The sequence below is a fragment of the Pinus tabuliformis genome, chromosome 6, assembly GCF_031772625.1.
Source record: "Pinus tabuliformis cultivar Carrire ecotype Pingquan chromosome 6, CPIR1, whole genome shotgun sequence".
Taxonomy (NCBI): domain Eukaryota; kingdom Viridiplantae; phylum Streptophyta; class Pinopsida; order Pinales; family Pinaceae; genus Pinus; species Pinus tabuliformis.
Genome location: NC_142292.1, coordinates 350,816,318 through 351,104,675, shown reverse-complemented (window position 1 = coordinate 351,104,675; position 288,358 = coordinate 350,816,318).

The window sequence follows — 288,358 nt, the reverse complement described above, 5'->3', positions numbered from 1 at the left end:
CATTTGTGTTTTAATTGTTTCCATTAACTAATTTAGATAACATCAAATGCAAACTTTGTGTAGGTAAGGTGCCAACTCGATAGATACGTTAACCAACACAAATCACACAGGCATACCTTACGAGTGTTGACAAATTCTCCAATCGAAATTTTAAGGCAAATCAGATATTGAATTCTTCATGCCACAAGGGAGGAGGTTGATTGACGTAATGTTGTCTTGCAATAGTGGTGAAACTCAAATTCAAAGTTTGCAGGGGAGGAAGGAGATCAAGGCGAGGATCCAAGAGGAGGTTGTGAGGTAGTTTGAACCATTAATGCATTTGATGCGCAACACTAATATGTGATCGTACGTGGGTTGGCTTGTCAATAGTTTAAACAAGGAATCACAAATGGGAAGGAAAGTTGATACATTATGCGGAGTGCATAGGTGAGGAAGAGATCTTTCTCTACATAAAGTATCCATTTTTGCACTCCAAAAATCTCTAATTAGAGTGAATGCGATAAATTTTATCGGTAACAAATGAGCCATACTCGAGAACTTTCCACCATGAACCCAATTTGTAAGAACTAGAGCCGACGTTCATTATTATTGTTCATTATTATTATCCAATTTTAAGGTGATCAGCAATCTAGACATCAAATTGGTGTATGAGACCTCCTTGTTTTTGGGACAAGAGACCTACCTTTGTGCAGTGATTTGACTACCAAGTCTAAGAAGGCATACATACTCTACTCCCTATTATTTTGAACCTATGACCTCTTAAGAAAAAACACATACTCTTAACCATTAAACCTACTCACGCTATAAGCTTTGCTCCCAGCGAAAAATAATTCTTGAACTTAACCTATATTTGACGAACCACATTTTTACGTCGTTTGTGGATTTCAAGTAAAACATTTCCATGATTATGATGGGTCCACACTAGGTATCAGATCACAATTGCTAAACAATATTTTACATCACTATCCTGAATTAATATGTTTTGTCCTAGTCTATTTTTGTCCTTTGAGTTGGTGGCCAATTAGGAGAGACGGGGCCACTTGAACACTATCGCGCACATATGGAGTAATGGATTCAGAGCCTGTGACAAGCACAGGAACGATGGTAGCCACATCTAAAGCACTACTCGCACTGCTAGAATCTTGGAAACCTCATATTCTTGTACCATAAAATAAATTATGTCTATTGAGTCTTAGAAATAAGAATTTAGAGATATATAGCCTTGTAGTTACTACTTTACAATTTTTTTATCAGGTATGAATCTACGCACCCAGGTAGGGGCTTTTTAGTGTGAAGGGATTCAACATATGTCCAGTCCAACAAGATTCCTCAATGTAATAATTCTGCTCCGCTGACTTGTTGGTCATAAACGTAACCACAAGCGATGTAACCACCACATGCTTCATGGTTTGGGCCTTCACACCTAACATTCCATCAATGGCCATCATCAGAGGGCGATTCTTATTTCCACCATAGTTTTTTAATTAATGCTCCCTAACATGCCGAGGCGATAGGGAAATATATGGGAAAATGGAATAAGAAAATAGCAGGAACAAACACCGAACCTTATATTTCCCTATCGGCCCCGCATTTCTGGGGTATTAATTAAAAAACTGTGGTGAAAATAGAAATCGCCATCATCAGAGATGCAGAAGAGAGAATCTCCATACAATTCAAACCACCTCGACAACCCGCACAACGATTCCGATCCATCCCACAACCAACAAAGTCATTATTTATGGTGTTGGAGTGAATGTTTCTGCTTTCAAGTCTTTTCCATGACGACGCACATGTCACCCACTGAGACACCTCATCAATGGTGTTGTTACTATCATTGCTGGCTGACAGGGAGTATTTAACGGTGACTATAAAAGTGTTATGCAGGCCCAAGAGAGGCATCATCGATCCTCCCATGTTCTTTATGTGGACTCCTGTCTCTAGGCATTCTTTTTCGAGGTATTGAATTTACTGTGATCACATCGGATGATGCTCCATTAAGTTTCAGGACACTGGCCAACATCGTTATTTCCTAAAGAATTAGAGAGGAATATGATGTGAAGTGGAATCGTAATTGGGATATGCCAATGCAATAAATATTTTGAGGGGCCAATTATTGTAATGTTTTAACTCGTTAAAATTAACTAACAAGTTGATAAAAATGCGATAGGAGTTGTTATTTGTAATGCTTGTGTTATTTAGGTACATCTTGAAGTTAAAGAGCGTGAAGAGAGAATACCCCCAGATCTAATGTATGCTCTAACTCTGGATTTTTTTAAACAAATTCCTAATGAGAATTTTGAATTATAATGGATAATTCTTGACTTCCTTGAGCGGTCACCCTGTTTTATAATTTATTTACTTGAGCATTTAGTTTCTCATTAGAATCGACTAATTCATGCACTAATTGTTGAACTACAACATGTCAATCATCAATTTTGGTAGGAATATTAATATTGAGTTTTTTTACTGTTTAATGTAAATTTTTCATCAATTATTCTAGGTTGCAATTATTACTTCAACAATATCTAATAGCACCCAATTTAACAATTTCTACTTCTTCAATTAACTAGTAACAATAGAGCAATAATAGATAGAACAATTATACAAATGCACATTGAAAGACAACTAAGAGATAAGAGACACAATATTTGGTCAATGACCAGGGAAAAACCCCACAAAAGGGAAAACCCTTTGCAAATCTTCTTCTATTAGATTGTCTTGAAATGATCAACAAAGACAGTACATCATCCAAGACTCAAAGTCAACCTTTGACTAATATCCAACATCCAATATCCAATCAACTCAAAATGGTAAGAAATTTATCCAAGATAGAGGCAAAAGAGAGAAAGAGTAAATAAAAGGCAACTGTAGTGCAAATCTGTCCCAGTCAACAACAACAATGTTTGCCCTAACTAGTCAACAATCAAGGGTCAAAACAATCATCTAGTAGCTCGATCAAAGGGATTCCAACTTGTTACACAACATTTTTTCACATAGGTAAATGATTATCAATTTGGATCAATTATTATCCACACGTGTTCCAGAGCATTACCTTGCAGAGTTTGAAACTAAATTATCCCAAAGAAAGTGGAATTTCTAGATCCTATGGTACAAAACCATGATTTTGGCTATGTTCGCAATTACCTAGTTGATTCCTGCACATTCGAAGGGGAGACCATTATTATATGTGCAGAAGTACGCATTATCTTCCACTATGACCTGCGCACATGACTTGAAGTATGTAAAAATAAAAAGTAAACCCTAGAAGCTTTGTTGGTAGCATTTATCCCAACCAACAAGCTTCGAATGAGTGCCTATGCAGTGTTTATCCCTCTCATTATGGAGTAACTCCCCTTCTTTTATGGTACCTCTCTCCCATTAATAGTGCATTTCATCCGTTGAAGGATGGATCCATAACTTCTCATCCTTGGCCTATAAATCCATTACAATTCTAAGGTTTGAGGGAGGATGGTTGGAAGTAGGTTTATGCCATTGAGATTAGGTTGGAAGGCTTGTCTTGCAAGGGAGAGGATCGGAGATTGCAGAAAGGGCTTGCTACATCAAGGCATGGTTGTAAGGCTTTTCTCTATAGTTTTATGAATATAAGCAATTGTTCTTTCTCAGCTATATCTCCATTGATTTAGATTGTAGGATTCCTTGATCACCTACATGTGTTTTGGTTGTATAATTGATCAGTTCACATGTTTAATTGGTTAATTAATTCATTTCTCTCTTTAATTATATCTTGTATGCTTTGATCTCTTGTTTGTCTTTGTCTTTGCAAATCTCTTCCAGAACATCTTAGAGAAGTTGTTAGGAGTGACAAGAGGACATTTGGAGCATCAAAGGGTGAGTGATCGAAAGATTTAAGGGACTTCATCAATCAATTCACTAAACTGGTAAGAGGTCTCTTTCATTCTATTTTATTTCAAATGATTAGAACTTAGAGAAAGGTAGAAATTATTGTGTGTTTGTTACTAGGTCTTCTTAGAAGTTTAGGGAGATCACTCTTGTTTGTAAGAGGGATTTGTCCACATAAAAAAATGACAACTTGGCTAGGGAGCGTTTCAATCTCTATCTTTGTCCTTGTTTGATGTTTTCAATCTCCTGCATAAACCTTACTTGAGTGCCTGAAAAGTTTAGAAATCTGGATTTTGAGTTAAATTTGATTTGATTTTTATTTTTTCTTGAGTTTCCTCACTGTGCTCACTTTTACTTTAGGCACAGTACACATATCTTCACACTTAACCTTTAGCAACAGAGCGCATGTGCACTGGTTTACTCCAGAAACTGCGTATATGCTTGGAACTTTTGAAAAACTTACTTGCTTCCTCTTCAAATCCAAGATTTTTGTTTTTTCTTGTTGATCCGCACCTGTTAGAACCTGCTGTGAGTTCTTTTTAGTTTGATTGAATGTTTTTGGGGTCTTTTTCTTGTGTCTGGTCTTGTTTTACAAATTAGGGTTGAGTCTTTCCTTATGAACGGTTGACCTATCAAGAGAAAGATTTGTTAATCATGTCGAATTGAATGTCTATCTTTCTTCTAATAATTAAATCAGGTTTTAGGCTCAACTTACTCTTTTTCAAAAATTTATTTTGAATTCCAAAGTGAACAATTTACAAGATTAGGTTTAGTTTGTGAAAATACTTCGTATACTAGTTTTGGAATGAAAAATCATGTTTCGTCTATTTGTTGGAAGTGTTCATGAACTGAATTAGTGACTACAAGAAAAGTTATAGAATTTGATTGGGAAAAGTTTATTTTTAGTTATCATTGGTTTCTTGTTGTATTGTTTGAATTTTTGAGTGATTGTATGAAAAGAAAGATTTTGTGTTTACTTGTATTATTGGGCAAAGTAAACATTAGAAATTGTTTTCAATATTTGGGTGACTTGAAGTTGATTAGTTGCATTTTAAAGAAAATGTTGTAATGGGATTTTTAGTTTCTATTTATATTTCAGTTGAAAAAGTTAAAAATACTTTCCCTACTTTAGATATATTTTCATCGAAACAAAAAGATCATACCATCATTTTCAATTGCATTAGGATTGCGTCAGGTCATAATTTCATCAAGTTTCACATCCATTACCTTTGCATACAACTAAAACCATTAAAAGAAACACTAATTAAAATCAATTTAGAAAGTTTTATTTTTAGGGATCTTTACCACCTATAGTAGATTAAGTGTAGGGCTTTGGAATAGGAAAGTGAGTAAACTTCCCAAAGCTATAAACAAACACTAGAATCTTGCAATAGAGAGATCAATCCAGTTAATTTAGTTTTGCTCAATGTTTAATTGCTACATCAAGGCATGGTTGTAAGGATTTTCTCTAGCAAAAAAAAAAATCTCAGTTATATCTCCATTGATTTAGCTTGTAGGATTCCTTGATGCCCTACATGAGTTTTGGTTGTATAATTGATCAGTTGACATGTTTAATTGATTATTTAATTCGTTTGTCTCTTTGATTATATCCTGTATGCTTTGATCTCTTGTTTGTCTCTGTCTTTGCAGATCTCTTCTAGAACATTGTAGAGAATTTGTTGGGAGTGACGAGAGGACATTTGGAGCATCAAAGGGTGAGTGATTGAAAGATTTGAGGGACTTCATCAATCAGTTCGCTAAACTGGTAAGAGGCCTCTTTCATTAGTTTGCTTTCAAATGATTAGAACTTAGAGAATTGTAGCAATTACTGTGTGTTTGTTACTGGGTCTTCTTAGAAGTCTAGGGAGATCACTCTTTTCCATAAGAGGTATTTGTCCACATAACACAACTCGGCCTCCTTTGATGGTTAAAACTCAATCAAAACAGTGCCAATATGAGTAGTCAAACTTAGTCAATGCATAGAAGAATCCTGTAGTCAAAGGTCGGTAATAAGTTTGTGATCAAAATGCCTAGACTTCTCTTTGTGCCCTCTAATACAACCTAGAGAAACATGGATAATCCTAAGAAAAACATAGTAAAAAATAGTTAAATAGCCTTTGGTTAACGCTAGTAAATGTCCTGAAACATTCCTTAAATTGGACCAAATGAGAAAATGACACTTGTGAAAGATCCCTGTAATTCTTGAGTTGTACGAGCCAATCAGATGAGGAGAGATAACAAAGTGTTGAGTTGATGAGGTGCCAAATGAGGAGAAATCAACTTGTATTTATATGAGATGAAGGGATTCTAATTTTTCTTCTAGGCCGACATGAACAAATGTGCCAATGTGGGCCTTCCATCAAAAATATATTTTTCCTTGTCCAAATTGAGTGCTTCAAAAGTCAATTTTGGTCCTCTCGGAAAGACGAATTTAATGCAATGGTTGGAATTTGTCACTGGGCTGCTAAATTAACATTTCCTCTTAGCTAGGGAGAAATTCCAACCACATCATATGATCATCACACTAGTAGAAAATGAGCAATTAGTGACTAGGTGACTAAAAAAGTTAGTCACCATAGCGTTTCCAAGTGAAATACTACCAAAAATGAGCAATATTAAGTGACCAAACTAGAAACGACTAACATAAATCACTAATTTAGTCATGGGTTAGAATATGTGACTAGCTAATAAGTAATATAACTAAAAATGACTGACATGAATGACTAATTTAGTCTAAGAACAAAAATACAACTACCTAACAAGTACTACAATAATATGAATCAGTTTTTTATGTTAATCATCTTAATTGTGTCAAGCAATCTAAACTTACAAGTGATAGGGGATTGAAAGGTTGTTAAAGATTGGTTGAAAGGTTATCCTTCCTTAAACACTTCTTCATCCTCACATGGTGTATAGGTGAGCCAACTTTGTACTATGTATCTCTAATAATTTGTAATTTTAAAAATATATTTTTAATAAAAAAAATTATTTTATGTATTTTTTAAAAATCTTTTCATTGAATCTAATTAGATCTAGTTCTAATTTGAAATTAATTTAAAGGGAAATTTTAATTTTTAAGACTATAATATCAAATAAAACCTACTTTAATTTCATATTAACCGACCTACATCCATCTTAACCACAAATCTATTAAGCTTTGAGAGGGGTCCAATCTCTCGAGGTGCAAACTTTATTTTCTAGTGAAAAACTTGAGGAAATGGTGTCACCTCAAGGGATTGGATCCCTCGTGGCACTTGATAGTTATAGGGTTTATATGGATCTAGGTTGGTTATATAATACTATATAATACCTATATTTGTATTTGTATCTCTTTGTTATTCCCTCTCTCTATCTCACCCCCAAACATACACAATCTCTCTCCCTCTCTTCCCTTTCTATGTCTATCTCTCTCTTCCCCTTCTATACCTCTCTATCTATGATCTAAGTGGCTCCAAGGACACACACAGGACAAAGAGGGCTTATGGAAGCTCGAAAATCAAAGTGGTCGGAATGCTTTCGAACTAGAACTAGAGCATAGATCTCATTGTCGTAATTGCAATGGTGTGAACGGTTCGTCAATCTGAGCTCGTATGAGGGAGAATGAGCCAGTCAAAGTTTTGGTCAAAGTTGGGATGTGGGCCAAGTTTAAGTGTCCTACAATTTGACCGACCCCGAGGCATGAAATCTAGCTCCTGAAAGTGGGCGAAATTGTTGCCTCTTTAATTTGTCTAATAACCCTTATGTTAGACAAAATTTTAAAATGCCTTATCATAAATAAAAAAAAAAAAAATATTATAAATGAGGTGGCGGGCTACCACCCCCGCCACCCCCAAACGACATAACAAACTTTTAAATTAATTTGGCTTGGCGGCCATTACCCTGTTGAGCCCTCCAACCAAACCCTCGCGGCTCGCCACCCCCAAACGACATAACAAACTTTTAAATTAATTTGGCTTGGCGGTCATTACCCTGTTGAGCCCTCCAACCAAACCCTCGCATATCAGGTTAACCAAGTATTAAAGGGGTGGGCGGGCCACCTCTAGTGGACATGGCCTACACCCCAACGACCCACTCCATATGCGATACGTTAAAGGGAGGCCGGCGGGTATCGAGCCCACGCCAGCCACTTGGGCTGGCCCGCCACCATGCAGTGGCCCCATGTTAAACAAACCAACTAATTAATACAACCAACAAAAACAACGTGCCAACCTTTAAATCAACAACGGATCTACGGAGGTTATGGGGTGGGCCACCCAATGTGGACCCGAACCCCAACAAAGAAATATTTTATGGTTTTTTTAAAAACAAAAGGCGTATTAAAATGGAGGGGTTTGGGTTTGACCACCCGACCTCCTCCTTATTATTCAAAGTTTATACCAATCCACCTAAACGAATTCATTGTTTTATCCACTTGAAATTTCATATAAACCCAGCATTTGCCTAGTGTGCCCAAGCATGGAGGAACTAGGAGCGCCTCCGTAAACCAAGGCATGAATTTTTAATTAATTTTTGCAGGTGGAACCATGATCCTGAAAAGGGGTAGGCAGAACCATGATTGGGCGAAATTCTCAGGAGGGTGAAATTTTTGCAGTGTCTAAATTGGACAAATTTTATGTCGATCTTACACCTCTGAGCGAGACGAACTTGATGGCGCAGTCAGAATTTTGATCTAAGCAACAGATTTGCAGAGGGCCCAGAGGAGGGAATATTTGAGGAATCTAGGGGTAATCTAAAATATTCCTTGAGCCCCATATTTCCATTTCCTTAGAATTAAGAAATTTGACAATCGAATATGCACTATTCGACGCCACAAATCTAATGGTGCGTTCAAATTTTCCATTTGCTCATTTCATTTTTTGGCCACTTTTCAAAGTGGAGTGGAGGTGTCAACATTCATGTGCGAGCAGTGATTTCCATGCGATTTGATGCTGTGATATCAATGGTACGAACAACTTTAGCAGTTTGACATCCTTTTCTTCAGATGGCCCCTCGATGTGAGGTATATGTAGTGTGTTCATGTACTTCCTTTTTGATGTATTGTACTACACATATCCCTGCTTGATGTTTGATGTGGGATCTTGTTTTCTTCCTTGATTCATGATTCTTGCTTGATGTGACACAGAATGATCTGTGTGATGTACTTTTTTTCATGATTCATCATGTTTTATTTGAGATCATTTTGTCTTCATGTGGATGTGATACTCATGTTGTCGCCATGTATGTTTACATTGAGATCCCTTTTATGCCATGTTGGCAGGATGCTCACTATCATCATGCATGATTTTATGTCATATTGATAGGAGTCATTTTGACTGGGAGTTCCTGTAGTGGAACATCTCTTGGTGCCACTCTTGTGTGGGGGCATTTTCCTTGTATGATAGCGAAATCACCTCTTATGTACATTATGACTATTGAAAGCACTTAATGCAACGACCTACACCATCTTGATATCGGGGCCTGAAGACGTAGTCCCTCCTGAACGATCTCCGTTATCAACGACTTATGTTTTTATGTTGCTAATGATTGTCATGTTCCTCTTCTTTACAATATGCAGATGTATTCATTTATGTTCTTTTAAAAATACAATTTAACACATCACCAAAGTAAAAGGTCTTGGAAGGGTCATTTGTCACACCCAGACCCAGATCAAGTGGTATCAGAGCGATCTTTGTGTGGATGTGAATTGCAAGCGTAAATAATGGAATGTGTAGCGAAAGAGGATGAAAAAGCGATGTACGAGGCCATGCTAAAAATTTCCCAAAGGGTGGAAATAATGTATGAAACTCTACAGAAAGATAAAGAGGAAAATGAGCGATGTAGTATTAGTTTCAAGCCACGAAAGAGGCTCTGGAAGAACTAAAGCACAAGAACCAAAGTCTTCAAATAGATAATGTTGAATTGAAGATGCTTCTACATGAAGAGATAGAGGAGAAAAGGACAAGGCCTTGGAAAAGTTGTAGTGTGACCCATGTGAGGTAAAAATTAATTCTTTGAATTCATGTATGAATTCTGATGATGATTTCGTTGTTTTTGAAAATCATACCACGGGAATTGGCACCAAATTGTTAAAGAGAATGGGGTATGAAGGAAAATTCTTGGGCATTAATGGCCAAGGAATTATCAACCCCATCAGAGTAGAAGAATTACCCTGTTAGGCAAAGCTTGGGTATGTTAGAAAGGAAGTTGGGGAATGCGCTGAGATAGCTAGCGAACCACCGACAACAGATGATGAGAAGCCCTCATCAGTTCTTTCCAAATCGACATAGGAGGTAAAAGATGTTGATTTACTTTCAATTTCATCTTCACATAGTATGATTTCTGTTGGAGATTTGGAGATCCCAATTACAGGGAAAAACATGAGGCTTCTTACCAAGGCGAGGCACAAGGAGGAAGAAGGACCTGGTGTTAATAACCAAGGCAGTGATAATGTGTTTTTCATCACTTGTTGAAGCAACAATGATATGTTGGCCTTGTTTTCATAGCTGGGGTATTGTTTCCATCCTAATGTAAACTTGACCACCAAGTATGTGTTATAAACTCGTGGCAAGTGTGGGATGCTTGGGTCATTATTTGGTCATGAAAGTCAAGATGTAATTTGCAAAATAATGTACTACAGGTTGTAGAGGTTGTAGGTGTTGGCTCATTGCTTAAGGATCCGAAGAACAAAGGTGAAGGAGAAGGAAGCGAGGCCTTTCAGGATGCTTGTTATGTAGACGAGGTACAAAGAAGTTGCTGGTTATTTTTTTATGCTTTTGGAGGACCAAAAGCTCCTCAGTGGGGAGGATTGATCCAGGTGGCTCCAGGGACACACCCAAGACAAAGAGGGCTTATGGAAGCTCGAAAATCAAAGTGGTCAGAATGCTTTCGAACCAGAACCAGAGTGTAGATCTCATCGTCTTGATCGCAATGGTGCAAACGGTTTGTCAATCTAAGATCGTATGAGGGAGAAAGAGCCAATCAAATTTTGGTCAAAGTTGGGCTGTGGGCCAGGTTTAAGTGTCCTACAATTTAACCGACCTCGAGGCATGAAATCTAGCTCCCAAAAGTGGGTGAAATTGTTGCCTCTTTAATTTATATAATAACCCTTATATTAGACAAAATTTAGAAAATGCCCTATTATAACAATAAATAAATAAATAAATAATTATAAATGAGGTGGCGGGCCACCACCCCCAAAAAACATAACAAAATTTTAAATTAATTTGCCTTGGCAACGATTACCTCCGAGCCCTCCAACCAAACCTCCACATATCATGTTAACCAAGTATTAAAGGGGTGGGTGGGCCACCTCCGATGGACCTAGCCCACCCCCAATGACCGACTCCATATGCGATACATTAAAGGGAGGCTGGCGGGTACCGAGCTCGCGCCAGCCATGTGGGCTATCCCACCACCATGCGGCGGCCCCATGTCAAACAAACCAACCAATTAATACAACCAACAAAAACAATGTGCCAACCTTTAAATCAGCAACGAACCTGCAGAGGTTATGGGGTGGGCCGCCCAATGTGGGCCCGACCCCCACCAAAGAAATATTTTACAGTTTTTTAAAAACAAAAGGCGTATTAAAATGTAGGGGTCGAGGTTTAACCACCCAACCTCCTCCTTATTATTTGAAGTTTATACCAATCCACCTAAATGATTTCATTGTTTTATCCGCCTGAAATTTCATTGAAACCCAACATTTGCCCAGTGCACCCAAGCATGGAGGAACTAGGAGCACGCACAGAAACTGAGGCATGAATTTTTAATTAATTTTTGCAGGTGGAACCATGATCCTGAAAAAGGGTAGGCGAAACCATGATTGGGTGAAATTCTCAGGAGGGTGAAATTTTTGCAGTGTCCAAATTGGACAAATTTTATGTCGATCTTACACTTCGCAGTGACACAAACTTGATGGTGTAGTAAGAATTTCGATCTAAACTGCAGTTTTGCAGAAGACTAGGAGGAGGGAATCTTTGAGGAATTTGGGGGGAATCGAAAAGATTCCTTGAGCCCCAGATTTCCATTTTCTCAGAATTCAGATTTGACAATGGAATTTGTACTATTCGATGCCACAAATCTGATGATGCATTCAGATTTTCCATTTTCTCATTTCATTTTTCAGCCACTTTTCAAAGTGGAGTGCAGGTGTCAGCATTCATGTGCGAGCATTCATTTCCATGCGATTCGACATTGTAAGATCAAACAACTTCAGCAGTTTGACATCCTTTTCTTCAGATGACCTCTGGATGTGAGGTATATGCAATGTGTTCATGTACTTTATTTTTGCTATGTATTGTGCTGCACAGATCCCTATTTGATGTTTGATGTGGGATCCTATTTTCTTCCTTGCTTTATGATTCCTGCTTGATGTGACGCGGAATCATCTGTGTGATGCACTTGTTGTCATGATTCACCATGTTTTATTTGAGATCCCTTTATCGTCATTTGGATGGGATACTCATGATGTCACCATGTATGTTTGCATTGAGATCCCTTTTATGCCATGTTGGCGGGATGCTCACTATCATCATGCATGAGTTTATGTCATACTAATAGGAGTCCTTTTGACTGAGGGTTCCTATAGTGGAACATCTCTTGGCGCCACTCTTGTGTGAGGGAATTTTCCTTGTATAATAGCGACATCACCTCTTATGTACATCATCACTATTGACAACACTTAATGCAGCGGCCTACACCATCTTGACATTACGGCCTGGAGACGTAGTCCCTCGTGGACGAACTTCGTTATCAACAGCTTATGTTTTTATGTTATTGATGATTGTCATGTTCCTCTTCTTTATAGTATGCAGATGTATTCATTCATGTTCTTTTAAAAATGCAATTTAACACATCACCAAAGTAAAAGGTCTTGGAAAGGTCCTTTGTCACACCTGGACCCAGATCAATCTATATCCTTTTCTCTATTCCCTCCCACTCTCCTCTCTCCCTCACTCTCTCTCCATGACTCCCTTGTTACCCCCTATCTCTCTCCACCTTTCTCCCTCTATGTTTTTCTTGTTCCCTCCCTCTCCTACCCCCTCCAATTCTATCTCTCTCTCCTCATATCTATCTTCCTTCCTCTCTATCCCTTATCTCCCACCTCCCACTATATCTCCCCCAAAATCACTCTCCCTCCCTCTCTCTCTCTTCCATCCAACTCTATCACTATCTCCCCCCCTCCCTGTCCTTCTCCATCTCTATGTCTCCATCTCTCTCCCTTCCCCTTATCTCCCTATCTCTATCCTCTCCTCTTCTTTCGCTTCCCTCCTCTCTTCTCTCCCTCACTCTCTCTCCATCTCTCCTTTCTCACTCCTCTCTCTCTCCACCTCTCTCTCTATATGTATTTTTTCTTTCCTCCCTCTCTCTCCCACTACAAATCCATCTCTCTCTCTCTCTCTCCCCCCTCTCTTCCTTCCTCTCACTCCCTCTCTCCCACCTCACTCTCTCTCCCTCCCATCACTCTCTCTTTCTCTCTCTCTATCCTCCAACTTTTTCACCGTCTTGCTCCCTTTCTCCACCCCCTCCCTAACTCTCTCTTAAATTTGATCACATTGTATTGTGTTTATGAAATTATCTAAATTAGAAAAACTTAATTGGTTGTAAAATATTAAAGCTATATTTTGGATCAATCATGTCAAAGAAAATAAAATAATAAAAAACTTTAAAAAATCACGCACTATATTTAATCTATTATAATTAGTCAACTTTCTTGGTCTCATCCCTTGGATCCTTAACTATGATTGATCGATGTTGGTTCTATATATATATATATATATATATATATATATATATATATATATATATATATATATATATATATATATATATATATATATATATATATATATATATATATATAAAGAACTGGCAGAGATTCATCTTAGATTAATTTTATTAAAACCTTATTTTAATTTCTATAGGAATATTTTTAGCAGTGATGAGGATAGAGGGTTTAGACATATCTCAAATTGTAACATTTTCCCTTTTAGATTCAATTAAAAAATGTTGTAAAATTAAATTAAATTAAAATATTTTTACTATGAAATAAGTTATGGTTTTTTGGTATGTGGTATTGATAAGCCATGGTATTGTAACAAAGCGAATTTGCAAGTTAATATCCATGGTAAAGTGAGGCTGAATATCCATGGTTAAAAATCTTGCCATATTGTTATAAAATATTTGATTGTGAAATAATTTATGTTTTTTGGGCATGTGGTATTGTTATAAAATATTTTGATTGTGAAATAATTTATGTGTTTTGGGCATGTGCTATTGATAAACCATGGTATGTACTCATGGTATTACAACAAAGACTATTTTTTACAAGTTAATAATACCTACCTTAATGTGGGGGTGAATATCTATGGTTAAGAATCTTGTCATATTGTTGTAAAATATTTTAGTTATGAAATAAGTTATGGTTTTTGGACTTGTAGTATTGATAAGCCATAGTATTGGACCATGATATTGATTGTAAAATATTAAATCTATATTTTGGATCAATCATGTCAAAGAAAATAAAATAATGAAAAACTTTAAAAAAATCATACACTATCTTTAATCTATTATAATTTGTCAATTTGCTTGCTCTCATCCCTTGGATCCTTATATATATATATATATATATATATAAAGAACTAACATAGATCCATCTTAGCTTAATTTTATTAAAACTTTAATTTAATTTCTATGGGAATATTTTTAGTACTCGTGAGTATAGAGGGTTTAGATATATCTCAAATTGTAACATTTTCCCTTTTAGATTCAATTAAAAAAATGGTTGTAAAATTAAATTAAAATAAAATATTCTAACTATGAAATAAGTTATGGTTTTTTGACATGTGGCATTGATAAGCCATGATATTGGCCCATGGTATTGCAACAAAGCCGATTTACAAGTTAATATCCATGGTAAAGTGAGGGTGAATATCAATGGTTAACAATCTTGTCATATTGTTATAAAATATTTGATTGTGAAATAATTTATGTTTTTTGGGCATGTGGTATTGATAATCCATGGTATTGACCCATGGTATTGTAACAAAGGCTATTTTTATAAGTTAATAATATCTACCGTAATGTGGGGGTGAATATCCACACTTAAGAATCTTGTCATATTGTTGTAAAATATTTTGGTTGTGAAATAAGTTATGTTTTTGGACTTGTAGTATTGATAAGCCATGGTATTGGCCCATGGTATTGTAACAAATTCTATTCACAAGTTAATAACAAAATCAAAATATAACAAATTAAATTTTATTATTTTTATTAATTTAACTTTTTATTATTAATTGAGGTCATATTTAAATGTTTACACTCATCCCAATATCATTTTTAACTTCTTCTTCTTTTTAATTTAGCGTCTTAGGAAAAAATAACAAATTCTTATTAAAAATAAATCATTTAACCCAATTGCAATTTATATATTTTATTTTATATTATAAATATTTATTTTATTTTTTCTATTATAAATATTTTTTTTATTTTTCATTTCCTGGGTTCACATAAAATATTCACAGATTAGAACATCACATTGTAGCACTGTATTTTTCTCTACCTTATTTATATTTGGGTGGAAATTCCAGAAGAAGGAAGACCATCAACGTGATTTATGGGTTTCATGGGATTCGAACACCAGATGGAGTTTGCATGGGAAACACCTTAGGAGAGCATCAACGATTAGATGAGGCAAGAGAAAGGTCACTTGGGTGGATATTTTGATAATTTGTACATGGGTATGAATTTGGACTTTGTTCTTTCTTTTTACTAAAGAGGATTTTTGTTTGTATGGGTAAATAATTTCTGGGTAAATAATTTCGAGGGTTTATATGATCAAAGCATAAATTTTATCTAGAGTTGAGGGTTTAATGATTATGATAAGGTCAAGATCATTGGGCATGGATATTTTGGTAATTTGTACATGAGTATGAATTTGGACTATGTTCTTCCTTTTTAATAAAGAGGATTTTTGTTCTTATGGGTAAATTCAAAGCATAAATTTTATCTAGAGTTGAGGGTTTAATGATTATGGTAAGGGCAAGGTCATTGGGCGTGGATATTTTGGTAAGTTGTACATGGTATGAATTTGGACTCTATTCTTCCTTTTTACTAAAAAGGATTTTTGTTCTTATGGATAAATAATTTCGAGGGTTTATATGATCAAAACATAAATTTTATTTAGAGTTGAGGGTTTAATGATTATGATATTTTTTTAATTTGTGCATGGGTATGAATTTGGACTCTGTTCTTCCTTTTTACTAAAGAGGATTTTTGTTCTTATGGGTAAATAATTTTGAGGTTTTATGTGATCAAATCATAAATTTTATCTAGAGTTGAGAGTTTAATGATTATGACAATGCAAATCTTGATTGCGGCCAATAATTCATCAAAAGACAATGCACAAGTAAGCATTTTTCATGTCCTTATTGTACAAAGGATTTAATGATTATGATAAACAATTCATAAGTAAGAATTTTTCATGTCCTTTTTGTACAAAGGGTTTAATGATTATGATAATGCAAATCTTGATTGCGGCCAACAATTCATCAAAAGACAATGGACAAGTAAGATTTTTTCATGTCCTTATTATATAGATCAGTTCACTCCTCCCTAACTTTTCTAGGGTCAGAATGCATGAGATTCTATTTTTTCTTTTCACCTTTTTTTAGTGGTTGATTGTTTGTGTAGTGGACTCTACCATGCCCAAATTAAAAGGGCTCAATGATGTAAGAAAATTTTCTGGTAGGATGCAAATGCTAGACCTTCCTTAAACTTTGTTACATGAAATCAAAATTTCTTGTAATAATGAACATAAATTCTTTTCTATTTAATCCTTAGATTATGATCTCAATGCCTACAATTTTAAACCATGTTACCATATTTTAAGTAGAATATACTTAGATCCATTAAACCTTACAACTCTCCAAATCTTAGGTTAATTTCAGCTAAAAAGAAGGTACTTGAACAACTTTTTCAATTTAGATTCAATTCTTACAAACAATGATTAAAAATGGAAGAACTGAATGGTCTGATAACTTTTACCCACCCATCAATTTCGAAGACCTTTGGTATAATTCTGAACCTAAACAGAGAGAGTAGAAGAAGAAGAGGAGCTTGGATGAGGTGGCCCCTGGCCTACTTGATACTTTTCAAAAGTTAGGCATGCCCTTGACTAGAAGAAGAGATTGACCAATGTTGTTGCAGATACAGTTGTTTTTGGCAGTGTTTTCATTGCTACCATGCATAGGTAGACTATGTAGGTAGTTGAGGTTATCTTTTGTTCGTTATAAGAGGTAATTGAGGAGCATCTTTATCTAGTTAGGAAGTAGCTTGGCAGGTTTTTGCTCCTGCTAATAACTATTATGCTACATTGTATTTTTATTTTTTTAGTGATAGCAATCATACTTTGTCACCCATGGAAATATCCACTTATTTCAGGATGAATGAGATGGAGACCAAGAATTTTGAGAGGACTCTTATTTTTGTAGATGAGAGGAGTTTTGTGAGGTGAGAGGAGTTCTATGACATATATTGAAGGATGAAATATACCATTTTATGACACCAATCATCTCCATGCCACAGTAGTGGATCTCTATTGCACCAAGGGAGAAATGATAAAGTATTCCACTTTAAATAATTGGTATGTCAGGGACGAGGAATGCAGAGGTGGGATTTATAATTTTATTACGAAAATAGGTTTTTGCGATGGGGAAAAATCAAGGGTTTGATGGCCCTGAGTAGAGACTGGTTCAACAACCACCTGGATATACTCAAGCATTGTTTTGAAAGGAAATGATGCAATTGGACAGTTCTATTCCGTTGCCTTGAAAAATAACTATCAATATGGGGGGACAAAGATGACCCGTATAGGGAAGAATTGCAGGAGTAGGCTTCTTTCTAAAATTATATCTATAGGAAAGTCAAGGGACTACTACAGAGGATTAGTGCAGGTGCAACCAAATTGTCATAATGCAAGGAATTTTTCATAGTGTGATTTGATGCTCATCGATGACCAGGAAGCTGCAAATACTTATCGTACATTTAGGTACAATTGAGTTGCATTTTAAAGTCTCTTATTTCATTTATTGATAGTCCTTGTTGTGTCCTTGTCTCTCTTAATTTCATTGTGGTAGGATTGGAATGGGTTAAAAAATCAAGCATATCATTGAGTCAAATGGACACCCACATGTCACTTCATGTCATTGTGCATACTCTTTGTTTTTGATACAATTATAAGTGAGCAATATGAAGTGTGCACACAAAAAATCCTAGCATGCATGATGAATCCCCCTCCAATTCCATTTTCTATGGTGAAATTTTATTTGCTTTGTTTATATAGGTCATCTAGCCACATAGTAGCCACTATCGAATGTTGAGGTATATGTCATATAAATCTTTTATAGTCTACTTTATTTTATATTCAAGTATTCATTGTCTTTCATGTCTTATACACTGCATTGTATCTTCTTTCATTTTCAGGAGAGGAATTCAATATTTATGGTAAGAAGCAACAATTGAAGAAAGAGGAGAACAATAACATTGGAGCGACAAATGCAAAATGAGAGAGAGAAGAGAATCTATCTAGTGATACCCTTAGAGCCAATATCTTGCATAAGACATACCCATAGAGACTGATGGTCAAGCCTTCAGAGTTGGTGAATTCACTTGAAATGCTTTGGCAACACATTGATAATGTTTTGAAATGATGAAACAATATTTCATGTGTAAATTGTATTCCAACCCATATTAAGTTGGAAATTCATATTGTAATACTTGATATTTATATAATAAAATTTATATGGTTGAAATTATTTTTATTTGCACTTGATATTATTTAGTCTTGTAATTAACATATGTAACTTTGCGTTATCATATTATATAAACATGTATATTGTATGTCATTTTCTTAAAATTTAGTCGTAAAATCATACTAATTAATTTATGGTGATTAATAATAAACACATAAATCAATATAAAACTACTAAATTACTATTTTATATTAATTAATGATGAACATGGACAAATGAAATGAATAGAAACTACTAAATCAGTCATTTATATATTGAATATGAAAATATGAAGAAAAGATAAATGACTACTACAAATGATAAATTTTTTATCATTAAATGATGATTAATTTTTCATATATACGACTATTAGTAGCTAATTTACAACTTCTTATAACACGAATAAAATTTAGTCATATTTCTTTGGTCATTAATTGGTTTTAAATGATGACTAAAATTTGCATATATATGACTATTAGTAGCTAATTTACAGTATCTTATAACACGACCAATGTTTTGGTCATATTTCTTTGGTCATTAATTGGTTTTCTCGATGATTCATATAGTAATATATTTTGTTATATATTTGGTCATTAATTGCGACAATTAATGACTAAACCAATGAAACATTTATGACCAAATTTATGACTAAATATACTATTAGATGGTACAATTGAGGAAACCAATTAATGATTAAGCTAAAAATGACTAAAAGTTGGTCGCGTTATAAGATACTGTAAATTAGCTACTATTGGTCACCGACTGAAAAATGGTCGTTTATATGCAAATTTTAGTTTTTTTTTAGTAACTAATTAGTCATTTTGTACTAATGTCATAAGTATTACATCATCACGTCATATACATCCCTGCTCATCTCTGTTCATCTCATGCTGAACACTCTTGAATCTAAATAAGAGGAATTGTTGTAGGGGAGGTCTAAGTACCACCCTGTATCTATCACCATTGGGGAGACTCTACTACCACCCAGAATCATCATCATCATCATCATAGGGTAGCCATAACCGCCACATGGAACCAAAGACAATGGGCGAGATCAACCTACCCTAGACCGTAGGGATCACACTCTATCCCACATTCATTGGAAATAGGTGATCAAGGGAAATGTTAAGGATGGAAGTTTATCTTAAAGTTTAGCAACCTTGGAAAATCCTACTAGTCCCTAATACTAAATTTTAAAATGTTAAATGATAATTTTGTAAAAATGTTTAGATTTATAATTATTTTATATTAGATAATATACAATATTGGTGATTTTTAAGGTAAAATAATTTTATACTATAAATTTAGGGCAAATTAATTTTTATAAAAATGGAAATTGGTGAACTTTTTTTTTGGAAAAAACATGGAATATTATCCCACTTGCGAATATTAGCCTCTAAAATTTTCCATGTAGGTGATATCAACATACCAAAGGTAAGGATCACACTCTACCCTATTGTCCATGATCATCCATTTTAAACCCAAATAATTAGATGGTAGAACGCTTGCTGCAAGGGGTAGATATCACACTCTATCCCAAGTCCCTCATCCCATTAGCTAGATGGGGAGGTTATCCCATAGGGTGAGAAAGATGCTAACTGGGGCATAATCTGAATAGGGAGATCCCAGGTCTCTGAATACTATCGTTCAGATATCTCTCATCCCTAGGAGAATTATAGCTCCATTCCTCACCCTGGGAGCTCAACCAAGGGGCAAGAGAATTGCTCAGTGTTCTTGATCAACCAGGACCCTTATTTGAAAGGGTCATCTCAACCAATCTAAGTTTCTCTCTGAAGACCAAGAACTTCCCTTTTAGCAAAGCCTTGGTGAGGATATCAACTATCTATTCATTTGTTAAAATGTGAAGAAGCCTCATGACTCCTCTCTGCACCATGTCTCAGAAGTAATGATATTTGATCTCTATATGCTTGGACTTGTCGTGGAACACATGAATATTTGATAAATGAATACCACTCTTGTTGTCGCAATGAGTGATTGTCATGTCCAAAACCTGCTCAAATAATTCTCCAAATAGCTTCCTCAACCAAACTACTTCTCAAATCGCAAGGCTAGCTGCAATTTACTCGGCCCCAACAGTCCTAAGGGCTACAAATTTCTGCTTCCTGGTCGTCCACAATATCGTGGTAGCTCCTACACTAAAACAACATCTAGAGGTACTCTTCCTGTCGATAACAATACCAACCCAATCTGCATTTGTATATCCATTTAGTCTAAAATCTCCAGTGACATATCTCAGTCCAAGGTTAATATTATCATGTATATATCCGAATACATGTTTGGTAGTGACCCAATGTACATGGTGATGCTCAGTCATAAACTGGCTCAAATTGTTAACTGCAAAACATATGTTAGGGCGAGTGTTCATAGGGAACATCATAGTACTAACCAGTTGTCTATAATCATAAGGGTTTCTTAGATCCGATCCAACAACCTCTTCGAATAGGTTCTTGAAATTCATCTCCATAGGTGTAAGAAAGGACTTGCATTCAAACATGCCAAATATCTCTAACAATTTCACAACATATTTTCCTTGTGAAAGGAAAATCTTGCTCGGTCTTTTCCATACCTCTAGTCCCAGGAAATAGTGCATCAAACCAAGATCTTTCATTTTGAATTTGGAAGCCAACTTCCTCTTACATTCTAGAATGACAGGGTTGCACCTATTAAGAATAATTCATCAACATATAATACCAAAATGAGAGGCATACTTTGGATCATTTTGAAGTACAAGTTTGGATCAACACTGCTCCTTGTAAATCCTAGCTTCATTAAGTAACTATCGATGTGGACATACCAAGCACGAGGGGATTACTTCAATCCATAGAGATATTTCTTCAATCAACACATGGGTTTTCCTGTAATGAATTTCAAATCTTGGAGGTTGTTCAACATACACCTCTTCTTGATGAAAGCCATGTAATAAAGCAGTCTTCACATTCATTTTATGAAGAGTCCATCCCTGACTTGCAGTAAGGGGAAATATTGAATGAATGGTTGTATATCAGGCTACAAGAGAAAATATATCATCGTAATCTTCTCCCTCTTTTTGGGAGAACCCACGGACTATGAACCTTGCCTTGTATTTTTTGATGCTTCCATCAACCCCATGCTTGATCTTGTAGAGCCATTTGGAGGTCACCATTGATATTCCCTTTGGTCTTGATACAACATCCCATACATCATTTTTCGTAGTAGATTCATATTATTCGGCCATAGAATCCTTCTAAACTTGTTCCTTCACGACTTGTTCAAAGATGTGAGGTTAAAATTGAATCATATTACTCATAGCTATAATATATGCTTGGAACCTTCATGGCTTCATGATTTCGCTAAATGTCCCATGAGCAACAACATGTTTCTCGACATCTTGAAGTGTGTCACGAAGCCATAATGGCTTCTTCCTGGTAGTAGGATCACTTGGAGGAGGATCCAAGGGGTCCATAGGCTCCATGGGATCATAAAAAATATCTCTCTCGAATTCTGGGACAAAAGTACCTTCTAGAATATCCATATAATCACACTTCTTCTCAGGAGGAGGAGGTAGAGGAAGGTCCCTTTCTTTTCCAAGGGTAGCATCTTCATTAAACATTACATCCATGCTAATTTAAACCTTCCTTAGACCAAGAATATATATTCTAAATGCTTTGGAATATTCACTATATCTAACAAACACACCTTTTCTCCCATATACTTCTAGCTTATTTCTTTTGTCCTTCGACACATGGAAATATATTGGGAAACCAAAAATCTCGAGATGACCAATATCAGGCTTGACTCCTGTGAATACTTCCTCAGGGGTCTTGTTGTCCAAATCTTATTGAGGTAACCTATTTTGAACATATACATGTATTTTTATTGCTTCACCCCAAAGGAATTTTGGCAGCTTTTAATCATGGGGCATGGCTAAGGAAACTTCCACAATTAGCCTATTATTTCTTTCATCCACTCCATTTTGTTCGAGATTGTAGGGCACAATAGTATCCTTCCTTATTCCTTCCTTCTTGAAAATTCTTTGAATCCATTTGATATATGTTCCCCACCATTGCCATACCCGAAGACCTTTATTTTCTTCCCTGTATGATTTTCTACTAAATCCATAAAATCCTTTAACATTTCAAAGGCCTCATCCTTGTGCTTCAAATAGTCTATCCATGTCTTTCTTGAGAAATCAACGATGAAGGTAATGTAATAGAGATGGCCACTAAATGAATGTATGTTTCAGGCCAGGCAGTAACTCCACCAAATCAATTCGTATTTTATTCTTTCAGGTTGGTTTTTATTATATACATGAGGGAGAGACTATTCACTTCATCTCCCGATGACTGTTCATATTTCTTATTATTTATTTACATTAATTACATTCACCCAATCCTGATGATTAGGTGTCAACATTCCCCCCCTTAATCTGAAGGGATGTTGGTGAGTCCAAGCATCATTCTGAATCGTTCAAGCTTTTCTCTTCCAAGCGCTTTGGTGAAGATGTCTGCAATTTTCTCATTAGTGGAACAATGATGGAGATGGATTGTTTTGGCCTCAACATGATGTCGAATAAGATGATATTTAGTATTGATGTGCTTCATTCGATCATGGAACTTTGGGTTCTTGGCCAAATTTATTGTAGAGGTATTGTCAATCATGAGTGGAGTTGATTTTACTTGTTTTACCTACAAATCTTCAAGAATTTTCCTGTGCCACACAATTTATTTTGTTGCTTCAACTGCTGCCACGTATTTTGCTTCTGTTGTGGAATTTGCTGGAACTGATTGTTTGCGTGATCTCTAGGAGACATCTCCTGATCCAAGACTCATAGCATATCCTGAAGTAGATACCCCAATTTCTTTTTCTCCATCAAGTCTAAATCAGAGTATCCAATTAAGCTGAAGTCATCCACCTGTGTATACTTGATTCCAAAGTCTTGAGTTCCCTTCAAGTACCTTAGAACTCTTTTTTCAGCGGACCAATGTATGTTGAGTCTTGAAAATGTCATTCCTTTCCATTACACTTTCACTATTATGTCCATTATATCACCTCCATTTCACCTCCATTTCACTACTATGTCACCACATTCATCCCACTCTCATTATCATTGGGCCACATTTATGTTTTTCCAATCTTTATTAATTCTAAGCCTTTTAAGTGAATTTGTGGTTAAAAATTAGAAAATAATGTGCATATGCTTATACCTAACAAATGGTTTGAGATTGTTGACATGTGTAGGTTGAAAGGAGGCTTCTAGAAGACCCTTATGTGGCACTCTAAGGCCAAATTCGAATTTGAGTGGAAAGAATCATGGGATCATGAGGATATGTGTCACATCTCCTAATTATATTGTAACTCTAAGAAGACATGTGTCTTATCAGTTCCTATTTTGATTAGGACTCTAGAGGTAGAGGGAGAGATTCATGGACTCTCATTAATGAGATGGCTTCTCATCTTTTTGTATAAATAGGAGATCTCTCTCCTTCATTTGTTAGCTTGGCTTGGCTTTTAGTTATTTAGCTTGGAGTTTGTAGTTCTTCCTTGATGGCTTTTGAAAGCTTTGGAGAGCTTTGTTGTACTTTGTAATTTTGAAGAATTTGAATAAAGCTTTGATGTTCTCAACATGGAAGGAGATGTGAAGTAGATGTCATGGAGCATATTAGAATGTAAGGTAGAGTAGATTTCATTTTGTAATTTTGCTTTGATTTCATTATGTCATTTGATTGCTTTCAAGTTTGATAGATTAGATTTTTCATTCATGCAATTTTAATTCATGCAAGTGTGTTCAACCGGTTGATTGTAGATTAGTTTTTCTTTACATGTTTTTGCATCAAATGGTGACATGAGATTTGCCTCTCTGCTGACTTTGTTTTTTTAGCTTTTCAATTTCAGTTATGCTTTGATTTCAGTCTTGTTCATTTGCTTTGTTAAGTTAGTTTAGAAATCAACTCACTCATGTCATTGACGGTTACCTCCGAAAGCCATAGCGGGACTAATGGTGAGGGATCAGACTATGAATTGATGTGATTTGATTTTAAGTTTACTTTTCTGCAATTAGATATCAGATTGCTCAAGTTGTTGATGATTACCTCCGAAAGCCATAACAGGACTAATGGCGAGGGATCAGACTATGAATTGATGTGATTTGATTTTAAGTTTACTTTTCTGCAATTAGATATCAGATTGCTCAAGTTGTTGATGATTGCCTCCGAAAGCCATAGCGGGGCTAATGGTGAGGGATCAAACTATGAATTGATGTGATTTGATTTTAAGTTTACTTTTCTGTAATTAGATATCAGATTGCTCAAGTTGTTGATGATTACCTCCGAAAGCCATAGTGGGACTAATGGCGAGGGGTCAGACTATGAATTGATGTGATCTGATTTTAGTTTTACTTTTCTACAATTAGATATTAAATTGCTCATATCATTTACGGTTACCTTCGAAAGCCATAGCGGGACTAATGGCAAGGGATTGAATTATGAATGTGTAATTTTATTTTAGTTTTATTTTCCTTGTAATTTTTTATTTCTTTGAGTGCAATAGCTTAACTTTTATTTCCGTATTTAGACCAACAGCAGAGACAATGATTTTATGATCAGTATTTCATTTTGTTTGATTGAATTAGCTGCATACTTACACTTTTTTTTAAGTACTAATTCCATCAATAACATGTTTTAAGATCTTTTGAATTGCTAAGTTTTGGAAGTTACCATTAGGGACATAGACCTTGTCTTGAAATATACATCCATACTTGACCTTTAAAAGTATTCTTAAGACCTTAGAATAGGATTTCCATTTGCATTAATACTTTAGGAGATCAACAAGAACAAAACCCCAAAACAAAACAAAAACTATAAAACAACGAAGTAAGAAAAAGGTTAACTAAGCACATATGGTGCACCACACTTCATCAGTTTACGATACCCGGATTGATACTTTATCTAAAGAAATTTAAGACGTTAAATTGACTAAACATTTTTGGCGCCATTGCCGGGGAAGTGTAATTAGGAAACCTTATTTCTTACATCTAAAAAAAATAAAAATACTTTTTGAGTATGCCCTCCTCCTGCACTTTGTGTGATCTCGAGGATCAGAAAAAGATTGTTTTGTGAAAAAAATAATAATTCTTGAGTATGCCCTCCTCCTGCACTTTGTGTGATTTGGAGGATTAGAAAAAGAATTGTTATGTAAAAAAAGAAAAAAAAAAAGAAAAAAGAAAAAAAAGGGAGACAAAATAAACTTCATCATTTCAATTGATTCAATAATAAAAACAAAAAAATGATGTTTGGTCAATTTAGTGTGTCCTAAATTGCTATATAAATTGTCAATCCGGGAGTCGTAAACTGCTGAAGTGAGGTGCACTATATATGCAAGATAACCGATTTCTTACTTCTTTGTCCTTTTTTATTTTTGGTTTGTTTTTGGGATTATCTTTTGTTGATTCCCTAATGTGAGATGGAAAAATTCAAAGTCAAGTATGGATATAAGTGTTCAAGGCAATGGTGACCTTTAAAATGATTTCCAACTTCAAAGTTTTCAAAAAGATTTAAAACTTGCAATGATGAAATCATTCCTAAGAGAAAATAAAGATGTACCTATATTCTAATTAAACCAAACAGTGAGCTAGTGACTAGGAAACCCAGTATCCTTGCTGCTGTATAAAAAGAAACTGAACTCAAAGAAATTCAAAACTGAAAACAAAGTAAACTAAATCATATTACATCAACTCATATTCTGACCCCTCACCATTCGACTCGCTCTGGCTATAGGAGGTAATCATAAACAAATTGAGCAATCTGATATCTAATTTGCATAAAATGAAACTAAGATCAAACTACGCATTCATACTTCAATCCCTCACCATTTGACTCGCTCTAGCTATAGGAGGTAACTGAAAATGACATGAGCAATTCAATAACTAACTTGCAAAAAAATAAACTAATATCAAACTACGCATTCATACTTCAATCCCTCACCATTTGACTCGCTCTGGCTATAGGAGGTAACTGAAAATGACATGAGTAATCTAATATCTATCTTGCAAAAAAGTAAATGAACAAAACAAAACTGAAAGAAATAAACAGTGCTGGAATTAGAACTAAGAAAATAAATCAGCAGAAGGACAAGATAATTCCATGTCATTAGTCATTAAAAGCTATGTGAAATTTCCCGGCTATCTATTAGAACCTAAAATAAAGACACTGATCAATAACAGTCATTAGAAAGCATAAAAAAAACTATGGACAACAATCAACATGAATACCAAAAGTAGTGTAATATATACAAACAAACAATTATGGCATCAGGAACGTAAAGGAAGAAAGCATGAAACTATACAGTAATTACAGAACCTTGGTTTGTACATGCGCCCTCTGCATAACCTCGGCCAATCAACAATCAACCACGAATTGAGCTTAAAAACACTGTCTTCTCATGTATTAAAATGTAGTCATAACATAAGGAGCAAGTCACGGCACAGTGGGTTCGTAAACAATCAATATTACATTCAAAAAGCTAGCTAATATCCATATGAGAATGCTTTATTTATAATAGAGGATGACACAACTACTTTCCTAAAATCTGTGCTGATAAACAGACACGTGAATAACCACGTCCAGAAATCTAGCATGATGGTAGCCGTGAAAATTAAATCCAAGGAGGGTGGCTGTTAGATTCGGTTCATGGAGCAGTCCATAGGTGTTAGCACACCTCCTAAGATTTAGGAATTTTCCACGCAAGTCTTCACGTGGTGAAAAACAGAGTTCTGCCACCGTAAAACTCTTAGGTTGACCACCGCTTGACTGTCTTTGACCTCGGCCTTCTGTGAGGGATTCGGCTGAACCAAGAGGACATGTTCCATGTCCACATCATTTGCAACTTGCCCATGTGGCCGAATTCTCCTGTAGACACATGTAACATAGACTTCAACAAAAAGGCTATGGAAAGTTGAGCTGGCTGCGGAAAGTGACAAGATTCGCAGCTGACTGAGCAAAAATCTAGATCAAACAGTAGTCACAAGACATAGTTAGGAAACCATTTTATATGCTCTTTTTAAACTAATATGCAATGATTTGACAGCTTAGGAGGTCCAGGTAAATGGGAAAAAGGCTAAAAAGGTGTATAGGAAAGATGCAAGTTTGGGACTCAACATACCCCCATTGTGAAGGTGTTGCATGTCCTCATGCAACCAAATTTTAGTCATCCCCCTTTAGTCCATGTGTTCTGAAGCCTCTGCTAGTACATCCAGTCCTCTTCTTTTCTTTCTTGGTGCTACTACCATCCTGGGCTTCCTTATCGAACATTTGAATTTGAGATTGATTAATTCCCTGCTCAACTTCCTGCACTTTTTCTTTAATTTCTTGTTCTTTTTCTGCCACAGTCCCAAATGTAACATAGTATTATCATGAATGATTTTATCCACTTTGCTTTGCTCCTTTAATGCTTCATTTTCTTATTTAATGTGCCTGTTTAAAACCTCCAATTCAAACACTTCTTGTTTCAAGGATTGGACTTGTGCATCTTGTGTTATGTGAGGCAGAGTGGATGATGTGCTCGAGCCTGCAGCTGTCTTCTCTAAGGATTCGAGATAGTCATACACCTCTTGCTTATTTGGATCTATTTTGGGTGTTTTCCTTGGGCTGACCTCAAAGTCTTGTTGAGGAGGAGGACAGATTTCTAGTTCTGGCCAAGAAGGACTTACATCAACATCTGGAGGACTGGTTTCAATATTTGGCTGAGGATGAGGTGGGCTACGGCCAGCTGGAGGTTTCTCGGGCGTTTCCCCACCCAAGTCAATGAAGTGGGGTCCTTTTACTTGTGTTTTCCTCCACCTTCCTCTAAGCCTGCTGCTTCTTCTTAAATACTGTGGGCTAGTACTCTCTTCTTTCATGTTCTGTTTTCCTTTTTCTTTCTTCTTAGCTGTAGCAGCTTGTTTTCGAAGATGCACTAGTCTCTCAGACAAAACTTGATAGTCTTCCTCTACAGATGGTTCTGGTGATTGGTAGACATCTTCGATGTTCCTTTTTCCTTTCAATTTCCTCTGTTTTCTGTCCTTAGTTCTTTCCTCCTTCTCTTTTTGACCAACTTCTTTAGTTTTGCTAATAGGAGAGTCTTGGATTATTGCACTTTTTTCTTTTCTCCTACTCCTTCTTGGTGTTTTTGGTGTACTACTTTCAGGTGCCTTAGATGGCTCTTGAAATTAGTTTCTTACTAAAAACCGTTCCCAGGTATCTTTGTTTTTCTTCAATTGGTCTTCAATTAGAATCCTCACAAGCCCATGATGATATAGATGAGGTTCTATGTCTTCTATGTTCTTTTGGATTGTTGTGCTCATCTTTTTCAAGCTCAACAATAAGAAATAGGGCAGATTAAGGGTTTGGTTCTCTAAGAAGTTCATCAATAACCTAGTATGATACATGTACATTGCTCCAAAACGGCCTTCACAAGTGATGAACTTTTGAATGATTAACAGTAAGCTGGCCCACTCTTCTTTTAATGCATGAACAGGAATTCCTTTTGTGAATACAGTAACGTCCATACCTGGGTTACGTAATATGATTCTCCATGCCTGCTCGTCCAAACTTTTGTTTTTAAACCAACGTTCACCTTCCTGGGGCAGGTCTGTGGCAGCTGCTATGGATGCTTCAGTGACCATGAACTTAAGGTCTCCAATTTCCACCACCTGGCCGTTGAAAGACCTTGCAAAAGCTTTTGTTATCTCCTTATTGTGGCCCTTAAATTTTTGAATGAAACGTAGCCATTTTGCCTTCTTTAGCAAGTCTTTTACTTGAGGGTATCCTTCTAAGAACTTAGGCCCTTCTGGTTCTGCCCTCAATAACCATCCCATCCTTTCCTCTGTTTGAAATTCAACTGCGTGTGAGGGTTTAACAGAGGTAAGACAGCTAGGTTGCAGGGTTTATGGAGAAAAAAATAGTGGCTGAAAATGGAAGATGGAGAACAGGTAGCAGGAGTGTTCAGGAACTGTAAGTGGAAACAGAGGATGAGTAGCTGAGGTGAGTTCACAAAATGGAGTGGAGACGTATGTGAATGAGGTGGTAATGTAGCCATGGCTTTAACAAAATGGCAGGGTAGTGAAGTGAAGTCGGAATTTTTGAACTGAACGGCTGCGTAGGAGATGTTACACATTTATGAAATGGCTGCGAAAAGTGCGGTGGAGAGGAGCCGTAATTAAATGGGTCACATCTCATGATTACAAGTGGAGTGTGAAAGTGCAGTCAACTACGAGTTAAACTCGAAAATTAATCATGAGACCGTTTAGGGAATAAATGCATGGTTCATGGAGGAATGTCGTGGAATGGTAATGGAGCTATCGTGATAATCATTGCATATAGTGGAGCTTTAAGGTTTAATAACTATGCAAAATTATGCCTTTGATTACTATTTGAAAGAAATTTTTACTCATACCTTGGAATCCTTGTCATTTGTTGTCCATTAGCCCTTAATCAACTGCTCCTTATTGATGTTTGTAGATGCTCCATGTCTTCATAGCATATGCTAAGTCATACCTGCATTTTGATGATTATTGAACTAACATCTTGACTGTTAATTTGAAAAACAGAGTGGTGGCTGTGGAAACTGCTTCTGGCTGCGGAAACTGATTCCAGCTGCGGAAACTGACACAGCAACCACTTGGCTAAATAAAGATAGTTAGATAATAACTAACTGAATGGAAATGGTCATGAAAGAGACTTTTCTTGATGAAATGGATGAAATGGAGTGGAGTGAAATGAAAATGAAATGGAGTGGGATGGAAATGAAGTGAAGTGGAAATGGGAAAGAAAGAGAGATATTTTTTTTTGTTGAAAATATAGAGTGTCAGGTGTTCCTGATTTTCACTCTACATTTTCTGTATAAGACTACCAATCAGTGATTGGTTTTCAGGCTTATACAATTTTTTTTTTTTTTTAACAGAAAGGAACAAAGGCTAGGCTGGTGGAGAAGAAGGATTCTTCTTCACCAGCCTTATTGCAGAATTCTCTTGAAACATTTTGACAAATTCCTCTTTTGAGAGTGGCTTATGATAAATCTTTAATCTGTGGCCATTCACAATAAGAGGAGTTTGAAATTCATCAATGGTCTTGATTCTTACCGCTCCATTGCTAAAGACTTTGTCAATCTCATATGGCCCAAGCCAATGGGTCTGAAATTTACCTTTGAAGTCTTTAAACTTGGAATCAAATAGTAATGCCCAATCTCCCTCTTGAAACTTTTTCTCTTTGATGTATCTGTCATGCCACTTAGCTCTTTGATGTTGAACTAGATTAGTTCTTAGGATTGCTTCTTGTCTGATCTCATCCAACTCATTCAACTGCTTCATTCTGTCCTTTTGGGCTTCTGATAGATCCATCCCCAACTGAACTGCCATCTTGAAAGTTTTGACTTGAAACTCAATGGGGAGCAGGACTTCTTTCCCATAAACAAGTTCATAGGGAGAATGTCCTGTTGTATTCTTCCATGTAGTTCTATAGGCCCATAAGGCTTCAGGAAGCCTTTCTGCCCAATCTCTTCTGTGTAGATGAACAATTTTGGTGATGATGCTTTCAATAACTTTGTTTGTAGACTCCACTTGGCCATTTGCTTGCGGATGGTAAGGAGTAGATTTTCTGTGCTTGATTTTGTATTCTTCCATCAGCTTCTCCATCATGTTGGATGTAAATTGACTTCCCTGATCTATCACAATTTCTCTTGGGACACCAAAGCAAGTAAAAATATCCTCATAAAGAAAACTAACAACTGAATTTTCAGTAGTAGAAAGTAATGCTTTGGCTTCTACCCATTTAGTGACATAATCAGTGCATACCAATATATACTTCTTTTGTTTAGATGGTGGATTAATGGGTCCAATGAAATCTAAAGCCCATTTTTCAAAGGGTTCGATGAGTACCTGTGGTTGTAATGGCATTTCATTTGAAAGAGTCGGTTTCCCTACTCTTTGGCAGCTGTCACACCTTTTGACATATTCTTTTGTATCTTTGAAGAGGGAAGGCCAATAATATCCTAAAGAAAGGATTTTATAGGCCGTCCTTTTGTTAGCAAAGTTTCCACCACATGGTTCATCATGAAATGCATTGAAGATGTCAGGCATTTCATCTTCCCTAACACATCTTCTGATCACACAATCTGGCCCTGTTTTAAACAATTCATTAGAAATCTATGAATATTTTGAACTCTCCTAAATAATTCTTCTTTTTTCACTAGGAAATAGATGTGGAGGTAGTTTCCCTATAACCAAATAGTTAGCAATATCTGCATACCAAGGAGTCTTAGTAGTTATTGCAAATAAATATTCATCTGGGAACTTATCCTCTACAGGAGAATCTTCTTTAGTATTTTGGATCCTAGACTAGAAATCAACTACTGTATTTTGTTTCCCTGGTCTATCCAACACAGTAATATTGAATTCCTATAAAAGTAAGAGCCATCTTGTAACTCTTCCATTAGTAACAGGTTTGTTCATTAGATATCTAATTGCAGAATGATCAGTATGGACAAAAGTTTCATAGCCTGTTATATAATGTCTAAACTTATTTATTGCATAAACAACAACTAAGAACTCTTTTTCAATCACAGTATAATTCAACTCAGTGGGAGTCAAAATTTTACTGGTATAGTAAATAGCATAAGGAACTAAATACTTTTGACCCAACACAGCTCCTAGAGCTGTATCTGAAGCATCTGTAGAAATATGGAAAGGAAGTTTCCAATTTGGCCCTCTTAAGATGGGTGCTTCAGATATTCTTGTTTTCAAAGTTTCAAATGTTGATTGACAATCAGGATCCCATTTGAATTCACAGTCTTTTGTAAGCAATTTGAAGAGTGGAGATGCTATTTTGGTGAAGTTTTCTATAAATCTTCTATAGTACCCAGTAAATCCCAGAAAACTTCTAACATCGTTTTGACAATTTTGAATAGGCAACTTGGAGATGACTTCAACTTTTGATCTATCAACTTTAATCCCATCCCCTAAAATATGATGTCCCAAAACAATACCTTCAGTAAACATCATAAAGCATTTTTCATGACTCAATGAAAGGTTTGTTTCTTTACATCTTATAAGGACTTTTTCCAAATTATCTAATGCTTCTTCAAATGAATCACCATAAACTGTAAAATCATCCATATAGACCTCTACACAATCATGGATTAGATCAGAAAAGATTCCTAGTATTGCCCTTTGAAATGTTGCGGGTGCATTACATAATCCAAAAGGAAGCACTCGGTAAGAAAAAGTTCCCCATGGACAGGTAAATGTGGTCTTATCTTGATCTCAGGTGCTACCTGAATTTGATTATAGCCACTAAAACCATCCAAAAATGAAAAGTAATTTTTGCTTGCTAGAGTATCTAATACCTGATCGATAGAGGGTAAAGGAAAGTGATCCTTCAAAGTTGCTTTATTCAATTCCCTGTAATCAATGCATACCCTCCATTTACCATTCTTTTTAGGTACTATAACCAAAGGAGAAACCCATCGGCTATTTGAAATTGGATAAATGAAGTTTACATTAAGTAGTTTTTGGAGCTCTTCTTTCACTATCTCCCTAAGGTTTGGATTCATCATTCTCTGAGGTTGTTTTATTGGTCTACTATTTTCCTCGGTGTAGATGTGATGAATACAAGTCTTAGGGTCAATACCTTTCATATCAGTATACTCCCATGCAAATGCAGTAGAATGTTTCTGCAAGATTTTGGTTAGCTCTCCCTGTTGTGATTTTTCCAAGTTTTTGTTGATATTCAATGTTTTACCTGGAAAGATCTCAATGGCAGAAATACCAAACTCTTCCATAGAGTAAAGAGACATTTGTCTAGATGATAGATACTCAATGTCAGAATCTAACTAAAATTGTGTGTGGTCATATTCTGAAGATGTTTCAAAGTTTTCTAATGTGTTCAGAATTTGACTATTTTCACTGATTTCAGAAATGGTAAAGACAGGTTGTATAGTGTCCTCATCATCGACCCATTCATTATCTCCTACTTCTGTAATTGCTTTTGTTGGAGGATCCAAATTGAATTTCTTTGTCGAATTACCATCAGAAATATACATATCCCCAGATCTACAACTGATAAAAGCATCAGCTGTGGCTAGCCAAGGTATTCCTAAGATGAGTGGGTGCCCTCCTAGATTACTCTTGGGAGTTAAAATCATGAAATCTATTGGATATTCCCAAGAATCTAAGGAGACCAAAATGTCTTCTAATACACAATCTAGTTTGATAATTGATCGATCTGCAAGTTGCAGCAGAGTAGGTGTAAAAAGAAGGTTAGGAAGTTTTAGCTGTTCCATAGTCTAGCTACTCATAATGTTGATAGCAGCACCTAAATCAATCAATGTATTTGGAATTTCTACCCCATTGATATGTGTTTTTAAAATTGGACTACCGGGATCTACATACTTCTGCATGGTAATTTTTCCCATCATGATATCTGTAATTTTTCCTACGAGGTGGATTCTTCTTGTATCTCTTGGTTTCCTTCCTGGTCTTTTGAGACTCAACTCCTTTATTGTTTTTGCTAGAATAGGAATCTCTCTAATGGCTTGTAACAAGGGAATCTTGATACAGACATTCTTTAATTCATCTAGAAAATCATAGTCAGGCAACAAGATTTGTTTTTCCACTCCTTTGTCAATTTGTAATCTTTCAGGAAAAGGAGGTGTGGATGAAGATGCAGATTTCTCAACTATAGGAGTTGTGGGGGTTGACTCTTTTTCTTTTTCTTTTTGAGTGCTTGGGTTTTGAAGAGATGCTTCAGAACCTTTATTGGCTTCAAGAGAATCTTCCTCAGAAATGCTTTTCTTTTGAGCATCTATAGAAGGCTTTTCTAAAACTCTACCAGTTCTGAGTTGTACATCATTGAGAGGAACAATCATATAGGTAGGAAATTGTTGTTCTTCTACCATGTATGCATTTTGAGGGTTTTTATTATTGGGATTTGGCAATGGATGGGAAGGTAGTTGATTTGTCTTTTGTTGGAATGGAAGCAAGAGTTGGGAATTTGGATTTTGTTGAGATGGTTGTTGTTGTTGTGGAAATGGCAATAAAAGTTGTGGATTTTGATTTGGAAGTTGTGGAGCTTGTTGATTTTGAAAAGATGGAGGATATTGATAAAATTGAGAAAATCTCCCATAAGGATTTTGCATACCTTGTACCCATGATTGAAATGGATTTTGAGGTTGGGACCAAGGTTGTTGCCAAAGATTCCAATTTGGTGGGGGTTGAAAGTTCGTGGGGTTGTTAAACCCTTGATTTTGTTGCCCCTGCCAAGGTCTCCTTGAAACAAAACAGAGAGACTCAATTGAATTTGGGTCTTCTTGAAAGACAACTTTGAGCCCCGGAATTGAAGGACAATCCTTGGTCTCATGGCTTTCTGAACAAATTACACATGTTTCTACAACTTTTGCATCCAAGGGGCATTCCCTTAGAGCATGTTTCTTCCTACATTTTGGACAAAAGATGGCCAAAGCTTCAGCTTCTGCTTTCTGCTTGTTTTGTATCTTAAGGGTGTATAGTTGCTCACTAAGGCTCCTTAAAATATCAGTTTTGAACTCATCAAGCATGTTGCCAATCTCGGCTCTACTTACTGATCCAATTGCAGATTTGTTTGCTCTAATGAGAGAAGGATCTCTAGGCCCTTTTCCAGTTTTAGATTTTCCCCTTGAGAGATGGACACATAGCTCTGCTATATCATGAAGTGGAAGTTGAGATATATCTCCTTTTCCCATCATGTTCAAAATATCTATCCATTCATCTCTAATGGCTTTTAATAGAAGGGCTTTCAAGGTTTCCTCATCTAGGTTATTCATTTTTGCTCTTTTCAGGTTGTATTGAAATCTTTCAAGTAAATCCTCCAATTTTTCATCTTCTTTTTGCACCATTTTGAATACCTCATCCTTATGATTGGTGGGCATACAATAGTCCATGTATCTATCCAAAAATGTTTTTTTCATATCATTCCAAGTCCTAATAGATTGAGTGACTAATCCCATGAACCATTTTAGAGCAGCTTCCTTCAATGTTGAATGAAACAATTTGAGTTTTTGAGAGTCTTCCATATAATCATAAGTTCGGCACACGACTTCAAACTCAAATAGAAATGTTTCAGGATCCTTACTTCGCAACCCATAAAAGTTTGGGAGGACAGATGGTGAGATGTTTTTCATTGTTGTTTGAGATTCCTCATCAACTATAGGAAATCCAAATGAGTTATCTCCATCCCTATTTCCCCCGTTGTTACCTCTACCTCCTCCATTGTTTCCTCCTCCTCTACCTCTACCTATACCTCCTCTAAATCCGTTTACTACTTCCTCTGTCATGATAGTTTCCTCAGAGATTTCAGAGTCCTCTGGTTCTTCTACTAATGGCGAACGAGGAGGAATTTCTCCCTCTTCTTCTTCAGGTAATTCTACTTCCTTGATTACAATGTGTTTTCCTGTAGAAGTAAAGAAAGGGTCTTTCCCTAACTCAGATTCGGTGGATAGTGTGGGAGAGTCTCCTAATTCAGCTGCTACCCCTTGAATTCCAAGAATCCTAAGGCTAGAAGTGTGAGTTGGGGATGATGGAGGTGTATCTTGTCTATACCTTGAAGTAGATGGAGTTGTAAAAATCAAACTCTTGGCCCTAGCTATAAACCTTCCCCTAGAATCTCTTGCTCTATGCATGTCATTTTTTTTTTTTCAAGTCGGGCTAATAATTCTCTTTCTGATCTTCCAAATCAATCTAGGTGTAAGAAGAGAGCATACTGAAGAAATTATTGAACCAATAACTCTCTTTTCTGATCCTCCAGGTCACACTAGGTGAAAGAGGAGAGCATACTTTGAGAAGTTATCAATTTTTACCTTCTTTGAAATTTTATTGTTTTTTTTTAAGAAATTGGCTACCTAGTTTCACTTCCCCAGCAATGGCGCCAAAATGTTTGGTCAATTTAGTGTGTCCTAAATTGCTATATAAATTTTCAATCCAGGAGTCGTAAACTGCTGAAGTGAGGTGCACTATATATGCAAGATAACCGATTTCTTACTTCTTTGTCGTTTTTGATTTTTGGTTTGTTTTTGGGTTTATCTTTTGTTGATTCCCTAATGTGAGATGGCAAAATTCAAAGTCAAGTATGGATATAAGTGTTCAAGGCAATGGTTACCTTTAAAATGATTTCCAACTTCAAAGTTTTCAAAAAGGTTTTAAAACTTGCAATGATGAAATCAATTCCTAAGAGAAAATAAAGATGTACCTATATTCTAATTAAACCAAACAGTGAGCTAGTGACTATGAAACCCAGTATCCTTGCTGTTGTATAAAAAGACACTGAACTCAAAGAAATTCAAAACTGCAAACAAAGTAAAATAAATCATATTACATCAACTCATATTATGACCCCTCACCATTCGACTCGCTCTGGCTATAGGAGGTAATCATAAACAAATTGAGAAATCTAATATCTAATTTGCATAAAATGAAACTAAGATCAAACTACGCATTCATACTTCAATCCCTCACCATTTGACTTGCTCTAGCTATAGGAGGTAACTGAAAATGACATGAGCAATTCAATAACTAACTTGTAGAAAAATAAAATAATATCAAACTACGCATTCATCCTTCAATCACTCACCATTTGACTCACTCTGGCTATAGGAGGTAACTGAAAATGACATGAGTAATCTAATATCTATCTTGCAGAAAAGTAAATGAACAAAACAAAACTGAAAGAAATAAACAGTGCTGGAATTAGAACTAAGAAAATAAATCAGCAGAAGGACAAGATAATTCCATGTCATTAGTCATTAAAAGCTATGTGCAATTGCCTGGGCTGTCTATTAGAACCTGAAATAAAGACACTGATCAGTTAACAGTCATTAGAAAGCATAAAAAAACTATGGACAACAATCAACATGAATACCAAAAGCAGTGTAATATATACAAACAAACAATTATGGCATCAGGAACGTAAAGGAAGAAAGCATGAAACTATACAGCAATTACAGAACCTTGGTGTGTACAGGGGCCCTTTGCACAACCTTGGCCAATCAACAATCAACCATGAATTGAGCTTAAAAACAGTGTCTTCTCATGTATTAAAATGCAGTCATAACATAAGGAACAAGTCACGGCACAGTGGGTTTGTAAACATTCAATATTACATTCAAAAATCTAGTTAATATGTGTATGGGAATGCTTTATTTATAACAGAGGAAGACACAACTAATTTCCTAAAATCTGCACTGATAAACAGACACGTGAATAACCATGTCGAGAAATCTAGCATGATGGTAGTCGTGAAAATAAAATCCAAGGAGGGTGGCTGTTAGATTCGGTTCATGGAGTAGTCCACAGGTGTTAGCATGCCTCCTGAGATTTAGGAATTTTCCACGCAAGTCTTCACGTGGTGAAAAACAGAGTTCTGCCACTGTAAAACTCTTAGGTTGACCACCGCTTGGCTGTCTTTGACCTCGGCCTTCTGTGAGGGATTCGGCTGAACCAAGAGGACACGTTCCATGTCCACATCATTTGCAACTTGCCCATTTGGCCGAATTCTCCTGTAGACACGTATAACATAGACTTCAACAAAAAGGCTGCGGAAAGTTGAGCTGGCTGCGGAAAATGACAAGATTCCGCAGCTAACTGAGCAAAAATATAGATCAAACAGCAGTCACAAGACATAGTTAGGAAACCATTTTATATACTCTTTTTAAACTAATATGCAATGATTTGATAGCTTAGGAAGTCCAGGTAAATGGGAAAAAGGCTAAAAAGGTGTATAGGGAAGATGCAAGTTTGGGACTCAACACTTGAGTTCCCTTCAAGTACCTTAGAACTCTTTTTTCAGCAGAACAATGTCCCTCACAAGGCTTTTGCATAAACCTGGAGAGGATTCCAATAGCAAACGAAATGTCTGGTCTGGTAGTAGTTAGGTAGTTGAGACTTCCTACAAGCCGTCTATACTTTGTTGCATCCTAAAATTCTTTTCCTTCAATAGATGTGAGCTTTAAGTTTTGTTCCATTGGAGTAGTAAGAGGATTGCATTCTATCATGCCAAATCTGTTCAACAGATCTCCAATGTACTTCTTTCGAGAAAGAAATATGGACTTTGGACATTGAGTTACTTCAATACGAAGATAGCAATGAACATAGCCCAAATCAGTCATTTCAAAACTTTTCCCCAATTCCTTCTTTATGGATGCAATGTAGATTTCATTGTTCCTTGTCATCAACAGATCATCTACATATACCACAAGGTATACAACTGTTTTTCCAACTTTCTTGACAAATAAAGTTGCATCATCAAGATCATAATGTTTGAAATTGAGTTTCAAAAGATGCTCAGTTAGTTTTTCATACCAGGCTTGCAGTGCTTGTTTGAGGCCATATAAGGACTTCACAAGTTTGCATACTTTATGTTCATGTCCTTTCACAGCAAATCCTTCAGGCTGGAACATAAAAACATTCTCTTTTAGATCTCCATTCAAGAAAGCAATTTTTACATCCATTTGATGGACTTTCCAATCGTTCTGAACTGCTAGGGCAAAGAGTGTTTGGATGGTAGCCCATTTTTCTGTGGGGGAAGGAGTATCCTCATAATCGACCCCTTCCTTTTGTGCAAAACCTTTTGCCACAAGTCTAGCTTTGTGCTTGTCAAGTGAGCCATCGGCTTTATACTTGTTCTTGTAGACCCACTTGTAGCCAATTGGTTTGGTTCCTAATGGAGGATCAACCAACTTCCAAGTGCCATTCTTTGTGAGGGCATCATACTCCTTTTTCATTGCTTCTTTCCATTCATCATGAGAAGCATCTTCTTTGAAGGAAGTTGGTTCAAAATATGTAGAAAAATTCAATTCACAATCATAAGAAACATCCATATCAATAGGTGAATTAGAGTCATCTACATCATCTCCATTTTGCCGGTTTGAATTTCTAGTTCCTATCTTTCCAACCTCATCAGGATGAACAATTTCAAGTGTCTTTATCAGCCACTTTGGAGGACTTTTCTCAGATGGTCCAGACTGCTCTGTTGATTGAGTTAGGACTGAATCAATATTGAGTCTCCCAATTCTATCAATCACATCACTTAAAGCATCATCTGTTGTTGGAGTTTCATGCAGGGGAGAGGGTTCTTCAGAAGAAGATTCCACATGTTGATCTAGTATAGGAATCCCCCCTTCAATATGTGGAATCTGATTATCAAATTATTGAAATGATTTTTCATTTGTGAATCTATCCAAGCGATCAAGTTTCCGCTCAACAACATTGTCAGTTTTGGATGATTCAAGAAAATTGCATCTCTAGATACAACAAACTTTTTATTGACTTCATCATAGAGATGGTATGCTTTGGAGATGTTTGAATACCCCAAGAAGATACACTTACAACTTCTTGCACCAAGTTTATTTCTATGTACCTTTGGTATCAAGGCATAACAGGTGGAACCAAAGACCCTAAGATGTTTTACCAAAGGAATGTGCCCATACCACATTTCATAGGGAGTCTTGTTTTTTATAGCATTAGATGGACGTCTATTCTTTATATATGCAGCACATAGAACAACATCAACCCAAAACATTATTTTTACATTTTTGAAGAAGAACATGGAGTGTACCATATTTAAGATTGTTGTATTCATTCTTTCAGCTACACCATTCTGTTGGGGATTATAAGGTACAGTCGTTTGATGTTTGATCCCATGTTGGCGAAGATAGTTTTCAAATTCATTTGATATGTATTCTTTTCCATTATCAGTGCGAATAGACCCAATATGAGATTGTGCATCATTTTCAATCCATTTATGAAAGTTCTTGAATGTTTGAAAAGCATCAGATTTGTTCTTCAATAAGTAAACCCAACACATTCTGGTGTAGTCATCAATAAATGTAATCATATATTTATTTCCATTTGCAGAAGGAACGGGCATTGGACCACATAAATCTGAATGAATGAGTTCAAGTTTTCTATGTGCTCTTGAATGTGAATCATGAAAAGATTGTTTGCTATGCTTATCTAGAATGCAAGCATCACATTGCTTAAATTTCCTAGGAATTGTAGGTAAACCAGCAACACCATTTTTCTTCAACAAGCAGAGGTTGTCATAGTTCAAATGTCCAAATATAGCATGCCATAATAAACTTGATGGAAGTGTACCTTCTTCATAATGAGAATTGTATGAGAAATGTTGTGCATGAGCAAAGGTACCTTGCAGCTTGAGAAGCCTTTCTTCTTCTATTTTGTTAGGGTCCCACCCTAACCCCCTTATTTATGTAATGGGATCACGTCATAGTCAAGAGTCAATAAAGCCCATATTAATATTTGTAAGTGGTTAACCCGCAATTAATGACGGGACCACAGTTAGTTGCAAATGGGCCGTAGTATTAGATAGATGGTATTAATAAAACCCACGGTATTGATCCGTGGTATTGCATGTATGAGTCATATATAAAGGATAGAGACTCTCTGCGAGGAGCATCATGTCTTATTTTGTAAGCGAGCTCTGCTCTATTGGAGGTTGCCCTCTCAAAGAGGCAAGTGAACATTACTCTCTGAATAATAAAATCATTGTTGTTCTGTGTTCTAGGTATCATTTCTTCGCATATTCTGTATTTGGGTATCATTTTGCAGGTTAAGAGCATAACAAGTGGTATCAGAGCACTTTCCAGGGCCGGTGGGATCTCCATTTCTTAGCAAATTTTTTTTTTGGCTAGAGACGTGTTCCGGCGTCTTTAAACCACGGGATCTGTCGTTGAGCGCATAAACCTGCGGATTAGGGGAGGCATGCACGCAGGAAATACAAGAGGTGGTCACATCTGTTGGACTCCCTTGTAACCCCTGTGAGTACCCCTTCGAGTAGTAGCGCATTAGACAGAACCGTGCACGGACTATCTTCCACGTACCCTCTGGGTATATCGGAAGCCCGCTAGGCTCCCTTGAAACCTTGCCATAGATAAACCGTCGGCCGTCTTGCGGCTACAGTACACCGAGAACAACACTCGGAGAGATTACTCGCCCGTATGATAGGGTAGTCGGGTTGTACGGCTAAGGGTACGGTTGATCCTCCTTAGTTAGAGCCCTGAAACATTGGGCCGAGTACTACTGCCAGACCCTTATGTATATTGCGATCTGTAGCACCTGACAGTCCTCAAGACCATAGTTCCCTTTTCTGTCGAGGGATCACGCATCATCTCTTCCAGATCCGCTTGTGAAAAAGGGGTGCAACAGCAGCAGACATCAGTCCCGCAGTCTCGAGTTCGCAGATCAATCATTCCGATCTATTAGATCCATCAGAGCCGCAGAGCCATCAGATCCGCCATTCAAATCACTCAGATCCACCAGATCTGAGTAGTGTGTGGGGTTCCTATACCGGGGCATAATTTTCGCAAGACTTTTTTCAGCATTGATATTTAGAAGATTTGGTGATCTAGCCCATCAGAATCAGGACGACGAGCTATGCAAGGTGGTACCATTCAATTCTTACTGAATTTTTTTTTTGGCGGTCCCAAATCTCAAGAACATCTGATTGGTGCATGGTAGAAACTAGAGCTCAAGCTATGGCCAATGAAAGGATGGACAACCTTGAAACAACCTTGAAATCCATCCAAAATCAAATTGAAAGCCTATCGAAACTAATCTTGAAGGGCAAGGAGGAAGCCCACGAGGAGGCGTATAATGGCAAGGGACACAGTGAGGGTGAGTCTAGCCACTCTCCTCACGCCTGGGGCACCCACCAATAATCTCATGAGCAACGTCCCAAGTTGGATATGCATAAATTTGATGGGTCTCAGCCAAAAACATGGATAGCACAAATGGAGCAGTACTTCAATGTGAATAACATCTTAGTTGATGATACTCAGCTTATGGTGGCGATCATGTACTTGGACAATGAAAGGTGGCAATGGTGGGAATGGCATCAACGTTGCAGTGGACCTTTTCGGACTTGGACCACCTTCAAAAAAGCTCTTCAAGACCGTTTTGACCAAGAATCTTCTTTTTTGGGTCATCTTACTAAGCTCCGACAAACTGGCACAGTGGACGAATATATTACAGCCTTCAAAGCCTTAGCCTTACGCACCTGGGATCTCTCAAATGAATTCTACACGAAATGTTTTATTAGTGGTCTTAAAGAAGCCATAAAAGCCCAAGTCCAACTGCACCACCCTCCCACGTGGACAAAGGCTTGCAAGGTAGCTCGTAACGTGGAACGTGCGTTAGCAACCCAGTACAGTCGCCCAAATTTCCCCGCTAAGGGTCGCTCCCCACAGGATCACAGCACCACTCAAACACTTAAGGTCCAAAAGGTGTCACCTGCAGAAATGGCCGAAAGAAGAAAGTAAGGATTATATTACTACTGTGATGAAAAATACTCCCCAGGTCACAAATGAAAGGAGCCCAAATTTTTTCAAATTGATGCCATTGATTATAGCTCATCGGAGGAAGATCCACCACTAGAGAAACATGAGGAGGTAGAAGAGGACAACCAATAGGACAATGTACCTGACGAACCAGTTATTTCGCTGCATGCTTTGGCAGGGATTTCTTCACCTCAAACTCTCAAAATCAGAGGTTTTATCAAACATCGCCCAGTAGTAGTCTTGATTGATAGTGGAAGTACACATAATTTCATCCATCAAAAAGTCGCGGAAGCAGTGCATTATTTTGTAGGAGCAGTTTCTAACTTCCAAGTTCAAATCATGGATGGGGGCATAATGAAATGTGAAGGCCGCTGTGAAAATGTCAAACATCAAATGGGGGATTATCAGTTGAAGACCCACATGTTTGCCATACACATGGGAGGATGCGACATTGTCCTCGACGTTGACTGGCTCCGCACTCTGGGGCCTATCACAATGGATTTCCAGGAGTTATATATGAGTTTTAAGCAGAACAACTGCACACATATCCTCCGTGGACTCCAGGTGGGAACTCCCTCTATCATCAGCTCGCATAGGATGGAAAAATTGCTAAAAAAGGGCCATCATGGAGTTATAGCTCAATTTAATGCCATCCAGGCAGTCGCAACCAAGTCTCTGCCAATTCATCCGGAGATGCAACATATTTTAAATAACCATCTTCCGGTCTTTGACAAGCCTCATGAGCTTCCACCCTCGAGAGGGGAACATGATCATAGCATCACCTTGGTTCTAGGGGCCCAACCCCCAAATGTGCGCCCATATAGATATCCGTTCACCCAAAAGAATGAAATAGAAAAAATAATCAAGGAACTTTTGGAAGCAGGTGTCATTCGTCCCAGCATTAGTCCTTATTCGTCACCGATGGTCATGGTGCTCAAGAAAGATGGGGAGTGGCGGATGTGTCCAGACTTCAGGGCTCTCAATAAGTTGACAGTCAAAGATAAATTTCCCATCCCAGTGGTTGATGATTTTCTGGATGAACTCAATGCGTCTCAATTCTTCACTAAGCTGGATCTGCGCTCAGGCTACCACCAAATTCGCATGAAGGAAGTTGACATTCCAAAGACTGCTTTCCGCACTCATGAAGGCCATTATGAGTTCCTAGTCATGCCATTCAGTCTTTGTAATGCCCCATCTACTTTTCAAAGCCTTATGAACCACCTTCTCAAACCATATCTCAAGAAATTTGTCCTTGTCTTCTTCGATGACATCCTCATCTATAGTTGCACTTGGGCCGCACATCTTCAGCATGTAGATCTACTCCTGCAACTGCTCCGCAAGCATAAATTATTTGTTAAAATGTCCAAGTGTGCGTTTGGCATGGAAGAAGTTGAGTATTTGGGCCACATTGTGGGGCGTGAAGGTGTCAAGGTGGACCCCAAAAAGATCCAGGCAATGTAGGAGTGGCCTCAACCTCAGACCTTGAAAAGCCTGAGAGGATTCTTGGGTCTCATAGGCTATTATCGCAAATTTGTCCACAATTATGGTTGCATAGTAAAGCCCCTCACTCAACTCCTAAAGAAAAATTCATTCTTCTGGAATGAGGAAGCACAACAGGCCTTTACAACTCTCAAAAATGCCATGTGTTCCACTCCAGTCTTAGCACTACCTGATTTCACCAAATCTTTTGTCATTGAATGTGATGCTTCGGGTACAGGTATTGGGGCAGTCTTAATGCAGGAAGGATGACCTTTGGCCTTCACCAGCCAACAACTCAATGGGAAGAATCTAGGCCAATCTACCTACGAGAAGGAAATGATGGCCATCTTACATGCAGTAGAGACCTGGCGACCTTACTTATTGCGGCAACGTTTCCAAATCCACACAGACCATCACAGTCCTAAATATTTTTTGGAGCAACGCTTATCCTCCCCACAACAAAATAAATGGCTAGCCAAAATTCTAGGATATGATTATGAGATCATTTACAAGAAAGGGCAAGACAACAGGGTAGTAGATGCATTACCTCGCCAATTTTAGGAGGAAAGTATCCTGCTAGCAATTTCCCTTCCCATTTCAGAATGGATCGAAGAAGCTCGCCGGGAATGGTTTTCACATCCCAGGCTCTCCCAAATCATTTCTCAATTGCAGACGGATCCAAATTCCAACAAGGGCTACTCGTGGCAGGATGAGATTCTTTGCTATAAGGACAGAGTCATCATATCACCAACCTCCACCCTCAAAACTCGCATTTTGGAAGAATTGCAGTCATCCCCCATTGCAGGACATTCAGGCTTTCAAAAGACATATGCTCACACCAGAAGATCATTTTTTTGGATAGGTATGAAAAAGGACATCCTTACTTTCATAGCCGAATGCGATGTCTGTCAACGACACAAAGGGGAGATAGTCAATACACCAGGCACATTACAACCGTTGCCCATCCCGACATCAATATGGATAGAAGTTTCTATGGATTTCATTACAGGTCTTCCAAAGTTAGGAAACAAGTCAGTCATCATGGTGGTTGTGGACAGACTTTTGAAGTATGCTCATTTTTGCGCCATACCCCACCCGTTTACACCAACTTTGGTCGCTCAATATTTCATGGATCAGATCTTCAAATTGCATGGCATGCCCACTTCTATTGTGTCCGATCGTGACCCAATCTTCACAAGTAATTTTTGGCAGGAACTCTTCAGGCTACAAGGCACTCAACTGAAACTCAGTACTTCCTATCATCCACAAACGGATGGTCAAACTGAAGCCGTCAACAAATGTCTGGAAACCTACCTTAGGTGTTTCACTTCAGAAAAGCAACATCTTTGGGTACAATGGTTACCTCTGGCTGAATGGTGGTATAACACCAACTATCATGCCACCACCAAAATTACTCCCTATGAAGCAGTCTATGGTCAACTCCCTCCTTCCCCTACTTCTTATATTAAGGGATGCTCGAAGGTACAAGTAGTGGATCAACTCCTACAACACCGCGCCACCATGCTCGCCCATCTTCGAGAGAATATTCATCAAGCTCAAAACCGCATGAAGCAACAAGTAGACCAGCATCACTCAGAGCACCAATTTCAAGAAGGGGATCAGGTCTTTTTACGACTGCAACCATATAAGAAAACATCACTCAAAGACAAGGGTTGTCAGAAACTATCTCCCAAATTCTACGGACCATATCAAGTACTTCAACGCATTGGAGAAGTGGCTTACAAGTTGGCCTTGCCGCCTACTGCAAAAATCCATCCAGTTTTCCATGTCTCATGCCTCAAGAAAGTGATTGGGAACAATTGCAGAATTCAGACCAGTCTACCTGAATTGGACGAGGAAGGGTCAATCTGGCTTCAACCCGAACAGGTCCTAGACACACGAAACAAGCACCTACGTGACCGCATGATTAAGGAAGTCCTCGTCAAATGGAAAGACACCTCTCTGGAAGATGCAACTTGGGAACCAGCCACTATTCTTCAGCAGTTTCCGCAGCTTCAGCCTTGAGGACAAGGCTAGTCTTAAAGGGGAGGGCATGATAGGGTCCCACCCTAACCCCCTTATTTATGTAATGGGATCACGTCATAGTCAAGAGTCAATAAAGCCCATATTAATATTTGTAAGTGGTTAACCTGCAATTAATGACGGGACCACAGTTAATTGCAAATGGGTCGTAGTATTAGATAGATGGTATTAATAAAACCCATGGTATTGATCCATGGTATTGCATGTATGAGTCATATATAAAGGATAGAGACTCCCTACGAGGAGCGTCGTGTCTTATTTTATAAGCGAGCTCTGCTCTATTTGAGGTTGCCCCCTCGAAGAGGCAAGTGAACATTACTCTCTGAATAATAAAATCATTGTTGTTCTGTGTTCTGGGTATCTTTTCTTCGCATATTCTGTATTTGGGTATCATTTTGCAGGTTAAGAGCATAACATATTCCCCTCATGACAAGTGAGTGGTCAAATGCTCTTCTCACCTCAAGCTTTCCATCAAACATATGAATGGAGTGACCTTGCTAGCGGATGTGGACCAAGGACAACAAGTTTCTCTTTAGCTGTGGGAGATATAGAACATGATGCAGAAGAAAGTGTGGAAAACCAGGCAATTTAAGCTTGATTGTGCCAAGCCCTAGTGGCTTGATTTTTGATTGGTCTGCAAAGTATACTGCTCCATCAACATTGTCAGTAAACTCTTCAAAAAAATCTTTTCTATGAGTCATGTGGCAAGTTACTCCTGAATCAAGCAACCAATCATTTTTCCAAGAAGCAAGCGAAGCATTAAATAAATCTTCATTTACTCCAATATTACATTGTGCCACCGCATAATGAGCAGATTCAGGTGCTTTACCATTGTATGTGTCATTAATTTTACCTTTGGGTTGATTTCTTTGTTGCTCGAATTTGTACAAGGTATTTTGCATATAGAGGCATCATGTGATCCATTTCTTTTGCAGCGTATGCAGTGCAAATCTGCCTTTTCTCCTTGAGAGTGTCTGCCCCTCTTGCCTCTGAAGTATCTTCCTCTTCCTCTTTGACCACATCTTCCCTTGGAAGAATCTTGAGCAAGATTCTTTTCTTAATGAGCAAGGCACACAGCCTCTTCAGAAGATTCAGGGGCTATCTTCTTTCCAAAAGATTTCTCTCTTTCAGCAAAATTTTTCACAAGAGAGTCAAAGGTAATATCTTTGAGATTTCCATTTGCTTGCAATGACTCAAGATAATTGGAGTAAGTAGGATAAAGTGCCTTGAGAAAAGCAATAAGAGGAATATCCAATTCAACCTTAGTGGATTTGATATCATGCATTATAGATTTTACTTCGGATGCAAGAGCAAGAGGATCATTATTTTGCAATTCAAGGGTGAAGAGTTTAATGATGAGTTGAACAACTTCAAGTGCAGAATGTGAGTCATAGAGTTCTTTCAGCTTTTGTAAGGCCTCGAAAGCAGTTTAAAATGGTGAAATATGGCGACTCACCTCTTCGTTTATAGATGCTGTGATTAATGCATAAGCTTTGCAATTCTTATTTTCCCAAATGGTGAGCTCTTTGTCTGAGTTAGGTTGTTCTGGCTCTTTGTCTCTGTCTCCAATGCACACTCCTTTCCACAACTCATTGAAAATAAGGGTGTGTTTTGTCATCCAGGACCACTCAGGATAGTTCTCCTTGCCATTGAGAACTATTCCCACAATAGATATGATTGAATGCATTTTAAAAACTGTGTACTATAAAAAAATACTTCTGCTGCAAAATTTTACTCCTAATGGGAAAAAATATGATTCTGATATGATGGGACAAAATATCAATACACATTAAACTAGACAACATTAAAGTATAGAATATATGGGTGGGGCAGTGTATGGTGAGTGTAAATATATGGTCGGACTAGCATTCAATGTAATAAACAAGACTGTGTATTAACATAATGCAAGAACTATGTATATATGGGGCAGTGTAAATATACAAAAGTATACTAGCGTTCAACAGACTTCGATGGCAGTGTAAATACAAATAGAGGAACTCCTCACAGATTCAAAAAAATGCACAAGTACCATTTCTATCAGCATATGCAATTTGGACAGAGTAATATTCTATTTTGTGCATGATAGCACGTGCAGTGAAGGGAGGCAATGTCAGGCATCAATGCATATGCCAAAACCAACCTTTAATCTACGCAGCACAAACTTCAAAAAACTCAATGCTCATACCAGGAATTATGCATGGAGACTGCGCACATATAGACTTCATGCTTCAACGCATTTCTTGGGCTTCAACTTCACACAATTCTCAACAATTTTCCACAACTTTCACAAGTCGACATTCACAACCAGTGTTCATTCGAACCAACATTATCCTTCAACCTTCAAATCTTCAAATTTCAAATGCAGCAACGACCAATGGACTAGTTTTCAACATATTTTAGTGCACAACCTTCAAAACTCAATGCACAGAGAAACCGACCAGGAGTTGCAACGCACAAAGAAGTAGAGATTCAATGCTCCTCTTCTGGAAAACCGAGAGATGAAAGTGGGTAAACGTTACACCCATATAGAAAAACCATGCCAACAATGATCATGGTAGAGAGCCCAGAGAGCATAGAGAGGACAATTATGAATAGCCCAAGGAGTGCAGAGGGTACAGGCAATGATTATGGCAGAGAAAATTGATACAAGGAGTTACAACTAATTTCGGGAGTTGGCTTTGATACCATGTCAGGCCAGGCAGTAACTCCACCAAATCAATTCGTATTTTATTCTTTCAGGTTGGTCTTTATTATATACATGAGGGAGAGACTGTTTACTTCATCTCCCAATGACTGTTCATATTTCTTATTATTTATTTACATTAATTACATTCACCCAATCCTGATGATTAGATGTCAACAATATGAGCATCAGACCACATATATCAGAATGAATGAGATGAAGGATACCTTTTGTCTTATTTTCACTGGAAGGGAATGGTCCGCTTGTCTTCCTTCCACTGGCACACCTTGGACATATACTATAGAAATTTTTCTACAAAACCTCGATCCGATACCATGTAGAAATCCCCACCTGTAGATCACCTAGTAATGCAATATACTAAAGCAAAACACTTGATCTACTTCTACAAACAATTTAGCAGAAGCTTAATCGAACATGAGCAACATCAATAAGAACACATATAACTGATAAGAAGGAATCGCACATAACACAGAAGACATAATCCAGGGAAAGCCTCAGCCTAAAACCCCACACTCTGTATTATCATACATAGGATTTATATAAAGCCTTAGCTCTCACAAAGCTAGCCAGCTCTCAGTACATTCCTCACAGATGAAGGTGGACATACATCAGGATTACACAAATCCTTAGCTCTCACAGCTAGCCAGCTCTCAGTGCAATCCTCTTGGATGCTCACAGGCAATCAAGACTTCTCCTAAGCCTTCTCCTCTACCCTCCAACCCTCCTATTTCCTTGCACAGTTTTTCTTGGGCGATCCTTCTGTTACTAAGTGTAACACTGATCTCTCACACTCATCTCACACCCTGTAAAACTACACAACCCTCAAGGAACCTTAATCCTTCTGCCTGGATGATTTTCCTTTCTAGGAAAAATCCATCCAACTGATAGTACACTGTCTCTTCTATGATCTCAATTGGGTATTTCTCTGAACTAACATGCATGAGTTATTTATGAGAGAATATTTAGTTATTTGAAGTGTAGCAGTTACATGCATGCAAGCATTAACTAACTGAACTTACTTAATTTAAACAAACTATTTAAATCAAATATCACTTGACTTGACTCAGTTAACTGAGCCAACTAATGACTACTCAAATTAGAACTCATCCTTATCTCTTTAACTGATGGATAAATTCCTCTATTAATAGATAAACTGTTGCATGTCCTCACATAGACTTCATGTTTGATTTTTCCTTAACTAATTAACTCAAGATGAATTAATTAATTAATTTAAAAACTGCTGTTAATATCAAATTTAAATTTTACTTCCTATTTTTAGTCCAGGGACTGACTAAAATAGGAATCCATCCCGAACTTATAAAAATAGTAATTCTATTTTTAGCACTTCCATTTTTCATTCCCTGTTGCCCAATCTAGCACTGGTACCCAAAATGCTATTTTTAGCACTTCTATTTTGAACATTTCTTGTTTCCATTTTTCAACACTCCCTCTCAACAAGAAAGCCTTCAACTCGAACCCTATCCTATACCTCTGGAATGTTCTACATACAACACTTCTACCAAGTGTGGTTGCTCCAGCAACTCTTGGAACAAAAAAAAACTCCTCAACTGATCTCTGTTGGGCTAGAAGCATACTCTAATGCTGAAGCTCTACCTACTGCTGACAAGTGCTCCCTCTTTGATCTCTGAGCTACTGCAGCACCCCATGCATCTTGCACCGTTGCTCACCTTTCTGTTCCATCCTGCACTAGTGCAACACTCCTGTGCCTCTCGCATTGTTAAAGCCTCCTAGCTCTACACAGTCCTGTGACTCCTACACTGTAGCTCTCTCTACCGCTCCATCCACACCTGTGTCTACCCAATCAGTCAGTTTTGCTACTCCTCATTGGGGCTCTTGTAGTAATGTCAAATCAAAGAGGTTGGGTACCTCAAGGATCCTGACCCTCCTCCTTGGGACGATCACTCCACATCGCCCCACCTCCTACTTGTAGGTATGGATGCATGTGATCCCTCTGCCTACCTAGCTCAAAGTTTTCCCCTACTCGATCTCCTCTCAGCTTCTCTAGTTGTGGCTGCTCCACAACCTCCTGAAGCTTCTTCACTAATCGTGGCTCCTCCACAATTGTCTGAGACTTCTTCTGGCGCTGCATGTTGAGAGGTAATTTACTCTCCCTCTCAACCACCAAGTATCTAACCTTTTCCTTGCTCCTCAAGGCTTTGCATGCATCTTGTACCTCAAGTGCATACAGGTTCTTGGCTAGCACACCAATCTATTTCCACTTTCCCGTCGTCACGAAATTTTCTGGAAAAAGATCTGATTTTAAATCAGTGATATCTCCCTCATCCGAACTTCAATTTAGCTGATTTTATTTTTTGATTTTGGGTATTTTTCCACAAGAAATCCAAATCTGCTATTTGTTTCTGAAAATTTTGTACAAAAATTTTCATATCTGCTCTGCAAACTCTCGGCCCAAAACTCAAAACTTTGAAATCTCCTCTCAGTATACTGTTCTCTCCTTTAATCACCTTTGCTTTGATACCATGTAGAAATTTTTCTACAAAACCTCGCTCCGATACCATGTAGAAATTCCCACCTGTAGATCACCTGGTAATGCAATATACTAAAGCAAAACACTTGATCTACTTCTACAAACAATTTAGCAGAAGCTTAATCGAACATGAACAACATCAATAAGAACACATATAACTGATAAGAAGGAATCACACATAACACAGAAGATATAATCCGGGGAAAGCCTCAGCCTAAACCCCACTCTCTGTATTATCATACATAGGATTTATACAAAGCCTTAGCTCTCACACAGCTAGCCATCTCTTAGTACAATCCTCACAGATGAAGGTGGACATACATCAGGATTACACAAAGCTTTAGCTCTCACAGCTAGCCAGCTCTTAGTACAATCCTCCTGGATGCTCACAGGCAATCAAGACTTCTCTTAAGCCTTCTCCTCTGCCCTCCAAGCCTCCTATTTCCTTGCAGAGTTTTTTGGGTGATCCTCTTGTTACCAAGTGTAACACTGATCTCACACCCTGTAAAACTGCACAATCCTCAAGGAACCTTAAACCTTTTGCTTGGATGATTTTCCTTTATAGGAAAAATCCATCCAACTAAAAGTACATTGTCCCTTCTCTGATCTCAACTGGGTCTTTCTATGAACTGATATGCATGAGTTATTTATGAGAGAATATTCAATTATCTGAAGTGCAGCAGTTACATGCATGCAAGAATTAACTAACGGAACTTACTTAATTTAAAGAAACTGTTTAAATCAAATATAACTAGACTTAACTTATATAACTGATCCAACTAATTACTACTCAAATTAGAACTCATCTTTATCTCTTTAACTGATGATAAATTCCTCAATTAATAGATAAACTACTGCATGTCCTCACATAGGCTTCATGTTTGATTTTTCCTTAACTAATTAACTCAAGATGAATTAATTAATTAATTTACAAACTGTTGTTAATACCAAATTTAAATTTTACTTCCTATTTTTAGTCCAGGGACTGACTAAAATAGGAATCCATCATGAACTTCTAAAAATAACAATTCTATTTTTAGCACTTCCATTTTTCATTCCCTATCGCCCAATCTAGCACTGGTACCCAAAATGCTATTTTTAGCACTTCTATTTTTAGCATTTCTTGTTGCCATTTTTCAACATATACCATCATGTTGAGCTTGAACATCGAGAATCCCAGAGATCAAATTCTTTAATTTTGGAAGAGAATCATAATGAATATGGGCTAGCCTTTGGTGCCACAAATTTATTTGATGATTTTTATCATGGACCATAGCTAGAAGAGGTCTTCCTGTGACTTTATTGAGTCCTTCAAACTTAGATCAAAATGTGAAGGCATTTCTCATATAGGATCCAACAGGCCAATTAAGTAATTTTTCTTTGATGAATGCAACACTCATTCCTTTTTCCTCCAAAGTAGATATAAATACCAAATTTTTCTTCAATCCCGACACATACATTACATTATCAAGAAAAACATATTCCCCAAAGTCCAAATGATTTTTGACAGAACCAAAGCCTTTAACGAGATGAGTGGAGTTAACTCCAAGAATAATCTTCAAATTGGACAACCTCTCTACCAAGTTAGAGAGAACCTCCTTATGTTCTGAGAAATGATCAGAGGCCCCACTATCAACCAACCAACTATCCCAACTATCTGAAGGAGAGGAACAAGAAAGTGCATAAATAAGAATTTATTCAGATTGATTAATAACATTACTTTCATACCTAGAATTTCTTGAACTATTTTGTGGATGATAGCCTTCTTCACGATCATCAAGAGAGTCTCTTCTTATTCTATAATTCCTTCTTCCATCTCTTCTATCATCTCATCTATCATATGACCTATTTTTATTGTAGCCACGGTTATTGTTGTAGGACATTGAAGAGTTTCTTCCTAGAGCATCTCTCTTCTTGGGGAAATCTCGAGCATAGTGACCCTTTTGATGACACTTGCATCATTCAACCTATCTATCTCACCTTCTTGAATCCTTGAAGTCTCAGTTGGATTGAGGAGGTATTCTTGAATTAGATGGTTGTCCCTTTACTTTCTTCATGTTTTTTTCTTCCCTTGAGAATCAAAGGTTGTATGATCTCATTCACTTGGCTTTTGAATTCTCCATCTAGATATCATCAATCTTTCCTCTTGATTGCATAGAGAAATTAGCTCATCAAAATAAAGGATCCTTTCCCTGTTGTTGCTAGAAGTAATGGACATGTTCCATGGAGAAGGAAGGCCAATAAGGGTAGTCATCACCAATTCCATGTTAGGTATAATTTCATGAGCAGTCCAGAGTTGATCCTTGAGCTTAGTGATTCTTATGAAGAATGATTGCACAATTTCTCCCTTATGTATCTTAGACTCCTTGAGTTGATTCTTAAAATCCATAATGTGGCTCAAATTGTTTAGTTCATATATGTCAACAATCTTATCGTACATTTGTTTTAAAGTCTTCAAGGATGAAATATAAATGAGTAGATGATATCTTAAGGAATCAATAATGACCTTCTTAGCTTTAATATCACCTTTCTTGTACTTAGATTTGGCAGATTGAGGAGAATTTTATGGTGGTGGTGAAATATTTCCTTCCATGTACTCCAAGAAATCATACTCATCTAAAGTGACATTGGTCTTGGCCTTCCATGCTACAAATCAAGATGAGTCATCTAGATTTTTCATTGTCCTTGAAATATGAGATAGGAATTTTACCAAAGATAACCTTCAAATCAACTTCTAGAAGATGGATTCTCTTGCTCTATGTCTCTTGGGCTTGTATTCACCTCAACTCTGATACCATGCTAATTTTTCATCAATTGTTCTATGCTGCAAATATTACTTCAAAAATATTTAATAACATCCAATTTAACAATTTCCACTTCTTCAATTTTAAACCAATAACTATAGAGAAATATTAGATAGAGCACTTATACAAATGCATAATGAAATACAACCAAGAGACAAGAGACACAATATTTGGTCAATGACTAGGGTAAAACCCCACAAGGGGGAAAACCCTTTGCAAATATTCTTCCACTATATTCTCTTCAAATGATCAGTAGATAGAGTACATCATCCAAGAATCAAAGTCAAGCTTTGACTAATATCCAATATCCAATTAAGTCAAAATGGAAAGAAATTTATCCAAGATAGAGACAATCGATGTAAAGTTATAAAAAAGTCAACTTTAGTGCAAATATGTCCCATTCAACAAAAGCAATGTGTACCCTAACCAATAAACAGTCAAGGGTCAAAATAATCCTCTAGCATCTTGGTAAAAGGGCTTCCAACTCGGCCTCAGCTTGTCAAAGCTCAATCAAAACAATGCTAATTTGAGCAGTCAAACTTAGTCAATGCATAGAAGAATCCTATAATCAAAGGCCTATAATAAGTTTGTGGTCCAAATGCTTAGAATTCCTCAATTTTTGTGCCCTCCAATGCGGCCTAGATAATTAGGAAGAATCCCAAGAAAAAATCAGTAAAAAACAATCAAACATCCCTTGGTCAATGCTGGTCAACACCCTAAAATATTCATTAAATTTGGCCCAATTAGAAAATAACACTTGTCCTTCGTATGCGTGAGAGATCCCTGCAATTCGTGAGCTGTACGAGCCAATCATATGACGAGATAGAAGAATGTGTTGAGTTAATGAGGTGCCAAATGAGGAGAGCTCAACTTGTATTTATATGAGATGGAAGGCTTCTAATTTTGCTTCTAGGCCAACTTGAACAAATGTGCCAATGTGGGCTTTCCATCAAAAACATATTTTTCCTTGTCCAAATTAAGTCCTTCAAAAGTCAATTTTGTTCCTCTCAGAAAGATGAATTTAATGCAATGGTTGGAATTTGTCACTGATTTGCCAAATTAACACTCGCTATCAACTAGGAAGAAATTCTATTTGCATCATATGATCGTCATAAGTATCATGTCATCATGTCATATGCATCATTTCTCATATTTTCTTGTCTATGGTAATCTCATGTTGAACACTCTCAAATCTAAAGAAGAAGAATTACTGCAGGGGAGCTACAACTACCACCCCATATCTATCACCATCGAGGAGACTCAGCTACCACCTGAAATCGTCATCATCATCATCATCGTCAGGGAGCCATAGCTACCACATGAAATTAAAGACAATGGGTGAGATCAACCTACCCCAAAGCATAGGGATCACACTCTATCCCACAATCCTTGACAATAGGTGAGATCAACATACTGGAGGCAAAGATCACACTCTGCCTTATTGTCCTTGATCATCCATCTCAACCCTAAAGAGTTAGATAGTAGACCACTTGCATCCACGAACTTGGGCGATATCCACCTACTACAAGGGGTAGGGATCACGCTCTATCCCAAGTCCCTCATCCCATTGGCCAAATGGGGAGGTTATCCCATAGAGTGGGCATGATGCTAATTGGGGCATACTCTGACTAGGGGAGATCCCCAGTCTCTACATCCTATTGATTAGAGATATCTCATCCCTAGGAGACCTATAGCTCCATTCCTCACCATGAGAGCTTAACCATTGGGGAATAGCACTCCTTAGTTTTCTTGATCATCTAGGACCCTTATTTGAAAGGGTCATCTCAACTAGTCCAAGATGCTCTCTGAATACCAAGAACATCCCTTTCGACAAAGCCTTGGTGAGGATATTGACTATTTTCTCATCTGTCAAAATGTGAATGAAGTGTTATGCCTACTCTTTGCACCATCTCAAATGTAATGATATTTGATCTCTATATGCTTGGACTTGTCATGGAATACAATATTCTCCAATAAACAAATCCCACTCTTGTTGTTGCAATAAATGACTGTCATGTCCAAAAACTACTCAAATAGTTCTCCAAAGCGCTTCCTTAATCAAAATGCTTTACAACTCACCAGGATGGCTGAAATATACTTGGCCTCATCAATGCTAAGGCCTATGTATTTCTTCTTCCTGCTCATCCACGATATCATGGCAGATCCCAGACTAAAACAACATCCAAAGGTATTCTTGTTGTCACAACACTACCAACCCAATTTGCATCTATCTATCCATCTAGTCTAACATCTCCAATGACATATCTCAGTCCAAGGTTAATAGTCCCATGTAGATATCTCAATACATGTTTAGAAGTGACCCAATGCACATGGTGAGGCTTAGTCATAAAATGGCTCAAAGTGTTAACTACAAAACATATGCCAAGACAAGTGTACATGAGGAACATTAGAGCACCAACCAGTGGTCTATACTCAGAAGGGTTTTCTAGATCTGGTCCGTCAACCTCTCTAGATAGATTCTTGAAATTCATCTCCATAGGTGTAGCCAAGGAGTTGCATTTAACCATGCCAAATCTCTCTAGCAATTTCACAACATATTTTCCTTGTGAAAGGAAAATATCACCTAGATGTTTCCATACCTATAGTTCCAAGGAATAGTACATCAAACAAAGATCTTTCATTTCAAGTTTGGAAGCCAACTCCCTCTTACATTCTAGAATGAGAGGGCTTGCACCTTTCAAGAAGAAGTCATCAAAATATAATACCAAAATGAGAGGCATACCTTAGATTGTTTTGAAGTAAAAGTTTGGATCAACACTGCTCCTTGTAAATCCCAACTTCATTAAGTAACTATACATGCAGACATATGAAGCACGAGGGGCATGCATCAATCCATAGAGAGATTTCTTCAATCGATACACATGGTTTTTCCTATCATGAACTTCAAATCTGGGACGTTGTTGAACATACACTTCTTCCTGAAGCAACCCATGTAAGAAAGAAATATTCACATCCATTTTATGAGGAGTCCATCCTTGACTTGTATTAAGGGAAACTATCAAATAAATGGTTGTGTATCAGGCTATAGGAGAAAATATATCATCATAATATTTTCCCTCTTTTTGGGATAACCCACAGGCTATGAACCTTGCCTTGTATTTTTCGAAGCTTCCATCAGCCCCATGCTTGATATTGTAGATCCATTTGGATGTCACCACTAATCTTCGCTTTGGTCTCGGTACAACATCCCATACGTAATTTTCCATAATAGATTCATATTCTTAGGCCATAAAATCCTTCCAGACTTGTTCCTTCACAAGTGCTTCAAAGGTGTGAGTGTCAACTTGAATCATATTGTTCATAGCTACAAGGTATGCTTGGAACCTGCATGCCTTATTTCTTTCTCTAAATATCCCATGAGAAACAACATGTTTATGGTCATCTTGAAGTGTGTCATGAAGCCATAATCACCTCTTCCTGGTAGGAGGATCACTTAGAGGAGGATCCAAGGGGTCCATACTCTCCATGGTATCATCAACAATATATTTCTTGGATTCTAGCATGGAAGGACCATCTAGAATATCCACATCATCACTCTTCTTCTCAGGAGGAGGATGCAGATCCAGGTCCCTTGCTTTTCCAAGGGAAACATCTTCATCGAACATTACATCCATGCTAATTTCAACCATCCTTTGACGAGAAATCTATATTATAATTCTTTGGAATCTTCACTATATCCAACAAATGTATATTTTCTCTCATAGGCTTCTAGCTTGTTTACTTTGTCCTTCAGTACATGGAAATATACGGGGCAGGGAAAAATCTAGAGATAACCAATATCGGGCTTAACACTTGTGAAAACTTCCTCGGGGGTCTTGCTGTACAAAACTTGATGAGGAACCATGTTTTGATAATATAAAACTGTGTTTGTTGCTTCATCCCAAAGGAATTTTGGTAGCTTTTGATCATGGAGCATGGCACCAGGGTATTTTTTAAGGATTTAGTATTTTCCCTATTTATAGTCTTGTAGGAAAATATTTTTGTTTTGAAAATTCATTTTTATAGAATGTAAGCAAATATTCAATAAAAATCATATTATTTACTATTAAAATTGGTAATTTTTCGGCAAATATCATCCATTTAATCATAGATATGTAGAAAATACACTAATTTTTTTTCTTCTTCAGAAAATGTCCAAAAAATAGTCCATTTGCGAAATTTCACCCCTAAATTTTTCCCCAGCATCGCTTGGATGGCTTACACAATAGACCTATTGTTTCTGTCAGTCACTCCATTTTGTTTGGGATTATAGGGCTTAATAGCATCATTCTTGATTCCTTCCTTCTTGTAAAAGTATATGAATTCATTTGGGATAAATTCCCCACTGTTTTAGACCTAAATGTTGAAAATGCAACAACAAAAAATCGGAGTTTGATTTGCCTTGGTCAAACTAGAGAAAATTTGAATTTCCATTTCAATAGACAACTTGGATGAGTTAAGTTGAGTGACATGGCTTGTGTAACCCAATTATATTAGATAATTCAAGTTGGAAGACTTGATTTTAGTTGAGCATGAGTGATTGCTAATTTCTAGAAATCCAATTCAGTTAAATTGAGTTATTGTGAGTTAAACTAGTTCTAACTATTAGAGGAACTAGTGGAAGGTCAAGTTGCGTAGTGTGACTTTAGTCGCACTTAGTGATAAACCAATTAACTAATCAATCCACCCAAAATAATTGTCACATGCAGTGAATTCGAGTTACCTAGTTGAGGTGGAGGTTCCAAGGTAGTGTACTACCAGTTGTAGACTATTCCCATGTTTATAGGTGGTGCATGCAATCAAATATCAACCTAAAGGAATTGTGCAATCTAGATTGAGGAATTTCCCAATTAATAGGGGCCAAATTGCTTAAGGAACAATGCAAGGAAATAAGAGCTTGGAGGGCTTGAAAATTGGCTAAGTGATGGCTAGAGTAAGTCAGTCAGGCAGGGGGATAGACTATACACTTGTAGGTTGTGCTCAGACTTGAGAAAGCATATGTATTCATCCATGCTATTTGATTAATGCAATACATATAGGAAAGGGTTTTGAGAAATTTCTTTCCCCTAGATAAATCTCTGTGTATGTGTGTTAATTCTTGGTGCATGTTTATGATACGTGTTCTCGATTGTGAGTTGAATTCCGTAGAGTAGTATAGTAGATTTGAGTCTTATGATTTAGTAAATTTCATGAAAGTTTTCATATCTACACATTAGTTTCTACATGTTATCAGAGCAGGATTCACAGTAGAGAAAAAATTATGAAGTTTTTATTATAGGAGGATCGAATTTGTAGAATCAATTCTTCAGAGCTAGAAGGATGGATTTCTATGGACTAAGACTTGACTATTCCCTTGAGTGAAGTTCAAACTTTGTTGCTTGGAAGGAACGCATGAAGGTAGTGTTAGAAGACAATGGTTTGAAGGAATTTGTCGAGATTGACATTCCAAAAACATGATCAAGTCTCAAACCTCCATGGGAAAGAAACTCTGTATGCAATGTGGCAAGAACTGATAGATTTGTTCTAGAATAGTAGCAACCACAGGAAATTGGCACTTAAGGATAAGCTTCGAAATATCAAGATGCAGAAGAATAAATTTATTTAGTAGTATCTAAGCAGGTTCACACAATGTCATGATGAACTTGGTGGAGTTGGTGTCACTATTGTAGAATATGATTTGATAAGCCTAGCCCTTCTATGCATTCCCAAGAAATGGCATAGCTACCAAGATTCGATGGACGGGAGGGAGAAACTACCAAATTGGGAATGATTATGGTCAGATTTGGTACAAGAGGAAATAAGGCGGAATACCAGAGATGGAACTTCATCCAAAGGAAAGGATGAAGAGAATTGTGCATTGACTATAAAGGAAAAGAAAGGGAAAGGGAATAAATACCAATCAAAACTAGAGTCCGGTGAAGGGGGCAAGAAGAAAGACTTGTCCAAAATTAAATTCTTCAATTTTCATGAATTTGAGCATTATGCCACGAAGTGTCCACACAAAAAGACAACAAAGAAGACCTTAGGAGGAAGGTCAGGTGAAGCTTTGGCTTCACAGTTCGAGTTTGAATTTACCCTTATCGCATGGATAGTGAGCACAATGATGAGGAGCGTGTGGTACTTGGACAGTGGTGCCTCGTTCCACAAGACAATGAATAGAGTTTTTTTACTGGCTTGCAGGAAAAAGATCTCCAAATGCACATTGAGATGGGAGATGATGGAACATATAACGTGACCAATATTGGTACAATCACCTTTTAGAGGGAGTCAGGCTCCCTTATCAAATTCAAGGATGTCATGTTTGTTTCGGGCCTAAAGAATTTTTTTATCTTAGTTGCTATGTTAGAAGACTATGGTTATGATGTGATCTTTAGCAAAGGGAAAGAATTCCTATGACACATAGCCATGGGACAGGTGAAGCAGATCGGGGTTCATGTGAAAAACATGTACAAGCTAGTTGTGGAAGACTGTGTTGAATTAAGCATGAAGGTAGAGAAGGTACATAGTCGTGTTGTCAATGAAGAATTGGCCATTTGCATCATGGTGCCTTGAAGATTATGCAGCAGATAACCACAAGCCTTGTCAAAGGATCACTTGATAAGAAAGATACATGCAAAGGGTGTACTTTAGGGAAGTACACAAAACCCTCATTCCATGATTGGGATAGCAAAACACATGCAATCCTTGGAAGGATCCACTCTGATTTATGTGGACCTTTCTCGACAATATCCACTACGAGGCACAAATATTATGTTATCTTTGTGGATGAGTTCTCATAGAAGTGCTGGATCTTCTTCATGCAGAAGAAGGATGAGACATTCTCCAAGTTCATAGAATTTAAAGCACTGGTAGAGAAGGAAATCGACAAGAAGGTGAAGGCTTGATTTTAGACTTTTGTGATCCATATTGATTTTGATAAATTATTTCAGATTAATCACATCATGAGTTTTTGGTTGACTTTGAACCATCTAATGTGATTCATCCTCAAGACAATGGTGAAAAACCTAGTCAGTCAAAATGTTTAAATAGCAAGGATGCATCTGGTTCCAGAGTTAGCCGTTAGGAAATATCTATTAGGAATTAGCCATTAAAAAATAGTTGAATAAATTTATTATTATTATTTTTTATGTTTTATTTTAATTTATTAATATTTTTAATTAAAATAATATTGAATTTGAATTATTTAGATTAATTTAATAATAATATAATAAGAATTGAATATTTGTAAATATATAATTAAAAATAAGTTTAATATGCTTATTACTAAAAAATAAATAATATTCAACAATTATATTTAAATAATATTATATTAAATAATTGGATAATATTTTAATAGGGAGGTCAAAGAGGATATATATTGCAATATAAAAGTAAAAATAATAAAATAATATATATATCTATATATCTATATATATATATATATTACGAAAAGAATATATATATATATATATATATATATATATATATATATCTATATATATATATATATATATATATATATATATATATATATATATATTACGAAAAGAGGGTAGGGATCCAACTTCTACTTAACTTACAACCATCGTCCCCATCAAGATTAATAGCATGCTTTTCAATTTCAGTGACTTCTCGAAGATTCCTATGATGGAAGTGATCAACCTTGGCGATGACCCGAGAATCCTGTTAGAAAATTATATATTATGGAGCAATGGAACACATAAAATATTGCAGAAATATAAACACAGAAAGCGCATAAAACAAGAGAGACACAGGTATACGTGGTTCACCCAGTTTGGGCTACGTCCACCCTGAACAACCAGTCCTTCCTTTCTATTATCCAGCAAAATGAAGAGACACAACCTACAGCAGATCCGCTGTAATATCCTCTGTTTTCTCTCACAGTCTCACCTCTCTATTTCCCGCTCACAGAATACACATCTATCACAGAGCCTCAAATACAATACCCTCATACAAAGAGAGGGGTTTCCTTCTAGGGCAAAAACCCTAAACTAAACATAAGTTCTACCGTCAGATCATCCGCCTAGTGAACGACCCAGATTACTTTTACAAGGCAATTTTACAGTTGTTTTTAGCTTCGGGGGCACTACCCACGAAACCCCCCGCCAGGGGGGGCTCCCAAAGGTCGTAGCCGCCCCCCCTTGGACCCCCCTGCAGCAAATATTTTGCGGGTGGCATTGCCACCCCCATTTCGAACTGGGGTCCAATGTGGCGATACCTTTGAATATAGAAGATAATCAGGCTCCACACCCAACAAATCCTTGATGCAGACATGGTGATTGGATTTCACTGCAAGTTCGGCTAACGCTGAGGAACGAGAGCAGTTGTGCCTAGTATCTGTTGCATGTTCTTGGATTCTCTGGTTAATGGAGCGACCAATTTCCTCAGTGTAGGGAATCCCACAAGAACATGAGATGGAGTAGACCCCTTTCATGTCTTTAGGGTTTACAGGGTCTTTGATAGATCTAAGAGAATTTCTAATGGTATTAAGGGGTTTGAAGGTACCAAAAACTTTGTTCTTTTTGAGAATATGAGAAATCTTATTGGTGGTCTATGGTGAAGTAAAATTATAAGTGCGGATACAAACAAATTCCTCTAGCCCGATAATGGGTCTAGCCACAACTGATACATTCGATGGAAGATTTCCTTAGGTTATAACTAATTAATAGGGCCTACCTCTTAGTATGCTTATCCCATTTGATGATGTCCTGGCTTTATCGCTCCAACTATCTCTCACTTCCTTCTTCAAACACCTGAAACAAGTAAACAACAATAAACAACAACCATGATAATAGACAAATTGTAATTCAACCTACTTAAGAAGTCAAGAAACATTAAGCCATGAACACGTAAGATGACAAATCATGTACGAAATCAATCAATAGTTGCATATATATTGAATCAAGAAGAGATTACAACCATTGTCTTGATGTTGTTGTTCTCCTCTGACAAGACCATGTTCCCACACACTTCTGCTAGCATTCCATGTGGTTTCAAAAACAATAGTTTTAAGGTTCTTCCCTTTAGGCTTCACATTGTTATAGACATATTTGGGAACATAAACCCAAAACTTATATGTCGATAAACTAGGGCTCTTCAACCCCTAAAAGAGTTGTTTCATACCCTAAAAGAACATAGTCATCTGATTACATCATTCCCCAAAAGTTCCACCTGAGAAACCATCTAGAAATGACCTAAACTGAACCATACTAACTGCTCCACTGGCAAGGTGCAATGCATACTGAGTGGTACACTACCAGAGTGAGATGCATACTGATTAGGCCTTCTATAGGGTGCGATGGGTGAGGATGGACAAATGTCCGAGATAGTTTGCTAGGTGGTTGCTCATGGAATCTTCTAGAAACTTATCCTATGCCACTTGCCTCTCTGAATTCACCCAGGGATGAATAAGAGATCCAAGAAATCTCTAAGTGGAACCAATTGTAACAAGTGGAATGACACTAATCAAACCCCATGGATGACTCACACCCTTGCACACATCTACAAATGGATCCCTCATCTAAGAGATCCGGAGGCGGGAATATTGTGAATTGCAAGGAAATGTTGATAGTTTGTAATTGAGGAAAGAGTATTGTGTTGTTGGTGTGATCTTGCTATTTCATGAGGTGAAGAGGGATTGAAGCTGGGAGGATGATGCTGGATCAGACAACTGGGTTGTAATTCTCCCTTCTATTTAATAAAGTTATTCAAGTTTTCTTCCATATGATTGTGCAATTGTGAATGTTATCATTTGTTCATTATATATCTGATTCTGTAATGTTTATGTTGTAATAGATCACGATGCTTTGACGGTTCTTTGTTGCTATACTTGTGCAAGTACTCTCCAAGTAGGTTAAGTACGAAAAGGAGTTGCAAGCTATGTCAAAGGGGAGAGAGATCAAACAAGGGATTAAGCGGAAGTTCCAGGTTGGTTCCTTTATCTTTCTCTTATCTGTTGCACATAGAAGAAATCGTTGAATTACTTTAAGCTGTTGTTTCTAGGGTAGCTGCCAAACCTAGAGGGTTAGTCATTCAACAAGACACTAGTTTTCCCCGAAACAAATTAGCGACACCATTGGGGATGAATAGATGTTTGTTTGTTGTTATTGTTTGTTTTATAAACGATAGATAGAGCCTGAAGTCAGCCAGGTAGCCTTCGAACTGCTCTTGCTCTACAATTGCATAGTAGATGAATGCTGCTTCAGTTAATCTCTGGTTTAGTTTATGAATTAAACATTTCACTTACAAGCATTATAGATGCCCTTTGGTATCTCAGTAACCTCTCAAGACCTTCCTCTATACTTTTCTCTTTACTATTCATCAAAGCTAAGCCTAACTCATTGAAAACAACTGCACATCTGAGCGAAAACCCACTTCATTTGCGCTCCCTGGCCCATCGCACTGTCTATCACTATAACCCAGTATGCATCGCACCTCCCAAGTGTGATAAGTGTGATGCATCTATGAAGCCCAGGTGCGATGACTAACTGAACGTTTTTCCATTCTAGAAATTGGGGGTTTTTGACCTTGTTTTCAGTTTTGTTTAGATGTTTTGCTGCTTATGAACAATGCCTCCTTACTGAAGCCTACTTGCATCACATAGATCAGCCTCCATTAGATTAGGATTAGTAAATGTTTTTATGTATTTGTTCATCATTTACAATCTTTTGTCGAAAATTTGCTTAAATCGATCTGTCACTTTGGTACAAAAAGTGTCGTAATTATTGTTTTGTGTCAAAAGAGAAGTGTTGTGGATTCTTCCTTCCCTGGATAGTCGGTTAAAATTTTCATCATGTATTTGGTATGATTTGTTTTTATTCGATGTGTCAAAAGCATTTTTTATTCGAAAGTGAAAAGTGTCATTTAGTCTTCCTTTCTCTTTTGAAAAAGAAATTGTTGAAAATGTCGCTTTGAGTAAAATATTTCAAATCTTTGCTACATTTAGTCTTCCTTTTTGGCATTTTTCACATTAAGGGGAATGAAAAAAAATACATGCATTTTCATTTAGTATTTTGTAGTTTGTGTGCAAAAAATGATTTAGGAAAATGCACTAGTGTGTGCTCTTTGCTCTTTGTTTGAAAGAATTGTAATCTTCTTTCCCTAGTAGCTAGGCATTCATGGCACTTGCGAACAGTAAGGATGTAGTCCTTAAAAATGGACAGCCAGAAATAACCAGCGCGAAGGATTTTTTGAGCGGTAGCATAACGAGACATATGACCACCATATGCCCTAGAGTGGCAATTATTGAGAACTATTTCATATTCCTCGATTATTCGTAAGACATCGATGAAGAACTGAATCGACACTGACACAGTATAAAGTATCGCCAATAATATGGTAGTGTTGGGAGTGATGCCGAATCCTTTGGCCATCATCCTTAGTCAACATGGACCAAAATGTGGACGTCTGGAGATACATGATGATATCACCGTACCACAGATCAAGGGTTCTAATCAGGAAGAGAATCTCCTCTAGGAGTTGTTCATCTGCGCCAGCAGGGAGAGACTTAGAAGGAAGGGAACAAATCAATTCGATGAAAACGAGTGACTTCTTGGATTTGGCAATAGTAAATACCAAATCAAATTCTTGCAGGATCACAATACATTTAGAATATTCCCCCCTAGCAACTAACGAGTCAGGATGTAGCTCATGGGGTTGCATTCGGAAATCACCGTAGTCGTGCGCAAAAGGATGTAGTGCCAAAGCATTGAACAGCCTGGAAAACAACCAAAGGAAACTTCTTCACATGGGAATAATGTGTTTAATTGTCGAGGAGATTACGATTAAGGTAGTAGATAACATGTTCGTTGCCTTCGTCGTCATCTAAGACCAAAACCATAGCAATGGTGCTAGGGGCCGTGGCTAGGTAAAGGAAGTAATCTTGATAATAATTTGGAGGATGCAATAGAGGAGAATTTACGAGGGTGGCCTTGAGATCATCAAAATATTTTTGGACCACCTTATCCCATACAAATGGCATTCCTTGTTTTAGCAACCGGGTAAATCCCATAGCTAGGCCAACATAATTGGGTATAAAACGACGAGGAAAATTTGCCTTTCCTTGCAGGCTTTGGAGTTGGTGCAATAAATATGGAGGGGATAAATTTACAATGGCCTCGACTTTCACCGTATCAAGGGAAATACCATCCTTGGAAATGATATAGCCTAGGAGTCATCTTGATTCTACGTAGAAAACACATTTATGCGGGTTTAACCGAATGTTATAGTGTCTACAACACAAAAAATCTGCTGAAGATGGTCAGGTTGATCTTGGAACTTATGATAATGAGCGGGAACGTCATCCAAGTAAGGTTGGACAATGTTGCAAATATCATGAAATGCATAGGACATTGCCCGCTGAAACATAACCCCAACATTTTTTAGGCCAAAAGGGAGCTTTTGTGTAGAAATTTTGAATAATTTAACACATATTCACAGAGATTATCTTGATCATACAATTATAAGTGGAACATGTAAAATACATAATCTCCTCTACGTTGATCATCAATTTACAGAAGCAGAAACATTCACACGCACACATAGAAGCATCAATCAAACTCATTAACACAGTATGTATCCCGGTGAAAGCATCTAGCTAAAAACCCCACACTATCTGTATATTATATTGATTGAATCATGTAACATTACAAAGTACAATGCTTATCACAAGCAATCCAGTACTAGCTCCACCTGTTACACACAATACAGCTCAGATCTGATCTCCAAATCTATTCTGCTGCTTGCCTGCCTCCACAGCTCAATACCTGCTCAAGAATTGATGAGAATGGCTTACCAAACTCGTATTTGACCTGCAAATAATCACTCACACTCTATTGGAGGTGAGCACAGGCTACATTTCTTGATATTGGCCAATTCATTGGCATACTCAATCCCTTTGATTGTGCAAATCATCATGCATAGCTATAGTCACAACTGATAGCAATATGATCCTCTAACACCTGTCCCTGTTGAACTGAACATGCACTAACATGCAACTGAGTTAACTGATGTATTCTATAGTTGCATTATGAGTTAATAACTTGTGAATTAATTAATAACTAATTCACCCAACTCATCTCTAGTCTATTGATCAGTTAGACTAAATACAACTAGTTTAACAAGGCTAAACTGAACACAACTCCATCAACTGCACCTCCAGTCCACTAAACTCAACTCACTTGAGTTCTAACTGAAGTCATGCATGCAAATATTAGTCATCCCATAGGTAACCACGTATTTCCCTCTGGGATCTGCATGTACCACATCCGTAGCTCATCCTGAAGTGCTCCAAGAGAATAAGATCAAGTTTATAGTCCAAATATTATTATGAGAGAATAATATTTGACTTTTCTATTTTTGACAGCCAGTCTAAAAATAGACTTTGATCACTCACACTATGATCACTCACACTGTGGTCACCCACATTGTGGTCACCCACACTGTGATCACTCATACTGTGATCACCCACACTGTGATCATCCACACTGTGATAAAAAATAGAACTTGCGCCATAATTTGCCTGCGGGCCCACTTAGTGAAGGTGACTCTTTTCACTAAGATCCATCATCTTGTTGCATTCTCAACAAGCATTTCTTGTTGCACACTTTTCAACACTCCCTCTCAACAAGAAAGGCTTCCTCTCAAACCCGTTCCTGAAACTCTGGAATATTCTCCATGCAACACATCTGGTTGGTCCACTTGCTCTGTCATCAAAGTCTTTAATTGGTATTGCCTCTATCGACTGAAGACTCTGCATCTCTATGCTCTTCAGTATCTAACTGCTCTAGCCTCTATCACTTTGATCTCTGACTGCATCCGTGTTGCTGCTAGTTCTATCTCCCAGCATTGCATCCACACTGCACCTCCCAACTGACCTCCCTGTTGGGCTAGAAACATCCTCTGATGCTGAAGCTCTACCTACTGTTGACAAGTGCTCCCTCTCTGACATCTGCGCTACTGCAACATCTCCATGCATCTCGCACCATTGCACACCTCTCTGTGCCACCTAGCACTGTGCAAAACACTTGTGCCTCTCGCATTGCTGCAACCTGCTAGCTATGTGCTGTCCTGGGATTCCCTCCACTGTCGCTCTCTCTGCCACTCCATCCTCATCCGTCTCTACCCAATCAGTCAGTTCCTGCTACTACACATCTGGGGCTCCCGTAGCAAGGTCTCATCCAAGAGGTTGGATACCTCAAGGATCCTGCCCCTCCTCCTTGGGACAATCAATCCACATCACCCCACCTCCTACCTGGAGGTATGGCTGCATGTGATCCCTCAGCCCACCTGGCTCGAAGTTTCCCCCTACTGGAGGTCTCTAGATGAGTAGATGTCTCTACTCGATCTCCTCTCAGCTTCCCCTGTTGTGGCTCCTCCACAAACTCCTGAAGCTGCTGCACCAATCGTGGCTCCTCCACAATCGTCTGAGACTTCTTCGGGCTCTGCATGTTGAGAGGTAATATACGCTCCCTCTCAACCACCAAGTCTCCATCAATTGCCTCACTGCTCAAGGCTTTGCATGCATCTTGAACCTCAAGAGCATACAGGTTCTTGACCCGTGAACCAATCTGCTTCACCTGTCTAGTGATGATGTGTCTAAGGAAAACCTTTCCCTTACTGAAGACTACATCATAGCCTCTGTCTTCCAGCATCGCGATCAACACCAAGTTTCTCTTCAGTCCTGGTACATACTTGACATCGGTCAAGGTAAGGTGAGCTCCATGCTCCCTCTGAAAAATAACCGTGCCTACACCTGAGACATTATACTTCTCATCATTACCCATCCCTATGAGTATCTGGAGATCTTTCTCCTCCAAAGTACTGAACAAACTTTTGTCACCGGTCATGTGGAAAGAAGCTCCATTGTCAAGAAACCAACCACTTCCCATCATGGATGAAACCATGCATGCGAAGAGTGCGAAATCCAACTCAAACTGTGAAGCAAGTGCCTCACCTTCAGATCCTTCCCCAGATCCCTTCTTGGACTTCTTCTTTGGGCAATTAGTAGCATAATGACCCAACTCATGACAATGAAAGCATCTCAACTTCGCCTTGTCAACCTTCTTCCCATCATTGGAAGAATTGGATTTGGAAAGAGAAACCTTCCCCTTCCCCTTCTTCGCCTTACTCGCTAAGGCACAGTTCTCTTCATCCTGCATGGATGAAGAACCATCTCTGGTGCTCCGTCTAATCTCCTCCTACACAAGATCCGACCAAAGTCTCTCCCATCCTGGCAGTTTCTCCCTTCCATTCACCGAGTCCTGGTAGCTATGCCAACTCTTAGGAAGGTCAAGTAGTGCTAGACTCACCATCCTCATCTGATAGTCACCCCCACACTTCCCCGCTCATCCTAGCATTGGGTGAACTTCGTGAGATACTGGGGCATACTGTCTCCATTCTCACACTGAATGTTTCTGAGTTTATCTCTTGCTTTGGAATTAAATTCGAATTCCACCAGCTCAAAACTCAACCACTTCCGATCTAGAATTCGTGAGAACAAAGTATTTCTTGTACAAAGATCGACTGTATGGGCATTCACCGGATATCTCACCCTCCAAAAGAAGGATGAATCCAGAGGCTACCTGGGCCGATCACAAAATTTGCCTGAAGAAATAAAATGTAAACACTTTCTGAATAATAGATCCGATGATCAATCCTCACTTGATATCCTGTAAAAATCTCTTCTACAAATCAAGCAGCTCTGATACCATGTAGAAATTTTGAATAATTTAACACATATTCATAGAGATTATCCTGATCATACAATTATAAGTGGAACATGTATAATACATAATCTCCTCTACGTTGATCATCAATTTACAGAAGCAGAAACATTCACAGGCACACATAGAAGCATCAATCAAACTCATTAACACAGTATGTATCTCGGGGAAAGCATCTCGCTAAAAACCCCACACTATCTGTATATTATATTGATTGAATCATGTAACATTACAAAGTACAATGCTTATCACAAGCAATCCAGTACCAGCTCCACCTGTTACACACAATACAACTCAGATCTGATCTCCAAATCTATTCCGCTGCTTGCCTGCCTCCACAGCTCAATACCTACTCAAGAATTGATGAGAATGGCTTACCAAACTCGTATTTGACCTGCAAATAATCACTCACACTCTGTTGGACGTGAGCACAAGCTACAATTCTTGATATTGGCCAATTCATTGGCATACTCAATCCCTTTGATTGTGCAAATCATCATGCACAACTATAGTCACAACTGATAGCAATCTGATCCTCTAACACCTGTCCCTGCTGAACTGAACATGCACTGACATGCAACTGAGTTAACTGATGTATTCTATAGTTGCATTATGAGTTAATAACTTGTGAATTAATTAATAACTAATTCACCCAACTCATCTCTAGTCTATTGATCAGTTAGACTAAATACAACTAGTTTAACAAGGCTAAACTGAACATAACTCCATCAACGCACCTCCAGTCCACTAAACTCAACTCACTTGAGTTCTAACTGAAGTCCTGCATGCAAATATTAGTCATCCCATAGGTAACCACGTATTTCCCTCTAGGATTTGCATGTACCACATCCGTAGCTCATCCTGAAGTGCTCCAAGAGAATAAGATCAAGTTTATAGTCCAAAAATTATTATGAGACAATAATATTTGACTTTTCTATTTTTGACAGCCAGTCTAAAAATAGACTTTGATCACTCACACTGTGATCACTCACACTGTGGTCACCCACAATGTGGTCACCCACACTGCGGTCACCCACACTGCGATCACTCATACTGTGATCACCCACACTATGATCATCCACACTGTGATAAAAAATAGAACTTGCACCATAATTTGCCTACGGGCCCACTTAGTGAAGGCGACTCTTTTCACTAAGCTCCATCATCTTGTTGCATTCTCAACAAGAATTTCTTGTTGCACACTTTTCAACATTTTGTACACGAACGTACCCCACGGATCGATAAAAGCCATCTTTTCTTGATCAGCTGGTGCAATGTTGATCTGGTTGTAACCAGAAAAACTATCCATAAAGGAAAAAATATCTCTCTCGGATCATTCACCAATGATTTGATCAATGAAGGGAGTAGGATAGTTATCTTTAGGACAAGCACGATTAATATCTCGATAATCAATGCAAACGCGAATCGTGCCTTATTTTTTTGTCACCAGGACAATATTGGACACCCAATATGAAAGAGGGATGGGATAGATGAAGCCAGCTTTGAGAAGCTTTCCAACTTCACCCATGATAGCGGCGACCTTTCAGTGGTCGAAGAGTTCTCAGGAGTTTGAACAAGATTTTTTGGAGATTCCGGGCCAAGATCAATAGATGACCCAATATAGAAAGTAGGCGGAGGACAAGTTGAAAAAGGTTGAATGCTCAGAACAATTCCAAGTTCAACACCTTGGTCCTCGAGTCACTTTGGTAACTCAGGAAACGACTCCTCAGAAAATATTTCAGATGGAGGAGAGGAAGAGGAATTAGGTGAACCAGATGGTTCAGCCACGATGACCTTGTCTTAGTCGACAAAAAAATAAACTTCAAGGCTTTAAAATTTTATTTAAAGGAAACTCACGATTTGGTCTAGAAAAGACTAATAGGATGTTATCGGATCGTGGGAAATCAATTATTAAGATGTATAAAAATACTGGTGCTATTTCATTTTTTAAGAGTCGAGAAAGAAACAAATATAACTCTATCGCTTTTGATTAGAAATGAGCTTGAAATGACAAGTGCTTGAATGACATTTTAAGTTTAAAGAGTAAAAAAGATCGAATCATTGCTCTAGATGATCTAGGTAAATAGGATTACCATGCAACCGTGAACTACAGAATACTTCCTGGTGAACCGAGAAGTACGAGCAGGCAATCTCCCCGAATGTTGTGTTTGGTGTATCACATTTGCAAGGCAGACAACTCAGATTCCTAAGGATAAAGGATTGTAGCCTAGAGGGGTTTCCCGTTATATACTCGACGGTATGAGGAGCACAAATATGTACTAGCACTATGTAATGCCAGAGCTAACGATAGCTACTAAGTTTAAAGATGTCGGAACATGTCTCTATCCTAGACCTTCTAGATATGATCATTAAATGTCAAATGTGCCTTAGGTTAATTGAATTCATTTTAAAGTTTATCATGAGTTATGTTTCAGTTTTCAAGCCTTAGCGATGCAACTCGAAAAACCTTAAATGTAACTAAATGAGACAAGACCATTTCAATTCGATGAATTGCCTACACTAGAGAGGGTAGGAACTACACAATCAAATGCAAACAACCAAGTAAATGAAAATAAAATGATCTTTCACTACTTCACTTTTCGAAAAAATAAACTACTGAAAAATGCACTCCAATTCCTAATTTCCTGACAAGCACATTTCTAACAATCCTTTCAAAAGAAAAAGAGTTCTTTTCATTTTCAAATGCCAATGCAATCCTAGTCTCTAATGATGCAAGCTATCATAGCACAATGATGCAACAAACTAGAATTTCATACTTTTCATGAAATAACGAAATAAACGTTTCGCATACAACACTTCAATGAAAAAGTTTCGAGACAATCAGCTCTTCAAGCAAATGAAAACATGAAAAGGGAGGCTCATTCAGACTAATGAAGTATCAAATTTACCAACAACAAGGAAAGCAATGTAATCCATGCTGGAAAAAAGACATTTAAACAAGCAAACAAAAAACTTTTCAAACTTGTGTAATGGAGGTCAAAGTCATAAAAGGACCGCAAACAAAATGCAAGAAGTACACCTACAACTTGACTCACTGAGTTCACAAATAGCTGAATGGATGACAATCTATATGCCCTAGTGTCACTAACCACCCAATGACTCAAGAAACCAAGCAAAGATAATCCAAAAATCAAACAAAACCAAATGAAAAACAACTTTCTAGTCAGGGAGAAAACAATCTAAAAGGTTTACGGGGTCGAAATCATGAGAGCAAAACACATTGGCCAAGATTGGGGAAAAACCTTAATCTTCACTAACAGGCATCAAATCGACTGCCTAACTGACAACAAGCACCAAAGGCTGGTCGGCGTGACTATTTCTTTGCATATCGCGTTGATTGGTGTGATTGTCAGCAGATTAAGCGCGTTGATTGTGGGAGCCGAGAAAAAAATATATTTTTTTGAAATAGGGACTAGATCTGCTACTATGAATTTCAAACTCAAGCCAATAAGGAGGATAAAATAAATAGAACCAAAGGGGAAAAGTGGAACTAGAAAAGTTCACACGAAATCATGAAATCTAAGACAAACAAAAGGATTGGTTCCCCAGTGGAGTCACCAATTTGTGGTGAAGTAAAATTATAAGTGCGAACACAAACAAATTCCTCTAGCCCGATAATGGGTCTAGCCACAACTGATACATTATGTGGAATATTTCCTTAGGTTAGAACCAATTAAGAGGGCCTACCTCTTAGTACGCTTATCCCGTTTGATGATGTCCTTTCTTTCTCGCTCTATCTATCTCTTGCTTCCTTATTCAAACACCTAAAACAAGTAAACAAAAACAAACAACAACCATGATACTAGACAAATTGTAATTCAAACTACTTAAAAAGTCAAGAAACATTAAGCCATGAACATGTAAGATGACAAATCATGTAAGAAATCAATCGATAGTTGCATATATATTGAATCAAGAAGAGATTACAACCATTATCTTGACGTTGTCATTCTCCTCTGACAAGACCAGGTTCCCACAAACTTCTGCTAGCATTCCATGATGGACTCAACAACAATAGTTTTAAGGCTCTTCCCTTTAGGCTTCACACTAAACCAAAATCACACTTATCCCTCACACAACTAGAGAGCTACAACTATGAATAGCTTGCTGTTTACTCCAAATTGAATTAGTACTAGCACACCAACATCAACACTAGCTTGTGCTTGGGGAAAAGGGAGGTTTATATAGGATGAATGGATGGGAGATGGATCCTCTTCTCATGGCATAAGGTCTTATCCCTTGAGGTTGTTCCATCATTATAGGCAAAAGGAGCCCAAACTGACATCCTTGACCCCATTTGGCCAAACCATTTACTAGACTTCCGTTACGAAGCTTCTAGAGACGGAAGCTTCGACTCTTTATTTAAAAAACTTTCCATAAGAGGACCAAAGCAACTGGAACAAAGCTTAGCCGCTCCGGTCAATGTTAGGGACAGTGTTAATCCCTTGCAGATTGGCGCGAGGGCAACAAGGTACATTAGCGCCAGTCTTGTAAACTGGGAAAAATAAAGTTTTGGGGGGAAATGGTGCAAAAGGGAATTGCTTTGCTCATGAAGAGAGACACAATGGGAGTTTCTTCATGAAGGGAAAGCATGTAGGGTTCACTGTAGAGGGCATCCAGGATCAAGGAATGAGGAGTACAGGGACAGTGACAAAATGCTATGTAACATGGTCCCCTGTATAAAGGGAAGTTGAACACTGGAGACTGTAACGTCACGATAAGGTTTAATCCTTGATTCTTTTCTAGCCCTTAGAAAAGATTTGAGGCCTTGTTTCTTGCTATAGCCATTATTTTCAAAAACTTTTAGAAGATGAGATTTTTCCTCCTCTAAGTGATTCTCATTAGAAATTCTTAGAGCATGGGCTGCAAGGGTGTTCAGAACCCCAAGTTTTTGTGCCAAAAAATGATGAGAACTGGAAAAATATCTTCATGCAAGTTCTCGTCATTTTCCGGTGCAAAAACTTGGGGTTATCAACACCCTTGCCACCCATTCTCTAAGAATTTCTAATGAGAATCACTTAGAAGAGGAAACATCTCATCTTCTAAAAGTTTTTGAAAATAATGGCTATAGCATGCAACAAGGCCTCAAACATTTTATAAGGGCTAGCAAAGAATCAAGGATTAAACCTTCTCATGATGTTACAATCTCCATTGTTCAACTTCCCTTTATACAGGGAACTAGTGATAAGATTTCTCATATTCTCAAAAAGGACAAACTTTCCGCTACCTTCAAACCCCTTAATATCGTTATAAATTCTCTTAGATTGGTTAAATACCCTGTGAACCCTAAAGTCATAAAAGGGGTCTACTCCATCACATGTTCTTGTGGGATTCCCTACATTGGGGAAACTGGTCTCTCCATTAACCAAAGAATCCAAGAAGATGCAACAGATATTATGCACAACGACTCTTGTTCCTTAGCTTTAGCTAAACATGCAGTGAAACCCAATCACGATGCCTGCATCGAGGATTCTCAGGTCATCGCCAGGGTTGATCACTTCCATCATAGGAAGCTTTGAGAAGCCATTAAAATTGAAAAGTGCACGATGGTTGGAATTTAAGTAGAAGTTGGATCCCCACCCTCTTTTCTTAGATTGTTTATATATATATATATATATATTATTAATTATTAATTTTTTATTTTTACTTTTATATTGCAATATATATTCTTTTTGACCTCCCTATTAAAATATTATCCAATATTTTAATATAATAATATTTAAATATAATTCTTGGACATTATTCATTTTTAATAATAACCATATTAAACTTATTTTTAATTATATATTTACAAATATTCAATTCTTATTATATTATTATTAAATTAATCTAAATAATTTAAATTCAATATTATTTTAATTAAAAATATTAATAAAATAAAATAAAACATAACAAAATAAAAATAAATTTATTCAACTTACTTTTAACGGCTAAGTCCTAATAACTATTTCCTAGCGGCTAACTCTAGAACCAGATGCATCCTTGATATTTAAAAATTTTGACTGACTAAGTTTTTCACCTTTGTCCTTAGGATGAACCACATTAGATGGCTCGAAACGTCGACCAAAAGATTCATGATGTGATTAATCCAAAAGAATTTATCAAAAAAGGGTGAAGGCTCTCAAGAGCAATACTAGAGGTGAGTACGTATCGAATGAGTTTAAAATTTTTTGTGCAAAATAAGGCATTCAATAGGAGTTGACATCACCCCGCAACCCACAATAGAATGGGGTGGCTAAGAGGAAGAATCATAGTGTTGTGGGAGTAGCGAGGGCGATGTTACATGACCAAGGCCTACCACTGCATTTGTGGGCAGAGGCATGCAACACAACAATATACTTGCATAACCAAAGTCCTCATTGGATTTTAGGAATCATTATACTAGAAGAGGATTTCTCAGGGAGAAAGCCGGATGTGTCTCACTTCAGGATATTTGGAGCATCTGTTCACTACCATGTCTCCAAAGACTCTAGGAAGAATCATGAGCCAAAAACTAAGTTGGGGATATTTTTTGGGTTACACAGAAACTCCTCACAACTACCGTGTGTACTTGTCATCCCTCAAAATGAAAGTTGTACGAAGGGATGCAAATTTTGATGAGGAAAAGGAAATGAGATGTTCTCTTGAGGGGGAGCTTCGGTTGCAACTAGATCAAGATATTTTAGCTCGAAAGGAAGAACCTTAGGAAGTTGTGGGGTAGCCACAAGTTGAGGAATAGAGAGTGGAGACAACCACTCAAGAAAAAACATCCATAGAAGGAAGAAAATGAACCATAGAAGATGAGAGGTTATTTCATGATATTAGAGAGACTGTGGGATCACCCATTTATTAGCACAGGTAGAGAAGGTCACTAGATTGGTACACTAGCTACTTGACTCTAATGACTGATTTAGTTGAGACCGAGCCATCCTCTTTTAAGGAATAAATAGAGAAATCTGTATGGGTTGTTGCAATGGTAGAGGAATATGATTCCATTGTAAATAACAATGTTTAGGAAGTGGTCCCAAGACTAGCAAATAAATCAGTGGTGGGTTCAAGATGGCTCTGCAATGTAAAGCATGTGGTAGATAGAAGCATAGAGAAGTATAAGGCAAAATTTGTGGCTAAGGGATTCTCTCATGTTGAGTGAATTGACTATGAGGAAACCTTTGCACTAGTCACAAGGTATTCATCCATTAGATCTATACTTTCTTTGTCAGCACAGATGGGGTGGAAGATCCACCAAATTGATGTAAAGAAAACATTCCTCAATGGAGTTATTGAGGAGGACGTGTACATTGAGAAACCAAAAGGTTTCAAGACCTTTGATCAAGAGTCACATGTGTGCAGACTCAAGTGAGCATTGTATGGCCTGAAGCAAGCACCCCATGCTTGGGACACCAGGATCGACAACTATGTCACTGGTTTGGGCTTCACCAAAAGTGAAGCGGATGCAAACCTTTATCATATATTGGTAGAAGGTAAATTTATAATTATTGTCTTATATGTTGATGATTTGATTTTAATGGGTGATGATATGTTGATAAGATCTTGTAAGGAGGCTCTTGCAAGATAATTTGAAATGAAGGACATGGGGATTCATGCACTACTTCCTCGGATTGGAAGTATGGCAAGGAGATGGAGAATTGTTTATCTCTCAAGGAAAGTATGCTAATTAGATAATGGATAAGTTTCACATGGAGAGTAGAAAACCCACAGAGACACCTCTAGCAACCAGTTGGAGGAAAGAGGATGCTACTTCAGGTAATTAGTGGATGCTACCATCTATAGACAACTTGTGGGTTCACTGATGTATTTAGTGAACACATGACCACATATGTGCTATGTAGCAAACTAACTTATTATTTTGGAGGGTAGCTAAGCATGTTCTAAGTTACCTCAGAATCACCACTCAGTTTGGACTATGGTATAGACGGATAAAGGGAGTGAAGCTATGTGGCTTCATATATGCAGATTGGGCAGGGATTCCATCAGAAATGAAGAGTACATTAGGAGGAATGTTTAGTGTTGGGTCTGTGCAATGTAGATTGAGGAATTTCCTAATTAATAGGGGGCTAATTCCTCAAGGGAAAACACAAGGAAATAAGAGCTTGGAGGGCTTGATAATTGAATAAGTTTTGGTCAGAGTCAATTAGTTAGGTAGAGGGATAGACTATACACTTGTAGATTATGCTCATGCTTGAGAAAGCATATGTATTCATCCATATTCTTTGATTAATGCAATACACATAGGAAGGGGTTTTGGGTAGTTTCTTTCCCCTAGATAAATCTCTGTGTATGTATGTTAGTTATTGATGCATGTTTATGATATGTGTTCTCGATTGTGAATTGAATTCCAGGGAGCATTAGAGTAGATTTGAGTCTTATGATTTAGTAAATTTCATAAGCAGTTTCATATCTAAACATTAATTTCTACGCTGAAGATCTTTATTTTATTCCCTGTACGATTTTCAACCAAATATTTAAACTCCTTGAACATTTCAAAGGCCTCATCCTTGTGCTTCAAATAGTATATCTATGTCTTTCTTGAGAAATCATCAATGAAGGTAATGTAATAGAAATGGAACATGAAACATACCACATATATCTGAATGAATGAGACGAAGAATATCTTTTGTCTTATTTTTCGCTAGAGGAGAATTCTCCCCTTGTCTTCTTTCCATTGGCCCACCTTGAACATATACCATCATGTTGAGCTTTAACATTGGGGATCCCAGAGACTCTCTTTAATTTTGGTAGAGAATCATATTGAAGATGGGCCAACCTTTAGTGCCACAATTGTTGGGTGTGGAGCCTGATTATCTTCTTTATTCAGAGGTATCACTACATTGGACCCCAGTTTGTAATGTGGTGGCAATTCTGCTCATAATATTTGTGCTGTAAGGGGGGTCCAGGGGGCGGCGACAACAATCTTTAGGAGACCCCCTTGGCGGGGTATCGGGGGCAGCACCCTCGAAGCTCAAAATAGATGTAAAATTGCCTTCTAAAATGTTGCAATTTTGTAGTCAATTTGGGCCAATCATTAGGTAGAGATCTGACAATAGAAGTTATGTTTAATTTAGGGGTTTTTGCCTAGAAGGAAACCCCTCACTATATATGAGGGAATTGTATTGCGTTTATGTAGATCAATATTCTGATTGAGAAAGAAAGAGGATATTGTGTGAGAGCGAAGAGGGAATTACATCGGATCTACGATAGGTTGTATCTCTTCAATTTGTTGGATAATATGAAAGGAAGGACTAGTTGTTTCCTGTGGGCATATCCCAAATTGGGTGAACCACGTATATCTGTGGCTCTCTTGTTTTATGTGTTTATATTTCTACAATATATTTTATGTGTTCCATTGCTATGTAATATATAATTTTCTAACAACTGGTATTGAAGTCAAAGGTCTATTTGACTGGTAAACTCACAGGAGAGAAGGGTTCCTAGTTTGAGTGGGAGCAATGGCGGAAGATGGTAGGTTTAGGGTCAAAAAAAGTAACGGTCAAAACTACCAGCTATGGAAGATGCAAATGGAAGATTATTTTTCCTAGAAATATCTGTACCAACCAGTGAGCAGAAAGGCAAAGAAGCTGATGAGTATGACAGACACAGAATGGGATATTCTTGACAGAAAGGCACTTAGAACAATACGGCTATGCCTAGTGGCGTCGGTAGCCTTTAATATTTCAAAGGAAATGACAACATAGGGTTTAACGTCGGAATTGGCCAAACTATATGAAAAAACCTCGGCCTCAAATAAGGTATTTCTTATGAAGCATTTATTTAATATGAAGATTTCAAAAGGTGGATCTGTTGCTAATCATTTAAATGAATTTAATATAGTTACCAGTCAGTTAAGTTCTGTAGGGATAACTTTTGAAGATGAAGTTAGGGCTCTATTATTTCAATGCTCATTGTCAAAAAGTTGGAATGGTTTAGTATGGCCATTGGTAACTCTGTCTCTAGATCTAGTACTTTAAAATTTGATGACATTGTTGGTGCAATCCTTAGTGAGGAAATGCGACGGAAAACCTCTGGTGAGACATCAGGTAATGCTTTGATTGCAGAGACTAGGGGAAGAAAAATGGAAAGAGGAAAGAGCCTAGGATATCGCAGTAAGTCAAGGAAAGGAAGATCTAAGTCCAGATCAGGGACAGTGTGCTAGAAATGTGGGAATAAAGGACACTTGAAGAAAGACTACAAGTCTCGGAAGGGAAAAGAAGGAGACGTGTAGCAAGAAAAAAATCACGAAGCAAATGTGACAGGTGATGTGTTGCAATATGTTTTGATTCTTTCATTAGAAAATATTATTGATGCCTAGGTGGTAAATTCAGGGGCCTCACTCCATGCCACACCTGATAGGAAACATTTTTATGATTATTTTCAAGGAGATTTTGGACAAGTTCAATTGGGTGATGATAAACCGTGTAAAATCATTGGAATGGGTACATTTTTCATAAAATAGTGGAATGGAAATCAATGGCTATTGAAGGAGGTAAGGCATGTTCCAGATCTAAAGAAAAATCTAATTTTAATAGGGCAGTTGGGAGGTGAAGGTTGCGTGAATACTTTTACAGATAAATCCTGGAAGGTCACTAAAGGATCCCTAGTAATAGCAAAAAGAGAAAAGGTTGGTACAATGTATTTATGCAATGGAATTTCTAATTATGTTAATACCTTAACCTATACGGGAGAAGATACAACATTGTGGAATCATAAGCTTGGTCACATGAGCGAGAAGGGGATGCAGATTCTTCACTCAAGAAATTTTTTTCCAGGTTTGAAGCATGTTGATTTAAAATTCTGTGAGAATTGGGTTTATGGAAAACAGAAGAGAGTCAGATCCTCATAGTTGGGAAAGAAAAGAAGAGCGAAAAATTAGAGCTTATGCATATAGATGTATGGGGACTTGCTTAGGTATCATATCTCGTTATTATGTTACTTTTATTGATGACGCAACCATAAAAACTTGGATTTATTGTATTCGAAATAAATCTGAGGTATTTGATACTTTCAAGAAATGGAAAGATTTGGTTGCAAATGAGACAGGAAAAAGGTTGAAGTGTCTCAAATCAGACAATGGAGGTGAATATTGCAGCAAAGAGTTTGATATGTACTATTTAGAGAATGGAATTCGTAGAGAGAAGATAATTCCAGGAACACCACAAGGAAATAGTGTGTCATAAAGGATGAACAACCCAATCATGGAGCACGCAAGGTGCATGAGATTGCATGCAAGATTTCCTTTACAATTTTGGGCAGATGTTGTAGATACTGTTGTTTATCTAATAAACAGAGGGCCTTCAAGTTCCTTGGATGTGGTATTACAGAAGAAGCATGGAAAGGTAAATGGTAAACTACTCATTTTTAAAGACTTTTGGTTGTGAAGCCTTCGTCCACATTAATAAAGAAAATAGAACAAATCTTGAGGAAAAATCAAAGAAATGTACCTTTATTGGATATCGTGTTAATGATTTTGGTTATCGCTTTTATGATTATGAGAAAAAAAAATCATTATAAGCAGAGATGTCATATTCAATGAAAAGGTTTTTTGTAAGGATCAACTATTGGAAAAGAAACAGGAAAAATAAAACAAATAATGCACAGTGCTTGATGAGATCACAGAAAAAGTGATGGTGCCTAAAAATCATAATGATCAACAACCATAACAACAACAACAACAACCACAACAACAACAAGCACCTCAAACACCTAAAAGTGGTGTTAGAAGATCTATCAGGATAAGTAGACCCCTTGAACTATACACTCCTTCATTATATTATGTATTATTGACTGATTCCGGTGAACCAGAATGTTATGAAGAAGCAGTGTAGGTAGAAACCAGGAAGAAGTGGGAGCAAGCCATGAAAGAAGAGATGGACTCCTTAGCACATAACCAGAATTGGGACTTAGTTAGGTTGCTTGCAGGTAAAACAAAATTGCAAGATAAATGGGTTTACAGGTTGAAAGAAGAAGATGGAGGTAGAAAAAGGTATAAACCTAGACTTGTGGTGAAGGGGTTTGTACAGAAAAAGGGTATAGATTTTGATGAGATATTTTCTTCTGTTGTTAAAATGACTTCACTCAAAACTATTTTAAGTCTAGTAGCAGCTGAAGAATTGCATCTTGAGAAGTTAGATGTAAAGACAACCTTTCTCCATGGGGATTTGGAGGAAGACATATATATATGCAATAGCCACAAGGATATGAGGTAAAAGGGAAGAAGAAACTAGTGAGCAGGTTGAAGAAGAGTTTGTATGGCTTAAAACAGGCTCCAAGGTAGTGGTATCTAAAATTTGACAAGTTTATGTTTGAACAAGGTTATACTAGATGTCACTCTAATCATTGTGTTTATCTCAAAAGGAAAAATGATGGAAGCTATATTATATTGTTATTGGATGTATATGACATGCTTATTGCAGGTTGTAACATGCTTGAAATAAATATCCTCAAAAGAAAATTAGCGAACTCATTTGCAATGAAGGATTTGGGTGCTACAAAACAAATCCTTGGTATGAGAATAACTAGAGATAGGAAGAATCGAAAATTAACATTGTCTCAGAGTGAGTACATAGAAAGGGTGTTGAAAAGATTTAATATGAAAAATGGAAAAATAGTTAGTATACCTTTGGCTAGCCATTTCAAACTAAGTAAGGAGGTGTGTCCCAAGACTCAGGAAGAAATGGCTTATATGTTTAAAGTTCCATATGCATCAGGAGTTGGAAGCTTAATGTATGGAATGGTCTGCACAAGGACTGATATTGCACATGAAGTGGGAGTTGTAAGCCGGTACATGAACAATCCAGGAAAAGAACATTGGATGGTGGTGAAGCGGATTCTTAGGTGTTACACAAAAATATCGTCACCATGACTATTTGCAGTCAGTATGGGTCTATCATCACTTATACTGTCCTCCTAAGCAAGTCTCAGACCTCAGCTCTTCATGTCAAGCTTTGAAAATGAGAGAAAGACATTAAAAATCAACAAAGCTCTGGTTCCACACTTTCTCTCACTGTTGCCTGCGGTCCTGCACCCCCTATTCAGATTACCTGCGGAACTGCCTACTCTGTCTCTAAAGGAGTGGGTGCAGACCCCTGTGAAAGTAAAAAAGGCGCAAGTTTATTCTAAAAAACTCACTTTGGGTTAATTCTAGATGATTGTAGAAGGAATTTTGACGTGGATTGTTCGCTCTTAGGTGGTTCATGCATCCCAAAAGAGAAGGAGCTAATCCCTTGATGAGAGGAGCTATCCCTTTGAAGGATAAAAGAAAACAAAAATTGGTTGTTTTTTGACTGATTTGTGATTCTGGACAAATTAGTCCTTAGTTTGCTTATAGCTAAGTAAAACATCCTTGAAAAAGACATCTTGTAAGCTTTGACTTCAAATAGTTTTTTTTTATAGTTTATAGATCTCAAGATTAGTTATTTCCATGGTTTTGAGTGTTTTATAAAAAAAATAAAAAAATCTATTTTGGAAAAAGTTTGTTTTTGTAGTGTTTGAATGTTTGAAAGAAAAGGGAAATTTTTGTGAAAATAACTAGTTGTCTCGTTTTGAGTGCATTGGAAAAGACAAAAAGCTCTTCTTTTGATTTGTTTGTTAAGGAAAAGATTTGTGTATACAAGTATTTGCATTCTCAAACTCTTTCCTAGCTAGAAATTCATTGAAGGGAAAAGATTGCTTATCATCTTAAGTGCATTTTTTAGTGATTTTGAGTCAAGTCTTCACACCACAAGTTTCATCTCCGCACCTCTTGAATTAAACAAAAACCAATAAAAATAATGCTTAAAGTAAAATCTATCTAGTAATCTTTTTATTTCTAGGGCTTTATTACACCAACATAGCTTAGGCTAGTGTCTTGGAGTAGGGAGTCATTAACTCTCGAAGACAGTAAAACAAACAAGTAGTTGTATCATGCGGTAGGAGAAAAATCCAATTGTTTCATCTATGCTCTGGGAAAGCTCCTCTTAAAGGAGAAGCACGAGATCGTGTCCGAACCAGTGTGGGAATCAATCCTTCCTCATTGGGAATGACGCCAGATATTCATGTATTAAAAACTGTAAACCTCAGATTAACCATTGTCGAGGAGCCTGGGGTCACTTGTTGGTAAACCTTGGATTATGTCAAGGAGCCTTCAAGGGGATTGAGCTTGTTACTCTGCCCATGCGTGCGTATCGGATCATAGACTGTTCCCCCAGGTATATTTTTTTCCGTTGGTAACCATAGTGACCATATTCTATAGGATTCTTCCTAAGGTGACGGTGGAGGGAAGATCCCACTGTACCTGGAGCAGACGTCGGCTAGACTCACTTGGATTTTCTGGGGGGTTCTCTTCACTCGAGACAGTTTAGTGGAGGAACTTGTGCCAGTCTATTCATTAAGCAGGTTGCCGGGGTAACTGTTCCAACCGCCATTTCTATATTGAACTCTGCAACGTTGGATTTCATCACCAACTAGTGTTTTTAGTACGGAAAGTTACTGTTTGTGTGTGGTTTAATCTCCTAGATTCTTTAGGCATGTGATTCAAATTTGTTTGGTTCTTTAGAGGCTTTAGGTGGTTTTCATTGAGATTTTACTTTGTTTTCGTGTGAAGTAGTTAAAATATTTAATCGTGGCTGAATTACCGAGGAAGTCCCGTAGACTTCGGGGCCAACCTCCTGAGTTTTCACCGAGCCAGCCTGAAGGGTTAAGAGCCCTCGTCACTCCTAGAGACAGTAGAGTTAGGTCACCTGAAGAAGGAGAGTCTTCTTTGGTGGTACATCCTGATTTTCAAGCTTTAGTAGCATATTATAATCCACAATCAGTGTCTGTTTCCGAAGTTACTGGTAGCTTTTCATCTACTAGTGACTTAGGTGAAGAACCTGAAATATACGAACCTGTAACTGAATTTTCTGCTACTCCAACATCGGGGTTTACCTCTCCAACTTCTAGTGGTCCTGGTTCACCGAGGGTAGAAAGAATAATTACCCAAAATCTTCCTTCTAGACTTATAGCTATTGAAGAACTTGCTACTCCAGAAGAGGAAGGTATCCCTATCCCTGAAAATCAACCTATGATAGAACTTAGGGAGTGTGAATCAATCTTTTACAGTCCACCTAGGAGCAGTGCTTGGTATCTTTCATTGACCAATTTTTTGGAAAACCCAGGACTAAGTTTTTCACCACCTCGTATTCCTTATCACCCGACACCTAGGGGTTACTATCCTTTGTTAAATATGTCAAGGCAGTCGTCCATGTTTTCTCAATCTCTAGAATCCTTTTTGTACAGCGGTCCTTCTGTTCCCGCTGGGTATCAGTCACTTACTGGTACTTTTTCGGGAGCATCTCCTCAACCCATTGAACAAGGGTTATTAACTGGAAACAATGGTACTAAGTCGTTGAGTGTAGAAGATATTCTCATGATTCCAGGTACTATTCCTAATCCTCAACCTCAAGGTGGCTAGTTACCGCCTGCGGGGCAGCCTCAAAGTCCTCAATTATCGCCTGGGGGGCAACCTCAAGGTACCCAATTTGTGCCTGGGGGGAAACCTCAAGGAAAGTACATACCTACAGGACAGTACGTTCCTCAAGGTCAACCCCAAACTCAATATGTACCTCAAGGTCAACCCCAGTATCAGTACATGCCTCAGGGTTATCAACCTCAAGGTTAGTACTCGAATCAAGGTTTCCAACCACCTTCCGGTCAATCATATGTTCAAGGAACTGGAAATGTACCGTTGAATTATCAACCCTACCCTCAACCCGGTTATGGTCCTCAATATTCTCAACCTGTTATGGGTCCGTACCCCGGAATGAACTTAGTGTGGGATCCATCTCAAACTCAACAGGTCTTGCAATCGAATGTACAATTGTCATCTCAAACTGGGAAACCCTTAGTTTCTAGTTCACTCCAGCAACCTCTCCAGTCTACTATTCAAACTTCTCTACCTTCTGTAGTTTCTCAGCTTGGGCCTAGTACACCTCGTACTCCGCCTCAAATGGCTGCTGCAACTGCTGCAACATTTGTTCAATCTACCCCACCTACTTCTGGAGTATCAACAACTCCTATTTCTACTGTTCCTATATCAACTCCTCAGACATCTTTACCTCAGTCTGGATCCACAATTCAAACTTCGGTTCAAATGCCTATAAGACAACTTGGTTCAAGTACGGTTGTCACAAGTCAACCCCAATTTACTTATCAACCGTACCAGGGATAGTACTAATTCAATCCTGCTGTGTAGTAGCTAGTCTATCAGTATTGACCGTACCCTTGGTATACATATCAACAACATCAACAACCCCAGTACGGTCCAGTTAATCCTATTTTTCCGGGAGGTTATAATATCCCAAATGCAATTCCAATTCCTAGTTATCCTGGATATCCTCCTCCTGGGGCTAGTCTCATGACCCAGAGTTTTAGGGACCCTAATTGTCAGTTACTGTTTATCGCAACTTTGGAATTGCCTGACTTGTCGCGCCTTACAAACAATCCCATTAACTATCTTCCATTTTGGCCGTCAATGCCGAATAAGTTGCCTAGTGATATTCCTAAGTTTGAAGGCAAATTAGGAGAGGACCAATCGAACCATGTGATGACTTATCACCTCTGGTATGCATCTAACTCCATTTCAGATGATTCAATCCGTTTAAGGCTTTTCCAGTGCACTCTAATTGGTCTTTGCAGCCAAGTGGTACATTGAGTTACCGCGAGCCACTTTTTATAACTTTAGTCAGTTAGCTACTTTGTTTTTAACTCATTTTCAGTTGCCAGTCATATATGACAATAGCACAAAATTACTAACTTCATTAAAGCAGTCATCGTCCACTTACATTTCAGATCACATTCATGAATGGAGACGTCGACGACGTTTAGTGAAGGTTTTTATTCCGGATCAGATCTTAGCTGAATGGTTTGTAAAATATTTATTGCCAAAGATCACTAAGGATGTAGCTAAGGCCGGAGTCGTTACTAAGAAGCAAGTAATTTCTCAAGCACAGTACCTTAACTTAGTTTATATGCAGTCAGGTATGTTACACGAGAAAATCCCCGATCTTCCTAAGCAAAATCAAATTGCTGCAGCTCCTTCAGGGTCTCATGCCGCTCATGGTATGATTGGTACGGTTAATACCAAAAGTAAGAAGAAGTCTTCCAAGAATTCTTCTCCTATCATAACCTTGCCAGATTCCCTGACAGGAGATTCTTCCGCGGAAATTTCTGCCGATATTCATGTTATAGAGTCATCTATAGCCAAATCAAAATCCAGTGATAGGAAGAAAGGGAAGAAGAAAAATAAAATAGATAAAAATTCGAAAGAGAAACCAGAAAAAGCGGAATCAAATGATGAGAAATGCAAACCTCGTTATCCTTGTCTCATTTGTGACAAAGAGAATTTTACAAGAGACTGCCCTCATCATGCAGAGGTTGCGAAAATTGTCAAAGATTCCTAAACGCCTACTATTTTGAAGGATCCTTTTCCAAGTCAAGACAGTAAGATGATAGGTTCTTCCTAAAATGCCAACGAAGAACCCATACTGATGATGTCCCATGTTAGGATTGTGACTCGATTGCATGATTATGGAAGTAAAAGTCCTGTTGATGGTAAAGAAGTAGAATCTTCTCATTCTAACCCATCAACCTCAGCTCCCGGTTCCGGTCTGCTACAGATCGAGAAACCTAATCCAGACTTAGTAATCAAACCGCCCACCAAGGGTATACTTCGAAATTCAGCTTTCAATCCACATGCGAGAGTGGCTCAAAACTATAACATTGTTGAAGATTTGGTTGTTTCACCTTCAGCAATGTCGGCTTTGGAAGCGCTGCAATCATGTCTAGCACAGCGTAAATTACTATTGTCGGCTATAGGATCTGTTGATGTTCAGGACTCGAACCTTATATTTTCGATCTAGAAAATAGTACACCGCACTTACCTCATCAAATGGCTTTCCAGATCCCAGTGCTAGTCAAAAACAGACCTATTTATACGACTGTGATTGATGAGGGAGCCTCAACGTGTATTATGTCGATACAGTGTTGGAGATCGCTTAGTTCTCCTTCGCTAAATCAATCCCCAACGATGCTAAAGGTATTTGATGGCCGTGGATTTCATCCTTTTGGCATTCTATAGGATTTACCTATAGGGGTAGAAGGCAAAACTGTTAATCTAGATGTGGAGGTGGTTGATGCCCCTCTAGATTACAACCTTCTCTTGGGTCATAGTTCGTCTTACGCTATGACAGCTTTCGTTTCATCGGTCTTTCAGCTTATAAAGTTTTCTCATAATGGAAAGATCGTAACTATAGACCAGCTGACTTACTTCTCATCTGACCCAGCCTCTTCTGAAAGTATTCAACATGTCAGCAAAACGACTATCCCGTATAAGGATGTTGGCGTAGGACTAGTTAAAGATGTTGGTTTACTGGGAACTTTTCCTTTTCCTCCTATCAACGCATCGTCTTCTACTGCAGCCATTCATATGATTTCGTTAGACACCATTGTTTATGATGATCCTTGGATCGTACCTTCCGAATCTGAGATAGACTCATTTGGTGATGTTATGCCTTTGAGTCCATATGAAATTGCGTATCAGGCCGTGCAATTGTTTTTCGACCCATCTTCAACCAAAATTGACTTAATGAATGTGGTCCACGAAGAATCACTTTCAATATCAAACTCGGATTCAACAACGTTTTCTGAACTTGTTCACACAGATGAGCAAATTCATGAAATCCTATGTGTCGATGATTTACCATGGGAAGATCTTCATCATAGATCTTCGTTTTTACTCGAGAGTGATCGTTTTGAAAATGATTTTTCATCAATTTTTATGACTGAATATGTCAAGGAACCTTAGAATCCAATGAAAAATCCTAATTCAGAGTTAAATTTGGGAAACATTTCTCGAACAATTCCTATTGATATTTCGGTTAAGCCTGGAATTGTTGAAAACATTCATATAGGTGCCTCTTGTTCGGAAGATGAAATTCAAACATATAATGCCCTATTTCAAGAATTCTGTGACGTGTTTGCCTGGTCATATGAGGAAATGCCAGGAATTGACCTAGCAATTATTGTTCATGAAATCAAAACTTACCAGGATGCTAAACCCGTCCGTCAACATTTGCGTCAGATCCACCCGCGAAAAGTTGCTGCTATTAAAGCAGAAGTTGAAAAATTACTCAAAGCAGGTTTCATTTATCTGATTCCGTTAACGGAATGGGTATCGAATATTGTTCCGGTTAACAAAAAGCAACGGACAATAAGAATATGTATCGATTATAGGGACATTAATCGAGCCTGTCCAAAAGACAATTACCCAACTCCCTATATCGATCAAATCATTGATGATTGTGCGGCAGTGAAATATTTTCCTTCATGGATGGGTTTTTTCCAGATACAATCAAATCAATATTTACCTACTGATCAACCAAAAATGGCTTTCATTGTCCATGGGGGACATTTGCTTATTGCAAATTACCTTTTGGGCTCAAGAATGTCAGGGAAACTTTTCAAAGGGCCCTATCTCGATGATTTGCCTGCTCATTCATTACATCGAGCTGATCATCTCATCCATTTATGAGCAATCTTTATGAGGTGTAGGCATTGTCGGATTAGGTTGAATCCACACAAGTGTTTTTTTTGTATATAAATGGGTCAGTTACTGGGGTTTGTTGTTTCGAAAGCCGACATTCGCGTCGATCCCTCAAAGGTTGAAGCTATTGGTTGAAGGGAAAATACCCCTAGGGTCCTTTGGGCTAAGACTCTACCAGACTGAAAATTGCTTATTTAAAGAAACACACACACACTGCCATCATTTTACTTTTAAGCAAATGCTAACGTTAAGGGTACTTACCTAAGGTCCTACGTTCGAGAAGACCTTAAGGGTCCAAACCCTTCTTGGAGTTCCCTTCTTCTTTCTTTGACCTGCAAGACAAACAAATCAAAGAACACAACAGTACATGTGCAATACTCATATATAAATCATCTTCATGCTATAAAGTTAGTTATAAAAAATCTTTATGTAACCACTTTCATAAGAATTCAACACAAGAATCTCATAAGCATAAAGAAAGATTATTCGGGAACAAAGACGTGTTTCTTTATATATAAAGGCAAATAAAGTACATATATCGGAAAGATATCACCTGAACACCTTCAGCAGGCTCCAAGCAAGCTTCCTCCGGATTCGTTCCAGCCTCAAGCCTCCCAACAAGAGCTCCTTCCAAGTCTTACTCAATGATGATGTCAAGGATGAATGATCACCAATACACATGGAAACAAGGGTTTCCTATGCAAAATGGGGGAAGTGCAGAATGCACCAAGGACTTCAGACCTGGTCTAAGGGAAAAATCTCAGCATAATAATCTTGCTCTCCCTTCTCCCTTCCTTGGCCTTCCCTTTGATGTCTTTTTTATACCCTCTCCAAAGTAGTTTTTTAGTTAGGAGTTGGTTGGGAACAGTTGGGCCACGGGCACTAACAGGTGATCCAGCAGGTAAAACCGCGATCCCCGCCCGAAAAAGAGGAAATTATATTTTTTTAAGTGTTTTAATAGATACACGCGGGTTGGGTATGACAGACCCGCGTGTACACGCGTTTAACACAGGGCAAAGTCGCGTATAGGGAATAAAACATTGTTTTTTAAATTTTTGGACCAGGTCTGGAAGGAGGGGTTGCCCTAGGCCATAGTGCAGCATCACAAACCATAAGAGTGAGATTTGGAGCTATAACAGATGCCCCCTAATGTATGAGGTCAGAAGGGGAACATGATGGCCGAAATACATTAAGTAAGTACAAGGAAAGGAACTCTGCTGAAAAACCGAGGAGGACTTCACCAGAATTCAGCCTGCCAAGCCACCGAAAGGAGATCAGAAAGAAACACTGTCTGAGGCGGGCATACCCATGCTCAGGAAAAGTAAAGCATGTCTGCATATCAAGTACAAGCGGATCCACTAAGTATACAAGTATAAATGACTGTAAAATACATAATGGATCATCTGATCATAATGAGTAAGTACATGTCTGAATATCACATATAAAACTGTCAATGATGCTGAAAGATGCAACGGATCACTGAAATCAAAGACTGATCCCATAAGGTACCAACTGAACATGATGGAATAGGATGGTACTACACTGCAAACTCAGGTGCCAGCATATAGAATGTCGCCATGACTGACTGCAACATATAAGGTGGAGTGGTATCAACTAGCAGCAACAGGAGCAACTGTCAAGTGAACCAATGAATGCTGATACAACCTGAGGTCTTCACCGACCGCCGTGGTACATTTCTACACCATGGGAATAAATGATCTGAAGTCGACCATGTGAGAAATCGTTTGATTACCGGTCATTGATGTATACCGTTAACAAACGCGAGACTACTCACCGATAATGATAATGAGCGTCAAGGTACCCAGTACAATCTAACAAGTGTGAATAGATGAGCTGAAGTCGAACACCTGTAAGAATCTATCAATCAGGAGACAATGATGGTTTCCCACTGTCGATAGCGAGGAATCTGCCACTAATGACTGCAAACCCCAAGGTACTGCCAAATGGACTCTAGATCTTTGCCCCAGAGCAATGAGTCGGAGTCGATAGGGAAAGATCCGCTAGAAGGAAGGCATTAAGGCATCCTCCATCAATCTAGCGCGAGTGTAACCCGTAGGCCAATAATGTGGAAGGAATCGGACGAAAAAGATGTAGTAACCCAACCGAAGTACGTTTCCGGCGTACACAAGATGTGGCTAGCGCACGGCAGAAACCCTCTGAACCAACCAATAATGAAAGCTGACACAGAGGCGAGGTATCCACCAATAGGGTCAAATGGAAACCAAGGTACTGCACGAATCCCAATGTGTGATAATGTATGCTGATGTCGAACACAAGGGAAACCACTCAGTCAAAGACCCATGATACTGATCGATGCTGAGCACAAGGTGACCTATCAATAATGAAAATAGGGCCAGGGTGCGGTCTCTAGGTCTGCCCTCAGAGCAATGTGTCGTCGTCGATAAGGACAAGACCCGCCAGCAAGAAGTCAATGGGGACCTTCTCAAACCGGCACGAGTGAAGGACCAATATAACTAATGTGATGATAGACATGACACTGACAACCAGGGATGGCCGACTGAAAAATGAGTCAAGAGACACCGCAGAAAGGCCGACTCAGGCTAACTTCCCTTGAACAAAAGCACGACTCAATGTGACTATGTGGCAGCATATAATGAATCTGTATAAGTTCGTCATGCAGGAGGCACGAACGAACCCTCCATATGATTGGAAGAGATAACCAATCGGGGGAGAACTGACTCGATAACAAGGTTATGGCTTACCTAAGTCAAACTAAATCCCACCCATGCGGAGGAGACTTTGTTTTGAGTGCTTTGTTCAAGGGCGACACACTGACTCTAGCTGCCAACAATAAATGGAAATAATGTCCCTGTTCCCGCTCTTTTTGGAATATTTAATTTTTTTGTCTTTTTCTGATAAGCCGGAAAAAGAATAAAAGAATGCTATGGTACAGTGGAAAGAACGAGTGTCAGTGAAACAGATGATCTAGTTCCTGGGAAAGGAACGTTCCTATGCTCAATGCAGGGAGGTGAAAAACTGGTCAGTGACACTCAGAGGTATGTTCCTTCCACGGATCTGGGTATGTCAAGCTGCAGAGGTCAAGGGTATGCAAGGTTGATTTTGCAGACGTCATGGTCAAAAGTGGGCTTAAACACGAGTCCAAGTGAAGCCGGCTATAGGCCAAAAAGGTGCAAATAGTCAACATGCAATGCAGAAGTACAACTCAACACACATAGGAGCCTCTAGGGTATAAGGCCAGAACTAAACGAAGAAGCACAGAGGAATGAGTCTTCAACGCATAAGTCATGGCGGGACTACAGAGGACTCCCGAGCCTAGGGATGAAAAATCTGCATGAGTGCCAAGCGACAATAAGGTACTAACTAGGGCACCCATGATAAGGTAGGCTCTACCACACAAGTCATGATACTTCTAAGCAATGAGAAGGTTCCGCACCATAACTTGGTGGGGTCGATCCTAAGGCAAAATGGTAAAGGAAACTGATAAGTGCACAATGCAGGCGGAAAAACCTAACCTATATGCCAGTTTCGAGAACCAATACCTGTCAGAACGGACCAACCATAAACTTCCAAAGGAGAAATCTTCCAAGTTCTGTAAACATAAATAGGAACACTAGACACGAAGTTAATACATCCCACATATAAACTTCATATAAGAATCTTTGTGTTATAGAATACAAAACTTGAAAATGCGTACCTCATATATACAATATGGTACAGGGAACCACGCAACCTTGCGGCTTACGTATAATAGCTTTCGGAATAAAACCCTTGCAGGGCTCAACCAAGGACTCCTTTGGTAGTCATAACTCATGGCTTCAAAGAGTTCCTCCTGTGAAGGCAAAACAAGATCTGAGAAATCATGAGAACTACAAGGATCAAAAGAGGGAATTAAAGGGTCCCATGTCTCTATAGGAAGAATCTCTCGGTCAACTGCCGGGACCAAGTCCCAAGAAGGAAAATAATAAGTCAAAGGATCCTTCTTAGAAGCAATTGAACATTGAGGATTCAATGCCACATAATTCACCCGTGGCGGGGTAGAGTCTACTTGAACACTTGGAACAAACCAAGGGGCATTCTGCAGTAAAGTCGAATTAGGGTGGTGATTATCAGATGCAAGCTGATCAATAGTGACAATATTCCCATTATGAGGAAAGCACATTACTCGAAAGAGTGAAGACACCACAGCATTCATAGCATAGACATAATCACGCCCAAGTAGCATATTAAAGTCTAAAGGGCTATCAACCACCATCATATCGATTAAGACAGTCTTCCCACCTAAAGTGATAGGCAATTGAGGAAGAACACCCATAGATTCACCAGGCCTTCTATCATAGGCTAACAACTGACTCTGAGCTGTCAACAACTTTGGGGAACCCAAAGCTTTCCAAGTCAAAGAGGATATAATACTTGTAGAGGATCCTTCATCCACCATACATCGATAGACATTTGTGGAATTAACTCTGACCTTTATTTGGAAAGGTGCAGCGGAAGGAAGACGAGGCTCAACAAGACTATCCCAATCAAAGGAAACACTCTTAGAACTTGGAGGGGGAACATTCGAAGAAACCAGAATGCCCCCTATACTAGAAGACTCTGTACTAGAGATCAAACAGACTCTTTTGTTAGGCACTTCACCCCCCAAAAGAGGAGTGTAATCGGCCAGCGATTGCACTGGCTTTACCACATTTTCAACCGATGGTTGATGGGATTGATGAGAAACCATATCAAGTGTAGGAGTAGAAGTACTTTCAGACTCGGACCATATCCTTTGAACCTCTGGAATACCAGGGCATAAATGAGTAAGATGGTCTCCCTTGCATATCTTACAAGGGAACTTAGGTTTAAAACTTCTACGTCCAGGTTTCTTATCAACCTCCATTCCGCCAACATGACTAGCAGTGGTTTGCGGAGAGTCCTGAACATGACTTGCAGAGGTCGGTGACTCTTTGCTAGTATGACTCGCAGTGACTAGACTCATGTCCCCAGCATGACTTGCAGCGGCTGAAGACTCATCTCCAACATGACTCGCAGAGGTTGAAGATGAAGTGCTAATGTGACTTGCAGTGACTAGACTTGTGCCCCCAGCATGACTAGCAGCGGCTGAAGACCCATCTCCAACATGACTCGCAGAGGTTGAAGATGAAGTGCTAAAATTATTCTTCTTCTTTGACTTCCTTTTTCTCCTCTTTTTAGATTTCTTGTTACAAGAAGGGGGAGAAGAAGGAATCGCAGATTTCTCTTTGAAAGAAGATGAACAATTAGCACCCATGTGATGCCCCTGAAATAAAGCATTCAACTGAGAAGCTTCAAGAGCATTCGGAATATTCGGAGTGGACCACAGCCAAACAGGTAGTCCAACATTCAACCCAGGAATATTCAAAGTGGCCATCAAGGGAGTACCAACGTTTCCAAAGAAAGGAAAAGCACAAGGATCCCCTTTTGGGAGGGTACCTTGGTTGGTTTCCACAGGAATATTGGCCATATCTAACTGATCCAAAGACCCTTCCCTTGCGGGAATATAGAAATAACCCTTCAAAGAATATGGATAAGCAATCAAAACCTTTGCCCTTGAGGAGGCAACTCCACAACTTCTGAAAGAACGACCAAAAGCCTTTCAAGATCGGTAGAGTGGCAAGCCAGTCACTCAGAACACAAAGTCCAAATGTGACTAGACAAAAATACCTAAAGCCAACTATATACAAGGAGCAAAGAGCACTCACTATAAAGTCCCTAAAGAAACAGCCAGTCAAACAACTTCCAAGTATTTCCGCTCCGGGTGGTGAGGACCGGACACCAAAATACAAGAAAGTGGAGTCAAAGGGCCTTCCGAAGATAGTCTGGGATGATGAGGGCCCAGTCCTATCAGCGAAGGTATCAGAGGAAGTTACGCTGACCTCCTAACAACAGCCTGCGCCGGTGCAAGCCCCCAAGCTTCGCAAGGGTGCCCTCCAGAAGTACTGTCGAGAGTGATACAACGTCGACCCTCAGGTGCCACGGGATTCCCCTCCGCAGCCACCTATGCAGATCCCTAGGAGAGGCAACTATGGGTACCAACTCGTCGCAGAAGCCAGGCGGAACAGTCGTGAGGTAAGTTCGGACAAGTAGGAGAGGGGGTATCTCTCTTCCCTGTCTTCACAGACCCTCGTGCTTAACTCCCAGATCCGGAGCTTTCCTGGTCTTCCTAACGCTATTGGATTTACTCTCTTTAATCAGACTCTTATGTTTGACGTTTTTTATGGCCTTGGAGAGTTAACTCTCCACTCGCCTAATCCAAGACCCTAAAATCCTAAACTTGTTGGTGTAATAACTAAAACAAAAAGTTCTAGTGGATTTTAATTAAGCGCTTGATTTTATTAGGCTGTTCTTTAAGTCAAAGGTAACGAAAGTGAAACTTGTGGTGTTTTTAGGACGCAAAAAGAAACTACCCTAACTACATGCACATGCACTTTTTCGTTTCGATGAAGAGCAATTTCTATGAGGTTCAGATGTACTTCAAATTAAACAAAGTTTTTTGCTTTCTTTTCAAACTCCACACTCACAAAAGCTAACAAAACTATGCATGCCTAAAAAAGGATGCAAAGCTATGCTAATGCAAGAACTATATGTGAATGCAAGATTTTAAGACTACTCTGCAAACAAAGAAGGAAAGTTGCTGCTTTACCAAATTTTGTCTTGCCACTAAAATGCTTAGATAGAAGATGATGTGTTACCAATCATTTCATCCAAACAATAAAAACAAGTTCTAAGATAAAAAACAGAGCACTTTCACTTCGCAAAAAAGGAAATCAAATGAGAAGCAAGTTTAAGAAAGCGAAACTCAAAAACTTTCAAAAGATTTTCTTTCAATCAAACCAAAAAGTCTTTTTCAAAGGAAAGCTCTCAAAAATACTGACACTAATGATTGATAAACAAGCCACCAAACACTTTTGTGAATTGACACCTTTCAAATGATGAAAACTCAACAAAAATAAAATGTGTTCGAAAACGCTTTTGACAATCAAAAGCAGCAATGAAAGTCTAAAATATCAAAAGACAAGTTTCAAGAAACTGGTAACAAACAAATTTCCCGAAACAAAGGAGTAAATGGTCAAAAAATGATTTCGTTAAGCAAACACAAATGTCATGAAAACAAAATGGACACAAAGATTTTAAGACAATCTTCCCACTCAGCTGAAACAGAGCAATCAAGATTCTTAAACAGAAATCTTGTGTGTCAAAAATCAATGACGCTTGCAATCAACGAAAAACAAGACTAGCACTCCTTATAACTAGAGAGAGTTCGAAACAAGATGCCCCCTGTTAAACAGAGAACTGTCACTGGGAATTGACTGTTTTAAACTGACCCAAACCACCAGATAGACATTCAGCCAAAAGAAAAATTATAAATCTTGAAAATTATGGAATATACGCGACTGCAATTATATGCAGAATGCGTGTATACGCGACTGTAACTAAGGAAACATGCGTATACGCGGGTTTACTTAGTGAAACTTGCATATATACGCTCCTGTAATCCAGAAAAAGTGCGTATATGAAGTCTTTCAAGAAAAATAAAAAACACAAAATGAAAAAACTGGAAAAGCTTGGAGTTTAAGAAAATATCAGACAGTCAGAACCAACAAACAGAGGGGCTGAGCCCTGATTGGCTTGAGGACTACCCAAACTAGGAACAACAAGAGTGTTGTCCCCAGTATGGTCGCCAATTCTGGTTGAAGGGAAAATACCCCTAGGGTCCTTTGGGCTAAGACTCTACCAGACTGAAAATTGCTTATTCAAAGAAACACACACACACTGCCATCATTTTACTTTTAAGCAAATGCTAACGTTAAGGGTACTTACCTAAGGTCCTACGTTCGAGAAGACCTTAAGGGTCCAAACCCTTCTTGGAGTTCCCTTCTTCTTTCTTTGACCTGCAAGACAAACAAATCAAGGAACACAACAGTACAAGTGCAAATACTCATATATAAATCATCTTCATGCTATAAAGTTAGTTATAAAAAATCTTTATGTAACCACTTTCATAAGAATTCAACACAAGAATCTCATAAGCATAAAGAAAGATTATTCGGGAACAAAGACGTGTTTCTTTATATATAAAGGCAAATAAAGTACATATATCGGAAAGATATCACCTGAACACCTTCAGCAGGCTCCAAGCAAGCTTCCTCCCGGATTCGTTCCAGCCTCAAGCCTCCCAACAAGAGCTCCTTCCAAGTCTTACTCAATGATGATGTCAAGGATGAATGATCACCAATACACATGGAAACAAGGGTTTCCTATGCAAAATGGGGGAAGTGCAGAATGCACCAAGGACTTCAGACCTGGTCTAAGGGAAAAATCTCAGCATAATAATCTTGCTCTCCCTTCTCCCTTCCTTGGCCTTCCCTTTGATGTCTTTTTATACCCTCTCCAAAGTAGTTTTTTAGTTAGGAGTTGGTTGGGAACAGTTGGGCCACGGGCACTAACAGGTGATCCAGCAGGTAAACCCGCGATCCCCGCCCGAAAAAGAGGAAATTATATTTTTTTAAGTGTTTTAATAGATACACGCGGGTTGGGTATGACAGACCCGCGTGTACACGCGTTTAACACAGGGCAAAGTCGCGTATAGGGAATAAAACACTGTTTTTTAAATTGTTGGACCAGGTCTGGAAGGAGGGGTTGCCCTAGGCCATAAGTGCAGCATCACAAACCATAAGAGTGAGATTTGGAGCTATAACAGATGCCCCCTAATGTATGAGGTCAGAAGGGGAACATGATGGCCGAAATACATTAAGTAAGTACAAGGAAAGGAACTCTGCTGAAAAACCGAGGAGGACTTCACCAGAATTCAGCCTGCCAAGCCACCGAAAGGAGATCAGAAAGAAACACTGTCTGAGGCGGGCATACCCATGCTCAGGAAAAGTAAAGCATGTCCGCATATCAAGTACAAGCGGATCCACTAAGTATACAAGTATAAATGACTGTAAAATACATAATGGATCATCTGATCATAATGAGTAAGTACATGTCTGAATATCACATATAAAATTGTCAATGATGCTGAAAGATGCAACGGATCACTGAAATCAAAGACTGATCCCATAAGGTACCAACTGAACATGATGGAATAGGATGGTACTACACTGCAAACTCAGGTGCCAGCATATAGAATGTCGCCATGACTGACTGCAACATATGAGGTGGAGTGGTATCAACTAGCAGCAACAGGAGCAACTGTCAAGTGAACCAATGAATGTTGATACAACCTGAGGTCTTCACCGACCGCCATGGTACATTTCTACACCATGGGAATAAATGATCTGAAGTCGACCATGTGAGAAATCGTTTGATTACCGGTCATTGATGTATACCGTTAACAAACGGGAGACTACTCACTGATAATGATAATGAGCGTCAAGGTACCCAGTACAATCTAACAAGTGTGAATAGATGAGCTGAAGTCGAACACCTGTAAGAATCTATCAATCAGGAGACAATGATGGTTTCCCACTGTCAATAGCGAGGAATCTGCCACTAATGACTGCAAACCCCAAGGTACTGCCAAATGGACTCTAGATCTTTGCCCCAGAGCAATGAGTCGGAGTCGATAGGGAAAGATCCGCTAGAAGGAAGGCATTAAGGCATCCTCCATCAATCTAGCGCGAGTGTAACCCGTAGGCCAATAATGTGGAAGGAATCGGACGAAAAAGATGTAGTAACCCAACCGAAGTACGTTTCCGGCGTACACAAGATGTGGCTAGCGCACGGCAGAAACCCTCTGAACCAACCAATAATGAAAGCTGACACAGAGGCGAGGTATCCACCAATAGGGTCAAATGGAAACCAAGGTACTGCACGAATCCCAATGTGTGATAATGTATGCTGATGTCGAACACAAGGGAAACCACTCAGTCAAAGACCCATGATACTGATCGATGCTGAGCACAAGGTGACCTATCAATAATGAAAATAGGGCCAGGGTGCGGTCTCTAGGTCTGCCCTCAGAGCAATGTGTCGTCGTCGATAAGGACAAGACCCGCCAGCAAGAAGTCAATGGGGACCTTCTCAAACCGGCACGAGTGAAGGACCAATATAACTAATGTGATGATAGACATGACACTGACAACCAGGGATGGCCGACTGAAAAATGAGTCAAGAGACACCGCAGAAAGGCCGACTCAGGCTAACTTCCCTTGAACAAAAGCACGACTCAATGTGACTATGTGGCAGCATATAATGAATCTGTATAAGTTCGTCATGAAGGAGGCACGAACGAACCCTCCATATGATTGGAAGAGATAACCAATCGGGGGAGAACTGACTCGATAACAAGGTTATGGCTTACCTAAGTCAAACTAAATCCCACCCATGCGGAGGAGACTTTGTTTTGAGTGCTTTGTTCAAGGGCGACACAACTGACTCTAGCTGCCAACAATAAATGGAAATAATGTCCCTGTTCCCGCTCTTTTTGGAATATTTAATTTTTTTGTCTTTTTCTGATAAGCCGGAAAAAGAATAAAAGAATGCTATGGTACAGTGGAAAGAACGAGTGTCAGTGAAACAGATGATCTAGTTCCTGGGAAAGGAACGTTCCTATGCTCAATGCAGGGAGGTGAAAAACTGGTCAGTGACACTCAGAGGTATGTTCCTTCCACGGATCTGGGTATGTCAAGCTGCAGAGGTCAAGGGTATGCAAGGTTGATTTTGCAGACATCATGGTCAAAAGTGGGCTTAAACACGAGTCCAAGTGAAGCCGGCTATAGGCCGAAAGGTGCAAATAGTCAACATGCAATGCAGAAGTACAACTCAACACACATAGGAGCCTCTAGGGTATAAGGCCAGAACTAAACGAAGAAGCACAGAGGAATGAGTCTTCAACGCATAAGTCATGGCAGGACTACAGAGGACTCCCGAGCCTAGGGATGAAAAATCTGCATGAGTGCCAAGCGACAATAAGGTACTAACTAGGGCACCCATGATAAGGTAGGCTCTACCACACAAGTCATGATACTTCTAAGCAATGAGAAGGTTCCGCACCATAACTTGGTGGGGTCGATCCTAAGGCAAAATGGTAAAGGAAACAGATAAGTGCACAATGCAGGCGGAAAAACCTAACCTATATGCCAGTTTCGAGAACCAATACCTATCAGAATGGACCAACCATAAACTTCCAAAGGAGAAATCTTCCAAGTTCTGAAAACATAAATAGGAACACTAGACACGAAGTTAATACATCCCACATATAAACTTCATATAAGATTTGGGCGTATCGAACCTCAGTAAAAACGTCAACAGGGTTCACTCCTTTCCAACTAATTTATGGTCTAGAAGCTGTCTTACCCATTGAATGCGAAATCCCGTCATTGCAAATGGCCATCGAGTTACTTCCAGCCACTTCCGAAGAGGAAAGACATTTGTTATACTTGGCTCAGCTAGATGAGAATCGACGTGATGCTGCATTGGTGATCGAAACTCATGCAGAACATATTAAAGCTCAGTATGATCGAAATGTGACCCCTCGAAATTTTTCGGAAGGAGACCTAGTCTTATTGTACGATCAAGCAAATGATAAATTAGGCGCTGGAAAATTCGTGCCTATGTGGCATGGTCCCTATGTTGTCAAGCGAAAGCTAGCAAAAGGGGCCTATGAATTGGTAGACTTTGACAGGGTCTCTTTAGGTAAACCCAGAAATGGTCTTTACCTGAAGAGGTATTATGCTTAAAAATGGGTGTGGATATTTTTAGTTAGGTTAGTTTTCTTTCTAGCTGGTGTGTTTTAGTTTAAAAAGTGTGCTTAGCTTAGAGAGTGTTTTTCGTCATTATTCCTGCTTATCTTGGTTTTACTCTTGATATTGCAGATGTCGATGCCTCTCCAAACATACATTGGTTTTGCTGATGGTGCTTGTCGTAATACACAGAACATTTCTTCTGCAGCTTGGGTTATCTATTCGCCCTCTGACGAGTTGGTATCTATGCATGGGGTAAGCCTCGGTCAAACAACGAACAACATTGCCAAGTATAGTGCAGTGATTGAGTTATTATCTGAATATATTTCATTTGGGATTTGGAGTTTGATAGTGAGGTTAGATTCTGAACTCGTTGTATTACAGCTTAATAGAGTATATGCCATTAGAAATCCAGTGTTATTGAGATTATTTTTGAGAGTGCGTCTCTTGGAACGTGAATTTGATTATATTGAATATTAGCATATTCCAAGATCTTTAAATACATTAGCAGATGTAATTGCTTCTCGAATGTTAAGTAGGCATTTGCAATAATCATACAAGTAAATTTAAAAACATTCCATAACATGCTTTACAAGATGGGCCGGTAATAGTGATATAGTATAATATAGGAGCGTGTCAAAATATACATCGTCCTTGATCATAGGTTGAAAAACACCTTATGATCGACAAAAATGATAGTACAAAAAGAAAAAATGTCATATGTGTCTACAATAGGCGATCATCCTATCACTGGTGATGATCTCGATAAGAAACCACTGTATGGGCCACCTTACAAAGGAACCTCCTAAAAGGTCCTGGGACCCCAATCACATAGCGCTATAGTCGAAGAGGAATGTCATCTATGCCGGTCTTTGGAATTTCTCCTGTCAAATTCTCTAGATGGCTCTCCAATTCGGCCAAGGTCTCTACTGATTCGTCCTGTGGGGCTGGTGCCGTTGCAGCTGGTTGTTTCCTCTCGTAAGGCCGGAGAGCACTGGTCACTGTGGAGCCACATCTGCATTTGAAACTTTTACTATCAATTTTGGGACGAGATAAAAACAAAAAATAAATAAATTAAGAAAATGTTGAAAATGATTTTACCTGAGTCATCCCATTTCTCTCTTGGTGGAAGAGCCATGTCTGGGTCACCGCGAAAATCTACCCCAATGTAAGGAAAGTCTTGAATAGAAAAAACCTGGTTTTCCAACCAATGGAAATACTCAGGTTTGAATCGAATGACCTCTGTCCCCTCATCAGGATGACGGGCCATAACTGCAACCCATTGCATTAGTTTGGGCTCTCGAGGAAGTCCAGCTCCAATAGTAAGGTGCTATGGGACCAACATTGGGACCCTCTCCAGACCAAAGCTCACGACTAAAGCACCATATCCAAAGGTCTTCAGTTGTCCGTTCTTGGCTCTAGTCAGTTGGCCTTTTACATTAGCCATCACAACATCGCACCAGTTGAAGATGGTGCCTCGAAAGCAGTCAACTGCCATCCGCATCTGGGATCCAGTGGCTATATGTAGTGTTGCACTCCCGCAAATCCTAGTAACAGTAAACGCGATTACCATCAGTTTAGGAAGGGATATGGTTTTGATGTCTATCCCTTTGTCTCTAGTCTGGTTGTTACAGAACTCTAGCCGGAGGCTATCGACAGACTGGCCACCTGGCCTAGTCCCTAATATAGTCAAGTGTTCACCTCTCTTAGGCAAACCAGTCAAAAAATATATGTCTGCCGGCTCCATTTCGAGATGGTGAGTAGCAATGAAGAAGCACTGGTCCTGTATGCTCCACCTATCTACCAGCCACTGCAAGAAGTCCACCTGGGCCCTCATGCCAGGTATGGCCCAGAATTTGTAGAAGCTGCATGCCTTCAATGCATCGATCGAAGGTTGGTGATTTATCGTGGCAAGATCTACATCCTCATGCTCCCGTTCTTGCCAATCAAGCATGATGTATACTCTACATCCAACAAAAAGGCGAATTAGAATATGCAAAATTGAAATTTTTGGGTGAATTTTGAGAAATTTAGGATTAAAAACCCTTGCTGCGGGGACTCCACCCTCTCTGTTAGAGACAGTGCGTGGGTCTGCACCTTGCCTTCACAGCAGATGCGGACCCCTGACTTTTTCCCCATTGAGAAAAAGTCGGGGTCCGTAGGCTGCCTGTGTTATGCCTGCGGGCCCCTGCGCGCGGGTTTCTAGCCTAAAAATCCTCTAAAAAATGAATTTAAAACCTAAAAACAAATTTGAAATGGATGAAATTGAAGAGTAGGATGATGTGGATTACCTGGAGGAGACGGCGCTCGATTCTGATGGACGGATTTTCCGCAATCTTCACGGGAAGTTTCTGACCAAAAGCTCTATTTTCTCACCCAAAACTCAAATGGTAAAAATGAATTGACGAAAGCCCTTTTTATAATTTTTTTGAATAAATGAATTGTTAATTTGTTTATGTTTCAATTTAGAAAGGTAACTTTTGCAGCATTTTTATCCATTTTAAACATGTATGAGTAATGTTTGAGTTTTTGTTCAGGATAATGGGTTTTTCAGGCGAAATCGGTCATTTTCGACAAAAAAACATTAGACTCACCTTTAAGCTCTTTTCTGACTCCTAAAACATGAAAAGATCGCCAAGATTTTCTTTTTAAACTTGTTAAAACGGAACTAAAAGGACGTTCCACTTACAGCTCTTTTCCTGACCGTAAAAACATGAAAAGATTACCAGATTTTTGTCATTTCAAATTTGATATTGGTTATAAAACGACGTGTCATTGATCACTCTTTTACTTTTTCGGATCAAAGGCACTAATTACGAAAAGTACTCCTTCTTCGTAATGACCAAGCGGTTCTCTCAAGTATTATTTTATACTTTTTCGGGCTTGGGAGACACAAATTTACGAAAAAGGTCAACCCTGGAGTCTTCTTAAGTTTTTTCAGACTCTCTAAAAATGAAAAACGTCGAGTTTCTCCTATACTGGACTTGTTAAAATTTAACAGTAAAGGACCTGTTCAATTACAAACAGGAACGGACCACTCCTTCTTAGGATTCGAATTTAAACTAAGTTGGAATCATCCGAAGGATGAGCTTATAATCAAGAAAATGTTATCCTCCTCAAGCTTGTCAAAAATAAAGAGGTACTTGCCAGAAATGGTGGGGGAAAAGAGAGAAAAATGAGCCTGTTTGTCATACTTTGTAACCACTCTTGAACACGACACTTTTTATTCACCTGGGTTGGGAAATCCTTTGCCTAACAGTTGATCAAACCACATTGAAAGTCTTCAGCCAGTTTCTGGGTATTAACTTTGGGTCAATTGTCACCAAACCATCTGCCGTGTCGTTATGTGTTCAAGAGGTCAGTGAAAATAAGCCATTCATCTACAAAATATCTGTCATCCATCTTGACCATCCCTGAGTCAGTCCTTGCAACTAAATTTCTTCAAACTTGATCTATGATTTTGTGTTGTGGGCTTGCCTACGACGGATCGCTTTCTATCAACTTCAACTCATTATCTAGAAAGATGATCTAGAAATCGTCAGTACCTTGGGATCTGCATGCCTCAATGGCAAGTTTCTCGCCTTCGATGATAGGTTACATCATTGAACTTCGATCAAAGGACTCCGTGACATGTTCGACATCAACACATCTATTCACATCTCATGGATTGTACTGAGTACTTTGAGAGTCATTGACATTAATGGTGGTTTCTATCACGCTTGTTAACAGTTTACATCATTGACTGGTAATCAAGTGGTTTCTACCATGGTCGAGTTCAACACATTCATTCGCATGGATAGAATCGTACTATTTCAGGAAGTAGAAATGAAGACCCCGGATCTAGTTTCCGCCATCCAGGCTCCAAGGAATTTTGTATTCATTATACTGTGGACTATTCATAAACAGATGGATGTGTCCATACTGTGTCTACATGTGTCTATACTTGTGATGTATTACAAGATCATTCCTATATCAGAGCAGTAGTTAGTTTTCTAGTCAGTTTTGATCTGAGTATGGGAATGCCTACCTCAGCAATGATATGATCTCATATATATATTTTGCATTGAGTGTTTTTACAGGTTCCAACCGAGCTCTCCACAAGATGATCCTCGAAATGATAAACTACTTCACTCTTCCTAGATGATAAATGAAATCCTCATCTACTACAGACTTTGCACTTCAGGGGGAAATCTGTTACACAAAAATATCGTCACCATGACTATTTGCAGTCAGTATGGGTCTATCATCACTTATACTGTCCTCCTAAGCAAGTCTCAGACCTCAGCTCTTCATGTCAAGCTTTGAAAATGAGAGAAAGACATTAAAAATCAACAAAGCTCTGGTTCTGCACTTTCTCTCACTGTTGCCTGCAGTCCCACACCCCCTGTTCACATTACCTGTGGACCTGCCTACTCTGTCTCTAAAGGAGTGGGTGCAGACCCCTGTGAAAGTCAAAAAGGTGCAAGTTTATTCTAAAAAACTCACTTTGGGTTAATTCTAGATGATTCTAGAAGGAATTTTGACGTGGATTGTTCGCTCTTAGGTGGTTCATGCATCCCAAAAGAGAAGGAGCTAATCCCTTGATGAGAGGAGCTATCCCTTTGAACGAGGGCTTTATCCCTTTGAAGGAGGACCTAGTAACTTCCCTCCATTGCACTATAAATTAAGGCATTGGGCTGGTTGCTGAGGAGGTTAGAAGTTGAACATTTTTTAGGGTAAATGCTGGTGGAATTGAGACTTCCTAGTTAAGCTTGAGAGGAGAGATCACATACCTTTTGGCTTCATTAGGAAGAGAGTGAAACTTGTCAAAGTAGAGGAGACTTCTTGTTGGACCCTAGGAGGAGCTTGTACAGCATCAAGGCACAGGTTGTAAAGTTCTTCTTTGATTTGAATTAATACAATTAGATTCATTTTTCTCAACAAATTGTGTTATGTCATTTGTTTCATGAATTCCTTGATCATCATGATAAGTATGCTTTATGATATTGGCTTTTCAGGTGTTATTTAATTTGTTTGCTTGTTTGTGTTTGCAAATTCGCTACAAGGGAGCTCATTTGGATCAAAGGGGCGAGGCTTCCAAAAAATTGCATTGGACCCAAGGTAGGCCTAAAACACTTGTTTGCCTTTGTTTATAAATTGCATATTTAGAGAAAGATAGTTTTTTATTGGCTTGCTTATCACTAGATATCATTAGATTCTAGGGAGGTCAATCTTTTCCACAAGATCGACTCATTCCGTGTGACATTAGGTATTTGAGAGGTACCACAAATCAAGCATTATGCTTTGGTGGTTCAAACATTGCTCTACAGGGATATGTTGATGTAGATATGGCGAGTGATAGAGATAGAAAGAGGAGCACAACAGGGTATGTGTTTATTGTAGGTGGAACAATTCTCACTTAGGTTTCAAAACTGCAAAGTGTTGTTGTACTCTCAACAATGGAAGCAAAGTGTATTGCTACTACACAGGCTAGTAAAGAAATGATTTGGTTACAAAGGTTTCTGGATGAATTAGGTAAGAAGCAGGAGCTGGGTAGGTTATAAAGTGATAGCCACAGTGCCATACATCTTGCAAAGAACTCTGCATTTCATTCCAAGACTAAACATGTATAGCTCAAGTACCATTTCATACGGTCAATGTTGGAAGATGGACAGTTGGAGCTGGAAAAGATACACACTACCCAAAATCCTACAGATATGTTAACAAAAGTATAACCAGGGAGAAACTGAGATTCTGATCAGTTTGAATTGGTCTTCAAGTATGATGAAGAAGATGAGAAATAGCGAGGTCCAAATTGGTGTCATTGGCGATTAAATGAAGCAGTGGGTATGGAGCCTGATTATCTTCTTTATTCACAGGTATCACCGCATTGGACCCCAGTTCGTAATGTGGTGGAAACACCACCCGTAATATTTTCAGTGCAAGGGAGGTCCAGGGGGGGCTTGAGAAAGCATATGTATTCCTCCATATTCTTGATTAATGCAATACACATAGGAAGGGGTTTTGGGCAATTTCTTTCCCCTAGATAAATCTCTGTGTATGTATGTTAATTCTTGATTCATGTTTATGATATGTGTTCTCGATCGTGAATTGAATTTCGTAGATCAGTAGAGTAGATTTGAGTCTTATTATTTAGTAAATTTCATGAGAAGTTTCATATCTAAACATTAATTTCTTCACTAAAGATCTTTATTTTCTTCCCTGTATGATTTTCAACCAAATATTTAAACTCCTTGAACATTTCAAAGGCATCATCCTTGTGCTTCAAATAGTATATCCATGTCTTTCTTGAGAAATTATCAATAAGGGTAATGTAATATAAATGGTCACCAAGTGAATGGACTTGCATCATACCACATATATCATAATGAATGAGATGAAGGATGTCTTTTGTCTTATTTTCACTAGAGGAGAATGGTCCCCTTGTATTCTTTCCACTGGCCCACCCTAAACATATGCCATCACATTGAGCTTGAACATTGGGGATCCCAGAGACTTTCTTTAATTTTGGAAGAGAATCATATTGAGGATGGGCCAGCCTTCATTGCCACAACTGTTGGGTGTGGAGCCTTCTTATCTTCTTTATTTAGAGGTATCACCGCATTGGACACCAGTTCATAATGTGGTGGAAATGCTACCCGTAAGGGGGGCCCGGGGGGGGTGACAGCAATCTTTAGGAGCGCCCCTCCCCCCTGGCGGGAGATCGGGCGTAGTGCCACCGAAGCTAAAAATAGATGTAATTTTGCCTTGTAAAATGTTGTAATTTCGTAGTCAATTTGGGTCGTTCATTAGGCAGAGATCTGATGGTAGAAGTTATGTTTAATTTAGGATTTTTTCTCCCTAGAAGGCAACCCCTCGCTATATATGAGGGAATTGTATTGCATCTATGTAGATCAGTACTCTGAGTGAGAATGAGAGAGGAGATTGTGTGAGAGAGAAGAGGGAATTACTACGGATTTTTTGTAGGTTGTATCTCTTTAGTTTGTTGGATAATATAAAAGGAACGACTGGCTGTTTCCCATGGACTTGGCCCAAATTGGGTGAACCACGCATATCTGTATCTCTCTTGTTTTATGTGTTTTCTGTGTTTATATTTCTGTAATATATTTTATGTGTTCCATTCCTCTGTAATATATAATTTTCTAACAACAACTCACTTTTATTATTTGTATCATGGACCATAGCTAGAAGTGGTCTTCCAATGACTCTATAGAGTCCTTCAAACCTAGATCCCAATGAAGGAATTTATCATATAGGATCCGATAGGCCAAATAAGTACTTTTCCTTTTATGAATGCAACCCTCATTCCTTTGTCTTCCAAAGCAGATATAGATAAAAAAACTCTTCTTCAATCCTGACACATACATCAAATCATGAAGCAAAACAAATTCCCTAGAATCCAAATGAAATTTGATAGGACTAAAGCCTTTAACAGGATGAGTGGATTTAACTCCAACAATAATATTCAAATCCAACTCCCTTTCTACCAAGTTAGAGAGAGCATCCTTATGTCCAGAGAAATGATGAGAGGCCCTAGTATTAACCAACTAACTATCCCAAGTATATAGAGAAGAGGAACTAGAAAGTGTAGAAATATGAATATATTCAGATTGATTAGTACCATTACTTTCATATCTAGAATTTCTTAATCTCTTTTTTGGACGATATCCTTCTTCACGATCATCAAGACAATCTCTTCTTCTTCTATCATTCCTTCTACCATCTCTTCTATTGTCTCTTCTATCATATGATTTGTTGTTTTTGTAGCCATGATTATTGTTGTAGGACCTTGAAGAGTTTCTTCTTGGAGCATCTCTCTTCTTGGGGAAATCTTGAGCATAGTGACCCTTTCGATGAAAATTGTAGCATTCAACATCTCTATCTTGCCTTCTTGAATCCTTGGAGCCTTGGCTGGCTTGAGGAGGTTTTCTTGAATTAGATGACTTTCCCTTTCCTTTCTTCGTGTTCCTTTTCTTCCCATGAGCAACAAAGGCTATAGGATTTCCTTCGTTTGGCCTTTGAATTATCCATCTAGATATCATCAATATTTCCTCTTGATTTCATAGAGAAATTAGCTCATCCAAATATGATATCCTTTCCCTATTTTTGATACAAGTATTGAACATGCCACATGAAGAAGGAAGGCCACTAAGGGAAGCCATCACTAATTCCCTGTCAGGTATTATTTCTTGAGCAGTGCAGAGTTGATCCCCAATCTTAGTGATTCTTATGAAGAATGAATGTGCAATTATTCCCCTATGAATCTTAGACCCAAGTTGATACTTCAAATCCATAATGTGGCTCAATTTGTTTATATCATACATGCTAACAATATTATCGTACATTTCTTTGGATGTCTTCAAGGATGAAATATAAATAAGTAGATGATCTATTAAGGAATCAATAATGATCTTCTTCACTTTAATCTCACTTTTATTGTAATTGTATTTGGTAGCTTGAGGATAATTTTATGGTGGTGGTGAAACCTTTCCTTCCATGTACTCCAAGACATCATACTCATCTAAAGTGACATTCATCTTGGTCTTCCATGCTATAAAGCCAGATGAGTAACCTAGCTTTTCATTGTCCTTAAAACATGAGGTACACATTTTACCAAAGATAACCTTCCAATCAATTGCTATAAGATGGATTCTATTAGTCTATGTATCTTCGACTTGTTTTCACCTCAGCTCTGATACCATGTTAGTTTTTCATCAATTGTTCTATGCTGCAAATATTACTTCAACAATATCCAATAAAATCCAATTTAATAAATTCCACTTCTTCAATTAACCAATAATAACTGTAGAGAAACATTAAATAGAACAATTATACAAATGCATAATGAAAGGAAACCAAGAGACAAGAGACATGATATTTGGTCAATGACCGGGGAAAAACCCCACTAGGGGGAAACCATTTGCAAATATTCTTCTATTAGATTGTCTTCAAATGATTAGTAGATAGAGTACATCATCCAAGAGTCAAAATCAAGCTATTATTTATATCCAATATCCAATATCCAATATCCAATATTTAATCAAGTCAAAATGCCAAGAAATTTATCCAAGATAGAGATAAGAGGTAGAGAGTCAACAAAATTCAACTCTAGTGTAAATTTGTCCCATTCAACAAAAAAATGTGCCTTGACTAGTAAATAATCAAGTGTCAAAACATTTGTCTAGCATCTTGGTCAAAGGGTTTCCAAATTAACCTCCTTACTTAGTGAAAACTTAGTAAAAATGGTGCCAATCTGAGAAGTGAAACTTAGTCAACGCATAAAATAATCCTGAGCTCAAAGGTTTGTAATAAGTCTGCAGTCAAAATTCCCAGACTTCCTCGAGTTTTGTGCCTTCTAATTTGACCTAGATAAATAGGAATAATCCCAAGAAAATTGCAATAAAAAATAGTCAAACAACCTTTGGTCAATTCCTTGAAATAACCCTTAAATTTGACCCAATTAGAAAATGACACTTATCATTTGCAAGTGTGAGAGATACCTACAATTCCTAAGTTGTACTTTCCAATCATACGAGGAGAGAGAATAATGTGTTGAGTAGTGAGGTTCCAAATGAGGAGAACTCAACTTTTATTTATATGAGATAAAGGGCTTCTAATTTTTCTTCTAGGCTGACCTAAACAAATGTGCCAATGTGGGCTTTCGATCAAAAATATGTTTTCCCTTGTCCAAATTGAATGCTTCAAAAGACAATTTTGGTCCTCTCGAAAAGAGGAATTTAATGCAATGGTTGGAATTTGTCACCGAGCTACCGAATTAACACTAAGCTCTGGCATTCATCCTAGATCTCCCTTATTTTTGTTGTCTGTCTTGAAGATTATTAATGTTTGACTTCCTTCTTTTCAATATTTTCTTGGCTACTGTTACAAAAATTTTCAATGCTTCAAATATTTGTTTGTCAGAAGCATGCCTCAGGTCGGTTGTTCTACTAGTTGTACATGTTTTTTGTTTCTTTATTTCTATGACATAGGTGTCAGATATAGTTGGGTTCACTAGTGGATCTTGATAATAAGATGTTGGTGAGGTTGAAGTGACTTGTGTTTCTAGATTAGTTTTCTTCGATGCTTTTTTAATATGTCTTTAGACCTTGCATGTTCTGATGAGACCTATTGTATATCATCCTAATTGGTTGGGGTTTGATCTTGCTTTCTTTCTTCCACAATTTCTTTTGGAGACATAGGGGGTGAACCAATTTTCAAGTCAATATTTGGGGTTTGATCATTTTTCTTGTTGGGCTCAGTCAACTGACCTTGGTCCTACGTTTGAGTTGAACTTCCATTTTGTATGTTGATTTTGGCTAGAATCAAATGGTGAGGCTCCTGCATTTGCTGCTTCACCATCATTTGTATAAAATTTTCAACAAATTCATATTTGGCATGTCCAAGGGACTGCAAGATATCTGGTCCAATGGATGAAGATAGGTATTGCTATGATTTCCTAGGATTTTTTGCTAATTTACCCTTTTCTTGGTGTTCTCAAAAAAAATCTCGGGAAATTAAATAAAGCTTTTGTTGGTGGTTTTGGTCATCCAGTCAAATTCTCGTCAAAATCACTTTCCAATTAATAGAAGATGTTGATGTCTCAATTAGTGTCGAGCCTTATGACTCTGTTATTTTATTATTCTTAGGAGAATTTAACCGATACTGAAAAGTCAAATTTAAATGGCCTAGCATACCATTATGATTTCCTTTCCTCTTCTTGCTCGACATCTAAAAGGGGTAAAAGTATATCTCCTACCTCTTCATGAGGCTATGGTGGAATTGAAAAAATTGAATTATCCTGTCAACTTAGTTCAGTAAATATTTGGTCGACTGTAGGCTAATAAGAAAGCTCCTCAGGGTCTTCATCTGACGAACGAAATACCATACTTTAGTAATGTCAACGAAAAAAGTAATATACGACCAAGGAAGTAACATTATTTGGATGTGTTAAGGTACCCTCCATTTATTAAACACTAATTTTATATTCAACAATCGTTTCTGAAAATTTCTTAGGGCCTTACCCACTGTAGTTTCCTCGACTGCAATACACCCCTTCCTAATCCCTACCTAAACCAAAGCTAGAAGGAGTGAGCTACTATATCGTTCTGGAAATGGGGTCTAAAATTTCTGACCATTTTCCACTTTCTCAAAACTTAGAATGGGTGACATCATTTTATTTGTCTCTTTGAGACCTTTCCAGTGATATAAATTTTACCTCAATCTGACTCAAGTATGAAAATATGTGACCCTTAAAAAGATAGGTCCATTCACCCTTGCCACATCATCATTGATTCCATGTAGAATTCACATGCTAACCCATGTAGCACCTTATGTTTCATCCCTTCCATTATGGACAAGTCCACGTGGATAGGCACACTCCTACGAATAATTAGAGGTTGACTTGTGTAGGTTTTAACCCTGTACGGAAATTACCTACATACGAATTCTAAAACACAAAAAATAAACAATGCGAGAGAATAACACATAAAACACATATACATAGATATTTTTCCTCGAATCCCACAACTGCGACTACCAGCTTGATTTTTCATTATGTTCCTTTCAATGTTACAATACATATTTATACATGCCGAAGCATCCAATACCATGGACCAAAAAACATCGCGTCCAAAACCATGGACCAAAAACCATCACGTCCAAAACCATGTGTGAAAAATCATGCACAAAACCATAGGTAGGTCCGCCCAACCTAATATAGGGTCCAAAAACAAAATTTTCTAGGGCACTGCCCTTGACCCCATAGAGTAGGGTTACTTGCAACCCTCAAACCCCCTGTGACCCCCCCCCCACTACGTAATCAGTGCAACGAAGGGGGGGCTCCGCCTCCCCTCCTCCCCCCTGCCCCCCCAACCCCCCTCTAACCCACCGGTTATACATGGGCTAGTCATGGAAAGAATATAACACAACCAAAAATTCTCCCACTTGTTGTTTTCTTTTCACAGGGGGCTACAAGAGAGCTTAGTCATTTATTCATCCCTGCAATGCCCATTGTTTCTCTACACCAAGAGAACTTCTCAGAGCTCACATATTTTGTCAATGCATCTGGAGTATTCTTCAAAGTGTCCACCTTTACCAGCAACACCTTTTTGTCTTCTATCATATCCCTCACAAAGTGATACTGAACATCAATGTGCTTTGTCTTTGAATGATATACAGGGTTCTTTGCCAAGAAAATTGCACTTTGGCTGTCAAAGTCTATCCTTATAGCTCCCTGTACTAACCCCATACTTGAACACAATATTTGTAGCCAAAATGCTTCCTTGCTTGCATGAGTGGCTGCCATGTATTCTGCCTCTGTAGTTGATAGTTCCACTACAAATTGTTTCTTACTCATCCAACTGACTGCACCTCCAAATAGGTTAAAAACATACCCACCTGTAGATCTTCTCTGATCTAGATCTCCATCCCAGCCTACATCAACAAAGCCATGAATATCCAACACTCTGTCCAATCCTAGTCTTCCTTAGTAGCACAAATCATAATCACTAGTGCCACGCAAATACCTGAAAAATAACTTCACTGTATTCCAGTGCTCCTTCCCTGGTTTTGACATAAACCTGCTCAATACTCCCACTGCATGTGCAATGTCTAGTCTAGTACAGACCATTGCATACATTAGACTATCGACTGTACTCGCATATGGAACACAGGACATGTCCTCTTCCTCTTCTTGTGTCTTGGGACACTGTTCAGTAGATAACTTCACACCTACAGGAATAGGAACCTTCACCGGTTTACTATCCTGCATATTAAACCTCTGTAGTATTGTCTCAACATACTTCCTCTAGTTTAACCAGAGCTTCCTCTTTGCCCGATCTCTTTTAATTTCCATGCCCAAAATATAGTTTGTAGCACCAAGATCTTTCATGTCGAATTTGGAGGACAATTGGGTCTTCAAATCCTATATAATTTCTTTGTCATTTCCAACCAGCAACATATCATCCACTTACAAGACCAGATAAATAACACGGTCACCAATTAATTTAAAATACACATAGTGATCTGCTTTGCTTCTTGTGAAGCCAAGTCCCCATATAAATGTATCAAATTTCTGATACCACATTCTTGGTGACTGTTTTAACCCATACAAAGACTTCTTTAACTTGCATAACAGTTCTTTCTTACCCTTCACCGCAAAGCCTTCAGGTTGCTTCATGTAGATCTCCTCTTCCAGATCCCCATGAAGAAATGTTGTCTCCACATCCATCTGTTCTACCTCAAAATCAAAAGTGGTAGCAACAGATCAAATTAATCTAATAAAAGTTACCTTGGAAACAGGAGAAAAAATATCACCAAAATCAATTCCCGGCACTTGGGAATAACCTTTTGCTACCAACCGAGCTTTGTATTTCTCCACCTTTTGTTAGAGTGGGGTTACCTACACCTATCAAACCCCCTGTGACCCCCCCACTATGCAATTGGCACAACGAAGGGGGGGCTCCACACCCCCCCCCCCCCCCCCCCCCCCGCCTCTAACCCCCCAGTTAACTACGTGGGCTAGTCGTGGAAAGAATATAACACAACCCAACAACTTGATCAACAACTCTGCAACACAATAAAACTTAACAAAGGGAAAGACTCTCAACCCCCGACCTCCCTCTAGGGCATGTATGATTTTGAAATTGACTAGATCGACACCAACCCAACCATTCATCCCAAACCTCGACCCTCGATTGGCGAGTCCCACTAATGGATCGACCTATGCACCTTGGTTGAATACGATTCCACCCGAGGTCCATCCTTTCTAACTAAACTCCCGACCTCCGACTTGGGAGGTCCTACAGGAGACTTCAAGCAGATATTGCAAAATTTTTATGCTTAGAATGTTTTTTTTCGAGTTTCTTCTTAGTTTACATAGGTGCCATGACTTGTGACTAAATCACTAAAAATACATAGGAGTTCCATGATGAACTTGTGGAATTATAGGTACAGGAGGATACACTCTATGAATGTGAATTCGAGTGTATCTCTTTAGAATTACTAAGAACTTGATCAACTCCCTCGCACATCATATCAATGTGTTCCTTTTAATAAATCGTCTCACATACACATAAAAATTGAACAAAAAACAACTCATGCTTGTCAAATTAATGAAAGAAACACATAAATTCAGGCTTACACAACTTTTATAGAAATTTATCAATTCTTCTTTCATGCATGTTGGAAATACATAATCCATTAACACCCACACAATAAATCACATTCCTCATTATTAGTATGGGCATGAAACCAGTTCAATGACCAATACATTATATTTGAATATTAGAAATAAGAGAAAATACTTATCTTGCACAACCAAATAAACATGCAATTGAGATGAAGACTTCAACTCTCCACCCAACAATAGACAAGCTACATCCACTACTACTTGTAGTTGTCATCTGCCAGATTCCAGCTGAAACAAGGTGTTCAAAAGCCACACTTTCTTCACCTACCAGTTATTCGAATAGTCAATGAACTGGTGAACCTTCACTTGTACACAACCAATGTCAATGGTATATTTGAACCAATGTCACAACTGACATGGGGCATCCCAAGGGTGCATTGTCTTTTCCCAACAACTATCTAAGTAGATTACAACATCAAAGAATCATAACAGTTATACTAACACAAAGAGTAAAACTCAACTTCAAGAGAAGAGTTTCCACTTAAAACAAAAGGCTCATTAGCTAGCTAAGCTACTAAGGAGTATAGGGGCATCCTTCCGTTGGAGGTTCATCAGTGGAAACAGGCACCAATGCTATTCATCCCCAAAGCAACACGTGGTGGTTCACCAGCACCAAGATTCCCTTTGCTCCCAATAGGCAAGTTCATCAATCCAAAAATCTTCCTACTAGGTTCTTCAGCCTCAAGGCAAGCCACTAGTTTGTGATATCGATCAATCAAGCCTTTGTGAGGGTTCTTCAGCTAGTTTTCTTCCACTACCTCCGCGCGCGAGGGTATTTTAGAGAGTTTGTTCACCCTACCTCTAATCTTGCATGGTCTTGTTTTTCATTGATGCATCTAAACATCCACCACCTTCCTCTTGTAATCGACCAACCACCCTTGTCTTTTTTTGGGTCTACACAAACCATCCTTATGGATAGCACAACCCTTACCAGTCATTTGTCCTCATCTCAGCTCCATGCCAGTATATTCTCTAGGACAGTGAAACCCATGCCATGTTTAATATTTTTTCCTCTTCGTTTCTAATGATGGGATCTAAATGACACCTAGGCCTATCCTAATTTCTTTAGTTAAATTCATTGCGTAGTTAGCCCGTTAACTTCTCAGCCAACTAGTACTATTTTTTGAAACATTAATTCCCTCAAGCAATCTCCCTCCTCAAGCAACTGGAATTTGTGTCCCTCTCTCAGCTATTTAATTAATTACAATTTATTTGCAAATGAGGAATATTATCTAGGGGATGTCATAGTCCCCTCCACCTTGTGGGGGGGAACATAAACCCCAGTGTTCAATAGCCATATAAAAAAAAACAAGTTTTAGACCAAGCATTGATGATTATGGAGATTTATATACACAACTCATTTCATCTTTTTACAACACATTTTATATCCACAATGGCTTACTCAGCCACTTAGTAATCATTAATTCATTAATTTAACTATCTCCCAATGGCCCTTTTATCAGTATTTTGCTCTTTTGAGGTGCTCAATCCAACTTGGATTCATCCCTTTTCTTTAGAATGTTGCACGCCTCCAATTTCCAACTCTACACTCCTTGTGCTTCTTGTTCCTTCAACAAAAGTTCTTGGCTCATTCTTTTTGGGCACACCCCCAATGTGCTTTTAATTCCATGCTCATGACCTTTTAAAACAAATTTCTTAGCCTTCCCTTCTCTGCTTCCCACTCCCTCGAGAAATATGGGCTCCCCTTTCCATGTATTCACACACCTTCCAAGTTTAGGCGTCCCCTTATCTTCTTCTTAGCCCCTTGAGTGATCTATTCCTTGGAAAATTTTCCTTGCATCAAAAGAGTCTCAAAACCAAGGCAATTCCCTGCCTTAAAGATTTTTATATCGGTCGTAACATGCTTCATGACAATTAGTTGGCACCATAGGGTTCTAATGTCCCACAATGGTCCTATTCCTGAAATTTTTTAATCAACATGTCATTGTGCACTCTAATATCTTCATGTTGTTGCTACTCACCTTGTAGCCAAGTCCATTCATCCAATCGAGAAATTTCCATGCTTTTCTACATTAGGGCGCACAATTATTTATGAGAATCATTATAATAAATTGAAATAATTGAAATCATATCTCATTAACAACTTATCAATGAGGTGACTACGGGAAATGTGCTCACTACTGAGGGGGGTTGAATCAATAGTGACTGTGTTTCTTAACTTTGTATTTCTTTTTCAATTTACTGAAACACATTCACACATTATGCCATTAGTATATTAATCAACAAATCAAATAACAACTATCATGATCATCACATGAAAACCATAACATAATCAAAACAATCACATGCACAAAGGACACAAGGATCTCTGGTGGAAAACCCCCCTCCAAGGAAAAAACCACCCTTTGTTGTTGTTGTTTCTCTATTGCAATTTCATTAATCAAACAAATCATTTACATAATCATAGCTGGCTATGTCCAGCAAGGAAGTTTCTCATATGACATCGACTAAGTGAACACCCATCCACTGGAGACTCCTATCCCCTAAAAGCCTTGCCCAACAACCATTGGACTATGAGAATGCTACTTCCTCTACTAAAGCTACCTACACCCATAGGCAAGGAACACCCATCCCTTCTTCACCAAGCTATCTTGATCTATTAATCACTAGGGCCACATTTCATAATATTTCAAATTGGACCCCTACACAAGACAACAACAACTTTCACTCTTTGATAACCTCAAAACATAAACACAACCTCCAATACATCAACATACAATCTCTCAACAACTTAACTATCAACATATTAAATTTATGGCTCTCACAATAAATCAATTCAACACACAACACCTTCCTCATACAATTCCTCAACATGCAACATATGCAAGCATTCTGCAGCAATAATGACCTCCAACTTTCAACAAAACATATTTTAAATGCAACTCCATTAGCATTCCATCAAACACAAACCATCCAAACAAATTATGAACCAGTCATAGAAGCAACACTACAACCATGCACATAAAATGTTATTATGCAATTACAAATAATTTTGTCATGCAATTCACCATTGATCTTGCAACCATGAGTATGTTAGCATCACCATAGAAATATTCATCACTCTAAATATGCACTAAAAAATCTATTGCAACAACAACAAACATATGAATAATTTTCCTCTAAATATCCTCTGTTGCAAGCTTCCACAAACTCCATCACACTCAGAAAAACATATTCTTCTTCTTTGAAATCATGTCTAACCTATCCAACATTCTCCTCACTCTCTAATCTTAGACGATAATGTCTATGTGTGCACTTCTCAATAAATTCTACCTCTGTGACTTTCTATGTTGTAGGAGGTTGCCCTCTACTCCCTACACAAAGATATACTCTGTTTCTCACACCCAATAATCGATCTTCTCCTTCTTTTAAATAAAATTTTCCACTACTCCACTACTTATTCCATTAAAGCATTCACACTTCAAATTACATTCCATCATATTGATTTAATCAATTTGAACCTTTAATGAAATTCCCGAAAAAAGGTAAATCATAAAAAATCAATTAAATCATCCAAATGCGAGAAATCCAAAGAAACTTCACTTACAGGCATAGTCATCTATACAGAACTAGAGAAAGTCAATTGGAAAGCCTAGTCACTCACATGGGCCTGTCCTGCAAGAGACTAGATTGTTCCAGTCACTCTAATGACCCACCACCAGTGCGACTAGGTAGAGGATGAAGGAAAAGCATAGTGTCTTCTACTCAAAACTACCTCCAAGTTGCCTCTCATCATATCAGGAATGTATCAAGCTTGTCCAAGTCATGGCAAGTCTTAAAGTGATCTCTACAAACTCCTTATGATATTAAACATGAAGTAGTCACCATAAGTGCAAAAACCAACACATGAGAGAAAAAACTATATCATGTGGAATCAAACATGAAGCTCAATTGTATATGGGATCATGACAACCTCTTCAATACCTTCAGACATCATCATAATTCCAAACCATAACTCAAGGACACATCTCAAAGACAACACTACAAGCATCATCCAACAATCAAGTTCATCTCATAACAAACATCATCTACATGCAGACCTAGTTTCCCAACCAAATCCAAGCAACTGCAACATTAACATTTTCCATAGCAACCGTAGAGACCAATATCATTAACCAATCAATAATATGCATACCAACTCGAAAACAAAACCAGGTTGACATCAATGCCAACCATAAATCACTAACATTTTCCATAGCAACCATAGAGACCAATATCATCAACCAATCAAGAATATGCATACCAACTCCAAAACAAATCCAGGTTGACATCAATGCCAACCATAAATCACTGCAACACTCATCAACTATCACCTCATCAGAACATCAATGCAACCTCTGACACCATGCTACGAGGTTGACATCAATGCAAACCAAACAAACCATCACAACATCAATGCCAACAATGACATTTGAAATTCTATTTTGGTTCCTAACACAACAAATCAATTGTTCTTTTGAGGGGTATTGACCCGGGTTCAGAGTGTTTTGCGCACCAACAAAACCCTCAACTACTGGCCCTTCCAAAAATGACTTGAAAGCAAGTTGCAATCTCACCCAAAGTAGTTATGGGAGGTTGCAGAACTAGGTTTTCACAACCGAAGGGATATCCATGAAGTGGCACCTTGTATTTAATTCTATTGTATATCAATCTTATAACTTCACATGCATAATAAATTCACGTAGATGATTAGTTTACAGAAAGACATAAACCTTAACACCTAATAGTATATCTTACAGATCTTCACATAATTCAGTAAAAGCATACATAATTAGATACATAAAAGTAGACAATTAACATATACAAAGATACAATACTTCGCCAAAATATTTATTGTCCCATAATTAAGTATTTTTGGGTCATGATTCTCTACTCTCTCTCCATCACTTTTAGATGGAAAGGTAATACAATTCTTGAGGCTTAGAAATCTTGGTGGTCATTGGCTCTACCACACAAAGCTAGGAATCTCCCATTACTAGTCTATTGGGCTATCTGGCTATCTCGGAACAAATACATATTCAGTAATATCATGCCTCTCTGGAACCAAGCATCTGCCCATGTCTTTTCCATTTACTCCAATATACCTGATGATGAAAGACCTATTCCCCATTGATCCATCACCCCTGAAGTCATAGAAAAAATAATTCGATGGGCCTATTTCAATGGATCTACCCAAGCTCAGGGTTGTGGGGGGAGCTTTATTACACCTATAAGAGAATCACTATTTCAAAATTCAGATAGGGTTGGGTAATGGGAACAATAACTTTGTAGAACTTCTCACACTCAGACATCTTTTTCAATTTTCTTTAGAAAAAGAGTGTAGGCACCTACAAGTTTTTGGTGACTCCAATATTATTATAAATTGGTTCAGTAGCTTATCTATTTTCCATGCACACACACTCAGGCACATATTGGATGATGCACTATTATTAAGGGCCCAATTTGGTACCATTGTTTGTCATCATGTCTACAGGGAGCACAACAAGCTTTCCGACTAGCTATCCAAGGAGGTTGTGGCTTGGCCCCAAGGTTTATGGTTGATACAGGAGAAGAAGGATATGGACCACTATCAATACTATCATCATCCATACATTGACCACAGAATATAGGGGTTGAGAGGGCCTGTTTATATGTTTTTGTATTACAAACAGTACATATTTCACTGAATAGTTTATGTTTTTATTAGTTTTGTATGTAATTATGCACATACTATCAGTATACCCTACAGGGCTTTTTGTACAATGTGTATCTAAATAGTGGTTCACCACAACCTACAACATATGCTTCTTCAAGCATCTAGAACATATAATTTTCAAATATTAATGGAAATTACAATTTGTCCTTGGGGGAAAAAAATACTTCGCCAAAAATTCTTCTTTATTAAACAGATCTTCAATTACATTCGCTTCTCTGACCTACGCACCCAGCTACAAGTGGTCTTCAAGGTATTTACACATTCAACTGTGGATCCTTCTCCCAAAACTATAGACTATAGACATGAAAATGAAGATTCAATGATATTTCATTACTTGCCTTCCATATTATTTTTTGATTTCCTTTCGCTAAGGTATTACATATCCTTTTATATAATTTATATATACAAAAACCATGGTCCACATACCATGGATCCATAAAACAAGGACTACTACCCAATACCCATTACAAAATAAGGGCTTTAGCCCATACCAAAATACCTAAAATTCCACGCGATGAATATATCTTCTCTAGCTCCGCACGATCCGCTCCTTCTTTCACGAGGTCTTTTACCCAAAACTTGGACCAAGTTGGTCCCTACCCAACATGCCCCCAACACTCACACGTGACTTGTCTCGAGTCACTCAACTTCGATGCCCTTGATCTTCACTGTGATCCCATTCTATATTGCGTTGTAATGCAGGAGTGTTTTTGCCATAAAATTTTCTTCCTTCTATGCTTCCTTTAGCAAAGCTTTTGTAGTAAAGCCAACAATATTCTGTAGTAACTCTGCTTCCCTTTTATTCAATTCCTTCAGCCATTCATCTACAGCCTGCGAAAGTTCCAGGGATTCCTCCTGCCACAGCTAATTCCTCTCCTGCATTATTTTTTCTTTCCCTCGCAGACCATCTTAATTTGTGTCTAGAGGTTCTTTCCTTTGGAAATGATAGCAATCCTCTACAAGAATGGTAAGGTCTTCATGATTGCCATGATCTTATCACGTCACTTCTACTTGGCCTGCAGTTCGTCCTTAATCTTCAAGACATTTGGATCCTCCCGGAGTGAGGTCCAAATTTGCATCGTGTCATCGAGAAACTTCCCACAATCTGCAACCATATCAGTTATTCCTTTCAATTCTACACTGAGGTCCCTTTGTCTCTTTTCTCGAACCTCTGGTGGTGTACTTGGTAGTAACCTTATTTGTAGCTCTAATATGTTCACTTCATAATCAAATTTCAACTTGGATATAGCATTCTTTGAGTCCTTGATCACGAGGGTGAGCTTCATGACCTTTTCTGTTGGTGCTTCATCCTCACAGACCTTTACATCCTGAACTGTGTTGCAAGTCTCAGGAATGGCTTTCTCCAAATTTTCTCGTTGCTGCCTTGTTTCCTCCCTTTCCATGGCCACTTACTTCAGCTCCTTCTGCAATGTTTCTTTCTATGACTCTGCCTTTTATTTTAACAATGACATATGTTGCTCTCGTTCCTGCATCTCTGTGATGATTCCCTGATGAAATTCATGGAGCACCTGGAGGGATAACACATCAACATTCATCTAGACACTGCGCCACACCTTGGCTCACTCTTTATCTATTACTACTTCAAATTTTAGTGCCCTAGCTGACACATTTAACATCCTCATTCCAAAGCTCGTTTCCTCTCTCTTTTCTTGCTACAATGGTTGGGTGGCCTTCTCTGGTTGCTTCACTACTTTTGGAAACACCTTCAGCTTCATGATGCCCTATTGTACCTCATCCAAGATCACTTTGCAGCGATCATCAATCTTGTCTCAGGTCTTTGTGTTAATCTCCTAGATTTTCTCTACTATCTTATCGATGTCCCCATTAGTGAGGATAAGCGGCACTGCACCCTTAATCATATCTACCTTATGCTTCTTTCTTGGCCACATTTTTATTACAAAGGTTGACTCTTATAATATATCCGCAACACTGCGGTGTTCTTCATGTTCCTTCCCTCCCATTGTTTCTTGTGTTCCCTCAACGACATTCTCCTTACTTGTACTCGCACCCTCTGAGGTTCCTTTTTCTGCTCCCTCTCCTCCAACCACTCCGTCAGGTGGAGTCATCCATTCCTTCGACCAATCCCGCACTAACTCGAGGAGATCATATTCCATTACCAGGTATGGCAATGGATTCCATGTATTTGTTGGGTCCTTCATTTCTTTCATGTACACCCTGTGAAAGTCAACCTTAAACTCTTTTATATGGCAGTATTGTTTGTACAAGCTCAGTGACAGTCTGGGATACTGATTCACCACCATATTCAAATCCATCGCCATGACTATGAAGAACATCTTGTTCTTTGTTGTATGCATAAGCTCCTTCATAAACCATAGTGAATCATACCTTGTTGCTTCGCATACATCCACCTCAACAGTTAGAAATTGAGTATCTTCCAGCTTCTTCCATGCAATAAGTGCAATCAGAATAAAAAACAAGGCATAGTGGAAGGTCTTGACTTCTACCTGTGATTCCTTGCAATCCATTAAAAACTCATTACATAGATAAGAAGCCCAGTTGAACTAGACCCCTATGTTGCACTGTTCTGCTAATGACACTACTGTTGCAGGCACTTCATTGGCCCTGTACTTCTTCATGATCTTCCCTATTAAGATATGTGTGGCGAAGCACACACCCTGATCCTCAATGGATTTTATCTCATATTCGTGGGATTTATTTACTAACCCAAACTTTTATTTCATCATCTAGGCCATCTCCTTTTCTTTTCTTTTTTACCCACGAATTCATCCACGGGGTCCTTTCCTTGATATGGCAGCGCTGTTATTTTTTTGATGAGCATCTCATCAATTGGGATCCTTGTCCCTAACCAAATGCAATCATCAAGCACAAGTGTGAGGAGATGTCGCACAAAAATTGTACTGAATGGGATTCGACCGAAGTGTGGCACATTCAGCATGTTAAAAACTCCTGCTCTCTACACTCTCGCAACCCATTGGTGTGGCTCTAGTATTGTAACTCCACTCTCAGGGTAGTGGACTTTCTTCAGGCACATACTAGGCTCAAATTGCAGAAATTTTCTTCTATCATTGAAATACCAGTCTGTTGTGGCCACCAACAACCCCCCTCCTTCTTTAGTATTAGCAATAACACTAAACAAGTGGGGACCCTTAGTAAAAAATTCAAAAAATTTTATAATTTTTTTTTTGTATTATACTCCTTAAAAATACATCGCACGGAGAAGAGTAAAACATTTCTTTATGAGCAGAATAAAAAACTGTGAAGAAGCGATGCGAAATTCATTGCATCGCATACATTAAGAAGCGCCCATAAATGAAGATCTTAAGAAATTTCTGATGGCCGATATGCGACATCGCATATCGCAACATCGCATAAACAACACACAATAACTTAACAAATTGCAACGATCTGCGATCTGCAATCTTGCGATAAGCACGATGCTGCAATCTTGTGATAAACGCGATGTTGCGATGTTGCGACAACGCGATAACACGATTCTGTGATAAACTGATCAGGAAACTCTGCGATGACACATCTTGATAATGCGATCCACGATGCTGCGATGCGAGTCGCAGAAATCACCCATCGCAAATTTTCCTCAGCTCAACATTCAAGAAAAGCTGTCCCTAAACCAAAAATTGGGCGCGCGCCTTAAAGGAAATTAATGAATGTACGCCAAAGTATTCATGAAGGACAGTTTTGTGTTTTTCAAAGAGTCAGTTCACTATAGGTGTCATGATTTTATACATTCGTAGAGCTTAGAGCTTTTGTGTGAAAATTTATTATCATTACTCTTTTCCTTTGCGTGAACTGCAGGAATGAAAAATAGGAAACAACATGAAGCAATGTGCAGGGAACATCTAAGGAAAAAGGGAGAGCGTCAATGCTCGGAGAACAGAGAAGAGATGTCCTCATAAACGGATACCGCATGCAACAGAAACACAGATTTCAGAGTATTACTGAACAAATGCTGATATCAATAGGTGATTCGACACTCAAGGTCAAAAGCTCACAAAAGCAGCATGTTTACAAAATTCTGAAGCTTATGCCCGGAAAAGGAAAAAGCGTTAAAGGCAGAAAATGCACTAGAAAGGCCCGGATCAAAGAACGGAGGCAGTTTTCAATGCACGATTAGCGCCTAGCGCTAATCGCGCATCACTAAGAAAATTGTTCAGAAAGCAAAGTCCCTAATTTGCTTAGTCATCCACGAGTCTGGAAACTGAGATAGCAAAAGCAGAAGCAATTTGAGAGAAATTTGGGTTGTTACCAAGTATATACGCAGTAAATTCGCCCAGCCAGAGGATGATTCCCAAAAATATCTTCTAGTTTACTAAAAAGTGGTGCTAGCGCTTGCCATTTCTATTTGCGTAGCCCAAGCAAAAGCAAAAAACAACCAGCCGACTCTTCCCAGGCAAATGTTGCATACTCGCAACATTAAGGAGCAAATGCAGAAATAGTTAGGAATTAGATTCAATTTTTAGAAATAAGTTTGCTTAGATAAAGGGCGGTCATTTAAACCGTATCCTAAATTTATGTAATTAAGTTATTTAGTTAGCAATATTTAAACCTTTCTCATGCATTTAGAGAAGGGTCCAGAAATTTGTCAAAAACTTGTCCTCAGAACAAGGACTTTTGCACCCTCAGAGGAGGTTTTGATGAATGAATGGATCAAGGTTTATTAATGTTTGCATTTGATATCTGCTACTGATGTTGCACTTCTGTACTCTTGGTAGATATTAGAACAAGGAGAGATAAATCATTGTTTCTTGAAGCTTATGAGTAGGACCAGTCATAAATGGTACTTTTATCTCTTGGCCATTTCTGCTTATATTCTTAAAGTGATATACAGTTTTTAGTTGTTTATATGTTATTGCATGAATGCTTGAGTTACCATTTGACACTTTTGTACGGTGGAACCATTTATTTATGTTTGATATATGAATAACTTATTATGCGATATGTTGTTCACAACTGTTTTGCCTAACTTTTTATGCAAAGTGGTTCATCTTAATTGATTTCCATTCTTATGATAGTTGAATGATCTTTATTACCAGTTATTATTTGAAATCTCTTTAGATCGCATAATAGAAGAAATACATCCCGGGTTAGCATAGATTAGATGTGTTGTTTTCATTAGATTACAATAACATAGAATTAGATTAAAGTAGCTTAGATTAGAACTCTTAGATCAACATCATCCAACTCTGCACACACACACACCCTTAGATTGGGAAACTGGTCCCATTATCCCTAGTCGAACCCGCTATACCAAACGGATAAGGAGTTGCCAACCAAGGTCCGGACCGGGGTATCCCCCTTGTTGTCGACCTGATTTTCGGGGCTTGAACACAGTCTTCTAATTTGAGTTGGTGAATATTCCCCAACACTTCTCCTTCAAAAGGCACCTCTTCTGGAAATAGCGGCGCATAAGTAGAAAATTTCCCTTCTTTTGGTTCCTTAACTAGCTTTGCGCCCAGTTTTCTCGGTGGCATGTACGCTGGGAGCATAGAAGGAGTCTTCTCATCCTCTATATCCTTCCTATGAAACTCAGCTTCTTCCTCACTGTTGTGGACCTCTTGAGGCCCCTCTTATTGCATCGATATCTTTCCTTTCTGCATGGGTTTTTTTCCTTTGTCCTTTGTGTTCTTCGACCACACTTCCCTTTGTGTCCTCTTCTATGGTAACGTTCTCAATTTTGCTGCAGAGACCTCATATGGTCTCTTCTCCTATCTCTTTTGTGGTTGTGACTATGACTGTGCATGCGACACCTTCCTTGACAACCTTATGCGCATCGAGGACATTAATACATTTTCTCCTATGATCTTTCCTGGTTGTGACTCTATGACACCAATTAGCCCTTTCTTCTAGAATATTTTGACCAACTCTTCCCATCTCCTCTTAGACATGCAATAGCTCTTGTTCACTTAGGCACAATTTCTGATCTCTCTTAGGCAACAAAGTGTCAAATATGGCGCGGGATGCAGTTTTTATAACAATTTTGAATTCCCAGGCTCATGATTAGCTCTAGATTTTGTTCATTAATGTAAGCATGGGCTAGATACATATAGTTGTGCTTCATAAACGATTTTCTCCCACGTCCTTCAATGATAATTTCTTTTTAACAATGTCGTTTTTCCTTCCAATGGTCATATTTCTGGCTAATTTCATTTAAATTACCTTTTGGCACAATCACCTCCTCTTCATCGCAACTCCCTTGGACTTCATGATACTTATGAGTATTGTGCAACAAGCTTCCTTTGGTGAAGTCTCTTCCCGTAGAGTAGTTTATAGTCTCGTGCCCACTTTCAACTGTAGGTGGCACTAAGACTTCCTTCCCTTCATTCTTTAGTGTGACGGTCTAGGGACATAATCGTTCCTGTATATTTTCAATCTACTACCATTCACTCGTCTTGGAATCATGTGACCATTTAACTTCATGATCTTAACAACACCACCATCTCTAATGTTCTTGACGATATATAGCCCCAACCAATGTGTTTTAAATTTTCTTGGGAACTTCGTGAACTTACTGTCATATAATAATACAAGGTCCCCTTCACAAAATATCTTCTTCTTGATGTGCCTTTCATGCCAAGCTTTCTCCCTTGATTTCTGCACCTGTTGATGGGATCCTACTATGAATCCATCTTCTTCTAAAGCTAGTATTTGTGAGATTCTCTCGTTCATCATGTCACGGTCCGCCATATCTATGACAACTGCAATTCTCAAACTTGGTACAATGTATTCCATTGGCATAAATGCTTCTTGTTCATATACCAACCTGAAAGTTGTCAACCCAGTGAACTTCTTACATGTCATTCTGTATGCCCACAACATCGCTCGAATCTTCAAGTCCCAGTCATCTCCGTTTACATTGCACGCCTTGATCAATGCTTTCTTCAAAATCTTATTGAAAGATGCAATTACAACTCTGAAAAAAATGGCAGGTGCATTCATTAACCCAAAAGGAATTATTGTGTACTGATAGGATCCCCATTCTGTGGAAAAAGTTGTCTTATGTTTTTCTTTCGGTGCAATTATGATCTGGTAATACCCTGAGAAACCATATATAAAATAGTAAGCCTATTTTCCTCCTACATTATCCAACACTTTGTCTGTAAATGGGGTGGGAAAGGGGTCATGCATGCATGCATCATTTAAATTCCTCAAGTCCACACAGATTCTAATTTCCCCTTTCACCTTCTTCTCCTGAACTACCATGGGACTTACCCATTCAAACTCTTCGACAAGTTCAATTATCCTCATGGCTAACATTTTGTCTAATTCTTCTTTTACCTTTTCCTTATATTTTGGGTTCAGTCTATAAGGCCTTTTCTTAACAGGCTTCACATTAGGATTTAGAGGAATCCTCATAACTCCCAAATCCACTAGGATGCCCTTAATATTTGAAAATTTAGAGGGAAACAACTCCTAGCATTCATGCAACAAATATGTTGTTAGAGCCTAAATCTACCTCAGGTTGAGAAAGGTAGGATCCAGGACCAACATCAAACCACGCTTAACCTGGTAGCTAGCCCTACCAGGTCGAGAGAGGGCTCTCTCCTGGTCAATCTCAGCAAAAATTTGATCAATAAGGGCTTGATATGACTGATATGCTGACTGATTTTAGGCTAGGTATGTGTGTAAAATAAGCTGATTGAATAAAGTGATGTTTTTGTTGACTCCAATGGAAAGGCAGATTTTGGGTGCAGGGAATGAGGCTCAGTCTTGCAGAGATCTCAATGAGGCAAGGTAGGCAACTGATTTGGCACTTAAAATTGAATGAGATGGAGAGATTAGAAAGTTGAGGAGTTGAAGAGGGCAAGATAACCCAGGGATCCTCTTCAAACAGCTGAAAACATCAAAAACTAAAGCAAACCCTAGGTAGAGCACTGTAATTTCAATGGATTCTACCTTTACCCTTGTTTGATTTAGTTAAGAAGAAACAAGATAGATAATGGCATACATAACACATAAGTAAATTCACAATTATAGAAGAAAGCACTATACCAAAGAAAAATGCCACATGAATCCCAAAGAGTGTTGCAAACCCTGGTCTCTATTCCTTAGCCAAAACTGCTGATATGAATATACAATGAAGCTCCCTGCTTTCTCAAAAGTCCAACCATGCTAATGACTGAAAAATCACAAGATATAGACAAACCATAACTCATCCTAGCCTCTAGGGGTCGAGCTCACAAGTTTAGGAGCTGTTCCAACTAATTCTAAACTGAGAACTAGAAATTAGGCAGTGGAACAGCTTGCCTCTAGAAACTAGGGAACTGATTCATTCAGTTTCAAACAACTTTTTGATAGATGAATCTACCTCTATGAGTGAAAATTTGACATATTTACATCATGATCCATCCATTTACATTAAATTACATCATAAGTTTGACATTGAGAAGGAGAAAAGTCAAATTGTCAAGAAGCTAGGCGAAAAACAGAGTATTCTTGGTCAAACTGAGCAAAATTTACCCAATGCGCCACGCTGATTTCCCTATGCATAGTGCATGTTTGAAGCCACTTTTTGAGGCCTTCCTGGTATCCAAATTTTCTCCAAGTGTGCTTGTTGGAAAGATTTTCCTGTCTACTTTCCAACCCAAGTGGAATTTTTGAATTTTGCCTCCATTTGCCCCTCCAAAACTAAGTTCTCCCAACATTGCTTCTTGTGTGTCAAAATAGGGGTAGTAAGGTCATTTTTTGAGTGTTTTTGACCTTTTCGAGGGCTCAAAACCTGTCAAACTTTCTTGGACATTGGTAGGAAAGCATATTTTTTCATGCCAAAACCAAAAATGCTGAGTTTTTGTCATTTGGATGCTCCCATCAAAAGCGAGTGCCAGGTAGCCCAACACATAGGGCAGAAAAGTCTGTTTTTAAGGCAAAAATTCCAAAATTACATAAAGTGCCCCAAATTTTTTGAAATTTAGGGTGAGTCTCCTCCATCAAGCATTGTATTGGGCCAATGAAGCCTTAGCCAATATCTAAAGTATATTGTGCTCCTTTCGCCTCCTTGATGCCCTTTTCAACTTTGCCTTTAAGCTCCTGATTCTTGCCTTGCAAACTTTGTTTCTCGCCATGTAATGATAAACCATATGCCTCAACAATGTCTTCTCCCTGTTAGCCTTCTACAAAAAAATCTTTCTAAGTGGACATTAGCTATGTTGGGTCCCTATAATACTAGTGATTACCCCATTACTATTGTAGTTATACCCCTTATTTATATTGATGTACCCATGTAGTGCCCATATTGTTACTATTGTGCCACATAGAAGCCCACTATTGTTATTGTTGTGCCCTACAATATTATTGTTATGTAGGCTTTGATTGTATTGGGACCACCTAGACTCCTATATATAGAAAGGAGGTATTTTCATTTGTATCATCCAAGAATTGTTCATTTATGTAATGTAAAGGAGGTTGCCCCCTCGAAGAGGCTGAATTATAAGGCGTGGATCTCTCTTTTCTATCTTTTTGTGAGCTGGTTTCATAACATTTGGTATCAGAGCTTTGGATTCTAGGGTTTCGCTGCTCCAAACAGGTCATTGTGGCATTTTCGCTATAACTTTTTTTCTGTGACGTTTCAGAAGTCACAAAAAAAAACCCATTTGAGAAGAAATCGCGCTGAACCTTGGGTCCGAATTTCAGAGCTTTTTGCACGATATTTGCGGAGATATGATCTGAGGAAGTTGGTCTTTTTGCAGACTCCTGAATTACATTCAAAACAGGTGACCTGGGGAAAATCGTCATAACTTTCTCTCTGGGGATCGGATTGAAATTGTGTAAGAAGGTACAGAAAGAGGACGGATTGTAGTTTTTTTTATGTGTGTTTCAAATTCAAAGGTTGAAACAGGGACTCGTGACAAGTCGTACAAGTTCGCTGTACTGAACTAGTCTAAAAGCTAGTCACTGTGGGAGATTTCACATAACTCTTCCTTGGAGAATCCAATTTGGCTCAGACTTGTGGCATCGGAAAGAGGACACAGAAGGCTACTACAAGTAGCAATTTCAAAATTGGAGGATCCAAAATTACAGAGATACATCAGATTCAATATCAGGCTTCTATAAAGTGAAAAAAGGTGTGTAGTTTTTTTTTAAATTTTTGTGTAAGCTTGGTTTAACGGAATTCAAAGGGCATAGTAAAACTTTATTATCGGTAACTAATGCCCCGAGGAAAGAAAATGCAAACACCTAGTAAGGAACCTGAAAGCTCTAGCATGACTCATGAAGAAGAGGAAGAAATGCTACATGATATATCAAAGTTACAAGAACAAGTGCAACAAATGTCACGCTCACAAAAGCTAACAGAAGCTAAGATAAGTGGCGTGGAATCTAAGATAAATGGCGTGGAATCTAAGGTAAATGGTGTGGAATCTAAGATAAAGGGCATGGAAGCTAAGATGGATGGCATGGAAGCTAAGATGGATGGCATGGAAGCTAAGGTGAATGGCATGGACGCTAAAATTGATGGCATGGATGATAAGATGGATGAATTGAAGAAGTTGCTACAAGAAAGGGTCACTAATGGTGAAAAGGTAGTAAAGGAAACTCATGATGAGAACAAAAGAAATGTTAATCATGATTCCATAGACTCTAATGTTGGATCAAAGACTCACCATGTTCCAAAAATCGATATGAGGAAGTTTGATGGCAAGGATCCCGCCACATGGATATTACAGATGGAGCAATTCTTCGATCTCAATAATGTGCAAAACACACAAAAGGTACGTATGGCAACTTTATATTTGGAACCAAATCAGTTTGTATGGTATCAATGGCTTTGTTCTCGTAAACAATTTATCACTTGGGCAATTTTTACGGAAGAATTGATAGCACATTATGAGGATACAAAAAGCAACACTTTTTTTAGCCAATTGATAAGTCTCAAACAAAAGGGTTCAATAATGGAGCACATTGAGGAGTTCCAAAAATTGAACATAAGGGTAAAAGATATTCCAGAGGAGCATAGGATTGATGTGTTCATAGGGTCTTTAAAGGATAATATCCAACATGATGTGCGCCTTTGGGAACCTGATTCATTAGAGAAGGCATTCAGGTTAGCAAGAAAAATGGAAAGCAAAATTATGGCAACTAGGAAGCATACCGTTCACAACTATAAAGACGGAAGTGTTGTTGCCCATAGTCTTCCACAACCTACAAGGTTGACACCACAACAATTGGAAGAAAAAAGAGCAAAAGGGCTTTGTTACAATTGTGATAGCAAATACACAAAAGGTCATAAGTGTGCTGAGAAGAAATTATTCTACATAGATTGTGAAGAGGAAGAAGAAAAGGAGCAAGAAAGGTCAAAAGAAGAGGATATATTCCAGGAACAAAGCCTAGATGAAGAACAAATAAATCCGACCATATCTTGTAATGCATTGGCGGGAATTACCACTCCTCAAACCATCAAGATAGAAGGACAAATCAAGAAGAAAAAGGTAATAGTGTTGATTGATTCAGGAAGCACCCACAATTTTATTCATTGTAGGGTAGCAAAAGAATTGAATTGCTTCCTATATCCAGCACCAGAGTGTCAAGTGATGATTGCAAATGGAGGAACAATAAATTGTTCTGGAAAGTGCCATAATATCAAGCTATCCATGGGAGAATATGTATTGACTAGCCCAATGCTTTCCATTCCAATGGGAGGTGCTGATGTTGTACTAGGAGTCCAATGGCTACAATCCTTGGGTACAATAGCTTTTAATTTTCAAGAACTTTTCATGAAATTTTCTGTGGAAGGAAAGGAAGTTGAATTAAGGGGTATTGCAGGGAAACCAGGAAAGATAATCAGCTCTAATGGCATGACAAAGCTTCTAAAAAAGGAGCAAAGAGGTGTAATTGCACAATTATGTTCGCTAGATGTTTCCACATTGGAATCATCTATTTCTCCAGATCTCCAAAAAGTCCTGGACAATCATTCCAAGGTATTTGAGACTCCCAAAGGTCTCCCACCTATGCGTGATCATGATCATGCTATTCATCTGATTCCAGGAAGTGTTCCTCCAAACATCAGGCCGTACAGATATCCATATGTCCAAAAAAGTGAAATTGAACGTATGGTTGCAGAAATGCTAGAGGCTGGTATAATTCAACCGAGTCAAAGTTCTTTCTCAGCTCCAGTAGTATTGGTGCACAAGAAGGATGGATCATGGCGCATGTGTCCAGATTATAGGGAGCTCAACAAGCTCACTATTAAAGATAAGTTCCCCATTCCTGTATTGATGAATTACTGGATGAATTGCATGGATCAATTTACTTCACCAAGTTGGATCTTCGTTCGGGATATCATCAAATTAGAATGAAGATTGAAGACATTCCGAAAACAGCATTTAGAACTCATGAGGGTCATTATGAATTTTTGGTCATGCCTTTTGGCCTTACCAATGCACCTTCAACATTTCAAGGTTTGATGAATTCAATTTTCAAACCATTCCTTAGAAAATTTGTGTTAGTATTTTTTGATGATATACTAATCTACAGCAAGTCTTGGAAGGATCATGTTGAACATGTTGACAGGGTGTTACAACTATTGGAGGAGAAACAATTATATGGAATATTTGGGTCATATTGTATCTCATGAAGGAGTTAAGGTAGACCCTAGCAAAATTAAAGCCATTAAGGAATGGAAAATCCCCACATCCATAAAGCATCTGCGAGGATTTCTTGGGTTGACAGGGTATTATCGCAAGTTTGTTAAGAATTATGGGAGAATAGCAGCACCTCTAACAACATTATTGAAGAAAGATTCATTTTCATGGACTTCGGAAGCAACAAAGGCCTTTGAACATCTTAAAGAGGCAATGTGCCAAGCACCGGTCTTAGCTACGCCGGACTTCACAAAAACCTTTATTGTGGAATGTGATGCTTCAGGAAATGGAATTGGTGCTGTTCTAATGCAAGATGAAAGACCCATTGCTTTTGAAAGTCGTCCAATCAAGGGAAAGTTTTTAAACAAAGCTATTTATGAGAAGGAAATGTTGGCAATACTCCATGCACTTAAGAAATGGCGACCCTACCTAATGGGAAGACACTTCAAGGTAAAAACGGATCATGATAGCCTTAAATACTTTTTAGAACAAAGATTATCCTCTGAAGAGCAAAAAAGTGGGTCACAAAGATGTTGGGTTATGACTTTGAAATCATCTACAAAAAAGGGAAGCAAAATGTGGTGGCAGATGCACTCTCAAGAAAGGATGAGGATGTGGAAGCATTGTTGTGTGCCATTTCTATTATCCAACCAGATTGGATAAACGAAGCAAGGGAGGAATGGAAGAATGACGAAGAAGTGTGGGCACTTATTCAAAAGCTACAACAAGATTCCAGTACTTCTGATACATTTAGCTGGAAAAATGATTCGTTATGGTACAAAGATCGCTTATACCTCTGTAAGAATTCCCAGCTAAAACAAAAGATTCTTATGGAATTGCACACTTCTCCCTTAGGAGGGCACTCAGGATTTTTAAAAACTTACCACAGGGTTAAGAAGGAATTTTTTTGGGATGGCCTTAAATCAGATATTCAAAAGTTTGTGGCGGAATGTTTGGTTTGCCAGCAAAATAAAGTTGAAACAATTAAGACACCGGGTCTATTACAACCTTTATCCATTCCAAGCCAACGTTGGGAGGAGGTTTCAATGGATTTTATCACAGGTTTACCCAAGTCTGAGGGAAAGAGTGTCATCATGGTGGTAGTTGACAGACTTACCAAGTATGCACACTTTTGTGCATTATCACATCCATTTAAAGCCAGTACAGTTTCTACTGCATTTATGGAAACAGTTCAAAAGCTACATGGAAACCCAAAGATTATTGTAAGTGACAGAGATCCCATTTTCACTGGAAATTTTTGGACAAAATTATTTTCTTGTCTTGGTACTCAGTTAGCTCATAGCTCATCTTATCATCCTCAATCTGATGGGCAAACTGAGATAGTAAACAAATGTTTGGAAGGATATCTTCGTTGCTTTGTATCTGATAAACAGACACAATGGGTCAAATGGTTGCCTCTAGCTGAATGGTGGTATAACACTTCCTTCCATACAGCAACAAAAATGACCCCATTTATGGCACTTTATGGGTATCAACCACCATCCATCACATCATATTTAAGAGAAAATTCTAAGGTTCAGACAGTGGAACATCACATCGAACATCAACAACAAGTCCTCCAACTCTTAAAGGATAACCTTGTGTTGGCACAGAATAGAATGAAACAACAGGCAGATCAACATCGCAGTGAAAGAAGTTTTGATGTAGGTGATTGGTTATTCCTACGGCTACAACCATATAAGCAAATGTCCCTCAAGCAAGCTAAGAAGGATAATAAATATCACCAAAGTATTATGGTCTGTACAAGGTGTTGCAAAAGATTGGTACTATGGCATACAAATTGGAGCTTCCTGCAGCTTCTCGATTGCACCCAGTTTTCCATGTTTCATGCTTAAAGAAGGTTATAGGCGACAAGCTCCCAGTTCAAACAATATTGCCAGAACTTGACGAAGAAGGAAAAATTATATTGGAACCGGAAGCAGTTATAGAAACAAGAACTCGACAGCTACGAAATTGATCAATTTCAGAGTACCTTATCAAGTGGAAGAACTTATCCGCTGAAGATTCCACATGGGAGGATGAGAATTTTATGCAGAAGTATCCTGAACTACTCAAGCATTGAGGACAACACTTTTTTGAAGGAGAGGGGCATGTTGGGTCCCTATAATACTAGTGATTACCCCATTACTATTGTAGTTATACCCCTTATTTATATTGATGTACCCATGTAGTGCCCATATTGTTACTATTGTGCCACATAGAAGCCCACTATTGTTATTGTTGTGCCCTACAATATTATTGTTATGTAGGCTTTGATTGTATTGGGACCACTTAGACTCCTATATATAGAAAGGAGGTATTTTCATTTGTATCATCCAAGAATTGTTCATTTATGTAATGTAAAGGAGGTTGCCCCCTCGAAGAGGCTGAATTATAAGGCGTGGATCTCTCTTTTCTATCTTTTTGTGAGCTGGTTTCATAACAAGTTATTTCAAGCCATGATTTTTGATTGGCATTGATTTCTTGCTCAAGTGACGTGAGCTCCACCTTCCTCCTTTTGGCAGCTTGGCGGTTCTCTCGTATGTTTTGCAACTCCATAATCGCTTGCTGATCCTAAAGCTGTTTGTTTCTCTGCTCCAGGTACTTTATTATCCACTTAGCCCTTTCCAAGTTGAGGGACAAAGCATTGATGTCCGCTTGTTGCTCTTGTATGACTTCTTTGAGATTTGAGCTTTGTGGGCCCAAATCAGTATCATCACCCTCAATGAGAATGAAATGAGTCTCCTACTCACCTGAGGGCCCCTCATCATGTAATGGCCTCTTTCCTTTGTCCTAAACCTATTGTACTGATGAAGGAAGTGAGACCCATTCCACCCGGGTGGAGATAATACTCTCTTTGCTGCTGCAAACAACCGTCTAGTGCCCTTTTGATAGGTGATAAACACCGGCATACTAGCGGTCTGTGTCTCATGACCCTCCTACTGGTATGAAGGTCCACCTATCTCATGCAAAGCCTCTGGAGGTCCCTAAGGAGCTGTGAAAAACTCACGAGAAATGAAGTCCTCCCATGAGATGCCCTGCAAACCAAGCTGATGCATGACCACAATTGTAATGGGAGCAAAATGATATATACTATTGAACTACTGCTGAGGAGTCTTGTGTTGTACTAGGGTGGTCATCTTCTCAATATTTTGGCACATGAAGTAGGGGAGATTCATCATTCTCACCCTGGTAAAGTGCATCAGCAACCTAATATGATAGGCATATAAGCGAGAAAACCGGCCCTCACAGCTGAAATATTTCATTATCAATTTCATTAAAGGAGCATATGAATCTTTGAGGTACCGAAAGGGAAAAACTCTGCTGAGTTGTCTCAAATAACTAGGCTTGATGTATGGTTCATAATATTCCCTATCAATTTGCTGCCTTTTGTTCCATTGCTCTCCAATATTAGGAATGCTGGTTGCTAGAGAAATAGATTCTGGTGTTAAAGTGAATGTTACACCAGCTAGAGTGGCTTGACCATTATGTAAATGAAGCACAAACAACCGGGCCAACTCATGATGATACTAGATTCTAGAAACCATCTCATAGAGCTCATAGTAGGATTAGTGTTGGAAGCAAGTGATGGCAAGAGGGCAAGCCTGTAGCTCAGCAATGGTAGTAGGTTCCTCCCGTATATGTTTTCCAGCTTTATGAGGCCTCCTGGGTGCATGTACCTCTGTAGGAGAATCACTGTGTGTTTCTTCATCATTGTCATATGAAGGATCAGACTCCATTTTGCTAGTGGGTGTGTTTTCTTGATGAGTAGTAGGAGTTTTATGGTGTTTTTGATTTTCTGCCACCAAAGGAAAAGCATATGAGGGACTGTGGAGGGAGAGAGTATGAGGGATTTTGGGACTGTTAGGGCAAGGTTTTATTTGGGAAACAGGGGATTAGGGAGTGATATGGGAACTTAGGGACAACAATTAGGGTTTGGGGATTTATAGTTAGGATTTGGGAAAATGGGAATTGGGGATAGGGATGACTGAATATGGGAGTTAGGGAATGGGTGGATAAGCTAAGAGAATGAATGGAGGAGTGGAAAAAATGAAGGAGTGGAAGAATAAACTTGGCAGCAAAATAACAAGAACAAACCCTAGGCAATAGTTGCTTGAGAAATGCAAGGAAGTAGGGTTTGATTTTTCTTTACACAACCACCATAAACTTTATGAAAAACTCCTTCACTAGCAAGGAGGAGGGCTTAACTTACTTTTACACTGGAGATTTTGGGCGATTTTGGCGTTGTGAGGGCGTTTTTGAATGAAACAGGCTTGGCGGCTCTATGCGCCACGCCTCAAACCCAACGCGCCGCACCTTCTATGTGTGCCACGCCAATTCAATTTAACACTGAGAATCGCGGACCTATGCGCCGCGCCTCTTGTATGCACCGTGCCGCTCACCCAGTGCACCACGCCTCCAAATTTGGACAGTTTCTCTCCGATTTCACTTGCTTTGCTCAAACACGACCTTCCTTTGCTCACACTTTGTTCTTTGAATGTAAATGAGCTTTTGAATTGAGAAGAATGATTTATACCCAAGAGATTTTAATTTTTGTTTCATAAAAACCCACTTTTATAATGTTTGCAATGTGACTTTACTTTTCAACTCTGTTTTTTGAGCAGTTTACTTTTTTTGAGCCTTTTGATGAACTGAATGACTTGATTTTTGTTTGCCTGGCAAGGGATGAAGCTACTGAGGCTTGGCAAGGTGACCAGGGTTGCCACTGAAGTGATTTACATACATGAGAACTGAAAATACATGAATTTATACAATAAAAGCCTAAAATACTCTGTTTTTCCTCAAAACAGAGTTTTGAGGAAAAATACATTTCCAAGTGAAATGTATTGGTACTCGAACTTTATTCAACATCCTCATGCGCATGTTGACTGTTATTGGACATTTTGGAGACCTCCTTGATGAAACCCTAGACCTAATGGAAACCCTAAAAATGACTCTTGGAATTTTAAAGACAAAATGGTGACTGCATATGATTTTGATGAATGCAAATGGGCCAGCAGGTAAAGGACATGAGGGAAAATGTACAACAAGCCACTACCATCAGATGATCCATGCTCCTAATGGAATGCAACTGACTGAGCGGGACACTTAATATGCAATGAAACAAGAGAATTTGATCTCTAACGGAGGGATGAAGATACCGACACTAACATATGTTATCTTGTTGATAGTGTCGTTGTCCCACTAATCTCCTATGGTCACATACTTCAGTTCAAATTCTATCCCTATATTTACTTTCTTCATTTTTAGTGGTTGGGTTATAACTAGCATCTCTCTCTCAGGACCATTCACTTTGTGATGTCCTTTTGACTCTTCGATATCAATGTTGTGAGGATCTTCGTCCTATTTTATAGTGAGGTTATAACATTCCATCACATTTTAGACCTGCGCATCCCAATCAGGTTGCAAGATAACTGGAACTTCATTTTCAAATTTTTTTTCTTAACTATATTCAGCGCTGCATCTATATATGGACTATCATCTTCAAATCTGAATGTCATCAAAAATCCGTCCACCATTTTGGCCCAGCTAGCAGTGCCATGTCGAAGTTCAATTTCCAAATACCAATTCTGAGGGAACGTTTCTAGGGTATGGATACAACCATGTACCCATTATTCTTGCGAAATTTCCCTCCAAGATACCATATAGATTTGTATATGGTCTCTAGGATCATTATGTCCATCATACTTGTCTGTGAGCTCTATTTCTACTTAACCAAATATTACCCACATCAACCTTCTACATTTATTCCAATCTCCTATATTCTTCTTATGCATATCCCACCATCTAGCAAGTGTAGCCCTCAGCACTTGATCCAGTGCTAACAGTCTCTGACATTCTGGTACTTTCCTTTCATAATATTTAAAGAAATTATTTACATCACCCAAACCATCATATAAAGGTAAATCACGTACCTCAGTTGTCATGCAACACACTACTTTGGTGATCCTTGCACATTGCCTTGTAGACACTTCATGCAATTTGTTCTCCAGTTCTCAAATTCTTCTTCTGAATATGAGGTACAGGAACTATATTTCTCCCCAAGTCATATTTCCATCTGTAGTGGGATTGATTCATTCTTCTTCCTTCACTATGATCTAATAGATATTATCAATGTCATTCGTGCTATATTCCTCTCTGACAGGCTCTGTATATCTCGCCCATTCTGATGGATCCAATGGAACAATAACCCTCATATTATTGCTTTCAAATATCACTTTCCTTTTCTTCAGATTAATTATATCCATGTTGTAAAACACCCAATATAATCCAAGAAACGTGGGGTAAGGATTACTATCATCTACTATCTCAATCACTTAGAAGTCAGTGGTAGTGCGCACTTCGTTAATGTCCACTGTGATATTAGACAACCTTCTTAGGGGTAATATTTTCTGTTGATTTACGATCTTTAGTTGAATAGTAGACCATTTTAGCTTCAACATATCAATTGATTCCCAAGTCTTCCTTGGAAATACATTGGCATTAGATCCTATATTTAAGATAGCCTGATCCATGCCATATTCTTCAATCTGCATTATAAGCCTCATTTATTTCCCTGTTCTCTTCTTGTGTTTCTGTAGGTTATTCACTACGCGCATCTTTCTCTTTGGTGTCTCCCTAGAAGTACATGAATTTATCAATTCTTGTAATCCCTCCACAACCTTCTAATTCCCCAATAGCTTCATGTAGTTCTGTATAAAAGACTTCAAAACATTTGGATCCACCTCTTGTGTCGTAATTGGTACTATTTTGCGGTTATCTTTCTGAGTCAGCTACACGGTAGAGGTAGAGGCCCCATCATCGATAAAGCTTCACCTCACCTCCATGAATGATTAAATTTGCTTCAAGATATCAAATACAAGATCCTTTTTGGTGGTTTTCCTTATCCATGGCCTTCAGCTTCCTTTTTTCCACCAGCCTTGTCATTCCCACCTGCGGTCTCGCTTCTTGTAACAATGCTAATGCACAGTTGATCTTCTCTTGGCTCATCAGTCATCATTTGGACATTTGTTGCAAGGTGCTGATTTCTTTGTTCCTGCTCATTTGCAATGAGGACGGGAAATTATTTTATGACATGATCAAAAGCCTTACAATAATTATAGGTTGTCGTCGAGTTTTGACAATCTCTCACGAAGTGTCCATCCTATCCATAGTTATAGAAAATAATCTGGCCTCATCCTTGACTATCTCCTCATCCTCATCCTTGAAATCCTCCTCATCCATCATGCTAGCCTTGCTCTTCATGTGCGTGTCCTTCATTTTGCAGTCAATAACTATCAACAGTGCACTCCATCATTAAGTTATAACTTCGGCAATTTTTCCCATCATGGCCTACTAATCTACAAAAGATATAAAATAATTGTTTCAAGGTCTGTATATATTTCTGTAATAGGTAGCAATATTCAGAGCGATGTTGACCTCGTGTCCTACAAATTTCACACCACAGACCTGGATTTACTGGATTAGGTGCTCCACTTGCAATATAATCTTTGAATACTGGGCATTGATCCTTATAGTGACCTTCCACTTTGCACTTCGTACACCAAACTTTTGATCTTTCTGTTCTGAATTCTTTACCTTTCTTCAGATCATGTAATTCTAGGGTCAACATAACTAGTTGATTCTGTATTTGTTTTACTCCTGCGTGAGTATCTCCAACCGATGAGGCTTCCAACTTCATCACAATCTCCACTGCTTCATCTTGCATCCTGAACTTCTATTGTGTCAATGGTAACCTAATATGTTGTAATACTATGACTATGAACCATTCCTTATGTTGCTATGGGGATATCTCAAAGCTCACTTAACCCATCAAAATCTTGAATCATTAGTCTAATTCCCACATAGATTCAGTCGATGCTTGCTTGATCTCTTTTAGCTCTGTGATACACTGTGATTCTGATTTTGGCTTCTTGAACTCTGATACCAAGGCCTTCTTAATTTCATAAAACGTAGCATTCGGCTTACTCACAGAGTATTTCATATACCATGTCAGCTCTCTCTCCCTCAGCAACGTGACGAGTTGTGCCTTATTTACATCATCATTATTAATTTGTCTTACCATCCACACTGCATCAGCTATGAACCAAAACTGGTCAGTGTCCTATGTTCCCAGTCCTCTAAAGACAGGTAGCTTAATGTCATCAGCCATTCTTCTTCTTCTTGAGGGGCTAGGTGGAAGGGAAGTATGGGGAGGGGGATGCTGATCTCGTAAATCATATCATTATGAATAAGAATATCACATATGGTTAGCTCAAAATATAAACTTTCATAAATCAAAGTACTAAATCACATTAACAATTCAAAAGTCTAGAAATCAATGAAATGCTAATATGCATCTTTAACTTGCTTCTTTGATCCTTTCTTCACACAAACTATATCGGTTTCCCATCTTGAAAAGCATCCAATGGCCTTTTATTTTCCTATACACACATTGGATTAATTTACAAAGTCGAAAAGCACACAATGTCTTCTCTTCTCTTTGACCACGTACACACATTGGATTGATCGCCAATCCCGACAAGCACCTAGTGCCTTTTCTTCTCTTCTCTTTGATTTCAAATTTACTAAGTGGTTTTTCATCCCCAAGGAAAGAACTTAGTAACATATAAATAATAATCATCCCAATAACTACCCCATGAATATGGGCACTACCAAATCAAGTAGTCACTACCAAACTAGGTAGTCGTCAAGAATATAGGTGTATCCCACACCTTGATAGGAATAGGAAACCCCCATTATGGTCAGTCTACCTATACTAATCGAAATAGGCCCAGATAGTCCCATACCTTCTTGTCCAAAAACATTACACAACACACATGTATACACAATGTACAACACAATACATAAACATAAACTCATGATACAAGACAATGAACACACATGTACAACACAACACATACACAATACACATGGTACATTCATGATACAACACAACTAATACACATGTACACCACAATACATACACAATACACATGGTACACTTGTGATACAACACAACGAATACACATGTACAAAACAACACATACAAAATACACACGACACAGTACGAGACATACACAACATGTTGAAAATCCAAAGACCACACTGCCTCTATCCATAGACTCTAGGTTATACTGCCTCTAGTGTCTTTCCCATGCTTCACTACGTGCATACACAATCCAAACTAGGATATTTGGTTTCTTTAATTATCCATGCTTGTCCAACATGCCGCAGATCACACTACTTTCATCTTGCTGGTATATCTTTCAACTTTTCTTGTTTATAATATAAGCACAGACATAATATAAGAATCATCTTCTCGTGATATTGAAATCATAGATCAACTAGGGATACTTTTTTCCCACTTGATTCCTCATAAAACCAGGAACCTTTTTATGATAGTCACATATGCCTTAAATAATTGAAACAATCATTCTTCCACAAGAATGGCCTTTGACAACCCTATCAGGAAAAATGGAATATATATATATATATATATATATATATATATATATATATATATATATATATATATAGATATATTCATTCATTAATATAATCATGTATACAAGACATAATCACATTTGAAATTAGAGTTAAGGTTAAGAGAACTTCCTTTGTGCCATTTTCATGGCTACCATGTCACTGTCCATTACTTTTTATGGACCAACCCAACCCACCTAGCTACCATACTATTGTCCACTTAGTCATGGACATAACACACGTTGACATATGTTAGATAGAATTAGAGTTTAGATAACTCCTTGGTTTTATGCAAAGTATGCATTGGGTTTCAACAATAATTGCATGTTGCCAGAGGAATCATTTTATTCAAATTCCTCTCTTTAACATTTTAGCTTATTGTAGGTACCACTGCCACCAAATGTTATTTTCTACTAGTAATGTTTTCATAGTTAAATTCCATCCATGCACATTTCTTCATATTTTCCTACTGTCACGTTTAGGAGAAACGATCCTAGGTATTTCAACGATGGCCTATTTCGGCTTGTCTATCTAATATCAACATGTTTTTTCCATGCCAATCATGCACTACCCCTTTCTCAACTTGCCTCACTTTCATCATGCGTGGGCCTTTCTCAAGTCATATTCTCTCCTGTGTTTGACTCAACTCTCTTAACAAAGCTCCTTGCATTTCCTACCACACCCAACAAGTTTTCTCAAGCCCCAAGCATAACATTCAAAAGGAAAAAATTACAAAGGAAGATGAGGGAAACCAATACAAAAAGGGAAATCACAACCACAACCACAAAAGAAAATTTTCAACAGAACAACATGACCATGCACAAATGTACAATAAAAATGATATCAATCTATGAAGCCAATAAATTAAATCCACAACAAATTATCATTAAAATAAAATAGTCCCCAAATTCAATTTAATCCTCATGAGTCCAATCTTCATGGCACTTATAACCATCATACAAGTATCCATATGTATATATAGGTATATTCCGACACCAAAATTAGTTCAAGACTTCTTTACAATAGTTCACAGGGGGTCTTTTCATCACACATGTATATATATCAAGGAGCTTGATGGAATTCCCCCCTCCTCCTTCTTGGCATCTTGCATCGTGATCCATGTACATGTGACTCGTAGGGGCTATTTTCTTTCTTTTTCTATCAACAGGGATAATCCTTTCTAATCTGTAGCTAAATTTAGTTTTGTTGTGCTAATTTCAACTTTAGATTTATAAAAATATGCTTGTCAATCGCTTCATGTGCATGGTTCCTTTATGGTGTTTGTGAATAGAAACAAGTAAATTTATGTCAAGTTTTATGCGACATTCATAAGAAAAATAGCATGAAAATGAATTTTTGAAAAACAACAAGTAAATGAACTACAAACCATCAAGAAGTACTCTTAACACAATGTTTTGATAAATAAGTTCACCCCTCCTGGGCTACATCTCCTTGGTCAAGCTCCCATGGCTTGGGCCTCTGTATTTGCTCAAAATGGAAAAAATTACAGTTTAAAATACTCTATAGCTCCTAAAACCTACTTCAATGGACTCAGAGCATCCAAAAACCCCTAAGATGACTCTCCAAACTTTGCAAATGGATCACAACTATTCTAGGCTTCATAAAACTTCAATGTGGAAAAATCACATACAAAAGTGTCCCATTTCTCCTGAAACATATTCCTTTGTGTTCATAGTGTTGAAATCATCTAAGAACACTTTTTTCTAATCTCAATTTGGTTGAAAACTAAAGAAGTTATGACCTCCCCTAGTTTCTCCACTATTCACTCCACAAATTGCACCAAATCCGGCATGATCCTACAATTTCGCCCCATTTTCCACTAACATAGCGACAAATTCCCCAATTTTTGGGCAATATTGTAGGAAAATTAGCTGGCCCAATAAATCCCACCAGAAGTTAAACTTAACTCTTAGCGGTTAATAAATTTTCAGTCACATGTGCCAGTTAAATTTGTTGTTACCTCCGAATCCTCCACCTTTAACTCTTTAAATATAATTCGTGCCCATACATTATTAAGAATCAATGTGGTGGTGTAGTGGTAGTCCATGTGCATTGTGGAAAGGAGGTCATGGGTTTGACCTAGACGTCCTCCAAAATTTTTCTCCTTTGCATGCCGAGCCTGCCAAGGCTGTTGGGAGGTGCCACGTGGTGGCCTCCAGGCTTGCCACATGGCATTCTCTCATTGGCCCAAAATTAACCAATGAAATTGTGCCAAATCACCAACTTGAAAAAAAATCACTCAGTGACACTTGGCGAGCCCTCATTGGGCATTGAATTTCCCATGTCAGCTTCCCAGTCACCTACCATGTCATCATTATGGACTGCTGATTGGGCAGTACTTGCATTTGTTTTTTGCTATTTGGTGTAATAGTCAGCGGGCTCTAACTTCCTCATACAAACTCTGTGTTGGAAAAAAAAAGTTGCATTGGGATCATATCGGTGAGATGGACGTGGTCGTTTAACTTTCACATGATTCCAAGCACTTTTATTTTTGAGCTATTTCTTGCCCCTAATCCAGATTCCGATCACTCCTTCCCACTAATGAGCTTTTGGACCCACAAAAGCTGGTTATCTGATGAGAGATAAATACTCTTCTCTTTCCCATGTTCTATCAGCTGATTCTACTTGAAGAAATCTCCATGACAACCACTTGGGTTCATTGACATGCCTTGCATTGCAAATGGCTATGTTCCTCAACCATTGTTCTCCTTTTTCTGCTGACCCAATCCAACACTTGCTAGACACTTTCTGGCTGCAAAATACCTTTTTTGTACCACATCAATCCCTTGGTGCTTGGAAAACAGATACAAACTCTTAACACTGAGAATCTTGGCGTCAACACATACAACGGTCTACAGTGGCTACAAATTTTTGGCATCTCATCCACTTTCGCTTCTTGTCTCTATCATCCTGTTATGAAACCAGCTCACAAAAAGATAGAAAGAGAGATCCATGCCTTAGAATTCAGCCTCTTCGAGGGGGGGCAACCTCCTTTACATTACATAAATGAACAATTCTTGGATGATACAAATGACAAAACCTCTTTCTATATATAGGAGTCTAAGGAGTCACAATATAATCCAGCCGACCTAACAATAATAATATAAAGCCACAAAAATAATAATAGAGGGATTCTATGGGGCACGGAAATAACAATATGTGGGTAATAGGGGCACAACAATATAAATAAGGGGTATAACTACAATAGTAATGGGGTAATCACTAGTATTATAGGGACCCAACATGCCCCTCTCCTTCAAAAAAGTGTTGTCCTCAACGCTTGAGCAGTTATGGATACTTCTGCATAAAATTCTCATCCCCCCATGTGGAATCTTTAGCGGATAAGTTATTCCACTTGATAAGATACTCTGAAATTGATCGATTTCGTAGCTGTCGAGTTCTTGTTTCTGTGACTGCTTCCGGTTCCAATATAATTTTTCCTTCCTCGTCAAGTTCTGGCAATATTGTTTGAACTGGGAGCTTGTCGCCTATAACCTTCTTTAAACATGAAACATGGAAAACTGGGTGCAATCGAGAAGCTGCAGGAAGCTCCAATTTGTATGCCATAGTACCAATCTTTTCCAACACCTTGTATAGACCATAATACTTTGGTGATAATTTATTATCCTTCTTAGCTTGCTTTAGGGACATTTGCTTATATGGTTGTAGCCGTAGGAATACCCAATCACCTACATCAAAACTTCTTTCACTGCGATGTTGATCTGCCTGTTGTTTCATTCTATTTTGTGCCAACACGAGGTTATCCTTTAAGAGTTGGAGGACTTGTTGTTGATGTTCGATGTGATGTTCCACTGCCTGAACCTTAGAATTTTCACTTAAATATGATGTGACTGACGGTGGTTGGTACCCATAAAGTGCCATAAATGGGGTCATTTTTGTTGTTGTATGGAAGGAAGTGTTATACCACCATTCAGCCAGAGGCAACCATTTGACCCATTGTGTCTGTTTATTAGATACAAAGCAACGAAGATATCCTTCCAAACATTTGTTTACTATCTCAGTTTGCCCATCAGATTGAGGATGATAAGATGAGCTATGAGCTAACTGAGTACCAAGACAAGAAAATAATTCTGGTCAAAAATTTCCAGTGAAAATGGGATCTCTGTCACTTACAATAATCTTTGGGTTTCCATATAGCTTTTGAACTGTTTCCATAAATGCGGTAGAAACTGTACTGGCTTTAAATGGATGTGATAATGCACAAAAGTGTGCATACTTGGTAAGTCTGTCAACTACCACCATGATGACACTCTTTCCCTCAGACTTGGGTAAACCTGTGATAAAATCCATTGAAACCTCCTCCCAACGTTGGCTTGGAATGGATAAAGGTTGTAATAGACCCGGTGTCTTAATTGTTTCAACTTTATTTTGTTGGCAAACCAAACATTCCGCTACAAACTTTTGAATATATAAATTAATGCCATCCCAAAAAAATTCCTTCTTAACCCTGTGGTAAGTTTTTAAAAATCCTGAGTGCCCTACTAAGGGAGAAGTGTGCAATTCCATAAGAATCTTTTGTTTTAGCTGGGAATTCTTACAGAGGTATAAGCGATCTTTGTACCATAACGAATTGCCAGCTAAATGTATCAGAAGTACTTGAATCTTGTTGTAGCTTTCGAATAAGTGCCCCCACTTCTTCGTCATTCTTCCATTCCTCCTTTGCTTCATTTATCTAATCTGGTTGGATAATAGAAATGGCACACAACAATGCTTCCATATCCTCATCCTTTCTTGAGAGTGCATCTGCCACCACATTTTGCTTCCCTTTTTTGTAGATGATTTCAAAGTCGTAACCCAACATCTTTGTGACCCACTTTTGTTGCTCTTCAGAGGATAATCTTTGTTCTAAAAAGTATTTAAGACTATCATGATCCATTTTTACCTTGAAGTGTCTTCCCATTAGGTAGGGTCGCCATTTCTTAAGTGCATGGAGTATTGCCAACATTTCCTTCTCATAAATAGCTTTGCTTAAAAACTTTCCCTTGATTGGACGACTTTCAAAAGAAATGGGTCTTTCATCTTGCATTAGAACAGCACCAATTCCATTTCCTGAAGCATCACATTCCACAATAAAGGTTTTTGTGAAGTCCGGTGTAGCTAAGACTGGTGCTTGGCACATTGCCTCCTTAAGATGTTTAAAGGCCTTTGTTGCTTCCGGAGTCCATGAAAATGAATCTTTCTTCAATAATGTTGTTAGAGGTGATGCTATTCTCCCATAATTCTTAACAAACTTGCGATAATACCCTGTCAACCCAAGAAATCCTCGCAGATGCTTTATGGATGTGGGGATTTTCCATTCCTTAATGGCTTTAATTTTGCTAGGGTCTACCTTAACTCCTTCATGAGATACAATATGACCCAAATATTCCACCTCCTGGACTCCAAAGAAACATTTGGATCTTTTTGCATATAATTGTTTCTCCTCCAATAGTTGTAGCACCTTGTCAACATGTTCAACATGATCCTTCCAAGACTTGTTGTAGATTAGTATATCATCAAAAAATACTAACACAAATTTTCTAAGGAATGGTTTGAAAATTGAATTCATCAAACCTTGAAATGTTGAAGGTGCATTGGTAAGGCCAAAAGGCATGACCAAAAATTCATAATGACCCTCATGAGTTCTAAATGCCGTTTTCGGAATGTCTTCAATCTTCATTCTGATTTGATGATATCCCGAACGAAGATCCAACTTGGTGAAGTAAATTGATCCATGCAATTCATCTAGTAATTCATCAATGACAGGAATGGGGAACTTATCTTTAATAGTGAGCTTGTTGAGAAACCTATAATCTGGACACATGCGCCATGATCCATCCTTCTTGTGCACCAATACGACTGGAGCTGAGAAAGAACTTTGACTCGGTTGAATTATACCAGCCTCTAGCATTTCTGCAACCATACGTTCAATTTCACTTTTTTGGACATATGGATATCTGTACGGCCTGATGTTTGGAGGAACACTTCCTGGAATCAGATGAATAGCATGATCATGATCACGCATAGGTGGGAGACCTTTGGGAGTCTCAAATACCTTGGAATGATTGTCCAGGACTTTTTGGAGATCTGGAGAAATAGATGATTCCAATGTGGAAACATCTAGCGAACATAATTGTGCAATTACACCTCTTTGCTCCTTTTTTAGAAGCTTTATCATGCCATTAGAGCTGATTATCTTTCCTGGTTTCCCTGCAATACCCCTTAATTCAACTTCCTTTCCTTCCACAGAAAATTTCATGAAACATTATTGAAAATTAAAAGCTATTGTACCCAAGGATTGTAGCCATTGGACTCCTAGTACAACATCAGCACCTCCCATTGGAATGGAAAGCATTGGGCTAGTCAATACATATTCTCCCATGGATAGCTTGATATTATGGCACTTTCCAGAACAATTTATTGTTCCTCCATTTGCAATCATCACTTGACACTCTGGTGCTGGATATAGGAAGCAATTCAATTCTTTTGCTACCCTACAATGAATAAAATTGTGGGTGCTTCCTGAATCAATCAACGCTATTACCTTTTTCTTCTTGATTTGTCCTTCTATCTTGATGGTTTGAGGAGTGGTAATTCCCGCCAATGCATTACAAGATATGGTCAGGTTTATTTGTTCTTCATCTAGGCTTTGTTCCTGGAATATATCCTCTTCTTTTGACCTTTCTTGCTCCTTTTCTTCTTCCTCTTCACAATCTATGTAGAATAATTTCTTCTCAGCACACTTATGACCTTTTGTGTATTTTCTATCACAATTGTAACAAAGCCCTTTTGCTCTTTTTTCTTCCAATTGTTGTGGTGTCAACCTTGTAGGTTGTGGAAGACTATGGGCAACAACACTTCCGTCTTTATAGTTGTGAATGGTATGCTTCCTAGTTGCCATAATTTTGCTTTCCATTTTTCTTGCTAACCTGAATGCCTTTTCTAATGAATCAGGTTCCCAAAGGCGCACATCATGTTGGATATTATCCTTTAAAGACCCTATGAACACATCAATCCTATGCTCCTCTGGAATATCTTTTACCCTTATGTTCAATTTTTGGAACTCCTCAATGTGCTCCATTATTGAACCCTTTTGTTTGAGACTTATCAATTGGCTAAAAAAAGTGTTGCTTTTTGTATCCTCATAATGTGCTATCAATTCTTCCGTAAAAATTCCCCAAGTGATAAACTGTTTACGATAACAAAGCCATTGATACCATACAAACTGATTTGGTTCCAAATATAAAGTTGCCATACGTACCTTTTGTGTGTTTTGCACATTATTGAGATCGAAGAATTGCTCCATCTGTAATATCCATGTGGCGGGATCCTTGCCATCAAACTTCCTCATATCGATTTTTGGAACATGGTGAGTCTTCGATCCAACATTAGAGTCTATGGAATCATGATTAACATTTCTTTTGTTCTCATCATGAGTTTCCTTTAGTACTCTTTCACCCTTAGTGACTATTTCTTGTAGCAACTTATCCATCTTATCATCCATGCCATCAATTTTAGCGTCCATGCCATTCACCTAAGCTTCCATGCCATCCATCTTAGCTTCTACACCTTTCTTTAAACCATCCATCTTAGCTTCTACATCTTTCCTTAAACCATCCATTTTAGATTCTGTTGCTTTTTGTGCAAGTGACACTCGTTGCACTTGTTCTTGTAATTTTGATATATCATATAGCATTTCTTCTTATTCTTCATGAGTCATGCTAGAGCTTTCAGGCTCCTTAATAGGTGTTTGCATTTTCTTTCCTCGGGGCATCAGTTACCGATAATAATTCTCTAATATGCTGTTGTTGGGAAAAGTATCCAATACGGAATGACCCTATCCCACTCTAAGGGTGATAGTACCTCAGCAACAACTGAATGCAAAGCTATTCAAGATTACTTCTTTATGAGATGCAAGAGAGAGGGGAAAGAGATCCACTAACCGTTATCTTCCGCTAATGATTGATCCAATCTTCCCTCTTTGCTACTTGCTCCCAGCTCCTTTCTCTTTCACTGGCCCAGCTACACAAAGATCCTGCAAAAGCACAAGAAAGGGAAACTACAAGAAGCATACATCCATAATTGATTCAAGGATTAGAATAAAACAAATATACAAGCGTCAATACACCATTGAGACACATGCATATAGAAGAACCTCAAATGCCTTATTAATGGAAGAAGTAAAGTTCTGAGAGTGTTACAACCATAAGAGGCCCAATCCAGCAACACCTCCCAGCAGAAAGAAATCTCCTCTTCACCTCCTTCAAGCAAATCACCCAATATTTCTATGCACAAACCAACAGCACTTCCTTACATTCACAAGATTCCAGCCTCCCTAGACCTCATGAGAGAGCTCTATATATAGGAGTTTTGGAGAAAGGATGAGTCAGCTTGAGCTTGGCATGAAGCTGACTAGTGTCCTCTCCCACTTCAGTTATACTTCAGTTCTTGAGTCCACTTGGAGGTTCTTGCTTCCACTTGGAGGTCTAGATCCTCTTACTCATCACAAGGCGAATTCCCTGATCCAAGTGTCATTTTGGAAGCTTCCTGGGCACTTGACACCTTACAGAATGACTGTGCCACTTGGCCAATCTCGCCCAGCGCAGGTAGCCTTCATTAGAGTTGACATTCAGCGCAGGTACATAGTGGAGCAGTTGACATTCAGCGCAGATGCTCAGTGGAGCAGTTGTCATGATCCAGAATTAGCTTGTTTTTGAGTGTTTTCAGGTGGAGAACTGATTTTTAGTGCTGTGGTTTGCTGACCTTGTTCCTCTAGGGGTAGGAACAACATGTTTAGGGACTTTGGATCCCTCAGATTATTGACATTTCATGCTCCATGCTGTAAGGCACAAAAATGTCTATAACATATGCCCTTTGAATTCCTTCAAAATAAATTTTCAAACCAAGCTTAAGCAAAAATTAAAGAAAATCTACACACATTTTTTCACTTTGTAGGAGCTCGATATTGCCTCCGATGTATCTCTGTACTTTCTGATTATCTAGTTCTGAATTTGTGACCTGTAGTAGCCCTCTGTGTCCTCTTTCCAATGCCACAAGTCTGACCCAAATTGGATTCTCCAAGGAAGAGTTATGCGAAATCTCCCACAGTGACTTGATTATAGACTAGTTCAGTAGAGTGAACTTGTACGACGTGCCACGTGTCACTGTTTCAACCTTTGACTCTAAAAAATATATAAAAGAAAACTACAGTCCATCCTCTTTCTATACCTTCTTACGAAATTTCAATCCGATGCTCAGAAAGAAAGTTATGACGATTTTCCCCAGGTCACCTGTTTTGAGTGTAATTCAGGAGTCTGCAAAAAGACCAACTTCTGCAGATCATATCTCCAAAAATATCGCGCGAAAACTCTGAAATTTGGACCCAAGGTTCAACGCAATTTCTTCTCAAATGGGTTTTTTTTTTCGACTTCTGAAACGTCACAGAAAAAAAGTTATAGCGAAAATGCCACGATGACCTGTTTGGAGCAGCGAAACCCTAGAATCCAAAGCTCTGATACCAAATGTTATGAAACCAGCTCACAAAAAGATAGAAAAGAGAGATCCACGCCTTAGAATTCAGCCTCTTCGAGCGGGCAACCTCCTTTACATTACATAAATGAACAATTCTTGGATGATACAAATGACAAAACCTCCTTTCTATATATAGGAGTCTAAGGAGTCACAATATAATCCAGCCGACCTAACAATAATAATATAAAGCCACAAAAATAATAATAGAGGGATTCTATGGGGCACAGAAGTAACAATATGTGGGTAATAGGGGCACAACAATATAAATAAGGGGTATAACTACAATAGTAATGGGGTAATCACTAGTATTATAGGGACCCAACACATCCTCTAGTTCAATATGTTGCTCATGTCATGATTTGAGAATGAAGGCTAAGCATGAGAATCTTGCTCAAGAATGAACCTTCCAAAATCTTGCAACATCTTGTCACAAGAAACACCATTAAATGGAAAAAAACACATTATGCAAGAAATGCAAATCGACGGCCTCTTCTTTTGCTCCTTCAAAGAAACAATTGCCACATCATGTGACATCTCCATGTGCTCCTGCATCTTGGTGTTCAAACCATTTTAGTGTGTTAGTTGATGGTTTACTAAACAAGTTGAAAAACCATCATCTTCAAGCAACTGACTTGACTTGAGAGCTAAACATAAGCATGTACAACACCTTAACGACTCTTTTCATAAACAACAAGAATTTCACATCTCATGCAATAATAAGTCATCATCTCCCTTTCATCTTTGGAGATAAAATCAACTCTTCCAAGTCGATATGACATACATGTGATGACAATCGATACAAGTCGACACTCATGCATGTATCCAAACATAATGAAACTAGCAATAATTCCATTGTTGACACACACACAAACTCATGTATGCGTACACTTCTTCAACTCTCCCTCAAGTACAAACACAAGTACAATAAGCCCAAAAGCATGTATGGGTATATAAGAGATGAATTAACAAATTTTCTGCAAATGAAGTGAGTAACATACCCCACTTTCACACACCTTCATGGTGAAAATATGCAACATCAAGAATGAAAAATTTCCTGTAAATGAAGTGAGTAACATACTCAACTTTCACACACCTTCATGGAAAAAATATGCAACATCAAGAATGACAAATTTGCTGCAAATGAAGTGAGTAACATACTCAACTTTAACACACCTTCATGGCAAAAATATGCAACATCAAGAATGCTTTCAAAATAAGTGCATTCACATACAAACTTGTAACCACAAATTGCCTTCTTTGCTACATTTAAGTGAGTCAAACATAACTCTACTTTCAACATCTTGCATCATACAAGTTGCAGCATACTTTCAATAGAAAAGTAATGCATTCATAAGGAAAAGAAATTCATTTTTAAGGAAAAGTATTGCATCTATCAGCAAAAAAAATGCAAGCCTTCTTTGAATAATAAATCAAACCACCTCTTACCAAACCATTTCCATGGTGCTTCTTTCAGCTGAAAATCATCTTGTGAATCATCGTGACCCACATCAATTATGGAATCCTCTTTGTCATTCTTGCCTAAGTCTCTCTCCACCTTCTTCAAAAGTCGTGGATGAGTTGTTTGATACAAATTCCAACAATTGTCTATGAGATGACATTGTTTATGGAAATGAGTGGAAAATAATTGCATATTCTTTGCAACATGGTTTCCATTGTCCAATTGACCTCTAGTTTTCTATCACTTTTGCTTTGAAAGTTTCATGTATGTGGCCATTTTCTTCCAACATCTTGAAAAATTATGGTTATTCAATGCTAGTTCCATATAATACTAGTGATTCCCCCATTACTATTGTCATTGTAGCCCTTATTGTTATTGTTGTGCCCCTATTTTCCTCATATTTTTATTATTATGCCCCATAGAAGCCCACTATTTTTATTTTTGTGCCCTTATATTATTATTTTTATGTCAGCTTTGATTATATTGTGACCCCTTAGACTCCTATATATAGAAAGGAGGTTTTGTCATTTGTATTATCTAAGAATTGTTCATTTGTGTATTGTAAAGGAGTTTTCCCCCTCGAAGAGGCTAATTTCTAAGTCGTTGATCTATCTTTCCTATCTTTTCATGAGTTGGTTTCATAACATTTAGTATCAGAGCTTTGGATTCTAGGGTTCACTACTCCAAAATAGGTCATTGTGGCATTTTCCCTATAACTGTTTTCCGCGATGTTTCAGAAGCTAAAACAAAACCCATTTGAGCCAAAATATCGATGATGCTCGGGTCCAAATTTTAGATCTTGTCTCGCTATATTTTCGGAGATATGATCCAAAGAAGTTATAGTTTTTGCAAGATCCTGAATTACATCCCAAATAGGTGACCTTGGGAACATCGTCATAATTTTCTCTCTGAGTATCAGATTTAAATTTCGTAAGAATTTATAGAAAGAGGATGGACTGTATTTTTCTTTGCATCGTTTTTAGGTTCAAAGGTTGAAATAGTGACACGTGGAACTTCGTACAAGTTCACTCTACTGAAAAAGTGTATAATAAGGTCATCTTGGGATATTGGGCATAACTATTCCTTGGAGAATCCAATTTCAATCAGACTTGTGGCATTGGAAAGAGGACTCAGAGGGCTACCACAATTAGTAATTTTAAACCTTGGAGATACATCAGATACAATATCGAGCTCCTACACAGTGAAAAAGGGTGTGTAGTTTGTTTTTAAATTTTGCATAAGTTTGGTTTGAAAAATTAACTTGAGGAATTCAATGGGAATAGTGAATCATAATTATCATTAATTGATGCCCTGAAGAAAAAAAATGGAAACACCTAGTAAGCAACCTGAAAGCTCTAGCATGACTCATTAAGAAGAGGAAGAAATGCAACATGATATATCAAAATTACGAGACCAAGTGCAACAAAATTCACTCTCAAAAAAAGTAACAGAAGCTAAGATGGATGGTTTAAAGAAAGACATAGAAGCTAAGATGGATGGCATGGAAGCTAAGTTGGATTATTTAAAGAAAGGCGTGGAAGCTAAGATGGAATATTTGAAGACAAATTTGACAAAGTTTCTATAAGAAATTCTTACTAATGGCAAAAGATTAGTAAAGGAAACTCATGATGAGAAAAAAATATATGTTAATCATGATTTCATAGACTCTAATGTTGGATCGAAGACCCACCACGTTCCAAAGATCAATATGAGGAATTTTGATGGCAATGATCCTGTAACATGGATACTACAGATGGAGCAATATTTCGATCTCCATAATATGCAAAACACACAAAAGGTACGCATTGCAAATTTATATTTGGAACCGAATCAGTTTGTATGGTATCGATGGCTTTTCTCTTGTAAACAAATTTTCACTTGGGCAATTTTTACGGATGAAATGATAACAGATTATGAGGATACAAAAAGAAACACTTTTTGTAGCCAATTGATAAATCTCAAACAAAAGGGTTCAATGATGGAGCACATTGAGGACTTCCAAAACTTGAATATAAGGGTAAAATATATTCCAAAGGAGCATAGGATTGATGTGTTCATAGGGACTTTAAAGGATAACATCCAACATGAGGTTCACCTTTGGGGACCTAATTCATTGGAGAAGGAATTCATGTTGGCAAGAAAAATGGAAACAAAATTATGGAAACAAGGAAGCCTACCACTCACAATTATAAAGATGGAAGTGTTGTTTCCCCTAGCCTTCCACAACCTACAAGGTTGATACCACAACAATTGGAAGAAAAAAGAGAAAAAGAGCTTTGTTACAGCTGTGATAGAAAATACACAAAATGTCATAAGTGTACTGAGAATAAATTATTTTACATAGATTGTGAAGAAGAGGAAGAAAAGGAACAAGAAGCGTCAAAAGAAGAGGATATACACCAAGAACAAACCTTAGAGAAAGAATAAATGAATCCGACCATATCTTGTAATGCATTGGCTATAATTACCACTCCTCAAACTATCAAGATAGAAGGACATATCAAGAAGAAACAGGTAATAGTGTTGATTGATTTGGGCAGTACCCATAATTTTATTCATTGTAAGATAGCCAAGGAATTGAATTTCTTCCTATATACAGCACTATATTGTCAAGTGATGGTTGCAAGTGGAGGAACCATAAATTGCTCTGGAAAGTGCCATAATATCAAGCTATCCATGGGAGAGTATGTATTGAATAGCCCAATGCTTTCCATTCCAATGGGTGGTGATGATGTTGTACTAGGAGTCCAATGGCTACAATCCTTGGGTATAATAGCTTTTAATTTTAAAGAACTGTCCATGAATTTTTCTTCAGAAGGAAAGGAATTTGAATTAAGGGGTATCGCAAGGAAACCGGGAAAGATAATCAACTCTAACAAAAGGATAAAGCTTCTAAAGAAAGAACAATGAGGCATAGTTACACAATTATGTTCACTAGAGGTTACCACATCGAAATCATCTATTTCTCTAGATCTCCAAAAAGTCTTGGACAATCATTCCAAGGTATTTGAGACTCCCAAAGGCCTCCCACCTATTCATGATCATGATCATGCTATTCATTTGATTCCAGGAAGCGTTCCTCTAAACATCAGGCCTTACAGATATCCATATGCCCAAAATAGTGAAATTGAATGTATGGTTGCAAAAATGCTAGAGGCTAGTATAATTCAACCTAGTCAAAGTTCTTCCTCTACTCCAATAGTATTAGTTCACAAGAAGGATGGATCATTCCTGTCATTGGTGAATTGCATGGATCAATTTACTTCACCAAGTTTGATCTTTGTTCAGGATATCATCAAATCAGAATGAAGACTGAAGATATTTTGAAAAAAACATTTAGAACTCATTAGGGTCATTATGAATTTTTGGTCATGCCTTTTGGCCTTACCAATGCACCTTCTACATTTTAAGGCTTGATGAATTCCATTTTCAAACCCTTCCTTAGAAAATTTGTGTTCGTATTTTTTGATGATATACTAATCTACAACAAGTCTTGGAAGGATCATGTTCGACATGTTGACATGGTGTTAAAACTATTGGAGGAGAAACAATTATATGAAAAAATATTGAAATGTTTCTTTGGAGTACAAGAGGTGGAATATCTAGGTCATATTGTATCTCATGAGGGTGTTAAGGTAGACCCTAGAAAAATTAAAACCATTGAGGAATGGAAAATCCCCACATCCATAAAGCATTTGTGAGGATTTCTCGGGTTGACAGGGTATTATGATAAGTTTGTTAAGAATTATGGGAGAATAGCACCTCTAACAACATTATTGAAGAAAGATGCATTTTCATGGACTCCAAAAGCAATGAAGGCCTTTGAACATCTTAAATAGGCAATGTGCCAAGCACTGGTCTTAGCTACATTGGCCTTCACAAAAACCTTTATTGTAGAATGTGATGCCTCAGGAAATGGAATTGGTGTTGTTTTAATGCAAGAAGATAGCCCCATTTATTTCAAAAGTTGTCCAATCAAAGGAAAGTATTTACACAAAGCTATTTATGAGAAGGAAATGTTGGCAATACTACATGCACTTAAGAAATGGTGACCCTACCTAGTGGGAAGACACTTCAAGGTAAAAATGGATCATGATAGTCTTAAATACTTTTTATAACAAATATTATCTTCAAAAGAGAAAAAAATGGGTCACAAAGATGTTGGGTTATGACTTTGAAATCATCGATAAGAAAGGGGAGCAAAATGTTGTGGCATATGCACTCTCAAGAAAGGATGAGGATGTGGAAGTATTTATTTGTGCCATTTCTATTATCCAACCAGATTGGATAAACGAAGCATGGGATGAATGGAAGAATGGCGAAGAAGTGTGAGGACTCATTCAAAAATTACAACAAGATCCCAGTACATCTGATACATTTAGCTGGAAAAATGATGCGTTGTGGTACAAAGATTGGTTGTACCTATGTGCGAATTCCCAACTCAAACAAAAGATTCTTATGGAATTGCACACCTCTCCCTTAGGAGGGCACTCAGGATTTATAAAACCTTACCATAGGGTTAAGAAGGACTTTTTTTGGGATGGACTTAAATCAGATATTCAAAAATTTGTAGTGGAATGTTTGGTTTTCCAAAAAAATAAAGTTGAAACAATTAAGACCCCAAGTCTATTACAACCTTTATCCATTCCAAGACAACATTGGGAGGAGGTTTCAATGTATTTTATCACAGGTTTACCCAAGTCCAAAGGAAAGAGTGTTATCATGGTGGTAGTTGACAGACTTACCAAGTATGCACACTTTTATGCATTATCTCATCCATTTAAAGCGAGTACAATTTCTACTACATTTATGGAAACAATTCAAAAGCTACATGGAGACCAAAAGATTATTGTAAGTGACAGAGATCCCATTTTCATGGGAAATTTCTAGACAAAATTATTTTCTTGTCTTGGTACTTAGTTAGCTCATAGCTCATCTTATCATCCTCAATCTGATGGGAAAACTGAGATAGTAAACAAATGTTTGGAAGTATATCTTTGTTTCTTTGTATTTGATAAACAGACACAATGGGTCAAATGGTTGCCTCTAGTTGAATGGTGGTATAACACTTCCTTCCATACTATAGCAAAAGTGACCCTATTTATGTCACTTTATGGATATCATCCATCGTCCATCAAGTTGTAGCATTTTTTGGTTTTGATAAGATAGAATAAATTAGTCAAAAAATGAAAAATATGTTTACAAAATGTTAAGATAGGATATGGACAAAAAGAATATTAAATAAAAATGTTAGGAAATATTTTCATAAATATGTCCATATCAAAGAAAATGTTAGGTTAGATGCCCTAAAAAATCAAGGCAAAAACAAAATGTTAGGTTAGAGAGAAAAGAAAAAGAAATAAACTCTGAAAGTGTGCAAGTTCAAATGCCACTACTATTTTACCTTTTTCTACAAAATAATGGTTGTGTGCAGCTTGTCATAAATGCCACAACCCATGACAGTCAAATAGTTTAATCTTGACTGCTTCATGCTTTAAATTTCATGTTTATAGTTAGAGAATAAAGATCTAGCCAAACTGTTTAATCTTGGTAGATCTATAGTTAGGTAGAGAATAATAAGGAGCTCATTAGTTTAATCTGAGCCCTTGGATGTTATAAGGTTAGAATTAGATAGTTTTCTTTTCAAAAGAAAAAGGGAAAAGAAAAGGGTCTGCTAGCTTAAATGCACCCATTAAGTGAAGAAAAATGTTAGGATAAGCAAAGGGTAAGTAGAAGAAAGGTTGTTGAAGTTCACAATTGATTTAGTTAAATCTCCCCTCATTTCATCTCATATTCCACTACATACTTATTAATTTCCCCTTCCTAAATGTTCTCCAATACTAAAACCTTCAGTCATAAAGGCTCAGAGCATTTCTCTGACTTCTGGTGGGACCGAACCCTCGGCTTAATGACTTATAGGTATTAAATATTGGAATTCCCTTCACAAAATTCATTTTTCTTCATTTCCCTAAAAAAACCCTTTTCCTAAGGCTAAACACCATTTTCCTAGGAAAAATGGAAATCCCATGTTAATTCCCCTTTCACTCAAAAATACCCCAAAAAACCCACAAAATGAGTTTTATCCTAAGTACTAATGTATGTGGATGATGAGCATATAATTCCAAATTTACATTATACTTAGCATATCTCCTTTCCGCTCATATTCGTATTAACTTTTAATTTGATATATTAAATCCCTAAAATACCCATTCCTGTATATTATTAAGTCCTTTTACGTAAATATCTCGAAACATTGTTTTAAGTATAAAACTATGTATTTCACCCAAAAACCATTAACTTATCAATTCATGATAAAGTTAATTAAACCTCCATTAATCATCCCGATCACCTAATCTAAGTTTAAACATGTAATTAAGCAAGATACCACCGTAATTAACCCACCGGGCCCCTCCATTTCTCTTCCCTTTTTCCTCCATGCTGCTTTATCGCCCGACCACCATTAGATCAAAGGCGCTCTCATCCAACACACCACATCCATATCGGGTTGGCCCAATGACTGAACCTTACCCGCTCGATAAGGTGGTTTTGCGCCGACCCCCCAGTGCTACGTGTCAGCCAACAGAGTAGATCGAGTGACCCTCTCTAAAAACCACCTTCGTCACAAAAGCAATGCAATGGCTCCGCTTACCATTCCACCGTACTCCCGAATGTGGTATTCCTTATTCACTTTGCTTTGCGCCAAAATTTTGAAAAGTTGAACATTTACCAATTTAAATGTTAAACCCTCACCTTCACTCTTTTCGCCCGTTTACACAGAAAAACTTGTATAAACCCTCTTGCACCACCCTAAGCCTCTACAATGCATATAACCATTGTTTACCTTCCGATAATGCTCCAGACTCCTTCCATAGACCTTTCAACTCAAAAAGAATCCATTTTGGCCCTCCCTGCCAACCTGTGTTTTTCTTAACATTTGTTGTGTTTTGTAGGTGATCATAAGAAATCTGTTGTTCTAGGTTTACAGGAAAATGAATTCAAAATCTTGCATACAGTTAAGGACAAACGAGACGAGCAAAATCCAAATTACCTGATGCTGAGACATAAAATTTAGATGATTTACAGTTGAAATATACAGTAAAAACTTCAAATGTACAGTAAAGGTAAAAGGAAACAGTAAAGGATATTCACAGAGGTCAAAGTGTTTCAGAGGAAAGATCATAAGTGAACATGACATCCAACGTAAATATCAAACGGTGAAGAAGCTTAAAAGGAAAAATATCAAAAACCAAAGCCAGCAGAACCTAAATAACAGGGACAACAAGAAGCAATTCAATAGTTGTCTCTATCTTCTTGCATGAAGATTCTTCCTTTTCCTAGAATAAATCCTTAAATAGTTTAAGATATTTTCTTATTTTTTGTATAAATAACTCTCTTCTCAAGTTATTAGGGGGTTAATTGTTCGATGGTCATTACTCACTATTCAGCTTTGAACCTAGTTGCACCCTTGAAGAAGCATTTCTAGACACCTAATATACTTCGTTTTTTTGGACCCTTAATACAAAGCGAAGGATTTTGAATTCTTTTTTTCACAGTTTGTGTTATCTTGTAAGTTTTTCCAGTAATCACTCATTATGTTTTTCTTCACATGCTTATGACTTATAGAGATAACTGGGTAGGAATAATTGTATTTCAATTTATTCCTATAAACTTCTGAAGTGATAATCTATAAAGAGAATGGATTAATGAACTATCTATTTAATTAATTTCCTCTAATCCATAAATCATCAGCATCTTTTGTAAGCTTAAGTATATTCCCTTGAACCTTTGAAACATTGTTTAAAAGGTTTTCAAACTTGTGATTGTTTAATTTTTAGTCTGGAAATTATGATAATCATATTATTTTTATGTTTTCTACACACCATCACACAAAGCTATTTCACTGTGTAAATCTTTATAGCAGCCCTTTGCTGATATATTAATATTATTCAAAGGATTAAGTATTAAGGAATTTAGACTTCTGTGATCCATAACATTGTCTAGATAATCTAAGACAATGTTATGGATCACAGATTAAGTATTTCAATTCTATATCTGTTTCATTCATTGGTCCTCAAAAATTAAAACAAAACCCCAAAAAAATTATCTTAGATGCTCTAGCATTGATGGTTGACCACTATTATCTTAGAGGTACAACATCATTCTGGCACCATTGCCAGGGAATCAAATTTCATTTAAGTTTCCCTTGGGACAACGATATTCATTCACGCTATTCCTTTAAGGTGATTAAAGTTCTAGATGAAAGGTTAAAATCTTTCACCTGGTGACTCCACTCTCCCAAGCTGGCACCTTATAAACACACCAGATCTCGTTCAGAGGCTAACATAGTTAAACCTCTGTCAGATCCTGAAAAGATTATGAGAAAAGCAAGTTCTAAAAGGGGACACCAACCATCTTCTTCTTCCTCTTCAGCCTTACAGTCTGAAGAGTTAGAATCAATGGTTGAATTGAGGCTTCTGCGATCCATAACAATTATAAGAAGAAATTTCGGCCTAAATCACATTCAGAAAATCATTGTCGACGCGTTTCGAACCAACCAGTGTGGTTCATCGCCAGGAAAAGTTGAAAAATTAGATCTATCATTACTAGTTAAATACTTAGAGCAGAGCTTCCAACGGCTAACTAGGACAACGTCTAAATTTGACAAGGGACCAGGGTCAACCAAACCAGTTATAAATTTAAAGGTAAACAAGGGACCTATATATAAATTACAAGAGTAAATTTAATTAAATTGGTAGTTTCATAAATCGTTAAAAGTAATTAACTAGAAAAAAGATAGCATATAACTCTTAAATTTATAAATTGTTTATTTATTTATTTATTATTTAATATTATTATTATTTATAAATCTACCTATATTTATTTATTTATATAAATATATTATTATTATATATATTTATTTATTTATTTTAGGAGGATAAGTTTAAAGTTAGTTGAAAAAAAATAATAATAAATAAATAAAATAAAATAATTTTTTTAAAAATAAATAAAAATAAAAATAACAAAAAAATAAAAATAAATTAATAAATTCATAAATAATAATAATAATAATAATAATAATAATAATAATAATAATAATAATAATAATAATAATACATAAATAACTATATGTAAGAATAAAATAATAACTAAATATAACATTCAGTTTAAAAAAAAATGGTGATTTAATAAAAAAAATAATAGTTAAGATTTTGTTTAAAAAAAAAAAAAAAAAAACCTACACAAATTCCAAAGAAGGAGGAGGTCAGGAAAAGGACCAAAAGAAAACCACAGAGCAAGAAGGAGACTCCCTAGGAGGAACGAAAAGAGAAGGCTCCAAGGGGGACAACGAAAGCTCGAAAAAGATAAAAAGGGGGGGCGGGGAAGACTAGGAAGAAATGGTAGGGATCCAACAGCCACTGATCTTCCAACCATCATCTCTATTGAGATTATTAGGCCTTCTTTAAATTTCAATAGCTTCCCTGAATTTACGATGATGGAAATGAGCCACTTTGGCAATAACCCTGGCCTCCTCTATACAAAACTGATGCTTGGTCTTTTCCGCATGCTCTGCTAACGTTAAAGACTTGGTTCTCCCATGTCTTAGGTCAGCTGCATGTTCGTTGATCCTCTGATGGATGGAGCGCCCTATTTCCCCGATACAGGGGGTCCCACAAGAACAAGGGATCAAGTAGACACCCTTCATGTCCTTAGGGTCAACGGGATCTTTCACCGATTGGAGGGATTTGCGAATGAGGGGCCTAAAGGTTGAGGGAATATCATACCTCTTAAGGATTCGAGCAATCTTGTCTGTGGTTCCCTGGACATAGGGAATATGGACACCTAGATGGCGCTCTTTAGGTTCTTTTTTAATTAACGAATTTTTAGAGGCTTTACGGAAAGCCTTCTGACCTAGGCGCCTACTATAGCCATTCTCCACAAAGACATTAAGGAGATGGGATCTCTCCTTACCGAAGCTCTCATTATCAGAAATCCTAAGGGCACGAGTAGCGAGGGTGTTAAGAACACCCATCTTTTGAGTAGGGAAATGATGGGAATCGGCATGAAGATACTGCTCAGTATGCGTTTTCTTCCGGAATACTGAGTGGGAGAGAGAGCTGTCCTTATTTTTAGATATAAGAATATCCAGGAAAGGGAGGCAACCATTGACCTCTTTTTCCATGGTGAATTTAATGGTAGAGGACTGGCAGTTAAGGTGATTGAAGAAGAGATCCAGCTCCTCTTGGCCATGGGACCAGATGACATTAGTGTCATCTACATACCTTTTCCACAGCTTGGGAAGGAGACGAGCCGAGGCTAAAGCTTTGGCTTCGAAATCTTCCATAAAAAGATTCGCCACTATGGGAGAAAGGGGGGAGCCCATGGAAACACCACAGATCTGTTCAAAGAACTCACCCTCGAAACAGAAGAAAGTGGAAGTGAGACAGATCTCAACCAGATACGCGGTATCGGGATCTGTTAGGCGATAGATCACTTCCAAGGTCTCCTTTATAGGGATGCAAGTATAAAGGGAGACCACATCAAAGCTGACGAGAATGTCATCGAAGCTAAGCTTAATGTCCTTCAGCTCTTTAATGAAGGAGGCAGAGTCTTTCACAAAGGACTCCGTACAGCCAACCAGGGGCTTAAGCTTAAGGGCAAGGAACTTAGCAAGAAGGTAGGTTGGACCACCAATGGTTTTGACGATAGGCCTCAGAGGGGCCCCTTCTTTTTGAATCTTAGGCAACCCATAGATCCTAGGGGAAATGGGACTGCTCTCAGTCCCATTTCCCCTAGGATTTATGGGTTGCCTAAGATTCACAAAGAAGGGGCCCCTATGAGGCCTATCATCAACACCATTGGTGGTCCAACCTACCTTCTTGCTAAGTTCCTTGCCCTTAAGCTTAAGCCCCTGGTTGGCTGTACGGAGTCCTTTGTGAAAGACTCTGCCTCATTCATTAAAGAGCTGAAGGACATTAAGCTTAGCTCCGATGAAATTCTCGTCAGCTTTGATGTGGTCTCCCTTTATACTTGCATCCCTATAAAGGAGGCCTTGGAAGTGATCTATCGCCTAACAGATCCCAATACCGCGTATCTGGTTGAGATCTGTCTCACTTCCACTTTCTTTTGTTTCGAGGGTGAGTTCTTTGAATAGACCTTTGGTGTTGCCATGGGCTCCTCCCTTTCTCCCATAGTGGCGAATCTTTTTATGGAAGATTTCAAAGCCAAAGCTTTAGCCTCAGCTCGTATCCTTCCCAAGCTGTGGAAAAGGTATGTAGATGACACTAATGTCATCTGGTCCCATGGCCAAGAGGAGCTGGATCTCTTCTTCAATCACCTTAACTGCCAGTCCTCTACCATTAAATTCACCATGGAAAAAGAGGTCAATGGTTGCCTCCCTTTCCTGGATATTCTTATATCTAAAAATAAGGACGGCTCTCTCTCCCTTAGTGTTCCGGAAGAAAACGCGTACTGAGGAGTATCTTCATGCCAATTCCCATCATTTCCCTACTCAAAAGATGGGTGTTCTTAACACCCTCGCTACTCGTGCCCTTAGGATTTCTGATAATGAGAGCTTCGATAAGGAGAGATCCCATCTCCTTAATGTCTTTGTGGAGAATGGCTATAGTAGGCGCCTAGGTCAGAAGGCTTTCCTTAAAGCCTCTAAAAATTCGTTAATTAAAAAAGAACCTAAAGAGCGTCGTCTAGGTGTCCATCTTCCCTATGTCCAGGGAACCACAGACAAGATTGCTCGGATCCTTAAGAGGTATGATATTCCCTCAACCTTTAGGCCCCTCAACACCATTCGCAAATCCCTCCGATCGGTGAAAGATCTCGTTGACCCTAAGGACATGAAGGGTGTCTACTTGATCCCTTGTTCTTGTGGGACCCCCTATATCGGGGAAACAGGGCGCTCCATCCATCAGAGGATCAGCGAACATGCAGCTGACCTAAGACATGGGAGAACCAAGTCTTCAGCGTTAGCAGAGCATGCGGAAAAGACCAAGCATCAGGTTTGTATAGAGGAGGCCAGGGTTATTGCCAAAGTGGCTCATTTCCATCATCGTAAATTCAGGGAAGCTATTGAAATTGAAAGAAGGCCTAATAATCTCAATAGAGATGATGACTGGAAGATCAGCAGCTGTTGGATCCCTGCCATTTCTTCCTAGTCTTCCCCGCCCCCCCTTTTTATCTTTTTCGAGCTTTTGTTGTCCCCCTTGGAGCCTTCTCTTTTCGTTCCTCCTAGGGAGTCTCCTTCTTGCTCTGTGGTTTTCTTTTGGTCCTTTTCCTGACCTCCTCCTTCTTTGGAATTTGTGTCGTTTTTTTTTTTTTTTTTTTTTTTTTTAAATAAAATCTTAACTATTATTTTTTTTATTAAATCACCATTTTTTTTTAACTGAATATTATATTTAGTTATTATTTTATTCTTACATATATTTATTTATGTATTTTTATTTTATTTATTTTTATTTTTTTGTTATTTTATTTTTATTTATTTATCTATTTATTTTATTTTTATTTTTATTTATTTTTAAAAAAAATTATTTTATTTTATTTATTTATTTTTTTTAATTAATTAATTAATTTTATTTTTTTTTCAACTAACTTTAAACTTATCCTCCTAATATATATATATATATATATATATATATATATATATATATATATATATAAACAATTTATAAATTTAAGAGTTATATACTATCTTTTTTCTAGTTAATTACTTTTAACGATTTATGAAACTACCAATTCAATTAAATTTACTCTTGTAATTTATATATAGGTCCCTTGTTTACCTTTAAATTTATAACTAGTTTGGTTGACCCTAGTCCCTTGTCAAATTTAGAAGTTGTCCTAGTTAGCCATTGGAAGCTCTGCTCTAAGTATTTAACTGGCAAAGATAGATCTGATTTTTCAACTTGTCCTGACGATGAACCACACTAGTTGGTTCGAAACGCGTCGATAATGATTTTTTGAATGTGATTTAGACCGAAATTTCTTCTTATAAGAGTTAGAATCATTTAACCCCTATAGTAATATTCCATCTGATCCTGATTACTCCCATTTATCACCTAGGGTTACTGAACTTCTAGATAGAGGAGTTGATTTTAAGTCAGCTTACCTTATTCATTCATTAGAATCTCATCCAGTACCCTCACTACCACCAGGATCACCTAAAACTAAATCTAATTTGGGTGTTTATCTACCAGAATACAAACCCACAGATTTCATATCCCATACCACTTATTCATTTCCTTCCATTTTTGGAAGACCTGAAGCTTCTTCTTCTAAACAGCCTGAATAGACCCTCTCTATATATTCCAATCCTCTCTTTGAAACAAAAGAAGGTATTCATTTACAGGTCCCAAAGTTAGTTCTTAAGACTCCTTTAAAGTCTTTTAGGAGATCCCCTCCTTCACCTCCACATAGGCATTCACCCCCTCAAACACCTTCTTCTTCTTCCACTTCTTCTTCTTCTTCTAATACTTAAGCACCTCATACACCACCTGCTGTCATGGATTTCTGACCTATTTTACATGCTAGATATGCTACGTTAGTCTTACCCAATAACTTGGATGCATTCCCAACTGGATACTTGAGATACCTTCCCAAGTATAATGGAGAAACTGGTCCCTCAGTTGAGGACCATCTTTAGGATTTCCTAGACTTTGTAGACAACATGAATATTGAACAAGAAAATGTCTAAACGAGATTGTTTGTACAGCCACTTGAAGGAAATGTGAGGCTTTGGTTTAGGTAGTTACCAGTAGCCTCCATTAGAAATTGGGAAGAACTTACAAACATATTTAAAAATCAGTGGGGTGTGAAAAAGGACCCTATTTACTTTCTGACAGAATTTGAAGAACTTAAAAGGAACTTCGATGAACCAGTATCAGATTTTATCAAAAGATTCAATAAACGCTATCACAAAATGTCTGCTGATTGTAAACCCCATGTAGCAGCAACAAAGTCTAGATTTTCTAAAGCTTTCGATGATGATTTTGTTGTAATTCTATGAGAGAGAACTTCAAGAACTCTTGAAGATATGCAAACAAATGCTATAGAGGTAGAAGAAAATAGGGAAGCCTCAACTTCTTTAAAACTTAAGGAAGAAAAGGCCCAAAGAAAATTCAAGTCTGATCAAGAAGCCTCTAGTTCCTCTAAGACTAAATCAGAAGACTCTAAAATAGATGAAATAACTTCTCTTCTTAGAGATCTATCAAATAGAATTTCAAAGATTGAGACCCAACCTAGGACCATTCAACAAACAATTACTAGACCCAAAAATCAAAATCAAGGTCAGTATAAAAGAAATCCACCACTACAAATTCTTTAGTGACCTAGCAATGATAAATAGTATCCTACTCCTTTATTGATAGATGACCAACAACCTGATGATAATACTATGACAAATACTGAAGATATAAATAGTATGGATACTTCTTCCAATCAAATAGTCATCATTCCTCTCTCACAACAAAATCAGGTTCAAGAAGATCAAGAATCTTCACAAGTTTCTAAATACCATGCCTTCTCTGAATTTTTAATTGTAGAGTTGAACAAAAGATATGACCTTAGGCCTAGACCTAGCCCTGGAAGACCTCCTAAGGAAATTATAGTAGTTGAACCTCACACCAAAGCTGTTGAAACTAAAACAACTCTTATTCGACCATTAGATCAGTCAATTAATAATCCTCAAATTGATAAAACATTTTGACTACATTTAATGTTGAAAAAGAGTTAGAAAGAGTTAAGATCCCAATTCCACTTTCAGAACTTTCTAAAAACCCTGGTTACAAAAGTCAAGTCTCCAAATGGATTCAAAATACCTCGGTTGATGCTGAAGGTGATATCATTAGTCTGTAAGATGAAAAACTAGCAGTTGTTTTTGGTCCTAGCTCAAACATGATAGATGAGATAGTTCCTCATTTCTATGTAACTCTTAAAACAAATGATTCCATGTTATATAATGGTATGCTTGATTATGGAGCATCACACAACCTTATGCCAAAAACTATCATGGACCATTTGAAACTAGACATAACTAGATCCTACCATGACTTGTACACCTTTGATTCTAAAAGGGTACCCTATTTGGGATTGATTAAGGATTTAGTGGTTACCCTTGCCCAAATTGGAGTAAAAAGTGTAGTACTTGATATAGTTGTCACAGATATCCCTCCCAAATTTGGAATGCTCCTTTCTAGGTCTTGATGTGCCAAATTAGGGGGAACTCTTCAGATGGATATGTCTTATGCTACTATTCCTGTTTATGGGGGAGAGAAATTAAGATTATATGGGGAGGTAAGATTTGTACATATTGTTTGTAACACTGACCAGCCAAGGAACCATCCTATTTATGCAATTGACCAAGATTTTGGTTGCTTTCAACTCTCTTCAAACCAAGTGCATGAAACTCAAGTTAAAATTGAAGATGTAATTGAAAGTCTGGTACCAAATCAAACTGATATATGGAAACTATTTTTTGATGGCTCCTGTACAAAAGATGGAGCAGGGGTTGTAGTAGTTCTAATATCACCAAAAAAAGAAAACATTACCCAATCATGTAAACTAGACTTCGAAAATACAAATAATTTAGCTAAATATGAAGCTTTCCTTTTAGGATTGCAGTTAGCCAAAAGCTTAAAGGTTAAAAAATTAAGTGTTTTTATAGATTCAGAACTTATTGTCAAGCAAGTGAGAAATGTTTTCCAGACCAAACATCCTAGAATTAGGTCTTACCAAAAATGAAGTATGGGATTCTGTATATAACTTCTTTGATGCTTTTAATTTGACTCATATTCCCAGAGATCAGAATATTCATGCAGATGCCTTAGCTGCCTCTGCTAGCTCTTTTAAAATTCCTGATCATACTGATGTACTCTATCAAATACAGGTCAAATATAGGCCATTTATCCCAGATAATCTGAAACATTGGCAAATATTTGAGGATGATGATCATATAAAATCCTTTCTGCAGGTAATAGATGATTTTTCAGTTCTTCAAATTGATGAAGATAAAACTGAAATAAATGAAAATGCAGATGGAAATGACACTTTAAATTTCAAATCACAAATTGTTGATCATGACATTATCCAATTATCTACTAATTTTATTCCTAAAGGCCTCATTCCTTTGGAAAAGTTGTTTGATCAAAATGATGCCCTTAAACCCTCAGTCCATTTCTTCAGAAGATGACATAGAAGAAATTAACATTGTAACAAATGACAATATCAAAAACATCAAAATCTATGCATCTTTAGATCCTAAGAGCAAAGCTCAGTATCTTAAGTTACTTCAAAATTATAAGGATGTTTTTGCATGGACTTATATTGATCTTAAGACCTATGACACTTCATTAATACAACATAAGATCCCTTTGAAGCCAGAAGCAAAAATTTATCAATAGAAACTTAGGAGGATAAATCCAGCCCTTCTACCAACTGTAGAAAGGGAAATTAAGAAAATTCTAGATGCCCAGAAAATTCTCCCTCCTAGATATTCTAATTGGGTTGCAAATTTAGTTCCTGTTAGGAAGAAAAATGGAGAAATTAGACTTTGTGTGGACTTTAGAAATTTGAACAAGGCATGATTAAAAGATAATTATCCTTTGCCCAAGATGGATTAGTTAATTCAAAAGGTTTTAGGAGCACAAAAACTTTCTATGCTTGATGGTTTTTTAGGCTATAATCAAGTAAATGTTGATCTAGCAGATAGAGAGAAGATGACCTTTACTACACCCTGGGGTACGTTCATGTATGCCATGATGCCATTTGGTTTATCTAATGCTGGAGCAACATTTCAAAGAGCTATGGATGTAGCTTTTATGGGGCAGGTAAATAAATTTGTGGTTATTTATCTTTAACCCTAAAAAGTCTCTGTGTGCTATCAAAGAAGGAAAATTGTTGGGCCATATAATTTCAAAGAAAGGAGTATTAATTTACCCCAAATGAGTGTCTGCCATTGAAACATTGACCTTACCTAGAAACAAGAAGGAGATTCAAGCTTTCCTAGGCAAGATTAATTTTTTAAGGAGATTCATCCCAAATTATGCAGAGATTGTGAAGGATATAACTGACATGCTCTGAAAGGACCATGAAGTCAAATGGACTGTCTCTTCTAGACATGCATTTGAACAAATAAAAAAGGCTATCTCTGAAGCTCCCACCTTGGCTAGCCCTGATTATACTAAGCCATTTAGTATCTTTTCTTTTGCCTCAGAAACAACCCTTGCTGCTATTCTATTACAAAAAAATGAATATTCCCATGACCAACCCATATCCTTTTTCAGCAAGGTTATGAGAGATGTCGAGCTTAATTATGACATCATTCAGAAGCAAGCCTATGCCCTCATTCAAGATGTATGTCTTACATTCACCTATTACTGCTTATGTTCCTAACAGTGATGTGAAAATTGTTCTAACCCAACCAGACACTGATGGGAAGAGAGGTAGATGGATCACTCAAATACTGGAGTTTGATCTAGCTATCAAAACTACAAAGCTAGTAAAATGCCAAGGATTAGCCAAGCTTCTATCTGAATCCAATTGCAAAGTGCTCAAGATCAATTCTATTTTAGAGATACAAGGGAAGAATCCACAAGAACCTTCTCAACATTCAGATGAGAAGAATACACAAGAACCTTCTGTCCTTGAAGAAGGAGAAAATCCACAAGAACGTTCCCTTCTTCCTGAAGAAAAGAATCCACAAGAACCTTTTCCTTCAAATCAGTTCAGCCCTTTACACATTGATGATAAATTTCTGTTGTCAAATTGGTATCAAGATATTGTAAATTTCTTAATCCATTTTGAGTGTCCAACATCATTCTCCAAAACCTAGTGTAAAACCCTCAAATTGAAAACAGTCAAGTACTGTATTATTAATGCAAATTTGTACTGGAAAGATCCACTAAATATTTTGTTATTATGTTTAACAGAATCCGAAACTGAAGGAATCATTGATCAGTTTCATATAGGATTTTGTGGAGGACATTATTCTTGGAGAGCAACAACATACAAGATTTTAAGGGGAGGTTTTTATTGGCCCACATTGTTCTTGCAAGTAGGGGCAAAGGTCAAAGGTTGTGTTTCTTGTCAAATATTTGCTGGTAAGAAAAAACTAGCAGCCCTTCCACTAGTTCCTTCAATAGTCTCAGAACCTTTTTTTCAGTGGAGATTAGATTTTATTAGAGAGATTCATCCTTCTTCAAGTAATCAGAATAGATGGATTCTCACTACAACAGACTATTTCACTAAATGGGTGGAAGCAATTCCAGTGAGAAATTCTATTGATTTAGTAGTAATCAAGTTTATTGAGGAGAATATCTTATCTAGATTTGGTTGCCTAACTCAAATTATCACTGATAATGCAGTAGATTTTTCTAGTGTTAAAATGATTGACTTTTGCCAGAAATATCAGATTCTATTACATCATTCAACTCCATACTACCCTCAAGGTAATGGCCTTGTAGAATCTTCAAATAAAAGTCTGGTAAAGGTAATAAAAAAGACTCTAGCTGATCATAAAAAGAGCTGGGATTCTCATTTGATTTATGCAGTGTGGGAAAACAGAATTACTCCAAAGAGATCAACTGGAAAACCTCCTTTTCAATTAGTCTATGGGAAAGATGCAATCTTCCCTACCAATTTGGCCTTCCCTGTTTTAAAATTCCTGCAGGATTCAACAGATGAACCTGATGACTTTTCAAGGAGAATAAATCAAATTATTGAACTTAATGAAAACAGAGATGAAGTTCAATACAAATTGAAGCAATATCATAATAAAATGAATACCTTGTTTGAAAAAAGAGCCAGGGAAAAGGATTTTAAGGAAGGTGATATAGTTGTAAGATGGGATGCTAGGAGAGAAGAAAAAGAAAATCATGGAAAATTTGACAACCTATGGTTTGGACCTTTAGCAATTGCTGATGTAAATGGTAACAACACTTTTGTGCTGAAAAATCTTGAGGGGCTATATTCCACTTGTCCTATAAATGGAATGTTTCTCAAACACTACATTCAGTACTTAGAGGTTGAAATAGTTTTCATTTATACCATTGTAAAAATTCCGGTTTCTTTTACTTTTCAAGATGTCAGTGTGATTTTTTACAGCAAAGACTCCATAAGCCGAGGAGAAGGCGCATGGATTTGCAAGTTCTCTGCATTCTACAGGAGAAAGTAGTCCCCAGTTGGATTCAATAATGTAGCATTTTTTGGTTTTGATAAGATAGAATAAATTAGTCAAAAAACGAAAAATATGTTTACAAAATGTTAAGATAGGATATGGAAAAATAGAATATTAAATAAAAATTTTGGGAAATATTTTCATAAATATGTCCATATCAAAGAAAATGTGAGGTTAGATGCCCTAAAAAATCAAGGGAAAAACAAAATGTTAGGTTAGAGAGAAAAGAAAAATAAATAAACTCTGAAAGTGTGCAAGTTCAAATGCCACTACTATTTTACCTTTTTCTGCAAAATAATGGTTGTGTGCAGCTTGTCATAAATGCCACAACCCTTGATAGTCAAATTGTTTAATATTGACTGCTTCATGCTTTAAATTTCATGTTTATAGTTAGAGAATAAAGATCTAGCCAAACGGTTTAATATTGGCAGATCAGTAGTTAGATAGAGAATAATAAGGAGCTCATTAGTTTAATCTGAGCCCTTGGATATTATAAGGTTAGAATTAGATAGTTTTATTTTCAAATGAAAAAGGGAAAAGTAAAGGGTCTAGTAGCTTAAATGCAACCATTAAGTGAAGAAAAATGTTAGGATAAGCAAAGGGTAAGTAGAAAAAAGGTTGCTGAAGTTCACAATTGATTTAGTTAACTTCCCCCTCATTTCATCTCATCTTCCACTACATACTTATTAATTTCCCCTTCCCAAATGTTCTCCAATACTAAAACCTTCAGTCATAAAGGCTCAGAGCATTTCTCTGACTTCTTGTGGGACCGAACCCTTGGCTTAATGACTTATAGGTATTAAATATTGGAATTTCCTTCACAAAAGTCATTTTTCTTCATTTCCCTAAAAAATCCATTTTCCTAAGTCTAAACACCATTTGCCTAGGAAAAATGGAAATCCCATGTTAATTCCTCTTTCACTCACAAATACCCCAAAAACCCACAAAATGAGTTTTATCCTAAGTACTAATGTATGTGGATGACGAGCATATAATTCCAAATTTACATTATACTTAGCATATCTCCTTTCCGCTCATATTCGTATTAACTTTTAATTTAATATATTAAATCCCTAAAATACCCATTCTCGTATATTATTAAGTCCTTTTACATAAATATCCTGAAACCTTGTTTTAACTATAAAACTATGTATTTCACCCAAAACCCATTAACTTATCGATTCACGATAAAGTTAATTAAACCTCCATTAATCATCTTGATTGCCTAATTTGAGTTTAAACCTGTAATTAAGCGCGATACCACCATAATTAACCCACCGAGACCCTCCATTTCTCTTCCCTTTTTCCTCCACGCTGCTTTATCTCCCGGACCACCATTAGATCAAAGGCGCTCTCATCCAACACACCACATCCATATTGGGTTGGCCCGATGACCGAACCTTACTTGCCCGATAAGGTGGTTTTGCACCGACCCCCCAGTGCTACGTGTCAGCCAACAGAGTAGATCGGGTGACCGTCTCTAAAAACCACCTTCATCACAAAAGCAATGCAATGGCTCCGCTTACCATTCCACCATACTCCTAAACGTGGTATTCCTTATTCACTCTGCTTTGTGCCAAAATTTTGAAAAGTTGAACGTTTACCTGTTTAAACATTAAACCCTCACCTTCGCTCTTTTTGCTCGTTTACACATAAAAACGTGTATAAACCCTCCTCCACCACCCTAAGCCTCTGCAACCCATATAGCCATTGTTTATCTTCTGATAACGCTCCAGACTCCTTCCATAGACCTTTCGACTCAAAATGAATCCATTTTGGTCCTCCCTGCCAACTTGTGTTTTTTTTAACATTTGTTGTGTTTTACAGGTGATCATATGAAACCTGTTGTTCCAGGTATATAAGAAAATGTATTCAAAATCCTGCATACAGTAAGGACAAACGAGATGATAAAAATCCAAATTACCTAATGCTGAGAGATAAAAGTTAAATGATTAACTGCTGAAATATATAGTAAAAACTTGAAATGTACAGTAAAGGTAAAAGGACATAGTAAAGGATATTCATAGAGGTCAAAGTGTATCAGATGAAAGATCATAAGTGAACATGACATCCAGTGTAAATATCAAATAGACAAGCAGCTTAAAAGGAAAAATATAAAAAACCAAAACCAGCAGAACCTAAATAACAGGGACAACAAGAAGCATTTCAATAGCTGTCTCTATCTTCTTGCATGAAGATTCTTCCTTTTCCTAGAATAAATCCTTAAAAATTTTAGGATATTTTCTTATTTTTTGTATAAATAACTCTCTTCTCGAGTTATCAGGGGGTTCATTGTTCATTTGTCATTACTCACTATTCAGCTTTGAACCTGGTTGCACCCTTGAAGAAGCATTTCTAGACACCTGATGTACTTAGTTTTTCTGGAACCTTAATACAAAGCAAAGGATTCTGAATTCTGTTTTGCACAATTTGTGTTATCCTGTAAGTTTTTCCAGTAATCACTCATTATGTTTTTCTTCATATGCTTATGACTTATAGAGATAACTAGGTAGGAATAATTGTATTTCAATTTATTCCTATAAACTTCTGAAGTGATAATCTATAAAGAGAATGGATTAATGAACTATTTGTTTAATTAATTCCCTCTAATCAATAAATCATCAGCATCTTTTGTAAGATTAAGTATATTCCCTTGAACCTTTGAAACATTGTTTAAAAGGTTTTCAAACTTGTGATTGTTTAATTTTCAGTCTGGAAATTGTGATAATCATATTATTTTTGTGTTTTCTGCTCACCATCACACAAAGCTATTTCATTGTGTAAATCTTTATAGCAGCCCTTTGCTGATATATTAATATTATTCAAAGGATTAAGTATTTCAATTCTATATCTGTTTCATTCATTGGTCCTCCAAAATTAAACAAAACCCCCAAAATAATTATCTTAGATGCTCTGGCATTGATAGTTTACCACTATTATCTCAAATGTACAACACATCACATCATATTTAAGAGAAAATTCTAAGGTTCAAGCAGTGGAAGATCACATTGAGCATCGACAACAAGTTCTCAAACTCTTAAAGGATAACCTCACTTTGGCGCAAAATAGAATGAAACAACAAGTAGATCAACATCACAGTGAAAGAAGTTTTGACGTTGGTGATTGGGTATTCCTACGGCTACAACCATATAAACAAATGTCCCTCAAGCAAGCAAAGAAGGATAATAAATTATGACCAAAATATTATGGTCCATATAAGGTGTTGCAAAAGATAGGTACTATGGCATACAAATTGGAGCTTCCTTTAGCTTCCCAAGTGCACCCAGTTTTCCATGTTTCATGCTTAAAAAAGGTTATATGTGACAAGCTTCAAGTTCAAAGAATATTTCCAGGACTTGATGAGGAAGGAAAAATCATATTGGAACCTGAAGCAATCATAGAAAGAAGAAATCGACAGCTACGAAATCGATCAATTTCAGAGTATCTCATCAAGTGGAAGGACTAACCCGCTGAAGATTCCACATGGGAGGATGATAATTTTATACAGAAGCATCCAGAACTACTTAAGCATTGAGGACAATACTTTTTGAAGGAGAGGGGCATGTTAGGTCCCTATAATACTAGTGATTACCCCATTACTATTGTCATTGTAGCCCTTATTGTTATTGTTATGCCCCCATCGTTGCCATATTGTTATTATTGTGCCCCATAGAAGCCCACTATTGTTATTTTTGAGCCCTTATATTATTATTGTTATGTAGGCTTCGATTATATTGTGACCCTTTAGAATCCTATATGTAGAAAGGAGGTTTTTTCATTATTATCATCCAAGAATTGTTCATTTGTGTAATGTAAAGGAGGTTTCCCCCTCGAAGAGGCTGATTTCTAAGTTGTTGATCTATCTTTTCTATATTTTTGTGAGTTGGTTTCATAACATTCAAACCACAAAAGAACATGTAAATTCTATCCAATTCTTATGTGAAGATTTACCATGTTTTTCATAATCAAAAGAAACTTGATTAAAGGTAGATTTATACCTTGCACATTCACCTTTTTCGCCTTCTTGAGGAGGCGAATTTGATGAGGTAGTGACTCTTTTCAAAATACCAACAATAGTTTCAATGACCTTAGAGATTTCAACATCCTTTTGTTTTCCCTTTCGACTAGTTGCATGCTTATGAGCATATTCTTGCAAAGTGGGTATAAAACTTTTGCATTCCTCATGAACACAAACTTCACCAGCTTGAGGGTATGCACATGTAATTAAATTCCTTCTTGGAACACTTTCATGTACCTCCTTGTCTTAATTGGAGCATTCTCCATCATGTTGTCCATAACCACTACCCAAATACCTAGGCCTTTCCTCAACAACAATTGGCTCAACTATGCCTTGTGCATGTGTGCCTAATGCTTTACCTTCATAGCCCATTTTCATCAACAATTTGGACCCTATTCCTCTAATGTGTCATTCAAAAGCACGAAAACATTAATTTTGAGAGGAAAATGAAGATAAACTTGAATTCCATACCTCATGTTCATGCACATACTTGGCTAGGGTGTCCTTAGCATCATGGAGTAAAATCTCCATCTCATGCATATTTTCAAGAAGCTCTTGCTTCTCCTCCTTCATAGACATCAACTCCTCTTGAAGTATAATGTTATCCTTCCTATCTTCAATCATCTCTTGCACCAACCCGAATGCGGGTGTTCGCACAGCAGAGGATGCTAGGCCACATGGCCAGCAGGTGACGACACGAATCTACACGAGGGAGGACACTCGAAACGCCGCCAAAGACATAAATTCTGAGGCCTCTGTTCAGAACCTTCAATGAATTTTAAGGCGGATTGTATTGGTGGCAGAGCGCATTTATGGCGCCCAGGTATCAAGAGAATGTTGATAGAATTAAGCTGGATGTTGGTATGGGGTATAACCATTCTCAGAGAGGAAGGCACGCTGCGCAGACGGGCCTGGGCAAACTCTTCCTTCTGGCAGACGCTGCGGCCGTCGAATTCCCTGTTGATAAAGGCAGGGGCATCACTGTATTATTTTCAGGTGTTGAGGAGAGAGGCCCTGCCTTTGAAGCACTGTTTTACACAGTCAGCTCCACTGCCATCATGGCCAGGCCAAGAGAAAGAATGCCGTGCAGACGCGGCACTGGTCGAGGGGGCTCCTCACGCCTTCCAGCAGCGGATTCCCATCACCATTGCTGCTGCTGCTATTGTCACAGAAGGGCCGGGGCTCCCCACTTGCAGGCTACACAGTTCATGGACACGGGTAGCCCCAATGCAGGACCACCCTCGCTTCCAGCGTTTGGCACTGCAGTGTTTACTCTTGGAAACATCAGCGCACACATTTCAGTCCTATTTATTAAGGAAAACGAGAAGGATGAAGACGGGTCGAGCAGCAGAGAATCGCCCTCCGATGTCCAACCGCAAAGGGCTGAGGAAAGGGCTCCTGAGAAGGCTCCCACCCAACTTCAGACGCAGGAGGCGTCGTCATCCAAGGCAGGGGAAGAATGGGAAGGCCTCCCTGAAGAATACGGATGGGTCCCGATCATTGAGGAGGAGCCTGAAGAGTAGCAGTCAGTGGAATGCTCCGTCGACCATCTTTTTGTTCAGGTCTTTTGTCTCGGTCGCTATTTGTGCATGGGATAAATCACATGTTTATGTCTGGGTCTTTTAGTTCTTATGCAGGTCTTTATGTGCTTTGGTTTCAGTTAGTAGGTCTTTTAAGGGCGATAGCACAAGTCCTTGGTCGCCCCTGCGAGGGTAGTTTTTTGTGTCAAAGCCCCTGCGAGGGTAATGTTGGTTTAAGAATGAAAACTCTGATGAATTTTGAGGCGGCTTGGACTCATTTCTTTGGAAGGGCCAGCTGCCAACCCACAGTGCCACTGTCGGCCATGGGAAACCTGTTTTTCTGTCTGTAATGTTCTTATGTACATAATTAAATAGATTAGCATAGTTTTACTGAGAAAAAAAAATCATCTCTTGCACCATATCTCTCATGATGAAAAACTCTTGTAACATCTCTTCATCAAAGAATCTTGCTAAGGAAAAGAGATTAGAGACACCACTTGTTGAAGCCGCCATCACATAAACTTGCACACTATTAATTCTCCTTGCACAATTCTCAAGAAATCAAGAAAATAAACCTTTGCTCTGATACCAACTTGATCTTAGATGAATGTTCTTTTTCTATGCTAATTTCAACTTCAGATTTATAAAAATATGCTTGTCAATTGCTTCATGTGCATGGTTTCTTTATGGTGTTTTTGAACATGAACAGGTAAATTTATGTCAAGTTTTATGTGACATTCATAAGAAAAATAGCATGAAAATGAAGTTTTGAATAGTAGCAAGTAAATGAACAACAAAACATCAAGAAGTACTCTTAACATACTGTTTTGATAAAAGAGTACACCCCTCCTAGGCTACATCTCCTTAGTCTAGCTCCCATGGCTTGGGCCTCTGTATTTGGTCAAAATGGAAAAAAATATAGTTACAATGCTCTACATTTCATGAAAGATGATTCAATGGACTTAGAGCATCTAAAAACCCCTAATATGACTCTCCAAACTCTACAAATGGACCACAGTTGTTATAAGCTTCATAAAATTTCAATATGGAAAAATCACATACAGAAGTGTGCCATTGCTCTTGAAACCTATTCCATTGTGTTAAGAATGTCAAAATCATCTAAGACACTTTTTTTTTATCTCAATTTGGTCTAAAACTGAAGAATTTATGACCTCTCCTAGTTTCTCCACTATTCGCTCCACATATTGCACCAAGTCCAACATGATCCTACAATTTCGCCCCATTTTCCACTAACGAAGAGACAAATTACCAAATGTTTGGGTGAATTTGTAGGAAAGTGAGTTGGCTTGTCAAATCCCACCAACGGTTAAACTTAACTGTTAGCAGTTAATAAATTTTCAGTCACATGTGACGGTTAAATTTGTTGTTACCTTTGAATCCTCCACCTCTAACTCTTTAAATATAATTTGGGCCCATACATTATTACGAATCAATGTGGTGGTGTAGTGGTATTCCATGTGCATTATGGAGAGGAGGTTGTGGGTTCAACCCAAAACTCCACCAAAATTTTGCTGCTTTGCGTGCTGAGCCTGCCAAGGCTGTTGGGAGGTGCCACGTGGCATTCTCTCATTGGCCCAAAATTAACCAATGAAATTGCTTCAAATCACAAACTTGAAAACCAATCATCCAGTGACACTTGGTGAGCCCTCATTGGGAGTTGAATCCATTGAATTTCCCACATCACCTACCACATTAGCATTATGGACTACTAACTGAGCAGTACCTACAATTTTTTTTTTTTTTGGTGAAACTGTCAATGAGCTGTAACTTCCTCATACGAACTCTATTTTGGACGAAACAAGTTGTGTTGGGATCGTATCACTGAGACAGATGCATTTGTCTAGATTTTGCACGATTCCAAACACTTTTATTTTTGAGCTATTTCTTGCCCCTAATCCAGATTCTGATCACTTTCTTAGATGATTTTCTCTACAATACCAACATGGAAATATTCTCTTCTCATTTTTAGCCTCATGGGTCCTCTTCCTATCAATGTGATTTTCTTTTTTTTAGGATTCAATTTGATACGTTGATTCCTACAAATGCTTTTGTGGTTCAAAAATCATCTCAGCTAGTTCTTGTTATTTCTTAGGCGAGCTTCCTAATTTTTTTCTTATGGATTTTCAATTTGGTCTTCAAGATCCTGAGCTCAGGCTTCAATTTCTTGAAGGTTCTTGTTCCTTGATGGGATTGGTCCATTTCTTATTGTGTCACACCGTAATACAAGCTTCCATTTTTTTCCATTGAGTCTTGCTATTTGTTACCACATACACTCAACTATCAGTATATTAACTTAATAATATAAATAGATATACCCATTGAAATTTTTCCATTGTAGGCCAAGCACAATCCATGTAGTTGTTCACATATCCTCAATTTTTTGTCGATCACATGGCTCAAACCAAGCTAGACACCATTGACAACTGCATTAGTTAGATTTTAAAATTTAGAATTACATATGCATTCATGTCAGCAGGTTTACTCTCTTGCTCTTACATGTTTTAGAATCTAGTCCTTAATCAAGTCCATCAACATTAATTTAAAGTTTTCCATCATTATTAATTTTCAATATTAGTTTTCATGTTGAAACCTACAATATCCAGTGTGTTTTGCATCTTTAGTAGAGCCAATTATTATGGAATTTGCAACCTCAAAGGTCAATTAATTAGAAAACCAAATATCACATCACTATCTTCCATCTTGTAACATATGTGTGTGTGAGTGTGTGTGTGTGTGTTACAAGATGGAAGATAGCGATGTGACATTTGGTTTTCTAATTAATTGACACACACACACACACACACATATATCGCATTTACAAATGTATCATCGTTGTGCATGAAATCCACTCATTACCATTCCATTACAATTCTACACCCAACATTCACTTGCACAAGCAAACGATCAATATGCAAGCCATGATCATAGTGCTATAACCAACACCTTCATAAGCAACACAAGTATTTCCTGAAAATCCCTCATATCATAGGAGAATTCACATGCCCACTCCTCCCAAGTGTGTAAGAACACACCACTTGAATAATCATGCACAACCCATGCAAGTAGTTCTTCATAGCTAAGGACATAACAAACATCCATGGTCACAACATTAGACCATCTAGACCTTCAAGATGCCAAAATAAAACACATGCAATACCATTGCATTTTCCAATAAAATCAAACATAAAATATCATCCTTACAACCAACATACTAATCACAATCAATGCTAGAAATGCATAAAATCTTATCCATATTTAACTCAGACACTTAAGGTTAGAGCCCCACCCTATCTCTAAAGATCCAAATGCTAGCTCTACTACTCTTTTAAGCTATAACAGGGAACCATTTTATCCCTAAGGTCTAGGTTTGAAACCATTGTGTATAACTCTTCAACAATAAAGGCCATCTAGTCAAAGTGTTCAACCTAGAAGAACTCATACCACTCTGTCACACACCCCCTCCTAATCCCTGCCCCAACCATGGCTAGAAGGAGGAAAATATTGTGCTGACCCAATCTCCAAGGTCCCGTTGTGGAAATGGGGTCTAATTTTTTTTACCATTTTCCATTTTTTCAAAACTTAGAATGGGTGACATTGTTTTGTTAATATCGCAAGAATTTTCCAACAATATAATTTTACCTCGATCCAACTCACGGGTCCAAAGGTATGACCCTTCAAAGATAGTCCAATTCACCCTTGTCAAATTATCAGTGATTCCACGTGGAAATCACATTATAACCCACATGGCACCTTACATGTCATTCCCTCCATCATGGAAAAGTCAACTTGGATGGGAATAATCCTTCGAATAATCGAAGGTTAACGTGATCCACAAGTCCACAACACAATAAACTTAACAAATGGCTCGACCCTCGACCCGTGACTCTCAACTTAGAGGTCAACCCAACCTCCCTCCGGGGCATCTATTTCGGACCTTGAATAACCTGACCTCAACCTGATTGTTTGGACCGACCCCTAAACCCCAACCAATGGGTCCCATTAACGGATCAACTTATGCGCCCTAGGTCAGACATGATTTTACCTGAGGTCTAACCTTTCCAACCAACCTCTCCACCTCCGACTTTGAGGGTCCTACAGGAGACTTAAAGTAAGTATTGCGAGCTTTTTACATGATCCATGTGGATATTGTGGCCACCTGTCTATTCCACTTACATCCAATACTTTTTTCTATCAGTTTCCTAATTTTTAGCAAAGTTTCCTATTTCGATAGTTTTCTAATTTTGGCAGTTTTTAGGTATGAACTTTTGGAGGCATTTTGAGGCCCTAAACGACATTTTGGGGAAATGGAAAAACATGAGTCTTTGATTAACATTTGTAGTCAAAGTTTGTTGTCCTCAGATAGACCTTTCTAATAGGCTATCATGCATGCCAAACATAGATCATATGCTAAGGTTATGACCTCAGGAAGTTGACATTCCAAGTAACCCCATCGGGGCCCATACCTTTTGGAACTTCATCGGTTAGGGTTAGGTATTTAGACATTTAGATTTTATCATTATTTCTTCATGATAAAAAGGTCGAGCATCATTGTAACACGATTCAAAAGGATGTAACTATTACATCTCTTCTTAGAGATAAGCTACCATCACCTGAGCTAGTTTTCTTTCATTCTACATGTAAACAATTTTCAATATTTGTGATTTATTAATTAAAGTTCAGTTTCCTGTATCTCTATTTTTTTATTTTAAATCTATATTTCATTTCATTCCTTCATAAATTTAGATCAGTGGTATCAGAGTGGTCTTCTCTTTCTCTACTTTTTTGTGCATGTCACCAACAAGGTCGAGGTATAAGGAGTTAGGACTTGAACTTCTTAAACCTTTCCAAGGTTTTCCTAGCTAACCCTAACATCCTCCCATGACATAAGAAAATAAATATGAGGGAGAAGAAGCTCATATCAAATTGTTGCTGGAATACACCCTCGAGCGACAGAGGAATGAGATGATGGACAATTTTTCCTAGATCCATCGACAGATACCAATGGGAAAAGCATCTTCATCCACAATCCACTTTGGAGGTTCCTCCCCTTTGAAGGTACAAGTTAATTTTGAAATTCCCATATTTGAAGGCCAAATAGACACAGATTCTCTAGATACATGGTTAAATTTTCTAAAAGGATGTTTTTCGGGCCATAATTTTTTTGATAGAGAAAATATTGGTTTTTCACTCCTTAAGGTTGCCCCCCATGTCAAGGACTAGTGGGAAAATTACTATGAGAAAATGTCCAAGGAGGAATCCTCACTATTTTTAGTCACACCCTATGGGACACTTTCTGAGTTAAGGAATAATATTACCCTGGTGAGATTTTTGAAGACAAGTACATAAATTGGACCACACTATGGCAGGAAAGGGACCAAGAAGTTCCAAAGTTCACAAATATATTTCATACCCTATGCACGAAGCTAGGTATCAAGGACTCTGAGTGACATCTAATGCTCAAGTACCATGGTTGTCTGCATAAATACATCCAAGCATAAATGCAGTTCTTGGACATATCCTCGCTTGGTGAAGCATACCAATATGTTGTCAAGAACAAGAAAAAATTTAAACAGAAGAAGCGAGACTTTGGATCTGCAAACTAAAAAGAGGGAAAGGGCACCCAAAACCACAAAAAAGGAGAAAACCAAGATGGAATGACCCAAGACTACCTGTCAAAGTTGAAAGAAAATAATAGTAATGGGAATACGAAGAAAGACATCAGGAAGTGTTGTGATTTCCACAAGAGTCCCACTCATAACCCAAGTGAATGTTGCGCAAAGCAGTCACTGGTAGCTAAGCTGAAAGCTTCAGAGTCAGACACACGTTATAACTCTAAGTTATAACTTGAAAAAGGGAAAAAAATAATTTTGTAGACCCCAAAACACCATTTCCATCACAAAGGATAAGAAAAGTGATCCCAAAAATACGGAGGAGGGTGAGAGTCTCTTCCACTCACAGATTTGGGTGAAGGGTGCTTTGCTGCAATTCATTGTCGATAGTGGGATTCAAAAGAACCTTAGATTAGTAGAGGTCATTAAGCATTTGGGCTTACTGACAACACCACACCCATGACCACACCCCATTCGGTGGCTCCACCAAGGGAAAGATATCTATGTTAGCCAACAAAGTCACCTACCCTATAACATCAAGCCTTTCATCGATGAGATATTGTGTGTTGTTTCTCCCCTTGAAGTTTCTGATGTGTTATTAGGCCATCCATATTTATGGAAGTTTCATGTTATGTATGAGTCTAGGCCTCATACTTTTATTATTACTTTGGGAAGAAAACTATACAGGATGCCTGAGGTAGCCCCACTTACCTCCATTTCTGTGATCTTTGCTAAGTAATGAAGTCAGATCATCTCCCAGACTAGGAAATTTGTTTTCTTCCTAACTCACTCTCAAAGTAATGGGAAGTTCATGTCCACATCCATGGCCTCTTGAAAGGGCTTCACTATGCAAAAAAAGCAAGTGGATAAGGTCATGGAAGAGTACAAGGACATCTCCTCCTCACCCACAAGGGTACCTTTACACTGTTAAGTTAAACATTCAATCGATTTGACCCTCGATGCATCTCTACCGAATAGTACAATCTACTATTATTGTCTTTTGGAAAATGAATAAACGAGTGGTAAAATATATGCGTTGCTACAAAAAGGGAACATATGATCAAGTTCATCACCTTGTGTGAGCCCAATTGTACTTGTGTAGAAGAAATATGGGACTTAGATACTATGTATTGGTTATTGGGCACTAAACAAAATCACAGTAGGAAAAGATATCCAATCCTACATATTGATGACCTTCTTGACCAACTCAAAGGGGCTAATTACTTCAACAATATCGATTTTAAGTTTGGTTATCACCAAGTTACAATAGAACCCACATATGTATGGAAGACCGCTGTCAAGTCCAAGGAGGGTCTCTTTGAGTGGTTGGTCATTCCCTTCGAGTTGAAAGATTCCCTTGCAAATTTTATGATATTGATGGATGACATCTTGCAACCTCTCACCAACTTGTTTATGGTTATATATCTAGATGATATCCTCATCTTCAACAAGAGTTGGGTAGAGCACTTGTAAAATATTTAACAAGTCCTTCGAACCCTGTGGCAACACATGTTATGTTCCAACCTGGAGAAATGCTCCTTTGGCATGAACCAGGTCCAATATCTGGGCTACATAATTTATGACCAAGGCATGCATGTAAATCCAACTAAGAGGCAAGTCATTCAGGATTAGCCAATTCCCATGACTCTAAAAAATCTTCGCAACTTCTTGGGCCTTGGTAATTTCTATCAGATATTTTGTTATAACCCTATTTTCCACTCCATTATAGGGAGATAAACCCAAGTTCAACATACCTCAATTGTTTTCTAGAGTGAATCCCATTTCACCTTTGATTTCACTTATGTGATATTCATTCCATGTTAAAAGGTGGAATTATATAATCAAATAATTTCTCATAAATATTTTTTCACAATTTTATAATTATGAGATAATAATTATTTCATAATTGTGATAATCAAGAAAAAGCTCATAATTGAGAAAAAGATTTCTAGAGTTTGTCATTCCCAAGGATATCAACTTGGCCCACTTTCATATGAGTTGGCTAGGGGTCCATTATTGTAGAATTTTCCTAAATTATCAAGCCCCTAGTTGTCTAGATACATTCTCCCAAAGGATAGAATGAACCTATATAATCTAACCAAGAGGAAAGGGGAGGGAGCTAGTATCCATATTATAGCACGAGATCTTAGCTACATTGAGAGAAGAAATCCAAGTTGCAAGTTGGAGGAAAGGGGTTCTTTTGTTTGGAGGTATACTTACTTTGTATTTCCATCTTTTCATTAATAGATATATGTTTCTTTCCTATATCTATAATATGAATCATGTTTTATACTTGTGCATGTTCTTTTTAGACAAATTAGCCCTCCATGGAAGGATATTGTGGGTTTGTGTAGTGGTGCATGTGTGTAGGGTCTTTTTATTTGCAAGAGGAAGTGATATCATCAAGTGGAAGCTACGAGGTTTTCTCTACATCAGACTCAAGAGACTACACCAACCTGCGAGGGTGATTGGTACTAATCCGCGAACCCTTATTTTGAAACATATTATATGAGTGTAGAATGTTCTTGCTTGTGTAGGAAGGAATAAGGGCTAGATCCTTAGATCTCTTTTCACGATCACACACATTTGGGTAAATCATCCTCTGATATACTAGGTCAAAAGTACCCTTTTGGCTCAGATGAAATTTCCCCATAATAGAGTCGTGTCAGGGTTCTCTCATATCGCTTGGTCCTTGAGTCAAGTTACCAAGGGTGGAGAAAAAGTAAATTTTTTTCTTTCTGAATCGTAACAAAAGGAATTCAGTGAAATGAAACACTACCTATTCTTTGCACCAACTCTCAACTTTCCATAACTACAATAACTATATGATATTGAGACAAATGCCTCTGAATATTCTATTGGTGCATTCATTACTCAACAAGGGCATCCAATGACCTTCACAGTGAGACTCTATTTGATAATTTTCAGTGATACTCCACTTATGATAAGGAAATGTATCCTATCATGTAGGCCTACTAATAATGGATAAATTATATTTTACACAAAAAGGCGACCATGCACACGAATCACTAACCTCTTCAATTTATGCATACACAAGGGAAGTTTCAAAACGATCACCATAAAAATAGTCTACATGCCTACAACAATTCCATTTGAACATTAAATACAAGAAGTGTTTCACCAATCACATTGCAGATTGCCTCACTCGACCCCTAATTGTGGCACTGGGCACAATTCTTAACTCTTGTGGGAAAGAGAGCTCTGGATGGCTGAATCTATATGAAAATGACTCAAAATTCTTTGCCACCTACAAGATGTTGATGGTTGGAAATCCATTTCCAGGCTTCCACCTTCAAGATGGACTATTGGGCTATTTATGACATCTTTGTGTTCCTTTAACCAAGTGCACCAAGATGATTTTGGAGACACATTACAGTCGGGTCGCAAGACACTTTGATGAGGAGAAGAAAATGGTAGTAATGTAGAAGCATTTTTATTGGCCAAAAATATGACAAGATGTTAGTAAATATATTAGATATTGCACTACTTGTGCCATCACCAAGCTAACCATTAAGAAGCAAGGCATGTACACTCCTCTTCCTACTCCTATCCGGCCTTAGGAATCCATATCCATGGACTATATGTCTGGCCTTATTTCTACCAAGCATGGTAATGACTGTGTGTTTGTGGTCGTTGATATATTTTCTAAGATGGCCATATTGGCTACCTGGAATAAGAGTATCACAACAAAAGACAATGCTAAGCTCTTCTTCAAATGAGTATGGGTACATTTTTGGATCCCACAAACCATTATATAATATCGAGATAGCAGGTTCCTAAGTGCATTTTGGTCGAGCCTCTAGTCATTGTTGGACACCAAGCTCACGAAGTGAACTTCATTCCACCCCCAGACAGATGACCAGACAAAGGTTGTTAACATGATGACAGTGAAAATATTTTGCATGTAAAATTGTAAGAATCCATGAACATGGGATGAGAGTCTCCCCTATGTGCAATTCAACTACATCAAAGCTCTTCGTAGCTCAACTATACATAACCCCTTTCATGTGGGTTTGGGAGTTCAACCATTGTGTCTAATTGATTTTGCAATGCCTCTTGAAACTACACAAACAAAATATGCAAATGTTTAACTTGAAGTTGATGAGGAAATCAAGTTTATTGAACACATTTATCACATCCACCAATGGATTCATGATATCCTTAATACATCTAATACTAATTACAAACAACATCATGATCAACATCCAGTTCCACATGAGTTTCAAGTGGGTGACAAGGTTTGGTTGCATTTGTAGAAGGAAAAACTTGTTGGAACCCATCAAAAGCTTTGACTACTCTGATACAGGCCTTAACCATCACCAAGGTTGTGGATGACAACAATTTCAAGCTAGGTATCCCCCCATTCCTTGGCATGAACCAATTATTCAATGTGGACTTCCTTTGGCCATACTTTCCACCATGATTGAACACATCAGACATTGTTGAACAATTGACACCAACATAGCTCAACCTAGATTGCATTGAATAGGCCACAACTAATCGGATCATGGAAAAACAAATTAAGAAAACTCACCAAGAAGATATTCAATTGTATTGAGTTTTCAAAGTTGGCCAGCTCTTACACCAAGGCAAGTGGCTCACCAAGGACAAAGTTCAGTAGGAGTTTCCTCATCTCATGTAGGCACTCAACGCAATGGGGACCATTGCTTCCTAGGGAGGGAGGACTAATATAGGTGGATATTGGTGGCCAGCCACCTATTCCACTTGGACCCCCGAAATTGTATTCTATCAATTTCCTATTTTCAGCACAATTTCCGATTTCGATATTTTATATTTTTGGCAATTTTTTGGTCCTAAACTTCTAGAATTGTTTTGAGGGGAAATGAGAAAACATGATTCTTTGAGTGACGTTTGTAGTTGAAATTTATTGTCCTCAGATACAACTTTCTAATATCTATCGCACACACCAAAAAAAGATCATTTTCCAAAGTTACAACCATGGGAAGATGACATTCTAATTAACCCCATCAGGGCCCATACCTTTTGGAACTTTATCTCCTAGGGTTAGGTTTTTGAATGTTTTAGGTTTCTCATTATTTTTTCATTATGAAAAGGCTTTCAAGCCTCATTGTAACATAGTTTAGAAGGATGTAGCCATCACATATCTTCTCAAAGATAAGCCACCATCTCCCGAGCAAGTTTTCTTTCATTCTGCATGTAAACAATTTTTAGCATTTGCTATTTATTAATTAAAGTTTAGTTTCATTGTATCTTTGTGTTTTTTTAAATCTGTATTTCCTTTCATTCCTTCATAAATCCAATTTATTACACTTAGAATATTTTTTTTCGATTTTTCTTCTTAGTTTATACAAGCATTGCAACTTACGACTAACCCACTGAAAATACACAAGAGTTCCATGAGTATACATATTCATAATTACATGATATTCAAATTTAAGAAATATGAGAAAATACTTATATTCTAATGCCAAATAAACATGCAACTTAGATCGGGACTTTAAATCTCCACCCAACCATAGACAAGCTACAACCATTATTACTTGTAACTGTCACCCTTGAGCCAAACTCTAGTGCTTAAGGATGAGTATTTTCAAATAAATAACCAAATCTCCAGCTAAAATAAGGTTTCCCAAAGCCACATTTCCTTCACCCATTAACTATTCAAACAATCAATGAACCAATGAACCTTCACTTGTACACAACCAATGCTAATGGTACATTTGAACCAGTATCATAGGTAACACAGGGAATTCCAAGGCTACACCGCCTTCGCCTACTAGTTATCTAAGTATATTACAACATCATGACATCATAGGAGATATCCTAGCATAGAGACTGAAACTCAACTTCAAGAGAAAAAATTGCACTTCAAATGGAAGGATTATCAGTTGTTTAAGCTACCAAGGAATACAAATGGAATTATTGCATTGGTGGTTCATTAGTGGAAGCAAGAACCAGTGCTATTTAACCTCAAAGTAACACACTGTGGTTCACCAACACCAACAAAACCAAGATTCCATCTATTGGAAATAATACTGAGGGGGGGAGTGAATCAATATTAGCAAGTCAATAATATTTCATTTCCATAATCAGATTCATATATGTTACTTCAGTTAATGGAACTTGCGTGTATATGCAATTGTATTTAAGGCAACTAGCGTATATCCTGAAAACTTATGATTTAGTTAATTCATCGTATGTTGATCTTTAATCAGTGCATCAAAACCCTATAAACAGTAACCAAGTTCAGAAAATGGAACAGAAAATCACACACATGAACACAAGATATAAGATGGAAACTCAATGTGGGTGAAAACAACCTGCTGCAATCATCTCTATCTTCTTTTGAATAAGAAATTTCTTTTTACAATTTTTTGTACCGGTGCAGTCTTATACTAGTACACAAGCTTTTACCTGCAGAAGGCTACAACCTTCTCTCGTTCTCCAGCTTCTCTTAGAAGGGAGCTACAACCCCCTAGCTCTTGTACTAGCTGATATGTTTACTAGTAAGTAGGTGCCGGCCTACAGAAAGCTACAACCTTATCTTTTCTTCCAAGGACCACGTTTCATAAATTTTCAAACTAGATCCATAAGTAACATCATTCAAACATCAAATATATCTGCATCAACCAATCTCCTTTGCACCAACCTCAACTAAATCAATCAATCACTTTTCAGAATGCTGTAACAAGAATACAGTAACTAGAACCCAAGCTAGAACCTAGAACACTGCAATAGCAAACAGAAGTAGCTAAAACATATTTTATGAGGTATAATCTACTTTAATGTGTCAAACCTGCTTGCATATGCACTTTTCTCAAGGTGAACTTGCGTACATATCTGCAAATCAAATTTAAGATGTATACACTGTTTTGATATGCAGGACCAGTGTGCATACGTGCCTTTTCTAAAGTGAACCTGAGTACAGATCTGTAAATGATGATTTAAACTTTACAACAATTCTAGATATCAGTTATACCCAGATCATCATATTTACAGATTACAACATGTGCCAGTTATTTAGATAAAATATAAAAACCACACATAGATACTTCACTTCAAGCCTTAAGATCTTGACCCATTATTAGATCTTATCCTTCATAAAGCGTTAAGGTTCATCCTTGATTCAGATCTAGCTATGCACCATAACCCAATAACATGTATTCTCGATATTGCTCTTCATTAGGTATTCAATACTTGAGTGTATTTGCCTAATAATCTTCTCCTCCTTTTATAGTCTTAGGCTTTACTCAATACCATGGACCAAAACCACTTAGAACCCATACCTTGGACCAAATACCTGGGGTCAATACTTTGGACAAGATACCTTGGACCAATACCATGGACCAAAACTAAGTTTTCCAACATGTATGCACCTTTCCTTCCGTGAAAGTGCGTGTGTACGTTTTACACTCCTTGTGGTCTACAAATTTGCATGTACACACAGCTTGATCAATGGGGAACCTACGTATACCTCTCTTTCTTCATTCTGTGAGACTGAACTATGATCTATCATCTGAGTGAGTTTACATCAAGGACAACACCTGTGCCAAATCTGTGTCATAATGCTAACAATCTCCCCCTTTGGACTTGATGGAAACCCCAAGTCACTCTCCCACTTTGTCATCAAGGGCAAAGGGTTATGTTCCCCCTTAGTATATGTTGAATTCTTTGATATGCTGAAGTGTGCTGATTGATCTCCACGCTCGAGTCCATGCTCCCCCTGAATATAAGCAAGGTCTGCAAAAAGATGTTCTAAAAGAAGAACATGAATTTATACATACATCATAAATGACCTTCCTATCACTAATGACTCATACATACATCCATCTCCCAACCAAGTGGGGATATACCAATTGTTTATACATGTCAAAACAAGAACATTACATCATCCATCCCATGCATAGTGGGGAAAAAATAGGTCGTTTCATGACCTTGACATTAAAAGATATACATGACATAGAGACTAAATATCTAGAACAAGACCATGATAGTCATCAGAAACTATCATCAGCAACATCTGTCAATCACCATCTAGACCAACAACCATGATCTCCCCCTGAACTTGTTCCACTTGAATAAAAATAGCTATTACTTTGTACCAATGATCTTCTAAGATAATGCCAACAATGCATTATTAGAAGTATATGCTCCCCATGAACCTATCCCAGATGATCACTGTCAAACAAATATCAGACTCCTTTCATCCTGAGTCTAGCCCACTTCTTTTCTTCAAACCAACATATACGTGACTGTATCCACAGCAACCGGCATATGTACACAGGTACGCTTCATAAAACTCGCGTATAACCACTTTTCTCTGAAATAGATAAGTTTTAACAGTAGGGCGATGAATCAACTACTCCCAACTTCTGTCTAAGATATTCAAATGTCTCTCTGGGTAGTGGTTTGGTGAATATATCAGCAACCTGTTCTTTGGAGGGAACATACTACAACTTGACCTTTTTTTCAAGCACTTGTTCATGTAGAAAATGATATTTGATGGGTATATGCTTGGTCTTGGAATGCATGACTGGATTATTTGAAATACTAATGGCACTTGTATTATCACATAGAATGGAGATGGGTGGAGTAAATGTGATCTGAATGTCTTGCAATGTTTGCATCATCCAAAGGAGTTGTGTGCAGCAAGATGCAACAGCCACATATTCTGCTTCAAATGTAGATAATGCAATTGAACTTTGTTTCTTGCTGAACCAAGACACTAATCTGGAACCCATATAGAATGCACCACCACTAGTGCTTTTTCTGTCATCAACGCTTCCTGCCCAATTTGCATCTGTATATGCATGAAGTGTAAGATCTGTAGCTCTAGGATACCATAAACCAAAATTTTGTGTTCCTTGCAGATATTTGAAGATTCTTTTGACTGCCTGAAGGTGTGATTCCTTTGGATTTTCTTGGAATCTTCCAACTATTCGCACTTCATGCATGATGTCTGGTAAGGTACCTATTAGATAAAGTAGACTGCCAACCATGGATCTATAGGTTGGTTGATGTACTATTGCTGACTCATCATTTGAGCTGAGACTGCATCCTGTTACCATAGGGGTACATACTGGTTTAGAATCTTCCATGCCATATTTTTTCAAGATCTGCTTGAGATACTTGGTTTGTGACAAAAGAATACCATCTTTATTTTTTTGAACTTGTAGACCAAGAAAATATGTACACTCACCAAGCAGGGACATTTCAAATTATTGCTGCATTACGGAAGCAAAATTCCAACTCATGGCTTCTTCTTTGCTACCAAAAATGATATCATCAACATACACAACAAGTATTAGCAATTTATTATTTTCAATATTTGTATATAGATTACTATCAGCTGATCCTTTTGAAAAATCTTGTTGATGCAGCTATTTGTCAAGACAGTAATACCAAGCCCTTGGAGATTTTTTTAGACCATAGAGAGCTTTTCTGAGTCTGCATACAAGTTTTGCATCATTTCCAAGGATGAATCCGTCTAGTTGCTCAATATATACATCTTCTTCTAAGTCTCCATTAAGAAAGGCAGATTTTATATCCATTTGGTATACTTTGAATTTCTAAAAACTAGAAAGAGCAAGGAACATTCTTATGGCTTCAAGTCTAGCAACAGGTGCAAAAGTTTTTTCAAAATCTATACCTTCTTGTTGAGCATACCCTTTACAAACAAGTCTGGCTTTATTTCTGATAACTTCTCCATTTTCTTTCAGTTTGTTTTTGAATATCCATTTGGTTCCTATGATATTCTTATCATGAGGTTTAGGAACTAATTCCCAAGTATTATTCTTTTCAATTTGCTCAAGTTCTTCATTCATGGCCTTGACCCAACATTCATCTTTGCATGCTTCATTTACATTTTGAGGTTCGATGGAGGAAAGCAATGCTAGATAGCTTGACGCTTCTGTAATAGTTCTTCTTGTCTACACACTTTCCTCTTTCTGTTCCAAAATTTGAGTCTCTGGATGATTTTTCTGAACATACCTGGATGGAGTCTTTTCTTCTTCCATTATCTGTTCTTCTGGTGCTTCATTGGTTTCTTCTTTAGAATTAGTCTGATTTGATGTGGAAGGATAATCCTCATCTTCTTCACAATCTTTGGTTTTTACCTAATTTGGATTTTTGCCTACTTCATCAACCACAACATCAATACTTTCAATAATTTTCCCAAGTCTTTCATTATAACACTTATATCCTTTACTTTGGGAAGAGTAACCAAGGAGAATGCCTTCATCTGCTCTGGGTTCAAACTTGCCAAGTTTTTCATCAGTCGTTTTGATGTAACATTTGCTTCCAAAAACTTTGAAGTATTTTACAATAGGAGTCTTACCATACCAAAGTTCATGTGGAGTTTGAGTGTTGTTTACCCGAACATTTGCTTGGTTGAGAATAGTGACGGTAGCGAATGCAACTTCACCCCAGAAGGTTGCAGGAGTTCCAGACTCATCTAGCATAGCACGAGCCATTTGTTGAATAATTCTATTCATCCTTTCTACCACTCCATTTTGCTGAGGAGTCCTTGCAGTGGAGAATTGCCTTTTTATTCCATGTTCTTCACAAAAGTCAAATAATTCATCTGAGGTAAATTCCCCTCCTCGATCAGATCTGAGGCATTTGATTTTGCGATCTGATTCATTTTCAACCAGGGCTTTGAAGGCTTTGAATTTTTCAAATGCTTCATCTTTATGCTTTAGAAGCCCTATCCAACACATTCTGGAAAAATCATCAATGAACAATATAAAGTATTCCTCTCCACGAGGTGATTTTTTCCTTGATGGTCCACATAAATCAGTATGAACAAGTTCAAGAGGCTTATTAGCTAATCCTTCCTTTTCAGGGAAGTGCGCTTCGGTTTGCTTACCAAACTGACATGATTTGCATATTGTATTTTCTAGGATGCTAATATTAGGAAGATCAAAAACAACCTAGAATTTGCATTCTTTCCTTATTTGAGAGAATCTTAGATGCCCCAATCTTCTATGCCATAGCCATTGTTCATCATTTTTGCTTAGATAGCACTGTTTTTGTCCTTCCTTGAGTATGTATAAGTTGTTTGGAGTTATTATACCTTTGATCACAATTTCTCCTGTATCAAGCTCACGAACAACACATCCATTTGATCGAAATACTAGTTCATTTCCTTGATCACACATTTGACTGACACTCAACAGGTTATGCTTTAGACCATCAACATACATAACATTCCCAGCTTTAAATTTTTCTTTTAAGAGAAAAAAACCTTTACCTTTTATGACAGCTGGTGGGCTCCAGTATTGCAGCAATGATGCTGCAACTCCTGGGACTCCCTTCATTACTTTTATCAACCCGGTAGTTCATAACAAACTTGGAAGTGACGGTGCTGTATGCACAAGTACTAGCTCTCACTGCAGGCTGTCACTTGATCAGCTGGCACAAGTTCGCTAGGAGCTTAAGCCAACTTCTATGAGTTCTTAGAAGAAGATTTTAACTGTGATGGATGAAAGCTAACTCAAAATAGGTTAGTCTACATGCAGAAAGAAGATGGAAGCTGAAAGGAAATGCAAACCCTAGCAAACCCTAGTTTTACTGACTAACCCTATTGGTGCAAGAAAAGAGATGTAAGCTACTGAAATAGATTCCACTAGCTATTGAAAAGGTAAAATGCATGTGCTTAAGCTACTTCTGAAGGAAAATGTGGAAGAATCATCATTTTGTATTTTTTATTAAATTTATGCAGAATTATTATGCATGTGTTTTAACTATTTTTTACTGTGCAGAGGTTTAGTGGTGAAAGGAAATGGAGTGGACATTTGCAAGAGGTTGGGAAGGTGAGAAGAGGGCCTAAGGGGTCCCTAGTACCCTTCTAGAGAATTCCACAGTGATCAGATCTCGAAATAACTGCTCGCGTGAACTTCTACAGGAAGTCTGCAGGGGATCTACAAGAAGTTCTACAGGAACAGGCCAAAAGTGGATTTTAGAGGGTTGATGGTGGAAAAACGGTGGGAAAGTGGGAATGAAGGATGGATAAGGATGTTAAGGGGTCTAGGATATGGTAGATGAATCTCAGTTGTGATGAAGATGGTTGGATTTGTTCAAGGATGAAGGAAGCAATGTTGCACAAAAATGTAGAAATTAGGGCAAGTTGGGAAAGTATGGTGAATGGGTGAAGGAAATCTTGAGAGAGATATTGGAGCAGGTTGTATGATGGAGGAAGAGTAGGTTGGAGTGTCTTATAGGTGTTCTACACACTTCTTTCCGAGACTGATTCAAGCAAAGGCTAAAAAGAAGAGATTTATCTACTTTGACCTAATTCTGACCTAGAAACAAGAAACATGATGAACAGAAATTTATAGACAGGAAATCATGCAAGAAAGCTATGGAAACTAAGCAAGGACAGATCTAAGCATGAACACACAACTGATATCAACTTTTCCAACTTAAAACCTAACACTAACAATTGCATTGGAAGGTAAAAATAGTGTTTTTGTGGCAGCAAGTGTGCCTTGGTCTCAATTCATGGTCCCAAGGAGGGAGAAAGGAGATCAAGGATTTCTTGGTAGCATTTTTGTGGATATTTTCTGTTATCAAACTATCAAATCAACCTGAAGCATGAACAACTATCTTAATCATCAAAAACAACCTAAGTAACAAAGCAATATTTTAACCTAAATAACATAAATTATTCTATGAATGCAAGAAAAACACATAAAAGTACACAAAGGAGGTACTGGGAACTTGGGTTGGGCCCAACCCCAAGAGCTACAGCCTCCTAAGAAAGCTCAGAGCTAGTGCAAAGTGGAATTCATCTTCATTGATAAAAAAATAATAGTCATGTCATAAAATTGTTTACATAAAGAGCTCGAAGATGCGGTGAATGTAGAGCTGCACTAAAGTGCGAAAAATAAACTATTCAATAGCTAAACTACCAAGGCTTGAAGCCTTCCTACTTATGCAAATGAGGACTCCCAATAGTCCTCCTTAACTTTAGGAGCTTGGCTGCCCAAAACTGCAGTTAATCAGCCACTTCACTAGACCTGCTCGGCTGCCCCTTGAAATCATCTTTGGTGGGTTTTTGAACTCTGAGCTGATGGTGGAGAACTCAAGGAAGGGACCATTTAGTGTAGGAGACACCCCTCCTATAAATCCTCAGCCTTGTTCCTTTGTATTTGGCTGCCAATCTGCTCATAAATGCCTGATCTTGGTCCAAAAATGTCCAAAAATATGCAATAAGCACGTATTAGACTTTGTGGTCAAGTGACTATTCCCATTCACTCAATTAACATAAATACATTCAAAAGCATGCATAAAACTATGGGGAATGGTGGATTAAATGAAAATAATAGGCAAAATGAGCCCATAAAGTTACCCATTTTTGGGGTTCATCATCACCCCCTGATGAATGTGTTGCTCATCCTCTAAGCAACTAATCCAGTTCATCATATTTGATTGTTTTGATTGCCTCTCTGACATCCCAAGCCTATTAGGTGATGTCCTCTTCTCTGTCATGAAACCCTACCTTTCTGTCTACTTTCTCCCATTTCCTGCATTCTTCTTCATCCTTGACCCCATCCAGTAGTCCTAAGAGTAGTGGAGGACTAAACTTTAAGCCAATCCAGTTGGCCTTCAGGTTTTGCATTGACTGTTTATAAAGGGGTACTCTTGCCAAAGCCTCCCTCATTCTGGTTGGGGAGTGGTACTCTCTTATCTTCAGACTATGGGACAATGTGTTCCATCTCCTTGTGCAAGCATGAATGCAATTATCACCAAATAGTTGTTCCATGTCTTCAAAGTGAGCAATGGCCTGAGCTTGCCTTTCAACATAATCCAGAAGGACTTGAGGGTTGTTGGCAAGGTGTTGATGAGCATATACTAAAGCTGAGGGATCTTCTGGCTCTGTCCTAATCATGAGTGGCTCACTTAGCTCCCTGGCCATAACCTTCCGAATTTCTACTACCCTCTTTTCCTCATGGCTTAACCAAGAAGCCATAGCCATGAGTTGTACATCTCCCAATGCAGCATTGGGGTCCCATAGATTCATGTTTGGAAGTGCCAAGTTGTGTAAATAGAATTATGCTAACTTGGCCTTATCTTCAGCTGAGCTATTGTCACACAAACGCATAAACTTATTGTAATTCTGGAATGGAATGATGCCCCTTTGGGCCGATGTGTTAATTTGAAATTGCAACCATTGGTCTTTAAGATATAATGCATAGGACTTAGCAGGTTGCCTACATTGTAAGGCTTCTACTGCCTAGCTGGCCATGTAGGCCATTTGGGCTTCTTTGTCTTGCAACTGTTGTTTTAAAACCTGTATTTCTTCTGTTTCCTGAGACTCCTTTTCTTGTAGTAGTTTTGTCAGCATCTCAACATTATCTTGTAGCTTTCCCTCTTTCTACTATTCCTCAGTTGTTTCCCTGTCTACTAGAGGTCCTTCTTGCTACTGCTGCCCTCCCAAAATGGATAGCCTATCTTCCTTATGCACAACCTATAGCCGCAACTGCTTTTTCAGCAACTCATTCTCCTCTTGTAGCTGGCCTCTTTTACTGCTTTCTATGTGCCTCACCAGGGCCAACTCTCTTCTCAATTATTTCAGTTGTTCTTCCAGGTGGCCCATGTCTACAACTCCCTTGGATTTAGCAATTTTCATCCAAGTGTGAGTCCTAACCTGTTCCTGTTCCAATGCAAAGAAAAGTGGTACATCAAACTTCTGTGGGATGATTTTCCTCTTTCTAACAAGTTGTAATATGATCCCAAACTAGGTTGAGGGCTTGGTTCAAGTATCTCCTCAGGCTTGTATGCTTCTTGTGATTGTTTCGCTACCTCCTCTTCTAATTTCTCAGTTTCTTTTAACTTGGCTAGATTTTCCTATAGAGATGTTTCAACCTCCTGTAGAACTGCCTTTGAATCCATCAACTTAATTTTCCCTTTCTATGTGGAGGTTTTTGGGCTTCCTCTTTCATAGGTGATGGATATCTTGGAAGGAGACTCTTCTTTCATTTTAGTGGGTGTGTCCTCAATGACAATTGGTTCCTTTGATGGTGGTTGGGGTTTTCCCACTTTGATCCTTGTGCTTCTTCTGGCTTGAAAGTACATCTAGGTTTCCTTTTTATTTTTCCTTTTTGTTTTGTAGGTGTGCTTAATGCAACAAGAATAGCTGCTACTTCCCTTGCCAACGTTTTAGGGGATTTCTCTTCCTGGTATTCTTTTCCTTCGCTTCCTGTAGAAATCTCTATGCCCACTGTTTCTGCCTGTGTCACTGATATCTCAGGGTGTGTCTTTTCCTTCTCTTGTTAGGCACCGGCTTTGGCTGTGGCAGTCTTCTTTTAGGCTTTCTTGGCCTTTTTCTTTCAACTCGCTGTCCTTTTTTCCTTCTCTGTTCTTGCTTTTGTCTCCTTCTCTGTCTTAGGTTCAGCAGTCTGGTCAAATTCCTCTTTTTCCTTCTGTTCTTCCTCTATTTTTCCTTCTGCTCGAATGTCCTGTGCTCCCTTATCATTTTTCTTCTCAATTTCTTCAGTTTTCTCCCCTTCATCACTGCTGGATGGGCTGATGTTCTCAACCAAAATTCTGATGTCATCATCCCTGGACATATTTTTGAAGATTTCCCAAGCAATGGGGATAGTATAGTTGTGCAAAGCATCTTCCACCAATAGTTTGATGAGCCCATGGTGGGCCAACTGATTTGGGACCCCTTCATTTAGCTTTGTACCACATTCAATTAAGGACTGAAGGAGGAAATATGGGATGCTCAGTTTTCTGGCTGGAGGCAAGTCCATCCCATACCTTAATTCATGTAACAACCTGAAATGATATCCATAAATGATGTTGAACCTCCCTTCACATGTGATATACTTCATTATTTGATAACTGACTTCACTCCAGAGAGGAGGCAAGCTTGTCCTTCTGACCCCGTTTTTATCTTCTACAGGATGCTCCTCGGGCAGAAAAAATGTTTTCTTAGCAACTTGTCTCAATGATCTCTCTTCTTTGCTCCAAGGGAGCCCCAATTGTAGACCAGTAATTCTACTGATGAGATCAAGTGTAAGTTCTAGGGTGAAACCCCTAAAACTAACTGTGGCATGTGTCTTTAAATGTGGTCTTAGGGACATCAAAAACTCTTCAGTTATATCCTCATCATAACCCTGAATTCTGTCAAAGAAGGATATCCAGTTTTCCCTGGTGAAAAGGTCCACCACCTTGGGGAGCTCGTGCAATTTTCTAGAGTCTAAGGGTTCTTTCCTTATTAATCCTCCTGGCATGGTGTTGAGTGCTCTTTTTATGTTTTAACCAGAAAAGAAAATGCTCAGGTGGGAAAAAACAGTCAATCACTAAAATAGAGGATAACTGAATTCGGTTTTTTTCTGAACTTGAGAAGGAGTTTCCCGTGTGTTTCTTTACAACATCAAATGGAAATAATTCCCCTGTTTTAAACTGCTATCACCCTGAATTTGACTTTTTGTTTTTGAAAAGAAAGATTTTTTTTTACAGAACAAAGGATAAGGACACAGGTTCTTTTCTCAACACCTAGATAGATAGGCACATTCATTTTTTCGCACACACACACACACTGGCTGGCCTTTACTACTGCATGTATCTTTCTCACAGGAGAATTTGAAAAAGGATGAGGAGATTTCAGATGCAGAGAGAAAAAGAAACTGTGTGGACTCAGGGACATCTCGTTTTGAGTTTGAATTTCGATGAAAATCCCAGGTTTCCTTTCTGCAGAGCTATACTCTGCCTTTCTTGTAGAACCCTTCCTGTAGAAATCTCCTGGCTCTTGTAGAATGAAAATGTGCTTCCTATAAAGCCCGATAGGCGAGAGATTTTAAAAAACAAGCAGAAAATTGGCAGAGGACGACTGGTTAGCTACTCTAGAAGTGGTAGATGCGTACTTTAGTCGAGGACGTCATGAGTGCATAATGAATAAAGGGTGGTGAATGTTCTGATTGAGCTACCTTTTAACTATGGGCGTGATTCGTGGTGAGGAGATGAGGTGGCCAGACTAGACCTTTGATCCGAAATCACGGTCATAATGTTTATGCATGTCGTCTAAATGCCATCACCTCCCTTCTCCCATTATCTACCACCACAACTACTAGTCCCGAATATTTCTTACTGAATGGGCATACCACACGTGCTGGCTGCATATCTTACCGGCAATTTTGAATTTGACAGGGCTCATTTGGATGCCACGAGGATGTGCAACTGACTGAGGGTGGCCAGTTAGCTGGCCACCGATTCCGTTCAATCCGAACCATTCCCACAGTCACCCAGCCTTGAAATATGATTCATGTAATTGAGGAATAGGTTTAGGCACTTACCTATGCAGTCGCGACCGTGTTATGCATATTTCGGATGTTGGAACCCATTTGTTCATTGCTATAGCTTCTTGCGCTTTGCATGCTCGGCCTTGGGTGGTTGCTGATGTTCACACATTCAAATAGAGCTCCATGCATGTGTCATGTACCATACTTTGCTGTCCCTGTCTCTAGAGTATGTCTTTCAGAGGGATCAGCTGCTACAGGAATCCTGTAGGATTTCCTGTAGCCGCTTCTCCTTCTGAAATTCAAGCTAAAACAAGCAGGGCTGCAACTGCTGACGAGGGTCTCGGATGATAAGGAATATAGATGGAAGGTATCAGGTATGGTGAGTGGAAAAAACTGCTGCTTTGATTCGTCAAACAAAAAATTTGTTTGCAGCATGAAGGAAACAGGATTTCTGTGTGTGACTGTGCAGGGACATAAAAATGAGTGCCATGGAGGTGTACAGAGATGGAAAAAGGGTGACATATGGTGATGGATGGAAGCAAGGAGGTTTACAGGCCTCATAGATAGATTCCCAACCCTCGGGTCCTCTTCTGGGATTAATTTTGGCTTTTCTGTAGATTCTACAGGATCCTCCTGTAGAAGATACAGAATTTCCTGTAGAAGGTGAAATCTTAGCCCGAATGAGACCAAATCTTAGGAAAGGGTAATGGTCATGGAGGAATGGATTGTGAGGGATGCATGCAGCCTAGTCATGTCCTTTGTCTGTGTCTTGTGCGATCCTCCTAAAACCTGTAATGACCTTCCTGCAACCTACAATTTATTCAATAGAAATTAGGTTTATTTTTTCTTCTTCTCCCTTTTTTTTTTTTTTTAGTCTGAGACAGCTAAGGCGCCTCCAAGACGTTTTCACCCAAGGATATTTTATTCCTTTTTTTTCAGCTCAAGGTGTGGGTGGAGTGAAGACAGGGACTTGCTCCACTACCAGCACTGATTTACCCAGAGTTTCAATGAACTCCTCTTAGAAAGGGGCTTCCTGTAGATTTTCAATCGATGCCCATTGACGAGCATGGGATGGCTTCTTCATCAATGATCCTGATGAGGACTGAACCATTGTCATTTCATTTCTCCATTGTATATGGTCCCAGCCATCTTGTCCTCAGCTTTCCCTTGAAATCCTTGTATCTTGAATCATATAACAATGCCCAATATCCTGGCTGAAATTGATTTTCTTTGAGGTGTCGGTCATGCCATATATTTTTTTGAAGTTGGAATACCTATGAGTAGAGAAGGGCCTACATTATTTGTTCATCTAATCCATTTAGCTGAAGCAATATTTCTTTTTGTGTATGGATGAGATCTAGGTCCAGCTGAACTGCCAACCTCAATGTGTTATATTCAAATTCTATGGACAGCAAAGCCTTCTTCCAGTAGACCAGCTCATAGGGTGTGAAACCTGTTGTAGTTTTCCAGGTAGTGTTATAAACCCAAGTGGCCTCAACCAATTGGTTTTCCCAATCTTTTCTGCTGCTACTCACTACTTTAGTTAAAATTTCTTCCAAAGCTCTGTTAGTGACTTCCACCTGTCCATTTTCTTGCAAATGATAAGGGGTGGAAGTTCTGTGCTTAATCTTGTGATGAGTGAGCAGGTCTTCAATCAGGTTAGAGGTAAACTAACTTCCTTGATCTATGACTAATTCTCTTGGGTAGCCAAACTTGTAAAAGATATTTTCCCTCAAAAACTCAGCTACTTTTTCTTCTATTGTTGCCTTGATTGCCTTTGTTTCTTCCCAATTCGTCAGGTAGTCTGTGCACACAATGATGTAAGGCTTCTTTTTTGAAGGAGAGTTGATAGGACCCACAAATTCCATGCCCCACTTCTCAAATGGCTCGAACGTTACTTGAGGTTGTAGGGGCATCTCATCCCTTAGAGTCGGTTTCCCTATACTTTGACATTGGTCACATTGGATGATGTATCTTCTGACATCTTGATGAAGAGTGGGCCAATAGTAGCCTGCCTGCAAAATCTTAAAAGTAGTCCTCTTTGCTACAAAGTGGCCCCCACAGGGCCCATCATGATAGGTTAGGAGGATGTCAAAAACTTCCTCCTCCCTAACACACCGCCTCAAAATCTGATCTGGGCCAAGTTTAAAAAGATTGCCCCCAATCCAAGTGAATGGGGCACTTTTCCTCACGATCTTGCTCTTCTCTTTTGAGGACAGGTATGGCGGGAACTAAGCTGAAACCAAATAATTTGCTATATCAGCAAACCATGAAGAGAGTACTGAAATAGCAAACAGGTGTTCACCTGGCATTCGATCATCCACCATCCCTTCTTCACCTGCAGGAAAATCTAGTCTAAACAGAAAATTAGCAACAACATTTTCCTTACCTGGCTTATCAACAATGATCAAATCAAATTGCTGCAATAAAAGTAGCCATCTAATGATACGAGCGTTTACATCACGTTTATTCATCAAATACCTAATTGCAGCATGATCAATATGCACAAATGTTTGATAGCCAGTGATGTAGTGTCTGAACTTGTTTAGGGAATGGACTACAACCAAGAGCTCTTTCTTGGTTACACTATAGTTTAACTCTGCCTTGGATAGGTTTTTACTGACAAAATATATGGCATACGGTAGCTTCTCTTCAACTTTTCCTAAGGCTGATCCCATGGATTTGTTCGAGGCATCTGTGTGAATGTGGAAAGGTAGGGTCCGGTTTGGACCTCTCAAGATTGGGGCAGTTACCAGCTTACCTTTCAATGCATCCAGAGCCTCTTGGCAGTTGTTAGTCCATATAAACTCAACATCCTTTCCCAAAAGACCAAACAATGGAGAGGCTAGCTTACTGAAATCTTTAATGAATCTTCTATAATATCCTGCTAAGCCTAGAAAACTCCGAACATCTCTTACCTTTTGAGGAGGTGGGAGCCTTTAGATGATAGCAATCTTGTTGGGATCCACCTATAATCCTTACTAAGAGATTGTATGACCTAGCATGGTCCCTTCAGTCATTAGGAATTCACATTTATCAGGACTGAGGGATAGGTTCATTTCAATACACTTGGCTAAAACTTTCCTCAGGTTAGTCAGAGCTTCTTGGAAGTTAGAACCATAAGGGGTAAAGTCATCCATATAGATTTGCACTGAATCATGAACTAGCTCAGCAAATATGCTCAGTACTGCTCTTTGGAAAGCATAACCTAAAGGGAAGGACCCGGTAGGCAAAGTTACCCCATGGACAAGTGAAAGTGGTCTTATCTTGGTCTTTTAAGCTAATTTGTATCTAATTATACCCGCTAAACCCATCTAGGAAGGAAAAGAAATTCTTCCCTGCCAGGCCATATAACACTTGATCTATGAAAGGCAAAGGGAAATGGTCCTTATTGGTAGCTTTGTTAAGTTCTCGATAATCTACACAGATTCTCCACTTCCCGTTTTTCTTGGGCACAAGCACCAAAGGAGAAACCCACTCGCTATCAGAGATGGGGTAGATGAATCCTGCATCCAGTAACTTTTGCAGTTCTTCTTTGACAATGCCCTTAAGGGCTGGATTCATTCTCCTCTGAGGTTGCCTAACTGGTTTACAATCCTCTTTAATGTAAATGTGATGGGTACAGACTGAAGGGTGGACTCCTTTCATCTCCTTATAGTTCCAAGCAAAAGCATCTAAATGGTTGTTCAATAAGCTACACAACTGCTTCTCCTAAGAGGGGGATAGGGATGAGTTGATCTTCAAGGTTCATTCAGGGCCAAATTCCACATTCTTAACTTGGTGATAGATCGGATCAGCCACACAGAGATCCACTAAAGCACTGGCTTGGGTGTCTTCTACCAACTCTTCTAAAGGAAACACACTAGGAGGTGGATTTTGAATCAAATTCTCAATAAGGTCATCCTCGGTTTGAGGACCTCCCCTGGTGGCTTCCAGTATGCACAATGGTGCAGAGTAGACTTCATCCTCATCTTCCTCCTCCAACTAGAGAGGTAAGTCATGTTCTAGTAGAGGTTGGGTAGGAGGATATAGGACTAGCTGTTTGGACATATGCCCATTCCTAATGGTCATGCTCCCAGTTCGACAACTGATGTAAGCATCTGCAGTAGCTAACCAAGGCCTTCCCAAGATGAGGGGGTACCCAGTGAGCTTTGCCTTTGGCTGAAGGACCAAGAAGTCCGCAGGGTACTCCCAAGAATTAATGGAGGCCATGACATCTTCCACAATCCCCTCGAGGGTCACGGTGGAGCGGTTTGCTGACTGCAATACTGTCGAGGTCTTTCTTAGGGAGCCCTGAAGGTTGAGCTTGAGCATGGTGTCCCTAGTCATCACATTAATGGAAGCCCCTAGATCAATCAGGGTGTGGGGGATTATGGTGCCATTGATGTGGACATCGACTACAGGACTCCCAGGGTCTAGATATTTTGGACAGATTACTTGTCCCAACATCAGGTCGAACAGTTGTCCTATGACATTGATAGTTGGGGAATCTCTCTTGTGCCTGCCTGGGTGCCTGAAACACTTCTCTTTGATCAATTTGTTGTAGATTGGTACATCTTTTATGGCCTGGAGAAGTGGTATTTTTACACATAACTATTTAAGTTCTCCTATAAGTTCAGTCTCTTCTGGGTTTGGTTGCGTGGTTCTAGTTAGTCTCTCAGGAAAGGGTGGAATGGCTTTGGGTTCACTTTCCTGTTTCTCTTCTTCATCCTCCTTAGGAGGAGGTTGGATGTCTGGGAGGACCTTCCCAGATCGTAGGTTGATCTCCTGAATCTCCACAACATAGGTAGGGCATGTTGTCTCTCCAGTATATACCTGTTGGGCATGTCTATTATTGGGGTTCGGGTTCGGCTGAGCAGGTATCTGAGGTTGTCTTCGAGGATTATGAGGTAATGGTTGTGGTTGAGCAGGTGGTGGAGGAAAAAGAGTGGGAGGAGAGTTGTAATAGGGCCTCCACCCCTGATGAGGTGCATTCCATTGAGGTTGTGGCTGAACATAAGAATGAAACGAATGAGCAGTAGGTTTAGTATGGTATTGAGATGGATACAACCAAGGAGGGGGTGTGGACCAGGAAGGATGAGCAGGGGGACCCCAAGATGGTATGTGAGTGGATTGATTGGGGTTGTAATAAGTCTGGGATGTCCCTTGAATTCCCTACTGGTAAGGTCTGGGTCCATGTGGCATCCTTTGGTTCATGAAGTAGAGTGGTTCAGTGGCTCCTTCAGCCCCTTGGTATATAGCTTTAAATCCGAGTAAGGAAGGGCATTGATTTGTAGGGTGGTCTGCCTCACAAACGAAACACACATCTACAGAGTTCAATGGACACTCGTTCCTAGGATGCTTCCTGGTGCATTTGGGACAAAATATGGCCAAAGCCCTCTCAGCTTCCTCTTCCTTCTGTTGGATTCAGAAGGTATCCATTTGCATGGCAATGGTCTGTTTCACCTCACTTTTGAGGTCTTCCATCTGATTTGTAAACTTGTTTTTGGATAAGGTGGTACTGGCTAAAAGTTGACTCCCCCTACCTCTTTTCCGGGCTACCCTAGAATGGTTTCTAAACACAGTCTTTATGTCATCATAAGGTAGTTGGTAGATGTCTCCCCCAACTAGCAAATGGAGGGTATCTAAAATGTCTTCAGGGAATCCTCAGAGCAGAACCAGCTTCAGAGATTCAGGGTCAAGTGTGCACCTGACCCTTTTATAATTGAGTTGGAACCTCTCTTCATAGTCTTCTAAAGATTCATCACTTCCCATGGTCATCCGAAATATTTCTCCCTTTGTTTCCTTTGACCTACAGTAATCCCAGTATATATTGTTAAAGGCTTGCTGCATCTGAGCCCAAGTTGTGATACTGTTTCCAGGTAACCCCATGAACCAGTGTAGTGCTACATCCTTGAGGGTAGAGGGAAAGAGTTTCAACTTTTGCTCATCTTCTGCATGGTCATAAGTTCGACAAAGGACAACAAACTCAAACAAGAAGGTATCAGAGTCTTCAGTTGTCAATCCATGGAAGTGAGGTAAGGTTGGGGGACTTATGTTTTTCATTTTTGTGTCCCCATTGGTCTCTCAAATGGGAAATGGACTACAGCTAGGAGCTCTTTCTTGGTTACACTATAGTTTAACTCTGCCTTGGACAGGTTTTTACTGACAAAATATATGGCATACGGTAGCTTCTCTTCAACTTTTCCTAAGGCTGATCCTATGGATTTGTTCGAGGCATCTGTGTGAATGTGGAAAGGTAGGGCCCAGTTTGGACCTCTCAATATTGGGGTAGTTACCAGCTTACCTTTCAAAGCATCCAGAGCCTCTTGGCAGTTGTTAGTCCATATAAACTCAACATCCTTCCCCAAAAGACCAAACAATGGAGAGGCTAGCTTACTGAAATCTTTAATGAATCTTCTATAATTTCCTGCTAAGCCTAGACAACTCCGAACATCTCTTACCTTTTGAGGAGGTGGGACCCTTTAGATGATAGCAATCTTATTGGGATCCACACGTAATCCTTACTAAGAGATTGTATGACCTAGCATGGTCCCTTCAGTCATTAGGAATTCACATTTATCAGGACTGAGGGATAGGTTCATTTCAATACACTTGGCTAAAACTTTCCTCAGGTTAGTCAGAGCTTCTTGGAAGTTAGAACCATAAGGGGTAAATTCATCCATATAGATTTCCACTAAATCACGAACTAGCTCGGCAAATATGCTCAGTACTGCTCTCTGGAAAGTGGCAGGAGTGTTGCATAACCCAAAGAAAAGGACCCGGTAGGCAAAGGTACCCCATGGACAAGTGAAAGTGGTCTTATCTTGGTCTTTTGAGCTAATTTGTATCGAATTATACCCGCTAAACCCATCTAGGAATGAAAAGAACTTCTTCCCTGCCAGGCCATCTAACAATTGATCTATGAAAGGCAAAGGGAAATGGTCCTTATTGGTAGCTTTGTTAAGTTCTTGATAATCTACACAGATTCTCCACTTCCCGTTTTTCTTGGGCACAAGCACCAAAGGAGAAACCCACTCGCTATCAGAGATGGGGTAGATGAATCCTGCATCCAGTAACTTTTGCAGTTCTTCTTTGACAATGCCCTTAAGGGTTGGATTCATTCTCCTCTGAGGTTGCCTGATTGGTTTACAATCCTCTTTAATGTAAATGTGATGGGTACAGACTGAAGGGTGGACTCCTTTCATCTCCTTATAGTTCCAAGCAAAAACATCTAAATGGTTGTTCAATAAGATACACAGCTACTTCTCTTGAGAGGGGGATAGGGATGAGTTGATCTTCAAGGTTCATTCAGGGCCAAATTCCACATTCTTAACTCGGTGAGAGATCAGATCAGCCACATAGAGATCCACTAAAGCACTGGCTTGGGTGTCTTCTACCAAATCTTCTAAGGGAAACACACTAGGAGGTGGATTTTGAATCAAATTCTCAATAAGGTCATCCTTGGTTTGAGGACCTCCCCTGGTGGCTTCCACTATGCACAATGGTGCAGAGTAGACTTCATCCTCATCTTCCTCCTCCAAGCAGAGAGGTAAGTCATGTTCTAGCAGAGGTTGGGCAGGAGGATATAGGACTAGCTGTTTGGACATATGCCCATTCCTAATGGTCATGCCCCCAGTTCGACAACTGATGTAAGCATTTGCAGTAGCTAACCAAGGCCTTCCCAAGATGAGGGGGTACCCAGTGAGCTTTGCCTTTGGCTAAAGGACCAAGAAGTCCGCAGGGTACTCCCAAGAATTAATGGAGACCATGACATCTTCCACAATCCCCTCGGGGGTCACGGTGGAGTGGTCTGCTGACTGCAATACTGTCGAAGTCTTTCTTAGGGAGCCCTGAAGGTTGAGCTTGAGCATGGTGTCCCTAGTCATGACATTAATGGAAGCCCCTAGATCAATCAGGGTGTGGGGGATTATGGTGCCATTGATGTGGACATTGACTACAGGACTCCCAGGGTCTAGATATTTTGGACAGATTACTTGTCCCAACATCAGGTCAGACAGTTGTCCTATGACATTGATAGTTGGGGCATCTCTCTTGCGCCTGCCTGGGTGCCTGAAACACTTCTCTTTGATCAATTTGTTGTAGATTGGTACATCTTTTATGGCCTGGAGAAGTGGTATTTTTACACATAACTATTTAAGTTCTCCTAGAAGTTCAGTCTCTTCTGGGTTTGGTTGCGTGGTTCCAGTTAGTCTCTCAGGAAAGGGTGGAATGGCTTTGGGTTCACTTTCCTGTTTCTCTTCTTCATCCTCCTTAGGAGGAGGTTGGCTGTCTAGGAGGACCTTCCCAGATCGTAGGTTGATCTCCTGAATCTCCATAGCATAGGTAGGGCATGTTGTCTCTCCAGTATATACCTGCTGGGCATGTCTATTATTGGGGTTCGGGTTCGGCTGAGCAGGTATCTGAGGTTGTCTTGGAGGAGCAGGAGGTAATGGTTGTGGTTGAGCAGGTGGTGGAGGAAAAAGAGTGGGAGGAGAGTTGTATTAGGGCCTCCACCCTTGATGAGGTGCATTCCACTGAGGTTGTGGCTGAACATAAGAATGAAATGAATGAGCAGTAGGTAGAGTATGGTATTGAGATGGATACGACCAAGGAGGGGGTGTGGACCAGGAAGGATGAGTAGGGGGACCCCAAGATGGTATGTGAGTGGATTGATTGGGGTTGTAATAAGTCTGGGATGTCCCTTGCATTCCCTACTGATAAGGTCTGGGTCCATGTGGCCTCCTTTGGTTCATGAAGTAGAGTGGTTCAATGGCTCCTCTAGCCCCTTGGTATATAGCTTTAAATCCGGTTATGGAAGGGCATTGATTTGTAGGGTGGTCTGCCTCACAAACGAAACACACCTCTACAGAGTGCAATGGAAACTCGTTCCTAGGATGCTTCTTGCTGCATCTGGGACAAAATATGGCCAAAGCCCTCTCAGCTTCCTCTTCCTTCTGTTGGATTCAGAAGGTATCCATTTGCATGGAAATGGTCTGTTTCACCTCACTTGTGAGGTCTTCCATCTAATTTGCAAACTCGTTTTTGGATAAGGTGGTACTGGCTAAAAGTTGACTCCCCCTACCTCTTTTCCGGGCTACCCTAGAATGGTTTCTAAACACAGTCTTTATGTCATCATAAGGTAGCTGGTAGATGTCTCCCCCAGCCAGCAAATGGAGGGTATTTAAAAGGTCTTCAGGGAATCCTCGGAGCAGAACCAACTTCAGAGATTCAGGGTCAAGTGTGCACCTGACCCTTTTATAACTGAGTTGGAACCTCTCTTCATATTCTTCTAAAGATTCATCACTTCCCATGGTCATTCGAAATATTTCTCCCTTTGTTTCCTTTGACCTACAGTAATCCTAGTATTTTTTGTTAAAGGCTTGGTGCATCTGAGCCCAAGTTGTGATACTGTTTCTAGGTAACCCCATGAACCAGTGTAGTGCTACATCCTTGAGGGTAGAGGGAAAGAGTTTCAACTTTTGCTCATCTTCTGCATGGTCATAAGTTTGACAAAGGACAACAAACTCAAACAAGAAGGTATCAGGGTCTTCAGTTGTCAATCCATGGAAGTGAGGTAAGGCTGAGGGACTTATGTTTTTCATTTTTGTGTCCCCATTGGTCTCTCGGATGGGAAAGGCACCTTCTATTCTCTCCTCATTTCCCATACTGTTTATGTGTTCAGCCATGGTATCAGGAGGAATTTTTCCTTGCTCTTCTTTTGTTATAGGATCTTCGTATATCTCTGGAGGTTCACCTATAGATTCTTCTGGATCACTGCCACCAAAGAAGAGAGAAGGGTGACTAAGTGATGTGGTGGGGGTGTTGGGTAGGAATTTCCCTGAATTGTCTCTGTTCCTACGAGGCATGGAACGAAATATTTATTTATTTATTTTTATTTATTTTTTATTTTTTTTGCTGCTTGTACCTGCAAAACTGAAACTGAGTGAACAACAAATTGCAACTAACTAAAACAAACCTTGCTGGAATGAAAATTACACAATTGAAATGAAAGCGGTAAATGACTAATCTATGTTGCTGAAATGAAATCGCAGAATTGAAATGCTAATTTATGCTTGTAGAATTGAAATTCTAAGCTACACTTGCAGAATTGAAATTGCAGAATTGAAGTGAAAGCAGGAAATGTCTAGTCTACGCTTGCTGAAATAACTACTTAGTAGAATGTTGTAGTAGAAAATAGAAGAAAAGCAGTAATCACAAATACTTTGATGCTTCCTCGGCAACGGTGCCAAAAATATGGTGGGCTCCATTATTGCACCAATGATGCTGCAACTCCTGGAACTCCCTTCTTTACTTTTATCAACTCGGTAGTTCATAACAAACTTGGAAGCGACGGTGCTATATGCACAAGTACTAGCTCTTATTGTAGGCTGTCACTTGATCAGCTGGCACAAGTTCGTAGGAGCTTAAGCTAACTTCTATGAGTTCTCAAAAGAAGCTTTTAACTGTGATGGATGAAAGCTAACTCAAAAGAGGCTAGTCTACTTGTAGAAAGAAGATGAAAGCTGAAAGGAAATGTAAACCCTAGCAAACCCTAGTTTTACTGACTAACCCTACTGGTGCAAGAAAAGAGATGTAAGCTACTAAAATAGATGCCATTGACTATTGAAAAGGTTAAATTCATGTTCTTAAGCTACTTCTGAAGGAAAATGTGGAAGAATCATCTTTTTGTATTTTTGATTAATTTTATACAGAATTATTATGCATGTGTTTTAACTATTTTTTACTGTGCAAAGGTTTAGTGGCAAAAGGAAATGGAGTGGACATTTGCAGGAGGTTGGGAAGGTGAGAAGAGGGCCTAAGGGGTCCCTAGCACCCTTCTAGAGAATTCCACAGTGATCAGATCTCGAAAAAACTGCTCGTGTGAACTTCTATAAGAAGTTCTACAGGAACATGCCAGAAGTGGATTTTAGAGGGAGAAAGGAGATCAAGGATTGCTTGGTAGCCTTTTTGTGGATCTTTTCTGTTATCAAACTATCAAATCAACCTGAAGCATGAACAATTATCTTAATCATCAAAAACAACCTAAGTAACAAAGCAAGATTTTAACCTAAATAACAGAAATTATTCTATGAATGCAAGAAAAACACATAAAAGTACACAAAGGAGGTACTGGGCACTTGGGTTGGGCCCAACCCCAAGAGCTATAGCCTCCTAAGAAAGCTCAAAGCTGGTGCAAAGCGGAATTCATCTTCATTGATAAAAAAATAATAGTCATGTCACAAAACTGTTTACAGAAAGAGCTCGAAGATGAGCTAAATGCAGAGCTGCACTAAAGTGTGAAAAATAAATTGTTCAATAGCTAAACTACCAAGGCTTGAAGCCTTCCTACTTATGCAAATGAGGACTCCCAACAGTCCTCCTTAATTTTAGGAGCTTGGCTGCCCAAAACTGTAGTTAATCAGCCACTTCACTAGACCTGCTCGACTGCCCCTTGAAATCATCTTTGGTGGGCTGTTGAACTCCAAGATGATAGTGGAGAACTCGAGGAAGGGGCCATTTAGTGTAGGAGACACCCCTCCTATAAATCCTCAGCCTTGTTCCTTCGTATTTGGCTGCCAATCTGCTCATAAATGCCTGATCTTGGTCAAAAAATGTCCAAAAATATGCAATAAGCACGTATTAGACTTTGTGGTCAAGTGATTATTCCCATTCACTCAATTAACATAAATACATTCAAAAGCGTGCATAAAACTATGGGGAATGGTGGATTAAATGAGAATAATAGGCAAAATGAGCCCATAAAGTTACCCATTTTTGGGGCTCATCAACAGCAAGAGTGTCATTTCCAAATGAGACCTTCTTTTCCTTTTCTAAGACATTATATGACTGAAGTTTTTCTTTATCACCTGTCATGTGTTTTGAGCATCCACTGTCGATGTATCACTGATTTTATTGTCCTTCTACATACAAGGATATACCACATATTTCTGTTTGTGGTTGTTTCTTTCTCCACATTTTTGGATTTAATGAAGTTTTCTCCTTCTGAGATGTTTGCCGAAATTTACTCCTGCATTCAAATTCTTCATGACCGAAGTTGTTGCAGATAGAGAATTCTATTTCATTTTCAAGAAGAGAAAAGTTATTTTAGGTCCATTTCATGATCCCCATCATATTCCTTTGATTTTGTGCTTCTCTAGTCATGATGGTCTTGTAAGCAGCACATTGAGCAGCTTTGTGTCCAAAGTTATGACATGAAAAACATTGGCCATTAAAGAAGTTATTGTGATTATCGAATCTACTGACCTGATGATTGTAGTTGCTATTGATATTCATTCTTGAAATAGATTGAGTATGATTTACCTAAGGTTGGTTGTAGCTTCTGTTCATCCTTGAAGTAAATTGAGCCTGATTTACCTGGTGATCTGCTTTATGCCTTTGCTGTCGATTGTCAAACTATTCACTGCTCTTTGTTGCATCAAGATAGCTTTTAGTGGAGGCTGATGTCTTCTGTGCTTGGGATGATTCTTCAGTATATCCAAGACCTGTCTTTATCAAAGGAGAACACTGCACTTTGATAATTTAATTTAAGGTTTCTGATCCTTTAGAAAATCTAAGATTGAGAGCTTTTTTTTCTCAATATCCTTTCTTAAACCCACAATTTCACATTCTAGTTTTTCATTGTGTTTTTCTCTTTCAGCAAGCTGGAATGTCAGAGTATCTATAATCATATTCTTTTCTTCTAAACAGATTTTAAGTTTAGATATTTCTTCATAAAGGTAATCTTCATCTAAAGCATCCAAGAAATCATCATCTTCAAAAGCCATCAGAAGTCTATAGTCATTACTATTTTCATCTTCATCACTATTTGATAAACCATTGCTATCTTCATGCGTATAGTATCTCTACTTACTTAAACTTAGTTTTCTATTCCATTTTTTTGATTCCTTACCTTTATAAAGATTATCTTTATGAGGACATTTGGCAGCAATATGACCAACTCTTACACAAGCAAAAAATTTGAAAGGTAGTTTACCTCTAAATCTTCTGGAACCCCGTTGAAGGTTCTTGACAAAGTTTTCTTCTTCCTCTACTTCTGAAATATGTCTTGATTCATTGAGTTCTTCTCTTCCTGAAGCTTTGAATGCAGCTTCTTTCATATCTGATGGACCTCATTTTCTCATTTCAAAAGCAGTTAAGATTTTGTGCAGTTGTGTCATAGTAATAGTCTGAAGATCCTGCTTTTCTTCTATGGCAGATACCTTTGATTCTAACTTAGTAGACAAGGATCTTAAAACCTTTTCAACTAAAGTAACTTCTTTTATCTCTTCACCCAAGTTATTCACGCAATTAACAATCTCATCTATACATAAGAAGTAACTAGCTATACTTTCATCATTGTGCATTTTGAGAGTTTCATATTGAATTCTGAGAGTTTGTAGTTTTGCACATTTTACCTGATTGTCCCCTTCATATCTTAGAATGATCTTGTCCCATATTTCTTTGGCAGTTTTGAGCTGCATAACTTTGACAAATCTGATTGTGACAGACTCCCCAATAGTGTATTGACAGCCTTGGCATTGGTTTCATATTTCTTTTTACCTACCGTATCTGTAGGAATTGTTGATGGAAATGTATAACCTCCTTCCATGATTTCCCAGACATCTGTTCCAAGATATTGAAGATAGGTTGTGGTTCTTACCTTCCAATAAAATAAGTTGCTCCCATCAAAGATTGGTGGTCTAATGGATCCCTCTCTTTCATAGTTACTCATCATGATAGATCTTCCTTCAAGCGATCAAGCTTCTTCTGAAGGACCTACTCTGATAGCAATTGTTGGAAATAATACTGAGGGGGGGGGGGGGGCTTGAATCAATATTAGCAAGTCAATAATATTTCATTTCCATAATCAAATTCATATACGCTACTTCAGTTAATGGAACTTGCATGTATACGCAACTATATTTAAGGCAACTAGCATATATCCTGCAAACTTATGATTCAGTTAATTCATCATATGTTGATATTTAATCAGTGCATTAGAACCATATAAATAGTAACCAAGTGTATAAAAATAGAACAGACAATCACACACATGAACATAAGATATAAAGTGGAAACCCAATGTGGCTGAAAACCACCTGCTGCAATCATCTCTATCTTCTTTTGAATAAAAACTTCTTTTTACAATTTTTTGTATTGGTGCAGTATTATACCAGTACGTAGGCTTCTACCTACAGAAGGTTACAACCTTCTCTCATTCTCCAGTTTCTCCTGGAAGGGAGATACAACCCCCTAGCTCTTGTACTAGCTGATATGTTTACTAGTACGTAGGTGTCGGCCTAAAGAAGGCTGCAACCTTCTCTTTTCTTCTAGGTACCACGTTTCATAAATTTTCAGACTGGATCCATAAGTAACATCATTCAAACATCAAATATATATGCATCAACAAATATCCTTTGCACCAAACTCAACTAAATCAATCAATCACTTTTCAGAATATTGTAACTAGAATACAATAACCAGAACCCAAGCCAGAACCCAAAACACTGCAACAACAAACAGAAGTAGCTAAAGCATATTTTATGAGGTATGTGCTACTTCAATGTGTTGAACCTGCGTGCACACACACTTTTCTCAAGGCAAACCTATGTATAGATCTGCAAATCAAATTTAAGATGTATACGCTATTTTGATATGCAGGATTAGCGTGTATACGCGCATTTTCTAAAGTGAAACTGCATACAGAACTGTAAATGATGCTTTAAACTTTACAATTCCAGACATCAGTTATACCCAGATCATCATATTTACAGATTACAACATGCGCCAGTTATTCAGATAAAAGATCAAAACCATACAAATATACTTCACTTCAAGCCTTAAGATCTTGACCCATCATTAGATCTTATCCTTCATCAAGCGCTAAGGTTCATCCTTGATTCAAATCCAGCTATGCACCATAACCCAATAACCTGTATTCTTGATCTTTCTCTTCATTAGATATTCAATACTTGAGTGTATTTGCCTAATGATCTTCTCCTCCTTTTACAGTCTTAGGCCTTACTCAACACCATGGACCTAAACCACTTAGAACCAATACCTTCAACCAAATACCTGGGGTCAACACTTCGGACAAGATACCTTGGACCAATACCATGGATCAAAATACCATGGACCAAATACCACGAACCAAAACTAAGTTTTCCAACATGTACGCACCTTTCCTTTAGTGAAAGTGTGTGTGTATGTTATACGCTCCTTCTGGTCTGCAAACCCATGTGTACACTTGGTTTGATGAATGGGGAACCTGTGTATACCTCTCTTTCTTCATTCTGTGAGACTGAACTATGATTTGTCATCTGAGTGAGTTGCCATCAAGGACAAAACCTGTGCCAAATCTGTGTCATAATGCCAACACCATCTACTCCAACAAGTAGGTTCGTCAATCCAACAAGATTCCCTGTGGGTTCTTCAGCCTCAAGGCAAGTTATTATTCTACAATATTGACTCAGAAAGCCTCCATGATGGTTCTTTAGCCTCAAGATAAGTTACTGTTCCACAATATTGACTCAACAAGCCTTTGTGATGGTGTTGGCTGTGGGATCCCCCAAGGGCAGTATTGGGGCTAAAAGCCCATATTTTGGTCCAAATTTGTAATCCAAACATAAAGACTTCACATTTTGTGGTTGCGAAGCACGTAGATGTTAAAGAATCATACGATTTTCTACCCTTATTTTGGAAATGTAATGTCAGTTGTAAAAGATCTACCCATGGTCCACAGACCATGGGATTGTATAAATAGAGCTAAGCTATAAGTAGTTAGAGGAATTAAGAAAGCATCAACATGTATGAGAGATAGCTCTGAAGTAGAAGTCTAAGTTTGGGTTGTAGCGTAGGTAGAGGCTCTGCAGCTAAGTGTGCAGAGGCCTAGAAGTCCACAGCTGAGCGCGCAGGGTGGGTCAAGTCTGTGATTGTTCGGAATTATCAATTAAGAGAAGGATTCTATAATTTCTACATCTTTATTTCCTATTTATGCATCTGTTATATTGGGTATGAATTTCACTTATAATGATTATATGATGTTCGAATGTATGTAAATGTGTTGGTTAAGAAAGCGCAAGTAAGAACATCTGTTTACGCGAAGCTAACTAAGATCGGTTAACAAGATATATAAGACACGTAGCCTAGTTCAGGAGATATCGTAGTTCACTGCCCTAGCAGTGCGAAAGTATATCAACCCCAGGTTAGGGCTGTGCAAAATCAAATTGTATCCTTTCGTGAAGGTACTGAAGGGTGGAACAGATGGTTAAGCAACCTGCATGTAGAAGGTATAGTTGGGATAACCCGACATCACAACCATCTCAAGGGTGCAGAAACTTGGTTCCAACATCTCCCCCATACTGCTTCGAGTGAGACTTCATTCCGCACTCTAGGGGCTGATGTCGAAATGTTCAGTAGTGTAGGGATTTGTTTGGCTAACTAATGTTGAACCTGGGTCAGGCCCCCTCAAGCCAACAAATGGTTCTATTGCCGGGACCAAAATCTGCATAAGATATGTGTGATGTCGTATCACTGGAATCCAACTAAGAAAGAAATTGAAGGTTGGTTGGATAGAAGGATTCACAAGTTCGGGGCATAAGAAAATAGAAACCCGTGACAGTCCAAAGAACAGTGGTTGGACTGATACCTATATATAGAGATCCACAAAAAAAATTTCGCCTCCTTTCCTACTGAGTTATATGAGTGGATCGTGAAGCTAGCAGATAGCCAAGGAAAGTGGAAACTTGATGATCCTATTGTGTGGACCCCAGAGCTAGTGCGAAGGTTGGAAGCATCAGAGAATAATATCACTCACGCTGTCGATCATTGGCTTAATCGCATCATAGGAGGATTTGTGATTGAATTCTCAGTCGACACCTTAGTAATCTACAGCGAGGCAGTCAAAGCTTTTTCAAAGGACTGCAAGGTAAGTATGTAAAATATTTGAATACTTGGATTAAAATGATGTTGTGTGAAAAATGGTTTATGTAGCTACCTTGATGTTTGGGACTATGTGAAGAGGAAAATTTTACAAAAACGAAGGAAATAAGGGTCTAGAGAATAGCCCCTTGATTTCACCTCCGGGAGGGGATGAAGAAGGGATCGCAAATGTCTCTCCACAAAGTGATATTCATTTTATAAGCCAAGGATTCCCACGAATACCACATTCGCCCACACCACCACTAGCTTCACCGCCATCACCTCCAACTCCACCGCGACTCAGTATGGAAAACACTGTGAAGTTGCCTTTGTTCAAGGGCTTGGAAAATGAGGACTCAGACCAATTCTAGTTCGTTGTGAGGGTTTTATGGGAACCTCAATGTGTTATAGATGACGATATAAAGAAAGTGACACTGGTTAGCACTCTGCAAGATCCGCGCTAACCTAGTATATTAAGTACTCCAACGATAACCCGAATGCTAGAGTAGTGGACATCCAAGCAGCACTAAATATGGAATTTCACAGGCCTAAATATGAAGCGCAGTCGATTATGGGATTCAAAGAGATCGTGATGCAACCAGGTGAGATGCCTTGGGAGTTGGATTAGAGGCTGAAATGTATAACTCGCGAAACCAACATGAATTTGACAGATGGACAGCATCGTGAGTGGTTTGTGGCTTCGCTATTACCACACTTAAGGAGTGCGTTGTCGCAGTAGAAGATAACCACTCAGGCAGAGGCCTTGGAGATTGCCATGAGATTAAATGAGACTCCGATGCAGGATCCTAATCTAGGAGTCCAGCAGATCCATGTGTAGCTAAAAAATCTATGCCTTGAGATGCAAATTCTGAAGCAGGACGGGACGATTCAACTAGAGCTAGAGGTATGGTGCTTAAAATGCAAGTGTCTGGGTCATGACAAATACCATTGCCTAGTCTTCACAAATTACCTTGCAGGAGCAGGACCGATGCCTTTAAGGCTGGAAGCTCAAGCAGGACCTATCGTGGTGCTTACTTTATGGTGCACTATCTATTAGGTAGCCAGAAAACATGCCACGGATAATTGCCACTTGTTATAGAAGTATATACAAACACCACAACAATTGTTCTGCAACTTTTGTAGGTTGGTAGGACATGATGAGCGTGCCTACAAGAGCTATGAATTGATGATGGATAGAACTCCCGCCTACATGGTTCAGGCCGAAATGTGACCCCTTGACCATAATGCAAGGATGGCGCGGACAGGATTTCAAGGATGTGGACGAGGCCGAGGTGGAGGAGGACCTAGTAGATCTCTAGGATTATTGATTTGCTACAATTGTGGAGGACGAAGACGCTATGCTTGTGATTGCACTAATCCAATGCATCCTTCATGAAAGTATTACACATTGTCTAATCATGAAACAAAATATTATCCTACGCTGATAGCTAGGATACATGACAAAGGAGCACTACCACCTCCCCTGACTCAGAACCTGCAGATGATGAGGTCTGAGCCGCGTGAGGAAGATTTGAACATAAATATAGTGCTCCGAAGTGGAATCACAATGGGAGAGGACAAGGGGAAACAGCCAGAAGACAGTACACGGGTTCACAAGGCCCCAGCGAAAAAGGCTAAGTTTGATTTGGAGTGCGCTCGGGAAGCCTTCATGGAAGCTAAGAAGAGCTTCGCTGAGGCCTCCACTTTAGGAATCAAAGCTAAGCTTGAGCTGGAGATGGACCCCTCTATGCTCATAACTTTCCTGGAAACTTGTATGAAGTTACTGCGCGACAGTAAGGATGTAAAAGGGCTACAAGAACTAATCAATAGATGTGTTGGAACCGTCGTACTGCGAAAGATTGGTAAGCATAAGACAAGGACGGGATGGGAGATGAGAATGACCATGCAAATAGGAGAGTATGAGATGGATCAAGTCATTTTGGACCTGGGGTCAGATGCAAATGTCCTTCCGAAGTAGACTTGGGAGAAAATGGGGCGACCTGCACTGCAATGGTCTCTGATTCAGCTAAGGATGGTGAATCAGCATAATATCACACCCATGGGGCAGCTGCAGGGAGTGACCGTGGATATTGAGGGAGTGAGCGCGCTGGAAAATTTTGAAGTAATAGAGATCATGGATGACAACAATCCCTACCCTGCGCTCCTGGGAATTGACTGGGCTACTGATATGAACATGGTAATCGATCTGAAGAAGTGAAATATGACCTTTGAGAAGAAATCACTGTGAGTAATAATACCCCTGGATCCTTTTAAAGGATCGCACTATACGGAACCAATCTGTGACTATGAGAGTGATGATGATATGGACTGCATCTATAAGATAACAACGCAAAACCAAGACTGGGTGAATCTCACCATGGATGGATGGATTAAATAGGAGCATGAGAATTCTTGCACTTCGGATTCCGTTGAAGAAATAGAACATTGGTAGAATCAGTTACACGAAGTAACTACGCTGAATTACAATATGATGACCTAGTCATTGCGTTGTGTGTCATTCGAGGTAAGAAATCTTCCCACTTATGATGGTATAACTAAGGTAGATATCTTTTTGGATTCATTTGAAAGGGAGGTGCTAGAAAAGCAACGTTTCCAAGCCTTGGATTGGGTATTGTGTGCTATGCCCGCAAGATGGTGGGGTATGCACAAGGGAAGCTTTCATGATTGGTGCAAATGTAGGAGGATGATGAGAGCATGATTTGGGAAACCTAAAATGTGACAGACAAACAAGTATTATGGGCAGGATGATCCATGCGCGCATCTGGCCAAATGGATGCAGGACTATGGAGAAAAGCCACAACCTTAGTGTGTGCACCTGTTCTATCATACCTTGGATGTTATCCCAATGAATTGGTATATAGAAACAGAGCATTTCCATGGGACAGGTTAATGGGATATCCTGCGTGAAGGATTCATCATGACATTCAGTTTTGAGGATGGGTTTGACAGTTTTGAGGTGAAAACAGCCATATTTAGGATACCACAAGATCCTTTAGACCTGATTCATCTTGAATGGGCTACTCAGTTGAGTCGTGCGCTAGAATGTTATAATGTAACTGCTAAATAGGAGGATGAGGATCCATAGAATATTAACATTCCAGAAATAGAAGGCTACTGAGAGGTTCAAGGACCACAGATTGAGAACCCTGATATAACCGTGTCGGTGAAAAGTAAACAGGTGAACATTGGTATCGAGGCGGATTTGAAAGGAATAATCAGAGATCTAGGAGTGATGAATATCACGTTAAATTTGGACGCCTAGCTAGTCAAGTAGAGGCCTTGCTGCCTAAACCCAAAATATAATGAGAAGGTCTGCTTAGAGTTAGACAAAATGCTAGCATTGGGCATCATTGAGCCTATGGAGGAATCCAATTGGGTAAGCCCTATGGTGGTGTAAGAGAAGAAGTAGAAGGATGAGATAAGGATATGCGTGGATCTCAGAAAACTGAATGACGCTTGTGTCCATGATCCTTTGCCAACTCTGTTCATGCATGAAGTGTTGGACAATGTAGGTGTCCAGGAAACATTTTCTTTCACTAATGGGTTCTCTGGGTACCACCACATCAAAATCGCACTAGAGGATAGGAGCAAGACAACCTTCGTGACTGAGTGGGGTTGCTTTCAATATACTGTAATGCCATTTGGGTTGAAGAATGCACCTGCTATATTTTCGTGCATGGTTGTTGCGACATTCAAGGAATTTATTCATAAGTTCTTGGAGGTAGATTTTGATGACTGGACTATATTTGAGTTGGTTAAGCGCCATGCAGCGTGCTTACGCTTGATGTTGGACTCCTGTCGAAGATACCAGATCGCACTCAACCTCAAGAAGTGTATGTTTTGTGTTCCTTTTGGGAACCTATTGGGTCATGTGGTTTGCAGACAATGGCTGATGGTAGGCCCCGCAAAGATCGCAGTGATTCTAAACTTGGAAGCATCGAGGACTGTGAAACAGTGGCGCACTACTCTGGGACATACAGGATATTACAAGAAGTTTATCAAGGGCTATGCCCAGATCACCACGCCGATGGAAAAATTATTGAAGAGGGATGTCACATTATGTTGGAATGATGATTGTAAGAAAAGCTTGGATATATTGAAAGAAAAGATGGTTACCACGCTAATTCTAGTCTTCCCGAACTGGAAGAAAGAGTTTCATGTACATGTCGACATGTCAAATATAGAACTAGGGGCAATATTAACACAGGATGGTGGAGAAGGCTTGGACCACCCTATAGCGTTTGCAAGTCGCAGATTATCCAAGGCTGAAAAGAACTATTCCACCACTGAATGCGAAGGGCTAGCTATGGTGTATGAGCTCCAGATGTATTGACACTACTTTCCAGGAGGTCACTTTAAGATGTATATGGACCACTCTACACTAAAGTACCTGGTCAATAAGCCTGTGTTGGTGGGGAGAATTTGCAGATGGCTCTTATTGTTCCAAGAATATGATTTTGAAGTTGTTGTGAAGCCTGGATGATTGAACGTGGGACCAGACCACCTGTCATGCATTGAAACAGGGGAGGAACCTACTAATTTTGAGGATATAATACATCGCAGATGGACATTTTGAGGATATAATACACTTTCTAACAATCAGAACTGCACCGGAAGGATACTTTGTCTAGCAAAATAAGGAATTAGTGGTGCACGCGACATACTTCTCTATCATTGTTTGGCATCTATAAAAGATGGGGAATGATGAGATATTGTGAAGGTATGTACCTAAGTTTGAATGAAGCAGCATCCTCATGAACGCTCATGGGGGTGCCACAGGAGGACATTATATAGGGAGAGCAACCACGCAGAATATTCTACGCGTCGAGTTGTGGTGGCCAACCCTTCATCAAGATTCAAAAGCATACCTCAAGGCATGTGATGTATGTCAAAGAGTACGCAGGCCATTGCGAAGGGATGAAATGCTTATGAATCTAGAAATAATGTTGAAAACCTTTGAAAAGTGGGCAATAGATTTTGTAGGGCCTATTCAACCCCAAGGAAAGACAAGTGCGTGGTACATTATCACTACGATGGAGTACTTGACTCGTTGGGCAGAAGAGTAGCCGATGAAGGATTGCACAGGCGCAACTGCCATGAAGTTTCTATTTGAACATGTACTGATGCGATTTGGATGTCCAAAGATCTTGATGAGTGACCGTGGTACACACTTCCTGAATGAAACAATCAATGCACTAATGGAGGAATTTCGGGTGTATAACCAGAAGAGCACACCTTATCACCCACAGGCTAACGAGATAGTGGATGCATTTAACAAAGTGCTTGAAAATGCGTTGGCCAAGGTTTGCAATTCTCAGCAAATTGATTGGGACCTATGCATACCTGCAGAATTATGGGCTTATTTAAGGACTTGCAAAAAGCTATCGGGACAAACTCCTTTTAGGCTTGTCTATGGTGTGGAAGTTGTAATTTCTATGGAATACATCATGTCTAGTTTGTGCATAGAAGTGCTCACAGGTATGACGAATCATGGAGCCCTGAAAGAGAGGCTCGCGCAACTAGATGAACTCGAGGAAGAAAGATTTTTAGATGGATTTCACCAGCAGGTCCAAACACAGCGTGAAAAAGCATGGCACAATAGACACATCAAGTTGCGCACATTCAAGGTAAATGATCTGCTTTTGTTGTATGATAGTAATTTTGATAAATTCCCAAGAAATTTTAGGATGCACTGGTTATGGCCCTATGTTATTAAGGAGATTATTGGCGGTGGCGCAGTCTAGTTGGTTAAGTTAAATGGAGAACCCTTCCCAAGAAAGGTGAATGGCAGTCACTTGAAGCCATACACCGGTGATCCAGCCATGTGACTTTATGAAAGTAACACAGTCTTAGCACTCCAAGTAGCTGAAAGGAGGTGCGGGACTATAAACTACACTGCCCGGGTTGGGGAGCTATGCGAGGTTAGGATTGCGAGAAGCAGCGAAGTGTCACAGGGTCCGCGACAGCGCAAAGACAGTTGTGATAGCATGCAGGTCTGCTAGAAAGTGATCGTTAAAGTCACTATTCATGATTTGATGGTCGTTTTGAGGCCAAATGGAGTGGGCGGCAGGCATTTAAGGCGAAATTTATGGGTTAGATTCTTGAAAATATGCCGCCAATCTAACATTAATGGGTTGAAAGTGGGGGGAATAGGTGGATTTGAATTCAAAAATCCCTATAAATTACAAATGGATGTCCAACAAAAAAGACTTGGAATTTTAAAAATTCAGTTGTTACGCTATCATCTGTGTATGGACCTTTCGAATTTTGAGGCTTTGAGAGAAAGTTCAATGTTTGAGAGATTGTCAAAGGAGGCACAGGACCTCCTGACCAAAATGATGTCAACACCCGAGGAAGCCGTGTAGGAAATTACCATAGTAGAAGCCCCAGAGAGTGCTAGAGTGATAGTTGAGGTCCCTAAATCACCCAGAACACCAAGACCTAAGAAGGATAAGCAGACTATGATCTCAGTGCGCGTCTCACCAAGAACTCCCACAGAGGACCAAGCTCACTTTGCAAGAAAAGGGGAAGGCCATTAATCTGGAGGCCGACAAGGAAGAATCTGAAGAAATCCTGGTGGATGAGGAGGACATGGAAATGGAAGTTGAAACCCAGGGTACGGATCCTATTACCCAGTTACCGGAATATGTTCCTCTACGCAAGGGTAAAGCCAAGGTGCCGAAGGACATAGATGAGAGAAAGAGCTCCCTGGAAACTTCAATGCTCCCATATGACATTATTTTTGAGGGGCTACACTTAGGGCGAGTTCCTGTACTAAAATTCTAATCTTTGGACCTCGCAGATCATGATAAATTGCCGCATTTAATCACTAAGTAGCTAATGTACCAATGTATTGACATGACCGCTAGAACAATTGAATTAGAGCCATGGACCTGGCTCAAGGGTGTAGAGAAAACCAAGCTTCTCAACCTACTCTGGGTGCCACATTACCATCGCACCCTAGTGACCATCGTTGTCATCAAGCAGTTGGTCTGCTTGGTGCATGATGGGTGTTTGTGGCTAGAGGAGCCCATTCCCATCATAGACCACTTGATCCATCAGATCACATGGCTGCCTTACTCGGGGGAGGATCCAGCCAATATTTTAGAAGGAAAAGGTGGTGAGTTGACCCTCATGGAAGCTATGAAGAAGACATTCAAGTTGGAGAAGAAGAAGGGAGGATATGCCATCTCCAGTATTAACAACCCTATAGTCAAGGTAGCGACACGAATACTAGAAGGAAAGGTGATGTGGAAGTGCCACGTAGAGGAGGTGCCCATGCTTGTGATTGCATTAGTAGCCCAATGCGCTAAAGGAGTCCAATTCAACTAGGTGAATTATCTTTGCGGCAAGTTCCTTGCAAATTGTCACGAGGCACCAAAGCAAGGAAAAACATTTCACTAGGCATGGCTCCTGCTATCGATTGTACTGGTGGCATGGGAGCTACCAAAAGACAGCCAATTCCCTTCAGTCGTGCTAGACCTTCCATAGGCAGCGAAGTATGCTTTGTTGTGGGTGACCAAGGATGCACAACATATCAAAGAAAGCAAGATCTTTTGGGTCTTAATGGAGATGAATATCCATATGGGGATCAATCACAAGCCACAGTTGTCACCCAGAGTATACGCCATTTTGCAGAGATTTGGAGAGTTCAAAGAGGATTTCCACCATGTTTTTAGTAGGGCACGGAAGGACCCTGTTAAGACAAGGCATAACTTACCATATCTAGCAAATGATGATGTGATATTTGCAGTCCTCGAGTCTTGGCCACTGGAATAGCATGCTCCAGCAGGCTCCACGGTGGAAGCAAACAAGTCCGTCATGCAATGTAAGAAGGAGGAAACAAAGCTATGAATGGTGTAGCTGGCTAAGAAGCACAAAAAATAAGAAGCAGAGGCTAAGGCCTAGGCAGCGCACGAAGGATAGAAGCCACCTTCACCCGGGGCTAAGGCAGAAACAGAGGAGCCAAAAGAACAATGTGGCATGGACCTGCAGATGACATCCACCCAACTCAAGCATCACGGAAGAAAAACAAGGCTTCAAAGACATCCTTGGACCCAATCACCATCACTAAGGGGATTTTCACGATATTGGAGAAACAGTGAGGGATGTCAGGGTGGAGGCCCTTCAACAGTTCGAAGAGAAGCAGCAGTTGGTATTGGGGGCTCTCAGGATGGAGCAACAGGAGTTGTAGGTTTGCACTCCATAGGCTAGTACACTGTCCACTAGCCTCGCAATCAGCACTTTAGCTCCCGAGGAGATGTTGCGCACAAGGGTGACCAACACGATAGTGCTACTAGATGGGGCACTTACTACAAAGAATAATGCCGATAGGCCCACGGTAAATAGTCTGAAAGGGGTAGGATTGAATATGGCCACACTCCCTCGAGAGACACTCTACCTCTTGTAAGATGGAGCCACCGTGGAACTTCAGGCCCGGGAGAGTCACGCTGTACAGGTGATGAGCGAGCAGCACATCAACATCGAGTAGTTGGGCCTGCAGCCCAACGAGGCAATGGAGTAGAATAAGAAAATAATGTAGGTAGTGGAGCAAGACTGCTGAATGGTCCCGGAGTGGGACATTCAGGAAGAAGAATCAGTAGAGGCACGTGTCTACAAGTTAGCCACAGGGATGCGCAACGCTCGAGTAGAGATAGCCAGGGTTCAGCCTGAGCTGAACCTGTAGATCGTAGAATTGTAGTTGAGGGCTCACCCTTCAACTCTGCCCGATGTCAAGGAAAATTGTACCACCGTTGTTACAACAGCAATAGTGGCAGTCGACAGTGCAGTATCAGATTGCATGCAGCTTTTTGAACAGTCATTCGAGGTCCTAACCACCCTGCAGGAGGACCCAAATATAGAGCGCCTGGATATAGAGGTGCGCGATCTACAAAAAAAGTATGACGAGGTCAAAGGGACTACGCAGACAGTTGCCCTCACACAAAGGCTCACATGAATGCAAGAGGCAAAGGTGCTTAAGGAACAAGTGCATGTCACTCGGCACAAAGAAGTGGTCTTAAAATCGCACCTACAGCCATAAATAGATGAGGTTTATACGATCATAGCCTCCATTGAAGGAAAGCTCACGCAACTGTAGGAAGGTCAGTAAAAAATTTAGGGTAGTAGTTCAGTGGCAATCATCGAGCAGCGAGTAGAAGCCTTCCAGCAAGTAGCAGCCACTCAGTGCGTTGCCGAGGCTGTGGTTCTCCAAACGGAGCTGGGAGGTCTTCAGGTTAAGATCTCCACACCTATAGAGTGACTTGAGGGCGAGTCACAATGTTTGTGTTGGCGACCTGTTGGGCGCGAGATCCTTTTTGGGGCTAAAAGCCCATATTTTGGTCCAATTTTATAATCCAAACATAAAGAATCCACATTTTGTGGTCACAGAGCATGTAGATGTTAAAGAATCATAGGGTTGTCTGCCCTTAATTTGGAAATATAATGTCAGTTGTAAAAGATCTACCCAGCTAAGCTCTAAGTCGTTAGAGGCATTAAGAAAGCATTGACATGTATGAGAGATAGCTCTGAAGTAGAAGTCTAAGTTTGGGTTGTAGCATAGGTAGAGGCTCTACCGCTGAGTGCGTAGAGGCCTAGAAGTCCACAACTGAGTGCGCAGACCCCTGCAGCTGAGTGCATAGGGCGGGTTGAGTCTGTAATTTGTCCAAAATTATCAATGAAAAGAAGGATTCTATAATTTCTGCATCTTTATTTCCTGCTTATGCATTTGTTATATTGGGTATGAATTTCACTTATAATGATTATATGATGCGTGAATGCATGTAAATGTGTTGGTTAAGAAAACACAAGTAAGAACATTTGTTTACGTGAAGCTAACTAAGATCAGTTAATAAGATAAGTAAGACAATTAGCCTAGTTTGGGAGATATCACAGCTCGCTACCCTAGCATCGCGAAAGTATATTAGCCCCAGGTTAGGGCTGCCCGAAATCCGATTTTATCCTTTCACGAAGGTACTGAAGGTTGGAATAGAAGGCTAAGAAAAATGCGCGTAGGAAATTATAGCTAAGATAACTTGACATCACAACCATCTCAAGGGTGCGGAAACTTGGTTCCAACATCCCCCCATATTGCTTCAGGTGAGACTTCAGTCTGCGCTTTGCGGGCTGATGCCAAAAGGTTCAGTAATGTAGGGATTTGTTTGGCTAATTAACACTGAACCTAGGTTAGACCCCCTCGAGCAACCATATGGTTCTTCAGCCAATTTTCTTTCACTGCTTCCATGTGTGAGGGTATTCTAGAAAGTCTGTTCTCCTTGCCTATCAATCTTTCATGGTCCTCTCTTCCATCGATACCTCTCAACCTCCATTTCCTTCCTCTTGTAACCAGCCAACCGCCCTTGTCTTTCCGCGGGTCTGTGCAAACCCTCCTTATGGATAAGACATCCCATACCAACCATCTATCCTCATCCCAACTCCACACCAATGAATTCTCTAGGACAACCAAACCCATTCTACATTTAATATTTTGTGCTTTTCCTTGTTTATGGTGGGAGCTAAAGGACACCTAGGCATGTCCTCATTTATTTAGTTAAATTCATTGCACAATCATCGCATTAACTTCTTAGCTAACCATGATTTTTATTTAAAAAATAAATTCCTTCAAGCAATCTCCCTCCTCAAGAAATTGGAATCCATGTCCCTCTCTTAGTCATTTAATTAATTACAATTTATTTGCAAAGGAGTAATATTATCTAGGGGATGTCACACCAACTAGCCATGGTAAAATATTGTAAAATTATGCATTAAGGGAATTTAGCTTCTAGTAAAGGGCTTTTCCCAAATTGTTGATGTTTTCTTCATAGCTAAACAAATCAAAAAGGAGGGGAACTAAAAGGTCTTACTTGAGTTTTGGCATTCATAGTAGTTCTTTTTGACCATGTCGACGATTTGGTCTACCCAATTTTAAACTTTACCCATCTTGGCCATCTATCTGATTGCTTCAAGCATAGTGAGTTTCACATCAAAGGATCTCCCAGAGGAGTGAGACATAATGTAACAATAATGCATTCCCATTTGACCATTGGATTTTGAATTTGGCCAATTATCAAACCCTTTGAGTTCTTGGTAGTTGTTCCTCTTGTAAATTTTTGAATCCAAGAAGTGGTATCAATTTTATTCGGGATCTTGTCACCTTTGTAAGGGAGTACTGTTATACATAGTTGTTAATGTAATTGGCATGGGATTTTCGAGTCAGAGATAACCATTTTGAAATCGATTGACAATGAATTGCATAGCTTCCTCTTTAAGAACATGCATATCTGCAACCAAAGGAGATTTGAGAATATTTCAGATGCCATATGTGTTCAATACTTTAGTATTTGGAATCCATTTTTCATCTACTTTCCCCCAACCCCTAAAGGATTCATTATGATTGTTGGGTCCCTATAATACTAGTGATTACCCCATTACTATTGTAGTTATACCCCTTATTTATATTGTTGTGCCCCTATTACCCACATATTGTTATTTCTGTGCCCCATAGAATCCCTCTATTATTATTTTTGTGGCTTTATATTATTATTGTTAGGTCGGCTGGATTATATTGTGACTCCTTAGACTCCTATATATAGAAAGGAGGTTTTGTCATTTGTATCATCGAAGAATTGTTCATTTATGTAATGTAAAGGAGGTTTCCCCCTCGAAGAGGCTAAATTCTAAGGCATTGATCTTTCTTTTCTATCTTTTCTTGAGCTGGTTTCATAACATTTGGTATCAGAGCTTTGGATTCTAGGGTTTCGCTGCTCCAAACAGGTCATAGTGGCATTTTTGCTATAACTTTTTTTATGTAACGTTTCAGAAGTCGCAAAAAAAACCCATTTGAGAAGAAATTGCGCTGAACCTTGGATCCGAATTTCAGAGTTTTTAGCGCGATATTTTCGGAGATATGAGCTAAGGAAGTTGGTCTTTTTGCAGACTCCTGAATTACACTCAAAACAGGTGACCTGGGGAAAATCGTCATAACTTTCTTTCTGAGCATCGGATTGAAATTTCGTAAGAAGTTACAGAAAGAGGACGGACTGTAGTTTTCTTTTATATATTTTTCAGAGTCAAAGGTTGAAACAGACACGTGGCACGTCATACAAGTTCGCTCTACTGAACTAGTCTATAATCAAGTCACTGTGGGAGATTTCGCATAACTCTTCCTTGGAGAATCCAATTTGGGTCAGACTTGTGGCATTGGAAAGAGGACACAGAGGGCTACTACAGGTCACAAATTCAGAACTAGATGATCAGAAATTACAGAGATACATCAGAGGCAATATCGAGCTCCTACAAAGTGAAAAAAGGTGTGTAGATTTTCTTTAATTTTTGCTTAAGCTTGGTTTGAAAATTTATTTTGAAGGAATTCAAAGGGCATATTAGAGAATTATTATCGGTAACTGATGCCCCGAGGAAAGAAAATGCAAACACCTAGTAAGGAACCTGAAAGCTCTAGCATGACTCATGAAGAAGAAGAAGAAATGCTATATGATATATCAAAATTACAAGAACAAGTGCAACAAATGTCACTTGCACAAAAAGCAACAGAACCTAAAATGGATGGTTTAAGGAAAGATGTAGAAGCTAAGATGGACGGTTTAAAGAAAGGTGTAGAAGCTAAGATGGATGGCATGGAAGCTAAGGTGAATGGCATGGATGCTAAAATTGATGGCATGGATGATAAGATGGATAAGTTGCTACAAGAAATGGTCACTAAGGGTGAAAGAGTACTAAAGGAAACTCATGATGAGAACAAAAGAAATGTTAATCATGATTCCATAGACTCTAATGTTGGATCAAAGACTCACCATGTTCCAAAAATCGATATGAGGAAGTTTGATGGCAAGGATCCCGCCACATGGATATTACAGATGGAGCAATTCTTCGATCTCAATAATGTGCAAAACACACAAAAGGTACGTATGGAAACTTTATATTTGGAACCAAATCAGTTTGTATGGTATCAATGGCTTTGTTCTCGTAAACAATTTATCACTTGGGCAATTTTTACGGAAGAATTGATAGCACATTATGAGGATACAAAAAGCAACACTTTTTTTAGCCAATTGATAAGTCTCAAACAAAAGGGTTCAATAATGGAGCACATTGAGGAGTTCCAAAAATTGAACATAAGGGTAAAAGATATTCCAGAGGAGCATAGGATTGATGTGTTCATAGGGTCTTTAAAGGATAATATCCAACATGATGTGCGCCTTTGGGAACCTGATTCATTAGAGAAGGCATTCAGGTTAGCAAGAAAAATGGAAAGCAAAATTATGGCAACTAGGAAGCATACCATTCACAACTATAAAGACGGAAGTGTTGTTGCCCATAGTCTTCCACAACCTACAAGGTTGACACCACAACAATTGGAAGAAAAAAGAGCAAAAGGGCTTTGTTACAATTGTGATAGCAAATACACAAAAGGTCATAAGTGTGCTGAGAAGAAATTATTCTACATAGATTGTGAAGAGGAAGAAGAAAAGGAGCAAGAAAGGTCAAAAGAAGAGGATATATTCCAGGAACAAAGCCTAGATGAAGAACAAATAAATCCGACCATATCTTGTAATGCATTGGCGGGAATTACCACTCCTCAAACCATCAAGATAGAAGGACAAATCAAGAAGAAAAAGGTAATAGTGTTGATTGATTCAGGAAGCACCCACAATTTTATTCATTGTAGGGTAGCAAAAGAATTGAATTGCTTCCTATATCCAGCACCAGAGTGTCAAGTGATGATTGCAAATGGAGGAACAATAAATTGTTCTGGAAAGTGCCATAATATCAAGCTATCCATGGGAGAATATGTATTGACTAGCCCAATGCTTTCCATTCCAATGGGAGGTGCTGATGTTGTACTAGGAGTCCAATGGCTACAATCCTTGGGTACAATAGCTTTTAATTTTCAAGAACTTTTCATGAAATTTTCTGTGGAAGGAAAGGAAGTTGAATTAAGGGGTATTGCAGGGAAACCAGGAAAGATAATCAGCTCTAATGGCATGACAAAGCTTCTAAAAAAGGAGCAAAGAGGTGTAATTGCACAATTATGTTCGCTAGATGTTTCCACATTGGAATCATCTATTTCTCCAGATCTCCAAAAAGTCCTGGACAATCATTCCAAGGTATTTGAGACTCCCAAAGGTCTCCCACCTATGCGTGATCATGATCATGCTATTCATCTGATTCCAGGAAGTGTTCCTCCAAACATCAGGCCGTACAGATATCCATATGTCCAAAAAAGTGAAATTGAACGTATGGTTGCAGAAATGCTAGAGGCTGGTATAATTCAACCGAGTCAAAGTTCTTTCTCAGCTCCAGTAGTATTGGTGCACAAGAAGGATGGATCATGGCGCATGTGTCCAGATTATAGGGAGCTCAACAAGCTCACTATTAAAGATAAGTTCCCCATTCCTGTCATTGATGAATTACTGGATGAATTGCATGGATCAATTTACTTCACCAAGTTGGATCTTCGTTCGAGATATCATCAAATCAGAATGAAGATTGAAGACATTCCGAAAACGGCATTTAGAACTCATGAGGGTCATTATGAATTTTTGGTCATGCCTTTTGGCCTTACCAATGCACCTTCAACATTTCAAGGTTTGATGAATTCAATTTTCAAACCATTCCTTAGAAAATTTGTGTTAGTATTTTTTGATGATATACTAATCTACAACAAGTCTTGGAAGGATCATGTTGAACATGTTGACAAGGTGCTACAACTATTGGAGGAGAAACAATTATATGCAAAAAGATCCAAATGTTTCTTTGGAGTCCAGGAGGTGGAATATTTGGGTCATATTGTATCTCATGAAGGAGTTAAGGTAGACCCTAGCAAAATTAAAGCCATTAAGGAATGGAAAATCCCCACATCCATAAAGCATCTGCGAGGATTTCTTGGGTTGACAGGGTATTATCGCAAGTTTGTTAAGAATTATGGGAGAATAGCAGCACCTCTAACAACATTATTGAAGAAAGATTCATTTTCATGGACTCCGGAAGCAACAAAGGCCTTTAAACATCTTAAAGAGGCAATGTGCCAAGCACCGGTCTTAGCTACACCGGACTTCACAAAAACCTTTATTGTGGAATGTGATGCTTCAGGAAATGGAATTGGTGCTGTTCTAATGCAAGATGAAAGACCCATTGCTTTTGAAAGTCGTCCAATCAAGGGAAAGTTTTTAAGCAAAGCTATTTATGAGAAGGAAATGTTGGCAATACTCCATGCACTTAAGAAATGGCGACCCTACCTAATGGGAAGACACTTCAAGGTAAAAACGGATCATGATAGCCTTAAATACTTTTTAGAACAAAGATTATCCTCTGAAGAGCAACAAAAGTGGGTCACAAAGATGTTGGGTTATGACTTTGAAATCATCTACAAAAAAGGGAAGCAAAATGTGGTGGCAGATGCACTCTCAAGAAAGGATGAGGATGTGGAAGCATTGTTGTGTGCCATTTCTATTATCCAACCAGATTGGATAAACGAAGCAAAGGAGGAATGGAAGAATGACGAAGAAGTGTGGGCACTTATTCGAAAGCTACAACAAGATTCCAGTACTTCTGATACATTTAGCTGGAAAAATGATTCGTTATGGTACAAAGATCGCTTATACCTCTGTAAGAATTCCCAGCTAAAACAAAAGATTCTTATGGAATTGCACACTTCTCCCTTAGGAGGGCACTCAGGATTTTTAAAAACTTACCACAGGGTTAAGAAGGAATTTTTTTGGGATGGCCTTAAATCAGATATTCAAAAGTTTGTGGCGGAATGTTTGGTTTGCCAACAAAATAAAGTTGAAACAATTAAGACACCGGGTCTATTACAACCTTTATCCATTCCAAGCCAACGTTGGGAGGAGGTTTCAATGGATTTTATCACAGGTTTACCCAAGTCTGAGGGAAAGAGTGTCATCATGGTGGTAGTTGACAGACTTACCAAGTATGCACACTTTTGTGCATTATCACATCCATTTAAAGCCAGTACAGTTTCTACTGCATTTATGGAAACAGTTCAAAAGCTACATGGAAACCCAAAGATTATTGTAAGTGACAGAGATCCCATTTTCACTGGAAATTTTTGGACAGAATTATTTTCTTGTCTTGGTACTCAGTTAGCTCATAGCTCATCTTATCATCCTCAATCTGATGGGCAAACTGAGATAGTAAACAAATGTTTGGAAGGATATCTTCGTTGCTTTGTATCTGATAAACAGACACAATGGGTCAAATGGTTGCCTCTGGCTGAATGGTGGTATAACACTTCCTTCCATACAGCAACAAAAATGACCCCATTTATGGCACTTTATGGGTACCAACCACCATCAATCACATCATATTTAAGAGAAAATTCTAAGGTTCAAGCAGTGGAACATCACATCGAACATCAACAACAAGTCCTCCAACTCTTAAAGGATAACCTCGTGTTGGCACAAAATAGAATGAAACAACAGGCAGATCAACATCGCAGTGAAAGAAGTTTTGATGTAGGTGATTGGGTATTCCTACGGCTACAACCATATAAGCAAATGTCCCTAAAGCAAGCTAAGAAGGATAATAAATTATCACCAAAGTATTATGGTCCGTACAAGGTGTTGGAAAAGATTGGTACTATGGCATACAAATTGGAGCTTCCTGCAGCTTCTCGATTGCACCCAGTTTTCCATGTTTCATGTTTAAAGAAGGTTATAGGCGACAAGCTCCCAGTTCAAACAATATTGCCAGAACTTGACGAGGAAGGAAAAATTATATTGGAACCGGAAGCAGTCACAGAAACAAGAACTCGGAAGCTACGAAATTGATCAATTTCAGAGTATCTTATCAAGTGGAAGAACTTATCCGCTGAAGATTCCACATGGGAGGATGAGGATTTTATGCAGAAGTATCCAGAACTGCTCAAGCGTTGAGGACAACACTTTTTTGAAGGAGAGGGGCATGTTGGGTCCCTATAATACTAGTGATTACCCCATTACTATTGTAGTTATACCCCTTATTTATATTGTTGTGCCCCTATTACCCACATATTGTTATTTTTGTGCCCCATAGAATCCCTCTATTATTATTTTTGTGGCTTTATATTATTATTGTTAGGTCGGCTGGATTATATTGTGACTCCTTAGACTCCTATATATAGAAAGGAGGTTTTGTCATTTGTATCATCGAAGAATTGTTCATTTATGTAATGTAAAGGAGGTTGCCCCCTCGAAGAGGCTGAATTCTAAGGCGTTGATATTTCTTTTCTATCTTTTCTTGAACTGGTTTCATAACAATGATTCTCCCATGGGGATCCATCCATATTTACTTGTTTGATATTATGGATTCATACCTCTAATTATATTGAATACTTTGGGTCGAATCTGGCATTGATTCTTGACTCCACCATAATTTCATCATCCTCAAAATGAACCTAATTTTTATACATTTCAAAATCTTTCAAAAGTTATTTGGTTCTCAAGTAGTGAAGCAATTCCGACTCTAAGATAACGGGATATAAAAGGTTTGAAATTTCTGCAAGATCAACGTTTGTATTCAAGGAAAATTCGAGAAATATAATTGTTAAGTTTCATGGTTTTCTCCAGTTTATAGAATCAAATTAAATGCATCATTATTTCCATCCACAACCACCATCCTCAAACATCTCGTCACCTGTTGATTTGATTTTTCCATATCATTTAGTTCATGCAAACCACATGGCCACCTTGCATTTGAAAATTCGACTGGCGAGTTCTTTATAATTTTAAGTGACAGATGACATGGTTTTGACTTTGATGTGACCTTCTGGTTGTCTGGAATGCACTAATTAAACCTATCCACTCGAGTGCTTCAACTTCTAATTTTTAATTTTTGTTGTTTTCGTGTATTCAAGTCAGTTCCATTTTAATATTGTTTGATCCCAACTTCCTCTCTATTGTTAGTACACCTAACATAATCAAATGCATTCCTTTCTCTTTCTTGACATTTTCTAGTCGAGTCATATCTATCTTCATGGTCAATCCATTTTCTGGATCAATGCTTATTTTTCCAATTCGAGACAATGTCTTTAGAAAATGATTCTCTAAATTCCTTTGGTCAATATTCTTTTCTTTGCTTTTGATGTTTTTTCGTACTTTTCTAGACTTTTGTATTTAGAAAAATTCTTAAGTCTGAGCCTTGCTCCATTTTTCTTATAAGCTTGTATGTTTAACTGGCAAAACCTTCCTCTAATTGTTTTATGTTTTGTTGATTCAATTATTTATTCCTAACTTATAACTGCTTCTATTAATTGATTTACTTAGAGATTTTAATAAGGAAACTAATTGAAAAGAAACTATGATACACGTAACTGGATAGCTTAGCCTACCACGGAGTGGTTTTCAGACTAGCCCATGTGACAAGTGCCTCAAAGAGGTTTTCACTAGCCATATGCCAAGTGGCTTTTTAAGTGTTATACTTGTTTAGTTGGGCACCATTGAAAAGTGATTTAAATAGGTTCCCTTATAATGTATTTAGTTGAAAAACCCCAAGAAAATGTATATCTTCTATAATGAAGGGTCCAAACCATGCAATTTCCAATTTCTTATGTTTTCCCTTCACCCAACTATCATAAAGCAACACTAAATATTTGACTTTTAAATCTTTGGTATGCAAGTTTCGATTGTGCCATGCTTTTTGTTGAATTTTACTAACTTATTGTTGGTGAAGTGCATGGAGTTGATATTCTTCTAAGTGTTGTAGCTGATGGAATCATTCCTTTTCTACTTTTCTATTATATTTAAGGACAATCGACACAGGAAAAACATTTGATGTATAATGTAGTGGTACGACTACCTCCTATCCATAAACCAACTTGAATGGCATACAACTAGTTGATTATTTATATGTTGTACGATATTCCCACAAAATAGTTGGGATTTTATTGTCCTAATCATCTCTGTCAATGTTTCATATCTCGATGAGCCCTTTATGTAATGTTGTATTCAGGGATTCTACGATGGCATTTGTCTATGGGTGGTAAGCAATGGATTTTTTTATGACTGATCATGAAATTTTGCATTAATGTTTGAATTGTCGCATTAATAAAATGAGTTCCCCTATCACTAATTATAGTTAGGGGACAACCAAATCAAGTTACTATATTCTCATAAATACATTTAGCTACAGCTTATTAAGTACACGATTCAATTGTCTCTACTTCTACCCACTTTATCAAATACTCCATTGTTGTCATAATATATTTTTCTCTTGTCTGTCTAGCCCTTTTAGGAAATGGTTTGACAAAGTTGTTTGCCCAAAAATTGAAATATAGCATTGGATTAATGGAGTGGAGTGGAATGTGATTCTTAGCTAACAATTGACCTAAACTTTGACATACATCACATTTTTGGACTTGTACTCGACAATCCAAAAACAAATTTGGCCACCATAACCCTTCTTGAAAAATATTCCTTATAGTGGTGTCACCTTGGTAATGTTTGCCTACTGCTCCTTTATGGGATTCATTAATAATTGTTTCCCATTCATGCTCCAATACACACCGTCTGAGTATCTCATATGTTTCTAGCTTGTACAATTGACCATTTGTCAATGAAAATGGTGCCACTTTAATTTCTAAGATATTTTTCTTTTTCTCTAAGAGTCCATCAAGTGCCTTCCCTGTATGTAGAAAGTGTGTGATTTTTGAAAACTCTAAATGAATGGCTTCCAATTTTCATCTGGTAAGTATTCTTCTAGGTCTGTCATCTCTTCCCTTATTTATAGCTGGGGTAGATGATCAGTCCCAACATTCTTCTTCTGGGGTTGGATGAAGACTTCAAAGTCAAATTCTTGAAATAGTATTATCTATTGATATATCCTTCACTAATGGACCGATTTATTAATGAGATATCTCAACGCTTGGTGATTTTTGAAGAATATGAATGGGTTAGCAAGGAGATAGTGACACAATTTATGTAAGTGAAAAAATTGATGTAATGAAAACATTGTGACGAGCACATCTCTTTTAGTTTTCAAGTAGTTTATTTCTATTTTATTCAACTCCTGACTAACATAGGTGTTAGGGTGCAAGTCTATGGAATTTCTCTCTAGTTGTGTTAAAACTTCTTCGACTGTTACTGTATTAGAAGCATCAACATGAACATGGAACTTTTTGGACTGGTCGGGAAACTATAGAATAGGTGCCTCAACCAACTTCTTCTTTAGTAACTGGAATGATTCTTCACACTCTCTCGACCATACAGAAGGAATATCCATTAGAAAAGTGGCATCAAAGTAATGTCTTATGAATATTTTGTAGTTTCCAATATGCCCTGAGAATATTTTAATTTGTTTTTTATTGATTGGAGGATTCCTTCCTTGGATACTACATGACCTAACAATTAATGTTCCAATTGATGTAGAAAAGATGGATTTTTTAATGTTTAAAGATAACTGAATTTGTCGACATATTTCAATAATCAGACACAGCCATTGGATGTGATATTTTAATAATGAATAAATCATACAGTCGCTAAAATATACCGCCATTTTTTTATAAATATATTCTTGAAAATATTTTACCACGATCCTTGAAAATACTACAAATGCATTTTTAAAGCCAAAATGGCATTACTCTGTATGCTAAAAATCCAAATTCAGTGAAAATGTGGTTTTCTCTTGATCTTCCTTCGTAATGGGTACTTGATTGTACCCTAAGAATCCATGTGTAAAAGAATAGCATCTGCATTCAACTATTTCGTTTATTATTTCATCCATAAAAGGAGTAGGGAATGGATTAGTTACTGTGATTTTGTCGAGTCTATGAAAATCAACACATAATATCTGTAGAAATTCCTTGTAGATTCAAACTACTAATTGTAATTTACTAAAACAATAGAAGTCTTGAATCTACTCTACTCATCATCAGAAACAATTAATCGATCAATAAATCACAACATAAACATGAGACAAGATTCAATCACATATTCTCAAAGATTTATCTAAGGGTAAATCTTGCTACTCAAAACCCCTTCCTATCTATATTCCATTAGATCGAAAAATAGAGAAGAAATACAATGCTTGTTGAAGCCTGAACAATCTCTACATAAGTATATTCTATCTCACTGCTTCCTAGACAAGCCTAGGCCAATAGTTAACCAATTTTCTGCTGGCCCAAGTCCCTATTTCCTTACACTATTTCTCAAGGAATTAGCCCCCTATTAATTATGGAAATCCCCATCCTGAATTGAGAAATCCCTATAGGCATTTCTCTAACTGCATGCACCACCTATACAACTCGGAAAATTATACGACTAATAGTACACTACCCTTGAACTCCAATCTCAATTGGGTAAGTCAAATTTCAAGCATGAATGATTTAATTATGGATGATTTATTAGTTAAATGGTTGAATACATGAAGCTAAACCGCACTGCTATACCTCCTACTAGTTCCTCCAACAGTTGGAACTAGTTTAACAGGCATTAACTAAGTTTAACTAAATTAGACTATTAGAACTCAAATTAAACACAACCTAGGCTCCTAAAATCTAGGAAGCACTCTACATGACTCAACTTAGGTCCTCAAATCGAATTAACTAAGCCAAATAAGTGAAATTAACTTAGTGAACACATTCTTGTTGTCATGTGATGTGGAATTACAATTTTCTCTTAATATAATTCAAGGGAAAATTAAATCAAGATTTTCTTGTTTCCATTTTCGACATTCCCTCTCAACAAGAAAGGGATTAGCATCTACCCCAATCTAGTACCTTTGGAATGTATTTCATGCAATACTTCTCACTGTTTTTGTTACTATTGCAACATTTGTAACTAAAAAGAATAAAAAAAACAAATTGAATCAACTGTGTTTGCAATTGTCTACTCGGAAAATTGTGTTGTTGTTGACTTTGTTATTGATCCCCCTACTCTACTATCAACATTGCTCTGAACTCCTCAGTATCTGACTGACACTGATCCTCCTGCTGCTGAATACTATGGTCTCCCATAACAAGGTAATGATCCATGAGACAAAAAAACCTCAATGGACCCTAGCCAATTTTTTGCAACTCTTGGGACTATTGCTTCACATCACCGCACCTCACACCTGGAGGAATGCATGCATGCAAAATGAACTCTAATCTACTCATATTGCTTCTACTACTACTCTTTTTTTGCATCTGCATCTGCTGCTGCAACTACTGCAATAATGAGTTTGATCTCCCCAGATCCTGAAGTACTATCTTCCATAGGGATTCTCCCTCTGAAACCAAACTTCCTCTAAGTTTCAGTCTCCTTGTTGGAAATATATCTACTCCTAAATATGCCAATATCAATGATCACAACTCATTTTTTTGTCACTAAACATTGTCTCACTTCTCTACCCACCAACAACCTTCTAGCTCCATTAAGAAGTCTGCACATATGGTCTTATGGATCTACCCTAAACTAGGGCTCCATCAGCTCTGCCTCCTAACATCTTATTAGTTCTTCAATGATCACTATACATGAGGACATAAATTATTCGTTTCTAAGGTGAATCCTTCTCTATAGTGATTCCAACTTTGATACCATGTAGAAATTCCTTGTAGATTTAAACTTCTAATTGTAATTTACTAAAACAATAGACTTGAATCTACTCCACTCATCAGCGGAAATAATTAATCGATAGAGAAATCACAACATAAACATGAGACAAGATTCAATCACATATGCTCAGAAATTTATCTAAGGGGAAAGCTTGTTGCTAAAAAGCCCTTCATATATGTATTGCATTATATTAGAAGATAGAGAAGAAATACAATGCTTGTTCAAGCCTGAACAATCTCTCCACAAGTATATTCTATCTCACTGCTTCCTATACAAGCCTAGGCCAATACTTAACCAATTTTATTATTTCCCAAGTCCCTATTTTCTTGTGCTATTTCTCAAGGAATCAACCACTATTAGTTAGGGAAATCCCCATCCTGAATAGCGCAATACCTATAGGCCCTTCTCTTACGGCATGAACCACCTATACAACTCGAGAAATTATACGACTGATAGTACACTACCCTTGAATTCCAATCTCAACTAGGTAACTCAAATTTCATGCATGCATGAGTTAATTATGGTTGATTTATCAGTTAACTAGTTGAACACATGAAGTTGCACCCCACTGCTAGACCTCCTACTAGTTCCTCCAACAGTTGGAACTAGTTTAATGAACATTAACTCTTATCAGTTAACTAGTTGAACACATGAAGTTGCACCCCACTGCTAGACCTCCTACTAGTTCCTCCAATAGTTGGAACTAGTTTAACGGACATTAACTCAGTTTAACTAAATTAACCTGTTACAAGTCAAATTAAACTCAACCTAGGCTCCTAAAATTTAGGAACCACTTTACATGACTCAAGTTAGGAACTCAACTCGAATTAACTAAGCCAACTAAGTGAAATTAACTTGTTTAACACATTCTTGTTGTCTTGTGATGTGGAATTAAATTTTTCTGCTAATTTAATTCAAGGGAAAATTAAATTAGGATTTTATTGTTTCAATTTTCAACAATATCAATATGGTAGGGTCGTGCTTTTTTAGTTGCATGTCCATGGGACTTCCCATCCTCACTTATCAAGGGGATAAATGATTCCAACTGCTAGCGTCCCCTCTATTTATTTCTACGCAATGGGCTTATATTTTTGTGTGAGCTTATATGGTCCTTTCTTTATGGGTTAGGCTCTTGGAATGCGGTCAATCTTCATTTCCCCCATTTCTTTCATGAGTCCCTTTAGATTCTTATAATCATAGGAAAATATATCTTGGCGCTCTTTTAGTAAGTCAATAAATTGAGTCATTTGTTTGTCTAACCAGTGGTCTTCTAGACTCTAGTAGGGCCATCTTCAAGCGTTCGTCATTTAATATATCGACTTCCTTTATTCTAATTTCTGCATCCATCTAGTGGGGGGCCTTTGACTCGTTAAGCATATGGTATTCAAATTTTATTTATTTATACATGGGTGGAAATTATGTTTGATCAGGCTTCTCATTTTCCTACTTTTCCACTTTAAACACTGATTTAACTGAGATTCTTAGGATTTTCCTTCTTCCAAAAAAAAATTGACCAGTAGTATGAGTTCCTTCCATCTCCAAACGACTGGAAAGTTTTTCATGAGATGAGAATGAAACATTATTACATACAAGGGTCAACAAGATGTCAACTTGTAATTATTCTTTACACTTAATGGGGGATTTATCCTTCAAAAATTCTTTAATGTATTGAGTTGTCTCGACTAGTTCTACCTCTTCTAGTTGGAATTCAAAGTCTTTGATAAAATTAACCTTTAATTATTTCCTTTATAGTGATTGACCTCTTATTAGGGAAATCATCCAAAGTAATAGGAAACATGTGTGGCCATACCCTTTCATCCCTATATCCAATTCTTCACCATTATGACTCACAAATTTGTATATGAAGAATGAGATTTTGTCCAAGCTTAAATATTGAGACATTTGCTTGTGTTGATAGTTTCCAACCTCCATATATTTCGATAAAATATGTTGTCAATGTAGTCCAAGTTTGGAGTTGGGTCGAATTAGTATCATCATCCAGATTAGATAGTAATCGTGATGGTGTTTCTTTTCTTTTCTTCTTCTGGGTTATAGGTACAACTTGTATGGAAAAACACAGTTGAGCTTCTTCCTTGGTATGGCTTCAATTGTCCAACATTCCTTCATTTTAGACTCATAATTCTCAATTTTTCATTCATAGAGCTCGATGTTAGATTTTTGTCCAAAGGAAAGGGGAACCAATTAATATTTCTCCAAATGCATTAGGCTCCAAATTGTTTTGTCTTCATGTAGAGCTTGATATAATCTCCTTGTCTCTGAATATTATTCCCAGGGCTCAACCCATGGCTTCTCTTTGCGAGGATCAAGAGGAATAGTTATCTTCTTATTATTAACTTTTAGTTTAATTATTTCCTTCTATAATGATATATTAGCTTTTATTCTTCAACCCCATGGTCTCTTGACTAATGCTAGGTAAGCCAGAATACGATCAAGTAAGTCGATAACTTCAAATTCAGAAAAGGTTGAGGTTCCCATAATCATTATTTTAACTTGATGCATTGTTCCAATGGGCTCAATGAATCTCTATTCAACTAATTTAAGATAATTGGTCATCCTATGAAGTGATGGTTTTCCCAAATTAATGGATATTTCTTTTAGAAGTATATTTACTTGCGATCTAAAGTTGACCAAAACTTGTTTGAAAATATATCCATTTATTTCTAAGTTGAATTTGGGGTCACAATCGTCTAAAGGTTTCCCTTGTGAAAGTTTTTGTATGTTCTTGCATTGATTTATTCCTTTATTACATTCCTTTAATAGATTTAATAGTGCAGCAATATGACCGACTAGTTGTTATTCTTTTAACAATTCCACAAATTCCTTGATTAGAGTGTCCCTTATCATTTTCTGCATGTTGACTTCATTTCTAAAAAATTTGGTTGATTTCCCCATAGTATCATTTTGAGCCTACATATGTGGGTAATTGGTGGTACCTTTAGTCTGCTGAATAACTCATTTATTTTCAAAAGTATTTTATTGACCCGCACCAGACCTCATAACAACATGGAGATTTTTCAGATTTAGAACCTCCTGTTTTGGGAAAATATATACCAAATTGATAACTCTTCTATTTAATACATTTTCAAGAATTTTAGGGAAATCCTCTAGTGAGTGATCACCTAGATCACACATATTACAAGAAAATAAGACGATCTTACCTTTGAGTGGACAACTAAGTGCTATGTGACCCTCTTGCCAACATGTAAAACAATAAAATCTTCCTCATCCTTGACCACGACCATGACGTCGACCATTATATCCTCTACTTCAACCACCATATCCTCCTCTTCCATTTCCTCTTCCTCCTTAGATAGGTGGTTCATTATATTTTTTCAAATCCTGAGTATGGTAAATAACATGATAGTTGGGCTTATTCTTCACATTGAACTGACATTCTTGAGTCAAGTGGGTATTATCTCTACATATGGCACACCACTTTGGATTAGAATTATGAAAATTATATTGGAAATCCTTAATACTATGATTCGATGCAATTTGGCATATATCACAATATACATAAGACTAGACTCGTTGAACATCTTGGTCGAAATAGTCAACAAATTTGTAGTTATCGTTGGTATGTGTAACTCCCTCCTCCCACATCTACCCAAGCAACCAAATAACTGGGGTAAACATGTGACGAGAAGTTACTATGATATGATTCAACCTCCTAAGTCACCTTAAGGAAGTGGAACCAATGTAAACAGACCACACAAACCTTCCACATCAGCAACAGGACTCCCAAGAACCATCCCAACCTCTCAGGTAACCATCCCGTGGGTCCAATTGTGTTTTTAAACCATTAAACTCTTGGATGCTCCCTTGATATCGACATGCATGTGTCTAGGAGGCTCTGGACGCTCCCACAACATGGGTATTCCTACATCCAGGGACTTTTTTTCCCAGCATTGTGCCTGTGTCCCTCGGATTTGAGCCACTTTTTTAGGCCCAGAACCCAGGACACTACTGAGAACTCAATGACACCTTCAGGGATGAAATATAAGAACAAAATAATGTACAAATTAAATTGCTTGAACAAGGACTTGACTGGACCCCTATTAGCCATGATTGGAATTACGTCAAACATGTCACAAATATGTAATCTACATGTTTAAACAACAGATTTGAGCATAGGGGTCTCATACTCATCTAAAAATTTCTAAGAATCATTGATGCCTTAGCACATTATTTGTAGTTTCATCCATTAGATGATAGATACATTGTTCATTCATTTACAAGTAAAAATATAATGAGAGCCATACATAGCCACTGTCATAATACATGTTCATAACCAACATAATAACAAAAGAAACACCAAGGAAACAACAACCATATAATCCACATATAAACCAGTAGAATACTCATGAAATAACAAGGAGAGATAACCTCACATTAATCATGCAAAGGCCAACCAGTTGTGGGACTTCCATGAACCACCTGACTGTTGACATGGCTGAGCCAAATCTCTCTTGAGCTAGTCATCCCCATTCCATATTCCAAGCATGGAAGTGGGATGTCATAAAACACATCAATCAAAAACCATCCAGGGCTTCTAGAGGCCAAACCACATCAACCGATCAAATAATGATTCCACCTCATAGTCGTACATCACAACCATCACCAAATTTGTCTCCACCCAAGCCTTTCAGGGCTCCGGAGTGTTTGTTCCAGCCAAGGCTTCGAGGACTAGTAACTCAACCCCTAGCTTACTCTGGGATTTGAGAGCATTTGTCCAACCAGGGATTCCAAGAGTAGTAACTCAACCCACCAAGGGCTTCCAAAGCATTTATCCAACCAAGGCTTCCACGACTAGTAACTCAAGCCAAGCTATTACATGACTTCTAGAGTGTTTTTCCAACCAAGGCTTCCAGGAACTAGTAACTCAACCCACAACCATAAGGAACATGAGAACCAACCAAAAGAAAAGAAGGAAAGACACCCACAACACCATGGTTATCTAGGAAATGGAAAGGCTAGGCAAATCCACCATCAATCCAGGAAATCCTCCATGCCAATTATAGATCATGACCAAGAGACCACATGCATGTGCCATGCATGCCTAAACTAAAAGGAAATCATGCATGAAACTTACTAACTACAAGAAAAACCCACTATAGATGTTGATCCTGGTTTCCTCTTGCACTTTCCTACTCTTCCCTTGCCTTCTTGCTCCAAAACTCCAAGTATGCCACACTCCTCCAAGAGTGCTCCAAGAAAACTCTAAGTGTCCAAGAGTATGAGAGAGAGAGGATAGAGAGAGAGCTCCAAAACTGAATTAAAAAAATTCTGCCAACTGATCCTCAGAATCCTTTTTATCAATGATGCCTCTTTTTTCTTCATTTTCCATTATTTTCCTTCATTTTCCTCACAATCAACCTATGAAATTTCACATCCCTTTTCTCCTAATTTCCATTATTTTCATAAATAAAATGCCAATAATGCCTCATGCCTTTCCAAAGCCTTTGCCAGTGCTTTTGCCAATTTCCTTTAGCCGTAATAACCAAAATGAACACCCACTAGGATTTTTTTCCCACCATTTAGCTTCGAATACATGTCCCATGAATTTGGTCTTATATTTTTTTACCTGGATTTTTAACCAGGGTTGTTACAAAAGCTCTCCCCCTTGGGGGAACACCATCCTCAGTGTTCAATGACACTTATAACCAACGAGACCATTGATAGCAAAACATACTTCCCATGGATATTTGTAACATAGCTCATTGCAGTATTACAATAACCATATGCAAAAACATGACAAACATACCATTTACCAGAGATTTATAACATATCTCATTATGATATTTACAATAATAACCACATATATACACATACACATTTGCTTCACCCAACAAATAACCATACTGTCTATGGAGATTTATAAATCCAACTCAATACAATATTTACAATGATATAAACATATACACATATGCACATTTTCTCATCCAGCAAATAAAAGGATACAATGTATGCATCCACAATAAGGGAATCCAGAGGCTCACACCTCCACCCTCAAAGTAATACCAAGATTCACCTCGTTTCCAAGAAGTCCAGAATCCACTACAAGGTCAAATTTGCATCCGATGTCCAACACTATAATCCTGCACCACTTGTCCTCTCAATGAACAGTTACCGACCCATTGTTCTGGTAACACTCCCAATTTGCATTTGATTCCATCTAGTAATGATAATTACCAAAACAAATATATACCTGACCTTCCCTTCTCTGTTACACAGTACCTCGGGAAATCCAGTCACCATCTTTCGTGCGGTCACACACCTTCCAAGTTTTGCTAGCACCCCCATCCCAGGCAGTCCATCCCTCAGCAAGGTTTCCTTGCATCGAAAGGGAAAGAAACCAAGGCATATCCCTACCTTAAATTCATCATACCAGTCATATCCTTCTCATGGAAATCAATGGACACTATTGGGTACCAGTGTCCCACAATGGCCCTGCTCTTGAATGCTTTACCAACACATTGCTTCATGTTCCAATTCCTTTTATTGTTGTTTCTAATGCTTTCCATTAGTTTTTACCACCCAACCAAGTATTTCTATGCTTCATGTACCAAACACATAGCTTCCATTAGATTTAAAATAAATTGAAATGACTTCAAATCATACCTCATTGGTGGCCTGTCAACACGGTACACTTGAAATTTTATTTGCTCCCTGTCACAACAAGTCAAACTAGCATCTTTAACCAAATAATTATGTATAAACATATCACATCAGGTTAGCTCAAAACATAACCATCATAGATCAAAATCATAAATCAAATGTAACCATCATAAACGAGAATCATTGATCACATGTAATCATCATAGACCATAAGCATAAATCATATGCATAATAAAACTGAAATAAAACATTGATACTTATCCTTTAATCAATCCTTATCTTCTACCTTTGTCCTTATTCTGTACACACGTTGGATCAGTTTCCACACCTGATAAACACCTAATGCCTTCTCCTCAACCATGTGCAGATACCCATAGTGTGCATCACACACATACAACCACACACTACATACAACACCATGCAATACATGCACCTACACTTGACATACCACACATACTCCTATACCTAATGTGCAACAGAACACAATACATACTCCTACATCTGGTGTATACCATAAAAAAATACATAGACCTACACTTGGTGTAAAACACACCACAAATACATACACAGAGTACAACACAATGAATACACATGTCACGATACCATGACTACACATTCCACATACATAGTAACACATGTACATGACACAACATGTATGACATGCACATAATACCACATGTACACCAGTGCCACATGTACAACATGTACACAATACCGCCTATACATAACACAACCTACATGACATGTACACAACATTACATGTACATGTCACCACCTGCACAACATGTACACAACACCACATGTACATCGTACCACCAATACAACGTGTACACAATGCTAGACATATAAAACACCATATGCACGACATGTACACGACACCACATGTACATAGCACCATATGCATGACATGCACATAACACCACCTACACGCAACACCATATGTACAACATGTACATTACAACACAAGCTCACAACACCACTTGTACAATCATGCACACAACACCATATTTACATAGCACCATATTTACAACATGCACATAACACCATATGTACATAGCACTACACAGACAACATGTACATAACACTACATATCCAACATGTGAACAACGCCATATGCACTCAACACCACATATCCGTCATGCGCACAGTACAATATGTACACAACACTGCATATCCAACATGTACATAACGCCATTTATACCCAACAATGCATATGCAACATTCACACAACACTATATGTACCACCCTATACATAACATTGCATAAACAACATGTACACACATTATATATACCAAACACCACATGAGCACAACATCACAGATGCAACATGTACAACATATACAACATATGCACAACATTACTACCACACATCCAAAACCACACCATCTCTACCAAGCAACCTTGCTTCCAGTGTCTCTCCACCATCCATGCTTATCCTAGCAAGTTGTAGATCATGTTGTTTTCATTTCGCTGATGTATCTCTCAGAATTAGCATGTCCATAACATAAACATAGACTTAGTATAATCACATAATATAAATTCATATCCACATGATATTGACCTCATATATATGTCAGGTTAATCTTCCCACTTGATTCCCCATAAGACCAAGAACTTCGTCATGCCACTCACCTGCATAAGCAATCATTCCTCACAAGAATAATCCCTGAAAACCATGTCAGACATTAACATAGATACATATATATAAACATTAGCATAACATAATCATGATCCTGTCAGATAACGATATACATACACACATACATACGTATATAAACATCATCATAATCATGATCATAACATAATTAATAGATAACATAAGGTCAAGACTAAGAGAGATCCCTTTATCTGTGCACACCATGCATAACATTGAGAACAATCATTTCGAACCTATCCAAGGCATATGATGCCTCAGATCTATTTACTTCGCCTTTCCTATTACCTTTCTCATGACTGTACTGCCACTGTCCATTTACACCAATGGACCGAACCAATCCAACCGATTGTGATATTCTTACCTTCAACTTCCCTTACTCATGCATTGAGCTTCATTTGGGTCTTACTTTACCTGCTAGGTTTCATTCAACTCTCCCTGAGCTCCATTAAATTTCCTCTTTCCCAACCAATTCCCAAGACCCTCAAGACACAAAAGGAAAGAAAAAGTGGAAACAAAAATAAAATCATGAAAACAATAAAAATATGACACCATGAACAAAGTGGTACGGCCATACACTAGACATAAACAAAGCTGCAAATCAAGCAGAAAAAAATCACAAAGAATAAAAATCACAAGACTCTCAATAGATACCATGACTCAATCCCCATGGTTCTCAGTACTTCCAAAGAAAATCTCAACTCGAGCCTTCTTCAGAATTTCATGGCAGTGTCTTTGCCATACAATCCCTTGCACCATATTTCCATAAACACATAAATGTTAGTGCATAAATAAACATAACAAAACACCAGTTACCTTACCTTTTCGTGCCAAGCACGTTGCCTTGTAACCAAACACATTTGTGCCATGTCTCAAATGACTCCAATTCCCTTGACAAATCTAGCTATAAGTAGACACCAACTGTTATACCTGTCAAATACATGTCCATGAATATAACACATATCCACATCAGACGAAATAAAGGTTAAGAATACTTCCTGTATGCAAAGTACTCATTCATTTGGAATTTTGGTTTCAAAACATTGCCAAAGGAATTCTCACCTAATTCCTTTATTTTACCTTTTACCTTGTCATGCTAATACCAAGCATGTTTCCCTACAGCTTCTCACACATGTCAACCACATGTTCTAAAGATCAAGACAACATATCTATTGATCTAAAATCACTCTTTACCAATTCTAACAACAATTTCATAATCAACAATCAACTCACATTCATCAGTCATAATACATAATGCTACAACTATCACCTACTTACACTCAAGTACATATCAGCTATCTCAACACATATGCATTAGTACAACCATATTAAAACAAGATCATTTCTTCATGGAAGCTTATAGATACAAACTCAGATCATGCAACTAATAAAACATTCAAACAACAGATAGATGACATAATAGAAACCAAACACTCAAACACCAGATAAATGACATAATCAAACATTCAAGCACTTAGAAGACGATATAAGAAAACTCACACCTTAATGTATCTCAAGGGGGGCTATTTTTGCTGCATAGTCAATCTAGATTAGCACAATATAACTTCACAACATATCAACTCAAGAATAAATAAGATCATGATATCCATAATTGTAACTAGCTAGCATGTTCACATCATAAGCTCATAAGCATTTATCATTCATGCATAAAAATCACATTTTCATAGTTAGTCTAGATTATTACATCACAATATCACAGATACGTCGACTCATACCTGAATGTCATAACCATAATCATCTGCATAGGTGAATCCAGATCAAAAAGATATATATAATATCAATATCTTATTGAAATAACCCTAATCTTCAAGTTAACTAACATATAACAACTACAATTTAACATAATCATCAACAACATATAGCATAATCACCAAGTTAACTAACATAAACAACAACAACAATGCATACAACCAAAGGTTACTATCATTCATGACTAACTGACACATGTGCATATGACTACACTAATAAACTAACATATATCATGTATGTAACCATAACATCAATAGAATGAAAGGCATACACATATCCATAATGCATATAACAATCCTTAACCTACATACATGCATGTCCAACATACAAACATGTATAACGACATGCTCTTGCCTCGAGGTCCAATGTTACAACTTCACTTTGATGTTCTGCATCTCTTGCTTTATCTCAACTAACACATTAGCATCATAATGATCATGATGACCTAAAATGCATACAATGAACTTACAATGCAGTTTTTACCAGTTACATGCATAACTATAACCATAAAAATGCATGCATAATAACATATGGATGTTGACATGCATAACAAATGCATATACAACTGACATGCATTCATGACTAAAGAATCCCAACAACAACTTCATCAACCTTCACTTGGTGACATCACTACAACCATGATAGATACCATGCAAATGCAACAAGCACATGGACTATAAGCATAAGGAACACACATGCAACTGACATGTATGCATGACCATCACACAACCCATCTAGTCAGAGAGGTGAACCATGCTCTGGTACCACTCTATAGCTCCCTCCTCCCACATCTACCCAAGTAACTGGTCAACCGGGGTAAACATGTGATGAGAAGTTACTATGATATGATTCGACCTCATAAGTCACCTTAAGGAAGTGGAACCAATAGAAACACACCATACAGACCTTCCGCATCAGCAACAAGACTCCCAGGAACCATCTCAACCTCTTAGGTAACCAGCACTTGGGTCCCAATGAGTTTTTAAACCATTAAAATCTTGAATGCTCCCTTGATATGTGCATGCATCTATCTAGGAGGCTCTAAATGCTCTCACAGCATGGGTATGCCTGTTGCCAAGGATTTTTCTACCCATTGTTGTGCCCACATCCCCAGGATTTGAGCCACTTTTTCAGGCCTAGAACCTGTTGAAGCCTCAAAAATCCTTGCTTACAACATTGGGGAAAAAACACCTGGTCCAGACCTTGGTTGGAAGCTCCTTTTCCGTTTGGTGTAGTGGCTCCGACTAGGGGTAACAGGACCGATTTCCCAATATAAATTATGATAGTGCTAATGGGGTGATATATGATAGTTCGGTGGAATGTTTATGCTAAAAGTAATCTGATCTAAACTAATAATCACATGCATATATCCTAATTTAAACACTATCTAGCTATGACTATACCTGGGAATAAAATTGAAACATGTGATCTACAATAATGTCCTAAAGCAATTGGTAATAAATATCATTCAACTACAATAGGAAGTGAAATCATTTTAAAAATAATCGTTTCGGATAAATAGTTAGCCAAAATGATTGTGAAAGATATATCGCATAAGAAATTATTCATATATTCAGCATAAAATTTAGGCCATCACCATACAAAAGTGCAATAATGCTAACCAAGCTTTAAACTTTCATACATAAAAAATTTGAAGAAAAAATATTGCTTAATACATAAACAAAACAAAATCACAAGATAAAAGTACCATTTGTAATAAGTTATGCTCATGTGTTTCAACAATATCGACCTACTTCCAATAAATCCAACACCATCTAAGAGTACAAAAGTGAAATTTCAGTAGAAGATGCTAGATAAGATAAAAATAAATCTTGTTCCATTCATTTGACCAAAACTTTCCTCAAAGGGATAGAAGTGCATGTTTTGAAGATTGTTTCTGATAAAATTTCTGGACCCCTCTCTAAATGCATGAGAGGAGTCTAAATACTAATATATAAATCCTAATAATAGATTATTACAAAATTAGTTGAGGAGGTTTAAACGACCTTCCTCAAATTGTGCAAAAAGAAACAAAAATAGAAATTAAAAATAGAAATAGATGTCCCTCATGAGTTTGAGTTGTGTCGGTTGAATGATGGTAGATTTCAACTACCCAGTGAACACAGCATTAATCTGCGCTGGCACCATTTTCTGCATGGAAGAGGTTAGGCATCGTAGGTTCATCCACTGGCTATAAGGTTTAACTAAATATTGCTAGTATGCTTCCTAGTTTAACCTGGTCATTTTCCTAATTGTTTCCTCTTTTTCTCCTGTTTCTTACCTCCATTGTTGTTTGAGCTATTTGACATTCGGAAGGAAACTTGGTACAGACTCTGCCACCAGGTTTGCGTTGTGTATATTTTCATTGATGTTTTCAATAACACAGTTTGTTGCTGCTATTGTGACCATCGTTTCCTTTTCTACTTGCCTAAGCCGAGAATCCCAGTCTGCAAATAAAATTTCTTTATGTGACTCCTCTAGTATAGGCAAATCGGTCTTCCTCCCATCCTCTGAATTATTCTAGATGATGAAGTCATAAAATCTTTTCAAGAATTCAGCATATTCAAGTCTCATGTCAACGACTTGACTCATTAACTTGTCACTAGTCTCACAATAAGGACTCAACTACGAGACCTTCTAGCATAGAATTTCTTTTTGATGCATTAACTGGGAGTTTAGGCTAAGCTCTTTGATTATAAACTGATCAATATTTGGGTTTTCCTTATACTTATCTATTAATGCTTGTATTTGCACTTCTTTTTCTTGTAAACTGGCTTGATGATTTATTTGCATCTACTCGAATTCTTGTTGGAGCTTGGCTATTTGCAATTCCACTTGTTGGTTAGATTTTTCTTGCTCTAACTGTTGTTCCAATAATAGGATTTTATTTTCCTTTTCTCTGAGAATTTTTTTTACTTTAGTTTCTTTGTCAATAGTCGCTATAGCATAGGTTCCTGCAAACTAAGACAGTCTAGTAAGGTTTCCAGATGGGTCGACGGGTGAGTCTTTCCAGACAATATCCATCGGTTCATTATCAGGAGTAGTAGCAGTTGTAGCATCCAAATTCCTCTTCTTTCTCTGCCTTTTGACAACAAATTTGTGTTTTGGGCTATATAACACATCTAAAGGAGGAATCTTCTCAATTCTCAAAACAATTTCAGAGGTAGGAGTGGCAGGAATGTGCTCTACCTCTTGAGTACTTACAGTTTTCTCTACTGTAATTTCTTGAGATGTTTTGTGTTGAAGAGTCTGTGGCTCAGGTGCTTGTTTCTCTGTATGGAGATTTTTATTAAAAAGATCCCATTCTTTCTCTAAATCAATCACCAGGGGTTTTGTTGACTAGGTAGAGGTGGAATGAATTTCAACCTATTTTCTAGTTGAAGTTTGCTCAGCTGTCTTTTCTGTAGATTGGGATGTATCCTTTTTTGACTCCTTGCTTTTGCTTCTCCCATTTTTCGATTGTTGCTCTGATTTCTCTGTTTCCTTGGTAGAATTCTCTTGGGAATCATCTTTAGAATTTTCTCTAGAGTTTCCTTCAAGGCTTATGCTAGAAGTGGGCTCCCTTATTGGTTAAATCAATAATTGGTCCAATGGGACCTTTAATAATCTCCTTTCTCTGTATTGATGAAAGGCTTCAAGCTCTTCTTGGTAAAAAGTAGTGATGACATGTTCTTCACTTCTATGAATGTCTTTTTCTATACGAAGATGTCATCAAAGGCGTCTTCCTCATGACTGAATACCTTCACTTTTACCATGGTAGTGAAGTCTTTGGCAGTGCCATTTGGGTCATACTAGCGACCTGGGAATTTAGGTAATTTCAAAGATTGCATGATCTCTTCTTCTCTCAATGCATGGCCCAGATCGTATATTGCAAATGCTCCACACTATGTGGAAATGTAGGCCAAATAGCATTTTTCGCTTCCTTTAATCCTTTGCTTAGCCCACCCTCAGTAGTTGTTTGATAGGTTATCTCTCTAGCCATCAATTTGTCTGGAACATAGTATGGGAGGACATGAGATGAGGTGATACTCCCAAAAACCATGATATATGTGAATGTTTCCTCCGCAAACCATCTGGCCACTTGGAGGATATATATCTCATCTTCCTTAGAAAACCTAGGGGCATCTCGGTTCTAAACCTGTTTTTGGATAGGCAGCATGAACCCATGAAACATTTTGTAAAAATGCGGGTGAAACTGAGACTCCCACATGTCCTTATGATATATATGGATGGGAAGTGGATCTTTTATAGTCCATTTCCATCTCATGATAGGAAACTTTGAACCAAAACAAATTTCATCCATCACATAGGCACTCATAAAAAATGGAGGGTAAACCCTCGTTGAGACACTCCTTTTCCTCCTATAATCAATTATTGCCTTTGCTAAATTATCAGACAAAATTTAGGCCCAATTCATTATGGTTGCATTTACAACTGCATCTATTAATGGCAGCTATTTTGGGGAAAATTTAGTGCTATGAGGCTTGCCAAACATCCTACATAGCATGGCTACTGCAAAACTATGGGGAGGAGAAATAGATGTAGTAGAGTACATACCCGCTTTGTCCTTTTTGACCTTGTCCTCATTATTCGACCAGGTCCGAGTGACATCTTCTGGGTCCTCATTCTCTTTGGCAAGCTTCTCAAGGAACTGTTTGTTGTAGATGGATTGTGGCTCTGGTCGGTGGTACATAATCTGTAGGTTGACTGGCGAAAATGATCCCATAACCTCTTGGCTTCTATTCTTAAATTCTCTGTCTGAGATATCAGATTGATCAATAATCCACTTGACCATATCTTTGTAAGGAATTATCTTTGGGTGCACGGCTATGCGATGTAGAAATGAGCATTCCGTCTCAAAAATGGTAGTATCTGAGGAAGTATGACCATCAACGGTGACCTTTGTTTCCATAGGTCTTGGTTGCTCTTCTTCTAATAAATCATACATGCTTTCCCACGTAGAGGTCCCTCCTTCTCTGCTGCATGTAGTATCTATGAATAAAGGAGTCATTTCTGATTTCTCAGATGCAACTGCCTTGCCCTTCTTTGCCATTTCTCCCAAAGATGCCTTTTGTACATTTTCCCTAAAAACGGAGAAAGACAGTAGCTATTGGATATACAAAGATAAGAATGAACGTAAGATGGGATAATACAGATAACTTGAAAAGGTGATAAGAAAGGAGTTTTATTTGAACGCAAGTGAGAAGATATCATATCACCTTGGATGGTTTTTAATACATAAATGTCATTAACTTTTACTAAATGCCCAATAATGGTTCGTTGTCTCTTAGCTTTAATGCTCATTAATGTCGGCATTGTAAGTCAGGAAGAAAGCTTCTAGGGTGATGAGCCTTTAAATTGAAAAAATGGCAATTTTGTGATTTGCGAAGAAATCTCACATATTGCATTATCGTGTTATGTTTGTATGCTTTCCTTATTATTTCTGCGAGATGCGAGATGCGGCCACTTACTATTATTTCCAGGACATAACCCATTTGTCAGGTTTTCTTGTGTAAAGAGATTTTTATTGAGCAGCGAACCTAAATACTTGTCTATGACGTATCTCGGGAGTGGGTCTAGGTTTCAATCGCATTTTGCAATCTCAACGAATGGTAAGTTTGCGATGTTCCTTTAAATGTCCAAAATGAGATGCAGTAAGGGAAATGTTGTTATCTCAATTTCACATCTTGCACATTTTAAGGTAACTCATTAAGGTGCACCTTCTAAGAATAGTGATATGTGATGCGGGCCTTAGTTTTAATAAAATGCCTTAGGACTTAGTTTATATAAGAAATGTACTAGTTTCAAAGTATTAAAGCGCAGACTCCTCTTTTGATCGCTTTTCACTAGATTTGGTGGATTAGCAAGGCTTTCAATCACGCTTGATCGTGCGATATGCGGGAAAGGGAAACTTTTAATAGTTTTTTGAAACGTTGTTTGATTGTATCTTGTTTTATTCTAAAAATTAATAAAGAAAATGCCTAAATGATAAACTTATTTTTGGAAAGATTTTTTAAATGGTCCCCATTTATTAATGTAATATTGACTACTCGTATTAACAAATGGGGGGGTTTTGAATAGCACAACAATTAGCGATTCACGTGGAAGAACCAATTATCTCTGAGTTTTTTGCTATTTCTAAAAAATTCCAAAATAAAGATGGTTTAGAAAATAAAATTTACATGAAATATAAGATAAGTCACACTTCTCTTTGAATATTTAAACAACATCCACTTAACTATCATCCTTTTGATTATCCTCTCCTCATAAGAAAGTCACTTTGTCTACATCAGTCATTACTTGGTTTTTAAAAAATAAAAACAGAGAGGCTCTTCATAGATCAGTTTTTAGTATACTCAGTTGTCATAGGTAGAGCCTCTCCTGCCAGCAAGCATTCATAGCATCGACAGGGTTACCTTTTAATGAGCAATGATTCAATATCCCACCTTGGTCGGAATACAATTTTTAAGTTCAGATTGTATACTTATTTCCATTTATTTTCTAAAATAATTCATTTTCTTCAAAATTTCATTTTTTTCTATCCTTTAAAGGACAATGTCTTAGTTTGGTGACATAAATTGACAATGCCATTAACTTGATTATAACTTAATTGAACAAGCTGGTAAATGATGATACCCCTTGTCTTTTGATTAATACAATCTCAAGCCATTACCCTGTTTTGATATGCAGTATTGGTAATGTCATCTAGTTACAACCTTATGATCATGGTAAGTTGGCTCTTGATGAGACCTCTTATCCTTTAAGTTTTAAGTATATTTTAGAATTACACTCTAAAAAATGTAAACTAAATAGATGGGGGGGATCATTGGCTCCTTAAGAGTTTCTGGATGACAATTGTAGAGTTTAAAGATTCTTTTCTGTAGAGAGACTTTGCTTTGTTATTGATACTTTTCTTGACTGATGTAGAGGCCAATTTTCCTTTCTAAAGTTAAGTTTTTATCAAAGATCAAATAATTTTGGCAGTGAACTAGCAATTTGAGAGCAACATAACTTAACCCTATATTTTATGTGTGAAAGTGATTTTCATAATAATGTTTACTTATACAAGTGAAAGGTCAAAAATAAAAAGAGACTATTATTTGTAAAGCCAAAAGTAAATGTTCTTCAACTTGTATTATTCTTTCTAGAAAAATAAAATAAAGGCAATAATATACAGTGAATAGAATCTCTTTTATGGAAAATATTTCTTTAAGATCTGCCCATTAACATGTAGAGATTCTCTCTTGCCTGATAAATCCTGTAATAAAAAGGTTGATGGGCATATTTGTTCAACAATCTGAAATAGGCCAAGCCACATTTGTTGGAACTTGGTATGTGTTAGCTACCTATACCAATAGGTTTCATATTTCATGATTGGCAAGGAAAGGTCCAAATATGCTCTTCTTTGATCATGCAAAGATCACATATTTCCAAGAGAATACAATTTGTGCTTATAGCTTGATGTGGACTCAATTTTGATGGATGGTCCAACAGCCTAATCTGGATCATGCCATGTTTTAAATTTCCAGTTGTAGAATAGAGAAAGAAGTCTGTCCAAACTGTTTAATCTTGGCAGACAAGTAGTTTAGGTAGAGAAGAAAGGCTCCCAACAGCTTAATCTGGGACCTTGGAAGAAATAAGGGTAGAAGTAGATAGACCATCAAAAGATGAAAGCCAAAGAAAAGAAAAGGTAGATAAGGGTCTGCAAGCCTAAGTGTACCCTCCAAGAAGAAATAAAAAATGCTAGGCAAGTAGATGGGTAGGAAGATGGGGTTGCAGAAGTGTCATTCCTTACAATTGAAGGTGTGCTTACCTATTTCACAAAAGCAAAGTCAATGGATTGAGAAGTCATTCTTCTCTATCAGGTTGCAGCAAGCAAAGAAGCATGTCTAACTTCCCACTTATCCCCTTTCCCATCCATAACTAACATCCCATCATCAGTTGAGATTCATGTAAGAATTGGTGGTTTTGTGGTGGTTCTTAGTTCTATTAGAAGCCACATTTCTTGTCTAAAACTCTTTTCATTTTGATCTACTCTCTAAGCTAAGTTATTTTCAAATAAACTTAGTATTGTCTCCCCTCATCCACTCCTTTCATCCATATTAATTTCTAACTTTATTGTATAATTCCCCTATGTTACCCTTTCCCTAGTATTATAACACCATGGTGTATAAACCCCAAACTTTGTATAAATATCCCTCCCCTTGGCATTATAGCCATATGTTCTCTGTCAGGGGTCAAAATGGCATCTGGTCACTTTGATGAACCTAAGTCTAACCCCCTCCCCTCTTCTGAATTCATTTGGCCCCTTAAAACCTTCATTTGCTAAAGAAAACCTTATAAAAGACCTTGTTTTACCCATAACCCGCTTTGTATTATGAAATAACACAAAAAACCCACTTTTCTCATTTATCCAAAGTATGGGCGCCGGGTCATTTTTACATTGAATGGGCATTGAAAAACCTTTATAAACCCGCCATGACCCAAGAGTTTCCGCCAAGCACTGATCCCGAAAATAAATATTAAAATAATCCCGCCCCTTGTCGTATCCACCGATCATCTCATCAACCCGTCAACCGTCCGATCGGGCACTTTTGATCGGACGGCTATTATGAATATCGGGTTGGGCCCAAGGTCCGACGTTTAGCACCCGAGAAACTGTCAGAGGGTGACGTCAGGCCTCTGCCACGCGTCACCCTCACAGCTTCTCAAGTCGGCCTCTGACAAAACCGTCGCCGTATTGTAAGCGGTCCGAGAAAATCATTACCGTTGTTCCGCTTACCACCTGTTTTGCCGGGCTTGCGTCATCCCCACGTCAGAGCCACGTCACTGCCACCTCGCCGTCGCATCAACTCCTTCGTCCGCCCCCGCGCTGATATGGCCACCACCTCACTATCCCCGTGGACCAATCGCAGCCTACCACATCACCCGGTGATGTCATGCTGACGTCATCCGACTCCGACCCCACTCGATGACGTCATGCTAACGTCATCCCAAAAACGCACCAATATTGCCAAAAATCCATATTTAGGCCAAAATGTCATGTTTTTTCCACTTTTGGCAAAAGAAACTCTAACTATTTCTGCATGTTGCTCACGTTCAAACCAGCGCCAACCTGCTAAAGTTGATTCCAAGACAATCGGCGCCTCCATTGCACCTGCATTTGCAACTCTTACCGGAGAAATTACCAGGTATTCCTCAAAATCATTCCATGAGCCTGGTTTTTTCCATATTTCCTCAAGCAAACTGTTAAGAGACTGTAAAACACTGTTTTCACCATCAAATACACAGTGGCTCGCACCCATTTTCAACCAGTGAAGTCATAAACCTCCTGCAGAGCCACATTTGACAAATTAAGCTGAATTCACAGCTAGTTCGCGCAGTCGTGAACTAGAAATTTCAATTGACCAAATTCACCACAGAAAATACTCCTGGTCAGTCCTGCTACTGTTTTATCAATCCTTTAGAAAGTATTTCAACTGCTGTTTATTCAATTTGCCTTCTGTCTCTTACAATTCACTCCCATTGCAAGAAAACATTCCTCTCTATTGTTCTGCTCGATTGAAACCGGTTCACCTACAGTTCAAAAGCTTCAGTAGCCATGGAGACACCAATAGCCCTGAATGTCCAGCCTCTGAATGCCCCTCAAAGGGAGATAACATGGAAAGCCCTGGGAGATGTAGATTATCAGATGTTAGATTGGTTTCCAATGGGTTCTAAGTTCAATATCCACATGCTCAATGAACTAAAAGCCCAGCACCTTAATGGAGCTGATATTTTAGGGATTTGGGACTCAAATTTGCCCATCTACAACCTCCCTCAAGTCAATGCCCTCCCAGACTTGATCCATAAGTGCCAGGAATGCTATGATCCTTGCCAGAGAGCTGTTCTCAGTCCTACAGGCTCTGTTTTGTTCTTCATCACCCCAGAAGCCATAAATGAGATGCTGCATTTCCATACTGCAAGGCCATTAACCCCTCTTTCCATGTTGGATTTAATAAAGAAGGGAAATAATCTGTCAAGTGCCCAGATTACCAAAATTAACCACTTATTTCTACAGCCTAGCTCTGAAACTATAAGGACTCCTCCTATTGGATATCACTACCTGAATGACCTGGGCAGAATGCTAGTAGATTTGATCAGCTATGTCCTGGGATACAAGGGAATTGAGGATGTTGATGGCACTATAATGGCAATGCTGTCCATGTTTTCTCCTGGAAAGCCTCCAGCTGTACACTATGACTATGCCACCTATATTGCAGACAAGATCCATGAACAGCTGATGAATCTGCCAAGGGAAAGGGTGTTCAGATACACCTCATACATCTACCACCTGTTCTTGTTTTATCAGCCAGACAATTTCTCCATTCCCCTCAAGAAACTTAATGCCCAGGGAAATCCAAGGTCAGTGGTGTTTTGGACTTCAGTTTTCCATGATGTTTCTCAATCACCATACACATACTGTGAATTTATAGACCTGTTCATTCACCCAGCTATGACATTGTTGTATGGTGTCCCTCCTCCAAGGTTAACCGATGACATGCAGAGAATTCTCCATCTCTCCAAATCCTACAGCATTGGTGATTGGTATTTTTACCAACACCACACAGTAATCAGAGTATATGGCTGTGAATTGGACCCTTACAGGCTGCCAACGTATGTCCCCATGAGACTGTTTGCCCTAGAATACTTCAGGCAGTTTGGATATGCTGACTACCTCCATTTCCAAAGCAAAAACAAGAAGGTACAACTGAAGGTAAGGAGCCAGCTGGGCCCTTTTTTGTACAACAAAAGAGAGGAGGGATGGAAGGAGGCAGATATGATCTTAGAGGGTTTCAAATTGCAAACCAGTTTCAAATGGTCACCTTATGACCGTAATCATTTTATTTCCCTCAGGAGGATAAAACACAAATTGGGTAACTATTCACATGTTAGGCTGCCTCATATTGAAAAGTATGCAAATTCTTTAAGCTGGAAAGAAGGCACTTTAGAAGAGCCAATCTCTAGAGAGCAGATACTAGAGAGAGAGGCTAGGAATATGCAAAAGGAGGCTGACTTGGAAACTTGTGGACAGGTCTCCTTATCCTATCAAAGGCAACTTGGAGCAGCTGCCTCTTCTTCGACAACACATCAGCAAGCTGCCATGGACACTCAACAGACAAGCAGCAAAGGCAAAGGAAAGCAGGTGGAACAAGAGAAACCACCTCCCATGACTGAAGGGCAAGCAGATAAAGAGATGGAGCAGCAAGAAACAGTGCAGCAGCAGGTAGAGCAACAGCAACAACAGGAATCACAGCCAAGAGTAGGGCAGCATGACAGAGAGCAGCCCACACAGCAAGAAGGGGCAGTTGAGGCCCCAATTCTCACTGAGCAGCAAGCTCAAAACACAGTACCTCCCAGGCAAGAAGCAGTTAATGAAACCTCAGTCCTCCAAACTCCACAAAAGGAGGATGTGAGCAGGAAAAGGGATAGAGAAACTCCCTTGACTACATCAACAAGTCATGGTGAGAAGAGGCACAGGATGAATCCCCTTTCAGAGGAAGAGATGCCTATAGGGCAATCTTTGGGTATGGGCCCGCCCAGTTTGGAGGCATCTGCAAGTTCCTTCCAACAGGAACAAGAGAGGACAGTGGGAGGAGAAGTCAGCTCCTCTAGCCAGCAGAAAGAGGGTGAACTGAGCATTAAATAGCAGTTCATTGAAATAAAGAAAAGGAATGAGCCCATAAAGATACAGCTGTATAACCATTTGTTGAAAATGGCTCCCACCAACCAGCAGCGACTCATGTCTGCATATGATGTCCAGGAGGGCAAGATGATTATGAGTCACCTCGTACCAACTACATTGCAGCCACAGTCCCCTTCAGATTACTTGAGGACCAATCTTGAGGTCCTGGCCAAGGACATCCACCCGATGGATAAAATTGAATTGCATAAAAAAACAGGTGAGATGGTCTATGCTTCCTTGGCAGACAAGACATTAGATAACTACAGGCTAGAAAATAGCCTTAATAATACAGCTGCCCAACTTGAGCTGGAAAGGGCATTCTCACAAGCAAAGGACAACAAAATAAGGTCCTTAGAAGACATAATCATTGAGATTGGGCATGATCCCAAAGATATCAAGGGCATACAAGAAATATTAAAATTGAGGGATGCAGATATGGCAGCTTTGAGGAGAAAGATCAAACTCCCAGCCACAATTCACCCTCAAACAGATGAAGTAGCTCAACAAAGGCATGATAAAGATGCCACAGCTTTGCTGGTGTCACTCTACAAACAGCTTATCCAGACACAAGAAAAGTTGGGAGAATCAGAGGCTGCACAGGCAGCACTACAAGCAACTCTGAAACAAAGAGAAGAAGGTCAGACCTCCCAGCCTCCTCCTCAAATCATTAACCTTGAGGAAGCTGCTCCAATTACTACTCCTCCTCCTCAACAGACTAAAAAAGCAGCACCATCTACTTCTGCACCTCCAACAACAGAGCAGGCCCCTAGCTTGGATATGCAAAAGCTGAGGAATGAGATCCAGGCCTTGGAAGCACAAATGACATAATTGAATGAGGCCAGGGAGAAACTAGCCAAAGTCAATGAAAGATATGACAAGTCCAAGCAGACAGTGGCAGAAAAGGGCAGGGAGATAAAAGCCCTCAAAGACAGGATCAAAGAGCTAGAGAATGAGCTCAAACTAGACAAGGTTGTGGCTGAGCTTAAAATAGTGCTATGGGCTAACATCGGCCAATCTATAAATGACCAATGGCAGTATATTGAAACAATACATGAGCAGTTAGAGCTCATTCCAAAAGCACAGGCTAAAATTCAGAGATCAAGAGCTGCTCTAAGCAATATGCCTGAAATAGCCACCAGGATGATTAATGTGCTTAACAATAGAACAAGTACTCAGTTGGCTGCCATGGGAATTTCAAACAGAACTGAGCACATTCAGTTAATCAAGAGGGTTCTTACACTGAGAAACTTGGTGCAGACATTAGAGAGAAGAACCCAGGACATGCAGACCAAGGTAAACAAGTTTTTGGAGAAGTTTCAGGTACTAGAAAACAGAGGGCTCCCTGGCTTACTGAACAGCGCAGGGAGACTGTTCACTCATGAGCAATATGCCAAAAGGGTTAATGCATTTGCCACAAGTCAGATCAATGAGAAGCCCAGCACCTCAGAGGAAACAGGGCCAGCCACAGGACAGACTCTCTACAATAGAGTAGAAAGTTTATTTTTTATAATGAATGAAATCAAACACCTGTTTGAGGTGCCTCCCAATTTTTACAAATATACAGAGGCAGAGGAGACTATGGATGCAATTCTCAGGCATCAACTACCTACACTAGAATGGTGGACTAAGACCATACAGATGATTTTATAAACAGGAAGCCATTAAATAAATTTTGTTCATGGAAAATGCAAATTGTCATACACAGGACAGTTTAAAAAGAATCAGCATGCATTAAAGATAAAAGCTGAGCCAACTCAGTAGAAGTCTCGGCCAACAAAGCAAGATGGGAAGCTACAGGTGTCCAGGCCGAGGAGCTACAGCAGAGCAGCTCCAAAAGCGCATTTCTCAGCATTAAAGCAGATCATTCCAACCGACTCAGTGGCCTCCAAAGGCCAAAATATCTTCTGACAGGCATAAAGATGCATTTACTTTGTATTCAATGATGTAATAACCTTCCTATCTAATATCTTGGAAAGTTGGTGAACGTATTCATTTCTGAGATAACTTAGCACTCAGATATTTTGTAAACCGATTATATATATTTGCCCCTCGCACAAGCTTGCGGGGTTGTTATTGATCTCTCTTGAAGAAGTTCTTATGCTATAATCCTTTCAGAGTTTAATAAAGAAAGTGATGGAATTTCTCGGAGTTCTGAAGTGTTGAATGTGTTCTGGTGTCTGTTGAAAACTACAGGATTCCTGTGTACTTCATAATACAATAAGTTTCTGTAACTCTCTTTGTTATGTGTTTCAATCTTTTACAATCCATATATGTTTCTAACTTCTAAGTGTTTAGCAACAAAGAAAAAGAATAACCTTTAGGACTTATTCATGCAATACCCTGAGTTCAATCTATGTTGTTAATGAATGTTTTCTTCAGCTATAATCTTGATAAGTGTAATTCTTAATTGTTGCACTTTCAGAATATATCTTTCACAGTGACCTTTGTTTCAGGAATTCAAGTTTGCTCCTGAGCATCATGTTTCACTTTCACATCACCAGCTTAATGGAGAATTCTTAATTGCTTTCTGTTGGCTGACCATACATCACCACTTAAGTTTAAAGTTTGTTTGTTTGAGATACCCAATAGGCCCTGCAGTCTGAATATCATCACTCCAGCATTTCAACAGTTCACAGCTCTAGACTCCATTTCCCAATGATATACTACTCTCTGAAACACTACATCTTAATGCACTGAAAGAAGTCCTTCAACCAAAACATAAACCAAAAACCTGAGCATAATAGCTAGCCTAAAAACACTATCAAAACAGAGACAAATCATAAAGAGAGAGCCCTCTCTGATTACAGTTTGGCTAGAAACTGTGATCCAAAGATTGGTTAGTGGTTACCCCGGCCGTATTCCCTTGGGAGTCATAGGGAACAACCTGGGTGTTAACATAATTGGCGACTCCACTGGGGACTTCTTAGGATTTTCCAATTTCTATACATCTCTCAAAGCTACAAATCAAGCCTGAAATCAGTCAGGAGGCCTTCAAAACTGTTTCTGTGTCACATTGACAGCTTTAGGGAAGAGCTTTTTCAGTGAATCTTCATCTCAGCTTTGAAATATATATAGCCATTCCAAAATCTTTATCCAGTCCTTGCAGATATAAAAACTTCCTATAAAATCCTAAAAACAGTTAGAAGCTGGCTCCCAAGAAAAATCCACGGCATACTAGGGCAAATCCTGACCCTAATCCGCCCATCATTGTTGATAATCCAAATACTATCCCTAGAAACATTAGGAGGCAGCAAAGGCAGGAGCAGCCTGCTGATTTAACCTCAGATTCAGATCATCCCAGCATCATCTCTACTCCATGCAAGGTCCTTTTCCGGTCTACCCCTAGTTCCCCTAGTTCACCATCCACATCTCAAAGTCCTCCTCTCACATCTTCATCCACTGCACATACTCCCCTGACCAACATCCTCGTTTCTACCGCTCCCATTAACCATGTTATCCCAGTCACCCCAGTCCCATTCATCCCTATGAACCCCATAAACCCTGTGAATATGGCTAACATATATGCACCCTTGCAAATACCAGCTAATGCTGCAGCTCTACCCCAAGATTACCAAACCAAAATCTCATATTTTGACTCCAATGGCCCTTTGAAAGCTGTCCAGCATGCCAAAAGGATGCAAGACCATTTTGAGACCTATGAAATAGATGATGACAGTGTGAGAATGAGGATGTTTGTTCAAAGCCTAACTGGGGATGTAAGAACTTGGTTTAGATCCCTAAATGCAAATTCCATCACAACTCCTGATGAACTGTATCAAGCCTTTACTAGCAGATGGGAAAAGAAGAAGGATCCTCTGCACATACTTGGTGAATATGACACTATCAAAAAAGGTCCTCAAGAGACTGTTTTGGAGTATTGTGCAAGATTTAACAATGTATATAACGTAAGGTTGTGGAGGCGGCGTAGTGGTAAAGTCGGCCTCGTCATGACGGACCGGTCTTGTGTTCAATCCCGAGCAAGGTCGTAGCTCGTCGTGCGAGTAGTTAGTCTAAATTGGGCCAAGCCCACTACCTTTTAAGGTTGTGGAGGCGGCGTAGTGGTAAAGTCGGCCTCGTCATGACGGACCGGTCTTGTGTTCAATCCCGAGCAAGGTCGTAGCTCGTCGTGCGAGTAGTTAGTCTAAACCGGGCCAAGCCCACTACCTTTGGTCCGCATGGGGTAGCTCAAGTGGCAATGGCCGTGGAAATGAAGTCTCATCGAACCGGAGATCTTGGGTTCGATTCTTGTGCTACCCTCCCTGGAAATGGGGTGAATAACGGACATGTAAAAACTCGAAAATGAGAAAGTCCCACTTAAACTTACAAAAAAACAATGTATATAACACAATCCCACAAAATTTAAGACCCCCTCGTGATCTAGCTTTGTACAAATTCCCTGATGGTTTTGACCTTGACATGGCCTATCAGTTAAAGGAAAGAGACCCTCAAACCCTTGCAGAGGCCCAAAGGGTTGCTGTCACAGTGGAAGCTAACCTGATTGCCAAAAGAAACAGAGCAAGGTTGGAAAAGAGGATTGTTTTCAAAGAGGAGCCCTCTGTTTTTTATCAAAAGCTGGATGCAATACTAACTGGAATGAAAAGATTGGGTGATAGAGTGGAATCGGTTGAAAGAAAATCATCATGGGAAGCACCACAAAACAACCCTCCTAGGAATCCAAATTTTAGGAGAACTCAAAACCCAGGCATTGGCAAGGCCAGTGCTGATCAAGACATAAGACCCCCTTTCCAAGAAAATTATGCAGAAACTTCCACATCAACTGAACCCAATGAAGATCCTCAGATTAATTTAATGGGTCTAGATGGTGAAAGTCAAGTTTTCTTAACACAAGAAGATCATGAGGATGATGAAATCAAACTGTTCCAAACTAAATCAAGTGAATCCTTTGACTTTAAACAAGGCTATGACACTGTTGTCTATGAAGTCCATAAACAATACAAGCTAAGGAGCAGAACTGTGAATGTAAATCAGCCTGAAAAGGTAAAGGATAATCAACAGCCTAAAAGAGCCATAGTCACAGAACCTAGTGACAAAACAAACTCACCTACAAAAGAAGTAATCATTGAAGAGATCACTGAACCATTGTCCTTAGAAAAGCAGCCTATGGCTACTTCATCCTCTCACCCTAATTTAAATATTACTCCTCAAGAGATGGGAAAAAAGGACAACTCCCACAATCAAGATAAGAATCAACAAGAAGATTTAGTGAACAAGGAAAGGACTGTAATCCACAACCCCAAGACCCAATCTGAAAAACCTTTTGACCTAGAAACAGAAATTGGCAAACTAAAGATATCAATTCCTCTCTCATAACTAGCCAAGCATGACATCTATAAACTACAGATCAAGAAGTCCCTTCAACTCACTAGCAACAAAGATGATGTTAATGTGTTGGATGATACCCCAGAATTACTGTTTGGCCCAGAAGTGGATGGAAAGACAGTAGTCACAGGAATATTACCTTTTTATGTCAGCTTACATATTCATGATAAAATATTACATAATGCAATGTTTGACTCAGGTGCCTCTCACAATCTCATGCCAAAAGCAGTCATGGAGAGATTGAATCTAGATATAACAAGACCATACAAGGACCTGTTTTCCTTTGACTCCATCCAAGTCAAGTGTTTAGGCCTCATAAAAGATTTATGTGTGTCTCTGGTTCAATACCCAAACAAAACCATTCTAATGGATGTTGTAGTTGCTGATATCCCACCTAAGTATGGGATGCTGTTATCAAGATCATGGGGAGCCAAACTCCAAGGTTCCCTACAATTAGACATGTCATATGCCACCATCTCTATTTTTGGGCAACCAAAAAGACTATACAGAGAAACACTCATGAAATACATGGTCAGCAGTGAAGAAAAGCCTCAAAACTTTCCCATATATGTTGTCCATTCAGACATTGATTCATACATTCTTTTTAATGATAGCACAACTCCCTCAAAAAATGAGGTTGAAACCAAGATACTCATACAAGAGGAAGACACTAATGAAAGAACTACCACCAATGGAACAGCAGTCAATCAATTGCTAGACACTTCTGCTGCTCTAGATGTCAAGCATATCCAATCAAATGATGAGTCTGTCCTAGAAGACAAGCCAGAGGAAAAACCAGAACTTCAACTTACATTGCCAGCACATGAACAGATCATTAAATCTCCTTCACAACAAGATACTCTATGGTTCCTTGAATTTGATGGCTCAGTCAACAAATTAGGGGCAGGAGCTGGAGTTTGGGTACACAATAAAGAAAATAGTCATGCAGAAGGCAGAGCCTATAGATTAAACTTCAGATGTACAAATAACATGGCAGAATATGAAGCTCTTTTGCTAGGCCTCAAGTTAGTAAAGTTCTTACAAGCTGCCAGGGTTTCAATCATGGGAGATTCAGATTTAGTTATCCAGCAAGTGAAGGGAAATTTTGTCACCAATGACAAAAGACTAAGGTCTTATAGGTCTGCTGTTGCTGAATTACTAAACTTTTTCTCTGAATTCCAAATCACTAAAATTCCTAGAACCCATAATCTGCATGCTCATAGTTTGGCCACATTTGCTAGTACTTACAAATTACCATTGGAACCTAACAATTGTTTCACAGCTGAGATAAAACACAGACCCTCCATCCCAAACAATGTTAAAGATTGGCAAGTATTTGAGGATGATGTGCAAATAAATAATTTTTTAACACTGCAAAAAGAATTTGCAGGATTAAACATTGACACTGATAGAGCAAGTCAATCACAAATACTTGAAAGAGCAAGTCAATCACAAATACTTGAAGGAGCAAGTCCATCACAAATACAGTTTCAACAGATTACTCACCCAATATCACCTAAAACAGCAAAACAAATGCTAAATCCAACTATTTTCAACAAGGAAAATATTCAACAAATTCAACCAATCAGTTGTGAAGAAGTGGCCAATGCTGAAACTGACATCATAGAGCTGAAAGACAATTTCCTACCAATAGGCCTAACTCCACTAGAGGAAATCTTTGATTCAAATGATATTCCCAGAAAACCAAAAACGCAGCCCTTAAATGCAACCATTGAAGAATGCAACATTGGTACCATTGACAAACCCAAAATAATAAAATTCTCTGCATCTCTACCTCCTGATCAAAAGCCTAAATACATTGACCTCTTTAAAGAGTTCCAGGATGTTTTTGCATGGAGTTATGAGGACCTAAAGTCCTATGACACCTCTGTTATCCAGCATACTATCCCTCTCAAGCCTAATCAAAAACCCTTTAAACAAAAATTGAGGAGAATCAATCCTATGCTTCTCCCAGCAATGGAACAAGAGGTACAGAAAATGTTCAAGGCAGGCATCATAGCACCAATTAGATTCTCTGAGCGGATCTCAAACTTAGTCCCTACAAGAAAGAAAATTGGTGAAATAAGGTTGTGTGTGGATCTAAGAAATCTGAACCAAGTATCCCTCAAAGACAACTATCCCTTACCCAAGATGGATCACATTCTCCAAAGAGTGGTAGGGGCCTCAAGGATCTCATTACTGGATGGATTCTCAGGCTTCAATCAAATCCTGGTGCACCCTGATGATCAAGACAAAACAACATTCACAACCCCATGGGGAACTTTTGAATATGTAAAAATGCCTTTTGGATTGAAAAATGCAGGGGCAACATTTCAAAGAGCAATGGATATTGCTTTTGCCAAGGAGATTCATGACTTTTTAGTCATTTACTTAGATGACCTCACACCTTTTTCAAAATCTGATCAAGAACATTTAAAACAGTTAAGGCAGATCTTCCTAACATGCAGGAAATATGGAATTTCCTTGAATCCCAAGAAGTCTCTATTTGGTTTGGAAGAAGGTAAGCTGTTAGGACATATCATTTCAAAGGATGGCATAAGAATTGACCCAGACAGGATACAAGCTATCTTACAAATGCCCCACCCAAGAAATATCAAAGAATTGCAAGGATTTTTGGGAAAAATCAATTTCTTGAGAAGGTTTATCCCAAACTTAGCTGAACTAATCAGATTATTAAATAACATGCTAAAGAAAGATTCAAAAGTAAAATGGACAGTTGAAGCAAACCAAGCCTTTGAAGGTATAAATTTGGCCCTTACCCAAACCCCGGTCTTGACCAATCCTCAATTTGACAGAGAATTTATCATTTGCTCTTTTGCCTCCCAGCATACTATTGCTGTTGTTTTGTTACAGAAAGACAACCAAGGAAATGAGAAGCCAATTGCTTTCTTTAGCAGAGCTCTTAGAGATGCACCTTTAAAATATCAAATCATGGAAAAACAAGCTTATGCTTTGGTTAAAGCCATTAAGGACTTTAGGATTTACATCCTTTATTCGCATGTTATAGCTTATGTACCAAGTCCTATTGTCAAAGACATTCTCACCCAAGAGAACCTAGAGGGCAGAAGAGGAAAATGGATTGCCAACATCTTGGAATTTGATATTGAGATAAAACCTACAAAACTAATAAAAGGGCAAGGTTTGGCCAAACTAATGACAGAAGCAAACTTCCAAGCCTTAGACATCAACCAGCTGGACAGTGAACCGGAGCTAGCGACTCCAAAGATCAATGTAGCCTTTGAACAATCCCCTTGGTACTCTGGTATATGTTATGTATTGCAAAACCTGTGTGCTCCCCCAGGATTGTCCAGAACTAAATGTAGGTTCTTAAAAATGAAAGCTTCTAAATTGTGTGTTATGGATGGGAATTTATTTTGGAAAAACCATGAAGGGATATTGCTAAACTGCCTAATTGAGAATGAAACTGACAATATCATAAAAGAATTTCATGCAGGTGACTGTGGTGGACACTTGTACTGGAAGTCCACTATGGATAAAATACTAAGGGCTGGTTACTACTGGCCAACCATGTTCTCTGATGTCAAGAAATTCACCACCTCATGTCATAAATGTCAAGTGTTTGAGGGAAAGAGACAGTTGCTGCCGCTTCCCTTAAGGCCTATTGCAACAGAGAGACCTTTTCAACAATGGGGCTTGGATTTCATTGGGGAAATTCACCCCTCATCCTCAGGCCAACATAGATGGATCTTGACAGCCACAGACTACTTCACCAAGTGGATTGAAGCTGCTCCATGCAGACAAGCAAATGATTCCACTATCATTCAGTTCTTGGAGAACAACATATTGGCTAGATTTGGCTGCCCTGACAAAATAATAACAGACAATGCTGCTGCTTTCAGATCCAAGAAGATGGTGAATTTCTGCCATAAATTTCACATTACCTTGGGCCATTCTACTGCATACTATCCCCAAGGAAATGGCCTTGCTGAGTCATCAAATAAAAGCCTGGTAAACATTATAAAGAAAGTGCTAGAAGAGAACAAAAAGAATTGGCATAAGAAGCTTGTGAATGCTCTGTGGGCAGATAGACTAACAACCAAGAGATCAATTGGGACCAGCCCATATGAGTTGGTTTATGGATTAGAAGCCAAGTTTCCTTCATCACTAGGGGTACCTGTTATGAAACTTCTTCAAGAAAGCCAAGCTGAACCAAATGATATGCAAAGAAGAATCAATCAAATAATATGTTTACAGCAAACTAGAGATCAAGTTTTCAGCAGAGTTCAAGTTCTACAAGAAAAATTAAAGAAGGCCTTTGATAAGAGATCTAAGGCAGAAGATTTCAACATTGGTGACAAAGTCCTCAAGTGGGATGCAAGAAGAGAGGATAAGGGAAAACATGGAAAATTTGATTCCCTTTGGAGAGGACCATTTGTTGTCCAAGCAGTACAAGGAAACAACACTTATTTCCTTAAAAGTCTTAATGAAATTGATTTGGATGAAGGTCCTGTGAATGGCAGGATGCTGAAGCACTATTTTGACAACTACCCATGAGTGCAGCATGTGTTTCCATTGTACATATCCAAGTGTATATATTACTTTCTGTAAGGATGTAAAAACGCAATTTTCCAAGTTTATTAACTATCATCAAAAGGCAAATAGGTTCAGAGGTCTACCAAGAAGGGAAGTACACAATTTTGGCATTTCAAAGCAGCAAACTTCAAAATTTTGATAAAAGCAGTCAAGGACCAAGGCAATCTGACCTACTGTCCTTGGTCTTTCAAATGAAAAACCATCCCCATGTGGAGCCACTGTTAGCTACCTATACCAATAGGTTTCATATTTCATTATTGGCAAGGAAAGGTCCAAATATGCTCTGCTTTGATCATGCAAAGATCACATATTTCCAAGAGAATACAATCTGTGCTTATAGCTTGATGTGGACTCAATTTTGATGGATGGTCCAACAGCCTAATCTGGATCATGCCATGTTTTAAATTTCCAGTTGTAGAATAGAGAAAGAAGTCTGTCCAAACTGTTTAATCTTGGCAGACAAGTAGTTTAGGTAGAGAAGAAAGGCTCCCAACAGCTTAATCTGGGACCTTGGAAGAAATAAGGGTAGAAGTAGATAGACCATCAAAAGATGAAAGCCAAAGAAAAGAAAAGGCAGATAAGGGTCTGCAAGCCTAAGTGCACCCTCCAAGAAGAAATAAAAAATGCTAGGCAAGTAGATGGGTAGGAAGATGGGGTTGCAGAAGTGTCATTCCTTACAATTGAAGGTGTGCTTACCTATTTCACAAAAGCAAAGTCAATGGATTGAGAAGTCAATCTTCTCTATCAGGTTGCAGCAAGCAAAGAAGCATGTCTAACTTCCCACTTATCCCCTTTCACATCCATAACTAACATCCCATCATCAGTTGAGATTCATGTAAGAATTGGTGGTTTTGTGGTGGTTCTTAGTTCTATTAGAAGCCACATTTCTTGTCTAAAACTCTTTTCATTTTGATCTACTCTCTAAGCTAAGTTATTTTCAAATAAACTTAGTATTGTCTTCCCTCATTCACTCCTTTCATCCATATTAATTTCTAACTTTATTGTATAATTCCCCTATGTTACCCTTTCCCTAGTATTATAACACCATGGTGTATAAACCCCAAACTTTGTATAAATATCCCTCCCCTTGGCATTATAGCCATATGTTCTCTGTCAGGGGTCAAAATGGCATCTGGTCACTTTGATGAACCTAAGTTTAACCCCCCTCCCCTCTTCTGAATTCATTTGGCCCCTTAAAACCTTCATTTGCTAAAGAAAACCTTATAAAAGACCTTGTTTTACCCATAACCCGCTTTGTATTATGAAATAACACAAAAAACCCACTTTTCTCATTTATCCAAAGTATGGGCACCGGGTCATTTTTATATTGAATGGGCATTGAAAAACCTTTATAAACCCGCCATGACCCAAGAGTTTCCGCCAAGCACTGATCCCGAAAATAAATATTAAAATAATCCCGCCCCTTGTCGTATCCACCGATCATCTCATCAACCCGTCAACCGTCTGATCGGGCACTTTTGATCGGACGGCTATTATGAATATCGGGTTGGGCCCAAGGTCCGACGTTTAGCACCCGAGAAACTATCAGAGGGTGATGTCAGGCCTCTGCCACGCGTCGCCCTCACAACTTCTCGGGTCGGCCTCTGACAAAACCGTTGCCGTATTGTAAGCGGTCCGAGAAAACCATTACCGTTGTTCTGCTTACCACCTGTTTTGCCGGGCTTGCGTCATCCCCACGTCAGAGCCACGTCACTGCCACCTCGCCGTCGCATCAACTCCTTCGTCCGCCATCGCGCTGATATGGCCGCCACCTCACTATCCCCGTGGACCAATCGCAGACTGCCACATCACTCGGTGACGTCATGCTGACGTCATCCGACTCTGACCCCACCCGATGACGTCATGCTAACGTCATCCCAAAAACGCGCCAATATTGCCAAAAATCCATATTTAGGCCAAAATGTCATGTTTTTTCCACTTTTGGCAAAAGAAACTCTAACTATTTCTGCATGTTGCTCACGTTCAAACCAGCGCCAACCTGCTAAAGCTGATTCCAAGACCACCGGCGCCTCCATTGCACCTGCATTTGCAACTCTTACCGGCGAAATTACCAGGTATTCCTCAAAATCATTCCATGAGCCTGGTTTTGTCTGTATTTCCTCAAGCAAACTGTTAAGAGACTGTAAAACACTGTTTTCACCATCAAATACATAGTGGCTCGCACCCATTTTCAACCAGTGAAGTCATAAACCTCCTGCAGAGCCGCATTTGACAAATTAAGCTGAATTCACAGCTAGTTCGCGCAGTCGTGAACTAGAAATTTCAATTGACCAAATTCACCACAGAAAATACTCCTGGTCAGTCCTGCTACTGTTTTTATCAATCCTTTAGACAGTATTTCAACTGCTGTTTATTCAATTTGCCTTCTGTCTCTTACAATTCACTCCCATTGCAAGAAAACATTCCTCTCTATTGTTCTGCTCGATTGAAACCGGTTCACCTACAGTTCAAAAGCTTCAGTAGCCATGGAGACACCAATAGCCCTGAATGTCCAGCCTCTGAATGCCCCTCAAAGGGAGATAACATGGAAAGCCCTAGGAGATGTAGATTATCAGATGTTAGATTGGTTTCCAATGGGTTCTAAGTTCAATATCCACATGCTCAATGAACTAAAAGCCCAGCACCTTAATGGAGCTAATATTTTAGGGATTTGGGACTCAAATTTGCCCATCTACAACCTCCCTCAAGTCAATGCCCTCCCAGACTTGATCCACAAGTGCCAGGAATGCTATGATCCTTGCCAGAGAGCTGTTCTCAGTCCTACAGGCTCTGTTTTGTTCTTCATCACCCCAGAAGCCATAAATGAGATGCTGCATTTCCATACTGCAAGGCCATTAACCCCTCTTTCCATGTTGGATTTAATAAAGAAGGGAAATAATCTGTCAAGTGCCCAGATTACCAAAATTAACCACTTATTTCTACAGCCTAGCTCTGAAACTATAAGGACTCCTCCTATTGGATATCACTACCTGAATGACCTGGGCAGAATGCTAGTAGATTTGATCAGCTATGTCCTTGGATACAAGGGAATTGAGGATGTTGATGGCACTATAATGGCAATGTTGTCCATGTTTTCTCCTGGAAAGCCTCCAGCTGTACACTATGACTATGCCACCTATATTGCAGACAAGATCCATGAACAGCTGATGAATCTGCCAAGGGAAAGGGTGTTCAGATACACCTCATACATCTACCACCTGTTCTTGTTTTATCAGCCAGACAGTTTCTCCATTCCCCTCAAGAAACTTAATGCCCAGGGAAATCCAAGGTCAGTGGTGTTTTGGACTTCAGTTTTCCATGATGTTTCTCAATCACCATACACATACTGTGAATTTATAGACCTGTTCATTCACCCAGCTATGACATTGCTGTATGGTGTCCCTCCTCCAAGGTTAACCGATGACATGCAGAGAATTCTCCATCTCTCCAAATCCTACAGCATTGGTGATTGGTATTTTTACCAACACCACACAATAATCAGAGTATATGGCTGTGAATTGGACCCTTACAGGCTACCAAGGTATGTCCCCATGAGACTGTTTGCCCTAGAATACTTCAGGCAGTTTGGATATGCTGACTACCTCCATTTCCAAAGCAAAAACAAGAAGGTACAACTGAAGGTAAGGAGCCAGCTGGGCCCTTTTTTGTACAACAAAAGAGAGGAGGGATGGAAGGAGGCAGATATGATCTTAGAGGGATTCAAATTGCAAACTAGTTTCAAATGGTCACCTTATGACCGTAATCATTTTATTTCCCTCAGGAGGATAAAACACAAATTGGGTAACTATTCACATGTTAGGCTGCCTCATATTGAAAAGTATGCAAATTCTTTAAGCTGGAAAGAAGGCACTTTAGAAGAGCCAATCTCTAGAGAGCAGATACTAGAGAGAGAGGCTAGGAATATGCAAAAGGAGGCTGACTTGGAAACTTGTGACAGGTCTCCTTATCCTATCAAAGGCAACTTGGAGCAGCTGCCTCTTCTTCGACAACACATCAGCAAGCTGCCATGGACACTCAACAGACAAGCAGCAAAGGCAAAGGAAAGCAGGTGGAACAAGAGCAACCACCTCCCATGACTGAAGGGCAAGCAGATAAAGAGATGGAGCAGCAAGAAACAGTGCAGCAGCAGGTAGAGCAACAACAACAACAGGAATCACAGCCAAGAGTAGGGCAGCATGACAGAGAGCAGCCCACACATCAAGAAGGGGCAGTTGAGGCCCCAATTCTCACTGAGCAGCAGGCTCAAAACACAGGACCTCCCAGGCAAGAAGCAGTTAATGAAACCTCAGTCCTCCAAACTCCACAAAAGGAGGATGTGAGCAGGAAAAGGGATAGAGAAACTCCCTTGACTACATCAACAAGTCATGGTGAGAAGAGGCACAGGATGAATCCCCTTTCAGAGGAAGAGATGCCTATAGGGCAATCTTTGGGTATGGGCCCGCCCAGTTTGGAGGCATCTGCAAGTTCCTTCCAACAGGAACAAGAGAGGACAGTGGGAGGAGAAGTTGGCTCCTCTAGCCAGCAGAAAGAGGGTGAACTGAGCATTAAACAACAGTTCATTGAAATAAAGAAAAGGAATGAGCCCATAAAGATACAGCTGTATAACCATTTGTTGAAAATGGCTCCCACCAACCAGCAGCGACTCATGTCTGCATATGATGTCCAGGAGGGCAAGATGATTATGAGTCACCTCGTACCAACTACATTGTAGCCACAGTCCCCTTCAGATTACTTGAGGACCAATCTTGAGGTCCTGGCCAAGGACATCCACCCGATGGATAAAATTGAATTGCATAAACAAACAGGTGAGATGGTCTATGCTTCCTTGGCAGACAAGACATTAGATAACTACAGGCTAGAAAATAGCCTTAATAATACAGCTGCCCAACTTGAGCTGGAAAGGGCATTCTCACAAGCAAAGGACAACAGAATAAGGTCCTTAGAAGACATAATCATTGAGATTGGGCATGATCCCAAAGATATCAAGGGCATACAAGAAATATTAAAATTGAGGGATGCAGATATGGCAGCTTTGAGGAGAAAGATCAAACTCCCAGCCACAATTCACCCTCAAACAGATGAAGTAGCTCAACAAAGGCATGATAAAGATGCCACAGCTTTGCTGGTGTCACACTACAAACAGCTTATCCAGACACAAGAAAAGCTGGGAGAATCAGAGGCTGCACAGGCAGCACTACAAGCAACTCTGAAACAAAGAGAAGAAGGTCAGACCTCCCAGCCTCCTCCTCAAATCATTAACCTTGAGGAAGCTGCTCCAATTACTACTCCTCCTCCTCAACAGACTGAAAAAGCAGCACCATCTACTTCTGCACCACCAACAACAGAGCAGGCCCCTAGCTTGGATATGCAAAAGCTGAGGAATGAGATCCAGGCCTTGGAAGCACAAATGACAGAATTGAATGAGGCCAGGGAGAAACTAGCCAAAGTCAATGAAAGATATGACAAGTCCAAGCAGACAGTGGCAGAAAAGGGCAGGGAGATAAAAGCCCTCAAAGACAGGATCAAAGAGCTAGAGAATGAGCTCAAACTAGACAAGGTTGTGGCTGAGCTTAAAATAGTGCTGTGGGCTAACATTGGCCAATCTATAAATGACCAATGGCAGTATATTGAAACAATACATGAGCAGTTAGAGCTCATTCCAAAAGCACAGGCTGAAATTCAGAGATCAAGAGCTGCTCTAAGCAATATGCCTGAAATAGCCACCAGGATGATTAATGTGCTTAACAATAGAACAAGTACTCAGTTGGCTGCCATGGGAATTTCAAACAGAACTGAGCACATTCAGTTAATCAAGAGGGTTCTTACACTGAGAAACTTGGTGCAGACATTAGAGAGAATAACCCAGGACATGCAGACCAAGGTAAACAAGTTTTTGGAGAAGTTTCAGGTACTAGAAAACAGAGGGCTCCCTGGCTTACTGAACAGCGCAGGGAGACTGTCCACTCATGAGAAATATTCCAAAAGGGTTAATGCATTTGCCACAAGTCAGATCAATGAGAAGCCCGACACCTCAGAGGAAACAGGGCCAGCCACAGGACAGACTCTCTACAATAGAGTAGAAAGTTTATTTTTTATAATGAATGAAATCAAACACCTGTTTGAGGTGCCTCCCAATTTTTACAAATATACAGAGGCAGAGGAGACTATGGATGCAATTCTCAGGCATCAGCTACCTACACTAGAATGGTGGACTAAGGCCATACAGATGATTTTATAAACAGGAATCCATTCAATAAATTTTGTTCATGGAAAATGCAAATTGTCATACACAGGACAGTTTAAAAAGAATCAGCATGCATTAAAGATAAAAGCTGAGCCAACTCAGTAGAAGTCTCGGCCAACAAAGCAAGATGGGAAGCTACAGGTGTCCAGGCCGAGGAGCTACAGCAGAGCAGCTCCAAAAGCGCATTTCTCAGCATTAAAGTAGATCATTCCAACCGACTCAGTGGCCTCCAAAGGCCAAAATATCTTCTGACAGGCATAAAGATGCATTTACTTTGTATTCAATGATGTAATAACTTTCCTATCTAATATCTTGAAAAGTTGGTGAACGTATTAATTTCTGAGATAACTTAGCACTCAGATATTTTGTAAACCGATTATATATATTTGCCCCTCGCACAAGCTTGCGGGGGTTGTTATTGATCTCTCTTGAAGAAGTTCTTATGCTGTAATCCTTTCAGAGTTTAATAAAGAAAGTGATGGAATTTCTCGGAGTTCTGAAGTGTTGAATGCGTTCTGGTGTCTGTTGAAAACTGCAGGATTCTTGTGTACTTCATAATACAATAAGTTTCTGTAACTCTCTTTGTTATGTGTTTCAATCTTTTACAATCCATATATGTTTCTAACTTCTAAGTGTTTAGCAACAAAGAAAAAGAATAACCTTCAGGACTTATTCATGCAATACCCTGAGTTCAATCTATGTTGTTAATGAATGTTTTCTTCAGCTATAATCTTGATAAGTGTAATTCTTAATTGCTGCACTTTCAGAATATATCTTTCACAGTGACCTTTGTTTCAGGAATTCAAGTTTGCTCCTGAGCATCATGTTTCACTTTCACATCACCAGCTTAATGGAGAATTCTTAATTGCTTTCTGTTGGCTGACCATACATCACCACTTAAGTTTAAAGTTTGTTTGTTTGAGATACCCAATAGGCCCTGCAGTCTGAACATCATCACTCCAGCATTTCAACAGTTCACAGCTCTAGACTCCATTGCCCAATGATATACTACTCTCTGAAACACTACATCTTAATGCACTGAAAGAAGTCCTTCAACCAAAACATAAACCAAAAACCTGAGCATAATAGCTAGCCTAAAAACACTATCAAAACAGAGACAAATCATAAAGAGAGAGCCCTCTCTGATTACAGTTTGGCTAGAAACTGTGATCCAAAGATTGGTTAGTGGTTACCCCGGCCGTATTCCCTTGGGAGTCATAGGGAACAACCTGGGTGTTAACAGTATGCTTACCTTTTTCCTTGTTGGCTTTATCCCATTTGAATACTAGGTCTCTGAGTTGAAATGATTTTGAACTTATAGAATTTGAATCAAAGAAAGCTTTGACTAACTGTTGATGATGTGCGTGTGTGATTCTAGCCTTTTCCCTTTCCTCTTCGATCTTAAGGATTTGTAGATGTCTAACTTGCATAGAAGAGGAAGGAGTTTCTTCAATGAATTGAACTAGGGCTAAAGAGGGAATACCTACATTTGTAGGTAAGACAACTTCTTTCCCAAAGACCAAATTAAAAGGAGAAGTGTCAATGGAGGCCTTCTGAGTTATTCGATCTGACCATAGAGAAAATATTAAAGACTTATGTCAGTTCTTCTGATTTTGGTCAACAGTTCGTTTAATAATCCTTATGAGATTTTTGTTTGTAGATTCAGCTAACCCATTTCCCTGTGGATAATAGTTAGCATATTATTTGAGCTTGAAACCTCTTTTAAGAGAAAATTTTGTCATAGAATTTCCTGAAAAATAAGATGCATTATGAAACATCATGGAAGATGGTAGACCAAATCTGGTAATGATAAATTGATTGATGAATTCAATGATGTTTTCAGAATTGGCTACCTTGAGTGGAATTTCTTCCACCCATTTTGTGAAGTAATCAGTTGTTGTAAGAATATATCTATGCTTCTTAGAAGAATGAGGAACGATCTCACCTATTATGTCCAATCCCCATTTCTCAAATGGTTGTTCAATATTGACTGGTTGTAATGGTAATGCGGGTTTTCTCTGTCTCCTTGTCACACGGAATCAGTCGATCTTGCGGACAAGATAGACCTTCCTAGAATCTAACGATATCTAGTGACAAGCAAGCCAATCAAAAACTATGTTTCTCTAAATATGCAATTATAAACAAAGGCAAACAAGTGTTTTAGGCCTACCTTGGGTCCAATGCAAGTTTGTGGAAGCCTCGCTCCTTTGATCCAAATGATCTCCCTTGTTGCAAATCTGCAAACCCAAACAAGCAAACAAATTAAATAGCACCTGAAAAGCCAATATCATAAAGAATACTTAACATGATGATCAAGGAATTCATGAAACAAATGACATAAGACAATTTGTTGAGAAAAATGAATCTGATTGTACTAATTCAAATCAAAGAAGAACTTTACAACCTGTGCCTTGATGCTATACAAGCTCCTCCCAAGGTCCAACAAGAAGTCTCCTCTACTTTGACAAGTTTCACTCTCTTCCCAATGAAGCCAAAAAGGTATGTGATCTCTCCTCTCAAGCTTAAGTAGGAAGTCTCAATTCCACCAGCATGTACCCTCAAAAATATTCAACTTCTAACCTCCTTAGCAACCAGCCCAATGCCTTAATTTATAGTGCAATGGAGGGAAGTTACTAGGTCCTCCTTCAAAGGGATAAAGCCCTCCTTCAAAGCGATAGCTCCTCTCATCAAGGGATTAGCTCCTTCTCTTTTGGGATGCATAAACCACCTAAGAGTGACCAATCCACGTCAAAATTCCTTCTAGAATCATCTAGAATTAACCCAAAGTGAGTTTTTTAGAATAAACTTGTGCCTTTTTGACTTTCACAGGGGTCCGCACCCACTCCTTTAGGGACAGAGCGGGCAGGTCCGCAGGTATTGTGAACACAGGGTGCGGGACCGCAGGAAACAGTGAGAGAAAGTGCAGAACCAGAGCTTTTTTGATTTTCAATGTCTTTCTCTCATTTTCAAAGCTTGACTTGAAGAGCTGAGGTCTGAGACTTGCTTAGGAGGACAGTACAAGTGATGATAGACCCATACTGACTGCAAATAGTCATGGTGATGATATTTTTGTGTAACACTCCTAGTAACTATCTGACAAAATTTACATCTCCTTACATAACTGTGTGCATCCTTGAATAATGTTGGCCAGTAATAGCCAGCATGCGGGATTTTATGTGCAGTGGTATCTCCTTCAAAATGTCCACCGACTGGTCCTTCATGGAGTTCCTACAAAACCATTTCTGCCTCAGGTTTTTCAAGACATCTAAGTAAAACAGAATCATAATTTATTCTAAACAGCACATTATCGACGATTTGATATTGTCTAGCTTTTAGCCTCAAGGCCCTTCTCTTCTTATAATTTAATTGCATTGGGGCATATTGTTATCGGGAAAACTAGTGTCCATTTAGAGCTGCTAGTCCCACTAAGATGGGTAGCTATCTTAGAAACAAACAAACTAAAGTTACTTGTGTTTTCCTTTATGACAGATAGATGAGAGAGAAGGAGAGAGTACCAACCTCAGTCTTTCGCTAGTCTCCTTGCTTGTTTCCTCTCTCCCTTGATAGAGCTTTTGCCATTCCTTTCTCACTTGTCCCGCTTCAAAGAACACCTATAGAGTCAAAGCAGCAAAATACCATCAAAGCATAGAGATCTATAACCATAAACAATATAGGATCAGAAGTTCATTAACCATACAAATGCATACACAAATACAAGATTCAGAGATATACAAGCATATAGAGGAAAACTCAAATAGCTTTATTGATAGAAGTAGTAGAAGAGAGGATTACAAACAAGCTATTTGATCTAGCGCCATCCTCCCAGCATGAAAGCCCTCTTCAACTCATGAAAAGCTAGATCACCCAACAATACAATGTTTCACAGAGAAACCAACAACACTTCCTTACAAAATACAAAATTCCAGCCTCTGGATCTCTAGGATGAGGGATCCATATATAGATATTTTCAGGTGGGTGATTCAACTTCTGGGATTTTTATTAGTTTCATTTCACTGATAGTTCTTGGTTCCACTTGGAGATTTGATGATCTCTTACTCATCCTTGGGCGAATTCAGAGAGGCAAGTGTCAAATGAGCAGTTTCTAGAATATTCTCTGTGTTTCCACCTAGCAAACTGCCTCTACCATTTGTCTACTCTCGCCCATCGCACCATATAGAAGGGCTTTTCAGTATGCATCACACCCTCTGTGTGTAACAGGTGAGATGCATCGCACCCTCAGCATGGAGCAGTCTATATGTTCCAGTTTTGACTAGTTCTGAGCAGTTTTTCAAGGAGAACTTTTGGGAAATGATGTAATCAGCTGACCTTGTTCCTTTAGGGTATGAACAAAACTTTTATGGGTTTAGAAGCCCTTGGTTTATGGACATATGTGATTGGGGTTGCACTACCCAAATATGTTTATAACAATTGCCCCCTAAAGCATGAGGTCGTAAATCTTCTAATGTCAGGTGAAATGCTTTATCATGAGGATCCAAGGTTTTTCGAATTGGAAGGTGACCTGTAATAAGATACAATACAATACATTATCTTCATAATATTTTCATGATCTAGCTGAGGCGGGCATTCCCATTCTTAGCTTTATAAATTCATTTTCATGTACATAGGACAGACAACCATCTGTGTGGCAGATTGATGCTTCTGGTAGAGCCATCATCCCTTGGCTTGGATGATTATCTGTGCAGCTATGATGTACATTTGATGTCTTTATTTTCCTGAATATATCGCAACCCAGATGGATGAAACTAGATCCGAGGTCTTCAAAGTCGTTCAATCTTCACTCGAAGTACAAGTCAATCCATGTGAAAAGATGTTCTGGTGTCGAACATGGAAAGACATTGCCTGATTACTAGCCAATGATGTAAGTTGTTAACAGGTGCAAGAGGAATCACCGATAATGATAATGACCCTAAAGATACTGCAGTACAATTCACGTGGTTTGAATACATGAGTCGATGTCGAACACCATGCAAAATCTTTCAGTTGAAGGCCATTGATGTAAACCTGTCGCCAGAAGTGAGAAACTTGCCATTGAGGCATGCAAGCCTCAAAGTACTGAAAGGGTTGTTCCTAAGTCAACTTCTTGGATAATGAGATGATGTCGACAAGAAGTGACCCATCATAGGAGGGCCTTAATGAATACCACATCTACGACACAAAATGGAGCAAATGATTTTGTGGAGGTGAAAACGATCTGATGATACAAGGTTCAGGGTGGTGGTGATGAAAGAATGAAGCATGAAGGTATTGCAGTAGATGAGATGTTAGCTAGGTTGGTGAATTCTCTGAGCGACTTCTCTTGAACATATCGGCAACACTGAAATGGATTGGTAGGGTTAACCCCAAAAATGGATGGTACGGAGGACCAATGGTGATATGACCGGTGAACGAAATAACCCAACTTGACTCAATCATGGTGATGGAGTGAAAGTGTCATGTTCAAGAGCAACCTGCTACCAATGAAGTTCTTCAAGTTTTCTTCCCGATTTTTCCCCAGTCATTGCTGACCAGTAACTCTTTATTTTTTTCAAGCTTGAGGAGGATAACATATGCTTGTTCTGTAATTTTCCCTTCGGGAAAACCTGTCGCTATGTTTTAGCGAGCCTAGCGACAGTGAAACTCGCTCTTGGCTATAATGGACAAGCTTGTCACTGTTGTTTTAACAATTTTAATGACAAAGATAACTTGGTATTTTTTAGTTTTAGAGAGACTAAAAAGAGATGGAAAGGAAAATCCAGTAATCCTTTTTCATAGTATAATCCCTTAAATCCGAAAAAGTATAAAATAATATGAAAGGGATGACTTTTCTGATCACTTTAGCGAGCCGAAGAAGACAAGCGCTTGATATGTTTTTGTAATGATCCCTCAGGTCCAAAAAGATTAAAATATAGAGGAGGGATGGCACTTCCAATCACTTTAACGAGCTGGGGAGGCCAATTGCTTGGCAATCTTTTTATGTTTTACGAGTCTAAAAAGAGCTTAAAAGAGACTCATTTCTAAGGAACCAGTGATATTTTCGGGTAGTAGCTGGTTCTAGGTGAGGTTTGGAACTTTTCAATCACGACAATGTAAAGAAGGTGGCTAACAGAATCACTCGTTGCAACTGTTCCTCAAAAGCGGTAAACAATCAAGTGGAGGCGTATGATTGGCTAAAAAGTGGAGGTGATGGTAAGAACACAACCAAGGCTCAAAAGCTAATAGAAATGCAATCACAAAGGTTATTTACCGAAATGTGGGTTCATTTTTTAATGAGCTTAAACTTTGGGGGAACATATGCTCATTGCTAGGTTTATTTTTTAACGAGCTTGAACTTCACATAAACCTACTCGTGCCAGTCATATAATAAGTATGTCTCTCATTAGTAGGTTCGTTTTTTAGGGAGCTTGCCGCATGCGCAACTTTTCTTTGGAGCCTTTTATATGCAAGCTAGAAATGACCGACCGACGAGGTTAAAGGGTTGAGAGCCTACAAACTAAGAAAATAAAAGGTCGATTTTCACTCGCATAAAGAAGGTTTGCATGCCCCCAGGTATAAAGAAAAGTAGAGTTTCCAGGTTACCATATGGAAGTTCTTGCATTAAAGCAAGGTTGTTTCGTCCGGAGCAGATAAAACACTTCCTTGGCTCTATCCATCGAAATAGACAAAGGTGAATGGTGTGAGCTATGAATCACACAACCTTTGACGAGGGAATGCTTTTCCAGTTTAATCCTATTTTCCTAAATGGACAGGTGTGTCAGACTAGTCATATATCCTATGTGGAAACCTATCTTATACCTGGGGTTTTCTTGCCGAAGAAAACCAGGGCACATGCCCCCTGGGTTTAGTCACATTCACTGAATCACTCGCACTCAGGTGGACGGATTGGAGGTTGATGAGACATTCCTTGTGCAAAAAGACCAGTTAGGGATGGCATTTGACTAGTAGCCATGTTTGAACTGGGGAATGAAAGTTGGTCTACGAGCTGGACCATTCTGCCTTCATATGGGAAACACATCACTTGAAAGAGTTAGGAAACAATAGCTCCCATGCTATAAATGTAGTCACGCCCAACGAGTAGATTGTAATCTAGAGGCCCTTGGACTACCATCGCGTTTAGATAAATGGTTTTCCTTCTCAAAGTTATAGGCAAATTTGGAAGGATCCCTAACGGTCGAATGGTTCCTTTGTTGAAGCCTGACAGATTTCGAATCTCAGGCAGAAGCGATGGGGAACCAAGCGCTTTCCAAGCAATTGAGGAAAGGATACTCACGGAAGCCCCTTCATCTATGATAGTACCAGCCATGATCATTCTGTAAGCTTGCACTATGATTCAGAATGGTACATTAGATGGTAGGCAGGGTTTCCCTAGTAGATTCCAATCGAAGGAAACGACTAGATTTCTTGTAGGAGGGACCGAATAAATGGCCAAATGAATCTCTGACGAACTTCCTTCCTGCAGTAAAGGAACGAGTAGATTGCTTCCATGTTCATCGGATTCTGTGTTAACAAAAAGAATTTGAACGATGTCATTCTCATTCTCTTTGATGACTGTATCATCTAAAGGTGGACCTTCTGAAGACAAGACTGGGTCAACTGCCGTCTCGACCTGTTGACTTTGGTTTAACGTGGACTTAGAGGGTTTATCTCCAATGATAGGTGCTTCGACTGACAACAAAGGTGTGTCAGTCGGATTTTTAACTAGTGATGGACTCGGCAAGAGTTTCTTGTATCCAGGAGAAAGTCGCTACGATGAAGTAGGACAGTTATCCAAGACTCTTTTAGCTTCGTCCAAGAAAGGAAAACGATGGAGGGCATGATCACCTTCACATAGTCTACAAGGAAATTTAGATCTTCCTTTCTGTCCATTAACTTCATTTTCACTAGTTGATGGTGTTCTCTCAACATGATCGTTAGAGGTTGAAGACACCGGATTATGCAAGCGGGGAGACCAGTCTCTTAAGATCCGTAGGATGCAAGGAAAATCTCGATGATAGTGGTCTCCTTTTCAAATGACACATCGAGATTTAGGTTTGGATGGTGTAGTGTGTGGGTTTTTGCCAGAAGATGCATGGTTGCCCCCTTTCATCGTTAGCTTCTTCTTCTTCTTGTCCTTCCCTTTCTTCTTCTTCTTAGTTACTTGGTTTTTAGTGTTACTAGCTTCACCAAGCAAAGAGGAAGAAGGAGAGGTAAAAACAAACGAAGTAGAAGGTGGGGGAGTGACTTTAGCATCATCTGGTTGTTGATTTGATTGCTGAGGAATTACGGTGTTCTGAATGGCAAAGGTCGAGAAAAGCCATACTGGTAGGCCAATTTTGAGTCGTGGAAGGGACAATGTAGCCATGTATGGAGCACCAACATCTCCCCAAGAAGAGAAAGGACTAGGATTCCCCCCAAGGGGAAATCCTTGATTGGTGGACTCCATTTTCTCAACCTAAGACCAACGAGGGAACAATGATGTTATTCCTATTAAAATAAATTTTATGACTCTTTTACACAACTTGCTTTTTCAATTTTTAAGAGTCGAGAAAAAGCTAAAGATGACTCTAGTCACCTTCGATTTTTAATGAGCCTGAAGTGACAAGTGCTCAGATGGACATTTTCTTTTAAGGAGTCTGAAAAGGAATGAAAGTGACTACTCTGGAAATCTAGACAGAGGGATTACCAAACCAATCGCAAAACTGTTGAATACTTTTTACGTACGGTAGTCAATCTTCCCTAATGCTATGTTCAGTGCATTGCGATCGAAATGGCGACAAACACGGCTTCCTAAGGATAAAGGATATAGCCTATTGTGGCCTCCCAAT